The sequence below is a fragment of the Pipistrellus hanaki genome, assembly GCF_964339955.1.
Source record: "Pipistrellus hanaki genome assembly, chromosome: 4".
NCBI classification, from domain to species: Eukaryota; Metazoa; Chordata; class Mammalia; order Chiroptera; family Vespertilionidae; genus Pipistrellus; species Pipistrellus hanaki.
Window position 1 is genome coordinate 65,282,559 of NC_140506.1, and position 259,273 is coordinate 65,541,831.

General features: G+C 41.3%; 3 protein-coding genes and 1 pseudogene across 5 annotated transcripts; 2 read left to right on the forward strand and 2 right to left on the reverse strand.

The window, feature by feature from the left end:
• Nucleotides 1-18,929: 18,929 nt before the first annotated feature.
• Nucleotides 18,930-23,342, reverse strand: LOC311621383 (small ribosomal subunit protein eS25-like; annotated as a pseudogene). The gene is made up of 3 exons (XR_014797048.1): nucleotides 23,318-23,342; nucleotides 21,655-21,707; nucleotides 18,930-19,411 (listed from the first exon to the last, which is right to left on the reverse strand). The product of XR_014797048.1 is annotated as a small ribosomal subunit protein eS25-like (transcript).
• Nucleotides 23,343-27,136: 3,794 nt separating this feature from the next.
• On the forward strand, nucleotides 27,137-71,909 carry SNX2 (sorting nexin 2). Of its 2 annotated transcripts, none has more exons than XM_084881383.1 (15): nucleotides 27,137-27,337; nucleotides 39,714-39,831; nucleotides 45,087-45,250; nucleotides 47,019-47,085; nucleotides 47,416-47,459; nucleotides 48,457-48,598; nucleotides 50,717-50,795; nucleotides 60,901-60,976; nucleotides 61,888-62,001; nucleotides 62,265-62,358; nucleotides 63,651-63,856; nucleotides 68,450-68,593; nucleotides 69,774-69,854; nucleotides 69,972-70,043; nucleotides 71,353-71,909. In XM_084881383.1, the coding sequence occupies exons 1-15, from the start codon at nucleotides 27,230-27,232 to the stop codon at nucleotides 71,401-71,403; spliced, it is 1,560 nt and encodes a 519-aa protein (XP_084737509.1). In that variant the 5' UTR covers nucleotides 27,137-27,229; the 3' UTR covers nucleotides 71,404-71,909. The 2 variants fall into 2 exon arrangements, with proteins under 2 accessions (XP_084737509.1, XP_084737508.1); XM_084881382.1 differs by having other exon boundaries at nucleotides 27,169-27,337; nucleotides 69,774-69,858; nucleotides 69,976-70,043.
• Nucleotides 71,910-90,800: 18,891 nt separating this feature from the next.
• On the forward strand, nucleotides 90,801-211,219 carry SNX24 (sorting nexin 24). The gene is made up of 7 exons (XM_084881385.1): nucleotides 90,801-91,122; nucleotides 147,245-147,328; nucleotides 160,924-161,028; nucleotides 203,609-203,703; nucleotides 204,989-205,021; nucleotides 205,548-205,612; nucleotides 209,691-211,219. The coding sequence occupies exons 1-7, from the start codon at nucleotides 91,063-91,065 to the stop codon at nucleotides 209,756-209,758; spliced, it is 510 nt and encodes a 169-aa protein (XP_084737511.1). The 5' UTR covers nucleotides 90,801-91,062; the 3' UTR covers nucleotides 209,759-211,219.
• Nucleotides 211,220-217,525: 6,306 nt separating this feature from the next.
• PPIC (peptidylprolyl isomerase C) lies at nucleotides 217,526-231,142 on the reverse strand. The gene is made up of 5 exons (XM_084881384.1): nucleotides 230,946-231,142; nucleotides 225,431-225,544; nucleotides 224,895-224,988; nucleotides 222,344-222,528; nucleotides 217,526-218,160 (listed from the first exon to the last, which is right to left on the reverse strand). The coding sequence occupies exons 1-5, from the start codon at nucleotides 231,069-231,071 to the stop codon at nucleotides 218,032-218,034; spliced, it is 648 nt and encodes a 215-aa protein (XP_084737510.1). The 5' UTR covers nucleotides 231,072-231,142; the 3' UTR covers nucleotides 217,526-218,031.
• Nucleotides 231,143-259,273: the final 28,131 nt, after the last annotated feature.

Consider the following 259,273-nt stretch of genomic DNA (forward strand, 5'->3'; position numbering starts at 1 on the left):
AGACCAGGAAAAAAAATAGCATAATTTCTTTAGGCCCACTTAGAAAATCTTAAAGAAAAAAATAAACTGCATAAATATATATTGTTAAACAAAGCTCATTTTTTTCATTCCTGAAAACATGATAAAAATTATTAGGGAGCATCATGTTTTTCTATCAAATAGAAAGGACCCTGTTTTGTTTTGTTTTTTTCCTTTGGGTTCCCATCTATAAAACTCTTATAACTTAAAATTCAAAGTTATGCCGAAACCAGTTTGGCTCAATGGATAGAGCATCGGCTTAGGGACTGAAGAGTCCCGGGTTCGATTCCGGTCAAGGGCATGTACCTTGGTTGCAGGCATATCCCCAGTAGGGGGTGTGCAAGAGGAAGCTGATCATTGACTCTCTCTCACCAATGTTTCTAACTCTGTATCACTCTCCCTCTCTGTACAAAATCAATAAAATATACTAAAAAATAAAATAAAAATAAAATTCAAAGTTATAAGAGTTTTATAAATGTTTTAACCAACTCTATCATATATATACAAACTATATAGGTGTGTACATGTGTTATCATTAAAACCCATGCTCTAAGAATTATTAAATGAATGTAAGTGTACGACACACATGGCTTACCCCAAGGTATTTGGAATGATGCCTGCAGTAAACTTTATTAATTAGAACCCTTTCAGCTTCTGAGAATAGAAACAATAGGAAACTGATCCTCATGGGATTAGAAGTCAGGAGGTATCGTGGGTTCCTGCGTGGTCAAGTTGGCAGCTCAGTAACAGCCAAGGACCCTGATTCTTTCCATCTTTCTCTTTTGCCTCTTCAACATCAGCCTCATCCTCAGACTAACTTCCCCCATGGGTAATTCAGAAATTCATACAATGTTCAGAGAAATAGGAGGGGAAAAGACTTTTTCTTCCCTTTCTCTTTTTAAAATCAAGGAAAAGATTCCCAGAATCATTCCTTTCACATACAGCAGGCTTCTCCTGAAGTCTCATGGGCCAAAATTGCGTGCGCGCGCGTTTTAAGGAGACTAAATTTTAATTATTTCACAATTACTTGCCCTCCTACATTCTAATAACTGCCATTTGACCCAGATGTCCCACTTCTAGGAATATATCCTAAAAAGCCTGAAACACCAACTAGAAAGAATATATGTACCTCTATGTTCATAGAAGCATTGTTTACAATAGCTTACATCGGGAAACAGCCCAAGTGCCCATCAGTAGATGAGTGGATAAAAATGGATACAATTACGTAATGGAATACTATGCAACTGTAAAATAATAAAAATAGTAAGAAGAAGATAATGAATCTATTACCTTTTTGAGACAGCATGGTGAGACCTGGATATTACTGGATATTATGCTGAGCGAAATAAGCCAATTAGAGAGTCAAATATCACATGATCTTACTTATATTTGGAATCTAATGAACAAAATAAACTAATAAACTAGATCCAGAGGTATAGAAGCATGCAACAGACTGAAGAATCTCAAAAGGGAAGGGGAGGGAGGAGGTAAGAAGAGATTAACCAAAGAATTTATATGCATATATGTATAACCCCTGGACACAGACAATAGTGCAGTAAAGGCCTGGGGAGGGGGATGGGAGCCAGGAGGATGGGGTCAATGGGGGTGGGAGGAAAGGAAATCTGTAATACTTTCAACAATAAAGATAATTTTTTAAAAATTTAAAGAATATTGCTACAAATTTCCAGTAAGTAACGTTTTGATTAAAATTCAAGATTTAGGAAAGCTCTGTTTTTACTTGTATAGCAGACAGCATTGACTACTTACCCAAAAGCAAGAAACTATCTCCTTCTCTAAAAGAATGCCCTGAAAAAGGACAAAATTATGTACACAGGGAATAATATATCTTTAAGAAAACTGGAAAACAAGATTAATTGCTAGCAGTAAAATATTTAGAATTATTCTTAAGAACGAGAGCAGACACTGTAAAATTCCAAGTTTGTCCATCCAGAAATACATGCCAAAGAGGACTACTCAGAAAAATGGATTTGGCCGAGGGCGGCATTGGCAGGAGATCAGTGGGAAGGAGAAAAAAAAAAAGTGGATTCCTTAACTCCTGCCTGGCTTCAGTGGCAGGTCCTGGGGAAGGCGCTGTCCCTTTGCAGCTATTGGGCAACCCTTCTTGCTTGACTCCAAAACCTACCAGGCCATCTGGCCAGAATGCTAAGTGCTCAAGTGTAGGGCCCTGGACACCTGCGGGAAGTAGTAGTTTTCAATGGTGGCTGGTCCCTGAGTGCCGCCACGTTCTTTGTTGGTTCCCTTAGCCCGGCCTACGCCTCTGTATATTTCCCCGCCATCCAATTCTCTTCAAACTCCTAGCTGAGCTTGCCTTCCGTTTTCTGCCAGAACCCTTCTGATATAATTGCATTTACTGAGATTCTTTTTTAAAATTTTATATATATATATATATATATATATATATATATATATATATATATTATTGATTTTTCACAGAGAGGAAGAGAGAGGGATAGAGAGTCAGAAACATTGATGAGAAAGAATCATCAATCAGCTGCCTCCTGCACACACATGCTCATGACCAGAATCGAACCTGGGAACTTTCAGTCCGCAGGCCGACGCTCTATCCACTGAGCCAAACCGGCTTCGTCATTTACTGAGATTCTTATCTAAGAGCTAATAAGCTACCTCTTCTGTAAGAATAGTAGAGGCAAAAAGAACCCAGGTAGTAAAATGGCATAGTTCAGTAAATAATGAGGTCGAGGACAGAAATATGAAAATAAATTAGGTTGAAGAAAACATATCAGGAAAAAGGTCTTGCACTAACAAATACAAATAAAACATTTGATAGGAAAATGAGAAAAAGGTAATATTCTACTTATTTTTCAAACTAAAGATACAATTACAAGACTGGTGAAAATACATCTAAGACACACAGGTTTATTTGTTGCTTTTTATTAACAGGTACTTTATCCATTTTAACAGTTTCCAAATAAATTCATAGAAAGAGAGACAGTGGGCCAGCAATGTTATTTACTTTAACAAAATGTGTGTCAGCAATGTGCCTGTTTAAAATGGTTATGAACAATGACTTCACGTCTGAATACTGTTAGCTCAGGTCACTTGATTTACGAGGGCCATGTTAACTAAATGAGCTTCTAGTAAACACTAACTATGGGCCAGGCCCAGGCTGACGTGTTCATGGATGTCATCTCCATTTATGTGCTTAAAAACTCTGCTGGAATGTGTGATTGTCAACTTGATTTATTTGAGAGTTCCCTTCTGGCTATTGTTCCAACTTAGAGTTGAGCAAAGAAGAACCTCTTGGGAGCTGGCCAGGTATAGGAAGAGACTAAGGCAGAGGTGCCGGGCAAGTCTCAGCTCGTCCTCGCTGTCCTCCTGCTGAATCCAGCGATCCTTCTGACTGTTGACCAGTTGCGGTGCCAGGATCACCACATGATGCTTGGCTATGGACTGACACTACCCATATTTTGAATGAGAAAACATTTTCCCTTCTTGTATCAGCTCCCTCAAGAATCCACTTCCCCAGAGGTAGAGGTTGAGATCCCTGTCAGTTTGGCTTGGGCAAGCACCTAGTTCCACCAGTTCTACTATGGCACATTGGGAAGAAGGTAACTTCTCAATAAGGAAATCAAGGATCGGGAAGGGAGTGTGGACATTAAGTGACCAAAAATAACAACAGGGACATCAGATGTCCACTCCATGCATTTACTCAAGAGGTTCTATCATTGACCAGCTAGTAATAACAGATAACATTAATTCAGCACCTTCTCTGTGCCAGTAACTCAGATATGTACATGTACTATCTTTTTTAATCCTCACTGCAGTCCTAGGGGGAAGACACCTTTCTTTATTTTATATTGAAGAGAACAGATAAAGTTGACATTTTTCCAGCTTTCATCCTATAAAATATAACTGGCCAGAGCTGGAGTTGATTAAAGATGTTGACTCTAGCCTCAGAAATACTAGATTTTCAATCCCAATATTGCTGGATCTTTTGTTAATCCATTATACAGAGATCTCAGTGCTGCTAATTTATATTTTAATGGTTATATCATATAAATCTCACCCTCTTCTATACATGCACGAGGTCTATTTTTTATTATTCAGTTTATTAAGATTAAATTTTAAAACCCTACTTTTGCCTTAAGCTTTAACAATAGTTTATAAATGCTATTATTCTATTTAGCAAATTTTAGTAATCACTTTTTTTTAATATATATATATATTTTTATTGATTTTATACAGAGAGGAAGGGAGAGAGATAGAGAGTTAGAAACATTGATGAGAGAGAGTCATCGATTAGCTGCCTCTTGCACACCCCCCACTGGGGATATGCCCGCAACCAAGGTACATGCCCTTGACTGGAATCGAACCCGGGACCCTTCAGTCCCCAAGCCGACGCTCTATCCATTGAGCCAAACCGGTTTCGGCTTAGTAATCACTTTTAAGGAAGCTTTTACAATTCAGTTACTCTAAAGCCTTTAAATATTCTTATACTGGGTTTATGTGTACTATGTTTCATTTTATTTTTCAATATTACAGTGGACTCACAAACAAACCTTCTCAAGAACTCAAATGACACTTTAGCAGTTTTATTGAAATATGATCTGCATTGCCATTAACTCACCCATTTAAAGCAAACAATTTAAAGAGTGTACAGATGGTTCTTGACTTAGGATTTTTTTATTTTTATTTTACAATGGTGCAAAAGCAATAGGCATTCAGTAGAAACTTTACATTGGATTCTGAATGTTTATCTTTTCCAGGGCTAGTGAAAGAAATGCGGTACAATACTCTCCTGTGGTGCTGAGCAGTGGCATCGAGATCATTTTGCCCAACTGTGGCTCATGTAAGTGTTCTGAGCACATTTAAGGTAGGCTGGCTATGCTATGCTATGCTATGCTATGATGTTTGGTAAGTTGTGAGTATTAGGTGTTTTTTTGACTTAAAATAATTTTGAACTTAGAAAGGGTTTGTGGGGATATAATCCCATTGTAAGTTGAGAGACACCTGTGATTCAGTGGCTTTAGTATATCACAGAGCTGTGCAGCTGTCATCACAATCAATTTTAGAGCATCTGTGTCACCCTTCAAAATTCTTATAAATCAAATAAGTTAAATGTATAGATAAGATTAATTTTATGCCAAAACCAGTTTGGCTCAGTGGATAGAGCGTCAGCCTGTGGACTGAAAGGTCCCAGGTTCGATTCTGGTCAAGGGCATGTACCTTGGTTGTGGGCACATCCCCAGTAGGGAGTGTGCAAAAGGCAGCTGACCGATGATTCTCTCTCATCAATGTTTCTAACTCTCTATCCCTCTCTCTTCCTCTCTGTAAAAAAATCAATAAAATATATTTTTTTAAAAACAATTTTATGTTTTTTAATTGTTCTAATTGTACTGTTTCTGTTTGTTTTTTATTTCTTTTTTTTCTAATTGTACTCTTTATTAACTTAGTAAGATTTTGACTAAAATCACAAATGAAAGACAGTTATCCAATTACTCACTTTAAATTAAAATCAGGAGGTCCTTCTAACAGGTCAAATTACCTAAACAGACCAGCCGACATGGCTCAATGGTTGATCACCAACCTGTAAGCCAGGAGGTCATACAGTTCGATCCCCAGTCAGGGCACATGCCTGGGTGGGGGGCTCTATCACCAGTGGGGGACTTGCAAGAGGCAGATGATCAATGATTCTCATCATGGATGTTTTTTATCTCTCTCTCCCTTTCCCTTCCTCTCTAAAATCAACAAATATATATTTTAAAAAGAATTATCTAAACATATACACATATCTAAATCCAGATTGTTCGTTAATAAAAAAAAATGTAATAATAACATCTATTGTTTACTTCATTATTTCTATATTTAATTGCAAATCTTCCGAGCTAAAGAAAAATTGTCATACAAATATAATTTGGTGTTTGCTTTCTAGCACAAGCTTGGGAAAATACTTTTTCAGCTAGATGAAGTTACATATCAAGAGATTAGGGTGAGGGTTTGCGATCTAGAGTCAGAGACTCCCAAACCACTTTTTCTATAACTCTGAGTGACAAGCTATGCCGAGTTTTATAGACACTACTAGAGGCCCGGTGCACGAAATTCATGTGCAATTATGGTCCCTAGGCCTGGCCTGCGATCAGGGCCATCTTCCCTGGCTGCCTGCAGCCCACCCTGCCCCCTGCCGCCACTTACCCCTGGTTCCCTGTTCACCATCAGGCAATTGAAGCCTACTGGCTGGGGAAAGGGACCGAGAGGTGGTCAGTGTGCCTCACGGTAACTGGTTGAGTGGTTGTTCTGGTCATTCAATTTGCATATTACCCTTATATTATATAGGATATCAAAAGGATTAACTGTTGGCACCTTATTGGCAGTCGAAGGAGGCAAGTGTAGCCTAGGAGAGAGAAGGGCCTGGCCAATATGGTGGCAGGCAGAGGCTGGAGATTAACCGGTACAAGAAGAAAGTTTAGTCCCGGCCGGTGTGGTTCAGTTGGCTGAGCATCCTCTCATACACCGAGAGGTCGCAGTTCAATTTCCAGTCAGGATACAATGGTTCTTTCTCGTCAATGCGCTTCTCTCTGTCCCCCTCCCTATTCCTTTCTCTAAAAATCTCTAGAACTGTTTTTGTTTTCTCTTTAAAGAAGAGATTTTTATGCAGTGACGGTAGCTGAGGAATTTTATGACAGGAATATTTACTATCCTGAGCTGTAATTACCCTCTGCTTCTCCCAGCCGTCAGCAGAAGTCTGATCATCTTATATTTGAAATAGTGAAGTAGGGCAACTGGGGAAGCCAAGCGTGATGTAGGGGACAACCGGGAGGCACCATAAAAGCAGCAAATAGCGGGGGTAGAAGCAGAAGCAGCCAGGAGGGTTTGTTAGGGGGGCTCTGGACTGCGGCAAGGGTGATGGGTTTGGACCACGTTGCTTGGATCTAAAAGGAAAAGGTGATCCCAGAAGGACAGAAAGACAGGGAAGCCCCAGGCAGCCAGGGCTTCGTTAAGGAGGATGTAGCCACATGCTTTTCAAGGAAAACTCCACTCAGGAAAAGAGATGATGGATTATTTCCTGTCATTGTTCCTAAGAAGACGGAGTCATGAAGTATCTCTGTGCTGATTTGCAGAATTCTACAATTACATTCAGCTACTCAGCACCTCGGCAACCAGCGAAGGCGGCCAGACCATCTCTCAACCAGCGCTCACGAAAGAAGACCTCAGCTCCTTGCGCCATCGGGAGGAAATGAGTCACCCCCTGCCTGGCACCAAGCGCTGTTGGATTGTCTCAGTAACTCCAAACATTTTCAACTTTGGTCTTTCTAAGCAAGCAGAATGTTTTGCTAATTTTTTTTTTTTTTCATCAGGATTGTTTATCTTCATAACCCTCTGATTTGACTTCATGTAAAAATTTTAAAATAGTTGTTTTATGTGGGTCTGTGCTTATGTGTCTCTAAACAACTGATCCGGTTGGTGAAGTTAGTCAAATCACCAGCATATAGAAAAAAAGGAAGCAAACTGGCTATGGTCGTCATGAAGGCTCAAGAATGGGGCCTTATTTCCCACGTTTCATGACAACTGGTCAGTCCTTGGTATCTAAATCGGGCCTTTTGGTTTTGGTACTTTGAGCCCCCAAGGGTACATACACAGAGTCTTGAGAACTGGTGTTTCTGAACTGCCTTTTCCCCCTTGCCTGGGAATATCATTAGTAAAGGGATGTGAGAGAGAAAGGGTGTGTGTCTTGCTTCATGCCCTGGTGCCCTGGCTGCTGGGAGCTCTTTCATTCAAAACATCAGGGCCTGTCCTGGCTGACTTGGCAACTGTCCCCACCAGAGAGGTCCCCACGCCCCCTCGGAGATGTCAGCAAACTCTTTGGTGAGAGAAGTTGAAGAGAAAAAGAAAAAAATGTGAATGGCAGCTGGAACGCTTCACTTAACCTCAGTAAGGAGTTAGGTTTAGCACAACGTGAACTTGGACGTTTTACAGCTTGCCCTGTGGGGACACCCGTTTCTGGCAGACTGGATGGCCCCATGTACGTGTGCGTAGCTTCACAACTGCTCTGGGGACTGAGAATGTGGGTGGACGAGTCCATGAAAGGAAGCACAGTGTCCTGCCTGCAAGAGAAGAAAAATTCGCACAAGAGTGAGCAGAACTATAGGGCTAAGTGCTTCTTTCTTTTGTCAAAGAACCCAGCATCCTCTGCATTAACCCTTCTCAGATCAAAAAGCCTTTCCCCGCCGGATGGAGAACTCCCTCTGGGCCTCAGTACAGACCAGGTCAGCTGCACAGCGAAAACCAAGAACACGTTAATCTTTTCAAAGGAAGCAAATTCATTTGGATATTGCGTCTCAACTCTCCTGGAAACTATGCCCAGGTGTTTGTTTGTTTGTTTGTTTGTTTGTTTTTTCAAAACAATGGTAAGTTTTCTACTTTAAAAACATTTGCTTTTTCCCCTCTTTATTTAATTGAAACCGAGTAAATATGAGTTAAATCTTGTATGCCCACAAAATTCATATGTTGAAATCCAATTTCTCTGAGTCTGACTTTATTTGGACATCAGGTCTTTCTAGGGGTAATCAAGCTAAAGTCAGTTTATTAAGGGAGGCCCTAACTCAATGACTGATGTCCTTATAAAAGGGGCCAATTTGGGCACAGAGGTACACACACAGAGAATGCCATGGGACATGAAGATGGCCATCTACAGACGAGGGAGAGAGTCCCAAAGCAGGTCTTTCCCTCATAACCCTCAGCAGGGACCAGCCTTGCCAATATACAAGTTTGAGACTTCTAGCTCTTCTCACTTACCTAGCTTGTGGTACTTTGTTACAGAGTAATAATACATGTGGCAAAATAATAAGCTTTCCTCCTCCCCCTACCCCCACCCATGCCAAAACAGGTCATAATTTCAGTTTCTGCTCCAGAATCACAAACTCAAATCCCACAGTGCCCAAGCAGGTATTCCAAAGCAGTGAGCCTGGCTGGATGGACTAATTGGAATTGTTAAAGGGGAGCGAGGCAAACTGGAAAGCAGGCAGTATCCAGCTCCTGCCAGCTCTTCCCATCAAATAGATATAGGCCTAGCATTGACAGACAATCTGACTTTTTAAAGGTAAAAATCGCCCAACTTTTAAATATTGATAACTGAGAAAGATTTGTACTACATGAAATTTGTGTGAGGACAAATTCAGGCCACAATCTAGTGGCATTTTGAGAGATTACACAGGACAATCACAAAATATGAGAGAAGGAACCAGAGCCCTTCACGTTAGCCAAGGACTTAATTTCCACGGCTCCTTGCACACAGGAGGGGTTGTGTAACTCGTTCTGACCAATAGAATGTATCCAAGGAGTTGAGGTGTGTCATTGCTATGCTGAGATTGGCAACTATCTAAATTGCCTTCCTTTTATTGTCGTCCCCTTCCAGAACCTTGGAGATACATTCTTATCTTGCCAATTTAAGAGGTCAGATTTAATCTGAAAATGACAAGGAGTGTAGAGAAAATTACAAGGTGTACATATTTGGGCTACTTCTCCCTTGTGCTGATGCTAGAAGAAAGAGAAAAGAGACAGGAAGAAAGTTGCCTTGTGTTAAAATAGAATCAGGGTGCACAGTTTCAACTTCCTCTCCTCAATCTTGAGGAACAGGGAAAAAATGAGTTAAGCTTAAATTCCCAGCTCCATATGTGAATGTGCACACAGTAAGCAGTGAGTGGGAGATAGCAATTATTCCTCACCCAAGAACATCTAAGCAGGCTTGGCTACCCTCTCCAAATTCATTCCCCATGATAACGTAAAAATACCATTGAAACTTGTAAAGAATTTTTGTTAGTTTATTTGAGCCAAACTATCCAGTTATTCCAGGAAGCAGAACCTCAACAAATTGAGATAATGCTCCAGAGAATGGTGGTTTACATTTGTATTTATAGATTAAAATCAAAGAAGGGATTTAGGTGGGTTACATGAAATTCATTGGTGAGAGATTAAGGAGGTTGGATAAAGCAAAGCGGTGGGAAACCCCTGGGATTGGATAAAAAGTAAAATGATGGACACATACATAGGTGGCTGCAGGAACAATTAACATGATAATGAAGAAATTTGTATCTTCTGTCTAGGCACCCACCACATAGGTTGTGCCCCAGGGCTCCCGAAAAAGGGAAGTTACAAGTTACCCAGACATTTCAAGGGTGTGTTATCATAGATGCAAAAGACAGATAGGCTCAGTTAAGGTAAAGGTTGACCTAGGAGGTAACTGCCCACCATCACTGCTTTTAGTTCAAGTTTCATTTCAGACCATCCTTTGTGGTTCCTTTAGGCCTCCGAGTTTGCAAACGTGTCATGCAGGCCTCCCCTGAGCTTGTCAGGTCGGCATGTGGCCCCTTTCGTCCACACACACAAGAGATCCACTCAGAAGCACACAGCACGTATACTGATGGTTAACATGTGCCTTTGCCTTTTTTTTTTTTTTTAAATTTATTTTATTGATTTTGTACAGAGAGGAAGGGAGAGAGAGAGAGCTAGAAACATCGATGAGAGAGAGTCATCGATCAGCTGCCTCTTGCACACCCCCTACTGGGGATATGCCCGCAACCAAGGTACATGCCCTTGACCGGAATCGAACCCGGGACCCGTCAGTCCCCAAGCCGACGCTCTATCCATTAAGCCAAACCGGTTTCGGCGCCTTTGCCTTTTTTGTTGTTGTTGTTCATTTCTTATTCCCACTAAAGATGGTATGGACAATGGCTAAGTAAAATTTGTACTTGTTTTTTCACTCCAAAATGACAGCATCAACATAATCATTATAAAATTCTGATTGAATATTTCTTATCAGACATAGTCGACTTCTAACACCTCGGTGGTTATAGAACTTAATGAAGTGGTGACATCATTAGAAATGTGACCTTTTTCTGGAAACTAGAGAATGCTAGGGAAAGGCTGGGCCCTTTCTTTGGCTCTTGCAACTTGATCTTTGGGCTCTTTCAAAATTCCTATTCTAGCCTCGATAGAAAGCCCTGGGTCTAGTGACTCTTTGATGAATACATACTAATCTGCCTTTGCCTGCTTATCTACCATCATTTACTGCTCCCATGGGGTTAGGTCCATCACTCACTTCTCTGTCAACCTAAAGGCTTTTGCTCACTGTTCCCTCCCACGCCCACTATCATTTCTTCTCCCCTAACTGCCCCGGATAAGCCCTTATCTTGGTAAGCTGACTACCCAGCATTTCCAACGTGTTTGTACTTCTGTTTAAGTCTTCTTATCCTTGAGGGAAAGAACCATGTATTTTACTTATTGATTTATCCCAAGTACCTACTACACAATGTAGCCTTTTATATTTAATTACTCACATCTATATCATTTTTAATTAATTATATGTAAATATAATGATTTACCATGTTATTTTCTACTGTTCTGTGTGTCAAAAATAAATCTTTTGTTAGGTAATACACAAATTCATTTGGTTAAGGACTGGCATATAGAGAGACTGGCATGTATATATATATAAACTGGCTCTATCTTTTGTGTCAGTATATTGGTTGATTTTGATTTTTTATTATAACATTTGACAAACCTAATGGCATTAGGGAATTATACTGTTCAGATCTTTAACCATGGGAATGCTTACCCCATATGTTTACACTTGAGAACTAATCTGTTTTAAAGTTAAATAAACAAGTAATGCAGATACTATCTATAGAAAGCCTCCACCTAGAACACAGGATGTTAAGGAAACTGAAGGTGAGTATATATTACAGTTGTAGATTTTCCTCACTCAGCTGGAAATTTTTCTTTGTCATTTAAACATTAACTTGAATAGGAATGAATTTTACAAGAATGTAAACATGTTAATCTTCCTCTCTAATGCAACTCAGAAACAGTGTGTGCCATAGGTCACTGCGCTGTTCCCAGTAATTCTGAATGGGGTCCCTGGTAAAAAACTGAAGCCAGTGATAATAGTAAACCCCAAGCTTCCACTTGTTGGGTGACACTTCACTGATCTGATATGCCTCCTGCTTTTGCTCTTCTTTGTACTTTCCTTTCTAAATAATCCCATTAGGGTTGTTTTCTAATGGGTATTTGTCAGCGATTGAGGCACAGTCTCTGGATGCATTTAGCAAAATGTCCTGGAGTGTTTGGGGCGTGGCCGGAGATATCTGAAGGCAGGGCAAGGCTGGGCGGTAATGGGGCAGCTAATGGGAGGGTAGGGAGCAGAGTGTCTGATCTAGTATCAGATAAGAGGAACACCTTCAGGGGTTTGCAGGGAGGATGCTGGAAGGTCAGACAGAATCGGAAAAGTCAGTGAAAAAAGTTCACTAAGTGGAAGAGGTAGAACAAGAGTCAATCCCCAGGAAATGGCTGCTTGCAAGAATGACACAGAAAGCTGGCTGGCGGGTGTTCAGGTGAGTTTTCCCCCTGAGGAAGGGGAAAAGGGGAAGGGGGAAGGGGAAACATGAGCCTTATAGTCCTGGACAAAAGGAGGCCAAGCAATGTTCCTACTAACTTCCCAGAAGTCATTAGGGTGCCTGACAGCATGGCTGACAGCCAGGTACAGCACCATCAAAGTGTTCAGAGCTTCAAAACCCCATTACGTAGCAACTGGAGCAAATTCCTTATTAACAGAGAAGGTTCTACTGCCTAATCACCAATGTTTACTAGTAAGGGGCAAAGCAATCCACAAATGACAGTGTACTTAGAGCACAGAGCTAGGTTGGAATAAGAAGCAGGAAAGAATTCTTTTCTCTCTCTTTTTTTTTTAATTTTAAAATCATTATTATTTTTCTATTACAGTTGACATACATTATTATATTAGTTTCTAATATAATAGGTGTACTTCCCAGTGATTAGACATTGCATAACTAAGTAATTATCCCAATAAATCTTGCACCCATCTGCCACCATACATAGTTATTAGATTAGTATCAACTATATTCCCTATAATGTACTTTACATCCCCTTGACATATAACAACTAATTTGTACTTCTTAATTCCTTGATCTTTTTCACTCATCCCTCAAACCCTTTCCAACATTAAATGCAGCAAGAGAAAGGCAGTTAGCAACCATCAAAATGTTCTCTGTATCTGTGAGTCTGTTTCTGTTCTGGTTGTGCCTTTATTTTATGGGGTTTTTTTTTATATTCAATTGCTGATAGATATGTGTTTGTGGCCATTTTATTGTTGTTTTTTCATCTTTTTTCTTCTTTTTCTTCTTAAAGAAGACCCTCTAACTTTTCATATAATACTGGTTTGGTGGTGATGAACTCCTGTAGCTTTTTCTTGCGTGGAAAGCTCTTTATTGGTCCTTCAATTGTAAATGATAGCTTTGCTGGGTAGAATAATCTTGGTTATAGCTCCTTGCCTTTCACCACTTTGAATTTTTTGTGCTATTCTCTTCTGGCTTGCAAAATCTCAGTTGACAGGTTTTCTGGGATCTCCCTTGTAAGTAGCTAACTGCCTCCCTCTTGCTGCTTTTAAGATTCTCTTTTTGTCATTAATCTTTTGCAGTTTAATTATGAGGTGAAAAAGGGTGTGTGGGCCTCTTTAAGACTGTACTTTCTGAACTTATGTCTATTTTTTTCGGCAGGTTGGGGAAGTTTTCTGTCATTATTTTTTCAAATAGGTTTTCAATGTCTTGCTCTCTCTTTTCTTTCTGGAATCCCATGATACAGATGTTGGTACTCTCGACATTGTCCCAGAGGCTTCTCATTTTTTTTTTTTTTTTTTTTGGATTATTTTTTCTTTTTCCTGTTCGAATTGGGTGGTTTTTGTTTCCTTATTTCAATCACTGATCTGATACTCGGCTTAACTTACTCTACTGTTGATTCCCAGATCTTTCGTATGCTGTTGAAGTTCTCACTAAGTTCACTGAGTATCCTTCTATCCAGTGTTTTGAACTCAGCATCTTGTAGATTGCTTGTCTTCATTTTGTTTAGGTTTTTTTTCTGAAGTTTTGTTCTGTTCTTTCATGTGGGACATGTTTCTTTGTCTCCTTATTTTGGTAGAAGCCTCCCTGTGTTTCTTTCTATGATGAGGTAGAGCTGCTACATCTCCCAGGCTTGGTAGAGTGGCCTAAGTAGGTGTTCTTGTTGAGTGCAATGGCACAGCCTCCCAATCACCCACACTGAGCAGTTGAGGTGCACTCTTCCACTCTCCAACCCCACCTCCGTGTGGGTGTGGGCTATGTATACCCTCCTCTTGTAATTGAGCCTTGATTGCTATTGACATGTCAATGGGAAGCATTTATTCCCAGGCCAATCAGCTGCAAGGACTGGCTGCGACCACCAACTAGTGACCTCCTTTGATCACTGTGGAGGATCAGCTGTGCAGGGGCCCACCCCACAGAGCAGGACTTCCTTCAGCAATGTCCTGGTGCCTGCTGACTCCACCCCTTGAGTGTGTTGCACGTGGAGATGTTAGGATGGTGGTGCTTTGATGTGGTTTGAATCTCTCCATTGGATGTACTGGCTCTGGGGCCTCCCGGGAGATGCAGGCCAAGGTCAGCTGCCATCTGTGTTCTGCCTGGAGCCATCCAGCATGAACTATAAGTGATCTGCAGATGATGTTAATTGTGCTGGGCTTGGAAGTACCCAGGCAAGGCCAACCTGTGAACCAAGGCCTGTTGCTGCTAGTGCCAGGGCTAAAGCCACTTAGTGAGAGGTACAGGGCTTGCTGAAGCCAGATGCTGACTGAGAGACTTTAGAAAAAATCTGAAGCATGAGCCAAGGCAGGACATTCATATGGAAAAGCCACTAGAAATAACTTTGGTAGGCCTGAAAGTTGGATAGGATGGGGCCTCAGGGAATCACCAGGGTGGGGATGAACAGTCATAGCCAAGTTGATGGGAACTCAGATATGACTCCTGCCTTCTGGCTCTCTGAGGAAAGGCTCAGAAAAGGAACAAAGGCCTCTGCCACTCACTTCTGTCTGAAAGAAAGCTGTTCCTCCAGCTCTCAACCTGATACCAGACATTTCAATTCCTCCCTGTGTGCTCCTGGTGCCTTTCGAGCTGCTGCCCTACTTCTGGAACTCAGGGAGTGAGTCTGAGAAATCCTTGCATGGGCCCTTTAAGAGGAACTGCCAGGGACTCCAGCAGCCCTCTGTCACCCTCAACCTCAATCCCAGCTGGTTTTTACATCCATTTATGGAGACTTTTCTTCCTGGCATTGGAATCCTGGGATGGGAGGCCTATTATGGGGACCCCAAACTTCTCAGGGGGGACCTCTGCAGTCAAGATATCCCTCCCAATTTTTATCCTCCACCCATGGGTGTGGGACCAGCCTGTTCCACTTATCCTACATGGCTTCATCTTTCATTCTCTAGTTGTAGGAGTTCAATTCAGTCAGATTTTCAGGTGGTTCTGAATGATGATTGTTCTGTAATTTAGTTCTAATTTTAATGTGGTTGTGGGAGGATGTGAGTACAATATTTACCTACTCAGTCATCTTGCCTGGAAGTTCAGTTCTTTTATTTAACACATTAGTAAATGTATTTTATCTTCCTTATGATTTTCTTTTTTTTTAAATATATTTTTTATTGATTTTTTATAGAGAGCAAGATAGAGAGGGATAGAGAGTTAGAAACATCAATGAGAGAAAAACATCGATCAGCTGCCTCCTGCATATCCCCTACTGGGGATGTGCCTGCAACAAGGTACATGCCCTTGCCCGGAATCAAACCCAGGACCTTTCAGTCCGCCGACCAATGTTCTATCCACTGAGCTAAACCGGTTTCAGCACTTTATGATTTTCTTAATAACATTTTTTCTCTAGTTTACTTTGTTGTAAGGATACAGTATATAATATATATGAGGTACAAAATATGTATTAATTGACTGTTTTTGTTGTAGGTAAATCTTCCGGTCAACAACAGGTTATTAATATTAATGTTTTGGGGAAGTTAAAAGAGGGAGAGGGGCATAGAGAGTTCAGCACCCCTAATCCCTGTGTTGCTCAAGGTCCAGAGGATATCATAGTGATTATTCTTCAGTGAGGACAATATGTATTTTCTAATTTGTATGCACAGCATTGAATTATATTCATAAATTAATTTTAAGTTATTTTCAATTAAGTCTACAGAAAAATGGTGCAAAGAAAAAATGGGTAGTACAGAGAAGATATGCCATAAGATCCAGTACATTTTATAAAGATCTCTGAGCTTTCTACAAACCAGCACAGAGAAAACTCAATTAATTACTGAGTCATAAGTTCCATAAGATAAAAGCAAATCAATGTACTTATGTATTATTAGTCAAATTTTTCAAGTAGAGAAACAGGCATTAATTTGCTCAAAGGTGGCTCATGTATGGCAAAATGAGAATGATACCCTGTCCAAACACATCCATCTCTTCATTGTTGTGACTGTTCAAAAGACAATGAGGTGAGAACAGAAAATATGGAGGAAGTGTCACTGAGTTGGACCAGAAGAAAGGCCAGAATTTCAGCTATGCAAGAAAGGAACAGAAAAGCAGAAACAAAACCACAGCAGTAGAAAAGCAAGATCAGGGAACAAAAAAACAGGGTACCAGCTTACAAGAAATGTAAACACTCCTTACCCTTTGATATAATTAATATATTGAAATTTTTACATTAAAATTCATTATGATCTGGTTCTAATTATGACTGAATATCACCAAACACATTTTCAATAGGAGTAATAATAGTAAGTACTTCATAGGAATTTTATAAAGATGAAATGGTATAGCGTATAAAACATTTAGCAGTTACTTGGTATAAGTAAGAATTCAATAAAAATTAGTTGCTATTAGCATTTTAATTATGATTAAGTCAATACAATTCCTTTCAGGCAGTCTCTAAATGCATTATTTAAAAAACATCCTTTTAGAAATCTTTAAGCATTCTTCCTTTCCTCCCTCCTTCCTCTCTTTCTTCCTCCTCTCCTTTCATCCTTCTTTCCTTCCTTCTTTATTCCTTTTCTTTTTTCTTTCTTCCTTTCTTTTTAAATTTATACTTTAGAAGACAATGCTCCTGCCTTTATTATTTAAACTAGAAAGTGGCTGTAGAAATTTCAGGTCACATTGCCGGTCCGGCAACCAAATGAGAAGCCAATGAAGCAGAAGGTAAATCATGAAGGTGGCTGTTAGCTCTACCACTGTAATCTCTAGTCTCTATCCAGAGCTGTAGGTTTTGAGCTTGATCAAAGAACACTTATTTGAATAGCACAAAGGAATCCATTTGATGTGTATTTTGACAACAAACAATATGATTTTTAAATACCCCCAAATCTGGGAGATTACACATCAGCTGATTAAAGAACTTTCCAGTTCCAGAGACAGAGTCAAATAATGGGCTCTTTTTTTCCTCTGGATCAGTGGTTCTCAAAGTGTAATACTCAAACCAATAGCATCAACTTAATCAATTTTTTGGAAAAGCAAATTATTAACCTACCTCAGACCCTTTCAATCAGGAGCTCTGGGGGTGGAGCGCAGAAATCTGTGTTTGGTTAAGGTTTCCAGGGGATTCTGTGCTTGCTGAAGTTTGAGAACCACTATTTCCCATAAGTCAACTTTTACACAAAGACACATTCTCACAGGATGTGAGAAAAGCATAAACAAATTGATTCTCATCACCCCCATGCTCTCATGACCAAATGGGGAAAAGAGGAAAGGAACTTTACCCAGGATGTAGCTAAGCGTTATTTTTTCTAGCCATTGTAGGCAAGTGAAAGAGATGAGTGGGTGGAGGCATATATATGTAGTCAACAAGTCTTCAGGGAAATTGAGTCTTGACTTTGCTTCAAGGCTGTGACATTGACAGCATGAACTGGGTGTGTGCTCTATGCACACTGCTGTTCCAGAGAGATGGTCCTGGGGCCCTCCCTCTTCTCGGGCTGGCTGGATTGAGTGCTCTTATTAATGGGCAGGGCTGCCCGGTTATATCAAGGGAAGCCAGGCACTCAGGGAAGTAGCTGAAAAGTAAAAGAAACTCTCTAAGTCTCTTAAAACGTATATTCAAAAGTCAAAAACACAAACGTTCTAAATGGAACATTGGTACCCACACTTAAACTGCTGTATTTAATCAAGATCCATCAGCCTGTTTCATATTGAAAGATCTCAAATACATTGCAAATCTGGCATCAAAGATAGAAAGCCTGATTGTAGTTACTATTTACCTGGAGGGCATTGGCCTTATCCAAAGTGATTATTCTAGACAATTCTCACAAAAACAAACTTGAGGACTATAACGATAAAGTGTCCCCACAATCACACCTTCAAAGAGTTTAAAATTTGTTGGGAAAATATTACTAGCATAATCTCTATCAATTACAATATGGATTCTCAGATCATTCTTAGGGCCTGTTTTATGCAATTTATTCTTGAAGTATCATGTCATAATTAAATATAAGTAAAACTTAAATTTTTTTTATTAGAATATTCCTGTAAATCTGGACACTTGTAAGTCATTCAAGTGAATGATATATAAAAGCTGACTCTTTATTCATAAATGACTAATACATAAAAACACACCAAAGAATAAGATATTTTCACTATGGACACTGAGTATGAACAAAAATGTCACAATCAAATTCTATGCAAATTACATATTGATTTTTATGTATAACTAGAGGCTCAATGCATGAAATTCATGCAAGGGGCTCTGCCCTCACAGCCCCAGCTTTGTCTGGAAGGTTATCCAGAAGGACACCCGGTCTAATTAGCATATTTCGCTTTTATTATTACAGATATCCTTTTTCCATCTATGCCAATACTTTCCACTTATGTCCTATTTGCCTAGTTAAAAAAAAAACAAACATTTTTAAATTACTTTCCTAAAATCATGCCATCTTCTTTATTTCTTCTAAATCCCACATTTGCTTACAACCAAAGATATTTTTTTTAAAGTTTTAGGTTTCTCTGGAGATAATTTTAGGAAAGGGTTAGATAATGGCTTAAGGAAAAACTTTTTAATTTTATTTTATTTTTTGATTTAATAAAGGTTTATTTTTCAAAATGTACAGCTGGTTAGATCTATTGTTTATGCATCTTCTCCGGCAGCGGGGGCACCCCCGCCTTTGGTGTTTCCGGTGTAAATCACCTGGGCTCTGTGCTTTGAGACCAGTTGAATAAGTCCTTTACTGAGGAGCTCCTGAAGGGCTGCCCTGGCCAAGGAGCCGCGGATCTTCAGCCGCTCGGAGACCGCCGCTGGGGTGATGAGCTTGTAGTTGGGAACTTCCTTACAGAGCTGCTCACACGTGGCTTTGTCAAACCAGACCAGGTTATTGAGCTTGTCCCGAACTCTGCCTTTGGACCACTTCCTTCTTTTTGGCCTTGCCCCCCCGACTTGTTCACGGGGCCTTTGTCTCTCTTGGCCGACTCCCCATCATCTTTCTTCTTCTTGTCGTCCTTGGGCGGCATCGCAGGGGTCGGAGAGCAGAGAGACGCTGCTGCCTCGCTAAGATGTCCGCTGAAAACTAATTTTATAAAAATGACCAAGTAAATGGAATTTCTTCTGATTCTAATTTGCTGGCACAATTGGTTCCCCCCGCCCCCCCAAAAAAAAGCAAATATATGGAAGTTGTTCTGTTTACAGAAGGAGAAATGCCTATGTTTTGCATTGTTTTTATTTTATGGAAACTATTCTGATTCACTCCATCAGCAAGAATTAAGTTTCTTAATAAACTCAGGGCTCTTTTGAGAGTCTACTAGTGTAATAATGGTACTTTGAAAGAAAATGTAATTCCCATTCAACTGTCATCAGATTCACTGCTTTTAAGGGATGATTTAGGTAGAAAAGCATTAAGATTCGAGATTTCCTCATTGGTCTTAACTTTAAATATGATGGCTTGAAGTAATAACATTCTGGGCTCTTTTATCTTCTGGTGCAAACTTTTTCACTATTACTCCCACACTTTTTAATACTTCTTGATGTGGGAAGAGTAGAGTAAGCACAAAATGAAATGTGCCTCTCTTAATTAATTCCGCATGCCTTCCCACCTCCAGGCCACCATTCTCTCTTATCTGCCTAGAATTTAAGGAATGAGACTTTTCTGTTTGGCTGTGTGCATTGTGCATTATCTAATCTAAACTTATTGTGGGGTGCGGGAACAGCACCAGGTGTTAGACTGAGGGTTGGACCAGATCTAAATTCAGCAAACCTCAATATCTGAGTTCTGGCTAGGAAAGAATTCAGGACCAATACTCAAACTATGAGAACATTTATATATATAAAAGCCTAAGTGACCGGCCAACCTGATGACCATTCGACCATCCAACTGGTAGCTATGATACACACCAACCACCAGGGGGCAGACGTTCAACACAGGAGCTGCCGAGTTGCGGTGACTTGGCTGCTGCGGTTCTCAGGTGACCAATCCAGAACCAGAGAGGAGGGAGCCCGATTTGAGGGTGTGTCACCCAAGATCTGCCCTCTCACAATCTGGGACCCCTCAGGAGATGTTAGAGAGCTGGTTTCGGCCCGATACCAGTACGCCAGGTCGAGAGACCCACTGGTGCAGGAATTCATGCACCAGGCCTCTAGTCTATATATAAAAGGCTAATATGCAAAGTGCCCCCTCAGGAGTTTGACTGGAAGACAGGGAGTTCAGTTGCTCACTATGGCATGCGCTGACTACAGGGGGCAGTGCAGAACGAAGGAAGGCCCTGGCTGGCAGCCACAGGGAAGGCCCCAACCAGCAGCCGGAAGGCCCCAATTGGCCCTGATCGCTAGCCAGGTCTAGGTACCCTACCCATGTACAAATTTTGTGCACTGGGTCTCTAGTTTATTTATAAAATCACAGAGGTGGGAGAAGTAATTCATAAAAGAGATGGGCATAGGAAACAAGATATAGAGGCAAAGGAAGTAGCCTAAGAGCTTGGGGTGAGGAAGGTAATGGTAAAGCATCTGGGGAAGCGGTGGGGGAAAGAGAGCTCTGCTAGGTCCTCCTCCTAAGGTTTTTAAGGGTGGAGGTCCCAGGGGGAGGTCTCAATAGAATGTTGAGCAGCTTTCCAGGTGTGTCCTTACAGGCTGCTCTAGTTTTACTGCTTTTCTGGGCCTGGAGATGAAGTACAACTGAGGCCTAAATGTTTTCTCTAGGAAGGAAAGGTTGGAGGTCCAAACTGCATGGCCAGTAATATGCTGGGGGAGGAAAGATCACCTTGGGGGCGAGGCCTCACCCTACATTTGTCCTTTGCTAAGGCACCAGGATTTTCCACCCTGACCCGCTATCCTTGCTCTGTTCATGTCTGTCTAACTGCCTACCACAAACTTTCTAAGAAGCCATTAAGGACATTACTGTTTTTCATATCTCACCTTGCAGATGAGGAAATTGAATCATAGGGATATCCAGAAATTCCAAAGCCTGCATGCTTTACCACTGCACAATATAACCAAAGATGGAGGAGGCTCAACCAATTTATATTCATGGATTGCAAAGCTAGTACTTCCCAAAGACCAGGATTTTTCATAGCATTTACCTTTTAACAATAATAGTCACGTTAAAGAAGAAAAATCTTGCTTATGAGAGATGATTTATAGTGTATTTTTTAGGGTTGGGTTTGGCTGTATGTGACAGAAATTCCAAAAAACGATGGTGGCTTAAATAAGATAGGAACTATTTAAGCCTGGAGGTAGGCACCTCTGGGCTGATGTGGCAGATTCGCAAAGGCAGAGACTCAGGCCCCCTCTACTTGCTTGCTGTACCAGTTCCAAGTTTACCTCGTGGTCCAAAATGGCTGTTGAAGCACCAGCAATTACTTCTGAACTCCAGCCTGCAGAAGGAAAAAGTGGAGAAAAGGCATGTCTTCTCCTTTTAAAGGCATTCCCTAAAAGTTGTACATAAAGCTGGGTTTACATTTAATAGGCTGGCCAGCACTAGACAGAGAGCCACCACTGGTTATGAGGGAGGAGGAATGTTCTCTTTATTCTGGTTGCCAAGATGTTTGCTGAAGCCTGATACTTACTGTTAAGGAAGAATAGGACAGAGTGGATTTAAAGGATTAATGCCCAGGGGATGGAAATAATGCATTTGTGTTGGAAGGACAGTAGTGTAAACTGGGAACTACAGAGAGCTGGAGAGCATGTACCCATGTACCCCTATGTAGCCAGGTCTTTAAATTTTTTTTAAAAGGAGCCAGAATTCTGGATTTTTGTGTGGCATTTACTGATTTTTAAATATTTCCAGTTGATCAAAATATTAAACAAAAACCAGTGTATGTCAAATAAAACCCATCTGTGTCAGTCTGCAGGGTGATAGCTTGCTTCCTTTCATCTAAAATATTTTCTTTTTCAGATTTATTTTCCATCAAACAACAAATATCGATTGAGTAGTACAATGTGTAAGCTATCATGTAAAGGGCAATGAAGGACAAAAAGATATAATTTCATTGGAACAAGGAAGTCTCTGAAGTAGACACAGGGATTGTGACTAGAATTGAAAAAGGAGGTTACTGTCACTTTTTTAGTTTTGGGTTTTTTATTTTTGTGTCTGTTCGGGTATAGTGTCTTTATCTGACCCCCAACCCTCTCATATTCCCCTAGGTCAGTGGTCGGCAAACTCATGAGTCAACAGAGCCAAATATCAACAGTACAACGAATGAAATTTCTTTTGAGAGCCAAATTTTTTAAAACTTAAACTTCTTCTAACACCACTTCTTCAAAATAGACTCACTCAGGCTGTGGTATTTTGTGGAAGAGCCACACTCAAGGGGCCAAAGAGCCGCATGTGGCTCTTGAGCAACAGTTTGCCAACCACGGCTCTAGGTCTTTCCTCACTGTTTAATAGTTTCCACTCCTCTTTTTAGCTCACTCAAGTGAATAACTCCGTCTCTAGAATTCTATTTCACAAAATTATCTTTTGGAAGTATCAAATATTCTCTTATTTGGTTGCCAATGTTCTATTCTACTAAAATAAATGTCTTTAAGCCTTTCTTTGCATGTGCTAACTCTTGTAAAGTTAATCATCCACACATACACATTCTAATTTATGTCTGAGCTTGACCTTTTGTCCTCAGAGGCAGGTGACAGGACAAAAATTATTAATATGTAAGTGTTGACAACATTCATGCCTGCTCCTCTCAGAAGTAGAGAGCTGGGAGTCAAGGTGAAGCCAGCAGCACCACTCAGTCCACTCTCCCGGGAGAAGCGGTGAGAGTGGAGCACAGGCTGGTCTTCCTAGGGGACTCAGACACACAACTTCCCACTGTCCTCTGGAGCTGCCCTACCTGGCAGACTGGAGGCAGGACCAGCTACATAGTTTGCAGGGCGCTTCCTCGGAATTATTAAGAATTTGAAGACAGCCGAAACCGGTTTGGCTCAGTGGATAGAGTGTCAGCCCACAGACTGAGGGGTCCCAGGTTCAATTCCGGTCAAGGGCATGTACCTTGGTTGTGGGCACATACCCAGTGGGGTGGGGTGCAAGAGGCAACTGATCGATGATTCTCTCTCATCAATGTTTCTGACTCGCTGTTCCTCTCTCTTCCTCTCTGTAAAAAAATCAATAAAATATATATTTTTTTAAAAAAGAAAGAAAAGAATTTGAAGATAGTGACAGCAGAGCATTACATTAAGCACAGGTGCTTCTGTTGCTGCAGGGTCTCATGGCCATGAAGCTGGCTGTGCCTATTGTAATGGGCCCACGGACATGTGACCTGAGACGGGGCCAGCAGGAAAACATGGCCCAGAGACATGGGCTGAGGGTCTTTGCAGGGGCATTTTGAGGTGAGACAGGCACAGGGACAGTTTGCCCTATGAGAGGGGAAGAAGAAAAAGAGGGGGAAGAATAAAGGTTTTTGTTTATTTGTCTGTTTACGTCTCATCGTGATCTGCATGTCTCCCCTTATGGTGTTCAAGAAAGACAAGTGAGGAAACGGTGATTTTGAACGGATGTTCAGTCTGTGGGACCTGGCTGCCACGGAGGGGCTGAAACCTGGAGGTCACACTTTAAACCATTTCACAGCTTTAAGTCACGGCACTGATTTGACTGACGCTTTTGGAGGAATGGTGGTTTGTTTGCATTTAGGACCCTTGAGAAAGAGGACCCCATTCTTGACTGACTGACTGACTTCCTTCCTTCCTTTAACAAATGTGAAGTCCTTCCTTATCTTTCAGGAACAAGCTTAAATAGTTTTTACTTAACTATTTTTAAAATTAAGCAAACAGATGATTATTTGGTTAAGCAAGCAAATACGTATTTTCCAAATATAATTGCAAAGAAGATCATAATGAATCTTGTTTGTTCATAACTCTTTCCCTGTGTGTCACTTCACTCAGCAAAAGCCACATTCAGGAAAAGGTCTGTCTCTTCAGAGTCTTCTTGACCTGTTCCCTTCATCTCCCACATGCCCTTTAACCCACAGCTGACTTTCCTCCTCACTTTTTCCACTGGGCCTCTTAGAGCCCCAATGCCCATGCAAACAAATGTTCCTACATCATGCATTTTCTCCCAGAGAGTTCCTTTGACCTCCTTGCCTTGAGTAGTATGTCACTTTTCACCGAAAATATAGCTCATATTGGGTTCTAAATATTACTTTCATACTATCACTTTTCAATTCCCTTGGAAAAGAAATTCTCCTTTGAGATACATGCCACCTGTTATCTCTCCTTGTTATTGAAAACCACCCATTTCTGCTCACTCCTCCCTGTTGAGGGGCCTCAAAATCCTCAGCCCTCATGTTCCTCCATCAAGCTTATCCTAAAAATGTCTAAGCTTGAATCAGTCTAACCATCCACCTCCTCTCCACACCGCCAAAGCTAGACGATCGGAGAAAAATCACACAAATGTTCCGGTTATTGCCACCAGAAACATATGTTCTCCACTTCATTTAGGCTTCCAGTACTATTTGCCAATTCCTTATATGTCCCTGGTGAATATTCTCTAAATCTTCACAAGACCTACTGAAAAAACTCTTCAATTTCCTCATGCTTCCTGTGCTGATAATGACCTTTCTTTCTTCCTTTCTTTCTTCCTTTCTTTCTACCTTTCTTTCTTTCTTTCTTTCTTTCTTTCTTTCTTTCTTTCTTTCTCTCTCTCTCTCTCTCTTTCTTTCTTTCTCTCTTTCTTTCTTTCTTTCTTTCTTCCTTTTTTTCTTTCTTTCTTTCTTTTTAGAAATTAACCTTTCTTACCCCACAGGAAAATATATATATATATTGCTGTTAGGAGTGGACTTTTTTCCATTCCAGCTCCATATTTACAAATAAGTCTATAAATGCATCTACCCTTTGGTAAACTGATTACATTAAAGGCCTAAAATTAATGGCCTCCCTTTTCCATACCATTTGCCCTGCAATTTTTTATTAATCTTTTTTTTTCCCCCTGCAATTTTTTAATGTCTTCCCATTCCACCCCAGGGCTTTGCTATAAGACGTTCTTTTGTGAGGGCTTGAGAAAGCACTTGTGTGTCTCCACCTTCTTTTTTGGAACCCTTCGTAGTCCTAAAAAGAAGGCCAGTCTAGCAGGATGAGGGCACGTGGAGCAGAGCTGCATTGTCCTAGACAAGACCAGCCTTGTCCAGCCAGCCCCCAGGCAATTCCTCAACTGACCACAGACAAGCCCTAAGACAGGATTTGCCAACTCTCATCCAGTAGAACTGCCTTGCTGACCTACAGACTCATGAGAAATAATAAAGGATTGTTGTTTTCAACAATGACGTTTTTGGATGGTTTGTTATAAAAAGCAGTAATGCAAACTTTAACCTCCCTCTCTCCATTCTCAGAGGAAAAAATATACCTTCTCCTTTTAAAGGCCCATTCTCCTCTTGCTTTAAAAAAAAAAAAAAAAAAAAAAAATATATATATATATATATATATATATATATATATATATATATATATATATATATATTATTGATTTTTTTTTACAGAGAGGAAGGGAAAAGGATAGAGAATTAGAAACATCGATGAAGGAGAAACATTGATCAGCTGCTTCCTGCATACCCCCTACTGGGGATGTGCCTGCAACCAAGGTACATGCCCTTGACAGGAATTAAACCTGGGCACCATGGTTCAGCCAAGTCAACTCATAAAATAAACCATCACAAGTTCCTGTATCCCTTTTTTGTACCCATTAATTACTCACCATTTAGAGAGTTATCATTTTATTAATATACCCAGGATATTGATACTGCCAGTCTCTTCTTCTTTGTCCTTTTATTTCATTTATAGCTATTCCCCCTTATATTGCATTCTATCTGTCTGACTGCTGCTTTTCTGTTTTCTTTATGGCATGGCTTCCTTTGCCTGCTTCTTAAATGAACCTTAGGGTGTGCTTCCCGGACTACCTGTGTCCTCTCTTACTAGTTACTTGAACTACCAAATCTCTATCTTTCACTTAGCCCTCTCTTCTGTATTCCCTCCCCACCCCCTCTCACCTACCTATTACCTCCATTTGAAGTGCTAATAGGACATCTATGTTATTAAATATTAAACATTAGGAGCGTTTATGGTAACCTCTCAAATGGCCCCTAACATCACCTGCCTCCTCTGTTATTCACACTATTGTTTTACCTCTTCTCTTGAGCGTGGGCTTCTAATGAACTGAAGACAGCAAAGGTAATATTGTAAAATGCCACTTCTGAAATTAGGTTACAAAAAGACTGGCTTTGTCGTGCTCACCCTCTGTTATCCTTTCTTGGTGCTGTCTCATTCTGTCTTTCTTACACCCGTTGCCATGTTATGGGCAAAGCCTTAGGGGAGGCTCACGTGGCAAGGAACTGAGTCTTGAATCAACAGTCAGCAAGGACCTGAAGCTTGCCACCAGTCACAGGAGTGAGTGTGGAAGCAGATCTCCCAGTTGAGTCTTGAATGGACTGTAGCTCTGGTAGATACTCTGATTGCAGCCTTGGAAAGACCCTGAATGAGAGGCCTTCTGTTAAGTTGCACCTGGATTTCTGACAGAAAGAAATCATGAGAAAATCGATCTTTGTGTTTTTAAGCTGCTAAATTTGGGCCAATTTGTTTTACCGCAATAGATAACTGAGGGTTACCCAAAGCCAAATAAGAACTAGCCCTGAACTCCATAATCCTCCAGATTATTACCGGTGATAGGAAAGTAGCCATTATTGCAGTTTTTAAAAACTCAGTACAGCGAGTGGGCGGTGAACTGCAGCGCAACCCAGTCCGGAGGTGGAACAGGAGAATGGGCGGGGCTGAGCGCGGGGCCGGGGGCGGGGCGCACGCGAGTGGGCGGAGCCAGGGGCGGGCCCGGGAGCCGGCGGCCCGCGCGCCGGCCCTGCCGTGCGTGCTCACGTGACAGGTCCGCGCGGGCCCCGTCGCGCAGTCCTCGGGGCGAGCGAAGATGGCGGCCGAGAGGGAGCCTCCTCCGCTGGGGGACGGGAAGCCCGCCGACTTTGAGGAGCCGGAGGACGGAGAGGACCTGTTCACCAGCACTGTCACCACCCTGGAGGTGAGGCCGCGTCGCCGGGGGTGCTGCGCTCCGTCGCTCAACCTCACCTTCCGGAGCCTTCTCCCTGCAGGAACTTGTCCCTCCCCACCCCCTCTCACCTACCTAGTACCTCCCACCCTCCCGGGCACTCTGGGACCTGGTCGGGAGGACGCCCGTGGCGGGGGCCCCACCTCAGGCACCTGTCAGGGCGCTGGAGTTGGTCTGGGCGGTTAGGCCTTCTCCGACCCGCCGACCGGCCGGGGGTCCGACCTGCTCCCCAGAAGGGCAGGGACTGGACGGAGCATCGCGGCGCCCTTTTCCTGCTCAGCTGGTCTTCCTGGGCGCACCTCGCCCCTCTGCTTCCAGAGCCGAGAGGCTCTTCCCCCGGGTCCCGGCGAACCTCCGCGCGCTCCGGGGCGACCTCCGCAGCCCCTCTGGGGAGGTGCTGGCTTCTCCCTCCCCGGGGACGGGGGCCCCTGAGAGGGGAGAGCGGTGCGGGGAGCGCCCGCCCCGTGACCCGCCTCCCCGGGGAGCGTGTGGGTGCACTTTGCCAAACTAGAAGGTGGTGCCTCGTTTTCAAACTATCTGGTTGGGTGAAATGCATTTGACCGGTTTTGTCGTCTTTGGTTCCAATATTTTTTAAAAGGATTAAAATGTTTATAACACATAAAGTTGAAGGGAGGGAGTTGTCCAGAAAACTTGGAGTGGGTGTGTGTGTTTTAAGTTAACCAGGGAAGAAATAAAAGCAGATCCTCACTCCCTTTTCCTCTTTTCTCGCATGGTCAGCGATCTGTGAAACCAAGTGTTCCTGTTTTGTTTTGTGTTTTTTTGTCAAAGGAAACACCCTCTATGAACTGGACTGTGTTGGGTCTCTTACGTTAAGCTCACGTTTGAATTTTGCTTTGCATTTGATGAGAGTACACACACCTCATAGCCCAAATTATAAGTGTGCCTATGTGTCTTAAAATGTCACATTTTCCAGACCATCGTTTACCTCTCAAGCTGTACTTTCTTATAAACTGTTGTTTTGTTTGTGTGTGTGTGTGTTTTAAGTAAGCTTTCGTGGCTTATTCAATTCTGCACCAAATCGATTGGAAATTACTGTAAAATAATCTGTTCTGTGAAATTCGGTTACCTGAAACTGGGAACTTCCGGGAAGGGTTTCAGCACTGACCACGTTCTGCTAATTGTATTTGTAGGTGACAGCCAAACCTTACCTCCCCTCAGATTATATGCTTCTTGGAGCTAAGGACAGTCCCTTGATCATCTAAGTGTTCCTCACAAAAATCTTGAACATCTATCTGCATTTAGTAAATGTTTGCTGGGTTGTCAAAATCAGCATCTAAGAATTAGTAAAAATGATCTTGCAGCCAAAACCGGTTTGGCTTAGTGGACAGAGTGTAGGCCTGTGGACTGAAGGGTCCCGGGGTTCGATTCCGGTCAAGGGCAGGTACCTTGGTTGCGGGCACATCCCCAGTAGGTAGGGGGGTGGGCAAAAAGCAGCTGATTGATGATTCTCATCGATGTTTCCCCTCTCTCTTCCTCTCTAAAAAATCAATAAAATATATATTTTAAAAAATGATCTTGCAAAACAAATTACCTTTTGGGGTTAGTATCCTTTTAGATTTTTATCCATAACTGTACATCTAGCTATCTTTTATATATATGTTAATGTCTTTGCCAGATTCTGTATTTTCTTTGAGGGCAACAAAGGATCCGCTAGCAAGGATCAGGAGAAAGTTCACTGATGTAGAGTAAACTAGAATACTGTGAGCACTATTCATTCTGTTTAATTGTCGTCTTTAGGGTTGAGTAAAATAATTATAAGCTGTATTTCCTTTTGGGGACTTGCGCTCTAGTTTTTTGCAAATAAAAAAAAGAAAGAAGGAAATTGATGCAACAGCAGATTAAAAGGTAGACATTTTAGGATTTTAATCCTTCAGGTGACTTTTAGAAGAAATTATGAGTTTATTTCACTTGGGGTAGGATACACCTATGAAGATAACATTAGATAGCCAGAAATGGTTTATGGGCTAGAGATGTAGATTTGGGAGTCTCATAAATTTATTGAATGAGAATACTAAACCAGACTCTCTGTTGAAATATAGTCTCTGCCCTCATGGAGTGTATGAACAAACAGGAGTCAATATTAATAAACATAGCTATGTGACCAAAAACCCATAGTATTGGGTGATACATGTGTAAATGAAACATGCATATAGTATGGAGATACTGTAGAAGACTGGAGGGACTTAATTACATAGAAATTATCTTTGCCCCAAGGATAATTACATAGAAATTATCTTTGCCCCAAGGTTAATATTGATTCTTTTAGAGAGAGGGAAAGGAAGAGAAAAACATTGATCAGTTGCCTTCTGTATATGCCCTGCCCAGGAATAGAACCCACAACCTAGGGTATGTGCCCTGACCGGAATTTAACCCACAAAGTTTTTGGTGTAGGGGATTGGACTTTCAACCACATGAGCCACACAAGCTGGGGCATTAGAAACTCTTGATAAAGAGGAACTAAAGTTTATTATCTCTTATCCCAGCGCAACAGGGTAAGAGTGTGTAATTTATTTTCTTCTCTTTTGTAATCTTAGATAGGTCTTCAAATTTAAATGTATTATTTTTTTGAAAACTTTATTATGAATTATGTATGTTTCAGAGAAAAAATATTTTATTACCACATATTTAAAGGCAACAGCATGGAAAATTATGAAGAGGTACAACTCTAGTTGACCACTTTCCCTTGAAGCGATTAAATTTCAGGATTTTAGAATGAACTAGAGGTCCAGTGCATGAAATTGTGCTCGGGTAGGGTCCCTAGGCCTAGCCTGCAATCAGGACCATCTTCCGCCTGCTCGCCAGTCTCTAGTCCCATCCTGCTGCCACCACCCACCTGGTGCCCCTCTCCAGTCCCCAGTCCTGTCCCGCTATCACCCCACCCCCGGTTCCCCATTCGCCATCTGGTGATTGGAGCCTGCAGCCGGGGGAGAGGGACCAAGAGATTGGCTGCTCCTCCCTGCTCTCCAGTTTCCAGTCCCGTCCTGCCACCCACCCCAGATCCCCATTTGCCATCCGACTCAAAGCCTGCAGGCCCAAGGGGGGGAAAAGAGGGACTTAGAGGTGGTCATTGCAACTCATAGCAACTGGTCCAGTAGTTCTGGTTGTCCCACCATTATGGTCACTGGGCTTTTATTATATAGGATGGTTTTTAATACCTATAAAGATGTTATTCTCTGAGGTTGCTTGAGCAGAGATGCTCAGTCTTTTTGCAAACTTTTCTTAAAAAGATAAAATTATTTTTTAATGTTAATTTTACAGATGCACGCTTTCCTATGAAATTGAATTCTTGGGTTTTTTTCCCATGATGATAGTTTTTAGTTGAGATGACATTTATCTCAATTTAGTAAATTTCACTAGCACCTCAATCAAGATACAGAACACTTCCAACAAACCCCCAAAATTCTCTCATGTAGTTAACCCTTTCCATTGGCAACCACTGATCTGTTCTCTGCTTTCTCCTGTAGTTTTGTCTTTTTCAAAATGCCATATAAATGGAATCATACAGCATGAGGATTCTTTTTTCAATACTTACTGAAGGATTTTTTTCCCATTGATTGTCAGAAATGGTGGAAGTGGGTAGGGAGAGAAGAAAGAGAAACATCTATATGAGATAGACACATCAATTGGTTGCTTCCTACAATGCGCCAAACTGGCCGAGAATAAAATATGCGACCTTCTAGGAATATATCCCAAGAACTCAGAAACACCAATCACAAAGAATATATGCACCCCTATATTTATAGCAGCACAATTTACAATAGCTAAAATTTGGAAACATATCAGCAGATGAGTGTATTAAAAAATACGGTACAGCCGAAACCGGTTTGGCTCAATGGATAGAGTGTCAGCTTGGGGACTGAAAGGTCCCGGGTTCGATTCCGGTCAAGGGCATGTACCTTGGTTGCAGGCATATCCCCAGTAGGGGGTGTGCAAGAGGCAGCTGATCGATGACTCTCTCTCATTGATGTTTCTAATTCTCTATCTCCCTTCCTCTCTGTACAAAATTAATAAAATATATTTTTTTTAAAAAATACGGTACATCTACACAATGGAATACTATGCTGTAAAAAAGAGCTCTTACTATTCGCAACAGCATGAATGAACCTGGAGAGCATGAAGCTAAGAGAAATAAGCCAGTTAGAGAAGGATAAGTATCATATGATCTCACTCATTTGTGGAATATAATTAACAATGTAAAATGATGAACAGGAAGGTGGGGGTGGGGAGGGGGTAAGAGATCATCCAAAGGACTTGCATGCATGCATATAAGCATAACCAATGGACACAGATGGTAGGGGATTGAGGGCATATGATGGGGGGAGGGAGTGGCTGGGGAGAGGTCACTGGGGTGGGGGGGAAGGGGACTCGGACATGTAACACTTTCAACAATAAAGAATTTAAGTTAAAAAAAAAAAAAGTTGATGCTTAGTAAAACAACAAAACTTGCAGCCCTTCGATGTTAGGGCCAACACTGTAATCACTGCTCAGTGGGGCCAGTATGAAACTTTTAGTCTAGCTTCTTTAACTTAGCTAAAGCATCTGAGATTTATCATTGTTGTTGCACGTACCAATAATTCTTTTTTATTGCTGAATTTATTGTATAAAGCACAGTTTGTTGTTGAAGGACATTTCTGTTGTTTCCAATTTTGGGCATTAAAGAGGAAAGCCAATATAAACATTTATGTACACAATTTTGTATGAACAGTTGTGTTTTTTTTTTTTTTTTAATATCTTTATTGATTTCAGAGAGGGAAGAGAGAGGGAAAGAGAGAAAGAAACATCAATGATGAGAAAGAATCATTGATTGGCTGCTTCTTGCACCAATGGGGATCAAGTCCGAAACCCAGGCACATGCCCTTGACCGGAATCGAACCTGGGATCACTCTCTGACCACAGGCTGATGCTCTGTCCACTGAGACAAACCAACTAGGGCAGTTTTCATTTCTTTTATATAAAATACTTAGAGGTAGGATTGCTGAGTTGTATGGTCAATATATGACTAACTTTGTAAGAAACTGCCAAATTTTCTCCCAAAAAGGTTCAATCGAGGTAAGGTACAGGGAGATGAAGTCATCTGCTTTTTAGTCTCATGAGTTAATGGATGTAGTATACAGTAATATAACTAAAGACTGAATTCAATAGGACATTGTTTTGAAAATCCATTATCTGTTGGTTCATTAAAACAAATGCGTGATGCTTCAAGAAAAAAGCATAGAACTGTATTTCCTGGTATCATAAAAGTTATTTTCATATCAAATTTTATCCCTAATCAGAGAGTCATGCTTTGTATATATTATTGAGTATTTGAGTCCTGAAGACTAGCCCCAAGGAACCTTTGATGAAGCTGGATATATCAATTTCAGTCTCTGGTCAGGTTTCATTCATTTGATCTCTGAAATTATACAAAATTGTAAGAGATTCTAAGAGAGAAAGCTGCCAAACTGTTTTCCCACACAAACAGCTGTATCATTCTGCTTTCCCATCAACAATGAATAAGAATTCCAGTTCACATCCTTGTCAGCACTTGGTAGTGTAAGTTTTTATTTTAGGCAATGGCGAGCTAGAGGCTAGTTCATACTGGCTCGAAAGATGATTGTTAAATTTTTAGTAATTTTGTAGACTGGTTAATTCATACAGCTGTTGTTAAAATTTAAATTATATAGCCGGGACCGGTTTGGCTCAAGTGGATAGAGCGTCGGCCTGGGGACTGAAAGGTCCCGGGTTCGATTCTGGTCAAGGGCATTACCTTGGTTGCGGGCGCATCCCCAGTAGGGGGTGTGCAAGAGGCAGCTGATTGATGATTCTCTCTCATCGATGTTTCTAACTCTCTATCCCTCTCTCTTCCTCTCTGTGAAAAATCAATAAAATAAATTTAAAAAAATAAAATAAAAAAATAAAAAATAAATAAATTTTAAATTATATAAATGTATGCTTAAGTTATATTGAAAACAAAGGTAAATATCTTAAACTTAATGACTTCCTAATTCCTTTACTACATTTTTCTTTTTTCTATGTTCTTGAGGTTGTATGTCTATTCTATCTGTCTGTATGGTGAAAGTACATATTTTCCTAACTTTACAGTTTTGTGAAGGGTAATCAGCCACAGTGGGGGCATATTTACGCCACAGAAATACACAAAAGCTAAAAATCAGGGTCTTCTCTCTCTAAAACTCATTAGCTAAACGTTAACCAGCACACCACTGATTTCCTTTTTTAGTCATTCTAATAGGTGTGGTGTTATCTCATTGTGGTTTTATTAATAATCACCATCTGAAAATTATCTTTGGTCAAGTGTCTTTTCACATACTTTGCACATTTTAAAAATTGAGTTTTCTTATTGGGTTTTGAGAGTTCTTCATATATTCTAAATATAAATCTGTTGGCAGATATTTTTTTCCTAGTCTGTGGCTTGTCTTTTTTTTTTTTTAGTTCTTACCGGAGGAATTTTTTTTTTTTTTCTCCATTGATTTCTAGAGAGAATGGGAGGGAAACATTGACTTGAGAGAGATCCATTGATTGGTTGCCACGCACATGCCACCCCTGTTGGGGCTGAGAAGCCTGCTACTGAGATATGTGCCTTTGACTCGGAATTGAACCGTCAACCCTTGGTTCCCGGCCAAAACTCTAACCACTGAGCAAAAGCAGCCAGGGCTGTGGCTTGTCTTTTTATGCTGTTAACAGTATCTTTCACAGAACAAAAATTTATTATTTTGATGAAGTTCAAGTTTATCCTTTTTTATTGATAGTACCTAATATGTCTCCTATGAAATTCTTTTCTAACGTTAACTCAAGGTAACACAGGTTTTGCTTATGTTTTCTTCTAGAAATTTTATAGTTTTACATTTAGACCTGGGACTCATTTTGAGTTCATTTTTGTATTAGTTGAGGTTCATTGTTTTTGCTTATAGATATCCAGTTGTTCCACCACCATTTATTGAGAAGTAAGAATGTTATTAAGGTTTGTTTTATGACTCAGAATATGTTCTGTCATGGTAAATATTATGTGTGCACTAGAAAAAAATAGTCTGACGTTGAGTGGAATGTTCTATAAATGCTAAGTCAAGTTGGTTGATAGTATTTTTTAGTAAATGCAACATTTTTAAGTCTCAGGTGCTTTATGCTAAGTGAAAGAAGCTCTTAGACTCAGAAAGTTTCTCCATTGGGTTGTCTTTGCATCTTCGTCCAAAATCAGTTGAGCATATATGTGTGAGTCTATTTCTGGACTCTATTCTGTTCATTGATCTGTTGATTATCCTTTTGCCAGTTTTATGCTACCTTGATTACTGTAACTCGAGTCTTGAAATCAGGTAGTATGAATCCACTTTGCTTTTTTTGTTTGTTTGTTTTGACTATTATAGTTATTTTCTCTTTCCATATAATTTTATAACCAATTTATTGATTTCTACAATAGAGAATTAACATTAAGAATATTAAGCCTGTAAGCCATAAGTATACTGTTTCTCCATTTATTTACATCTTATTTGATTTTTCTCATCAGTGTTTATAGTTTTTTGCATACATATCTAACACATATTTTGTTAGTTTATACCTAAATATTTAATGCACATATGGTACTTTTATTTTTATTTCTTTTACATTTACTCATTGGTGGCATATTGACCTTGTATCCTACAACACTGCTGAACACTAATTTTTTGGTAGGTTTTTTGTAGAGTCCTTGAGATTGCTATGTAGATCAGGGTTGGGGAACGTCCAGCCCATGGGCTGTATAAGGCCCTCAAATTAATTTGAGGGCATTAAGGGTGAGTTAGTTAAATGTTTGACTAAATATAACAGGCTAACTTTTAAGTTGATAATATTGTATGGGCCGAGAATGATGTTATAAATATCCAAATGGCCATTAGCAGGAAAAAGGGTTTCCCACCCCTGAAATTGTGTTGTCTTGTGATTAGAGTCTTCCTTCTTTTTTTCTTCCCAATCTTTATGCCTTTTTAAAATTTTGCATTAATGCACTAGCTAGGGCTACCAGTCTTATATTGAATAGAAATATTGAGAGCGATTAGTCTTTCCCATTTCATGGTTGTGGAAGAAAAAAAATTGTTCTTTTTGCTATACATATTAAGTTATCTGTATGGTTTTTTTGTAGGTGACCTTAAGCTTTACTGAAGTCATTTTTTCTGATAATTTTTTGGTGGAGACTAGGGTTTTCTATATACAGCATCATGTCATCTGCAAATAATGAGAGTTTTATTTCTTTATAATTTGCCTTTTATTTCTTTTTTTATGTTTGATGGTATTCATTTATTTTTATTGTTATAACAATTAAAATATGTAAAAAATAAAGATGCAGTGCTGTCTTCCAAGTGCATTTCTGAAATACATTAATTCAGAATAGATGCAGAGGTAGCAAAGTGCTTTTATTTCTTTGTCTTGTCTGAATGCTATGGCTAGGACTTCCAACACCATGTTGAATAGAAATGGTGATAGTGGGCATTCTTGTCCTCTTCCAATCTTAGGAAAGACTTTCAGCTTTTTCTGAGGATGGTACCAATGGCAGAACTACACTAGGTTTGTGCATCAGTGACTCCAAGAAAAACTATCTTTCTGGCTTTTCACCATTGAGTATGATATTAGCTGTGGGTTTGTCATATATGGACTTTATTATGTTGAGATATGTTCCTTCTATACCAACTTTGTTCAGTATTTATATCATAAAAGGATGTTTAATTTTGTTAATTTTTTTCTGCCTCTATTGAGATGATCATTTGGTGTTTATCCTATATTTTGTTAATGTGATGTACTTCATTAATTGATTTACAGATGTTGGACTTCCCTTGCATTATTTGGTTATGATGTTGGTGTGAAAAAATAAATAAATAAATTTCCAGTTGGGGCCATTGTCTGTGGGGATTTTCTCCTACATACCAGAGATGTGCAATGTTGAGTTAATTGGCATGTCTAAATTATCACAGTCTGAATGAGAGAGACGGGGGCGGAGGAGGGGGGAGGAAATGAGAGAATGAGAGAGAATAAGCTTACCTTGTGATGGAAGGGCTTGTGATGGAACCCTTGAGGAAGGGTTGGTTCCAGGGCAGTTCCCACCTTAAGCCCTGAGCTGCTGAAACTGGCTCAGACCAACCAGAGTCCTGTTTGAAAATTATCTTACTTTTTAAATTAATTTTTCTTAAATGTATATATGCTATTTAGATTTATTAGGAATACGTTGAGTCTTTATTTAGAAGTTTGGCCGGAAATTTTCCTATAGGAACTTACTCTTATTTATATCAATTAGCTTTTGTATATTAACTTTATATCATGTTAATTTTATTGTTCTGGAGGTTTTTTGTTGTTGATTCTTTTAGGTTTTATACTTGGATGATCATATCATCTGTGAACAAAGAGTTTTATTCTTTCTTCCCAATCGGTAAACCATTTATTTCCTTTTCTTGTCCTACTACTTTATAGGTAGGACTTCCAGTATAGTATTGAAAAGCAGTGGTAAAAGGGACATCCTTTCCTTGTACCTAATTTTAGTGGTAAGCTTCAACTTTCTCATTATTAGGTATAGCTGTAGAGTTTTTTTTATAGATAGTCTTTCTTAAGTTGAGGAAAGTCTCCTGTCTTTGTAGTTTACTGAAAATTTTATAAATGAGTGTTGGAGTCACTGCTACATTTTCATGTAGCTGTTCTGTAGGCTATCTCTTGAGTATTCAGTATTATAGACAATCTGATAGATAAACCTGTGGCCAGTTCTTGGGTATATTCATAATTATTTTCTTAGAATTCATTTGACAGTCACTGAGTGTTTGTTACCAGGAACTAAGTAAAAATTATTAAAAAGATACTTTACATACAAAATTTGTAGTCTCTAAGTAGGTGATAATTATATTATAACTAGATGCCTGGTGCTCGGATTCATGCATTGGTGGGGTCCCTTGGCTTGGCCTGTGTTGATTGGGCCCAAACTAGCTCTCCGACATCCCCCAAGGGGTCCTGGATAACGAGAGGGCGCAGGCCAGGCCAAGGGACCCTACTGGTGCACAATCGGGGCTGGGGAGGGACCACAGGAGGGCTCCAGGGTGTGCCCAGCCCATCTTGCCCAGTCGTGATTGGCCAGACCCCAGCAGCAAGCTAACTACTGGTTGGAGCATCTGCCCCCTGGTGGCCATTGCGCGTCATAGCGACTGGTCGAACAGTCAAACAGGACACTTAGCATATCAGGCTTTTATTATATAGGATGTGATAAAAGAGTAGATATTCTATGGGAGCATATGGGCCAATCACCTACCCAGACGCAGCTAGAATTGAGGTTGAGGTTGTCCGAACATCTTTCAGAAATATTGTATTAGTTTGTTTTTAAATTCCTTCAAGTGAAAATGCTTAGGTGAAGGAGGCCCACCTTTGTGAGAGTTTGAGTGTGTAAGAATAAGATCCTGAAAGCAAAAAAAAGCCTCTGCTTTCAATTTTTCAATAAAGAATTGAAATTTTTAAAGCTCTGAAGAAATGTTCTCATGTCATAGAGGACAATTTACTTAAGAAGCTGATGAGAAAATCATATGAATTATGAATGTTTGGCTCAAAAGATTATTCATCATACAAAAGATTTACTAATTATAAAGAAAAAATAGATAATTTACCCTTACTAAAATTAAGATCTTCTATTCATTAAAATCTACCAATAAGAAAGTGACACATACTGGGGGAAAATATTTGCAGTATATATCTGACATGACTAAGAACTCTTATCGAGAACGTATAAAGAATGCCTACAAATCAGTAAGAACAATGGGCAAAATACTTGAAGAGACCCTTCAAAAAGAGAATATTCAAATGACCATAAACATATGAAAAACTGCTGAGCATCATTATTCATCAGGGAAATGAAAATTCAAACCACAGTAAAATGCACTGCACCTGCCATAATAGCTAAAATGAAAAAGATGGACTATGTCAAAGCATTGACAAGGAATAACAAATTTTCATATATTGCTTGTGGGAATATAAATTATATAACCATGTTAGAAAATTGCTTAATTCAGCTATTCCATTACTCCTAGATACATACTAAACAGAAATTTGTTCACGTTTGCTAAAAGATAGATGTGTTTGTGTGGGAGTGTGTTTGTATCAGAAAGTTCATACACTATTGATAGTTATAAAAACTGATAATCCATGGATTAATTTTATATTCACACCTTTGAATATTTTAGAGCAACAAGCAGGGGTAACCTATTACATACAACAATGTAGAAGAATATCATATACATAACATTACGAACAAAACCAAACACAAAAGAATATATTCTGTATGGTTACCCTTTTATGAAGAGCAAAAACAGGAAAAACTAATCCATGCTGGTAGAAACCTATATAGGTAAATGGTGAAGAGTGGAAGGCAGCATGAAGAGAGTTTCTAGGTTTGATGATAATGTTCTCTTTCTTGATTTAGGTGCTGGTTACACAGGGTCGTTGGGCTTGTGAAATATCTAGCTGTGCACTTTTTTTAGCTCCTCACCCGAGAGCATGCTTTTACTGATTTTAGAGGGAGAGGGGAAAAGAGAGGGAAAACATGGATGTGAGAAAGAAAAATCTGTTGGTTGCCTCTCACATGCACCCCGAACAGGGATTGAACCCACAACCTGGGTATGTGGAACCAGGAATGAAACCTGGGACCTTTTGGCTGTATGTGATAATGCTCCAAACAAGTGAGCAGTACATGCCAGGGCTAGCTGTGCATTTTTGACATGTTATGATGCTGTTATGTTATTTTTAAAAAGTGTTGCTTTTAAATGTTACAAGAAAACTATAATAAAGCCGAAAGCTTTACAATCTAGAATCCATTATATTGGTCATTAAACTTTAAGGTTAAAAAGTACAAAAATAGTTCCTTAGCTAAATTAAAATTTAAATGTTTGGGGAAAGGACATAATTTTAGGATAACTGTAATTTTAATTCAACTAGTATTAAATCTTCCTCTTATAATAAAGCAGCATTTTGAACTTCTTACATTTGTAACATGTTTTCAAGATTTGGTTTTGACTATTACATACTAATCAGTTTTATTATATATGACCAAAGTATTAAGTTTTTACTTTGTTAATTATAACACAACATGAAAAATTCATATCTCAAAAGGGGTGACTAGAAAATATTTTCTTTTTTCAATCTTGTGATTTTTTTTATTAGAAAAAGAGAGAAGATGAGTAAAAATGTGTTTTGGGTTCATTCTTACCCTCATAAGAGGAACTATAAATAACTGTGCTTATTCTTTCTCCCCTTCCTATCAAGGTAGTGTTCTAGTTATGTAATCTATAGAGACATAATTATAACACATAAACATGCCAATCTGGTTGTTTGTTTTTCACAGTCAATTCCATCTTCTCCAGAACCAATTAGTCTTCTTACAGAAGATGTTAGTACAAACTCCAATGGTCCAAAACCTGCAGAAGTTGTGCTAGAGGATGACACAGAAGATCTTTTTGCAGGTAATTGTAACTATCTTTGTTTTTTCTTTTTCTTTTTCTTTATTTTTTATATATTTTATTAATTTTGTACAGAGAGGAAGGGAGAGAGATAGAGAGTTAGAAACATCAATGAGAGAGAGTCACCGATCAGCTGCCTCTTGCACACACCCTACTGGGGATATGCCCGCAACCAAGGTACATGCCCTTGACCGGAATCGAACCCGGGACCTTTCAGTTCCCAAGCCGACGCTTCTATCCATTGAGCCAAACCGGTCTCGGCTATCTTTGTTTTTTCTTAATAATAGGCAATTATAGTGTATATCCTGTTAGAAAGTATTCTATAAAGCAAAATTAACATTTTGTGTAAAATGTTAGTGGTAGCTTTTCTTGTTAACAACTTAGATGGATAAGAAATTTCTAGTTAGATTACTTTGTGAAAAATATAAACTGTTGAGAGAAGTAAAAATGGAATATTTCCTGGCTTTAAGCATGTGAAAATAAGTCACATATTATAATTCATTGTTTTGATCAGAGCTTAGAGTAAAAAAATTAATGGTGTGTCATTTATGTTTTGAGAAATAGTTGTGATTATATTTTTTATTAATTACATGTTGTCACAAACCAACATTAAACTCTGGATTTAAAAATTACTTAATTTAGCCGAAACCGGTTTGGCTCAGTGGATAGAGCAGTCAGCCTGCAGACTGAAAGGTCCCAGGTTTATTCCAGTCAAGGGCATGTACCTTGGTTGTGGGCACATCCCCAGTAGTGGGTGTGCAGGAGGCAGCTGATCGATGTTTTTTGTCTCATCGATGTTTCTAACTCTATCTCTCTCCCTTCTTCTCTGTAAAAAACTCAATAAAATATATGTATTTTTAAAATTACTTAACTTATAATATATACTTAAAAATCTGTTTATTTTAATGCATCAGTATTTATCACCTTTCATTTTAATTCAATTTTAGGTGAGAAAATTGATGTGTGAGGAATTGAATTTTGATATAAGGTCAGGGTTTGGTGTAGTCCATTCTACCTTTAAAAAAATTGGACTCTCTTCAAAACAATGTTTGTGTTTAAAAATTAAAATTTTAAGTATAATTTAATGTTTGGATATTAAAAAGCCAAATCCTCCTTAGAAGAATGACACAAAAATATAAAATAATAATTGTGTGTTGAATACTTATGTTCTTAACTTTTATAGTATTTGAATATTAAAACCATTCTGTATTTTTATATAATTATGTTGAAGATATAGTCCTCAATCTCAAAGATTTATATAATATCTTGCTTGTTTAGCTCCATGAAAAGTTTTCACTGTAGCCATAGCTGGTTTGGTTCAGTGGATAGAGTGCCGATCTACAGACTGATGGGTTCCAGTCAAGGCCACATGCCCAGGTTGAGGACTTGTTCCCCAGTTGGGGGCATGCAGGAGGCAGCCGATCAATGATTCTCTCTCATCATTGATGTTTCTGTCCTCCCTCCCTCTCTGTAATCAATAAAAAATATATTAAAAAAAAAAAAAAAGGAAAGAAGCCAGTTGCAATGCAAATACTGAATGATTCCACTTATATGAAGAATCTAAAATAGTGAAAAAAATATAAAAGTGTTTTCACTGTAAATGAATTCATGTATTTTATCATGTCAGGAAATTTAAAATGTTATACCAAATTAGAGGTCTGGTGCACGAAATTTGTGCACTTGGGGCTGGGCGGGGGGGGGTGTCGGGGGGGTGGGAGGTGTCCCTCAGTATGGCCTACGCCCTCTCACAGTCCAGGAGCCCTCGGGGTATGTCCAACTGACGGCTTAGGCCTGTTCCCCTTGCAGAGCAGGCCTAAGCCATTAGTCAGACATCCTTAGTGCTGCTGCAGAGGTGGGAGAGGCTCCCACCACCACTGCTGTGCTCGCCAGCTGTGAGCCCAGCTTCCGGCTGAGTGGCCCCTAGCACTGGCCACCAGAGGGCAGCTCCTTTGTTGAGTGTCTGCCCCCTGGTGGTCAGTGCAAGTCATAGTGACTAGTCATTCTGCCGTTTGGTTGATTTGCATATTAGCCTTTTATTATATAGGATACCAATCATATCTCTCCTTTTTTATAGCTACCTAATAGCGTAGAAAAAAATCGTAGTTAACTAAAGTTGTACTGTTCTTTTGTTTGTTTCCTTTTGTGGACTTTTCCCAGGGAGTCCTTAAAAGTTTTTTCATAGCATTTGTTTTGTTCTAAAAGTTGACTTCTTCTGTACTTAAATAGGTAGTATTAATCTAGAATTGTGTGTATTCCTTTTCTAATTTGGGTCATATATAGAAGTTTTGTATTACCCATTTTAATAAAGACTCTTTTATCTTAAAGTCACATAAAATGTGCTGAAACTAGAACAACAGAACTGTGTGTGTGTATGCATGAGCCCAAGGAATGAAAATTTGGGATTTTTTTAGATTGTGCAATTTGCCACATTATGCCTAATAGTAATATTATTTGCCCACTTTACTTGATCTTTTTAATGTTTTAGTCTGCCTAGCAGTATATACTAAATATTGTGATTCAAATAGGGTCAATGCCCATGTTTGTTTTAAAAGAAAAGAAACAGGTACTGAACACTAAACATAGTCATGTTTCCTTTGTTATTTGCAAATACTTTTTACGCTTTATCTTTTTCCTAAACTCAGCTGCATTTCATAATCTGATCATTTTTATGTGAATGAGTTAATACTATACTTGCATTTTATTTATGAAGCCTTTAAGTAGATTGATCATTCATTCCCCCTTCAATGGAGGAGTATGGTTCTAGGAAACCATAACAGAGAGTAGCAATGTTACCAGAAAACTATTGTCCAGTAATAAGACCATGTACCTATTTCCCCTATATCAGAGGAGAAAATATAGATATTGCTGTAGTGATTTAGTCGATTTGATTTTTAAACCATGAGTGGATTAGATTATATTGATATTTACACTGATGCATTTTATGTAGCATTTCAAATATTAGTTATGTCAGAAGTGGTACCAGAAAAAGTTTAAATGTATGTTACTATTATTAACCTAGAGAGTGCTCATCAAATAAGGTTGGCTTCAGAGCCCCTCTCCACCATTTGTTACAATCTGCACTGTACTTCACTGAGCACACTTTAGGAAACTGTCCGAGAGGAGTAAGTAAGGGTGTGCATATTAAAATTGTCTTGGACTTTTAGAACTTGTTTCTGACAGAATAATTAGCTTATTGCACTTATATTTCTTTTATCAAATAATACCAATTGTAAGTTAAATGAGTATTCCTTTGTTTACAAATTCTCCGGTGTCTATCATATGTTTAAACTGTTATTTAGCTGACATTTGTAATTATCCTTAAAGTATCTCTTCCAAAGAAAAGTTAATCTTTATACTTAGTACCTATGGGACATCTCTGGAACCTTTAGGTCTGCTTTAAATTAAATTAAACTTCATGAACGTATAGCATGTTACTTTACTTTTGATAAAAGAAGTCATGAAAGAATTTAAGGTAGACTGTGTATTAGCATGCTGAATCTAAGTTCGTATCCATTTATTTCTATTTTCCCCCTGCCATATTCGTTACTTAGAGCATCTTTAGTTTTTATTTCTTTTATGAAACAGCTTATTAGAGTCTATACAAAGAATACAAAAAGCTGGTTTATCAGTGAAGTAAAATGTAATTGAAAAATTAAAATCACTTTGAGATACCTGCACTGATATCTTAATAAAGTTATGCCTTTCACAGTTTTTTATCTATGGGTTTCTTGTCAGTAACAGTACCTCCTTCAAATAATTTTTATTTTTTTATTTTGCTTTATTTGCTGCTTGTGGTTTTACTTGTTTATAGATTAAAACTTTCACACTTTCTACCTTTGATGTTGCTTCTTATATTTATTGCTATTGGTTTCATTAAAAAAATATATTAGCAATTTTAGCAGCCTGAAGTTGCATGTAAGATTTTAATTTGTTAGGTTAGGTTCATCTATAGTGTATTCAACATCTATAGTCTTATTTTCTTCCTCTGGTTACCATAGTTTGAACGATTTTGATTATTATTTTTAATATAAAAAATGGAGCAATGCTAAATAAAGATCTCATCAACGTGAGATAGCCAGTAAGAGTAGATTGATAAAATGCAAGTTTTTACATTTAAATGTTAACATATTTACCTTATTTCTGGTATGCTTTTTGAGGTGTTCAAATTAAAGTGGCTGATAGATTGCCATTATTACCTTCTCAAACCTCTAGGAATCTAAAAACCTCCAATTAGAAACAGGTGATCTAATCTTATTTTCCTCGAAGTCCTGCCACTAATGGTAATTTTCATTTTTATGGCTTTTCTTTTTACTTTATCAGTTTCGTGGAGACCTTCCCATCCAAATCTACAATTAGTTTTGTAAACTGTTCCTGATTTTCCCTACCCTAAAGCATGTCTCCCATCTTAGCTCAAGTTTCAGTGTTTGTTCTGTAATTCATATAGCAATTAAATGTCTTATAACATTCTTTTTATTGTTCACTTGGCTATTACTTGTCTTTTATTATTATTTAACATTCCACATGCTTATATTTTATTTTCTCAACTAGATTATAAACTCCCTGAGGGCAAGTATGATATTTTACATTTCTTTGTGTTTCTACATTGCATCTAGCACTGTGTTACATAGCTGATAGGTAATTTGTTGATTTTGCTTTAAATACATTTAATTTCAGATTTTTCAAGTGAATTAAATTAAAACAAACACCTATTTGCTTTGTGTCATATTTATGTATTCTAATATCTAGTAATCTTTAGCAGTTAATTGCTTTAGATTATTAACTGTAAAGAATTTTCTGTAACAAATTTTTAATTCCAGTTGGGATATTTCTGGGCAGCTTTCTGCCATAAAATTTGTGTTTTTATACATAAAATAATAAATGTTAGTCTGAATAAAAGATTTTGGAAGGTAAGTTACCACAAGTGTAAGATATATTACAAATCTAAACACAAATGAGTGTGGAATTATCCACATCACTGCTTTCCTACTACCTTTATTCATACCACTAGATGATTATGTATAGATATTTAATTCACTTACTGGAATTCTTCCTAAAATCAACAGTCACTGTTGGTTTTAGAATTTTGATAGACAACTAAAGAAGGATTCATAAAATTATAACAATTATTTGTAGATAACATTATTTTGGTATTTATTTGTGGGAAGTATAAAATATTTTTCATAATTCATTAACTGTTATCTAGACTATTGGGGGTTTCTTACCAACGTCCTTAACTGACCTATTTAATTTGTATCTAGAAGCCACAGAAGAAGTTTCTCTGGACAGTCCAGAAAGGGAACCTATCCTCTCCTCTGAACCTTCTCCTGCAGTCACACCTGTGACCCCTACTACACTCATTGCTCCCAGAATTGAATCAAAGAGTATATCTGCTCCTGTGATCTTTGATAGATCTAGGGAAGAGGTATGGAAAAATTTTATATTCTAAATTAATAAGTAACTATTAAGTTTTTGCTCTCCACCCAACATCACTCTCCTATTAGTCATTTCTAATCAAAGCTTTATAGACATTTTGGGAAAAGAGCTATGGGCTAGAGTAGGGGTGTCGAACTCAATCAGAGAAGGGGCCAAAATCTAAAATCCAGCCTAAATTGCGGGCCGAATGGTTTACTGAACAGTCATAAACTGACAATGTCATAAACTGACAGCGGAGTGCAGTGATGACAGCGCAGTGCGGGCCACATTGCAAGGCCTGGCGGGCTGGATTTGGCCCGCGGGCCTTGTGTTTGACACATGTGGGCTAGAGTCATGTGACTTGGCTTTTTAATCCAGTAACTTGGGCAAATCACTTTCCTTTATTTATTTTTTAATCCTCACTCAAGGATATCTTTTGAAGAGAAAAAGAGAAACATAGATCAGTTACCTTCCATATGCAACCGACTGGGGATTGAACCCACAACCTGGGTTTGTGCCCAGACCAGGAATTGAACCTGCAACGTTTTTGGTTCATAGAACAATGCTCTAAATGACCAGGGCAAAACCACTTTCCTTATTAAGGCAAGGAGTTTGTCATTTGGGATCGTATCATCTGTGCCTCTCAAGATTCCTATGCTAGTCAAATAAAATGATGAATGAAAGGGCTTTGAAAACTTAATCACAACAATTTGAGCAATTTTATTTGATAAAAGCATGCAATTAATATTAGTTGTTATGTTGGCAGGTTGGAGGATAGGTTCTGACTGGAGAGGAAGCATAAGGGCCATTTGGTGTATAATGATACTGTTTGTTTCTTGATCTAGTTTGACTTTGTGAAAGTTATTAAATTGTGTATTTAGGAGTTGTATGCTTCATATATATTACATTTCAAATATAGCTTCTTTTTAAAACTGTAAGAGTACAAACTGAAATAAAAAGATTATAGTTAAAATACTCATTTTTCTTTTAAATTGTCTTTGACTTTAATATTGCTTTAAAAATTAGCAATATTTAACAATTTCTGTGCTGCTTGAGAATAATAAAACTTTCCTGCAGATTTGTTATTAGCGTTATTTTAAATGCCATTAAAGTACTTCTGTGGTCTCAAAGTAGCTTATTAGTATAATTTCTTTAAGTATTTAATAATCTACTGGCAAAAGTAATGGCTACTTGCTGCTTATTAAAGAATATAGGTGCAACTGAAAAATGCTGCTATTAAAAATAATGAAGGAACTAATTATTTTAATAATCTGAGACTGAAGATTTGATATATAGAAAAAAAATCAACAGTATCTCTATAGAAGACTAAAATGGTTTTTCTTCATCTAAGGAGTTATAAGAACACAAGATTTTGTGTTACTTTTCCAAATGGTCCTTTTCCTATTTCTTTGTGCGTATGTGTTTTTACATAATGAGGAAATACGAAAGCTTTTATCTCTTTAGAAATGGAGTGCTGAATGGCTTTTTATTTTTATTTTATTTTTTAATTGATTTCAGAGAGGAAAAGAGAGGAGAGAGAGAAACATCAATGATGAGAGAGAATCATTGACTGGCTGCCTCCTGCATGCCCCCTTTGGGGATTGAGCCCCAAACTTGGGCATGTGTCCTTGTCGCTGAGCCAAACCAACTTTGAATGGCTTTTTAAATTGATTGGTGTGACAGTGACCTTAGTAAAAGTTAGATGATAAAAATTATAGTGTTATGTCAATAGTATAAATTAGAATTTTTAACTCCAAAAAAAAAAAAATATTTTCTAGATTGAAGAAGAAGCAAATGGAGATATTTTTGATATAGAAATTGGTGTATCAGATCCAGAGAAAGTTGGTGAGTCAATATTTATTATATTTTTTACTTGCTTTTTTTATAATTAGCTTGGTTGTTAATAAATACATTGTTACAGTGCTAAATGGTATTTTTATTTTTAAGCTTTTAGGGACTTTTGTTCCTAATTTTGTTTTGTCTTTTTCTTAGCTTCATTGAGATTTAGTTAAATAAAAATAGTATATATTTAGGATGGTGATGATTTAATGTATATATACATTATGAAATTAGCACAGTCGAGTTAATCACATTACCTCACACATTTAGTTACATTTGTGTGTGTGTGTGGTTAAATTCATGTTTTTTAATAGTATTATTTGACTTTTCTTATAGGTGATGGCATGAATGCTTACATGGCATATAGAGTAACAACAAAGGTGAGCCTTTTGCTCCTTTAAAAAATATTAGTTCTCACTAAGTATAGTACAAGGGTGATTGAGGTGTAAGTGATCCCTTTATTTACCAAGGTGACCATCCAGTAAAGATTGCAAATAGATTGCTACATTGAGTTGTGAATGGTTTGGTAGGTAGAGTATTCTGTGAAAATATGCAGGAAGGAGCCTAATTAGACAAACGTAGGAGGAAGAAATGAGAATAGCATGTTCCAGGCAAAGGAATTTGCTTGTGTAAAAGCCAGAAGTCAAGAAAGCATTGTATCTTCTAGGATCTGCAAGAAGTGGAACCTGATGGAATTATTTGGCAATAAGCCTCCCTATACTATAAACAGCTACTTTAAGGAATTTGAACTTCATCCTGACGTTCAATGGAGAGCCATTGAAGAGATTCAAACAAAAGTGTGGCACAATTAAATTTTTGATTTAGAAAGATGTCTGAGACTCAGTATGAATTGGGAGTATCAAAGCAGAGGTCAGGATTTCTAATTAAGAGGCCACTGCAATTTTTTAAAAATACATTTTTATTGACTTCAGAGAGGAAGAGAGATAGAAACATTAATGATGAGAGAGAATCATTGATCAGCTGCCTCCTGCACACCCCCTGGGATCCAGCCTGAAACTAGGATATGTGCCCTTGACTATAATTGAACCTGGTACCCTTTACTGTGCAGGCTGATGCTCTATCCACTGAGCCAAATCAGCTAGGGTGCCATTGCAATTTTAAAAAGGATTGTAGGCCTTCAAGTCTTAAAAAGAAGAGAGATGGTCTGTAGGAACCCTAGCTATGAGAAGTAATACTTTACATAAGGTATTGGTTCTGGGGGTGAGTGAAATAAAAGGCTTCTTGAGTTGTGTAGGATTTTTTTTCTAAAGTAGACCAGTGTAAGTATATACATGCATATTCACAATTATATATAACATTGACTTCTGAATAATTGACTAGTATTCAGAATTTAAAATACCTCTTTTTCACTTGTAGACTTCTCTTTCCATGTTCAGTAAGAATGAATTTTCAGTTAAAAGAAGATTTAGTGACTTTCTTGGTTTGCATAGCAAGTTAGCAAACAAGTATTTACATGTCGGCTATATTGTACCACCAGCTCCAGAAAAGAGTATAGTAGGTAAGTGCGAATAAAAAAAATAACTTTTGTTACTGTTACTAGTTCAATTATAACTATAAATTTCTAGATTTCATGATCATTCACTATCATGACATCTCATAATATGTAAAAATACTGAATTTAAATATTCCATTTATGACAGTTATTCATCAACCAACGACTGTATAAGCTAATACAATGATGTTAATATTGGGTCATAATTTTGAAAGCGCTTTAAAACCCCTTTTAGGGTCATTAGAGTTCCATGTTACTGAGTAACATTTAGAGGGTGTTTAATATTATTAGCATATTAATAATTTTTCTAAGGGATGTTTGACTTTTAGTTATATATTGTTAAAAAAGATTTGATCTAACCTCGCTATTTAAATGCAGTTTACTTCATAACCTCAATATAATGTTTAAAAACATTGTTATTTATACAAACAATAAAGGCTTAGTTAAGAATATGCAGAGCCGAAGCCGGTTTCTGCAGACCGAAGGGTCCCGGGTTTGATTCCGGTCAGGGGCATGTGCCTTGGTTGTGGGCACATCCCCAACAGGGGATGTGCAGAAGGCAGCTGATCAGACTCTCAAACCTCAGAGGGAAAATAGGGGAGGGTGGGGGTAAGGGGAGAGATCAACCAAAGGACGTGTGCATGCGTATGGGCCTAGCCAGTGGCCATGGACAACAGGGGGGCGGGGGCATATGTGGGGAGGGGTTTGGGATGGGAATGGGGGGATGAGGACAATTATGTGATACCATAATAAAAAAAATGTGTGTGTGCAAAAGTTTGAACAGTTATTAAAGGTGGGTTAGAAATTGAACTCTGAGCCTCCTGGAAGCCAACCAAGTAGAAAAATGTTCATTTTATAATTTCATACTGTTTATAATTTTTTAAAGTAAAAATGAATACATTGTCTAAGAAAAATTCAAGGTATGGAAATTTCCTTAATTATATACTAAAACTAAGTGGTTTTCAAATAACAAACAATGATAATGGGGTAGTGAAATAAGAATAGTAACTTCTTTGCTGGGAAGTTAGAACTGAAAGAAGAGGAATCTTTTCATTAGCACCCAGCGGTTACTGCACTTTTAAAAACCTTAGTTGACTTAAAATCAGTATTTCATTAAGCTTTTAGAAAAGAAGTACAAAGTTGAAAAGTTTTAAAAGGTAACTGGTTAGAGTAAGGCGTTTTTTTTGTTGTTGTTGTTGTTGTTGTTGTTTTTTGTCTCTTCACAATGGCTTATAAAGATTACTGCTAGGAAATAGAAAGAGCAGAAGATACTTGAAGGAAATAAACAAAGAACCATATCTTTGGAAGGTTTTTTCCCAAGCAAACAGAATATATGAAATAATATCCCACATCGTGTAGTCGATTCAGGATAGATGTTTGAGTGTTCTTTTTCAAACTATTATATTTCAGAGGAATTAAGTTAAATAGAACATTCATAGGTGATATGTTCATTTATCAGATATGCCAACCTGAGTAATTAATTGAATTAATTACTAATTAAATGACTAATTGAATTAATTTGTACATAATTTTAATGACTTTACTATATTAGTGTTGTTAAAGTTGAAATTGCCAATATAGAAATTGTTAACATGTTTACTTTTTAAATTTGAAGAGTCTTAAATATCTCTATGAAAGAGCTGTTGTTTCAATTTTTATAAAACAACCATGGTAAATATACAAGAAAATGTTCTTAGAATCTGCAAGAGATAATATTTAGCAAATTCATGGGCTACACTTATTTTTATTTTTATTTTCCCCAAGGTAAAAAACCTTAATTGTTACTAATAAATGAAAATATTAATTGAGCTTAAATTTACTAATTTGAATTCTATTGAAATGTAAACACATTTTAGTTTAGCAGGAGTGTAATATATAACAGAGAAGGAATCCAAAAGTTATAGTCAGAAAACTACAAACACAGCTCAACCCCTGCTTTATTTACAAATACTTACAAAGTAGAATTACTATGTCATGAGTTTTAACTTCTCAAAGTATGATACTAATTATACATTTAGGACTGTTGGTCAAATTTTAGAGTATATTTTAAATTAGGCAGAAATGATTAAAAAAGACGTTATATAATAACATAAAGTCATGAGTCTCATTCAATTTTTTTCAAAGGCATGACCAAGGTCAAAGTGGGTAAAGAAGATTTATCATCCACTGAATTTGTAGAAAAACGAAGAGCAGCTCTGGAAAGGTAATTCTAGATAGCTCTGCTTTATTTACTCATGGTTTTGCTTCAGTAATATGTCTAATGCCATTATATGGTATAACTTATTTCAGTGATTAATTGATAACTCATCAAAAGTGTTTTAAACTTTTATTAAGAAAATTGCTTCTTTGAACAATACTGTTTATTCTGCTTTTATTAAATAGGTCTATTCTTGTATTGTTTTTACAAGCAGCAATATAAAGGCATGAGTTAGTTGAAGATCTAATTATTATGTCATAGCTGTGGTCAACAGAGAAGTAAAAAAAAAGAATTTATGAATCTTTTGAAAGTGGGAAAAGGGTTAATAAAATTATTTGGATAAAAATATCTCTAGAATTATTTATATTATTAGGAAGTTATACTCACATTCATGTTCTGTATTGGATAATTTGGCTAATTATAGTTCATCTAAATTTTTTGAATTATTACTGGGTAAGATTATTAAATCCACTGAATAATTAGGTTTTTGCTCTATCCTTTAATTTTGTATCATTGATTTTGACTTGAGTGTACAAAAGTATGTGACTTCTTGAGTTGACTGGATGTTTAGAGGCTAAAATGCTCTACCTTTAAGTACTTGACTCAACACATTTCCCATGGCTTTGAAGACTTGTCATTATAGTAGCTGGTGAAAAGTGGAGTGGAGTGGATGGCAGGATTCCCACTTCCAGAATCTAAACATTTATTCTTTTCTTACTATGCTGAAAATGTGATAAAACAAATTTGAAATTATCTTATTTAAAGTCCAAGTTTTAGAACCTAAGTACACATTACCTAAAGCTAAAACATTTTCTGATTTCACAGGGTTTTTAAAATTTTCATAAAATTTTACTTATTTTAGTTGAATTTGTTTATTTGTTCTTTGTTTTATTTTGTTTTGGCTTAAAATAAATGGTTGGGGTTGGGGAGTGGGAGTAGAAGAAATTTTAGAGAGTAGTAGTATATGTATTATCTACAGGCCACAAATTATTTTTTAAAACTATTTTTAAGGAACTTATTTTTGCGTTTTAGTAATAAGTTATTTAAATTATAAGAAAATGCCACCGTAAAGTCAGGTTTGAACAATTGCTGTAAGAAAAGCTAAAGGATATGCTATTTAAAATCTTATAAAAGACTTAAAAGATGAGATTATGTTTAGACCTCCAGTCAAGGTGGCAGCATAGGTAAACATGGTATTTGCTTCCACATCAGAATTACAACTAAAATCAGAACCACCTGAAATTCAGCTGAATGGAAGTTTTACATCTGAGGATTTTTTTTATTATTATTTTGTTTACATCTGAGGAATTTAAAAAGAAACCAAATTGAGACTGATTGGAGGGACAGAGACAAGGAAAGGGATGATCCCACACCCATGTGTGGGAGATAGTGTTTTCTGGACTCCCAAACAGTTCTTAAAGATTCCACACAGGTTCTAATTCTGGATTCACTCCAAGCTCCAGTTACTGGGACAAGAGCTTGAAAGGCACCAGAGATATATGAAGAGGGACTGAAGTGTCGAGCATCAGGGCAAGAGTTCGGGGGGGAAGAAGGGGTCAGCTTTCTTCCAGACAGAAGTGCTAGCAAAGGCCCTTGTTCCTTTTCTAAGCCCAACACATGTGGCAGGCAGGCGCCATCTTGAGTCTCCATCAACCTAGCTCACACTGTTTGCTTCACCCTGGTGATTCCCTGAGGCCCTCCCCTATTCAACTTTCAGGGCCACCCAAGCTATTTCCTGTGGCTTTTAAATACAAGTGCCCTGTCTTGGCTTATGCTTTAGATTTTTCTAAAATCTCTTAAGTAGCATCTGCCCTCAGTGAGCCCTGTATCTCTCACTAGGTGATCTAGGCCTGGCACTAGCAGCAGCCAGCCTTGGTTCACAGCTTGGCCTTGTTTGAGAACTTCTAAGACCATGACGACTAGCCGCCATCTGCAGTTCACCTTGTAGCTCATGCCAGGTGGCCCCAGGCAGAACACTGACAATGGCTGACCTTGACCTACACCTCCTAGGAGGCACTCAGTGCACAGCTTCAGACCATGTCAGGCACCACCACCCAACTGCTTGGCATAAGCCACACATTCAGGGGGTTAGATTCAGCAGGAACCAGAGCCCTGCTAAAGTAAGTCCTACTCTGAGGTGGGCCCTCTGTACAACTGATCCTCCATGGTGGGTAGAGGTTGGTGGTTAGTGGTCACAGCCAGTCCTTGCAGCTGATTGGCCTGGGGGTAAATCCCTCCCATTAATATGCCAACAACAACAAGGCTCAGTCACAAGGGTAGGGTGTATGCAGCCCAAAAGTGCATCTCAAGCTTGGGTGATTGGGAGGCTGTGCTACTGGATCCTACAGGATATTTACTATATTAGACCACTTTACCAAGCCTGGAAGATTTAGCAGCTCTACTTAATCATAGAAAGAAACATAGGTTGGCTACTATCAAAATGAGGAGAGAAAGAAACATATCACAAATGAAAAAAAAAAAAAAAAAAACAGAACAAAACTCCAGAAAAAGAACTAAATAAAGCAATATACTAGATGCAGAGTTCAAGACACTTGCTTGATATAAGGATGCTCAATGAACAGTGAAAACTTCAACAGCATAAAAAAGGAACAGTCAGAAATGAGGTCTACACTAACCAAAATGAAGAATAATTTACAGGTAATCAACAGTAGAGTAAGCCGAGAACCAAATCTGCAATTTGGAATGTAAGGAAGCAAAAAACACCCAATCAAAACAGCAAAAAGAATCCCCCCGAAATGATGATAATGTAGGGAGCCTCTGGGACAACTTCAAGTGTACTAACATTTCCATTATGGGGTTGCCAGAAAGAAGAGAGAGAGAGCAAGAAATTGAAAACCTGTTTGAGAAGATAGTGATGAATAACTTCGCTAACCTGGTGAAGGAAATCCTATGTAATAAAAGAGTAATATACAAATTAACCACCACTCTGCTATACCAATAAACCATGCCCACAAAGCCACACCCACCAGACAATCGGGAGTGAATATGCAAATAAACTCAATCAAGATGGCTATGGCCACAGAAGAGCAGGAGGGTGGCTTGGGTTTCCCTGATGATGAGGGAAGCCAAGCTTTCAGCCTGCCCTTGTAGGCCCAGGCCTCTGCTTAAGGCTACAAAGTTTCAATTATAATTTTATTTTTTATTTATTTATTTATTCTTAATATATTTTATTGATTCTTTACAGAGAGGAAGGGAGAGAAATAGAGAGATAGAAACGTCGATGAGAGAGAAGCATTGACCAGCTGCTTCCTGCGCACCCCCTACTGGGGATGTGCCCGCAACCAACGTACATGCCCTTGACTGGAATCGAACCCCGGACCTTTCAGTCTGCAGACCGACGCACTCTACCGCTGAGCCAAACCGGTTTTGGCCAAAGTTTCAATTATAAAAGATACACAAATCCCACAGAAATGGCTGCAAGCAGAAGGCTTGGCTCCGCTCTAGGCTACAAAGTTTCAATTGTAGAAGATAAGTAAACCCCAGATACCAGGGCTTCCGCTTGGGTCACCAGGAGGCATGGCTGGCCTGCAAACCACCAAAGGCTCCTCGCCCAGGCCACCCCACACCCCAAGGGAACCCCCACCCTGATCCGGGACATCCTTCAGGGCAAACCAGCTGGCCCCCACCCATGCACCAGGCTTCTGTCCTATCTAATAAGAGTAATATGCAGATTGACTATCACTCCAACATACAAGATGGCTGTATGTGGACACAAGATGTCTATCAGGGGAAGGCAGTTGGGAGGGACCAGGCCTATAAGGGAGAGCAGTTGTGGGTGATCAGGCCAGCAGGGAAGGGTAGTTGGGAGGGTCCAGGACCAGGCCTGCAAGGGAGAGCAGTTGGGGGCGATTAAGCCTGCAGGGGAGGGCAGTTAGGGGTGACTAAGCCAGCAGAGGAGGGAAGTTAGGGGTGACCAGGCCAGCAGAGGAGGGAAGTTGGGAGCAAACAGGCTGGCAGGGGAGCAGTTAGACATCAGTCAGGCTGGCAGGGGAGTTGTTAGGGGGAGATTAGGCTAGCAGGCCGAAGCGATTAGAGGCAATCAGGAAGGCAGGCAGGCAAGCAGTTGGAAGCCAGCAGTCCTAGATTGTGAGAGTAAACGACTGCCTGTTTAGGCCCACCGGTATCTTTTAGGCCCCCCTTGAGGTATCCCAGATTGGAAGAGGGTGCATGCAGGTTGGGCTGAGAGAATCTTAGAAGCAGTTAGTTACCACCAAAAGGGAGCTCCCAGAAGACTGTCAGCTGATTTCCTAACCAAAATTTTGCAGGCCAGAAGGGATTGGCAACAAATACTCAAAGTGATGAAAAGCAAGGACCTTCAACCAAAATTACCCAGCAAAGCTATTATTTAGAATTGAAGGACAGGTAAAGAGCTTCCCAGACAAGAAAATGCTAAAGGAGTTCATCACTACTAAAGTAGTATTATATGAAATGTTAAAGTCTCTTCTCTAAAGAAGAAGGAAAAAAAAAGAAAATATGAACAACAAAGTGACAATAAATACATATTTATCAACAATTAAGTCTAAAAAACAAAACAAAATACATGCACAAGCAGAACAGAAACAGACTCATACAGAACATTTTTAAAAAATATATTTTATTAATTTTGTACAGAGAGGAAGGGAGAGAGATAGTTAGAAACATCAATGAGAGAGAGTCACCGATCAGCTGCCTCTTGCACACCCCCTACTGGGGATATGCCCGCAACCAAGGTACATGCCCTTGACCGGAATCGAACCCAGGACCCTTCAATCCCCAAGCCGAAGCTCTATCCATTGAGCCAAACCGGTCTTGGTTATACAGAACATTTTGATGGTTGCCAGATGGGGGGAGGTTAGAGAGCATGAATGAAAAAGATGAAGAGAAAAAAGAAGTACAAATTGATTGTTGCAGAATAGTCATGGGGATGTAAAGTACAGCTTAGGGCAGTGTTTCCCAACCTTCTCTCATGATGAGAATCACCTAGTGGAGTTGTTAAAACACAGATTCCTGAATCCCAACTAAGAAGTGCTAAACTAGAATTTTTGAGAACATATAGGTAAAATTGCATACCTAACTTAGTGCTCTGTATATAAAATCAGTCTTAGAGCACTAGTTAGGTATACAATTTTACCTATATGTTCCCAAAAATTCTAGTTTAGCACTTCTTAGTTGGGATTCAGGAATCTGTGTTTTAACAACTCCACCAGGTGATTCTCATCATGAGAGAAGGTTGGGAAACACTGGCTTAGGGAATGTAGTCAATAATAACTATGCATGTTTTCTGATGGGTGTGAGATTTATTGGGATGATCACTTAGTAAGTTATACCTAATCATTGGGGTGTACACCTGAAACTAATATAATAATGTATATCAATTGTAATTGCAAATAAAAAATGCAAAAAAAGGTGACATTATGTCTGTGACAATCAGTTACTCAGGAAAGGATTTAAACATCAAGAGATGTTTAGGTTAAGCATTAGAATTGTTCCTGTTGTGAAAAATGTCATAGGCTGAATATTTTTAAGATTAAAGGTTGATACTGCTCTGCTTTATTTTTGCTTAATCCCTGAAAGTATAACCCTGACCCTTTGAGAAATCTTTCAAGTCCTATTTTTCTATGAGTAAATTTGAAACATTTCAGATGGCATGCTTGATAAGGAACTTAATGAAGATTTATTGTACCGAGCTCATATAATTTGGTTCTACATTCACCTTTCTTGTAACTTGAATGCATCCAGCAATATTAAACATTGAGGAGTTTTAAGGAAATATTGAAACCTAACCTAGTGTATACGTGAAGATAGTTTCTTTACTGACAAATGTTACTTGTTAAATACTATTTTTGTGGAATTTGCAGTAGTGAAAGAAAGGAAACAGTATACTATTGAGGGGAAAGTTTAGTTTGCACTAGAAAAATGACTGAAGAAAATATAGGTGTTAAGGTATGAAACAAAAAAATTGGAATGAATTTTCTAAAGTGATTGTTCTGTGACATTTCTTAAAATTGATTTGTTAGGATAGGTATATCTGTGGAACATCCAGCCTCTTTGAATCTTGTAGGTCAGAGAAGTACTTTTCTTTGTATGTACATTTACATATTTATTTGTCTGTTCAATTTAGAGAATCCAGATTACTCTCTTGAAAGAAGTGGTTAAGAACTCAAGTACTTCCCTGCCACGCTCATTGAATTATGCAGAAACTATTGATACTATTTAAGAGTATCTCTTAGATCACTGTCTTGATTTTCTTGAGAGTACTTCACATCTTACTTTAAGAGCATATTGAGTCTATATTGTAAGTAAGGATACACTTCAGCAAAACAGAAATACAAAGTAGCATGATATAATGTGCACATTTAGAATCCTTTTCTCTGTTGAAGCCTCCATTTTATTACATATGCACACTCTGTGTGACTTTATGCAAGTCATTTAACTTCAATTCATTCTTTATTTCTGAGATGTAAGTGTATCATTTAGGAATGTGTTTTAGGATTGTGTGATTCATCAGGAAATCCTATTGTTTCCTTCTAATACCTGGAATATAACGATTTCTCACCAGTCCTCTTCAAATCCAAATGTCTGAAATAACTACAGTTGGCTCCTAATTCTTCCGGTTTCCATCCTTGTACCTCTACTCCTTTTTTTTTTTCTTTTAAATAATAGTTTATTTTTAAATTACAGTTGACATATAATATTATATTAATTTCAGGTGTACTTCTTTTTCAATATTGCAGCCAGGATCATACTTTTAAACCATGAATCAGATCATATCAATACTTGCCATTTCATTCAATAAAAGCCAGAGCCTTTATAATGGCCCACAAAACCTTACATGCTCACTGTTACCTATTCCATCTCATATCCTCGTTGATCACTCTCTCTAGGCCACACTAATTTTTTTGCTGCCCTTTAAAGATCTCAGATAGTTTTCCACCTTAAAGTTTTTCACTGGCTGCTCCTACTGCTTAGAAAGCTTTTGTTTCCAGGAATCTGCGTGGTTAATTCCCTTACCTCTTTTAAATTCAGATATCACCTTTCAATAAAATGTTTTATGATCACTGGGCTTTATTCAGACTTTTTAAAAATCACCACCAACAAAACCTTACACATTTGATCCCATTTGTTCTACTTTCTATCCTTCCTTCTTTCCATGGCATTTACTACCTTGTCACATAAACATAATTTACATAACTTAGACCGTTTATTGTCTATTATTAAAATACAACCTCCACTAGGGACAGGAACTTCTTTTCTTTTCTTCACTGATACATTCTGAGTCCTTGGAACAATAACATAATGTAGTAAATGCTTGGTAAATATTTGTTGAATGAACAACTGTATGTCATGAAAGAATCAGTTCTTTTGCCCTTTTTAATTCTCATTATTAGCACGTGTTTGAATTTCGCAAGGAAATATTTTTGACTTTGTTCCTTTTAAGCATTTTGTATAACTACTTCATATTTTGTTTTGTTTTGCGTAAGTAAATAGTAACTTGAAAGCCCTAAGTAATTATTCTAAAGTTAGGACTAATCTTTTCTTAGAGCAAATATGAAGAATAACTACTGACCACCTCTTGTTGAATCTGATACTTACTTTTCATTATAATTGCATTGCATCTTTCATTTCTATTTTCCTTGTGTATTCCTTCTTTCTTCCCATACTCCCTTTCAGTGTTATTCCTACATGCTTTCCTTTATATATCAACAATCCTCCCTCACTTTAATTCTGAATTTGGGTGTATTTACCAATATTAATTTTAAAATTAATTTTATGTTTGTTCTTAATTTTAACATTATGTAAGATTAATACTTTTGTTTTTAATGGTTAGTTGCTCTTTACTTTCATGTAATCTTTAAGAAGAAAAATTTTACTCTCTTTTTTTAGAATATTATTTTCTATAATCAATTCCTCAACAATGCCAGTATTTGGTAGGGTGAATAAAGGAAATCTGTGGTCAGTTGAGTTTTGTTAACAAAACCCTAGGCAGTTTATTTCCTGCAGTAATTTTCACAGCACCTAATATGCTGCTGTTCATTATAAACCTTAAAGAAAATAATACGTTATGTAATATGAATTCACTTTGGAAAGCTATTTTACAATATAAGCAGTATTAGGTATTTGCATGTAGGTTTGAAATATTGGACTATTTCTTCAAGGTTGTGTACTAGATGTTTTGTCTTCCTTTTTGCTTGTTCATTTCACAAATGTCTAAGTGCTAGCTTTTTACCAGCTGTTGTGTATACTCAGATGAACATCTTACTCAAACTTCCTTAAGCAGTAAGCAGTCTAAACTATGAAGTAACTTACTTTAATAGCACTGGATAAATTCAGTATTAAAATTGTAAGTAAAAACAAAAACAAAAACAAATTCTAAGTAAAATTCCAGTGGGAAAATACCAACATTTCTTAAATTTATTGGATTAGTGTTCCTCCTGCATTTCTTTTTTAGCTTGATAATGTAGACAGCAAATGCTATTTTAAGCAACAGTGCAGATTGTATTACATATATCTACTAAATGCTCTATTATAAGGACTTTTTATGTGTCCCAATGACTTAAAGTGAAATTTAATATGGTATATATTTTACTTAAATATACCAAAAAAAAACAAACAAACACATAGGATAAAATAGTAATTTTAACCACTGTGTAGAATTTCATTTTAGAGAAGGTTTTTTGTTTGTTTTTTCCAGAAAGTTTATCTTAGATATATTGTAATCTTGTAAAAAGGTAGAAACAATTGCTGACTATATTTATTATTCTGCAGAAATAGAATAACCATATCTTAATTGTGAGATAAAATATAATTGAAATATTTATGTAATCTTTAATCTGAGGAAAAAGCAATTTTAATATGTTTTTAATTTATTTTTTCCTATTTTATTTTATTATAATTTTTTTTATTGTCTAAAGTTTTACATATGTCTCCTTTTTCCCCAAGCCATTCCCACCTGTCCCCCAGCCATTCCCACTTGGACAAGCCCCCTGATTTCTTTTATAGAGAAAGAGGAAGGGAGAGGGAGATAGAAACATTGATGATCGATCGTTGGCAGCCTCCTGCCCAACCCTTACTGGGGATCAAGCTCACAACTGGGGCATGTGCCCTGACCAGGAATCAAGTCAGCAACCTTTTGCTTCATGGGTCGAGGCTCAACCACTAAGCTATACCAGCTGGGCAGGAAAGAGCAATTTTTTAAAAATAGAATTAGATCTGTAAGAAAATCAAATATCATCAATAGTGAACCTTTTTATAATTTATTATAGATGATAGGGAAATGTGGAGGGGGTTAGTACAGAAAATGTCTAAACTTGGGCTAATTTTGATTATTGATTTAATAATGATGTTTCTCTTTACTTTTCTATTTTATGTAATTTCATATAAGGAAGGCATTTATCAATAATAGCAAAAACCTTCAAAATAGAAATATTGAAGAAAATTTAGTTCTTGTCAAATAAGGACAAGAGCTGATTTTTATAATTTAAATCTGCTGACAAGGAAAAAAATTGATGAGCTATTCTCCATTTTGATAATACTTAGTAAAATATATATAATAAAAGCATAATATGCTAATTAGCCCCGATATCCTTCCAGGCTGTGAGGGCAGCCTGGGTCCCAGGTGCCTGCTGGCAGCCAGAGGGAAGCCCGGGTTCTGGTGCCAGAGGGGAGGCAGTGCCAGCAGCTGGGGGGAGGAAGGCCTACTCTTGCGTGAATTTTGTGCATTGGGCCTCTAGTATATATATAATTGATTGATATATAGTGATGTGTTTCTTAGGACTCTGAAGTAATAACTGGGAACATAGTAACTACCCAAATTTAAAATTATTTGACAAACTCATATATAGTTTTATACTTTGCAGTGAGAAGTTTGTATATTATTTAACCTCTCCACTACCACCTCATTCTTTGCCATAACTCTTTTTACATTAATACAAATTTTCAAATGAACAAAAAACTTTTAAATCATTAAATTGCTCTATGATTCTAAATATAGTGAGGCAGACTGACATGAAAGGAGCTAGACTGAGGACATCTTTTTACCTATTTATTATTTTGTTGAAATAACTTAAAGTGCTACTGATAAGTAAAGGAGCAATTTTATTCTTAAATCTAGGTATCTTCAAAGAACAGTAAAGCATCCCACTTTACTACAGGATCCTGATTTAAGGCAGTTCTTGGAAAGTTCAGAGGTATTCTACTTTAAAAGTTTGTATATAAATATTCTCAGTATTTTTATTTTTTAGTGTAATAATTTATATAAGAATAGAGGTGCTTAGTAAATAAGTGGATTAACAGATGAAATAAAGCATTAATTTTTTTTTTTGCTTAGTGCTTTAATTAGCTTTAATCATCTAAATTACTAGCAAAATGTCTTCTTTGCATTGATAATTATAGGATTATCAGTGCCAACCAGATTTAAAAGGAAGACTTATGTAGTCTAATTTTCAGTGTCCTAAATTGTTACTTAGGCATCGTATTGAAGTAAATTTATTCAGAGCACATTCTTAGAGATAGCTGTTGAATGTGTTTATGTGTACATTCTAATGTTCTGATTAAGGTTTTGAAATGCAAATTTGTAACTTGAAAGACCTTAAATTATAATAACCATGCTGCTCTTTATATTTAAGGTTTTTTGGCACAATTGCTACCTTTTAAGATCTTCTAAAAATATATTGAATCCCAGAATATTTTAAAAAGTAAATATCATACAATTTTAAATGAGCATAAGATTTTTCTCAAGACTTTCTTCTTTTCTATGAACAGTTTATTTCTGCTAGCAAACAGGTGGCCAGTGTTAAGGTGCTTGGCAATTACTTAATATATTTTGACAAACAGACTGTTGTTCCATCTAAATGTAAACGTGCAGAAGAAAAACAAATGGAAAGTCTATTTTTTTTTAAGTTTTCCTTTGAGAATGTACAAGTAGTATATTTGAGAAATTAGATCTCACTATTGAAATGTATGAGAGTGAAGAAAATACAACCTCCTTTTTTTCCTTCTTTTTGGGGGAGCAAGAGAGGGTGGACAATCCCTTTTGTGCCCAGTTAAACCTCCAGGCTTTTAACCGGTTTGTTTGCCCTTATTTGTCATTCAATTCCAGCTGCCTAGAGCAGTTAATACACAGGCTCTGAGTGGAGCGGGAATATTGAGGATGGTGAACAAGGCTGCCGACGCTGTCAACAAAATGACAATCAAGATGAATGAATCGGATGCAGTAAGAGCTGATTTTTCGACTTGAATAATGAGATGAATTAATGAGCCCAACAATTGCATTTTAAAGCTGTACAAGTAGAAAATAGGATATTAATTTGCTTATTGAGTTTAGTTCTCAGCAACATCAGTTGACTACCATGGTTACCCATGGTTAATTTGTTGCTTTAAAACAAGGAATAGTGTTTGCTATTGGTAACCTAATTTACAGTGGTTTGTTCTGGCTAAATTAGCTCCATTTTTCTTTTTTGTTGTTGTTTTTGTTAGTGGTTTGAAGAAAAGCAGCAGCAATTTGAAAATCTGGATCAGCAACTTAGGAAACTTCATGCCAATGTTGAAGCCTTGGTCTGTCATAGAAAAGGTTTGTTTGCTTTATTATTATCTGTTTAGCACCATGATTTAGTTGAAACGTTTTATTTAAATTTTATTAGGATGAGTATTTTAAAGGTATTATGAAAGAGAGAAAATAATAATTTAAGAGAATGTTTTTCTATTTCAACTTCGTTATCTAATATATTGTTGTTCAATTTAACTTCTAGTTTAGAAGTAGAAAAATATGGAGCTTATAAAAGTATATTTTGAATTATGGATTAAAATTGTTCACTTGATTAACTCTTTGTTAAATGTATTTACTAGTCAATGAATAAAGATATCTTAGTAATTGATAATAATAAAAAATATGAGATTCAAGAATGGATATTTGAACTTTTTCTTTAAAATATTTGTTTTGTGCCTGTATTTTTTAGAAAACTCTGAAATATTTTCTTCATTTTTGAACCATTTTTTTTTTTTAATCTGGGTTTTTTGTTAAAATTTTATAGAAAGTTGAGTTGCAGTTTTTAAATTTCATGGTTTTATTTTTAATTTTTAAAGAAGGCTTTTTATGTCAGATTTCTAAAATTCTTGATAAGTAATTTAGTATGTGTCATTATTTGCAACACATTTTAATCTAATTATAAAAATCTAATTTATTGAAAGCAGTTTATAATAGCTTTTGCCAGTTGTATATTATCTTAGTGAATGGGCTTTCAGGTTCTTTTAGAACACCTTACATAATGCAGAGCAACAGAGCAATTTTCAGCAATGTGATTGTTAGTCATTGACCAGTCTATAGACATCTATTTTTATTTGAAGTATCTAAAATGATCATGTTCACAATCTTTAGAAATTCTTAAAAGTTCACTAAACACTGTTGCACACAAAGAAAAAAAACAAATAAGATCTATGAGAATTGTATGTACAGTTGGCTAAATATTCTCATTCAAAATTATATATATTGTTTTTTATGACAAATAAATGTTTAAAGGTAAAGTAGTTAAATCAATTGTGTATTCTCATTGATTTTCATATTAAATATAAATATATTTTTATATATACATGTTAAGGAATAGGCAAAAAGAGTAAGCACTTCAGGAGAAAAGGGGGAGGCAGGTTATTATATTAAATTCTTAAGCATAGTCCATATTCTGGGAAGATAGCTAGTGGTTCTTCTTAACTTTCAGAAGAGCTTTAAGCAGTTAGCATTTATGCCTTTATGTTAATTATTTTAAAATATTTGAGCAATTCATGACTAGATAAAACTTAGAAGGTAAAAAATGCATTATTTTAAAACTTTACTAGTGAACATTAAAAGTGAATACTTTTCTATTTCAGAACTTTCAGCCAACACAGCTGCCTTTGCTAAAAGTGCTGCCATGTTAGGTAATTCTGAGGATCATACTGCTTTATCTAGAGCTTTGTCTCAGCTTGCAGAGGTTGAGGAGAAGATAGACCAGTTACATCAAGAACAAGCTTTTGCTGACTTTTATATGTTTTCAGAACTACTTAGTGACTACATTCGTCTTATTGCTGCAGTGAAAGTAAGCCTTGTTTTGCAGTCTTCCTTGAATTCTCTCACTTTAGTGGTTTGCTTATAAAGGAATTTGGCATGTATTTAAGTGTGGAAATACTATATTAGTACATCTAAAATGGCTTCAAAATGATTATTCATAGCTTAAATTTTTTTCCTCTCTATTAGTTGGACAGGACAATAGACTGAATTGATGTTTTTAAGAGGCCTGAGAAATGGCAAATAAAATAAAATGAATTTACATTTACTTATATACAACTTTGAATCTAGCTGGTAGCATTTGTTTGTTCATTGTAGCACACACTGAAACTACCCACTGGATTTTACTATCATTAGTAAAGCTATATTGAGAAGGACAAAACCAGAATAAATTTTTCCTCATATATGTTTTCACTTGAATTTGGATTGTAAATAAACATTTTGAATGTAATCTGAAATGTATAGTCAGCACGTTTTTATAAGATGAGATGGACTAGATTAGTTTCTAAATTTTAATTATCTAGTGGCAATGTTTAAGGATGAACAATCTTCAATTTCTGAATAGTTGGAAAAATAATCCAGTTAACTAATAAAAATCAATATTCTTCAGTTAACTCAAATTTTCAAACAAACTAAATATTATTTATCTTATGTTTCATAAGATACTTTAAGATCTTGTTTTTGAATTGTTACTATTAGCATCAGTTGTCATGGAATAGGGAACTGAGAATTTACCTTTTACCTTGTTCCTCGCTTTCTAATGCAAAATTTTTTCAGCTGATGCCTGTGATGAAATTAGTATTCGTCATTTCTTAATGATTAAGTTCTAAAACTAATGGTGACAGTTTACTAAAAGATTCTTAGCTTTCCTAAGAATGGTGCTATCTTAGGTTTGGTAAAATTACCAATTTTACTTAAATTTACTTTTAGATGTACTCTTTATATTCCTGGTGCTTAATTTTTCTTTTCAGTTATTTAAAGATGTTAATATAGATAGCAGTTATCAGAGTATACTTCATTTTATAGATAGGTAACTTGAGATCTACAGAAATCCAGTTTACAGATAATGGTTCCTTTTTATATTTAACCTCATTCCAGAGCTCTCACTAGCATGAAAGCTGTTGTAAAAAAGTATAACACATATAAAAAAGTTGTGGGTACAAGAGGGAAGCTTGGCAGTGTGTGTGAGGAGGGACCTGCTGAGAAGAGCTAACGTGGGGGCAGGGATAGCCTGTCTATGTAATCAATGTTGATCCCTCTAAAAGAGCTTGCCTCATACTGTCTACATCTTGCTGTATTTTTACGTTATGTGCATGTTTCCTACAGTATGTTCTACAGAACACTGACACCAAAAGATATACCACAATCAACTGAGTTTGGGATATAATGTATACAATATTTCTGCCCATTAGAGTACATGTAAAAATCTCAGAAATACCTAGTATTAAAAAATTAAATATTTAACTTTATATAATCTATAAACTTCCAATTCATATGAAGAGTAATCATTTTCCACTTAATATATTTTTACATATATGGAATACTTTTTGGGAAATACAAATTAGTGATTCATCAACTAAAAGAGTTAAAGAGCTATGGTAAAGTTATTCTTTGAAGTAAATTGATAAGCTCTTTCAGATTGGTTTTCTAATGAAACCTAGCACATATCAACTGCTCCAAGGAGTTGAGAAATTACAGAATAAGGTGACAGGGAATATTTGTGGTCTTTATTTTTTTGTTTGTTTCTTTCTTTGTAGAATATATGCACATAATAATTCTAATAGACAAAAAAAGTAGATTTATCTTTTACCTAAGACCTCTAGTCTTTCTACCCTCAATCAAATGCTCTTAGATTCTTGTGTTTTTACAGAATTATATACATACATACATACATACATACATACATACATACATACATATATATATATATATATATATATATAAAAGCCTAAGCAAGAGTTACAACCAAATGACTGGTTGACCAGTCACTATAATGTTCACTGACCACCAGGGGGCAGACACTCAACACAGGAGCTGCCTCCTGGTGCTCAGTTTGCTCCCATAGTTAACCTCCTGTGCCCCTTACCCGCAAGCTGGCCAACCTCTTGTAGTCCCTTTTCTTGGCTGGCCAGCCCCCCCCAATAGGCCTCAATTGCTGCCCAGGCTGAGGAATCCCACCCAAGCACGAATTTGTGCACCAGGCCTCTAGTTCATATATATGAAGCTAATTTATTTTCTTTCTTTTTTCTTTTTTTTCTTTTTTTTGTCTCTCTCATTTCTCCCTCCATTTTCTTTCTCCCTTCTTTAAAAATGAACATAATCCATGCACAGTTCTTTGCCTGCTTTTTTCACTTTCTCTGTTTTAGAGAAGTCTCTATATCAGCATGTTACATTTTTAATGGTTGCGTAGTATTCCATCATATAGCACATAGGTGTACCTTGAATTATTTAACCCAATCATAAATTAAGTATTTTGATAATAACTGTTTGGGCATAAGTTCTTAGAAATAGAATTGCTTGGCCAAAGAACATATGCATTTCATTAATTATTGCCATATTACTGTCTGGAGAGGTTATACTTCTTTGTACTCTCATCAACATTTTTATACTTCTCCAACTAAATAATAAAGGTGTTTTTTTGTATCCATTTTGATTTCTTTAATAGTGCGAATTTAAGCATCTTTATAAATGATAAACCATTGCATTTCTTTATATACATAATGTCCTTTATATGTAATAAAATCTTATTTCTAATACTTATGTAATATTTCTTATCCTTTTGTTTATCCATCCTAAGATTACTTCTCTGATGATAAATTTGAAACTGTGGAATTAGAATATAGAGCCAAAATGGAAGCTAAGAACGTCAGAAATTGGGGCCCAAAAGAAAAATAATTGTACATGTTCAAAATATTGCTTAGTGCTGGCCTCATATCCAGGGAACTCTTGTTTTCCTCTTTTGTACAATACAACATCTCTGACATCTAAGACATTATATTTTGGCTAGTACCATTAGCTAACATTTTCTAGTATGAAGTGGTAAGTTTACTACATGCATTCTTATGTATTTGCCCTCTTCGAACCACTAGAGTAAGGTCAGGGATTGAAGGTGGTAATGGTTATCATTTTTAGCATTAGAACTCTTTATTAAGAGTTCTTACAATGAACTCAAATTTATAAAATGTATGTACTGAAATATATATTTAAAACTCAATAGATGAGTTCTCCAAGGAGTTTAAAAGCTTCATTGTTTGGTGGTAACTAGTCAGCTTCCTTTCAAGACTCCAAGACGCTAGGCAGCATATTTTCAGATTTACTGAATTAGAATATGGTGTTAATTAATTAAAATTGTACATCAGATTTCATGTTCAGTCAGGAAAACTCAATTGCAACTTGTCTAACCTAGATAAACTTGCATCCAAATGTGTATCATAAATTTGTGGCAGGGGGATGGAGGTCCAGAGTGGATCATCAGTGTAAATCTATCCCTCTTATGGAGGAGGCTATAGAGTGGATTATCTTGACATACAAAGATAAACATTGTTATAACTGAACTAGAGGCCCAATGCAAGAGTAGGCCTGCTGCCTCAAGGCCCTGTCCCTCACCCACTGGTCGTTCGGGAAGGTAGTCCAGAAGGTTGTTCTACCATCTGGTCTAATTAGCATATTAGCTCTTTATTATATAGGTTTGCTTTTTAAGATAGCATTTTGAGAAGAACAAGTATGGTTCTGGATCTTTTATTTTTTAGTGTTACAAGGGTAGAAAAACAAATGGAGAAAAGATAAGACTAATTTTCCCCTGACGTAACCTGACTTTAGTAGTTTTACCTTTATCATAGCTCTTTCATCTATACAGCTTTTAGGATTCTTTCTGTGTCTTTAACTTTTTCCATTTTTTTTTTTTTAATATATTTTATTGATTTTTCACAGAGAGGAAGAGAGAGGGATAGAGTTAGAAACATCGATGAGAGAATCATCGATCAGCTGCCTCTTGCACACCCCCTACTGGGGATGTGCCCGCAACCAAGGTACATGCCCTTGACCGGAATCGAACCTGGGACCTCTCAATCCGCAGGCCGACGCTCTATCCATTGAGCCAAACCAGTCCGGCTTAACTTTTTCCATTTTAATTATGATGTGTCCTAGTGTGGCCTCTTTGGGTCCATCTTGTTTGGGACTCTGCACTTCCTGGACTTGTATGTCTTTTTCCTTCATCAGATTAGGAAAGTGTTCAGTCATTATTTCTTCAGATAGGTTCTTAATCCCTTTCTCTTTCTCTCTTTCTGGTTCCCCTATGACCTGGATGTTGTTATGCTTCATCTTGTCCCGAAGTCCCTTAAACTATCCTCTGCTCTGATTGGATGTGTTTTTTTTACCTTGTTTTCCAAACCACTGATTTGACCTGCTTCAGCAATGGCAACTGTTTATTCTGAGCTCTTACATTTTTATCTAGTCATAGGGATTTCTGTTTTTAAGCAAATGAATATGGAAATTTATATATATTTTTTAATTTATTTCCAGAACTTTAGTATATTAGAATAAAATTTAAATACTGGGTTTTATTGCATTTAGTATTACAGCACTTCTATCTGTCACTTAATAGCATTATGTCATTCACTTATAGGGTGTGTTTGACCATCGAATGAAGTGCTGGCAGAAATGGGAAGATGCTCAAATTACTTTGCTCAAAAAACGTGAAACTGAGGCAAAAATGATGATGGCTAACAAACCAGATAAAATTCAGCAAGCTAAAAATGAAATAAGAGAGGTGATTAATACAAAATGCTTTATCTCTTTACTAAAATTTTCCATGAGTCATTCATATATGCATAATTTTTCATAAATTTATTTCTGAGCCATTCTACACCTAACTATTTTTCTGTAATTTTATGAACTGTATTAGAATTACCTTAACATTTTGATTTTTCACTAAAATCTTCAGAGCCCTTTTTTACATTCACATGGTCATGGAATGAAAGAAACACAAGGAAGAGATTTACATTTACATTTAAGTTTTGATTTCAGATAATTATTTTGTGTCTAAAAATAGATTTAGAGGTGGGTTTGTTTCTCATTTAGCTGTACAGGCAACATTATCTCCCATATATATATGTATTATATATGGTATTTTAGTAAATTTGTAGAAGTTTATTATAATTTATACACTTTTTTTGCCATGCTTCAATAAGGAAATTGAAGAGGTAGGACAACCTTTATATTACTCAAAGTAAATGTACCTGCTCTTGAAAGAGTATGTACCAGTGTTTTGGTTACATAGGGGGAAAATACCATTTCATAGCTTAATTCTTCAGTCACTTTATTTTAGCTGTTTCATTCACTAATCACATTTTATTATTGCTGTACTAATTTTAATGTTTATCAATAGGTCTTTAGTAGACCATAATTCCACAAATTTTTTTTTAATCTGGACATTTTACTGTTACAAAAATGTTTTTTAAATGTTTGTCATACAGTTTTTCTAATTTAAAGTATTTCTATGTGTATATAAATTGTGATGAATATATAGTCTTGAAATTAGCAGAATGTAGTTTGAATATTTTGAAATAATTGATATAAAAAAGATAAGAAAATTAAAATCTAACACTGCTAAATTATTTGATAGCGAATTTTATACTTATAATTATTTCATAACATTGTAGTTATAGTTAATTCGGCAATGGATATTGTAATTCAGTAAGTCCTAGAAAATCCTGATTTTGAATAAATCTGACAATGAAATATTTTAATGGAAATTAAGCTAATATTCATCTTTTCTACTGGAAAGTTAGATGTAAGTTTGAATGGTGCTCAATTGGGCTTTGCCAGTAAGTATTGAGCTTCCTTAGGGTTTTCAGGTATTCCATTAAACTAAGTGAGTGATCATGACAGCTAATTCTGTAATTTTTTCCAGAATAAAATAATTGTGCATTTTTGTTTCTTTTTATTAGTGGGAGGCAAAAGTACAACAAGGAGAAAGAGATTTTGAACAGATCTCTAAAACAATTCGAAAAGAAGTAGGAAGATTTGAGGCAAGTATAATAATTTTACACTTTTCTTAACAATGGTCATATTTGCTGCGATTTTATGATAAAATCAAATTTAGTTTTATACTAATGGAGTCTTTTCATGTATTATACTTTTAACAGAAAGAACGAGTGAAAGATTTTAAAACTGTTATTATCAAGTACTTAGAATCATTAGTACAAACACAACAACAGGTAAGCCAATTTTTTAATATAAACTTTTTCTAGAATTTATTTTTGGTATACTTTTCATTTTAAAAATGATAATCAATGAAAGGAGCTTATAAACTTAAAAATAAGAAATGAAGTAGAGAAAATTAATAACAGCAAAGGAAAAAATGGAAGCTAATGTAATTGGAAACTCTTGGCTCCTTTTTGCCTCTATTCTTTCTAACCACTAGCTGAGATATACCTTTTTCAATATTTGGCTATGAAAAATATACTGAGCAACTTTTTCTTATCTTCCTAACTTTATTTTCCTATTGATCATACCTGTTTGAGTAGATTCTTATTGTAAGTTCTTCCATGAAAGACAGAACTTAAACTAAAAAATAATATTCTTTAGCTTTTAAAAATCCTGCTTTGATTTTTATTTTAATCTGGTTGATTGTGATTGTATGCCACAAGTAGTGGTATTTGTCTCCTTAACCCGAAGAGAAAATGGTATTCCTATTAGATTAAATCAAAGATTGACAAGATAATAGCAGACATGGTTTTTTTTCTGTTTTTATATAAATTTGAGTAATAGATCAAATTATTTAATGTCTCGATTAGAAGGGATTCTTTCTCTAGTTCTAAAATATGTGATTAGAAGCTTGCCTATATAATTTTTTAATTAGGTGATTACATTTTACGTATCTTCAAAATATGTATTTTTATTTTAAATACTTAATTTATAAAATCAGCTATTTTAAATATGATAATAAGTTATATAAGTTTGTTTTTAAAGGAATTATTTTAAATGTAACTTTAGTTTTTAATTCAATCTATTCTCTGCTATATCCAGGGAAGACTAGCAATTAATTCTTCCCAGTCTCTTTTCTTATTCTTCTTCAGTCTTTTTCTCTTTCCTTTTTTCTCATTCTTTTTGGCTAGCAATAACATAACATATGAATATTTTCTGGTTTAGATGTTATCACTTGATATTGGAAAAAGCTCTTTGTAGTTTTATTATTTAAGTTAATCTCTTTTATACTAACAATCTTTTTATTTACAGTTTCGCATAAGACAAAAAGATCTTATTTTGGATATTTTTAAAATTATATTGCTCACATAAAAAAAAAAAAAAATTAGCCAGAAGTAATTAATAAGTTATACATGAATTATATTGATAAACTTCAGATAATGGAATTAAAATGATTTTAAGAACCAAGCTTTAGTAAAATGTTGATCACTACTAGCTATTTATATAGGGTGGTTTTTTTTTTAAATGCTCTATAGGATATATGCATATAAATGACAAAAAGGTAATGAGACTATTTTTTATCTTTATTATTATCCACAGCTGATAAAATACTGGGAAGCATTCCTACCTGAAGCCAAAGCCATTGCCTAGCAGGAAGATTACTCCTGTTAAGATCTTGGAAGTTTGTTCCAGTTATGCTGATTCCACAGTGAAATCATTTAAAACCATCTAAATAAACCACTATATATTTTATGAATAACATGTGGTTTTTATATATATATACATATACATATATGTGTATATATATGTGTGTGTGTATACATATATATGTATCCATATACATGTATATGTATCTACACTCAACCTGACATTTTATTACAAGCTGCATGTCCTGACCCTCTGAATTAACTGGACTGTGGCATGACATTCTGCAATACTTTGCTGAATTGAACACTATTGTGTCTTAAATACTTGCACTAAAAAGTGCACTTCAAGGCCAGAAAACTTTACAAAATTTTTTTCTTTATATGTTCTATAGTGTGTTCACCCTCTTTATGAAGTGAATTATCAATGCATTGATTACTGTTCATTTATACATTCCTGTACAGAAATTATGATATTGCAATTACAGTAATAAAATGATATTCCTTGTGAAATACTAGTAACAAATTATTTGGGTATATAAGCATATTAGGGATCCTTTAACAGCATTTTTAATAGGAAGAAACTTTTTCTTTTATATATATATTTTTTTGTTTGTTTGTTTGAGAGAGCTGAGCTCATTAAATGAGTAAATGAAGCTTAAGTTTTCTTATGAAGTTACTAGAAGCCCAGCGCACAGTTAAATTGTGTGTGTGTAGGATCCCCTAGGCCTAGCTTGCCATCAGTGCCATGTCTGCCACCTCTGTGACACCTCATATGCTCCATGGATGCTGCTGGTGCCCTATAACAGACACTACCAGCTTGCACCCTTCTCCAGCACACCGCCTCCCCTACCCCAACCCCCCCGCTGCCAGCTGTGTGTGCCCTGTCCCTCCCCTCACAGCAGGAGCACCTCCTCTCGCTACCTGGGGACCTCTGTGGTGCGCCCTGCCTGCCCAGCGCCCACCCCCATGCCCTCTCCACCACGTGGCCCCACCGGCCCACTACCTTGCTGTGTCCTCTTTGCCATGTACCCGCCCTCCACCAGCCCTGCCACGCAAGCCACAAGTTCCACCCCACAAGAGGTGCTCCATATACACCTGGTGACAGGTTGTTTGGTCTTTACAGCATCATTACCACAGGCCTTTTATGATATAGACTAGAGTCCAAGTGCATGAAATTCATGCACTGGCAGGGGGGTGTCCCTCAGCCCAGCCTGCATCCTCTCCAATCTGGGACCCCTTGGGGGATGTCCGACTGCCGGTTTAGGCCCACAGGGATTGGGCCTAAAACGGCAGTCGGACATCCCTCTCACAATCCAGGACTGCTGGCTCCCAACTACTCACCTGCCTGATTGCCCCAACCACTTCTGCCTGCCAGCCTGCTCACTCCCTAACCACTCCCCTTCCAGCCTTATCGATGCCTAACTGCTCCCCTGCCAGCCCGATTACCCCCAATTGCCTTCCCCTGCCAGCCTGGTCACCCCCAACTGCCCTCCCCCGCTGGCCATCTTGTGACCACATGGGGTGGCCATCTTGTGCAAGGGCAGGATGGTCAATTTGCATATTACCTCTTTATTATTTTGGATAACAAACCAAATAACATTTATCTTTTTATTTAACTCTAGGAAATGGTCTCTTGAGTGAAGGAGAGAATACTTGTCTTTGCTTATTTCTATCCACCCTAATTATAAGTGCTCAATTTAAGTATTAAGAAGAAATGTATTTATATGCTTGTAATACAAGCCTTACAGATTTTGCTCATCTACTGTTACCTGCAAAATCCAAGACTTTGCATATTTTAAGTTATTCCCTTGCATTTCTTTGTTTTTGTTGTAAACTGAAAGTCGATCTTCTATGATCATAATTGACAAAGAACAGTACCATGCTAAAATACCCTGTGATTTGCCAAAACCGGTTTGGCTCAGTGGTAGAGCGTCGGTATGCAGACTGAAAGGTCCTGGGTTCGATTCTGGTCAAGGGCATGTACATTGGTTGCGGGCGCATCCCCGGTAGGGGGTGTGCAAGAGGCAGCTAGTCGATGTGTCTCTTTCATCGACGTTTCTAGCTCTCTATCTCTCTCCCTTCCTCTCTGTAAAAAAATCAATAAAATATATTTATAAAATAAAATAAAATGCCCTGTGATTTGATAACTAACCAAGGATGGCACAAAGCAAATTGGAAGTAAAATGAAATTTGTCTTTGGCAACTTTCACACCTATTCTGTATCTTGTTCAAATGGCTATTATCTGATCCTTAATGCTGGTGAAAGTTTAACTTGTGACTGGCATTAGACTTATTTTCATTTTTAAAGAAGTATTCTAAAAGATGTCTCACTTCTCAAGCTCAACAACTAAATATCTCCAAGAGGAGTAAGATAGTCTATGTGTAACTGAGTTCTCTGTAGCAGCATACTAGGTACAATTAGTATGTCAGAGTACAGTATCCTCAGGATATGTTTGCTTTCACCACTTATTTTAGTTGAAATTAAAAGCATACTATAGGTATTAGTCATATTTATATCCCTAAAACCCAGAAGAGTACCTGACATATAATAGATTACTAATAAAGACTTGAGCAGGAAAAAATAACCCTGGAAGATGCAAAATAAGGTTTGCTCTTTTACAAAGAAGAAACTGAGGCAGAGAGAGTGCTACCTTATTTATTACTCTTACTGGAGTAATATGAGTAATTATTAATAATAGTAGAAACTTTTGAGAAATAAGTAATCCGTGCTAATATATATCAGATGCTATCTTGTTTACCCATTAACATTGACCAAAACATAGGCTTACTGGGAATAGTTTCACTGCAGTGATGTCCTAGCATGATATCCATAGTTATATTAACTTCCAAAATTTAAATATAGGATAACATGTAGTTATTTACACAAATACCTTTCATTCCACAGTGGTATGTTCATTAAAATATTTAGTACCTTCAGCTGGGACCAGTTTGGCTCAATGGATAGAGCGTCGGTCTGCAGACTGGGGGGTCCTGGGTTCGATTCCAGTCAAGGGCATGTACATTGGTTGTGGGCACATCCCCAGCTGGTCGATGATTCTGTCTCATCAACGTTTCTGACTCTCTGTCCCTCTCCCTTTCTCTCTGTGAAAAATCAATAAAATATATATTTTTAAAAAATATTTAGTACCTTCAAATAAAATATTTCCAGTTTTGATCAAGCTGAAGAGAGTAACAGACCCTCCCCCCACCATCCCATTCCAAACTCCATTCCCCTTAACAACCTTTGCTAAAAGATAAGGAATCTGTTGGAAATTTCTAGTAAATTATATGAGCCCCTGATACCTACCAACATTTTAAATTTTTAAAAAAATATATTTTATTGATTTTTTGCAGAGAGGAAGGGAGAGAGAGAGTTAGAAACATCAATGAGAGTCATCGATTAGCTGCCTCTTGCACACCTCCTACTGGGGATGTGCCCGCAACCCAGGTACATGCCCTTTACCGGAATCGAACCCGGGATCTTTCAGTCCGCAGGCTGATGCTCTATCCACTGAGCCAAACCAGTTTCGGCCCTACCAACATTTTAAAAGGATTTAATTTCTGCTTGATTAGTGACCTGTCCATTCACACCTCCTATTCATATTACTAAAACACTTCCATTCCAAATAAATAGAACAACAAAGCTTTATTAGTCCCGATAACATAATTTTCCAGTTGTATAGGTTTGAATGTGAAAATTTTTTTTTAACCAGATAAAAGTTAAAGAAGGACTAAGGAAGCATAATGTAGTTGAACAAGCTGAACTTGGGATCAATATACATGTGTTCAGTTTTGCTTCCATCACTTAGTAGGTATGTGACCTTGGGCATAATATCACTTAAAGCTCATCTATATAAAACGAGTATAATACTCTGATTTCTGAAGTGCCTTTTATTTTAAAGTATTTTGTTTAAAATACCAAACTTCAATATAAACTATTAATCAAGTTCTAATCAAAACCTTTTTTTAATTAAACAAGGCTAGAGCAAAATAAATATTTGATAGTATGATTTCTATTACATAAAAGTAAGTTTTCTTGACTAATTTTAATGACCCAGTTTCAACTATTTAGCTTGTTTTATAAATATATATAGTTATACTAGCCTCAAAATACCCTTGTTTCATTGTTGCTGTCCTTTTTTAAAATATATATATTTTATTGATTTTTTTACAGAGGAAGGGAGAGGGATGGGAAGTTAGAAAGATCGATGAGAGAGAAACATCAATAAGCTGCCTCCTGCACACCCACTATTGGGGATGTGCCTGCAATCAAAGTACATGCCCTTAACTGGAATCAAACCTGGGACCCTTCAGTCCACAGGCTGATGCTCTATCCACTGAGCCAAACTGGTTAGGTCTGTTGCTGTTCTTTAAACTTACTAATTTTATTATCAAGATCTAGTAGAATTTTACAAATCCCTTGTACAAGTTTTTTCATGAATTATTTTTAAATATAAAATGAATAGCCCTATTAAACCAGGTTTCTTTAAAAGAAGAAAATCAGACGAGTAGAGAAGAAAGATTTTATTTCTTTAAAAAGTGCTTCTTGGGGTCAAAGAGTTCCATTTTTCTGCCTTAAGCATGTGACTAGTTATAAAGCTAAATGGCTACTTCACTTTTTTGTGGCCCCTGCATGGGCAGTCATTCAATTAAAATGAGTCAAGGAGACAGCAGAAATTCAGTAACAGTAACTATAGATAGGATAGGCAAACACTTTTTTCCTGCTTTAACGGAAGGGAGGTCACTGTAGTGAGAAGGAAATATAAACCTGGGCAAAGGAAGTCCAGTCTCACTAGCTTGGGTGGGGGGTTGAGGGGAGGGCCATTTCCGTATCGTATTCACCTGTTGGGAAATGTGTATGTTATGCTGTCTGTGTGACAGTCTCTGTTTCAAGGTATTGAAAAAAAGACTTCCAATAGAATTATGATCCTCTTCCTTATCCAAACTCTACAATCATTCCTAATCCTCACAGTAAATTATATGGTTTCAAGAAATAAGGAATGTAGATTGTTGGCCAGACACAGAAATACCAACAAGAGAGGAATTAAAGAGTGGCATGAATAATTGTTGATTACTCTTTGTAATAACAAAGGCCAAGAAGAGGATAAGGTCCTTAGATTTTAGACCAAAAGAATTGTGAGAAACATGTAATTTTCTAGTGCCAAGTTTTTGTTTTTGTTTTTATTGAATTTATTGGGGTGACATTGGTTAACAAAATTATATAGGTTTCAGGTATACAACTCTATAATACATCATTTGTATATTGTATTGTGTGCACCAACCCAAGTCAAATCTCCTTACATCACCATTTATCTCACCTTAACTCTCTTGTACTTCCTTCCCCCCTACCCCACTCTAGCCAAGTTTTAAAGAGTAAAAGAAACCAGTAAAGCCCTAACCGGTTTGGCTCAGTGGATAGAGTGTTGGCCTGTGGACTCAAAGTCCTAGGTTCGATTCTGGTCAAGGGGATGTGCCTTGGTTGGGGGCACATACCCAGTAGGGAGTGTGCAGGAGGCAGCTGATTGATGTTTTTCTCTCATTGATGTTTCTAACTATCCTACCTTTCTCTCTGTAAAAAATTAATAAAAAAAAAAATAAAGAAACCAGCCGAAGCCGGTTTGGCTCAGTGGCAGAGCGTCGGTCTGTGAACCGAAGGGTCCCAGGTTCGATTCTGGTCAAGGGCATGTACATTGGTTGCGGGCACATCCCAGGTAGTGGGTGTGCAAAAGGCAGCTGGTCGATGTTTCTCTCTCATCGACGTTTCTAGCTCTCTATCTCTCTCCCTTCCTCCTCTCTGTGAAATATCAATAAAATATATTAAAAAAAAAAAAAAAAAGAAACCAGTAAAATTGATTTTATTATTTAGCCTAGTAGCCCTAAAATATTTTAACATGTAATCCCATATATTAAAAATTATTGCAATATTTTACATTTCGCTTTTCCTGTTGTCTTTGATATCCAGTGTGCATATCACATTTCCACTCAGAGTAGCCACATTTTAATATATTTTTATTGATTTCAGAGAAGAAGGGAGAGGGAGAGAGAAACATCAATGATGAAAGAGAATCATCGATAGGCTGCCTCCTGCATGCCCCCCACTGGGAATTGAGTCTGCAACCTAGACATGTACCCTTGACCGGTATCAGACCCTGGACCCTTCAGTCCACAGGCCAACACTCTGCCCACTGAGCCAAACCAGTGAGGGCGAGTAGCCACTTTTTAAGTGATCAGTTTTAATAACTGGCTAGTGCCTATGATACTGAGCAGCACAGGTGTAGGCAACGCCTGTGGAAATGGAAATGGAGAGTAAGTCCAACAGTTAGTTATTTACTACCTCAGATTCAGATTCAGCGAAGAATTTGAAACAAAATAAAAAGAACTACTTGGTGTTGCTCTCAAGAGCAGGTATAACAAAACTTGCCATAGTCAAGTCTCGCATTATCTTGATTTTAACTTTTTTCATTCCTAGATCTTTATTTCAAATGTTCTTACTGTATATGTGTATAAGTATGTGTGATGTATGTGTACATCATGTAAGACTGTCAACCAGACTTAGTTTCTAAATTTCAGTGAAAAATGTTTCCCAGCCTCTAGTCCCTGAGACACAAATACTTATCTTCTCAATTACATTGCTTAGGTATCATTTTGCCAAGACCAATTTGAGTTGATTCTGTATCTGAAATCTATTCCCTTCTCATATCTACTTTTTTCCTCTTGGTCAAGATCTTAAGACCATGTTTCAGAGCTATCTGAAATCTCCTATGAAATAAATACATTCTGTCAGTCTCCCTACACTGCCAGTCCTACAACCTGCTACTGAAATGATCTTCCCAGAGAAGACGTTGTATTACAATGCTGTACACAGAAATCTTCAGTAGATCCCTAGAGACTACAGATAAAGTCCCAATTATCCAGAACCTTGTCTCAAACTATAGTTGTCTTTCTCTTGCCCCCTTATCTTCACTCACCTTTTGCTTTAATCTAATGATGTCCCTGTCTGATGAGCATGCTGTATGACTTCCTCAGTGCTGTTAATGTCACCATGTCTTAGTTACCTTTTCCTGTTTACCAGCAATTGTTTAAACCTTATCTATCCTTTAAGTCCACATCTTCCATATATCCTTTTTAGTCTACTAACTAGATGGAACTTCTCTGTTGATCTCTCAATAGGACTCAAGTAACACTTTGTACCTTTCAGATTATACTTATGGATATCTGTCTTGCATTATAGTTGTTTGGTCTTACTGCCATGACTAGTCTGTATGCTTCATGAGGAATGACTGTGTCCTTGTTATTTCTTGTAGTTAGACATTTAGCCTTCCAGTTTGAATGCTGACTCAAGAATCTACGTTATTGACTTGGAGCATGTTATTTTTCTCGAAAATTTAGTTTTCTTATCTGTAAAATGGAAAGTAATAAATAATAGTACCTGTTCAGGTGCGCTTTAAGGGGCATAAGATAATTGATGTGAATTTCTCAGCAATAGTAAGTGCTTGATAAATATTAGCCATTATGCATTCAATAAGTGTTTACCTGCATTTTTATTATTTCACCAGACCTTAGGGCTTCTTCCAAACAATGGGTGTGTTCTTGACTAGGGTCTCAATGGGCTTACCAGAAGGGTTTCCTCTCAGAAGAGATTGCTCGAGATGTGCTCTTAGAGCTCTTAGGGTCTGAGGATCAGAGGTGGAATGCTTGTAGTCAAAATCCCCAGCAATAGTTTAGAACTCACCCCACTCTAAAGATACTCTAGTTAAATTAGTCTTGTCAAGAAATGAGCTAGCGACCTTAAAAGAAGCCTGTGGAGAGAAGAATGAAAGGTGAGTTAGAAATGTGGCAATTGCTTAGGGAAAGAAATTTATTTTCTTGAATATGCTGTAAACTACGGGAAATGGTAATCAATGAAGAAAAACATGGAAAATGACAATGGTTGACGGAGTGGCATTCATCCAGCCAAGTGATGGTGAGGACCTGACTGCTGTAGAATGAGAAAATTTAGGAAAATTGAAATAAAAATGGGTAAATGTTATTCATTCAATAAATATTTGTTCAGTCCGCACTATGTGTCAGGCACTAAAGTAATGGATCAGGTATCCGGGAAGAATAAGAAGGATGTCTAGGATGATGCCTAGACTTCTGGCTTTGGTGATTAAGGATACTGATGCTTTAATTAACTGACATAACATAGGAGGTACAGGTTTGGGGGAAGCTGTTCTTTATGCTGTTTTTGAAGAAAACAAGCCAGGACTAGGTATTCCATCATCAACTTAGAAATATGAACTTACTCTGTTCCTTAAAACCATGATTATTAATGAAGACATCCTCAGAGAACAAATGGAATGTGATCAACCTGTTGAGGACAAAACTCTGGGTAATGCTTATGGGTAAACTCTGGGTAAGGGAAGAATGGAGGTGAAGAAGTCAGGTAGATGGCTAAAGTCTCAGAAAGAAGTAGGGATGTTTTCTTGCTTAGAACAAAAGGAAAGGGAAGAGTGAGTGAGTGCACTTGTAAATAAAGCCCAAATGCTGTTATTTTCTTGGTGAAATAGGAAATTAAGCCAACATTAGGGAGTGATATCAGAAGGAAAGCAAAAGAAGATGGGAGGCCCAAGAACAATGGAGCATGGTAAGAAAGCAGTTGATGAGAAAGAGAACTATTGATCAGTAATGTCTTTCAAATGAGTCTGAAAATCATGAATTTACAATAAGCCAACCAAAGAAAGTATCTACTTTTTCAGCCATGAGAAAGCAGAACTAAAAGAGATTGTTGGATTCATTTAAGATTAGGGATTGTTAGTGGGTGTGTGAGAAGGTGGGGTCGGGGAGGGGAGGAATTTTGAAATGGTTTAAAAATCTAAGGATGAAGGCAAGAGAGGTGACAGGCATACATTGGGGGATATAGATGTGGTTATGAGGGAATTGGAGAGAAGAGAGATTGGTCAAAGGAAGAAACCTAAGTTTCAGAAATGACATGCATTGTTAGTGTATTGGCACTTTTTAAAAATAACTTCAATATGGCAGCCAGTTATCTAGGGCTGTTCAGTACTGACACTGCAGTTATTCTTTTGGATTCCTTAAATTTCCTTTTTGATTTGCCAAAGTAATGGAAGCTTTGTCACGACAGTAAATAAAAATTAACTTCAGTTTCTGATTTTTAAATTAATATCTATTTCAGTAAATGAATGCATGCGCATAGTTTGAAAACTAAACTAACATCAGAAAACTAAGTAATAAAATACAGTGATTCTAGGCCTCACTTTCCCCAGTCCTTTTTTTCAAATATATACTCCTTTTACCCTTAGCTATCCTGCCATTTATAAACCTTCACATTTCTAAATATAAAAAATGCATATATTGATATTTTAAAATCTATTTTAGACATCATCTACTTATCTTTTTATATGATAATGAGTTCTAATTCTGCCATTTGTCTCTTTCACACACACATATCCCTTCCAATGTAGTTGTTACAATTTTTAGTTAACTCAGTATTCAGTATTTCCATTATTAAGCCTTTACAAATATTGTTCACCACTGAAAGTTGTGTATTTACTCATGATTTTCTTCATTGTTTAAGAAAAATAAGCTTTATTTTTTAGAACCATATGGTGATCCTGAGGCTTAACCTTTGCTTCTCCCCTGAGTTGTGTCTCCTGTTCTCTCTACCCCATGTTTCCTTCTTTCTTGATTTATTCCCTCATTTTGGTGGATACACAGAGTCCTGAAAATGGTTACATGGAAACCATACTTTTGGGACTATTTTTCCTTAGTCCTTGATAGGTAAGTTAGCTGAGCATGTATTGAAAAACATTTTCTCTTGAATTTTGAAGACATTACTCTATTGTCTTCTAGCTTTCAATGTCACAGTTGAGAATTCCAAAGCTATTCTGGTCTTTTTGATATGGCCTGTTCTTCCATCCTTGCAGACTGTAGGATCTTTTATCCCCAGTGTTCTGAAGTCCCACAGAGATTTGCTGAAGCGTACATCTGCTTCCATGCTGTGTGGGTGCTTCCGTCTGGAAACATGACATTCAGTTCTGGAAATCGAGTTGATTTCCTCCCTCTATTCTCTGTCTTCTCTTTTTGGAAGACTCCTCCCCTCCCCTTTTTTAAAAAAAATTTGGATAGTGGATGTCCTGGACTGCTGCTATTAGTTTTATTTCCTATTTTCCATCTCTGTCCTTTTGTTCTATTTTCTGAGTGTACTTTGTTTTCTGATTATTTCTGTTTTTAAGTAGCTTCTTGTTATTGTTTTATTTTTTATTAAAATATATTCTTATTGATTTCAGTGAGGAAGGGGGAGAGAGAGAGAGAGAGAGAGAGAAACATCAATGATGAGAATAATTGATTAGCTCTATGCCCCACACTGGGGATTGAATCCAGAACCTGGGCATGTGCCCTGACTGAGAATTGAACTGTGACTTCCTGGTTCATAGATCAATTCTCAACCACTGAGCCACACTAATCCGGCTTATTGTTTCTGTTTGTTTGTTTGTTTGTTTGTTTGTTTAAATTCTCACCTGAGGATATTTTTTTCCATGGATATTTAGAGAAAGTGAAGAGGGGGGGCGGGGCGGGGAGATGGAGGGAGAGAAACATCAGTATAAGAGAGACACATTGATCGTGTTGCTTCCTGCATGTGCCTTGACTGGGACCATGGTTGGAACCTGCAATCCGGGTACATGCCCTTCACCAGGATATAGAACAGATCTTTTGGTGCCAGAGCCAACTCTAACCACTGAGCAACAACAGCCAGGGCAGCTTCTTGTTTTATAAACACACTGTCTTCCTCTATCTCTCTCTGAGGATATTATTAATAGTTTACTTTTCAAAGTTTTTTTCCTCCCTGTTTGCTTCCTCAAAAATTTTTTTCACTTTGGTCTTTCTTCCATTTCAGATGCTTTCCTGAGATACATGTTAATCTTTGGATGTGTCCCCGTGATTAGCAGTGGGAATTGAAAGATGGTTAGAAGCTCTTGGTGTAGATGTGGGCCTGCCACATTTGAGTGTCACTGAAGAGTGATCTCATTGGGCTGTTTGTAGGGAATTTCCAGGGTTGTTATCTCTAGATTTTTCCTCTGGGGCTGGTCACATTTCCCAGAGATACTTCTCCTGTTTCCTGCCTGGAAGTTACAGTTGTGACTGCCAGCCTCTACAAGGTTCCAGCATGGGTCATTGCATATGTATATGGTCACTTACTCCTGGATTCCAACTATTTTCTGGTAAGTTTCCATGTCCTCGGCTGGGGCAGTCAACTTCCAATGCAAAGACTCTTTCCCCTTTCTCAGGATATGTCTGTCCTCCAGAATTATACAGAGTGGGAGGAGGGGATTAAGAGATCTTCCTGATTTTTAGTTTTCACTAAGCCTTATTTTAGCCCACTCCATCCCATTCTAGAGGTACCTGATGTTCCCTGTCTCCAAGTGTTTGGGGTATTGTACTGTGTAAATCAGGTTGACATTCAGCTTTCCAACTGCTGGCTTAAATTTAGCTTTTTCTGGTTTGGTAAAAGTTACTTCTCATCCATCTGTTCTCTAGCTTACAAAAATATTGTTGCTGTTCTCCCTCCTGTTTTTCCTATCTCTATGCATTAAAGGAAACGGGAAAAATTCCATATAGTCTTACTGGGGCTGGAAGAAGGAGTAAAGTTAATTATGTATGTTCAATTTGCTATCTTAACCCAGAAACCTCATCAGCTTTTTCGACTGCAACATTGTGTTCATAGTACAGATATATCAACATATTTTTCCCCATAATATAATTTGGTCCCAATTTTTTGTCATCATAAACAATGGAGGATAACTTGTACATACCTTTCCTGCCCTAAACATATGGAGCTACTTCTAGAAGTGAAATTTCTGGACTGAATATGTGCCTGTAAAATTAATAGTTATTATTAATTTGTCATGTATAAAGGCTGCCCTTGTTTACTGTCTTATCAGTAGTACTCATTTTCTCACTTCTTTGCCCAAACTGGAATAATCTTTGAAATTCTTGCCTACCTAAAAGTTGAAAAAACAACAACAATGATACCTCATTATTTTAATTTGCATTTCTTTGACTACATTTGGATTTAAGTAAGCATCGTTGCTCATCGTTATGTGCTGGCTAGCCTCTGATGGTCCCAATTAATTATTGTCTCCTGAGACTTAGGTCTTTGTGCAATTCCTTCCCATACTGAATAGTGCTAACCTGTGTAGCCAGAAATGGTGAAGTATGTCCTCTGAGGGTAGATGATAAAAAGTCTTATCATTTCTGCCCTGAGCTCTTTTGGATCTTGCTTTGGGGGAAGCCAGGCTTGATGTCTTCAGGACATTCAAGCTGCCCCTGGGAGGGGTCAAAGTAGCTAGGAATTAAGGCCTTCTGCCAACAATCAGCATTAACTTGCCAGGCATGTCAGTGGACCACCTTGTATGGATCCCGCCCCCTTATCTTCCCAAGGATTGTCAGTCCACTGTCTTTCTATGCCCCTGATTATATTTTATTCACCAGATTATTCTGATCATCAGATTTTTATTCACTTGATTTTTAGATTCACTTGTTGATAGATAGGTATTTGTTGTTCATAATTTTTATCTTTACCCTTTTCTTCTTCCTCTTAAAGAATACCATTCAGCATTTCATATAATACTGGTTTGGCAGTGATGAACTCCTTTTGCTTTTTCTTATATGTGAAGCTCTTTATCTGCCCTTCAATTCTGAATGATAGCTTTGCTGGATAGAGTAATCTTGGTTGTAGGTTCTTGCTATTCATCACTTTGAATATTTCTTGCCACTCCCATCTGGCCCACATAGTTTCTGTTGAGAAATCAGCTGACAGTTGTATGGGTGCTCCCTGGTAAGTAACTAACTGGTTTTCTCTTGCTGCTTTTAATATTCTCTTTGTCTTTTGCTCTTGGCATTTTAATTATGATATGTCTTGTTGTGGTCCTCTTTGAATTCCTTTTGTTTGGGGTTCTGTGCACTTCCTGGACTTGTAAGTCTATTTCTTTTACCAGGTGGGGGAAGTTTTCGGTCATTATTTCTTCAAATAGGTTTTCAATATTTTGCTCTCTCTCTTCTTCTGGCAGCCCCATATTCCTGATGTTGGTATGCTTGAAGTTGTTCCAGAGGCTCCTTACACTATCTTCATATTTTTGAATTCTTTTCTTTGTTTTTCTTTTCCAGTTGGGTGTTTTTTGCTTCTTTGTATTTCAAATCTTTGACTTTATTCTTGAGATTCTCTAATTTGCTGTTGGATCTCTCTCTCTCTCTCTCTCTCTCTCTCTCTCTCTCTCTCTCTCTCTCTATATATATATATATATATATATATATATATATATATATATATATATTTATTTATTTCAGTCATTGAATGCTTAATTTCTAGTTGGTCCTTTTTTCATATCCTTGAGGGTCTCACTAAATTTATTAGCCTTTTCTAGAAAATTCTTGAAGAACCTTATAACTGTGGTTTTGAAATCTATATCCAGTCATTTTCTTTCCTCCATATCTTTCATTTGTGAGCTGTTTCTTTGTCTCCACATTTTGGCTGCTTCCCAGTTACCTGAGGTGGACACTCTTGGTGCACCCTTTTGTGGACTGTGTGCACAGTCTTACTGTAGTCAAGCCTTGATTGTTGTTGATGTCACTGGGAGGAATTGACCTCCAGGCCAACTGGCTGTGAGGATCAGTGTGTCTACGATGGGAGAACTTCTGTGCTGGAGACACTCTTTTGAGTCAAGACTTGCTTCAGTGAGGCTCTGGTGCTCACTGAGTCTGCCCCCTGAGTATGTCCCTTATGGATCTGAGAAGTTATAATCTGGATGGTTTTACTCTGACCCCTGGGTACACTGGCTCTTGGATTTCCAAGGTGGTGCTAATTTAGCCTCTGCCTGAGGCTACCCAGCAGGAGCTACAGAGAGATCTGCAGATTCCTTTTCTTTGTTTGGGTTTTAGAGGTGCCCAGATGAGGCCCAGCTATGAAGTAATCAAGCTGCTGTGAGGCCTTGGGCCTTCTTTTGGATGTTCTGGGTCTCTGACTCAGCTGCAGAGTGATAGATAAGTTTAGATTTCAAATGACCAGAGGCTCCTAGGTCTCAGTGTCCCTTGGTAACCACTGCAAGCACCTTTGAGAGAAAGCCGCCCTTGAGGTTCACCCCCTGCCAGACAGTCCAGTTTCTCCCCATATGAGTCTGGGTCTCCAGAATCTCACCCAGAACTGGAGTTCAGAGCAGTCAGGAGCTTTTGTCTCCTCCCAATTGAAAAAGCCAGCTGTGTACTCAGTTGCCAGCCCTCTCTGTTGCCAGCCCGCTCTTGTGTGCGCATGTGCTTCCGTACCTTTGCCTTTACTTCCGCAGCTCCTCTGAGTCTCAGTGTTCTTTTCTCTTCCCTTCTAGTTGTAGAATTTCCACTTAGCCAGCCTTCCTATGGTTCTGGATGATGTCTGTTTTGTCTTTTAGTTGTAGTTTTGAAGTGTTTGTGCGAGGTGGCAAGTTCAGGTGTTTACCTATGCCGCATTCTTGGTTTTTCCAGTTTACAATAATTTTAAATCTTTATATAATTTAAAATATAATCTTTCCCTTAATATCTTTGACATTTTGTATATTGTGTACCTTAAAGTTTTATAACTTTGTTTTTTTTTTTGTAGAGCTTTTTACTATATATGGAATTCATTTAAAAAATCTATTTTATTTTTCTCCCAATTGGATAGCTGGTTATGCATAAAATATTTAATATATCATTTATTTAAATCATTTTTAAGATTTATTAAAACTTTCCTATTAAAACTATTTAGATATTATTTATTGAATAGCTTACCCCCCACTTCCCACCACGGGTTTGAAATATCATTGTAATTTCATATGTTTTCATATATTCAGAGATCTGGTTCTGGACTACTTGGTTCCCTTGATCATTGTCGAATTCTTCTCGAGGATCACACAAGGTTTAATTACTCTGGTTTTATAATGTTTTGATGTCCTATAGATTAACTTACTCTCTCATTCATTTTCTTTTTGTTCCAACTTGCCCTGGTTATTCATTTTTCAAGTGAATATTAGAACCAGTTTGTCAGTTTTCTTAGCTTGTTGGAGCTTTGATTGTATTAACTTCATAAATCATTTTGATGAAAGCTTACATTTTTAAAGTATTGATTCTTCCCATCCAGAAACATGATATAACTATTTTCAGATCTTCTTTTACATCCTTTAATAAAGTTTTCTTTCTTTTTTTTTTTAGGTATTTTTTTTTTCATATTGTTCTTGCACATTTACTGTTATCATTGGACATTATAAGTTTTTAATGCTGTTATTAATGGAATCTTTTGATTTTCCATATTATTTTTCTAGCTGGTCAATGTTGGTGTATAAGAAAGCTATTATATGTGAAATCTATTGATTATATATATGTTGATTTTAAAATCTGGCAACCTATGAAAATTGTACTAATACATTTTGTGAAAGTTATTGACACTATGATGATGCTTCCTCATATGATGTTGAGTGGGATATTCTTTCAAATTTATCTTTATTGTTGAAAATATTACAGATGTCCCTCTTTTTCTCCCATTGACCCCCTCCACCCTATACTCACCCCCACATTTGCTGTGGTGTTATGGTAGTTAATCTTTATACAATTAGTTTCTTGTTATTTCTAGCCTGTTAAAAATTAGTAAGAGGTTTACTGATTTATTAGCTTTTTTAGTAACTATTAGGATATTCATTTTTATTTTCTAATCTGACAATATTGAGAAATACATCAACAGATTTCCTAATGTTTAACCTTCTTTATGTTGCCAGGAAAAGTCTTATTTGGTTATGATGTGTTTGTTTCATAATTGAGTTTTTGAGTATTACAATACATTCTACATAGATTATAGTCAAAATTTCTAACATAAGTTGATATTTAAAATAGTTTATCACTAAATTAGCTGAAATATATTCCTACCCAATGTGAGATAAATGTGGTATTTTTAGTGTAAGATTTGTATACCCAGATTCCAGCAGAATTTTATTATTTTTCTTATGTTAATTTTTTTGCTTTTATTAACAAATACTAACTATTCAATGTCTTAAATCTGTACTTGACACATATTTTTATTAATGTGGTTGAGCAGATAGACCCTCAAGAACACACCCATGTATTGAGAGGGCTTGTATACATTTTCAGCAAGGCAAATTAATTATATATAGCTATTAGAAGATATGTTTCATTCAGACCATCTGTCAGATCTTCTCGGACCCTCACATCTCTGTTTCTTTAACCCAGCTCGTCAATAAGTAAACCACACCAGACAAAAACAGATGTGCCAGGTTACTAGCAGACTGCTTTGGGTGGATGGTATAGAAAGCATCTTAAAAGATTGACCAGCAAGCCATAGCCCAAGGACTTTGATTACACTAGAGGCCCGGTGCACAAATTCGTGCACAGGTGGGGTCCCTCAGAGTGGCCTGCAGAGATCGGGCCCCAGCTTGTCCCCCAGCCTTGTAGCCCCACCTGGCACCCTGCCTTGGCCCCTCACCTGCTCCACCATCCCACCTGCAGGGCAATGGATCAGGGCAGGGTCCCCCATCTGGCTTCCTCAGCCCCTGGGAGCCGAGCAGCAGACCTGCTCCCCACTACTGCTGCTGCTGGTGACTGTCTGTAGGGTGACCAGCAGGGTGATTTGGCCCCACTCACCTTGACCTGGCAGCACCTGCTCACCTGCTCCACCATCCTGCTGTGGTCCCACTCTCATCCGGGCCCGTTGGGGCCAGCAGCGCCTCTACTGCCACCCACTATCAGTGCCACATCACCGATGCCTGCCATCCCCTGGTGGTCAGTGCACATCATAGCGAGTGGTTGAACTCCTGGTCAAACTCTCAGTTGAATTCTGACCGCCCGAGGGTACAGTTTGCATATTAGACTTTTATTATCTACCAGAAGCCTGGTGCATGACATTTATGCTTGGGGTGGGGGAGTCCCTCAGCCTGCAGCTTCTAACAATCCAGGACCCCTTGGGGGATGTCTGACTGCCTGTTTAAGCCCGATCCTAAACCAGCAGTCGGACATCCCTCTCACAATCCGGGACCACTGGCTCCTAACTGCTCCCCTGCCTGCCTGATCACCCCTAACTACCTCTGCCTCAGCTCCCACTATGGGAGTTTTATCTGGAAGGATGTCTGGAATGATGTCCAGAGGTCTTTCAGCTGTTCAGTCTAATTAGCATATTACGCTTTATTAAAAAAGCGTAATATGGTAATTTGACCAGATGTCCTTCCAGATGATCTTCAGGATGAAGCGATGACAGTGGTGGTGGGGCTGAGCCCCTTGCATGAATTTCTGGTAATAGTGGGTTACATTACTCACTGAGACTTTAATAATCTGTTTCAACCAATCTTGAAATTGTTGGGTCTTCTGCCATCAGGAGCCATTCTTTTTAAAAATAAAAAGACAGAAACACTACTTCTTAGTCCTTACAAATCTTTTTTTTTTTTTTTAAATAAATTTTTATTGATTTTGTACAGAAAGGAAGGGAGAGAGATAGAGAGTTGGAAACATCGATGAGAGAGAGTCATCGATCAGCTGCCTCTTGCACACCCCCTACTGGGGATACGCCTGCAACCAAGGTACATGCCCTTGACAGGAATCGAACCCGGGACCCTTCAGTCCCCAAGCCAACGCTCTATCCATTGAGCTAAACCGGTCTTGGCAGTCCTTACAAATCTTATTGCACATAACACTTCCTTGTGGGGTTGTCAGGAATTTTCAATGAGACATGGTATGCAATGGCATAGTAAAATACCTGCTGCATTCCATTGGTTTTGTAGAGATGAGTATTTAAATTTATTATAATAAAAGTGTAATATGCGAATTAGACCAGACATCCTTCCTGATGAAGCAGGGGCTGCAAGGGAAGCCCAGGTCCCGGGTGCCAGAGGGAAGCGGTGCTGGCTGCTGGGGGAAGGAAGGCCTGCTATTGCAAGAATTCCGTGTATTGGCCTCAAATGTTTATATAAAGCTTTCAAGAAAAACGTGCCAGGCAATATGGCAAGCAGAGAATAACGTGTGTGTGTGTGTGTGTGTGTGTGTGTGTGTGTGTGTATTTTAAGGGTACCTTCCCAAAAACTTAGTGGGTGAGGGAGATAAACCACACAATACAGTGTGACAGTCACCGGAGGCCGAAGGACCCTACAATCTGGGCTCCGGGCTCAGACAGCATGGAATCCATGGGGCTATTTGGTTGCAAACAGGCCAGTAGAAGAAAAGAGGACAGGAGGTCTCGTCCACGGCACAGCTTTGCTGAGGCGCGGAGTTCTGAGGGGCAGACACAAATTGCAAGCGAGTGGGTGAGCAGGCCAGGCCTTCAGATGAGGCTAACACAGAAGGCATCGCAGGGTCCACGCCATGCAGGCTCTTAAATCAAAGGGCCGGACTGTTCCCTTTTCCAGGGCTTAGGGTCTCATCACAAACTAAACTTCAGAGCTTTCCTAGTTGAAAGGCCCCTGGCTTCCAGCGCAGAGTTAGGTGCAGCTGTTTGCAACTCCAGAAGCTCCGCAGGTGAGGCCACTTCTCTGGCCCGCTAGTCACCTCCAAGTTTCTACTCTCTGTAGCTCAGGAAGAAACTCGGAGTTTACAAAGGTAACGGATCACTTCATCTTTTAGACACTTTCAGGTTCTTAGGCGAGGCAGCATTTCAGAATCGGAGCCAGAAGCCCACGCGTTCGTCTCAGTGACCAGACGACTTTCTTTCGGGCTAACTCTGAAGAATCGTCGGGGGAAACAGACAAGTTTGGGTAAAAGTTGGAGGGTTCGCTGCTTATTGCTAGCCGAAGAGTTAAAATGAAAATCCAACCAACAGGCACAAAACGAAGAAGCTCCAGGCTTTTCTGTTCCTCGCGGTCTTGCAATCTGTTCAGTTAGGCAGTGTTTCCCAAACTTCTCTCAGGGTGAGAATCACCTGGTGGAGTTGTTAAAAATACAGATTCCTTGAATCCCAGCTAAGAAGTGCTAAACTAGAGTTTTTGGGAACATATAGGTAAAATTGTAGTTAAGTATAACAATTTTACTTATATGTAGTTACTTACTTGTAGTTAAGTATAACAATTTTACTTATATGTAGTTACTTACTTGTAGTTAAGTATAACAATTTTACTTATATGTAGTTACTTACTTGTAGTTAAGTATAACAATTTTACCTATATGTTCCCAAAAACTCTAGTTTAGCACTTCTTAGCTGGGATTCAAGGAATCTGTATTTTTAACAACTCCACCAGGTGATTCTCACCCTGAGAGAAGTTTGGGAAACACTGAGCTAGGGTGATGTTTCCCAAAAGGCAAATCCGGCGCCCGCCGGAGGGCAGGGAGCGCCCGCGGCCCGCCCGCGCCCGCGCGGAGGTGCGCACACCCGGCTCCGCAGCCTGGCAGGTCGCAGGCCCCGCCCCCTCCGGGCCCAGCCGGCTCCGCAGACTGAGGCCTGGCGCCCGGGCGCCCGCAGCCCCGCGCCCCGCTCCCGGCCCCCCCAGCCCGTCCGGAGCGCGCGGGCGGCGGGATCGCGGCGGCCCTGGGTCCCCGCCGCGCAGCCCCGGGGCCCGCGGGCGCGGGGGAGAGGAGGCGGGGCGGCGGGCCGGGGCGGAGCGGAGCGGCGGCGGCCGCGAGCCGAGCGGCGTCCCAGATCGGTGTCCGCCGGCCGCCAGGCGCAGCCATGGAGGTCTACATCCCGTCCTTTCGCTACGAGGAGAGTGACCTGGAGCGGGGATACACGGTAGGCGCGGGCCCCGGGGTGCGGGCCGAGGCCGCTGCGTCCGGGAGGCGCCCCTCGGGCCGTGCGCCGTCCCCGCGCGGGGGTCCCTGCGCCCCCTCTCTCCCCTCCCCCGGCCCGGAGGAAGGGCTGCGCCCTGGGGCGGTTGTCAAGGAAACGGGCAGCTCCCGCCCGCCGTCCCGGTGCGGCTGTTCCGTTCCTGGTGCCTCCCTGCCCTGCTCTGGGTCTGGGAGCCAGAAGCCGGGGAGTCGGGTCCCCGGACCCGGCGCTGCCGTGCGCCCGCCGCCCGGCCTCCGAGCGCGGCTGGGTGCTCCCTCTGCCCGGACCCTGCTGCTGGCTTCGCGGCGGGGGATGCGGGTTTCCAAGTTCTGTGGGTTCCAATCGGACGGATATGCTGATTTGCAAAAATCAGCATTTGTTGTTATTAGCCAAAGTGAACACTTGAGATGCTTTTAGATGGTTTCCAAAGTCGTCGTCTCCCCCTCCCCCCTTTCTGTGCCATGAAATGGCTAAATCGGATCCTTCATGAGCACCTGCTCCAGACGCGGGGCTGTGAGCTCTGAGAAATGGGAACCAGGGCCCCTGCCCGCCGCCGGGGAGGAGTGGGCGGGAGGGCGGAGACCAGGGCCCGGGACCTTTGGCTAGCAAGTTAGTAAGTGCAAGCGTAGGTGGCTGGTTTCCCAATGCATCCAGACATCTTCTTACAGACCGTCGTTGCTGGAGGGAGAAGTGCCTCTGGCTGGGTAGACTTTGGAAGAATTTATTTCCCGTTGTTAAAGAGCCGGAGGGCTCTGGAGAAGGTTCCAGAGGGCAGTCTGAGAGTTCGGATTGTTATTTTATTCACCACTACTTCACTCACTTGCTAAAACACCTGTTACGCTGATTTAGCAGCCAAGTATTTTGACCTCTCCTCTTCCGCAAGTCAAGTTACCGGTTTTGGTGACAGCCTATTGGGTACCTGCTCTTTTCATAGGAAGGATTAAAATCATTCTCGCAAAGGAATTTTTAGAATTAGGAGTCCTGTGGTGATTGAAAAAAAAAAAAAAATCCAGGGAACATGTGAGTTTTTAGAATTGAGTCCACTATTGGTCCAAGTGTCCCAAAACAAGTTGGGCTCTGTGGTGGTCATTACTTTTTATAGATAATAGGTACTTTCCCATGAATTAACACGTGGTTAAATATTCGGTAGCTTCCTTTAAAAGGTGTGGGAGTTAAACTTAAATTTGAACTATTAGAAGCTTTTTCCTGAGGCCCGAAACCTTGGCTGTCTTTCATTTTCCCAGCTCTCTCACCTCTCCCACCAGCATCCACAGCCAGGAGGGCCCACCACCTTTGGGGCGTTCTTTGAGGATCTGAAGCTAAGGCTGCTTTGGGGGCCCGGTGGTCTTCAGTGGAAGGTGTTCTCAGTAGTCTGAGCTCCAAGTTAATCACCTCCCCCAAATAAGCACTTCTGAGTAGATTAAAATTAAGGTTTATTGGTTCTTATTGATTTTCTTCTGTTGGAGGATCTGTGTTTTACTCCCAAATCTTCAAATACCTTTTTATTATCCGCATTATTGTCAGGAATGTGCCAGACTCCAGGTTGTGAATTAAACTGATTTCAAAGGCCCTCTCCCCCTTTTTTTGTAAACTTGTTAGTTTGAAGATTGCTAATGTTATGAGAGTGTGTGTGTGTGTGTGTGTGTGTGTGTGTTTTAATCCTAATTTATTTAGCTTGGTAACTATATTGTTAAGATACCACCTGTAAGTGAAAATTGTCCTTTGTGAGTTTGTGAAGTAGCTTTTAGATACTTTGTTCCCGGTGAGCAACTATTTTATGCTTGCACAACAGCTTATTCATCCAGCAAGTGTTAACTGAGTGTCTGCTAGCTTGTCTCTAGCAGGTGTTGGGAGTAGCCATGAATAACAGTTCATCTTTTAAAAAACAGCAACCCAGAATTCAAGAAGATTTCCATTTCCTCACTAAGAAGTTGTATCCGTTAGTATACAAATAACTTTTTACACTGGTGATTATGTTTGTGTATTAATTTTAAGAAGCATATCGCATTCTTACAAAATCAGTGTCCTGTGCCATCCGAAATAATAAGCAGGAGCAGCTCTTAGTGACTTTTCTCCTTAAGCTGTGACAATATATGCTGCCTCCTCCTTTGGATAAACGGCAAGATGTGACTGTAACTCATCCCCCCCTGTGGGTCTCTTCGGTGTCAGTGGGGATAGGTCTGTCTCCTCCTCGCTGGGCGCCCAGGGGCTCTGCAGATGGAACACCGTGGTGTGCTTATCCAGATCTCTGTGCGTGGCTTTGCCGTTGTTTCTGATTTCTGACAGCTGTGTCAGATGTTGAAATAAGACATCCCTGCGCATGCTTTTTATGCCTCCTGCTAGTTCTGTAGAACATTAACTGGAAGTGGTGCTGCTGGGCCTGTCTTTTCGTAAATATTGCTCAATTGTTATTCAGAAAGTTTATACAAAGTGATGCTCGATGTACCACGTAATTTACATTTAAAGAGTGAATCTTTTACCCTTTTAACATGTCAACATTTACTGTGAGCCTGCACTGCGCCAGGTGGGGAATTGAAAAACGAGTATGTTGTTTCTGCCCTTAGGGCTTCCCAGCCCATTGGATGGCAAGGTAGGGAAGGGTTAGGGTTAGATAGGGAAGGGTTAGGTAAGGAAGGGTTAGGTAGGGAAGGGTTAGGGTTAGGTAGGGAAGGGTTAGGGTTAGGTAGGGAAGGGTTAGGATTAGGTAGGGAAGGGTTAGGGTTGGGTAGGGAAGGGTTAGAGTTAGATAGGAAGGGTTAGGGTTAGGGTTAGGTAAAGAAGGGTTAGGGTTAGGTAGGGAAGGGTTAGGTAAGGAAGGGTTAGGATTAGGTAGGGAAGGGTTAGGTAAGGAAGGGTTAGGGTTAGGTAGGGAAGGGTTAGGATTAGGTAAAGAAGGGTTAGGGTTTGGTAGGGAAGGGTTAGGTAGGGAAGGGTTAGGGTTAGGTAGGGAAGGGTTAGGGTTAGGTAGGGAAGGGTTAGGATTAGGTAGGGAAGGGTTAGGATTAGGTAAAGAAGGGTTAGGGTTGGGTAGGGAAGGGTTAGAGTTAGATAGGAAGGGTTAGGGTTAGGGTTAGGTAAAGAAGGGTTAGGGTTAGGTAGGGAAGGGTTAGGGTTAGAGAGAGAAGGGTGAGGAAGGGAAGGGTCAGGAAGGAGGAGGTCAAATGGGCTCTGCCTCAGGGTGTTGTGCTGTGAGGTGGGGGTGGAGGGTGCTGAGGAATGCTGACTTGAAATCTGATTAGGTTTTTGCTGGGATTGTGGATTCTATAAAGAAGAAGTGCAGGGCAAATTCTCATCTCAGCAGAAAGGCATTTCAAACTCCCAGATTCTCCAAAAACAAAGGCAACTTCTACATCCTTTTAGTTTACAAAGAAACAACAGGATATTGTAACAAAATGCCGATTAAGTCAAATACTACTTCATGTGGAGGTTATTCTCCCCACACCAAGCTCCCCAGCCCCCACCCCGCTTTATTTCTTTAGTATCTGTTTCCCTGCTCGGCTGTGAGCACCTAGAAACCAGGACAGTGTCTGTCCCCACTGCTGTGCCCTGTACTGCAGTGCCTGCCACACAGCAAGAATGTTGCCTGACCGCTGAACAAGCAGTGAATGATCCAGTCTGGTATGATAGAAGGAAATCACCGGAGCAGGGTAACCCTGACAGAGAGGTGGGAGGGACCAGCTCACTGGCCTTGAGGACTACAGAGGCCGATGGACTTCACCCTCAGACAGTGGGAAGTCACCGGGGCATTTTAAGGAAGGAAGTAACATGATGAGCTTTGCATTTAGAAAGATGACCCTAAAAGCATAACCATTTAAGAGAAGTTTGCAAAACTTCAGGGAGAAGAGGATGAGAGCCTGAGCTAGGGCAATTTGGGAAGGAAAGGGGGTGAGTGCAAGCATCCCCAGGGTCTGGTGACCCGATGTGAGACACAGGGTGACTCCCATGGGTGTGTGTACCGGAGACCAAAGAAGAACTGAAGTGTGTGTGTGTGTGTGTGTGTGTGTGTGTGTGTGTGTGTTTGGGGGGGGGGGGGGGAGATGTATTTCATCTGGGACCTGTTGAGTTTTTCATGGTGGGTGAGGCCATTTGATTTTAGAGTTCAGGATGTGTAAGATCTGGGCTGGAAATAGGGCTCTAGGGGGTCACTCAGCACAAAAGTTAAAAAGCGTACCAGTTGGTATTGTTCCCAGGAAGAGCAGGTGGCGTGAGGAAAGGGGGGACTGCAGGTAAAACCTGGAGCTGGCATGAGCAAAGAATTACTGGTAGAGCATCTAGAGCAGAGGTTCTCAACCTTCCTGATGCCGCAGACCCTTTAATACAGTTCCTCAGGTTGTGGTGACCCCCAACCATAAAATTATTTTCGTTGCTAATTCTTCACTGTAATTTTGCTACTGTTATGAATCGTAATGTAAGTATCTGTGTTTTCCGATGTTTAGCATCAAAAGGCTAAAACTCAAAATGTCAGAGTGGGAGTAAGGAAAAGTTTATTGATCAAGAAGGCTCAAACCAAGAAGTGGGGAGGCCTAACCCTAAAATCCTGTTTAGGAAGGTACAGACTTCAGGCTTCTTTTATGTCAAGGGAAGGGAAAGTGGGGGGGACTGTTTGTATAAAACTCAAGCCCCAAGCAGAAGTCTCCTCAGGATGAGCATGTCTAACCCAGGAACTGTTTATTATCCGAAGGTCATGGGAACAGTTCAGGCTTAAACAAGAGAACAAGGGCTTCCCTGTTACAATCTAATCTCAATGCTAGTTGTTTTTGTTGTTCTTAACATTACCACAGTGCAGATATCATTGCCTTGGAATTAACAAGGACCTGCAAGAAGTATTGTTGTTGCCATTTCACATTGGTGAGGATGAGACTGGGAGGTTGGGGTAGGGGGTCTGGCTCCCTGAGAGTGGCCCTCCTCTCTCTGTTTGCTTTCATCCTCAGAGTAGCTTCCACCCGGTGAAAAAATGGTAACAAGCTGCAGATTAAAAAACATTTTTTTGGTGTGTGTGTACTATGACATCTAGCGGAAGAGAGGAAGGACAATTCCCCCCAGAAGCTCTGAATAAATGCATCTCTCTTCATCTCTCATCTCAGGTTGGTTTTCTCAACTGCCCCTGCTCCCAGGGGAATCCTGTGTGCTGATTGGCTGAGGCCAAGGCTAGGTGAACCAATCACCATGGCAAGGATAGGTTAACCAGAGAGAGTTAAAACAGAGGGCAACTAGCCGAAGCCGGTTTGGCTCAATGGATAGAGCGTTGGCTTGGGGACTGAAGGGTCCCGGGTTCGATTCCGGTCAAGGGCATGTACCTTGGTTGTGGGCATATCCCCAGTAGGGGGTGTGCAAGAGGCAGCTGATCGATGACTCTCTCTCATTGATGTTTCTAACTCTCTATCTCTCTCCCTTCCTCTGTAAAAAATCAATAAAATATATTTTAAAAAAACAAAAAACAAAACAACAACAACAACAAAAAAACAGAGGGCATCTGGAGCTGGGAAGGACAGTCATTCCTGCCACCCAGCTCCGTAGACACCACAGTGGGAGGAGGTCAGAAGGACAGTGAGAGCACAATGCCCACAGCAGCACCTTCCAGTCACCCATTGTGAGCTCTGCGGTGAAGGAGCCCTTTGTGTGGCAGACACAAAGCTGGCGCGCTGCCTCACTCATGGTCAGCACACAGCACACTGAACATGGCATTCATGTGGAGTGATTAAATCTAACATTTGTAAGCTCTGTTGCTTAAGGACAAGAAATACAGTTTGAAAATATTCTTGAACATTAACACACAGAATACTCCGTCCCCTTAAAAATCGAAATAGGTACAAGAGGATTGTATTTTGTGCAAATATGGTGCTTAGAAATTTGAGGACAGAAGTGAATGTGTTTTCATTGAGTTAAGAAATACATTTTATTTATTTATTTTTAAAATTTATTAAAAAAATATATATTTTATTGATTTTTGTTTTTTACAGAGAGGAAGGAAGGGGGATAGAGAGTTAAAAACATCAATGAGAGAGAAACATCAATCAGCTGCCTCCTGCACACCCCCCACTGGGCATGTGCCCATAACCAAGGTACATGCCCCCGACCGGAATCGAACTTGGGACCCCTATGTCTACAGTCTGACTCTCTATCCACTGAGCCAAACCGGTTTCAGCTAGAAATACATTTTAATCTTTTTCCCCCCCAGTAGTTTTTACTTTGTAATTGATCCATTCTTTTAATATAAACTTTTAATTTTGAAATAATTTTAGATTTTCAGAACAACTGCATGGTTGGTCATGAGAGTTCCTACACACCCTTCTCTCCCGGTTTCCCCATTGTTAACGTGACCCATTCCCATTGTAATGCCACAACAAGGAAACTAGCATGGTTCATTTCCATTCACTGAGCTCCAGACTATTGGAGTTTCACCAGTTTTTCCACTAATGCCCTTTTTCTGTCCCCGGATCCGATCCAGGATACCACGATGCATTGTTTCCTCTGCTTTGATGTGAGTTGGAAGTCCAAACCATAGCACACTGTCTCAAAAATGAGGCAAGTGTGTGGTTAGAAATGAACCTGTGCAGATCAAATGAAATATTGTTTTCCTCAGATGCTTCCTGGGTAGGATTTGCCAGTTGGCAAAAGCCTATTGATGTTATTTATTTATTTTTTATTTTTTATTTTTTTCTTTATCTCATTTCTTTTTTTAATTTTTTTTAAATCAATCTTTATTGTTCATATTATTACAAAGGTTCCTCATTTCTTCCCCCTTCCACCAGTTTCCCACCCCACCCTCCGCCCCCTCCCCACCCCCCTTGTCCTCATCCATAGGTGCACAGTTTATGTTCAGTCTCTTCCTCCCTCCCTTTCCCCCCCCCCCCAGAACAGTCAGTCCATTTCCCTCCCATATCACCGACTCTACTACAATGAACCGCTATTATTGTTCATCAGGTTTTTCAATCTCCTTTTGTTGTTGTTGTTGTTGTTTTTTTTTTAATTAATAAACTTTTACACTTCTAAGAATAAATTTTAAAATCTAATAATTTTAAACCTTGTTTTTTTTCTGCCCTGGGAATTGAGAGCAAACTTATTTACATGTAAACTTGCCCTTTGGCTATCAAAAGGTGTAGCCATTTAAGTGTAAATGGACACATTGTTTAAACATAGCTGTGGTTGGAATTGGATTACCTGTTCTGGGTGGGAAGGGCTTGTCATTCCCTTTCTCCATTAAAATTAAGGTGTTAGCTTTAAAACCTCTTTTTGGCAAGAGATCTTAAACTTTAAGAACTTTAAATTTTTCAGATAGTAAATCAGTTACTTAGCATTTTCTCAAATCAATAATACCTCCACATGCCCAAGGATACACTTCACACAAAAGACATTTCCCAATAGATCAACCAACCTCATCCAGGCCCCACACAAGGCACTCACAGATCAACACCCCAGCGCTATACTAACTCAATACATCCAGATCTAAGCCTTCCTCATTTAATTCAGCAGACCCTCAAGTTCCCCCAAAAGTTTCCAGCCATGTCTGAGAGGCAGCCTTGGGGCGGAGGCAGGCGAGGAGCGAGCTGTTCCCCACCTGGCTGCTCCGGGCGTGGCTGCTGCTGCTCCGGGCCTGGCTGCACCCGACCTGGCTGCTCCGGGCCCGGCCGCTCCGGGCCTGGCCGCTCCCAGCCTGGCAGACCCGGCTGCTCTGGGCCCAACTGCTCTGGGCCCGGCTGCTCCGGGCCTGGCTGCTCCCAGCCTGGCAGCTGCTGCTCCGGGCCTGGCTGCACCCGACCCGGCTGCCTATTGATGTTATTCCGCCAGTTTATGGCAGAAGCTGACACAGGGCACAGGCTGTGAACTCATGCTGTCTGCATTCAAGTCTGGCTTTGGACATTTAACCCAAAGTCTGACTTGGGCAAGCTCCTTCATCTCCTATGTCTTTTTTTCCTTCGCTGTAAAAGGGGAGAGAATACTAGTCCCTACCTTATAGGGTGGTTTGAGAATTAAATATGATTATTTTTGCAAAGCACAAGGAATGGTATCTCTGGCTATGTTCTTGATTGAGTCCTATTATTTTGAGTAGGGACTGCCTTGAAACTTAATGATTTTCTTAGAGCTCTTTAATGTGAACTAATAGTGTAAACAGAAGTTCAGAGATATTTATTTTATGCTAATAAACTCTTCCCAAATACTTTGAAGTACTTCAGAAGTTGCAGTTACCTATAGCCAACTGATCTTATTACAACTTTCAAGTTGTATATATCAACCTATGTATTCAGGTTCAGTTTTTTTAAGCCTATTTGCTACATTTTCCCCCCTTCAAAATCATAAAGGCTAATGCACATATGTACATGATTAGGAAATAGTATTATAGACGGCATAGAAATACATATTTCACCTTCTCTACTCTCTTCCATTCCCCACTGCATCCCTCTAGGACAGTGGTTCTCAGCCTTTCTAATGCCACGACCCTTTAATACAGTTCCTCATGTTGTGGTGACCCCCAACCATAGAATTATTTTCGTTGCTACTTCATCACTGTAATTTTGCTACTGTTATGAATTGTCATGTAAATATCTGTGTTTTCCCACAGTTTTAGGCGACCCTGCTAGCGGTTCTCAACCTGTGGGTCGCCTAAGACCATGGGAAAACACAGATATTTACATTATGATTCCTAACAGTAGCAAAATTACAGTGATGAAGTAGCAACGAAAATAATTCTATGGTTGGGGGTCACCACAACATGAGGAACTGTATTAAAGGGTCGAGGCATTAGGAAGGTTGAGAACCACTGTCCTAGGGTAACTTGGTGGCCACAGGTAAGCATTAGGTCTCTACAAAGGCCCAATGACAGGCCAAGAGCTGTACCTCTGAGGATAGTCGCCATCCACAGAGGATGGCAGGGCTTTGCTCTAGTCTAGATCGTGAGGACTGCCGTGTGATTCACTGGAGGGTCTGCTAAAGGCTCCAAACAGCACCCTCTCAGCACTGCCTCTTCAAGCACCATCCATTGTGCTGCTGGTCCCCATGGCAGACAGAGCAGCTGGCACGGCAGCCTGGACCTGTTGCAGGGCCTTCTCTCGTTAGAGCCCAAATGCAAAAGAAACGAGCAGCTTCTCTAATCACTCGTAAAGGGGCTGGAGTAGCACACCCTGAATATGTATGTTGCCTCCAAAATCCCAAGAGGGACACCCCATTACCGAGGGCAGTTTGCCTTACTTGGTCTGAAGGTTTAGATGTTAATCTCACCGAAAAATACCTCATAGAAACACCCAGGATGTCTCATCAAATATCTGGCTACCCCATGGTGACATTAACCATCACACATCCTTCTAAAAGTGAAACAGACATTTTATCCATAAGTAAACATTGTAGTGTCTTTCTCCCTTTTGCTTTAGTTCAGATGAACATAACTTATAAAACAAGCTTTTGTATGTTGTTTGATATTTACTTTAGCTGTGTTTGGTTCTTCCTGAAGTTGGAAGGTTTTTACTTTTGGCTGCACACCTATGGAAAATTTGGGTCTCCATTAAAAAAAATAATGATTGATTTTATTTTTTAAATTTATTTGTTGTTGAAAGTATTACAAATGTCCTCCTTTTTCCCATTGACTCTTTCCGAGGCCTTCACCACACTATTATTTGTTAGAAGAAGGAAAGGAGGGAGAGAAGAAGGGAGAGAGAGAGAGCAAGAGAAAGAATGAGAGAGAGAGAATGAGAGAGTGCCCATGAGAGAGATTTGTTGTTCCATTTATTGATACATTCATTGGTTGAATCTTGTATGTGCCCTGACCAGGGATCGCACCCACAACCTTGGCCTATCAGGACAACGTTCTGACAACTGAACTATCCAGCCAGGGTGATGTGTCTCCATTTTTAAAAAGTGATCATAGTGCAGGGAATAAAAGTTGATAGAAAAGCTCTGTTTTCCTTGTTTATTAGTGAACAATTAGATCTCATTGTCAGTAAAAATTGATGGCTGCAGCTTCCAAACTATCGAGCCTGTGCTAATAAATGCAACAGTTGTTCATAATTTGGTGGTAAATGACCTTTAAGTGTAGATGTTTACAGAAGCTGTCCTTGGGGAACAATTTAACTTCCAAATGACACCCATGAGTACTTGTTATCATTTAAATATGCTTCCTTTTGTCAATAATAGAATAACAAATACTGGTTAGATTTCTAATGTTGATTCAGATACCAGGAAACCTGCTGTATAAATTAGTGTACACTTGATTTATATTGACCAAATTTTTTTTTACATTGCTGTGTTACAGGTCAAGGTGACATGCATTTAAATGCATTCTAGACCAGAGATCAGACTTGACTGACATGAATGCTTACACTGGTTTTAATTAACTTTTAAATATTATCCTAAAATTCCTTCTCAAGCACCATTTATTAGGAAGAGGATTGAAATGAATTTAGGACATTAGTGGGACCTTATTTTAAAAATCGATACTCTTGATCTTTCCTATAAAAATTACTGGAGTGAATTATTGCTACACTTTATCTTATAATTTGTATGGAAATCAGATTCGCTTTTTCCATGATAGACTCTGAATTCAGTGTCTGTGGGTTTTCCATTGATGGTTTTGCAGAAATAATCTGAGAGAGCATTAAGGCAAACAAAGTAATGAACAAAGTCTTAACCTACCACAGAAAATACTTTGTCAAGCAAACTCATTTTCTCGGTGCTGTGAACTTTTTCATTGATGATGCATGTGGAAGGAGGGTGGTTTGCAGGGTGAGGGTGTGGATTAGATTTGCCGGCCATTCATTAGTAGCCCAGAGTAGTGTATGCTTTAGGGAAGCCTTAGTCAACATCTGATTTGCCTTTTGAGAGAATATCTTCCAATGAATGCTGGTCCTTTTACATATTAATACTGTTGGATAAAAATCATTTGCTTTCAGTGTAGAAAATTTCTCATTTGTGCCCCATGTGAGAAGGTCTAACTCAAAAGCTTAGAACTGAAATGTACCAAGGTTTTGATTTTTCTCAACCATGAAGATCTTCATTGTCAATCAAAAAGCGTGCTTTGCGGGGAAGAGCTATAACGGGTCAGTGGGGAACAAAAGGGAACATACGTACGTAATACTTTCAACAATAAAGATTTTTTTTAAAGTGTGCCTTGGGTTCCATATGAACTGTTTTCCATGTCAACAAAGCTACCTTCCCAAGTGGAAAAGACACTAACTTGACCATCTTCCAAAGGCAGATACCTAACCTTGGCATATCAGGATAACGTTCTAACAACTGTTAGAACGTTTAGTTTCAGCCACACTATGATTCCTTAGCCTGTAGCTTTGTGCCTACGTTTCACGCACCCAGACTAGCATCGACCTCCATTGTCCACGAGGGCAAAAGACGTGGCAGTGTTGAAAATGCTAATAAGAGAAGGGGAAGTGGAGATGATAAAAATTGAAAGTGATGAGAGAATGACAAATGTTGCTTGTGTGTGTGAGATGAATCATTCAATAGTGGGAATGAGTCTGAAGGACAGAGGGGAGAGTCATGCAGCCTTTCCTGTAAGTGGACTTGGCACTAAGAGGTGACTGGCAAATGGAAGATTTTGGAGTGTCAGCACCAACTTCGGGAGCCCGGTGCTAAGAGAGAGGGCAGGAAGAATGGGAAAAAGACGAATCGTTGATGTGATGGTACGGCCGGCGGATGGAACACTGTCCACAGGAAGGCTTGGGCCTCCCGGGCAAATGACTGGCTGCTAACGCTGTGGTGCTCAGGCACAGCTGCATCCTGGAATCACCCAGCGATCTTTACAGTCCACGATGCCTGCACCCTGCCCTTGGAGAGCCTGGTTCCAGGGTATGACTTGAGCATCAGAATTGTTAAAGGCTCCCGGGTGATTCTGTTAAGCTAGGGGTGTCGAACTCAATCAGAGAAGGGGCCAAAATCTAAAATCCAGCCTAAATCGCGGGCCGAATGGTTTACTGAACAGTCATAAACTGACAATGTCATAAACTGACAGCGGAGTGCAGTGATGACAGCGCGGTGCGGGCCACATTGCAAGGCCTGGCGGGCTGGATTTGGCCCGCGGGCCTTGTGTTTGACACATGTGTGTTAAGCAGTCCAAGTTGAGAACTGAACTAAAGATGTCCCCCAGAAGTGTGTGGAGATCATTTGCTGCAACACATTCGCGGTTCTTGGGAGTGATAAAAACAATACCAATTTTCAGGCTCTATCCCCAGAGGTTCTAATGTAATTAGGGCTCAGGCTTTGGTATGGTTTAAAAACTCTCCAGGTGATTTTGATTTGTACCTAAGCCCGAAAACTGAGGGATAGGTGGCTTATCCTGTTTTGAAAAAGATGCCCTGTACAGTGGACATTCAGCATGAAGGTAAGAGCATCAGCTTTGATTTAAAGCTTTAGAACAGTGGTGGGGAATGTCTGGCCTTGCCAAGGCATTAGGGGTGAGTTAATTAAATGTTTGACCAAATAGAGCAGGCTAATTTTAAGGTGGTAATTTTTTTATGGCCTGCGAATCCTATGTAATAAAAAGGTAATATGCAAATTGTCCAGCACACCCTCACAAGATGGCTGCCTATGTCCAAGCTGGCAAGGGGTTAGTGAGGGACGACCAAATGACTGAACAAGCAGGCTGTGTGGGGTGACCAGGCTGGCAAAGGGGTTAGAGAGGGGTGACCAGACTGAAGAGCAGGCTGTGTGGGGTGACTAGGCCAGTAGGGGGGCAGGAGGGGTGACCAGGCTGGCGGGGGAGTGGGGGCAGTAAGAGGCAACCAGGCCAGTGGGGGGTCAGTTATGGGCAACCAGACTAGTTGGGGGAGGGGGACACGTGTGAAATTGGGGGCAACCAGGCCAGCAGAGGGGAGCAGTTGGGGGTGACTAGGCCAATGGGGGGGTCAGTTGGGGGTGACCAGGCTGGCAGAGGGGGGGATGGGGTTATTAGGCTGGCAGGGGGTCAGTTAGGGGTGACCAGACTAGCAGAGGGGGGCAGTTGGGAGTGATTAGAACAGCAGGGCGGGAAGTTGGGGACAATTAGGCTGGCAGGGGGGGGCAGTGAAGGGGGACTAGGATGGCAGAGGGTGGCAGTTGGGGGCAACCAGGACAGCAGGGGAAGGGGGGTGGGGAGGCAGTTATGGGTGACCAGACTGGAATGGGGGGCAGTTGGGGATGACCAGGCAGGCAGGCAGGTGAGTGATTAGGAGCCAGCAGTCCAGGATTGTGAGAGGGATGTCTGACTGCTGGTTTAGGCCCAATCCCCACCAGATTGGAGAGGGTACAGGCTGTGCTGAGGGGACCTACCCTTTCTCCTCCCCCTCCCCCCGTGCACAAATTTTGTGCACTGGGCCTCTAGTGATATTAGAAATATCCAAATGGCCCCTGTCAGAAAAAAGGATCCAACTCCTTCCTTAAAGGATCAGTGTACATTCTGATTCAGCAAAAGCGTACCTAAGACTGAGCACCAAAACCACACTTGCCTCTATAGTCATTTGTCCATAAATAAATGAACTTAAAAAAGACTTTCTGTCCTCAGCCACTTTGAGGAACTTCTCCGGAGTGTCGTAACTAAGCTTCCGAGCTAGGCACTTGGTTCTACATTCTCTCAAGTCACTAGTCCCCTGGAAACTCGTGTCCCTGAAGTGCCTGCCTCCGTTTCTCACAAGGATCCAATGGAGGCCCCCAGCCCGTAGGAAGAGCTCCTTATGCGGAAAAGCTGCTGCTATTTTGAATGCTTCTCATTAAGTTGTTGCCAGTAGAGGTTAATATGCCCTAGTATATTTTACCTTCCTTTCATCCAGAATGAAAGTTTTTCTTTTTTTCTCATCTTTGAATACTTCAGTATTTATTTATTTATTCTAAAATATATTTTACTGATTTTCCAGAGAGAGGAAGGGAGAGGGACAGAGTTAGAAACATCAATGAGAGAGAAATATCGATCAGCTGCCTCCTGCACACCCCTCACTGCGGACATGCCCAAAACCAAGGTACATGCCCAGTCAAGGAACCGAACCTGGGACCCTTCAGTCCGTAGGCCGATGCTCTATCCACTGAGCCAAAGTGGTTAGGGCTGAATACTTCAGCATTTAATTCACCACTTTAAATGAATTCTCCTTCAAAGCAGTGCTTTCCTTGCAGAGTTTTCCAATTAGAGAATGAAATCTGAAGTGCGCTGGTCCCTCAAATGTAAGAACAAATGAAGAACGTTGGGTATGTGGTTAAATCCGCCGTCGTTGAGAACCATGCTTTATTGGTCAGAGTGCTCGGATGAAATTCCCCTGGTTTTGCTTTGCTTTGGATTTCCAACCATTTGTAGGCAAAACCATGAATTCGTTTCCTGCTTTCTGCAGATTTGAGAAGCCGTCAGAAGAGTTAAGGCTGCATTTGTACGTGTTTCAGTGTGTGGCTCTGGCCTGGCACTGGGATGGGGCCAGTTCCCACCCAGACCTATTTTGGTGTGTTTTGCTGTGGGCAGAAGTAGGACTTTGACTCCTGACTCATCGGAGCTCTGGGCGAGCCAGGTTCCGAGGAGGCCAGTGTGAACAAACGTCAGCTTAACCCGGAGTGCTGTTTTGGAAGCTGCTGCCATGGCCCAGGCGTGTTCCTTCAGGGAGTTCTGGGCCTAGAGGTTCTTTGGAGCTCATCTTTCTGGGGCTCAGGTCATCTAAGCCTCTGGCTGGGAGGCTGGCGGGCTTTTTAGCGGGAGGTTTAGCTCAGGATTTATGTGATTTGCTGTGAGCACATTCTCGTGCAGAGTGCTCCGTGGGGCCCGATGAGGTGAGCCAGGCAGGGCCTGTGAGAGGTGGCTGGGAGGTCCGGAGTGAGGCACAACTTTGTCAGTGTCAGTATTTACTTACATTCATTCATTCAGCCAGCAGCTCCTGACGGCCTGCGGTGTACCACGCTCGCCCTGGGTCGTGGGAATACATCACCTCTAGCAGTTTTCTTTCCAAGACCCCCAGGACAGTCCAAATTTCCCTCTCAGAGGGATTCTTCCTGTGTGTGCACTCAGCACACACTGGAGTCAGCTAATCCTGTATGGCTTTGTGGAGCGCTGCACGTATAAATATGGTTGTGTTAGCAAGCTTTCATAGGAGTCAACTGTTAACCTCCGTTTCCTCATCTTTAACATGGGCTGTCTGTGGTATCTAAACCATAAGGTCATTGCCTGGATCAGGTGATACCATGCATGTGAAATGCACTGCCGTGGGAAAAGGTGACCCAGAGCCCAGAGAGCCCACATGGGTAGACTTCATTTTTGGGGGGGAAAAGTGCCCAAGTCTTCCGGGTTACCCAGGCACGCACACAAGCACTTCTAAACAAGTCTCTTTTTGATTCTTGGCCATCCTTTGCTTTCGGCAGTGCATCCAGGGGAGTGCGCAGGGCAGAAGCCACCTGGCTGGAAGGTGCCCCAGACCTGGGTTCTCCCCCGCACAGGCTCCTCACGCCTCGGTCCCCACCTCTGTACGACAGCAGAAGGCCAGCGCCGGGCGTTGAGATCATCCATGAGAGGCACCTTGCGCTGCTCGGGAATGGACTGAAAACACAGTTGCTGTTGTTTTCTGGGACTTGAAAAGCAGGAGGAGGATGGCTTACTTCTCTTGATAGTAAGCTGGGCACCAAAGCACTCATTTCGTAGCTTCTTGTGTCATCTTTGCCTCCGACCTGGGCAGCCCGCGCTCCTGCCCAGAGCACCTGCCCGGGGCCTGGAGGCTCCTGGGTGGACACCACAGGAGGAAAGGGCACACGGTTCTGCTGCGGAGGGTGGAGGAAGCCCACTGTGATTCCAGTGCTGGGAGCGGCCTTTTTGCTGTGCAGGTTTTCTCCACTGGACAGATGCCAGCCGCCCCGGGTCAGGGTCTTACTTAACCCATTCCTGTTCCAAGGCCTCTGGCCTCGGTTCTGCCCGAGGGGCCTGGGGGACAGAGGGGGTCACGCTCTTGCTCGATGGGGATGTTCCTGGGCGTGCAGGGGATTGGAAAGTAACTTTTGAAACACGTGCCCAATTCATTGGGGGTTAATCTAGGCAGCCGAAGAGTTGTCCAGGATTGTTATTAATACCGGAGAGGAACTTGAAACAGAAACTCAGCACAAAGGATGGTCCATGGACAATGACTTTTGGTAATTCAGCCAAGTGTTTTGTAACGTGTTGAGTCAAAATATAGCAAACACTTTCGCCATAAAGAAATGGATATGGAAGTGCCAGAAACTGGCTTGTTAAATAATGCTGGTTAGACGTGATTTAAAACTTTGTGCGTGTGTTTTACCATTTGATTATGTGAAAGTTGGATTGCGTCACTCCTGTTTGACCTGTCCTGTGTTTGCTTCTGTTGGCGGCCCAGGTCTGTGCGGGGGCATTCGCTGTAGGACGCACTGTGGCGCTCTGAACTGTCCTCCCGAGTGTCTGTGGGCCGTTTTGTACCTGAGCCTTTATAAACAGTTCTACTGATTTTCCTCGAGGGGTATACAGACTGTTCTTAAAGTAAATACGGGTAGACGCCACTATAAGTTGGCTATGGTGCTGTCATTTTGAAAGAGTAAAAATGAGAACCGTAAAAAATTTACCATTGTAGATTTGGAGGGTTTCTTTATAGCAACATTGACTTTATGTTGGAGATATGTTCGTTTTTACTGGCCGTATCTCGTAGCATCAGTTTATCAAAAGGAAGACATATTACTCTTTGAAAGCACCCCAGCGTATTTTGAAGTGATCACTTGCTTAATTAATAGATGGGTAACATTGAAAGATAGTTAATTTAAAGGATAGTTCCATAAAAGTTGGATGGAGGTTATAAAGAGCAGTGCCGTCGGACCTCTTTGCTCTTAGTCTAGCATGCAAAGGCAGCAAAGCATTGATCTGTTATGAAGTAGCATCGTTGGTCAGTGTAGCTTACTAAGCCAAGTCTTTGAATGCCTGGTTGGTGCCAGCTTCAGGCCATTGACAGCCCTAAGGCTGTCATGGATTCGAGCCCTCACAGAGCTTGCGGTTTAGCTGTGTGCCGACCGACACAGTATCCACGGAGGAACAAGGCATGCTTTGTGGTAGGACATAGCAAAATAGCAGGCTGTGCGGAACTGAGATTTGGAGAATGAGATCAGTAAAGTGTCTGGGAGACGTCTTGCTAGAAGTTGTGCTCAAGGTGCCTTGCGAAGCCTGAGAAGGATTCAGATAAGGAGATGGAAAGGATAGGGCTTTGGTGAAGGAACTCAACTCCCAAAAAGAAAGAAAGATGTGGGCCGAAACTGGTTTGGCTCAGTGGATAGAGCGTCGGCCTGCGGACTGAAAGATCCCCGGTTCGATTCCGGTCAAGGGCATGTACCTTGGTTATGGGCACATCCCTGGTAGGGGGTGTGCAAGAGGCAGCTGGTCAATGTTTCTCTCTCATCGACGTTTCTAGCTCTCTGTCCCTCTCTCCTTCTCTCTGTAAAAAAATCAATAAAATATATTAAAAAAGAAAAAAGAAGAAAGAAAGATGTGGGTGAGCGTTATATGGCGGAGATGGGAAGAGAGCAGCGGCCAGTGTGCAGTGGTGGGTAGAGAACGGCATATGTTGGGCACCTGGGTGGAGGGAGAACCCCCGGCCCCCCTTGGCTCTGTCTGTTCCTAGAGGGTGGGCAGCAGCCAGGGAGTGGGGACAGGAGGGCACATTCTAGCGGGCCGGATGTCTGAGTTGCTTTGGGTGGATGGGTACCGAGGAGAGAATGCCCATCACTGGCATCAGGGAAGGGTGATCAGAAACTGAAATCTGATAACTTTGTGCAGAAATCAACAGGATGGCCTAGCATGTTTTTGAACAGCAAAGTGGCATGAACATGGGGGATCACGTTGATTAAACAGCTTGGTGTACAGGTGCCACAGGGGGAGTGATTGGCATCCTCTGTGGGACCGGTGCTGTGGCCCAGGCGAGGCTAAGGGGTGCAGCAGTGACAGGAGGAAGGTCTGGACGGGACAGTGGCATAGGGCTGACAGGCGAGGTCCTGAACAGAACATCAGTGGGCTTTAGACACTGTCTGGAATTGCAGCTAATAGAATAGGATGAACAAAACAATACAATTAATCTCATAAAACTTATCTGGGAACTCTGCTCATCTCTACTTAGCTCCAGGCACTTCCTGCCGTTCATGCCTGAGCAGCTCCTGGAAGATTGGGGCTCCCATGACTCAGTCTCCTCCCTGGGCCCGCAGGAAACCTGTCCTGTTCCCCTTCTCCTTGCCAGTTAGCTGCGTTTCCCCTTCTGGTTTCACTTCCGCCTAGTAGCCAGGGTGAGATTTTTCACTTTTGCCCAAGTTTTTTTTGGATTCCCTCATCTTCAAGCCTGTAAGCCAGTGAGTGATGGTTCCCCGTGGCAGGGCTGGCTTCCACGGGGAAAGCCGGCTCCCACATGTGGCTGGAGTCACTCTGTTCAGATGGTGCTTAAGACTCAACCTGATGCTGGCTTTTCCTGGACAGGAACATTGGGTTGAAGGGACCATCCAACAGAATGCTGGCTGACCAGGGAGGATCAGGAACAGCCAGCTGCACTGAGCCACACGTGCCTGGAGCAAAAGAATTCCTAGATAATAAGAGAGCACCCTCCTTGGGATCGGAGTGGGAGAATGGGTGGGGTCTTTGCTGCTCCCTAGGACCTGGTTGGTGTATATTCCATTGAAGCATGTGGGTAGGCGAGGCTCTGGGTGGTTAGGGGGCCCAGCGGGGTTCTGGAGAGGGCAGGGATGGCGGAGCAAGGTGGAGAAAGGGCCTGTGGAGATGAGAACCTTTAGGAGCAGTTTGGGGTTGGGAAGAGAGATTGCAGTGAATTAGGGAGCCGGACAGAAAGTGAGGAAAATGAGTGTGGGCCCAGCCAGATGCTTTGACTGAAAGAAGGGAGAGATCAGAGCTGCAGAAGGGAAGGCTGGGTCAGGTAAAGCTTTTCCTAAGTCAGAACATTTGAGTATTTCAAGGTCAGGGAGAGGAGGCCGTGGTGTGAGCCTGGGGGTTTTGTAGGGAGGGAGTGGAAGGGAATGGGGGCGGGGAGGGAGGGAAGGGGACGAAGCTTCTAGGGAGGCCTGCTGCTGCTGTGGGCATTGCTTTTTCTGTAGGTTACTGACTCCCATTGGTGATTCAGCCCCAGAGAGTCTGGGATTAGGGAGGAGCTTCAAGCAGCATTGTGCCCTAGAAATAGGATGATGCAAACCACATAGGGATCTAAACTTCTCTAGCAGCCATGTTTTAAAAAGGAAAAAGAAACAGATGAAATGAATTATAATAACGTAGTAGCCCAAAAAATCCAAAATACTATTTCACATGTCATCAGTGTAAAAACTATGGAGACACTTTCTATTCTTTTCGGTAGTAATTCTTTGAAACGTGGTGTGGTGTTTTACACTCACTGGACATCACCACTCGGACTAGCCACATTTCAAAAGCCCAACAGCACCCCGTGGCCAGTGCTGCTGTACAGGGCAAGGCAGACAGAGAAAAGGAGGGGTCCCGCTTACAGCCAGAGCTGTGGTGGGGAAGGAATAAAGGTAACCATTTGGGGAGCTGAAATCTCAAGTTTTAGCTTCTGTGGCTGCTGTTGAGAATGTAATCTCACTACGATTTGCCTGTACTGCCCCCATGAACACACCCATGTGGTGGTGTGGGCTCAGAGGAAGGCTATTGTGCTTGGCCTCAGCCTGGCCTTGGACGGAGCTGTGGGCCAGGGAGCAGTGCTCAAGGGCGCCAGTCCCTTTCCGGGCTCAGTTTCCAGCTCTGCCACTGACCGGCTGGCAGCCACGGAGCAGGTTACTTACCTTCCTGGGCCTCCGTTTCCTGATCTCTGAAAGGCGGGTAGTAACCTCATTTGAGACTGTAAATTTTAAAAGATATTTGAGTTCATGTTAAACATCATTAGAGATTTTTTAAAAACCTTTCTGGGGACTAGAACTGTATGAAATGTTATTGGAGGTTGGAGTTTAAACAAAAAATTTGTCTCCTTCAATCCTCTTTTTCTGTGGGAAAATATGAAAATGTAGATAGAGCCGAGACTGGTTTGGCTCAAGTGGATAGAGCGTCAGCCTGTGGACTGAGGGATCCCGGGGTTCGATTCCAGTGAGGGGCATGTACCTTGGTTGCGGGCACATCCCCAGTCGGGGGTGTGCAGGAGGCAGCTGATCAATGATTCTCTCATCGATGTTTCTAACTCTCTGTCCCTCTACCTCCCTCTCTGTAAAAAATCAATAAAATATATTAAAAAATATATTTAAAAAAAAGAAAAGAAAATGTAGATAGAGTTTCACATTTACTAAATTAAAATATGTGGAGTAGTAACTAATATCAATATATTAGTCTTAGGTCCTCGCCTTAAGGTAGGTGACATACTCTTTAAAATACTTCACAATGGGGAGCAAACTTGAATTTAGAAGCTCTGGTGACTCTGAGACATGTGCCAGAAGGCAGCTTGCTTCTAATTGCATCCCAAGTCAGAAGAACTTTTTAATTAAGAATATATGAATGGCCCTAGCCGGTTTGGCTCAATGGGTAGAGCGTCCACTTGCAGACTGAAGGGTCCTGGGTTCAATTCTGGTCAAGGGTACATGCCCGGATCGCAGGCTCAACCCCCAGTGGGAGGCATGCAGGAGGTGGCTGATTAATTATTCATTCTGCTCATTGACTATTCTCTCTCTCCCTGCCTCTCTGAAAAAAAAAAAAAAACACATATTTTAAAAAAAGGATATCTGAATGAAGCCTTTAGGGTGCAGCTGGGAACAGGGGAAGGGGAATCAGGGCAGTAGAAACCTTGTAAAAGCTATTGTGCATGCGGGAATGCTGGGAGGTTGGGGCTGGGGGAGGTAAGAGATCAGCTGAAGGTCTTGTATGCATGCATATAAGCACAACCAATGGACGCAAGACACTGAGGGGGTGAGGGCATGTGCGGGGGGTGGGGGAGGAGAGGGGGAAAAGAGGCAGGAGGAAGGTTAATGGGGGGAAAAAGGAGACATATGTACTACTATTTGTAATACTTTAAAGTTTAAACAGTGAAATTAAAAGAAAATTATGAACAAACAATGAAGAAGGAAAAAAAAAAAAAAAGCTACTGCACACGTGCTCTTTATCTGTCAGTCAGTGTCCCGTTTCTCAAATGAGCTTTTACAATAATCAGGTGGCTGGGGCCCCTTCTCCAGTGAGGATGCAGGAACCGGCCTGCCTGCGTATGTCCAGCTCAACCCTTTGGACGGAGCCCGAAGAAGTCGTCGGCTTTTGCCTACAAAAGTGGAAAATGTGCCTGATAAAAATGTTTAGTCTGCAGGGCCTCCTTTTATTTATCATATCAGAAAAGAACAATGTTTTGTTGTGTTATGGTCAAAATAGAAGCCGACCTTGCTTGTTCACAAAAGCTCAACTCCCGGAGATAAGGGGGGCAGAATAATGGAGTACAATGGAAAGAGTGGGGTGTAATTATTTGTAGCTTGTCAGCCGAAGCCCTTGCCAGCCCCGAGTGATTCAAATCTGGGAACTCTGCACAATTCTGTAAACGAACCACCACCAGCATCAGAGAGATCTCCGCTGGCCCGCAGACAGCACTGAAATTGCATCAGTTTGTCATGCACCGAGCGCGCCAGCCGCACACAATATCATTTGGTTGCAAATGGGCCTGCCCCCGGAGCCCCGGAACACACGCCGTGTATCTGACTCTTGGCCTGCGATTTGTCATGTCCCCGCAGCTATCAGCGGGCAGTAATTTTAATAGATTCTGATGGTTTCCTCGTAGAAACGCAGGATGCATCTGGTTTGGGCACAGGGCACGGGAGAGCCTCTCGCCTCTGGCGAAGACGACGGGCGGGTGTGCAGGAAAACTGGAGGTCCGTTTTATTTCACTAAAAATAGGCTCTAGGTGCTAGCGCTGTGTTTTCTGAATTAAAGAAAGAGCGATTCACGGCGCAGTTTAATAGCTGTAAAACACATTGCTCGTTTTTTTTTTCTTTAAAGTAGTTACCTCTCTCGAAATGTATTGCTGGCAGCAGTCTCTTAGAAGTCACAGTTGTGAAGTGTGGAATCAGTGGAGTGTAATTGTTCAGTTAGCCCCTTGCTACTCACAATGTGGTCCCCGGCTGGGTGGCGGTGGTGGGAGCTTGTTAGAAAGGGAGACTCTCGGGCCCCCCTAGACGGCCCCCCCCCCCACCTGCCCCGAAGCAGCCTGCGTTCTCACAAGAGCCCCCGGGGATGTGCAGGAGCATTACAGATGGAGAAGCTGAGGACCTCAGGCTTAGAGCACAGGCCCCAGAGCCAAAGGCATCTGTGTTTATTAAACTCCCTCTTTCTGACTCAGTAAGTAGGACTTTGGGCAGTTCAGTCCATGTGTTAAACTTCAGATTCCTCCTCCATTGGAGGGATTATTTAACTACACCATATGGCTATTTTGAATTTTAAATACAGTTATAGGTACATATATCTCTAGACACAAATATCTCTACCTAGACCTCTCTGCGTACGGTGCCTGACAGGAAGCACACGCTAACTGAAAGCGGGACCTGCATGGACTTTGCCGTAAGAGTCTTAGAACTTGTCTAATCATGAAAGAATCCACTGAAATAATGTCCTCGGTGCAGGAACTGTGGCTTCTGTAGGTCAACTGCAGCTGCCTGTGGCTGCCTCAGTGTCCCCTCCCACACGCCCATCTTGTTAACCTTTGTCCCACGGCACTGTTGTTTCATGACTTAGAATTCATGGCGGAACCACGGGCAGTGCTGGCTGCCCAAAGGGGGTTCAGAATGGACCCTCTGACTCCTGGAGGCTGGGCTGGGTGCCATCGCAGTGTGGACCAGTCTCTGGGCCCAGGTCCTGCCGTTGGCACCTGGCCTCCTGGCCCTGGCTCACCAGGGAAGAAGCTCCCGTCTTCGTCTCTCAGTCCTGCTGGGGGTGCTCAGGCTCCCTGTGTGCCCCCCAATCCTCCTGCTTGTCATAGGCAGGGGTACAGGCACTTTTCCCCAGTATGGACCTGGGGAAAAAACAGAGACGACAAGGAACAGCTAGCCGTAAACAACTTCCGTTTTTCCTAGAAAACAGTATTATTCCCTCTCTGTCTCTTTCTTCCCCTGCCCCCCACCCCACCACTCATCTCTCAATGTCTCTCTGTAAATGTGAAGTTTTCAGTTCCTTGGCTTTTACAATTATGAAGAAGAACGTAAAACTTTAGTTAAATCGCCTGAATGTATGATTTATTTCTGTATCTGGATCAGTTAAAGCCGTAGAAGTGGAAGGGCATAGAGGGAGAGATGGGAGTGGGAGAGGAATGAGTAAAGCTGGGGAGGAGTAGCACTGGGTGGGGGAGGTCCAAGGGGAGGAAAGCAGAGAAAGGAGAAGGGAGTGCGAGACCTTCGAAGAGGAGTCAATGTGGCTAATGAATTTTTGTTCAGTGTCAGCTAACTAGCTCGTCACTGTTCCAACAATTAGGAGGTAACTGTTCTTCAACACGGGTTCCCAATCTTGAAATTGCATGTAAAGTCTTGCATGTATGTGTTTGTTTCCAAAGGGGTCTTCAGATTTGCAAATCTGGGACCCCAAGAAAAGTTGAGAATCACTCTAAATCACATCTCCAAGTGTCCTCTGCTGAAGCTGAAACTGTTAAGTTGTATTTCTGTATATTTAAGGTTTTCCCTTTTCAGTAAGTTGCAAATATTAGCATCTTTCTGTATTTGTTATATATGGCTAGGATCTAGTTAAATCTCTGATGGGTCTTGAGATGAACAAATGGCCTATCTTTCAGAATATTGCCATTACTTTTTTTTTTCTTTTCAAATTTCAAACTAATTTGATTAATTGGTTGCTTTAGTGATGGTTAGCTTCTGCCATAACTCTGTGGATTTCTATTAATGTTTGCATATTACATTAAAGTGTTAATATATCCAATAAGCTTTCAAAACTGTCAGAAATGTATTACTCAAGATTGTCACATCATTGATTCCTACAGAACTTTGCCTGGCTGGATTGATATATATTTTCTGTGGTAATCTCATTGGGTCTCTAGTGGAAGCAGATTTAGTGTCAGAGTATTAATGAACACTATTTGATTTATTCAACTGAATATGTGAGTATCCACTTTAACTCAGGAAATTAGAATTTGGAAGTCTTGTGTATGAACATTTTCTAACTTTTCCTTGGGTTCCTATAGGAATAAGTCAGTATGACATGAATTCTAAATTTTTTTCTACATATTGTTCTATTGAATTAGCTTCAGTAGTTTCTTTATCTGACAAAACATTATTTTGCTCAATAAATTCTGTACTTAATAATTACATCCCCAACCTAAGATGACTCACCTTAAACTTCAATACCAGAGAATGAGAAATAGGGAATGTAAAGGGTGACAGGTGGCCAAAACCGGTTTGGCTCAGTGGTAGAACGTCGGTCTGCTGACTGAAAGGTCCCAGGTTCGATTCTGGTCAAGGGCATGTGTGTTGGTTGCAGGCACATTCCTGGTGGGGGGTGTGCAGGAGGCGGCTGGTCGATGTTTCTCTCTCATTGGCGTTTCTGGCTCTCTATCTCTCTCTCTTCTTCTCTGTAAAAAATCAATAAAATATATTAAAAAAAAAAAAAAAAAAAAAAAAGGTTGACAGGTGAAGATCAAGAGCAAGTCTGGCTGGAAGAGTGAGGATGGAGATTGATTGACAGGTCCCAAGGATTAGGGGGAGCTGTGTGGTTACCAAATGGGAGGAGCATCGTTCTGCTAGGGCTCTGTGTTCCAGTGGGACGTGTTTCTCTGAATAGGTAGCAATAGACTTCTACCTGGCTTCTTAGAAAAATGTATCCACTTCAGAAAGAAAAGTACATTTGTACACTCACCTCTGACAATTGTACCAGGTTGGCACATATATTCTTAAGCATCCAAATGCCATTTCAGAGGCATGTTTTTATGGAAAAAGACATAAGTATTTGAAATTAGATGGGTGTAGGCAATATAGAAGTAAACAGGTCAAAAAGTTGTTTTTAGGGTTCTTCAAGAATTTTCTAGAAAAGGCTGATAAATTTAGTGAAGACACTCAAGGATATGAAAAAGGACCAACTGAAAATTAAGCATACACTGATTGAAATAAAAAATAATATACAGAGATCCAACAGCAGATTAGATAATCTCAAGAATAGAGTCAAAGATTTGAAATACGAAGAAGCAAAAAACCCCAACTGGAAAAGCAAAAAGCAAAAAGAATCCAAAAATATGAAGATAGTGTAAGGAGCCTCTCAACAACTTTGAGCATACCAACATCCGAATTATGGGGGTGTCAGAAGAAGAGAGAGATCAAGATACTGAAAACGTATTTGAAGAAATAATGACCAAAAACTTCCCCTACCTGGTGAAAGAAATAGAGTTCAGGAAGTGCACAGAACCCTAAACAAAAGGAATCCAAAGAGGACTACACCAAGACACATCATAATTAAAATGCCAAGGGCAAAAGGCAAAGAGAGAATATTAAAAGCAGCAAGAGAAAAACAGTTAGTTACTTACCAGGGAGCACCCATATGACTGTCAGCTGATTTCTCAACAGAAACTATGCAGGCCAGACGTGAGTTGCAAGAAATATTCAAAGTGATGAATAGCAAGAACCTACAACCAAGATTACTCTACCCAGCAAAGCTATCATTTAGAATTGAAGGTCAGATAAAGAGCTTCACAGATAAGAAAAGCTAAAGGAGTTCACCACTGCCAAACCAGTATTATATAAAATGCTGAAAGGTATTCTTTAACAAGAGGAAGAAGAAGAAAAAGGTAAAGATAAAAATTATGAACAACAAATACATATCTATCAATAAGTGAATCTAAAAATCAAGTGAATAAAAAATCTGATGAACAGGATAATCTGGTGAATATAATAGAATTGGCATAGAAAGGGAGTGGACTGACAATTCTCAGGGGGAAAGGAGTGTGGGGGAAGAGACTGGATAAAAATTATACACCTCTGGATGAGGCCAGCGGGTGGTGGTGGTGGTGGGGTTAAGGGCATGGGGTGGGGTGGGGTGGGAACTGGGTGGAGGGTAGCTATGGGGGGGGGGGGAAGAGGAACAACTGTAATAATCTGAACAATAAAGATTAAATTTTAAAAAGTATTAAAAAAAACATATGAAGAAGTGGAAAAGTAAGTCTGAATAGTTTGCCTGAAAACAAGAAAAGTTCTATTGGGATGGTATCCACAAATTACCTGAAAGATGGGAAAATGTATAACTAGCGATAGACTTTACTTTGAATAAAGCACTTTTGATGTTTCTCTTGAAATTATCATGCTTTCTTTTATTACAAAATCCGCCATTATTAACCAGTACACCTCGTAGACCGAGGTTTGGAGGATTCTGAGTTTGGGAGAAGGAAGAGCAAATGCACTGAAATGGACCTGGGAGTAGTATGTGCTTGAGGACCCGAAGGACCAAGGGGTTGGTCTCAGGAGGGTCAGGAGTTCAGATGGTCATAGGTAAGGGAGAGACCAAGGAGACCTACAGCTTCATGGTGATAGCCCCGATGTGATTTTTTTGACAAGTCTTGCTACCCTTGCATCCTCTGCACATTTCTAAAGCTAACCTTTTATTGTGTTCAGGTTTATACTTCTTGTGTTTCTCTTTTGTATGTACATACGCTCAGTTCTCCCTAATATATCACCATCTCAAATTATATTTCCATTCTTATTTTCCCTTTCATAACAAGTATATACTATTTAAAAATTTTCATTCTTGATTATTTTTCCAGTCTATATATCCTAGAGAGTGTTCCATATGAGTTCATAAGTGTCCTCCTCATTTGTAATGGCTGCGTGGTACATCTTATCCAGCTAATCTCCAATGCGTGGGCATTTGGGCAGTTTTAGGTATTTTGCTCTTACAAAGAATGCTTCTGTAGGAAATTTTTAATGAGCCACCCGCTCTGGACGAGCCATTGTCTTAGATGGCTTGGTGATTTGGTGAAGAACAGGTGTATTTTCTGCCCTTCGAATGCTTACAGTCTAGTGGAGGGGAGTTGTCACAAGAGGGCTGGGAAGGGAAGTGGCTCATTCCTACTAGTTTATTTAGTCTAGGTGTTTTCAGGAATTTTTAAAAAATATATATATATTATTGATTTTTTACAGAGAGGAATAGAGAGCTAGAAACATTGATGAGAAAGGAACATCGACCAACTGCCTCCTGCACACACCCTTATGGGGATGTGCCCGCAATAACGTACATGCCCTTGACCGGAATCGAATCTGGGACCTCTTAGTATGCAGGCCGATGCTCTATCCACTGAGCCAAACCGGTTTCGGCTGTTTTCAGGAATTTTGAGTATCTAAATGCACATTCTCATAAAAGCAGGATGAGACAAGTATATGGGAGTGGATATTATGCTGTAGTTCTCCCAAGTAAAAGAAAGAGAAACCTTTTAGGTGAAGGTAAATGCTCTTCAGTAAATCAATGTCTAATATTTTGAGCTACTACTTGCTAGATTTTAAGAAATCGTTTTAGTTTAACAGCACTTTTAAAAGGTAAAATATAGTTAGAGAGTTGTTGTTTTTTCTTACTAGTACTCTGCAGCCAAAATAATAAGTCTGGCTTATTTATTTTATCTTTCTTTTACTTTATATCTAATTTCCATTCCTACATAAAAAAAACACACATATACAAATATGGTTTTGTTGGAGAACTGGTTACCTTGGTTTTCAGAGAATTTATTTGATTTTGAACTTCTGTTTGTAGAGTCACATATTTAATGTATAATACATCAAAATTCCTTTTTGGTTCCATTTATTTACTGCATGGAATGGCAGAATATTTAATGTAGAAGCCTATTCTGTGTGTGTTGGCATTCATTGCAAATTATGTGTAGTGTGTATCCATACGTGATGATTACTGTTTTGGTTTTAGGTTGTGGTTTCACCTGGACTGTATCTGTGTTGACTCAGGGAATTTAGAAATGGAGCACATGCTTACAGTTTTCCTGCTGACGGTGAGCAGTATTTGGCCTCTCCTGAATTCTCCGTCCTCATTATATAGGCTTGTCCTGCCCTTGTAACTGCCCCATTGCCTGCTCGCACTTGTCATTCATTCTGCAGGGATCAACCTCCCAAATACTATAGGTTTTAATTTCCAGAGAAAGTTTCAAATAAATACTCCCTGTATATGAACGGCAGTTTTGTAAATCTTGTTAACTTTTTAAGGATAGCTTACATTTTATTTTAATTAGGCTAAAAATAAAAACTTATGAAAAACTTAGAGATGATACAATTCTTACTAATTGTGTAAGAAATGTGATCTTCTGTTTCATCAGGTTTCCCCCTAATTCCATTCTCATAATTATTTTCATACTAGTGGCCCGGTGCATGAAATTTGTGCATGGGAAAGGGGGGTTGTGTTCCTCCGCCTGGCCAGAGAAAATCTCCCCTTCTTAGAGCCAGGACAGGACTGTTATCAAAATCAGGTTTCCTAGAAACAAAGGGCAAAACCAAATACCCAAGGAGGAAATTAGGCTAGACATAGAAATGGGTGAGGTTATGAGGCAGAGTTGTTTCTCTGCCTTTTAATCTCAGGCTAAGGAGGTGCAGGTCTTTGGCACATGTATTGTCCTTTTCCTCCTCCTTCCCCATGGCAGACATTGCTAATTGAGCCCAGTACTCTCTTCTGTTGACTCAGCCTTGGAAAGCTTAGCAGCACAGTGGAGCCATCCTAGCCAACCCCATTGGGTATGCGGGATGCATAGCCTCCTCTTGACATAACGGCATTTTGTCAGCAAGTTGACTTCACAGACAGAACTCCCCACACACCTGTTTGCAGCCTTCTGGCGGTTCTGTGGTTCTGCCTGACTGGGCGATTTGGTGGCTGTTGGCTAAGGCTGGGTCTGCCCTCAGACCATGCTGGCCTTCAGGGCAGCCACCATTCCTGTCATCTCAGAAACCTCCCTCCTGTCCCTACCCCTTCTGTTGCTATTTTAAAGTTAGACCACCTATAGTTTATCAGAGTTCTGCCCATATTATTTCCTCCTGCTTCATCTACAGTTTATTTCTCATCCCATGGCCAAATTCAACAATAGCATATATAGTAAAAAAAAAAAAAAAAAAAAAAGTCTTGCCGTGTTCGTGTGACCAACCACAGCTTGTTTATAAAAGCTGCTAACTCCTCCCATCTGCTATTGTCTTGTTTTTTATCATTAAAAAATATCATCACGTTATGTAACTGCCCTCAACCAAACCTATTGACTTTAGCGAGACCTGAGGTTTAACTTCAACCACCAAAGATAAATGCTTATGGCTTTTGAAAAATGTGAAGTGAACGCTTAAGCAAGGACTTCGGAGTTTGGTGTGTGTTGGTCTCACGGTGCCCAGTAACTTACAATGGAAAAACAGGACCGTGGGCTCTCCTCGGGCTTATTTCTGTCATTAGGTCAGTATCGCATGGTAGAGTATTGGACTTCCCTGTCATGTAACAGGAGATGTATTTCAGAGGCCGCTGCCTATGTCTGAATTGTCCCAATCTGTCTTCCTTGCCTCATCAGTATGCCAGTAGGTGTCACTGTGTACATTAAATGGAAATCAAATATGTCACTAAGTGCATCTCTAAAATTAAGTAGCATTACAGGTTTTGTTTTTTTTTGTGTTTTTTTTTTTTTTTTTTTTTTTTCCAAAAAGAGACCTCCCCAAAGTAAGCAAGAATATTTTTTTCTCCTTCCCTTTATTATCTTTGTAGGCTGTTTTAAGAAAACACGACCGTATGTCACTCTCCTGTCAGAACTTTATTTCTAGAAACTCTTTTCTGCAGGGGAAGGTGAGGATTTCTTCCTTCCAAATCGTTAGCTGTGACAATCTGAGAGTGTTTGTGAAAATCCCCTAAAAAGATGCGTGAATAAATCTGTGTGTGCTCAAGCACATACATTTTTGCCACTTAAAGCGTTTCCTTTAGTAAGTAGTGTTATCTCCGCATTAATTCGGCTGCTCCTCAGATTTATAAATTCCCTGACCATGTTTCCAGCAATATTAGTGGACCTTACTTGTTTAAATATCTGACCCTTTTTCTGCGTGTTGACGCTTTTGCTCACTCCTTTTAAAAAAAAATACAAGTATTTGACTTTTTATCTTCTATTATTTTGGGGGACAGAGGGGTCAAGATGCTCACTTATTCAATTACAAGGAGCTTAGATGTTAAGATCAGCAGTATCCTAGAATGCTTTCTTCAGTTTAGTAATACAAATCAAAATTGTACAAATGTTCTGGAAAGCTGTGTGTGTGTGAGGATTGTGTTCTGTTATCTGAAGTATTTGTGTGATTTTCGGGTCAGAGGAAGGTTCATGCTACTCTCATACAGAGTGGCTTAGAGTAGCTTCATGGGGACTCAGTGTACCCGTGGGAAACTTTAGGGCACAGGTGTGACCTACAGAGCCAGTGCTAAATTATCTCTGACCCCGCTTTTCCTGGCTTACATGGCAAAAGTGGAGGTGTCTTCTATGTGATGGCAAGGGGGAAATTGGCTGCAAGATATACTTACTACCTGTGCAGTTAAAATGCAGTGGAGCTTACTGGAATTTCCTTTCCATTTATACGTTTTTAAGTGGATAATTAAAACCCCTGCAGGCAGTGTTGCAGTGCAGTGAGCCACGTGCCTGCGTCTGAGGAGCAGAGCCCTGGCCAGCCCAGCGGGCTCCCCGTGTGTTTATGGGCCGAGCGCAGACTTTTAGTCCCCTGGCCTGGGAAAAGGGAGACAGTGTTGTTTTGAAGGTTAAATATGGGTTTAGCTGAATCAATCACGTTTCGCTTCTTAAAAGAAAAAGTGAAATCAAAGTCAATATGGAAAAATGTAAACACCAGTTAAATCTTGATGATGGGTAAGATGTGTCTGTTTATACTGTTTCCTACCCAGAGGCTCTGATCTCGCTGGTCTGGTCGGCGGCCTGGACGCTGATATTTTTAAACTGTTCTGCAGGTCACGAATGTGCACCCAGCACTGAGAGCCATGGGAGTGCAGGGCTTCTTGGAATTAAGCAGGAAGCTAAATGTGACTGACGGGGCAGTTCTCAAATCAGAGTCCGACAACGGGAGTCAGAGGGCCTTACTAGGGTTCCCCATCCTTTGGTGAGCGTGGGCAGTGGTTAGAGGCTCACAGTGCGTGTGCGTTATTGGTGGTGGGCTGTCCTGGCCATTTCTCAGAGCTGCTGCTTCTTGGTGTCATTTCTCTTTGATGTGAAAGCCCTTTGCTATTCATTCCCATCGCCATCTCACCACCTGCCGGCAGCCTCCAGAGCGAGACCTCTGCCTTGTCCGAAAGAGGCCACGTGCCCTGCTCTTGCCCTGTGTGGGTGTCAGCATCCCCTGGCTGGGCATCATGGTGACCTTGGCGCTGGAGTAGTAAACTCCTTGCTGGCAGGGTTCTGGCAGCATCTGTGATGAGGGAGGATTGCTGTGGGCCATAGCAACAGCCTGAATGAACTCACTTCTCTTGCTGTCATGAAGACAATGGAAATTCAGTCTATGAACTAGAAAGTGTGTGTAAATTTCAGTTCTGTACAACCATGTGGAAATGGGCATGGTGTGGTATTAGAAAGTGTACCTGGAGAAAGATAAAATCTTACCTGTCAAAGACCCAAGAGCCATAATTTTACTCCTTTACTCATATAAGAATTGCTCCTTTTTGAGAGGGAAAGTGGCCTAGATATGAGGACAAAACTTTGCTAGTTTATTTTTTTTTATTTTTTTTTATTTTTTTTTATTTTTTTATATTTTATTGATTTTGTACAGAGAGGAAGGGAGAGAGATAGAGAGTCAGAAACATCGATGAGAGAGAGTCATCGATCAGCTGCCTCTTGCACACCCCCCACTGGGGATATGCCCGCAGCCAAGGTACATGCCCTTGACCGGAATCGAACCCGGGACCTTTCAGTCCCCAAGCCGACGCTCTATCCATTGAGCCAAACCGGTCCCGGCAAAACTTTGCTAGTTTAAAGAGGTAATTCGTATTACCCAAGTTTCGTATTTCTTGATATATAACTTGTTTTCTTCACATCAAGCAAGTATTTATTATGTTCCTGCTTGATGCCTTAGACTGGGGGGTGATACTAAGGAAAGTTTTTACCAAAAATTATAAAATGCAGTTTATTTCCTGTAGGAATTTTTTAGGCTATTTGAAGAAATTGCAGTTCCAACAGTGAAAACTGCCATATGGTGGGAACCAAAATAAAGAGAAAGTACGTATTCTTAGAATTTGGGGAAGACCAGCCTGGCCCAGAGGGGCTGTCATGCCCTCGATATTCAGGCGTCCCAGCCCCACCACTGCCCCAGGCCCGGGCCTCACCGCTACGCTGCTGTCTTTGTCCCACTCTCTTCTCCATTGTGAGGCCTGGCCTCTGCTCTTTTGGCTTTGTCTCCTGCCATTGCCCACTGGACTTCACAGATTTGTCTTCTAGGGTCTGATCTTCCCTTCTCTCCCGGGGAGTGTTTTGTACACTTGTTTCTGTTGACCTGACCTTGGCCTCCGGAGGTAACACAGTGCCCAGTTAATGCCTGCTCCCAGGACTCTCTCCCTCATTCGGAGCCACTGCCTCGTCTTGCTTCTTGCTGGGAGCTGGGGGTGTCTGCATGTGTCTTTGTGTCTTTGAATCCGGGCATCACCGTCTGCCCAGGTTCCCAATATAAAACCTGAGGGTACTCATTGTCCCCCCTCATCTGGGCATTCGACTATTTAGCAGAAACTCCTGTTGTCCATGCCCCACTCTCCTCCCCTTTCGGGGGTACTCGTGGTGGTGGTGCCACCTCACTCTTCTGCAGGAGGCTCTGCGTTTCTTCTGAATGTTTCTGCTGCCTCTTAGCAGCCTACAGTCCGAAGGTCAGACTTGTAGGCCTGGTTAAGAAAAGCCCCGTCTGCCCCTCTGACCTCCTCTCAACCCGTCTCTCCTCCCTTTATCTCCCCTTCCCCAGGACTCAGCTGAGTTTCAACACATTCCAGTTGGTTAATGTCGCACTTTGCACTTATTGTCCCTTAGTCTGGGAGCCAGCTCACCCTCTGGGACCATGCCTGCCCTACACACAGAGAGCCCAGCACCAGCTCAGAAACTTGCTTCTCTGTGAATCATTGCCTAACTGCCCCAGGTGGAGTGGCACTCACGTCTGCACCTTTCCCGTACTGTACACATCACATGCTTAAAGCCCGTTTATGTCTCTGACGCCAACTTTTTTTTTTAAATAAATCTTTATTGTTCAGATTATTACATATGTTCTTCCCCCCCCCCCCATAGCTCCCCTCCACCTGATTCCCCACCCCACCCCATGCCCTTACCCCCAGCCACTGTCTTCATCCATAGGTGTAAGATATTTGTCCAATCTCTTCCTGCAACCCTCAGACCCTCTTTCCCCTGAGAATTGTCAGTCCACTCCCTTTCTATGCCCCTGATTCTATTATATTCACCAGTTTATTCTGTTCATCAGATTTTTTATTCACTTGATTTGTAGATTCACTTGTTGATAGACATGTATTTGTTGTTCGTAATTTTTATCTTTACCTTTTTCTTCTTCCACTTCTTAAAGAATACCTTTCAGCATTTCATATAATACTGGTTTGGTATTGTTTGGTATTTTGCATTGTGTTATAATGATCAATGAGTGAGTCTGTCTCCGCAACTGGTCTGTGAGCTCCGACCTGCAGATTATGCCTTGTGCATCAGCTATCCTGTGTGCAAGGTACCTGCACAGCATCCGTTCATCTTCGTTGGATGAAAGAAAGGCCGTGTTGAATGGAGTTCTAAAACCTGGGAGCTTTTGGCCATGTTTATAATGTTGAGTTTTGTTTCTTATCCTTAAATTTTTGTTTACCATAGTGTTTCTGCCCCAGGCACCTTCAATTTAAAACATAATTACTCTGAGGATGTTTCTTAATTTTTACACTTTAAAAAATGTTTTATTGATTTTAGAGAGAGAGGAAAAAAGAGGGAGAGAGAAGGAGAGAAACATTGATGTGAGAGAGAAACATTGATCAGCTGCCTCCTCTATGCAGTCCAACCGGAGACTGAACCAGCAACCCGGTTATGTGTCGTGACTAGGAATCGAACTGGCAACCTCTCAGTGCACGAGACCACACTCCAAACAACTGAGCCACACAGTCCAGGACTGAATTTTTACATTTTTGATAATCTCCTGCTTTGCCTCATTTATGATGATGCTCCATGTGTTGGACTGCTGTTTCTAATTAGATTCTCCATTCACTACACAGAGACGTTCTGGTTCTCTTCCTTTCCTAGGCATACGGTTTGTCCCGTAAGCACATTAGAAGATGCATACGTAGGACGCATATTACAGTTCAAAGCATAAGTGTATGAATGTTGTGTGTAGTTGGTCCTACCAAGAGTGAATGGCATGGTATGGACAGGACAACTCTGGTTTGTTTTTTACAGCTTGTGTGAATTCTTGGGTTATGTCGGTTAAGTTTAACTTAGCTTCTCTTGCTGTGTTAAATGAGAATGATCGGTTGTTGAAATAAAGGAATGCCTACCCTTTTTCTTAAAAATAAAAAGTATAATATTTAGTGATTTATTGATTTATATTTATTGATTTCAGAGAGGAAGGGAGAGGGAGAGAGAGATAGAAACACCAATGATGAGAGAGAATCACTGATTGGCTGCCTCCTGCACACCCTCTACTGGGGATTGCTTCCAACCCAGGCATGTGCCCCGACTGGGTGTCGAACCCAGGACCCTTCAGCCCGCAGGCAGATGCTCTATCCTCTGAGCCAGACCAGATATGGCAATTTTTTTTTTTTTTTTTAAAGATAAATGTCCAAGTACCTTTTTTTTTTTTTTTTTAAACTAATTTAGAATCATATGGTCCTAGATTTTAAAAAAATCATCGCATAGTGACAGCTTCTGTCCATATTTTCAGTTATTAGTAATTGACACCATCACAGATAAATTGGCTTCATGTGTCTAATCCTGTTCAACACGTTATTGAAAGTGGTCTCTGTGACCAAACACAGCAAAGAAAGTCGAGTGGCTCTCATAGCAATGCACCCGAGATTAGTTTCCCTTTTCACTTTGACTTAACCTCCATGGAGTTTGCCTGGGGGAAATGCCACTGCTTTGGGTCAGGGGCCCAAGTGGACAATGGCAGCCTGTTGCTGGGGCCTGTTTGGAGCGGCCGCAGGCTGTGACCCAGGCCTGTCACAGTCGGCTTGAAGGGGCCTGGCCGGGGCGTTGGCTCCAGCAGCCTTGTTAAGTAAGTGCGTAGGAATGTGGGTGTTTTAGAAAAGTTCTTCTAAGTCCTGAATGTCCTCAGTGGAAGTGTATGCTGGAGCATGCTGTGTATTTATAATCCACGGTCCTCTGCGTAGATGCAGAACAGGGCTAACATGGGCGTATCGGGGTTGTTTGGTTATTAGGGATCCTGGTTTCCTGCGGAGGCTGTCAGTGAGGGTGGGAGTGGAGGGGGGGGTGGGGAGGGTTAGTTCCTCATAGAGGGTTTGTTCTGCCCGTACACACGAGAGGTCCCACCCCCATGAGAAGTGGCTGTGGCTCTCCAGCCTCACTGTGTGGATGAGGGGTGGCCAGTCCCGGCCACTCGTCAGGAGGGACTCCTGGCCTCTGCGTCCTCCGTAACAAGTGTCACAGCTTACCCCGGGGAGCACCCGCGTGGAGGTCTGCCCGAGTTTCCTGCGCACCAGTGTAGCGACTGGTTTAACCTTCCAGCGCAGCCATTACTCTGTATGTGAGCTCCATTTGTAATCATGCTTTTCAGGTTTAGGGACATTACTGACAAAGTCAAGTTTTAAGTGAATTTTACCTGACCATTGACTGCCTCCTTCTGAAACCCAGCCCCCTCAGTTGTATTCTAGTCCTTAAAGTTGTAGATAATCTCATAAGTGATCATTCAATCACAACGTAATACCTACTCTGTGGAGTCAGAATAACGGCTAAGAGTCAGGTGGAAGATGGGTATATAAAAACAAATACACCGCCAAAACCGGTTTGGCTCAGTGGATAGAGCGTTGGTCTGCGGACTGAAGGGTCCCAGGTTCGATTCCAGTCAAGGGCATTGCAGGCACATCCCCAATGGGGGGTGTGCAGGAGGCAGCTGATGGATGTTTCTCTTTCATCGATGTTTCTAACTCTCTCTCTCTCTCCCTTCCTCTCTGTAAAAAATCAATAAAATATATTAAAAAATAAAAACAAATACACATAAAACGATGAGCCACTCGCAAAGAGAAAGAGCTTCAGGTCACAGCACCTGCATTGGGGGGGGGGGGGGGGGGAGGGGGGAGTGCCTTTGCATTCTTAGGGGGACACAAAACTTACCATTCAACCTGACACAGTTTTGAAAGTAAAAGGTGGCGGCACTGATCCTTGCTCTGGGGTAACGGGGACACCTGGGCTGTCTGGGGCAGTGGGGGTGCATGGTCACTCTCTCTGCTTGTCCCCCACCTCCACTCCCCCTACCCCCCTGCACCTCCATCTCCCCTACCCCCTACCGCACTTCCCTGTCCATTGCTGTCACTGTGCACCTTACAAGGTCAGCGTTAACGGCGTCACTGGAACCTGTGTTTTTCCTTGAATCTACCTGCCTGCACGCACTGGCCCCGAGGAATGCATGAGCAGGAGTTTGTAGTTTAGAAAGAAAAGAGAAGTTTACTATTGAGTCAGCCAGTTCAGAGACGGAGGGATTATGCTCTTTAAAAAAAACCCAACACCCCGATGGCGTGCAGGTTACAGGTTATGTAAGGCCAAATCACATGGGGTGGGGGGTCAGGGGAGTGCCCGGAGCTGATGGTCGGAGGTGAGGTAAGAGGATGAATCATTCTTCAGATCTGGAGGACATCTCTTAGGTCTTCCCCCGTGCCCCTCCGTCGGGTCTCGTGGGAAAGGAGCCAGGGGCGGGTCCACCTTAGGGTTCAGGAACTGGAACGTAACTCAGGTCAAGATGTTGCCTTTCGCCTGCCCAAGGTCTGACCTAAAGGTCTGATCAGGTAGTCAAGCCCCTGTTGCTGTCTTCTGCTGCCTCGGGGCTCGCTGGTTATTGGGGGAAAGGCCGGGTCTCTGAGGGACATGTACAGAGAAGGAGAATTGTGCAGAGAGGTAGGATTGAAAACGAAATTTAATCCCAAGCCATGAGGACCCTCGGTTCCAGCAGGTGTTGAGTGCCTCCTTATTAACGGTGAGGACAGCAGTGTGGGTCTGAGTGGACTCCATGTAGGCACGGGGCACAAAGTGTGTGAAGAAAAAGGTATTTGGAAAATAACACGTGGCCCGTGATTTAGAAGCACTGAGTTCACAAGTGCCCTGAGGCATACGTTTTGGTCTGGGGGATTGAAGAAGATTTTATCCCAGTGATGCAAAAAAAGAAAGGCTGAAGCATTTTATACGGTGTGATCTGGCGAAACAGTCTTTCTTGAGAAATCAAGCATGTTTGAAGTAAACACGCTTAACACCTTTCTGCTTTTCTGTTCCTTCTTTTCATTATGCGAGCTGGTGCTGGAAGGACAGTCAGAAACCACCCCAGAGAACCTCGTTCAGACCGGCATCACCACCCCAGGAGCCTGCCCAGTGCTGGCACGGCCTTCGGGAGGCCAGGGGTCAGGGAGCGCTGTCCCTGAGCCTTCCGCCTGCGCTCGCAGGGCGGGGGGGCCCTGAAGGCCCTGAGGAGACCCTGGGGCCCTGGGGACAGACTTGGCCTCTGCCTTCCGGTCTGAGCGGAGGCCCACCCGTAGAGCAGGGGCTGTGTTTGCTTGCACTGTGTTCCTGGAGCCCCGGGGAGAGCGGTGATCTCTGCCTGAGGGAGAGGAACAGGAGCTGGGAGAGGTGGGAGAGGAAGGAGGCTGCTGAGCGGGTCTGAAAGCCCTCTTCTTGCTCAGACTCCATGCTTTCCTTGTTCGCATAGTGGGGTTTTCTTTCCCTTTTTCTACATTTCCTTTTTAAAATACACTCTGCCGTGAGTTTCTTCTGCCCACTGGCCTTTTAATTTTTTTAAACGGAAGGTCTGCCTAGGAGATGGGAGACGTGAGCACTGACAATGTTGATGAACCCTTTTCTTGGAGTGGAGACCATGCTAAGCACTTCCCATGCATGTGTGCCCTCATCTGCTCCCGGAGCAGTTCTCCGAGGTCCGCCCGCTGCTGGCATCTCTGTCACAGAGGACAGCGAAGTGCAGGTGGTGAATGACTTGGGGTCGCGCAGTGAGAGGAAGGGACAGGGTCCACGCCCGGCAGCCAGCCCACGTCCTGCCCAGGCACTGTGTTTGGATACATCTCCAGTGGGATACATCTCCAGGAGATGGCCTCGGTGCCTCCACCTTCACCAACACTGACCCCCACGTGAGAAGGTCATTCCCCGCACCCCCCCCCCCCCCCCCCGCTTCCTTCCCCCCTAACATTCTCCCGGAGCTTGAACTTGGCTTTACTCTCCCGATCTCTCTTCTCTCTAAGGAAAAGATCAGGTTTAGAGCCCCCAGCAAGAAGCATAACTTTATTTTTTAACTTTTCTTTTTAGTTTCTGTTGTTGACATCATTACAGATGTTCCCCTGTTCCCCCTCTTCTCCCCGCCTCTACCCAGGCCTCACTACCCCCCACCTCCCCACCCCTAGCCTTCAACACATAATTTTAAAACTTTTATGTCTTTATTTTACTGAAGTAAAGAGGCTATTTAAAGAAAAAATACAAAGTCCAGATAGGATGCAGATGTGGCCAGGTTGTGAACTGGTTTGGGAATGTGCTATTTGGAAGAGCACTTCTGCCTCAAGAGAGGGATTAAGGGGGAAAGTCAGAAGACTCCCAGGGTGAGGTTTTAGCATCCCCACCGTCTTCCCCCTTCTCCCTGCTCCCCGCTCCCCCCAAGGAGCCAGGGAGGGCCGGCAATACCATCCAGTTTGCTGCCTTTTTCTTGTCTTGTTTGTGGCAAAATCTTAGGGGCCTGGCTGGCTTAACGGTCCTGCAGCAGACATGTGCTGAAGTACAACTTTACCGTCCTCCCTCTGCTTGGGCAGCGGAGACGGGAAGTGATTAACGTTGTTCTCTTTAAAAACTGAAGGGAACACTTTGTATGCAGGGGTATTTCAGTTCCTCGAAAGAACAGACTTCTCCCGTTTATAAGTACATTTTGAGTGTGTCTCCAGTTACCATTTTTAAATCTTCCTGACCATGGGCACAAGAAGCAAAGACGTGCCCACGTACACGTCTTTCCGTGGCTTTGCAGAAGTTTCCAGCTGAGCCGTGTGGCTCAGTAAGGGGTCACCCTCTTTTTTCTTTCCTAAAGGACAGCTGTTAGTAAGATTGAGACCTCAGTGTCTCCCGGTGTATTTGTCAGGACAGATGGGCCCGTGGTTTGCAAGCGTTCATGACCGCATCGGGCTAGCGACACATTGATACCTGCAGAAGGAGATTGTCCTCATCGCCGGGTAGACCAAGCAGCCCGGAGAGGGAGAGGGCCCGGGCGGAGGGCGCCGGTGGCACGGTCTAATGAAGTTGTATTCCATTAGGCGCTGAGCGCGGGGAGCAGAATGTCATCGCCCGAAGGTGGCTGCGTTTCTGCGATACAACCTCATCTGTTCCGTCAACTAGTTTTGCTCTGATCAATAAGCAGTTTTCTGTGGCCTTTCACTGCTGTCAGATGTCATCGCGTGATGTAAATGCACATCAGAAACTAGAAACTTGACAGCTCACCCGGTGCGGGGAGGGAGCGGGGAGAGGGAAATCGCTGCGAGGGGCTCCGGCTGACAGCTGACATCTCCTCAGGGTACCGATTGGATGCTGCCGCGGCCGGCACCTTTCCCACATAAACAGGAGGGAAAACGACCCTGGGCCGTCGGAAATATGGAACAGATGTTTTAAAGTAATGTTAAGGGGGGGAATTATTATTATTATAAACTGCAGCATAGTGACGGTGCAGAATGTTTATGCAAAACATACCCCCAAATAATTAGTTGCTGATCGTTGGTGACTGAGAAAAATGAAGGCAAATGAAAATAGGATATACCTACCCATTTTGTCCATCACCCACTGCTAAGACTGTGAAAGTTGGTGTCAGCCCAGAAAGAGATGTCACTAAAGAGGCATTTATAGTAACAGTTTCTGTGCCATCGGGTTTTCTGTAGCAATAAAAGGAGGCCGAGGACAATGAGAGGAGGTAGGACAGAGGGTAATGCCCTGCCTTTTGTGCAGAAGGAGGGGGTACACCACTGCGGAAATGTGCACAGAGCAAGGCCTGGAGGGCCTGTTACAGGGAGCGCCCAGCGGGTGTGCAGGGTGTGGCCTCTCACGGTGTTTTGGGTTTTGAGGAAGATTTCACTGTTTACCTTTTTGTAGCCTTTTTTTTTTTTTTTAAGTAGTGTCTACATTTTTATTTTTAACTTCTTAGACGATGACGTGGTTAGAGCAACTTACTCCATTTCTCACTTCTTGCTTTTGTGTTTTTGCTGTCATACATTTTTTTTTTTTTATTGTATAAAGTTTTACATACCTACGTCTCCTTTCCCCCCCAATTAATCCCACCCCCTTCCCAGCAATTCCCACCCTGGGCAAGCCCCCACCACCCCAGTGTCTGTGTCCATTGGTTATGCTGATACGCATGGACCCTTCAGCCCACAGGCCAGCGCTCCATCCACTGAGCCAAACTGGTTAGGGCACAGAGCACCTTTGGAAAGAAGGCTGAGTCTGCGCACACCTAGCGTACAGATTTCAACTTCACTGTGGAGTTAAAGGAATAGTGTGCTGTGCTTGCTTGTTTTCTTTTATATTTTACCCCCCTTGGCTTCAGATTTTCACGAAGGAGGATTTGAAGAAACCTGCATAGTGTGGTTTTAAGTTTAAGATGTACCCTAAGGTAACAGTGGCAGAGATGTTTCTCATCACAAATTTTTAGGCCTTGATGTAAGGACAATGTCCAAAATCCATTAACACAGGATCGATAAATTCAGAAGTTCTTCACATAGCTGCTAAATTAGTATAAGATAGAAAGAATTGCTATAGCTCTATGGCATCCAAGACAAATAATACGGACTATGTTGAGAGGTGCTGACAGACCAAGGAGCATCACTGAGAGCCCTGAGGATTTTCCCCACGTAATCCCCTGAGGATTACGGCCTTACTCAGGGATGAATTTTACAGGAAGTTGGCCCGAGGGTAGGTCCTGGAGCACGAACCATGTGCCGTTTAGCTGGGAGGCTTTCGAAGTCCTTTGCTTTTCTGACCTCCAGTCTTCTCATCTGTAAAGTGATCACAGTCACCTGTTCCGGTGTCTCTCATGAATTATTATTATTATTATTATTATTTTATATATTTTATTGATTTTCCACAGAGAGGAAGAGAGAGGTATAGAGAGCTAGAAACGTCGATGAGAGAGAAACATCAATCAGCTACCACCTGCACACCCCCTACCGGAGATGTGCCCGCAACCAATGTACATGCCCTTGACTGGAATCGAACCCGGGACCCTTCAGTCCACAGGCCGACGCTCTATCCACTGAGCCAAACCGGTTTCGGCTCTCATGAATTATTAAATAATATCACAATACTGAGGTAACAGTGATTTTGTGATAGCTGGATGACTATTAAATGTTCCAGAAGCATTTGGGTTTGGGGATAAGGGCTCCATTCACAGAATCTATTGTTTGTCCAGCATAATGTTAAGTGGCCACAGCATGAACGCTCCACTGTTTGCCTGTAAATAGGAAGCCAAAGCATATAACTTAGATGTCTGCCAAAGAGGGCACATTCCCCAGTGACATGGACCGCTATTCCTTAGGGCGTTTTGGAAAGATAATTAGGTGTATATCCTTGAGATAGCACTTATGTATATTACTGTATATTAATTGTATTGTCAATTAGGTTATTTACATTAATTATATTTTTCTTCTTTCCTACATTTTTAAGCCTTAGAAGCGGTGGATTAGAATTTGTATAATATCTTACTCTGACTGTCCTGTGTGTTGGGCCTGAGCCTAGAAGAGATTAGGAATTTAATAAACATCTCAAAGACCTTATGGAGCTGAAAAAGTACTCAGTGGCCATGTGGTTCCACATCCTCACATATTCACAGATGGGGAGAAAAAGGACACCCCGGGCAGTTAACTGGTTTACCAGCGTCACGGAGTCCTGGAGGCAGAGCAGAATGTGGCCTTTCTGCTCGGCTGTTTACAGCAGACAGCACTGCCTTTGAATAAAGTTTAAACGAGGGTTAAAACTTGAGTTTTAAGAGGGGATGCTTTATATACTGTTTTAAATACGTCTCCCCACATACAGATCCAAGGGGGTGTGTGTCTAATCCGTAGGAAAAAAAAGTGTATGTAACAACTCTCAGTGCAATTGCAACTTTTTGCCACTTATTAAGACTTCAGAGATACAAACCAGTAGCTCAGTAATTGCTTTCTTGAATCTGCCTTTAATAATTACATTTAGTAAAGCTGTATTGAAAATTAGAAAGGCAGAGACTAATGGAAAACTAGATTTTTCACTGAATTAGAAAGCAAGACAATCCATATATTGACAACACTTCAAGTTGAAACAGATCAGGAAAACTGTTTTGGACTGTTTGTGCAAAGAGGCAAACTTGGGCCTGATGGGCAGTGGCATCCGCATTTTATGGAAGCAGAGAAACTCTAAGAGATTTCATGTAAATCGGCATGTTGAGCCCAGAGAGTCCAGCTCTGATTTAGATACAAGTCATTTGAATCTCCGGAAGCCTGGAATTTCTCCGTGGTGCTAACAAAGAAGTAAGGAACAAGGCACGGTGCTAATGAAATGGGAATATCTTTTAATTTAAAAAGTACAAAATCCATTGAGGGTCTTACCTTGCAGCAGCAGGAAGGCTCCACTTAACTTGCTTCCGTGGTGTTTGAGTAGAGGTTTCACTTCATGGCCAGAAAAATTAGTCATTTAGTTTTATTTTATTCAGAAAGCATGTATTCAAGGGATCCCAACGGGAGATTAACTCAAGGCTGTTTAGATCTTAGGGAAATAATAAAAGCAGATACAATGATGTTAACAGAAACAAAACACGGCTCCCTCTTCTTCGCCTGTTAGGGGGATATGCACGTTTGCACAACAGCCAGGAGATGGGCCGAGGAGCCCCTCTGACACCAGCTCCCCTTCCGGTGCCAGACTGGGTGGCATGGGTCATATGCATCAGCAAACCCTTCTCAGATGATGTAGGCATGGAGTTATAACAACGTCAGAAAAGTGTGGGTCTGATTTTACGTGTCACGTTATCATGGGTACCCTAGCTGAACCCTTTCTTTTCTTTTTTAAAAAAATATATTTTATTGATTTTTTACAGAGAGGAAGAGAGTTAGAAACATCGATGAGAGAGAAACATTGATCAGCTGCCTCTTGCACACCCGCTACTGGGGATGTGCCCACAACCAAGGTACATGCTCTTCACCGGAATCAAACCTGGGACCTTTCAGTCCGCAGGCAGATGCTCTATCCACTGAGCCAAACCGGTTTTGGCAGCTGAACTCTTTTAACCGTGTGTAGTCGGTCTCGTCCATCCTGCCTGAGCCTGAGGGCACGTGTTCGCCCAGCCTCTGGCAGTGGGAGGTTGTGTGTCCCTCCACGGGAAGAGGACTTGGTGGATAGTCACACACAGCTCTGCTGCGTTCCCTTTCAGGCCCAGGAAGCTTGAGAGGGTGAGTGTATTGGGGAATAAAAGGTGTTGGTGGGATGAGAAGTGAGCAGACCAGTGTGTGGTCTGATATTTTTCATGAACCCCTGTCACGGCCCAGATCCACCCAGATGGAGCCCCTGGTTTCCCAGCCAGAAGCTGCACACAACGTAGGAGAGGAGAGGAGGACAGGGAGGGCAGAGAGAGGGGGTCTGCTGTGAGAACGGAGTGTGCTGTTTGGTAAGAGAGAGCTGTGTGAGACAACTGACTGAACAGAGTCAGGTCCTGAAGACGATGACTCGGAACAGGAAGGGAAGCGTGGGTGGTTAGTTGTGAATGAATTCACATTTGTTTGCCCTGCTCAGTGTGTAAAGTGTGGCGCAAAATACATGCTTATGGCACAGTCTCTACCTTAGAACAGAGTAGGAGAGGAATGTATGTGACAAAGCAAAACATAGTTACACAGAAGTAACATGCTCGGGTGTTAGAGAGCATCTGTCAACCCTCTCGTGCTACACAATATGGATAGGCCTAGAGCTGATTAGTGACTTTTCTGTCTGTCTGGCTACAGTGTGTTAGGGAGGGACCTGCAACCCAAATATCTCATTTACAGCTTATCTTTTCTCATCATAGCATGTTTTCACTCAAAATTTTAGCAAATGAAACAAGATACACATCTGTAATGCAGAGAAATTGGGATGGGGGGCTGAAAAGTTAAAGAACAAAGGTTATCCATAATCCCTCCAAAACATTTTGGTGGGTTTTCTTTCACACACACACACACACACCCCCTCACACTGTTATGTACATACTAGTGGCCTGGTGCATGGATTCATGCACATTGAAAGGAAATTAATTAGAAGAAATATTTTAATATCGCTTTTCACCCTTTATAATAGAAGTGTGAACCAAATTCATGATCAACAATGACAGATCGAAACACAAGCGTGCAATTGGCACCAGTGAGAGCTTTATATGGATTGCACATGCATGAGTCAACTTAGCCTTCTATATATATAGAATAAACTTGCTTAATTAGACCTGCTTTCTGATTTAGTAAAACTTTTTCCAGCCCAGTGAAGCACCCCAACTTCTCTTTCAGTTATTTGTCAGCAACACAGCAGTAAATATCAACACGAAGCAAATTATTGTAGATCACACAGGGAGAACAAAGGGTAAAATATTTAACTGCACCAGTGTTTGACTAGACACTGAGTGGCCAGATTATTATGATCTCTGAATGCGTAATAATCTGGCCACTCAGTGTACTTCTCTTGAGTACCTCATTTATTTGATATCAAAGATACTATAAATCGTGCACCGGATCAGTTTTCTCTTTTGCACTGGCTGATAGAAAGCTCAGGCAAAATAGGTGAGTGGCCAGATTATTATGTGTTCAGAGATCATAATATTCTGCACAGTGTATTCTGCACAGGGAGAAAACTTGAAATCATTTTCAAGGTCCACCATTTCTTATTTCTTTTCAGTCAGGCCAAGTTTCTAGGCTTTCTAAATCTCCATTTTCTGGCTAATGAAAAGAAAATAGGATCCACCGAGTCTCCTATCTACCTATTCCAGGACTTCTGTAACAATCAAATGAGATGAAGCACGGGAAAACACTTCACAGACATTTGGTTAAAGCGTGAAATATTTGCACCTGGCTATAAGGCAAGTCGTGTTCCTGGGCTGAAGAAACTGCAAGGAGGCTAGTCACTAGGGAGAGGAAGCCAGGCGTTGCTATATGACATCATTACCCGGTGCCCACAGCAACTGTTTCCAGGCTGGGCTGGGCTGTGGGCCGCATTTTGCACCATGGGGTCTCGGCACCATCGGCTGTGATTTGGTGGGGTGTCGCTTCTGGATGGTGGTGGGGCCTGTGTCCCACTTGGGGGAAGCCGAGTGTTGCTTTGTGGGCATCAGGTCTGTGGTGCCATTTCTCTGTAAATGGCCAGTGTATGCCACAGTAGCTCCTTCATTGAGCGTCTGCCCCCTGGTGGTCAGTGCACATCATAACCACCGGTTGGATGGACACTTAGCATATTAACTTTTATATATATAGATATTCATATAAACATAAAAAAGTATACTCTTTGTATAGTCTGCTCTTATTTTATAAAAATATTGACAAGATGATACCAATTTATATTAATAAATCTTCTGAAATATGATATGAACGGGCTGTCATTTATTAGCCATTCTACTAAATATTAGGTTGTGTACAATTTTTATGATTATAAATATGCTTTTTCATTTATAAAATTAATATTTCAATTTTGAGTTGATGCCACAACAAATAATTCATATCACTATCTGTCCATACATTAATTGATAAACATACTCATATATTTTGTCTTATTTCTTTCTTCATATATGCTTAGATTATTTTTTCTTTTTTAAAAATCTCTTTATTGATTAAGGTATTACATGTGTCCTCATCCCTCCATTAACCCCCCAACTCCCCTTCCCCGCACTCATGCCCTCACCCCCCTGGTGTTCGTGTCCATTGGTTAGGCTTATATGTATGCATCCAAGTCCTTTGGTTACTCTTAGATTATTTTTGTGGTTTGTCCTATGAAAAGCGACATAATAAAACTGATATGATTCTTCTTTCCTGCTCTCCGCTACATTTAAATAGGGCATACTGGTTTTTTTTCTGAGGGCGAAGCAGCTCACGTCTGGAAATGTTTTCATGGGTCCATATTAGGCTGTGATAGTGAACTTCAGTTTGTAAAAGGACAGCGTTGGCAAAGCCATGGTGAGAGGTAGAGTGATTGGACATTAGCGAATGCTTGGAAAAGGACTGAATTAATTGTGGTCGGAGGGGTTAGTTTTCTGTCCTTTTTTTCTGTCCATATTTTCCCCCAGAAAGTACTTCATCAAAAAGACTCCTTAACTTCTGTATGGTCCCTGTGAGATGCCTGGCAGGAAGTTCACATAGCACCTGCTCTGTCCACTCGGAAACGCCGAGGAGGGAGGGAAATTGTTCGCATCCAGGTGGTGCCGGTGATTTAACTGTGAACATAGGACACCGCGAACCCGAGGGCAGGCTTGTAGCGGAGGTTCGCCCTTCCCACCAGTGGGAGCCGGGAGCGTTTTCCCACATGGGCTGCTTTAGGTTTAGCTCAGGCTCTGGGGAACGTCCTGAGTTAGAGTTTTACATTTTCCGTTTCTCTGTAGAGACCACATATGTCATATTACTAAGGGGAAATAACCCAAACAAACAACAACAACAAAAAAAAACCTTGCAAAATGATTATATTTTTGCTAGTCAACACCTTTTCTGGAATCCATTGTTCTTTCTTTAAAGGAGTCAGACAAATTAAGTGATTATGATACAGCATAGAACTAGGAGAATCTCTTTGTTTCCGGTAAAAGAAATCAATATGAGGAGCTCTTGGAAGTTCTTTCTTTTCCTCTTTAGCGGCTCCTTATATATGGGTTAGAAATGCTGATTCTACACAAAGAATGACAGTGATACATGCTGAGGCCTGGCCTCATTAGGCCCCGGACTTCTCTCTGAGAGTCTCTGCCACTGGTGTGTGTTATATGGATTTAGAAAAGGTGGTTAAATACAGAAATTGAAGACGTTGGTATTTAAATATTTTTCTGTATTTAATTTTTAATCAATGTAAAATTTTTATTAGATAAACTTAGTTTTAAAAAGGTGGTGTATCAGTGAATTTAAAAAAAATAGATTAGCCTTTAAGGTAAACAATAAATAAAAACTAATACAAACTTAGGACCTGTGATAATAACTTCATAGTCTTCAATTGCCATTTTCTCAAGGCTGCACACACCCAACAATTGTATTTAAAATTGTAACTCCCGCCAAAACCGGTTTGGCTCAGTGGATAGAGCCAAGTGGACTGGAAGGTCCTGGGTTCGATTCTGGTCAAGAGCATGTACCTTGGTTGCGGGCACATACCCAGTAGGGGGTGTGCAAGAGGTAGCTGATCGATGATTCTCTCTCATCGATGTTTCTAACTGTTTATCCCTCTCTCTTCCTCTCTGTAAAAAATCAATAAAATATATTTAAAATTGTAACTCCCCCACCATGTACTCCTAACTATTATACTTTTCCTGCCCCCCCCCCCCGCGCTCCCCCCTACAATACCACTTTCTAAAACATACTGTATAGTTATTTTTTTTTCAGTTATTTTTTTGTATCGATTGTTATCTGTCTCCCCTTGCTAGAATGTCAATTTCATGGGTGTGTAGGTCTTTGTCAGTTTACTTCACTGATCGCCCTCAGACACTGAGCAGGGCGGAGCATATAGTAGGGGCTCAAGGAATCTTTGGATAAAGAAGTATTATATTTGTTTCATGTGTACAACATAGTGCACTGAGCAGGGCCGAGCATATAGTAGGGGCTCAAGGAATCTTTGGATAAAGAAGTATTATATTTGTTTCATGTGTACAACATAGTGATTAGACATTTATATAACTTAACCAGTGATCATCCGTCCGACAATGGAACAGTTTTTAAAACAATAAAATCTTGGGAGAGTAAAATACTTGACAAATATTTTTCTCAAGAAGAACTAAAATTCTGAGTTTTGAAAGAAGGCTGAGAATTCTGCTTCCTTCACTGTAGGGTTTACAAAGTGCTCTGCCTCCTTTCCTGGGCACAGAGCCTGTCCCTCGCCACCTGCTCCCGGCACATCCGTCCCAGCGGAGCAGCAGAGCCTTGACGGCGGCCGTGGCTCTGCACACTGTCTGTGACGAAGCATCCTTCCCTTCCTGGGTCCAACAAAGACCAAAAGTTCGGTCAGCCAACATGTTTTCAGGCCCTCATGAACAATATTCTTTTAACCAACTACAGCAAATTTTCTACAGAAACATCTTATTTCCTAAAAATAAATAAATAAATAAATCTTCAAAAATTCCAGTTTATATGCTGCATAAAACATATCGGTATGAAATAGTAGTACATTTGCTGAAAATTAGAGAGTGTGACTGCACTTTCAGTGTGATTGTGCCGTTTAGACGATCTGTTTAAAGGGGAGGTATGGGAGGCAGTGACGCCGGAGGATCTCGAAGGCTCTGGAATGGAGGTGCAGTGTCACTTGGCTGAAAGGGGGTGGCGGGGTAGGACCCCTCGGCCCAGAGAGGCGCCGTGGGCGGTGACTGGGCTCTGTGGGGTGGGTGCCTGGGGTGGGGAGGATTTAAGAAGGACCGAGCTGTGACTGGCTCCTCCAGGGGAGCCATGGCTTGGTGGGTTGGGCAGATTCTGGAGGAATTGGGGGCAGGTAGAAGAGTTGCTGAACCTATGAGCTAGTGATGAGGAGATGCAATCAATCTATAGCTAAGTAGTTTTAAAGAAGAATGGTGGATTTTGTTGTTGTTGTATCTCCATAAAACAAGTTATTTCAAACACAAAACCCTCCCTTAAGCCACCTGTGAGGAAGGCTGTCCCCAAATGCCCATGAAAACCGTTCTGTGCTTCCTGCTGAAGACTGTCTCCCCTTCATGGTTGGTAATGATTCGTCCCATTTCAAAGCACCACACAGGGCACCAGGACATTTATTTTCCAGCAAACTGGCACATGGACATCATCCTATGATTCTGATTTTGGTAATGGCTCCAAGTTCAGATTTGCCCAAATTAGTAAGTAGTGCAGATAAAATTTATTTATTTCTATTCTTTCAAAGCAGGTCATGAAGAGAATAATAAAGCTCATTTGGTACTTACTTTCCAGAATTCTTAATTGTTTGACATAGTATGTGATTTATTGCCACAGCAACTCAAGTAATCAAAGTATGAACAATATTCACACTTACATATGTGCTATTTGAAACTAATACTTAATTTTAAAAAACTATGTTAGCTAACCAACACATTTGACCTGTATTTGAGTGCATTTCCCCGCTCACCCTCAATTGGTTGATTGGTTTGGAATCATATAGATACAGTTTAAGAGGAAAAGAAAACAATGGAGACTTTCATGATCAAATAATGAATCAAGAAGCTGCAGCTGAAATCAGTTGGTACTGGGGTTTAAACTGAAAACCTGCAATCCTATAAATACCAATAAGTTTGTCTTTATCAACAGAGAAATTTAAAATTAAAACAGGTAGCAGGAATATGTCGTTATCAGGATGTCTATATTATGCCAGGAAAATTCCAACACTACATATACATGTATAAAAAAAATATGTAGTAGCTTTCAGATCCAGAACTTAGTTGATAAATTTCTGTTTTGTTTTAAGTACCATAACTCTACTAGTAAATAACACACCTGTATTTTCTGTTTCTTGATGTCTGAGTCTCAGAAAATTCCTGTTGTTCCTCTACTTGGAAATAGGAATGTAGTTCATTGCACCCCTGTATTCTCTCCTCTCCACACACTTTTTGTTGTGTATATGAGCTTCATTTCATTATTAAAAAATTAACATAATAACTTTTCTGGTTTTTTTGCTTGGTAACTAGCTACTTTCTTCACCAGTTTTCACCAGTACCCTTTGACTACCAGTTATGTAAAATGAAAATCTTTGTACCCCATATACTTCCTTTCATCCAGTTTCTCCCCATACATGACCTATTTTCTGACAGTTATGCTATGATTCTTTACACTGACAAAGTTTAAAATATTTACAGTTTCTTCTATAAAAATAATGGTCTCCAATGCTATATATACTGATTCTGAAAACTGGGCATGGTAATGTTCCTGATATTATAATTATATGTGAGAACATTTATTTATATTTTCATGCACGGTAGAGTTCCCCGGGGTGTCCTGTGGGGGTCAGGCCAAAATCCGCAGTCCAACGCTACTGCCGCTCCTACCTACTGAGCCCACTCATCCGCCCACTGAGCTTGCTGCTGGCTGACACCCAATCAGTCCAGACCAGGAGAGGCAGTGCCCTCCAGCCGTAAGCCCTGCTTTGGGCCAAAAGAAGCTCTCCAACATCTCCCAAAGGGTCCCAGATTGCAAGAGGGTGCAGACCAGGCCGAGGGACCCCACAGGTGTACGATTCAAGATTTAATTGGCTTTTAATTGTACATTTTATTTTATACATAATACTTCACATAAAACTTATTCTATTAAGTTAAAATATAATCAAAGTATATATGCATTGAATCACTTTTATAAAGCTTGATTATTTTTAGAAATATTTGATAAACTTGTCATTACACATGTTTTTCTTCTTTTTCAATGTAATATCTCTTTTTCTCTGGCTGCTGACCAGATTTTATTTCTTATTAATTGTAGACAATTTGGTTATGATGTACCTTGGTTTTTATTTTGGGGTGTTTTTCTTTCATGTTTCTTGTGCTTGCTTTTCTTGGATCTGTTGGTTTTTAATATCCACCAAATTGGGGAAATTTCTTTATTTCTTCAAATATATTTGTCATTCTTCCCTTACTGTTTAAACTTGTCCCTTGCTGTATTTATCTTGTAGTTTTTTTCCTTCTATTTCATTTTAGTTTCTATTGTTAGATTTTCAAGTTCACTAATCTTTTCTTCTGCAGTGTCTAATCTGTTATTAATTTCATCTAGTGTATTTTAAAAATCACAGACATGGTTGATTTTGTCAATAGGACCCAGGCCTGCTGTCCAAGTCTTTTTGTTTTATATCTTTCATGTCTCCATGTAACATGATAAACCTTTTCTTTGGATTCTTGAACACAAGAACTTCCCTTGTAGTATTGATTTTAATGCTTTTGTTTACTAATTTTATAATCTGTGTCATTTGATGATATGTTTCAAAGGATTGGTTTTTCTTCTCATTATGAGTCATATATAATATATATTTTACTTTTTTATTGGATTCCAGACTGTGACTTTTATCTTGTTGGTTGCAGGATATTTGTATATTCCTAAAAACATTCTTGAGCTTTGTTCTGGCATGTGGTTAAATTACTCAGGAACAGTTTGCTCTCTTCAGGTCCTATGTTTAAGCTTTTTTACACGGGACTAAAAGAGCTTTTAGTCTGCAGCTAATTTTGCTTACTACATAGCCAGGTCTCTTCTGAGTAACCGATACCTTATGAATTATGAGGTTTTCCGCCCTGGCTTTTGGGAACAGGCACTATGCCCAGTTGTCTCTGAGCACTGTTCTTTCTAATCCCTTCCCACACTTGGGTAATTCCCCAGTCCCATGTGCTGCTGAGGATTCACCTGAATACTGCAGAGGAAATTATCTTGGCTTCTCCTCACTCCAGCTTCCAACTCCCTAACTCATTGGACCCGCAGGGGTAAACACAGGGCTCACCTTATTTGTTTCCTATCTCTCACTGTCTTCATTTCTTTGTGTCTAATGTCTTGAGAGCCCTTTTTTATCCAGTTTTTAATTTTTAAAAATATTTTTATTGAATGTATTGGGATTACATTAATTAATAAAATTATCTATGTTTCAAGTGTACAACTCTATAATACATCATATATATACTATATTATGTCTTTACCACCCCAAGTCAAGCCTCCTTTCATCACCATTTATTCCCCCTTTACTTTTTTCTTCTCCCCACCCCTTTTCCCTTCAGTAATTACCGTACTGTTGTCTGTGTGTAAGAGTTTCGTGTGAGTTATTTTTATTTTTATTTTTTTGCTTAATCCCTTCATCTAGTTCACCCAGATCCCCTGTCCCCTTACCCCCTGACAGTGGTCAGTTTGTTTTCAGTATCTATGACACTGTTTCTATTTTTTTACTTTTTTTAATTTTGTTCATTAGATTCCACATATAAGTGAAATTACATGGTATTTGTCTTTCTCTGGCTGGCTTATTTCATTTAGTGTAATACCCTCTAGTTTCACTTATGCTGTCCCAAAGGCAAGAGTTCCTTCTATTTTATAGCTGTGTAGTATTCCATTGTATAAATGTAGCACAGCTTTTTTATCCACTCATCCACTCGTGGGCACTTGGCCTGCTTTCAAGTCTTGTCTGTTGTAAATAGTGCTACAGTGAACACAGGGCTGCATATCTTTTTTCAAATCAATGTTTCTGTTTTTTTTGGATATACCCCCAGAAGCGGGGTCACTGGGCCAAAAGGCAGGTCCATTTTTAATTTTTTGAGGAAACTTCATACTGTCTTCCACAGTGGTTGCACCTGTTTGCTTTCCCACCAGCAGTGCATGAGGGTTCCCTTTCCTCCACATCCTCACCAGCACTTGTTTGTTGATTTATTGATGATAGCCATTCTGATAGGTGTGAGCTGATATCTCATTGTGGTTTTCATTTATATTTCTCTACTGGTTAGTGGTGTTAACGCATACTGTCATATGTCTCTTCGCCATTTGTATGTCCACTTTGGAGAAGTGTCTATTCAGATCTTTTACCCATTTTATACTTGGATTGTTTGTTTGTTTTTGGTGTTGAGTTATATAAGTCCTTCATATATTTTGGACATTAACTCCTTATTAGATGTATTATTGGTGAATTGTCTTTTAATTTTGTTCATGGTTTCCTGTGTCATGCACAATCTTTTTAATTTGTTGTAGTCATATTGGTTTATTTCTTGTTGCAGTATTTTTTTTTCTGCTATAGCTTCTTGGGCAAGGGAAACAAAAGAAAAAAATATTAAGTTTTTTAATTGTTTCAAGTGGGAGGTTAAATCGGTTCTCAGTTACTCCATCTTGGCCAGAAGTGGAAAGCACCCTGCCCTCATCTTAACTTAAAAAAAAAAAAAAAAATGTTTTTCAAATAGGAATGAAAACAAATAGCCCTTGTCTACTCACTCCCAGTACGAAATTCCAGAGACAACCACATTCAACTCCTGTACACTGTTATTCCCTGCAGATTCTGTACCGCCCCCTGCCTCTCCATGTAGGGAGGCCTTCTCTGACCACTCTGTCCAGCTCTGTCCTGTTACTCTACTGCGTTGTTCTTTTTAAAAAAATGTCTTTATTGATTAAGGTATTACATATGTGTACTTACCCCCAATTGCCCTCTCACCCCCCCCCCCACTCATGCCCTCACCCCCCTGTTGTCTGTGTCCATTGGTTAGGCTCATATGCATGCATACAAGTCCTTCACACTCTTCTCATTTCTTGACATCACCAGGTCTGCTCATACGTTTACAGTCGGCCTCCCTCACTAATAGAACACTCTCCCACCTGTTTTGTTCACTGCTGAATACCCAGAGCCTAGAGCAACTCCCTGCACATGGCAGGCTCTCAGGAAATAGCTGATAAAAAACAAGCCATGAATGCCAGGTATCGTGCCTGGAGCTTTCCAAACATCATCCTGTGCTGCCCCCACCGCAGAGGCAGAGGACAACTCAGGGTTTTCCAGGAGAGCAGAGCAGGAGAAGGGTTCCTAGGCAGCAGAGACAATATGGATCAGCGCTCTTAAAAACAAACAAACAAACAAACAAACAAACAAACAAACATCAGTCCGGCCCTCTCCGCTTTGGGTCAGTGGATAGAGCGTCGTCCTGAAGACTGAAGGGTCCTGAGTTTGATTCCAGTCAAGGGCACATGCCTGGGTTGCGGGCTTGATCCTCAGTAGGTGGTGAGCAGGAGGCAGCCAATCAATGATTCTCTCTCATCATTGATATTTCTCTCTCTCTCCCTCCCTTCCTCTCTGAAATATATATATTAAAAATCTGGTATGAAATTCAGGGAAATAAGATTTATTAAATTGACTCTATTTCTTGCTTCACATTGTCATGGAAATTCTGATTAACCCACCTCCTTTCTAAGATGTTCCCCCAGAATAAAAAAAAAAGGGGGTGGGGTGGGAGAACAGTATCAAATTATTATGCATTTTAAAAATAGCAACATAATTAAAATATTAGAATTAAAATTTCTCAACTCCTGTGTACACCCACCCCCACCTCCACCGCGTGAATTTAGTGACTGTGAAAAGTGACTGTGGAACTTGGTAATGGAACCATCTGGTCGATAGAAGGATGACATTCCGTGAGGCAGCCGCTGTGTCACTCATCTGGCCTCCAAGAGGGGGCGCCTTGAGGGGTGACCTAGTGGGTTGAACCTTACCAAGTGGTCCTCTTCCTCCTCCTCTGGGTTCTGCAGCAATTAAGGTGGTGGTTTTTGTGTTGAAACCTCAAGTCACTGGATTCGGAACATAACTTCCTTTATTTCACGCAGCCCTGCAGATGGAAACCGCTCTCTGCTCCCTCGTTGTCCTGATTTAAATCTGGGACCTGACGCTCGAGAGGAGGCTCTGCATCCTGTTAACCAGGCCCCCAAGCTGGACCTGTACTTCTTTTGTTTGTGTTTCTCAGGGAGTTTTCTTTATTCTGTTCCTGGCAGGGTCTTTGAAGAAGGATAGTTTCTTTAGTGAATTAGTAAACAGTTATTTTTGAAAAAGTAACGGAGGGATATCTGAGAGTTTGAAGCATATGTGTATGTTTTTAGAAGAAAGTATTTTCACAAATTCACCCAAGGAAAGTATTTTTAGGGGGATTGCTTAGAAAAACACAAATGTTAGACTAAAATATTGATTAGGTGAAAATGTACCTCATTTAAGTGGGTGGTGTTTTTCTTAGCTGAGTCATGCAACACAAGATTTTGTTTCTGATTTGAAGAAGCACAAAAATACAAACACATTTTGTCTGATGAGATAATGTTTGGCTTTCCATTAAAAAGTCATATTTACATAAAAGGCAGAACTATAGAGCCAAAGGGGTCTGGATTAATAATGACAGTATGTGAACTTGTATGTCTAATTATTTTTAAGGATAAGGTAAACTTGCTTTTACCACTACTCTCTTTCATGTGACCTCAACTTTAGTATTTTTCAGAGGGGCAATGGAAACAGGAAATCAGGCTGCTAAGTAATCGAACAATATTCCCTCATCCCCGAGTTGACAAACACCCGCTCACAAAACAGGAGCCAATGACCAAGTCTTGAAACAGCGGAGCGCCTTCTCTGCAGTTCCTGCCAGCACGCTTCCCCCACCTCCACACGGTGCTTTCCTGAGCCTTTCACACCACGGCTCATCCCTTGTTCCGGTCTTGACCCACTGACCTGAGAATCAAGAAAATGTCATGTTAGTGCCTACTAATTAGTGCGCACAGAGAGCCTTTGCATCTGGCCTTTCAACCTTCCCGAGGCGGGAGCGCAAGCTGTCACTCGTGTCACGCGGGGAAAAGGAGCCTTCGCCGCGAGCTCCCTGTTTTGCAAACAGCAGAACCCCTCCAGCTGAGACTGGAGATGAATATGCAGGTTAGGAAGAAATTAACCTAAAAGGCACTGCTGTTTGCATGGTTGTCTTCCCCGTGACACGGCACCGCCGTCACCGAAACACCCAGCATAGCATGCCGCGGGGCTGCGATTCCTACCGGAACTCGCGCTGGGGTGTCACACTTTTATTTCAGTGCCATCATCTGCATTGGGTGACATAATGTAAAGGAAGGAACATCCTTTGGTTAAAATGTTAAGGTGCATTTTTAGGCATTTCAGTTCCCGTTGTTTCTAGGCACGCTCGCGGGGAGGCTGCAGTTTGTTAGCGAGCATTTGGCTGAGGGCTCATTAATCAGTGCTGTTGGGCCCGGGGTCTCCTGGGCCTTCTGGGTTTTGGGGGATCAGCTCCTGTAATTAAAGGGATGAAATATATCATGGTCACAAACTTACCACATCAGACAATTGAGGGTTTCAAACTGGTAGAATTAATCTTTTTTTTTTTTTCCTTCCCTCCTTAGGTGTTTAAGATAGAAGTGCTAATGAATGGAAGAAAACATTTTGTTGAGAAAAGGTACAGCGAATTTCACGCCTTGCACAAAAAGGTAAACCCCTCCCCCCCCCCTCCTTTCCCCATTTCTCTGTGTGGCAGATAGTATAACGTTAGGACTGCTTTTGGGGTTCCTAAAAGCATCAAGAGTTCTTAAAACAGTATGCTATCTTTTATCGTGAAGTGAATTTCATTTCAAAATACATTACTTAGTTCTTTACAGGTGTGCTTTCTGAGTGGGTGGGTGGGTTTTCTGATAAGATCTTTTGCGTGAACAGATGTGAGACGGCAAGCTGTTTGCAGTGTGCTGTGCCGGGGATGGTAGGTTCAGAAGGAATAAAATCCAGACCCTGTTTTAGCCGTGAAATGTACTTAATGGGCCTTCCAAAAGGGAAAGAAGAAAAGCAAACTATTTTATTTTATGGGGAGAAATTTATTAAAATCAACGTATACTTGAAAATACCCAGAAAAGATACCTCCCACGTGTGCGTAAGGACTGGGCAACTTGTGAAAGAGGCTCACTGCTTTTTGTTGAATAGTAAAAGCTACAGAATAGGACTGGCATTTCATTAAAAGTCTGAGATAAAAGAGACAAAAATGTAAAAGGAATTGCTGAATATTTGGAGAAATGGTCAGTAAAGAGTAGAAGAGCGAATACTTTCTTATTTTATACCAAAAATGTAATGTTTTACAGATTATAGATTATCATTGGGGTGCTGAAATTACTTTATTAGTAGAAATACCTCATGAAATTGACCAGGAAATCACTGTATATGAGTTATTGCAATTATACTATTTTTCTTTCATACATGCATATTCATGTATATGTGTGTATATATTTTTGTATATGTGAATATATACACACACATATGCACACATAATTTAATTTCCTCACTGTTGTCAGTTAGGTAAGAAATTAGGTGGGAAGATTTTAAGAAAGAGTCTATTTTTTTAATTGCATTAAACATGTCTTAAATTCTCTGGGATATGGCAGGGCATAAATGATGTGATAACAGTGCTTACTCTGCTTTAAAAGTTCTTTAGCATTTTTTTGTAATTAAATTTTCCCACTTTTTAAAAGGAGAATCCCAGGTAGAGGTTTTTTGGTTTATTTATTTTTATTTTTTATTTTTTTTGAGAATAGGGTTTTGAGTGGAATCTTTAATAGGATATTCTGGAGAAATGAGCAAAACTGCTTCCCTCTGTTTCCTTTAACCAGTTAACTGCCACAATATTTTGAATTTAGTTAAAAAAGGCCTGCCGCTTGTGTCTATAGACACTTCTGGCATTCAGATGGTTAAAGAGGAGCCCTCAGTTACCTGTACACTCTTCTACTGGGATTCCATCACATTTAATTCCCCAATTAAAATTGTGTTACATCCTAGTTTATTTCCAAAAGAAACAGCACAGGTTCAGCCCTGGTGTTGCCAGCTGCCTTCACAAAAGCCTCAACCCAGAGGCAAGAGAAACAGCCTTCGACTGTGAGTTTCACGTCCTCCTCAGGAAGTTCCGTTTTGTTTACTGTTCTTCAAGGAAACAGACTCTAGAGAGATTCCCACTGGGCAAATCCTGAAATAAGTCCTTACAGTGAGATTAAAAGCGGAGCTCCATCCCCAGCCCAGCTCTGATGGCCAGGCAGCCTCCTTCCTAACCTCCCAGGTCAGCGCCTGCTCTCCATGACCCTGACACAGCCTGCTGTCCCCAGGAGATACCCGGGGACCAACTCCACTGGAGGCACAGCGGTGGCTGCGAGGTAGGCCCGCCCCGAGCAGAGGCTGCCCCGCCTCCCGGAGTGGAGGGTCACTCTCCCTCTCCTCTTATACAGTTTATTTTCTTCTGTAGAAAATGACCCTTTTTAGTGATTGTAGGCAGTTCTTAGGTACGCATAGACAGAAAAAATACCAGATTTTCTAGGACTTCTCTCAATTTCTACAATTCCGTTAATCATTTTAGCTATTCTTATATCAGCAGGCCTAGTAGAGTTCAGAGAATAGGAATTCTCAGATCTCTCAAATTTGCTTGTTTCTAGCAGCTTTGTTAAAATACCCCCACAAGGACACAGAGGGGGAAAAATAGCTTTTTGGAGCAGAATTTTAATTGAGAGACTATCTCTAATTGTATTTACTACAGAGCAGAAAGCAGCTGCTGGAAGGCTCCACTGTATTTGTAGGGGATTTGGCAAAAAAGTAACATGAAAGTACAGATAATGGTAGGGTTAAAAAAGTCTGTAATCTTGACTGTAAAATTGTTTTAAGAAGGATTGAAATTGGCAAAAGTTAGAATATACAGACTTTACTGATTATTGCTGTCAGATTACATAACTATACTTTTATTAGATTTTTGGTACCATAATTCCCATATTTGTGTTTTGTGATGTGCTTTGAATGTTATGTTTTTACATTAAGTATTTTCCCTTTAAATGTAGTTAAATTTATTTTCACTTAATTTTTTTTAAAATATTCAACTATTTCTGCAGTAGATGCAATTTGCTCTCTTGCCAGTGTCCTGATTTTTCTCACACTTGACTGTGCATTTATCACATGTTAAAAAGATGTTTAGTCAATGACTTCAAGTTACTCCTATATAATAAAAGAGTAATATGCAAATTGACCATCATTCCAACACACAAGGATGGCTGCCCCCATGTGGACACAAGATGGCCACCACAAGATGGCCAGCAGGGGAGGGCAGTTGGGAGGGACCAGGCCTGCAAGGGAGGGCAGTTGTGGGCGATCAGGCCAGGAGGAGAGAGCAGTTGGGGAGGACCAGGCCTGCAAGGGAGGGCAGTTGGGGGTGATCAAGCCTGAGGGGGAAGGCAGTTAGGGGTGACCAGGCCAGCAGAGGAGGGAAGTTGGGGGTGACTGGGCCTGCAGGGAAGAGGAGTTGAGGAGGACCAGGCCTGCAGGGGAGGGCACTTAGGAGTGACTATGCCTGAAGAAGAGCACAGTTAGGGGTGACCAGGCCTTTAGGGGAAAACAGTTAGGGTCAATTAGGCTGGCAGGGGAGCAGTTAGGCATCAATCAGGCTGGCAGGGGTGTGATTAGGAGGTGATCAAACTGGCAGGCAGAAGTGGTTAGGGGCAATCAGGAAGGCAGGCAGGTGAGCAGTTGGGAGCCAGCAGTCCTGGATTGTGAGAGGGATGTCTGACGGGCAGTCAGACATCCTCCGAGGGGTCCCAGATTGGAGAGGGTACAGGCTGGGCTGAGGGACATCTCCCCCCACCGCCCCCCTGTGCACAAATTTCATGCACAGGGCCTCTAATTCTAAAATAATATGGGAGCTATTAACCAGTGCTCTGCTCTGTATAATAATCGATGCATGGCTCTTCTCTATGTACCATAAACACACAGAAATGCCTCCTGGCTTATTGTCAGGCTAATTTTGAGGCAGAAAGCCATGGCCCATTTGACAGTTCATCTGGTTGTCTGAAGAAAGTTCTTAAAGATTATTATTTCTTCCAAACTTTTGTAATTGTCAGTATTAAAATATGAAAACAAGATTCTAATCATTTACAATTTTCTTAGGATTTCTTTTGAACTTTTTTGAAAAATTCAGGAGGTTTTGGTTTTTGTTTCCCTATGTGCATAACTTTCTTCCCCTCAAGTAATTCAGGTTTGCAACGCTGGATCTTGCAGAAAAGATGGGGGTTGGAGAAATAAACCATTGTTACCCACACATATTTCTACTCTCCTAATACAATTCCTATTTTCCTTCTTTTCTTGCACTTTTTAGTAAAACAAACACTGCTGCGCTAACCATGGTCCCACACGGTGTTAGTGATGGTGTAGATATGCAGTGTGCTGGCTCCCGGAGCAGAATGTTCCCCTGCTGGCCCTTACCTCCCTTTACTCTTCAAGTCCTTGGAACAAGTCACGCGATCTTTCAGTGCCTCAGGTTCCCTGTTAGTATGGGACTAATAAGAGTACTAACTTCGTTGACTTGTTTTACAGACTAAATGATATGCATATTGCACGATAAACTTCCAATAATAGATAGTCTTCATTGCCTATAATTCCCCCTCATATTCAAGAGTGTGTCCTTAAGCTAAATTACTGTAGGAAGCACTTCTGTCAGAGAATACGGATATGTTTGCAGCTACTGACATATATTGCCAAATTACTTTCTTCCAAAATGGTCTAGTGGATTTATAATACAACCAGCAAGTTAGAAAGTAGCACAGTATCTGATCAGCTTTGAATATTACCGCCCCCCCCCCCAATGATATGTTTATTCAGCAAGCAATCTTTGTTGCCCTGTTGCTGTTTTAATTGGTATTCCTTAAGTTTGTTTATGATTCTAGACCTTCCTTTTGGAATTCTATTTACTTGCTTTCCCATTTATCTGCAGGGGTCTCAGTTGTTTTTGCTCATTAGTTTGAGTGGCCTGTTAATAAAATATTAGCCATCTGCTGAAAGTATTTTTCACCAGGGACCTTTCTATTTTGGCTATGATATTTATTTTAATTTACAAGTGATTTAAATTTTTATGTTGTCTAATATGTCAGTTTTTACCCCTTCAGATTTTAAATAAGATTCGTGGTTTCTTCCAGAGCTATGATGAGCATTTGACTCCATTTCCTTTTAGTTTTTCTTGATTGGCGTTTTTCACAGTGCGAACTTTGGATCACCTGAATCAGAGCAGTGTTTACTAAAGTGCAGAATCTGGGTATCGCCCAGACTCGCTGAATTAGCCTTTGTGACGGAGCCCAGTCACCTGCATGTTAAACCAGCCTTCCAGATAACCTCCATGCCTATCAACATTTGAGAATTCCTCTGGGGTTATGTTTTCAGAGGTTTCTGTTAGACACAACCCTCGTACCCTCCCTCCATCGTAGCACTGGAGCCACAAAGTTTGAAACCTTGGGGGTCTTTTGTACCTTTTTCTTAGCTTCCATATCCAGAGTGTCATTAAGTGCTATTGGTTCATTCTTCCAAAATTCTATTATATGCACCATTTCCTGTTTCACTTATACGCTTACCATCCTAAAACAGAGTCTTACTGCTTTATGTATTTCTTTAACTGGTTTTGATCCTTGTCTTCTTATTCATTCTTTGCTGCAGATCAGTTTTCCTAAAACAACCGTCTTCATCTTCTTTCTTGGGTTCAAATAGATTGAAGTGGGTCTGTGTTGTCTCCTAAGTCATGGACAATAACCCTTGAGGCTAATCATCTTCAACCCTGGGTTCGTGTCCTGTTCCTGCTGTAATAAATCATCACAGACTTTGCTTCAAAACGTACATTTATTATCTTACTGCAAGTGTGTCCGCGGGGCTACATTCCCTGAAAGCTCCAGGGGGAAATCCGTGTCCTTGCCTTCCCAGCATCGAGAGGCGCCCGCATTCCTTGGCTCGGGCCCCCTTCTCCATCTCCAAAGCCAGCAGTGTCATCCCTCCAACGTCTGCTTCCATCATCACATCTCCTCTTGGACATTTCTGCCTCCCATTGAGGTTACATTGGACCCACCTGGGTACCCAGGATAATCTCCCCATGTGAGGAGATGCTTGACATAACCACATCTACAAAGCACCTTTTGCCAGGAAGGTAATGCATGCACAGGTTCCAAGGATTAGGACATAGACATCTTAAAGGGGGGGGGGGGGGTAGAGGGGGGAAGAGGGGGTAGAGAACGTTCTTTTATTTACCACAAACCCCTTGGCCAGCCTTACTTCTCTCTGCTTCGCCTATGAAAACATCAGTGGCAGGTCCCCTTCTACCCCCCACCCCAGCCCCGCCCCATATGTAAACATCACCGTTCCCTTTGCCATGCTGGAGGTCCTTCCCTTTGTGTTCACATGGATTCACTTCAAACTAAAACTTTTCAGGTTCTCCTTCTTCCCTGTGAGTTTCTTTTATTCCCTCGTCTTCTTGTCTGTAGACTTCTTTCCATTTAGAATATAGATTTCTACTTAAATTAAAAACATATCAGAGATGATTAAAACTTAGTTGTCCCCAAGTTTTTCTAGCTAGAAGATCCATTTTTTTAAAGGTAGGGCTCACCCTGACTGGTGTGACTCAGTTGGTTCGAGCATCATCCTGTTCACCAAAAGGTTGTGGGATCAATTCCCCGGTCAGGGCACATACCAAGCTGTGGGTTCCATCCCTGGTTGGGGGGAGTATGGAAGGCAACTGATTGATGTTTCTCTCTCACATCAATGTTGCGCTCTCTCTCTTTCTCTCTTCCTCCCTTCCTCTCTCTAAGATCAAGAAAAATAAATAATAAAATAAAATTGATATTTTTTAAATAAGTAAATTAAATAAAAGTAAGACCCATGTCTTTTGTATCTTCCTCACCACTTATTAGTATTGGGCACATAGTAGGCATTAAATGAGTATTTGGCAGATGGGATATTGGAGAACATCACCGCATGTTTATGACTCATGGGAGGAATGTTTTATGTTTTATTGACAGGAACACTTTCTTTTGTGGGAATTTACTTCTTGTGCTTCCTTTGTAGTTCTGCTAGTTAAGATGGGAAGACACCACCAAACCAGAACAAACCCCTACCCTACTCTTCTCATTCATGTTTAGCATCGTATTATTAAAAAAAAAAAAAAAAAAAAAAAAGTTGCAGGGCGCTCTCCCTATGGCCCAGCCCCGCTGTGAGGACAGCAGGAGCCTTTACCTTGTCGGTGCTTTTTCCATGGCTCACAGCTCCCGCTCAGGCCCCACCACAGCCCAGTGCCTCACCACTTTCCAGGTGGGCCTTGAAAACAGCGTCTCCTCCCTGGGTCTGTAGCCCGGGTGTGGAGAGGAAAACCTTTGCAAACTCTGAGCGGATCTCACCTCCTTTCAATGGTTTCCTGTCATTTGCAGCCCACCCTTTTATTCATAGGGGCTTCGGGGAAATACAATGCTGGTTTGCTCCTGGATTAACTCTCCTCATTCCTGTTATTGTCTGCCTTTGGCTCGAGTAAAATATCGCATCCTCATATTTCATTTAACGGAGACATATTTCAAAGCACCGAAAGCCTGCCATCTAGGGTTGAACCAGAACCCGTAGTTGTGTCTCCATGGAGTGTAGTGTCTCCATGGAGTGTAGTGTCTCTAAAGGGAACCCTGAGGATATAGGGGTGACAATATAGAGTCAAAGATTGAATTTTACCCCAAATGTCCCTCATTCTTTCTTTAACTTCGTTTTTCTTTTCATATTCTTCTTTATGTGCTTGGGGAAATGATTTCTGCTCCTTTTTGTGGGAAAACGGGTACTACAGTCAGTGCATATGCGGTGGGTCTGTGCAGAGCAAGTTCTGTGGAAACTTCTAGCACTGCAAAAGGGAAAGGGGTGGCACGCAGGGGAAGGGGACTGTGCTTGTGGTATCGTGGGATCTGCTGGCCATCGGGGGGATCAGGAAGGCCGGCTGCTGGACGCAGCGTGGCCAGGACAGTTCATCATCGCAAGGAGTGGCAGGGGTTATTTATCTTGTAAGCAGCTGAGCCCTACTGGAAACGGATCGTCCCAGGTTTGTCTCTCCTCATCTAGAGTAATTCATTACTCAGCTGCAAACGCTGTCACAGCCCCCAGCAGCTGTGATGATCGGCTTTCTCAGGACTCCTGACATAAAGAAAAAGAAAACATGTTTTCAGTGCTCTATCTTCACGATTTAAAAGAAGAAGAAGAAGAGAGACAGATAATGGAGTTGATTTTCTCTTCTGCACTAAAAGAAATATTGTGCTTCATGAGTTAAAGGGACTTTATGTTTACATAGAAACCTACTACGCTGATTTCCACGGAATAACTTAGTGTTTTTTTCTCTTGTTTTTGTTTGAGAAATGCCTCAAATAGTGTAGAGACGTGGCATGCGTTCTCTGACAAGCAAAGATTCCTTTCCTTCTCTCTTTCTCTCTCCTCCATATTGGAGCAGTCTCCATCCATACATAGCGTGTGTTTGCCATTTAACAAAATAAAACTTGCCATTGACCCCATGCCTCTCTCCCTTGTTTGCCACCTTGCTCTCCTCTCTTAGTATCATTTCTTGAAAGAGGGACTACCTTCCGCTTTCTACTCTTTTTGCCCAATGTTTTTGACTTTCCATCCCCTTCCAGAATGTTATCCTGACACAGTGTACTGTCCTACCCCTCCCTCCTCACCATCGCCCTGCTCCCCTCCCCTGCCCCTCAGAGTTGGATGTCTCCTGCTCACATGGGAGTTGATTTGGCTGCAAGTGACTCTAGAGACAGAACAATAGTGACATTAACAGACATATTTTTCTCTCACATAATGTCTGGGGCTGGTGTGGCAGTTTCATGATCATCAAGGACCCAGGCTCTTGTGGCTTTGCCATTCTCAATATGAGGTGGCCACCTCATGGTTGAAGGAAGGGTACTGCCCCAGGTCTAGCCATTTCATGGGTGATTCAGCCAGTAGGAAGGAGAGTCCCTCCCTTTAAGACCACTTCCCGAAGGCTACAATACGTGTCTATTTACCTGCTTTTGACCAGAATTCAGTCAGAGGGCCACACCTAGCTTCAAAGGAGATTAGGAAATGTGTTCTTTATTCTGGGTGGTCATGTACCCAGCTTAAAATTAGGAGCTTTGTTCTGTAGAAGAGAGGGGCAGTGGATTGGGGGAGAGAACTAGTGTTCTCTGCCACTTATTCAAACCTGGCATCCTGCCACCAACAGGCAGGTCATCCAAAATATGACTGCCAAGTGCGGTCAAAACCCTTAAGACAGTGAAGGTCTTGGAGCCATTCTGATCACCTCTGCTTTCCACATCCTCTCACGGCCTTCTCCTTCTCCCATCCAAAGCCAGGACATAGTTCAGTTCACCGTCATCTCTCGCCTGGATGTCTTCAGGAGCTTCTGACGGGTCTCCTTGCTTTGACCCCAGACCCCTCCTAGTCCATCTTGCTGGTAGAATCTTGCATGGTCTCTTAAAGTAAAAATTGCAGCAGGTCATTCCCTTTCTCAAGAAATTCCATTTGCTTCCCATTTAAAATGATATGCAAATTCCCGTCTTAGCCTCTGCGGCCCTATAGGGTCTGAGGCTGCCCCTCTCTGAACCTGTCTCCTCCTTTCTGTGTGTTGAACACCAGGCTTGGTCCTCCCTTCCCATTGCTCTGTCTTTGCCATAATTCACTCTCCAGCTCCTTACCTGGCTCCCTCGGAGCATGAATCCGGTCACAGACATTCCCCCCTCACACAGGCCTTCCCCAGCTGCCCCCAACCACACACCCTGCTGTCACTCTCGGCCCTCACCCTGTTTTAGTAACTTGTTTATTTCTTTCTGTCTTTGGCATGTAAGCCCCATGAAGGCAGGAGTGTCTCTAGCACTGGAGTAACACCTGAAAGTGGAGTGTCTTCTGGTGCACGACCTTCGGGGAATCTTTGCTTTCCCTGGGAATTATTATTTTTATTTTTAAATGTTTTTCACATATATTTTTATTTATTTAGAGAGGAAGGAAGTGGGAGAGGGAGATAGAAACACAAATGATGAAAATCATTGATTGGCTGCCTCCTGTATGCCCCCTGGGCATCAGGCCCACAACCTTGGTATGTGCCCTTGACGGGAATCGAATCCAGGATCCTTCTGTCTGCTGGCTGACGCTCTATCCACTGAATCAAACCAGCTAGGGCTATTTTTAAATGTTTTTATTGATCTTTAGAGAGAGAAGAAGGGAGAAGGATAGAGAAATAGAAATATCTATAAGAGAGGAACATCATCAATCAGCTGCTTCCTGCATGCCCCCTCCTTGGGATTGAGCCCACAACCCAGGCATGTGCTCTGACCAGGGATTGAACCTATGTCCTCATGGTTCTTGGGTCAGTGCTCAACCTCTGAGCCACACCAGCCAGGCGCTAGCAATTATTTTTTTTAATGGACAAAAGAATAATGTATTTTATCCTAAAATTTATCCATTCTCTCCGTATTATCTACTGCATGAAATCTAATGTTTTCTGGGAGGCTCCTCTCTCCAAGCCCTCTGACCCTTTGCTCCAACATAGACTGGTGGTTGTCCAGGCCGCTGTGCTCAGCTGTCCTTGGAGTTCCCTTCCCCACGCTGATGGGGCAGAGCTCTCAGGCCAAATCCTATTTTTCCTCTTTCTTGCATTTATCCTCAGTTTTCCAGAATTACATGCTCAACTTTATGTAAAAGGAGACATGGAAGGTAAACTTTTCGAGTCCTTGAATGTCTGAAAATGCATGTGATCTCTCACACTTGATTAATGGTGCGGTTCCAGAAATCCATTTTTAAATTAGATCCTTGAAGCATTCATTGTCTCACATGCACTGCAACTGATGAGAAGTCAGTTGCCAGTGCAGTTCTGCTTTCTTTGTTTATCACCTGATCTTTTTCTGTTGGTAAGTGTGGGTCTGTTTTTATGTATTATGCTTGCACTCAATGGATTCTTAATCTGAAGGCATACATAAATCATAAAAAATTTTCTTTGAGGAATTTTTCTTTTTCTAATGAGAGGCTTATTAATTTTATATTAAGTTTCCTGAATTAATTCTGTATGTGTTTTATCTTTTCACCTGCCTTTTCTCTCATTTTGTTTATGCTATAGTACTTTGAGAGACTTTTATATTCTACCTCTTTTCATTTTAAAAAAAATTTCGTTACTAGAGGCCCAGTGCATGAATTTGTGCACGAGTGGGGTCCAGCCAGCCCTGTCCCCAATCGGGGTGCTGGGGCCTGATCAGGGGCCAGGCCAGCAGAGGGAGTGGGTTGGCAATTGGGGCCCAGATCAGGCTGGTTGGCTGTCGCAGTGCACGTCATAGCCACTGGTCATTCTGGTCATTTCGTGGTTCTGATCACTGGACTTTTATATACCTGGATCATGTTTTTTAATTCCCAGTGCCTCTTTCTTATTCTCTGAATTATTATTTTTCATAGCAACCTGTTCTTGCTTTATAGAAGCAATATTTTGTTATATCCCTGAAGATACTAGTCAAATTTTTAAAAATCTCTCCTGCTATTTGGTTTATATGGTTTCCTTTGGGATTAGTTGTCCCATTTGTTTTTCTTGTCTTTTCTCTTTCATAGTCTGCTTTGTGATGAAAGTGATCCAGAGTACCCATCCAATGAGACTATTTGTCATTGGTCCCTCTGCTTTGGGTACGTAAGTCTGGTCCTTCTGTAGGGTGTGTCTGCTAAAGGACCTCATCATCAGGAATGAGGGGAGAGAGCCAGCTATTAGGCTGGAGACCCCATGAAAACCACTATGTCCAGAATGGCAAAACCCTCATTCAACCCAAACACTTCATTCATTTTCTTTAGGGACATTGATCCTTTTTAAAAGGCGTGTAGTGTATGTTCCAGGGATAAAATCAGGCTTCTACTTTCTCTGCTGTGGTGGGTTGGGTAGAGTGCCCTTTGGCACAGGCTATAGAATGGTCTAATCCCTCTTCTTATGCCAGTCTTGAGCACAGAGCCTCTCAGGGCTGCTAAGAAGATTGGAGTCCACACCCATTATCATCCTCTTCCTGAGGTGGACTGTGCTGGACCTTCCACTGCTGTGTTTTCTTCCTTGGCATGCTCCTGCTTTCTGTCTTTTAGAAAACTGTTCATCTCTCACAAGGTGTTGATCTCTTTCTCCCTGCCCTGTTCTATTTGTTGTTTTGTGCCCTTTGGCTTTCTTCCTTTTCTTTTTCTAATGCCTATCAGGATTAATTGCAGGTACATAAAACAAAAAGCCCAAATGCCAGTAATCTTAAAAAGAAGGTGGGAAGGGGTTCATTTTTTCCTCTTAAACACACACACACACACACACACACACGCACACACACGTTTGGAAGTGGGCCGGTGGGGGCTGTGTGGCAGCTTCAGGAGGACGCCAGGCACACTGGCTCCTCTTTCTTTTTGCTCAAACTTCTGGAACATCTGGCTTCCATCCTCAGAGTTGCCTCATGGTGGCAGATGGTCGTGGCAGCTCCAGCCATCACGGTCACATTTTATTAGGCAGGAAACAGGTGAAAGGGGGTTAGGATAGAAAGTACAAGCCAGCTGACTTTGCTCCACCTTTGAAGAGTTTTGGTAGAAGCCCTCCTCAGTGACTTCTGATTACCTTTGGCTTCCACTCTCTGCAAGGAAACTTGGAAATTGTAGCTTCTTAGCTAAATTTAGAAGACTACATTATTATTTTCAATAATTTAGTTCTGTTGGTGAGGAGGATAAGAATAGATCTGGGGTTTCAGTTTGCTCTTTCACACTATCATTTTAATAACATGTCAGGTGTGGAGGGAGGAGATAAACAGAATCAGCACTAGACAGACTGATCTTTGAATTTCCCAAGGCCCCCTTCTTTTGCATCACGTGCAACAAATTTTAGCCTAGAATGGTTAATGGTGAATATATACTGAGTGGCCAGATTATTATGATCTCTGAATGCATAATAATCTGGCCACTCAGTGTATATCCATTATAATAAAAGGGTAATATGCAAATTGTCCCCTCAACCAGGAGTTCAACCAGCAGGGAGGCAAGCCGGCCAACCACCAATGTCCCCTCCCACTGGCCAGGCTGGCTGGACCCCCATCCATGCATAAATTCATGCACTGGGCCTCTAACACACACATACACACACACACTGAGTGGACAGATTATTATGCGTTTAGAGATAATAATAATAATCTGGCCACTTAGTGTATTGTAATATATGGGAAGAATTTTGTATTACATTATTAGTTTCTGGGATTTAACTGTACATTTTCTTAGAGATTCTTATGCTGTTTCTTTGCATGTGTAGTAAAAGAGCAATCTCGGTAGTTTTCCAAGTTTTTGAGTAGAATATTAAAATTCATTTCGTTTTTGGGGCAGAGTATGTTTCCTATTGCTGCTGTAACATGATAACACAACATAGGGGCTTAACACAAATGTGTAGTCTTATACTTCTCGAGGTCAGAAGTCCAAAATGAGTTCTACTGAGCTAAAATCAAGGTGTCATAGGCTGTAAGGGAGAACCCATTTCTTTCCCATTTCCAGCTTCTAGAGGTTGCCTGGGCTCAGGACCCTTCCTCCATCATCAAAGCAAGCTGCTTCCTATCTCTCTCTCACTGTGACCCTCCTTGAGCCCCACTGGATAATTACATTGAGCCCAACTGGATAATCTAGCATCATTTCTTATTGTTAATCCCTAATTTAATCAAATATTCAAAGTACCTTGATACGTAAGGTAATATTCTCAGGTTTAGGATGAGGATATAATCGAATACACCTGACACAGGTTTTTCTAACTCAACTTCCAATATAATTATTTTTTATTTATATGTTTCCTTAAAACTGCTGCCCCAAAAGGTTTAGTTGAGAATCATCTTTATATTTTAGTTGTATTTTTTGAAATTGTTGTGTGAGGCTGCAGTTGGGCGGTTACCTGTGCCGCCATCTTGGTTTCTCCCATCTGTATTAATTGATTTTAGAAATTAAAAACTTTTTTACTTTCTTTATAAATTAATGTCCTGAACTTTTTAATTTTTTAGAAAACAATAAATCCAGTCGAAATACAGATGATGTACAACAATAGCAATGACTATCAAAAACACAAAATTTTGATCCTGAAATCTGAACATTTAGGACCGCTAAGAATTTCTTTTGACAGATTTTCAGTGTAATCATATTGGCAATAACAATTGTTCACTTTTTTTATTGGCTCGCCCCTAATAATGTTTTTATAATTAAAATACATTTCCTATATTTTCTGTCTTTATAGCTTAAGAAATGTATTAAAACTCCAGAAATCCCTTCAAAACATGTGAGGAACTGGGTCCCAAAAGTGTTGGAACAACGACGACAAGGCTTGGAAACCTATTTACAGGTAAGATGTGCTTAGATGCTCTGTTAATACAGCATAGTTTATTTATTTATTTATTAATTATTATTTTAATATATTTTATTGATATTTTACAGGGAGGAAGGGAGAGAGATAGAGAGCTAGAAATGTCGATGAGAGAGAAACATCGACCAGCTGCCTCTTGCACACCCCCTACCGGGGATGTGCCCGCAACCAAGGTACATGCCCTTGACTGGAATCGAACCCGGGACCTTTCAGTCCGCAGACCGACGCTCTACCACTGAGCCAAACCGGTTTCGGCAATACAGCATAGTTTAAATAGCCATTTCCCTCAGTACTTTTTCCTCAGAACTTACGGGTGAGATGCAAAACACATGAAGCAACCAAACCTTCTAAATTAAAATAAAATTTAAAATTATAGCTGTGTTGTTGGTTGGTTCATTTAGCTTAAATTGGGTTCTATTTAAAATTGGTTATGGGGATCAGGGAAGAGAAAATTTAGTATATAAAGATAAAAACTGATGTCGAAAGGGTCTGTTTGTCTTTATAATTCAGCTCTACAAATAACTTTGTTTTCCTTACCCCGTACTCCCCCCGCAAGTTGTATTGCTTTCTCGTAGCCTTTCTTGCCTTGAGGTTTAGGGTGTTTGGGAGATGATAAGAGGAACTGAATTTCTTGGTGGGCCTGGCTAGTCCCTCTCTGGGATCATATTGCGAATGAGTGTATAAAATTTGCCTCTGATGAAGTGCCAACTTCTTTGAAAATTAGCACTTATGTTTTTGAAAGAATGCAGTAGGATGCTCTTTCCTGCCACTGGGTTACAAATAGAACTACCTAAATTCGAAGAATAAAAGTACTCCCTTTCTGCCATGTGACAGAAAAAGCAAAAGGAACGTGTCACCTTTTCTAAGATCTAAAACGATAAAGACTGGGTGAACGTGCAGAACTCTGCACAGGGCAAGTGCTGAGTTGAGGTTGGAGGAGGGGCAGCATGTGGAAGCCTTGTGGTCAGCCAGGTCACCTGAGCCGGCTTCAGAGGCTGACACGTGAGAATGACTGAGATGGTGTGAGATGGGGCGGTCATGGAGTCTTGGCTCACAAAAAGAAAAAGTTGGACTTCACCTAAAGTTACGAATTTACCAGGATGATCTATCTATCCATCTCTAACACATGTTACAGCAAAGAAATCGGCAGCCTGGCCTGAGTTCTTCCATTGATGTCTTCCTAACCCCATCAGCATTGATTTTGGTGTGGATTCTGTGTACGAGGGCAGCTATAGGCTGTGTTAAGCCAGCATACTATTTCTTCTACAGAACTTTTCTTTAAAAAATTATTTTAAATTGATTTCAGAGAAGAAAGGAGAGGGAGAGAAAGATAGAAACATCAATAATGAGAGAGAATCTTCGATTGGCTGCATCCTGCACACCACCCCCTACTGGGGATCCAGTTGCAACTCAGGCATGTGCCCAGGAATCGAACCGTCACCTCCTGGTTTATAGTAGTTCAATGCCTACTAAGCACTGCGCAACAGTGGCTAGTCTATCAGAACTGGTCTGCGTGGTTTTGCCTGGATAGAAGCTGAGGAGAGGCTGTCACTAGAGAGTTGGTGATAAACTCAGGGGATTCTCTGGCTGCAGGAAGCTGCTGAGCCCTTTCCTGGCCTCCTGCAGTCTCCCTGGTCTTTCACTGCCCAAAGAGGAAAGCCGGCAGCTGGCAGCCCCGAGAACGGCTGAGGAGGCCTCTCTTCACTGTTTTTGCTCTTTTGCTTTTGAACACGGTGGTGAGTCCCTTGCCTGCCTCTCCCTGGGAGTGGGAGATGAAAGGAAACGGGGACCACAAATGACAGGAAAGTGTGCGGCCGTGTGCTTTGAGAGTCTGTGTATGGAGCGTAGAGACTTTCAGAGCTTCAGGCAACACTGTGGAGCAAAACCAAAACAACAAAAAAACTAAAAAAAATGAGATGTTAGACCTTGTATGCAAAGGGTAAAACGCATGTTCTGTGTAATTAAATGGCATGGGTAAACATTGCATTCTTATTTGTAAGGCAGATTTTCCACAGATATTGCATATCCTCAAGCTTTAGCTCTGAAGAAAGCTTTGCTCTCTCCCCTGCCATTGTATTTGACACATGACTTCCATTACTCCTCAGTGTAAACATTTTAAGTTGTTTGTACTTGGAATATAAATATGCGGGTAAAATCATCTGGCACCGAGAGGAGTTTACAGTGACACTCAAATTGAGCTTAGAACTTTCTGGTGTCAGAACGAGGCTTGAAAGATGTGGTCGAAGGACTGAGAGGGCTTGTTTCCTGTTGTGCATTTAATATTCAATTTGTGGTGTGTGAAGTTCCTGGGAGTTCAGGGGCGCTTCCTCCCCCTTTCCCACCTGACTGTTCGCAGGCGTGGGGAGCGGGATGGAAGGCGGAAGGATGAGTGGGAGTGCTTACCAATCCCAAGTGAACTAAAAACCCTGGCTTAAGTGTCTTTTCACCATAACTTTTGGAATTCAAGTCTAAATAAATAAATAAATAAATAAATAAATAAATAAATAGTATTCAAAAACTAGAAAATAGGGAGAAGACTTGTTACTGGTCCTTCTGCTCGCCCGTGTAACTCCAGTTCGAATCCCACTCCCCCTGAGCACTTGCACCTGAGCCTGAGCTCCCGGGAGCAGGTGTCACCAGCCCTCCTCGGCAGGCGCCGTCCTGCAGCCAGCCCGTCGGGGCCTGAGCTGGCTCGGAAGGCCCCGTCTGGCCCATAAACCTGAGGAGGTATTCACTCCAATGCCACACCGTCTCCATCTCACAGGGAACATAGGCATTATGTGACCCAGCTTGCCTTCTGCCCTTTGGTTGTGGTCATGATAACCTGTGTGGCCTCCATTTCCCACCCATAAAACGGGCAGATTAACTCTTGAGAGAACAAGAGAAAACAGTTCTTCCTCCTTTTGTCCAAGGAACAGCTTGGTCCATGGCTGAGTACAAGACACACAGTTCCAAAGGTGCTCTTTTAGTTTAGAGATGGAGAAAGTAAGGTCAGTGGTATACAAAACTTGCTTCACTTCCTGTAGTACATTGGAGATGGGACTGGAATTTTAGTTTCTTAGCTCCTAGTGTAGGCTCTTTGCATTATGCATTGCAGATTTTCCAAGTCTGAGAAGATTTTTCAGCCTTGACATAAAATTTTACTTAGGGAAGTAATAATTAATAATAATAATAATAATAATAATAATAATAATGGAAAAGACCTTATAACCATCAACTATCATAATGTAATTGACTAATATACACCCCAGCTCCCTTGGTAGATTAGTGATTCTTTTAACCTATAACTTGAATATTTCGAATCCTGTGAGAAATATGAGTATGTGTCTGTTTGCTGTGTTAAGTCATTTACATAGAAGTAAAAATCTTAAGAACAAATTAATGGGGTTTCCCAAACTGATTTTTTTAAAAATATATTTTTATTGATTTTTATACAGAGAGGAAGGGAGAGAGATAGAGAGTTAGCAACATCGATGAGAGTCAACGATCAGCTGCCTCTTGCACACCCCCCACTGGGGATATGCCCGCAACCAAGGTACATGCCCTTGACCGGAATCGAACCCGGGACCCTTCAGTCCCCAAGCCGACTCTCTATCCATTGAGCCAAACCAGTCCCGGCTCCCAAACTGATTTTGACCAACATGTTTTATATAATAATTATAGCTCCTTATTTGAGATGACTTCCCATCTTTCCTGAGATCCAACTGAAATAAAAGTATAAAAATTTAAGAAGGAATAAATCCTGACAGTTAAGTAGTAGATGGTCAGGGGGAAAAAAAGATCATCAAAGGAAGAAAAAATTTTTAACAACTTTCTGTAAGATAAAAATTTCTAGACGTGTGTGAATGGATGCAACAGAAAGCAGAAAGCAGCAGCCCAAGCTCAGTTGTGGGAGCATGTGCCTGAGGTGGGAGGCGGCCTGCCCAGGGCTGTGGTGAGGAGCTTCTTAGAATCAGCAGGTGAAGGAGAGGCCGAGGTGAGCAGTGAAACTGAAAGCAAATGGTTCATTCAAGGCATGTCTGGGACAGGTGCCCAGGCTACTGACATGGTCCAGACTGCAGGCAGCCTGATGTTAATGACCAGGTTTAAAAAAAAAAATTGAATGACTTTTCCCTTAAAAACAAAAAATGTAACAAAATATTAAGCAGAATGGTTGAGGACAGCTAAAGCTTTGAACATGGATATTGGGGCGCCCAAGTTGACAATTCCTAAGGAAAAGTGCAGGTGTACCCACACTGTCATCCCAGTGGCAGGAGGCGTGTGGTGAGCGCTGCTGCTGCCACACCAGCAGAGGAGACCCATCCACGCTGCCCAGGCCACTTTCTCCAGGGAGACTGATAGCCAAGGCTCGCCAGGCACTTGAAGAAAATGAGTAGCATGAACAAAAGACCAACATGAACTAAAGTGCTGGCTCTTCATCAAAGATAATTCAGGTCACAATCTTTAAAGATTGATTTAAGAAATAGAGAGTTTCACAAAGGTATCACACCTAAACGATGACAGTAGGATACTGTGGAAAGGAAACATCAAGAGCACACACAAGTTCTTAGAATTAGTTGTTGTCCAATGGAAAACATTCAATAGCTGCACTCTCTAGTTGAAATGCTGTTCCATAAAGTACAGACACAAAACCCTCCAACAAAAGGACAGAGAGGACCGGTATAATTTCTCCTTTCTAGAGTCCCAGAAAAACAAAAAAGAAGAAGAGCGGAAAATACAAAAGTAGGGAAGGGAATAATCAAAGGAAAGAAAGTTGAAAATTCCCCTAAGGTGGAGGATATGAACCTTTAGATAGAAAAGGCGATTCCAGGGCAGGGCACAAAGGACAGAAATGCTCTAATGCCCAGACACTGGCAAGATGTCATTCCATTGGAGATGAAGATTCAGAATCTTTCTGAAAAGAAAAAATAAATGGGGGGTGAGCTTGAGGTTTAGTCGTGGCTCCATTGATTTATTTGAGGCTGATTTCATGGTCAGGTCCCTCATTGTTCTGTAGTAGCAAATTACAAGCTGGCACGATTTCTTAGGCAAAGATTTTTGACAGGAATTTTGCATACATCCGTGGTTCCATTTGTTGCAGTCACATGAAATTTCTTTTTCTGAGAAAGGTACCCACGTCTTAGGTCTCTTACTTGAGAACAAGCTGTTTACATTTTCACCCTTTTCTTGAGGAGTGAGTGGTAATGAAATGTACACGGAGCGTTGGGAACTACACAGAAGCAGTTCACAAAGGATCATCTCAGCTACTATAAATCCTTAAAAAATAGTTTGAAGAAAACAATTCCACAGCTGGGGTGAGGCCGGCTTGTTAATATAATAGATGCAAGGTGCTATCTTCAGCAGAGCCTGTTATCTGAGTAGCCACCCCTCACTCAGTCTTCAAATTATACAAAATGTTTCACTGGGTCAGTAATCTAAACTGGATCAAAGAGTATTATGTTTTTAACTTCCCCAGCAGCATATTGAAGCATTTATTAAACTTGGCCATGTGTGCTTCAAAATGTATATATACTGTAAGTGCAATGTGCTGTATACAACCACATCAAGTTTGTTAAGCATGCTATTCAAGTCTCCTGTATTTTAGCCTCTTGATCTATAAAAAGAAAGGTGTGTTAAAATTAAGTAAAAATACATGTTGATTGTTTTTACTTTTTCAATGTGGCTACTGAAATATTTAAATGTTAAATTTGCATTAAACATTATAACAAAATACTGCGTATACGTGGCATTAATATAGGCTACAGCATGTGAAGGTGTTTATTTCTCATTCTCCCTTCCCCCGGGGATGTACCCTTCAATGGCTGTATTTGGAGCTCCCCTCTTAGGGTTCACTGCTTACCCATGGGACAGAGCCAGCTTTGGTTCTTGCTTATCTATCACGATTTCTGTTTATATTCCACTTAAGGCTGCTTTAGATTCCTTATTTCTTTCTACCTCAGTGATGCATTTTTAAAATTACATATATAGGATGTCCTAAAAAATGTCTGAGTAATGATAATGCCAGTGTTTATTGAAATGCATTTCATTTTCAAAATAGAGCTATCAGCTGTTAAAGTGTGTGTATACATTTTGGGGGACACCCTGTATATGGCATTTTCAGGATCCTAAGGATTCTTTTCAAAGGAAAGCTTAGCCCTAGTGAGTGCTCTAGTGTTAAGTCACTCTTCGCAATTGTCCAGCTGTTACCAGCATCTGCAATGGGGGCATCGCTGAGCAATGACATACACTGTATGTTTTCCTGGAATGCATTCTTCTAACATGGCGAGTTTTGGAAAACAAGTTGAATTATTTTACTGACCATGAAATGTTATCTGACAATGGATCTCACATCCTGTTCACTCAGGGGCGGTAATGAAGTTATGCGGAGTCCCCCTTTAGGGTCCATCTAGGGCAGCAGTGACTGGTCAGACTTAGAGTGCATTTCAACTCAGGCCAACTGGAGCATAAACCTTTATAAAATGCAGTCTGTTGTACTTGTACACATGTGTACACCTGTGTTATAAAGTAGACCTTCAACATGCCCATAAGATAGTCCCTAAAAAGGTTGCAGCATGACCATTTTAAATAAGTTTTTTTTTTTATTATTTATTACACAGCCTGTCTGTAGGCTTAATGTCATGGAGTTCACAGCATACTAGTAATAGTCTCTGCATCTCGCCCTTTACCCTTTTCCACCTGCCGCCCACCGCCATGCTTACTTAACAGGCTGCCTTCCCACTCCCCTGGGCGTATTTTCCAGCCTGTTCTCCTTCTCTTCCCCTAGCCTCTTTACTCTCCTAACGACTCTGCAGCAGCTTGGTCCCCTTCCCCATTATGCTACTGTTTACCCAACAGTATTCTATGTAAAACACCACTTCAGTTTTTAAAATCTGGGAATGGTGTTCTATATAGAAAATTGTTGGATAAGCAGTTGCTCTGCTTGTCTGAACGGTTGCCTCATCACCTGTTGCTACATGAAAATTCTTAGACAAGGTGCCAGTTCCCTCCAGAATCACGTGGTCATTACATGTCAGGCAGGTGTCTGGTACCACCTAGTGTCTTCTCAGAAGTGTTCTCTTTGACGGGACAGGCAGTTTCTGTCCGAGTTGGAACATGCCTTTAAACCATTTTGTGAGCCACATTTTCTTCCACATGAGAGTGTGTTCATGAACTTACATTTATGATTGCAGAGCACTTGTAAATTTGACACTAAAATACATATTTTATGTATGGCCAAGAGCCATTTTTAGGTATATATTTTCACCTTTGCTTCACTTCATTAAAGAATACTATCAATTAGTACTCCTTTAGGGGGCCTTTTCCCCAAGGCCTACATATGCAGAATCCCAAAGTTGTTTTTTTTTCTTCTCTTTTTGTTTTTGAACCGTTTCATGACAATTGTAGGGTAGGCAAAATTGGGCTGAGAATACCAGACCAAAGGAAACCATACTGAGATCCAGGTTTGTGATGTTTTCAGTGCTCACTTACCAGAGAAGGGGCTCCCTCTTGCTTATCTCAGCAAAATTGCAAACCACTGCTTCCCACCCGCTGCTGGGGTTGTGAGCCGTCAGTACTGCAAAGCTTAAGTGTAGAACAGGTTTCTACTTAAGAGCTTAGAATTATAATGATCCCTAAGTTAGTTTTACTTTTAAAATGGGTTTTCTCATTACTACCACTCTTATCATCATAGATATGTCTAAAGGTAAAACATGTATTATGTAACATATTTTTACCCTTTCTTTTGCTCCACTTTCCATTTTCATGCTTTTAAGCTGGACACGTGTCTGTTCCCGGCCATCCAATTCTGGCTGAGAAGTAATTGACATTTTCTTTCTTAACCCACCACCGCTTTCAACAAAGGCCTTGATGAAGCTGAGTCAACTCAGCACATGGCCAAGAAACCCCCTGCTTCCCTAATGGCCACCTTATCCCTTAGCTTAGGTGCTTACTAGCAGAATTTTGAGTTTAATTCACAGATAAAGAAGTGTTGCAATGGCAGCTTCCCTTCTTACAAAGGACGTCCCCCTCCCCCTCCCCCCTCCTGTCTCCTTAATCCTCACCTGAAGATATTTTCCCATTGATTTTTAGAGAGAGTGGAAGGGAGAAGGAGAGAGGGAGAGAAACACTGATGTGAGAGAGACACATCGATTGGTTGCCTCTTGCACAGCCCCCCACCAGGGCCAGGGATCAAGCCTGCAACCGAGGTTGCAACCGACGCATGTACCCTTGACCGGAATTGAACCTGGTACCCTTCAGTCCATGGACTGATGCTCTGTCCACTGAGCCAAACCAGCTAAGACTCAAAGGATTCTTTTAAACTGCAACTGAAGTAAAGAATAGGACCTGCTGTAGAGGGGAGGGCTGTATTGGTGAAAGAGAGATGTGCAGTGTGGGCTTCAAAAAAAGCACTGCAGAAGCCTACAGAAGTAACAGTATCGGTGAAGGTCCTGCTTATAACATGAGACAAAACTGTTCTTTGTTCTCCTTAAAGATTGTGAACAGTGTGTTAAATAATATTAATGGCCGGGATTGTCAGTATTTAACAGTACTTTCCTTGTACAAGTGATTTTATTGATCGATACGGACTCAATGTAACAGGGGCAGATTATTTTTACTGATTTTATCAAAACCTTAACCAAGTTTGTTAGTGCACCACATATCTTTAAATAGATCTAGATGATGATATAGATTAAGAAAAGCAAACCACCATCCATCTCTTTTTGATCTGTTAATAACTTAGATCCATCATTGCTGGCGAGTGTTTCCAGACTCTGCTGTGCATACATGCTTGTGTGGAGCCTGTGAGAAATCCTGCAGCCTTGTTTCAGCGGTTGGTTTTCACACGGAAAAACCCCAACCACTTAGCCAGAACTTGGCAGACACGTTTGTCATCATATTTTGTGAAACAATTGACAACACGTGAATTAAAAAACACTTTAAAAGTCTCTGTTTTCTATTTTTAGTTTTCATAGGCAGGGACCTACAGATTCTTAGGTTTTATGGAAGTTCAAGAAGACTTTTCTGTGCTAAGTTAAAAATTCTTTATGAAGGCTACAAATAATCACCTAGAACTATGTATGATACTTTTCCTCATTATGAATTTTATTTTATTTTTAAATATATTTTATTGATTTTTTACAGAGAGGAAGGGAGAGGGATAGAGAGTTAGAAACATCGATGAGAGAGAAACATTTATCAGCTGCCTCCTGCACACCCCCCACTGGGGATGTGCCCACAACCAAGGTACATGCCCTTGACAGGAATTGAACCTGGGACCCTTCAGTCCGCAGGCAGACGCTTTATCCACTGAGCCAAACCGGTTTCGGCTCATTATGTATTTTAAAGGTTTGCTTTTTAATCACATAGAATTGTGCTGCTTAATTTCAAATGCTTTTTGTTTCTCAGTGGCTTTCGGGCTTCCGTTGGTCTCAAAATGACTTAGACTTCATTTTACAATGATTCTCAGTGCAGAAGCAATTTTTTTTAAACTTCGGAAATGAGTCACATATATTATCTCTTCAAAGAAAACAATACACTTTCCTTTTAATGAAAAAATGAAGCAGTAATTTAAAGACTCCGGGGATGCACTCTTGTTCACCTTGGTGGGTGAGCCTGGCGGGAGGAAGCCTGCCCCTCAGAGCTGTGGATAATGAGCCCTCCGAGGTAATGGAGGCCCACGGGAGAGACATCAGGAATGGCAATTGCAGAAGCTTTAGGAACCTCAGAAATGTTTATGATTTTATGGAGAGGAGTCTGTGTGAAGGAAGGCAGTGGAATATGCACTGAGAGTTCACCAGTTCAAGTCCTGGTCAGGGCACAAGCCCTGTTTCTCTTTCATTGATGTCTCTCTCTCTCTCCCTCTCTTTCCCTCTCCCTCCCTCTCCCTCCCTCTTTCTCTCTCCTTCTCCCTTTCCCTCTCCCTCCCCCTTCCTCTCTCTCAAAAATAAATAAAAACATATATATTTTAAAGGAAGAGAATAGAATAGAGATATGCATTTCAGTATACGAAAGGTGGCTGCAAAGCTTTAATCAGGCTTAAAATATAAAACATAAAATATAAAAGATGAATCATCACATATTGACTATCTGGTTTGGCATCTGTACTGATTAAAAAAAAACTCTCAGTCGACACTAGAAAAGGTTCAGTGACCTAAACTAGAGCCCCCGGTTAATAAAGTGAATGTTTAGGGTTAAATTCTCCTCGGCCAGCTGGCTGTGCTGAGGACAGGACTCCGGCTGCCTTCTGTTTTAGAAGGAGGCGTGGTGGAGTGTGTGGTGCGAACACCCAGGCCTGCCCGCGTTTCTAGAAAGCCAGCTCCACCCGCCTTCCAGAGACACTGTCAGCGATGCCACTTCCTGTGTGTGGCTGGACCACAAGTTGCTTTCCTTCACATTTAATCTTATCTTTAAAAGTGGATGGTTTTATCTGATAAAAAACCAAAACACCTTAAACCTCAGAGGGAAGATTGGGGAGGGTGGGGGTAAGAGAGAGAGATCAACCAAAGGTCTTGTATGCATGCATGTAAGCTTAAGCAATGGACACAGACAACAGAGGGTGAGGGTGATGGCAGGATGGGGGATTATGGACACATTTGTAATTCCTTAATCAATAAAGGAAAAAAAAAAACTTAACACCTTGAGATAGCATTGTATTTGTGAATATTAGCTCCTTTAAGGCAGCTATAGTGGGCTTGAGTCTTTCTTTAATACTACAGTTTTTTATTCAGCAAAGATTTTAAGAAGCCTGACATTCTTGAGATACTTTTTTTTTATAATGATTATAATTGACCAACTTTTATTTATTTATTTATTAAATATATTTTATTGATTTTTTACAGAGAGGAAGGGAGAGAGATAGAGAGCTAGAAACATCGATGAGAGAGTAACATCGACCAGCTGCCTCTTGCACACCCCCTACCGGGGATGTGCCCACAACCAAGGTACATGCCCTTGACCGGAATCAAACCCAGGACCTTTCAGTCCGCAGACTGACGCTCTACCACTGAGCCAAACCGGTTTCGGCTTGAGATACTTTTGGTTTGTATTTTATCACATTTGTGGGTAACGGACTCAATGAGTTTTTTAAAAATTGGCTTTTGTAGTGTGGTTTTCTTTTACCTTGATGACTCTAGTTTAATCAAAGGAAGTTCACTGCTTTCTACAGTCATTTCTCTTTTGATATAAGTCATCTTTTTTTTCACAGACATCAAGATTTCCCTCCTGGTAGGTTTATATATTTTTAGTATAATAGCATTTTTGTTATTGTCCTGATTTCTCCATATGTGCATATTCACCAGTTTAGAAAACTCCAAAGAATAAAAATTACTTTCTGTAATTCTTCCACTTAGACCCCTGGTTCTGAACCCGGGCATTTTACCTCACAGGAGACATTTGGCGATGCACAGAGGTGTTTCTGGTGGTCCCCGCTAAGGACGGGGATGGTATCGTATTAGCACTGAGTGGGAAGAGTCTTCTATGTTGCTGAACATCCTATAATTCATAGAGCAGCCCTCAACAAGCAGTCATTTGGCTGAAAATGTTAATCGTGGTGAGATTGAAAAACTCTGACTTTGACATCTCATAAGTATGATGTGCTTCCTTTGTCTAGTCCCTCTACATATTTTAATCATGTATCTTCCAAGGTTTGTTTTGTCATCTCTAGTGCTTTATAAACTCTTCTTTTAATTTAAAAACATCCCAGACATTTACTGTATATTAAATATTTCTCTAAGGCAATGTGGTTTTTTTTAAAAAATATCTTAACTTTTATATTGATGATTTTCAACATGTAAAAAAGTAGAATTCTATCTAACGAAGAGGGGATATGCTAATTGACCATCACTCCATCACAAAGCTGCACCCACAGCTGAGGCCAAGTTCCCATTAGGAGCCTTAATGAACAATCAGCAGGGACCTGAGGCTTGACAGGGAACCTCAGGCCCTGTCCCCCACCCAGCAGGGCTTAACAGGGGACCTCAGGTTGCCTTCCCCCCCCCCCCCCCCCCCCCCGGAGTCAGGCTGGGGGACCTCAGGCCATGCCCCCTACCCAGCAGGGCTTGATGGGGACTTCCAGGTGCACTCCCATCCTGGTGCTGGGCTAGGGGACCTCAGGCTGCTCCCCCCCCCCCCCCCAGCACAGGCCAGAGTACCTCAGGCACGCCCCCTCCAGCTGGGGCTTGACAGGGGACCTCAAGGTGCACCCCCAGTGCTGGGTTGAGGGAACTCAGGCTGTGCCCTTGCCCAGCGGGGCTTGACAGGGGGCCTGAGGCTGCACCACCCTCCTGGCACTGGGCCAGGGGACCTGAGGCTGTGCCTGCCCACCTGATGAGGCTTGACAGGTGACCTCAGGCCATGCCCGACACCCAGCGGGGCTTGACAGGGGATCTCAGGCCATGTTCTCCACCTGGTGGGACTTGATGGAAGACCTCAAGACATGTCCCCTGTCCCGGTCTGGGCTGGGGGACCTTAGGCCATACCCCCTGTCCTGGCACTGGGCCAGGGGACCTGAGGCTATTCCCCCTGTCCAGCAGGGCTAGACAAGGGTGGGACTGCCGGGCCTGGATCTAGCCCAATGAGGGGGGGCGGGGGGGGGGGGGTCTGGGTCTCACGTGATTTTGAGGTACATGTGGGTGGGCGGGGACTTGACTCTGAGTCCCATGGTGAGCCCCAGACTCTGACAGGAGGAAAGTTTTTATATACATTTTACTAATTTTCTTTCATCTCTGACACTTCTATTATAGAGAAAGGGCAAATAGCAATATTATTTCCTCTAATTAATCCCCCTTTAATGTGCATGAATTTCCTGCACTAAGTCACTAGTCATATAATAAAATCCTAGATACCCATCATTCAGCTTCAGCAATTACTGACTCAAGGGCAGTCTTATTTATATTCTCATACTTACCCCACCATCCCATATTATCTTGAAAAAACTCCCAGACATTATATTTTTACCTATTAATATTTCAGTATGTTATCTCTAATAGATAAAGATCACTTTTGAAAACAATTTTTAATAAGGCCCCATAATATTATTTGCTAAGGATGCATTATAAATTACTTACTTGAGAGCCTGCTGTTGAATTTTGGGATGATTTCTAGTTTTTTTTCCTAGAGTTTTGTTTCTGTTTTAATCTTTCTATGGCAAATTCTCCTTGATCTACAGGTGAAGTAGCAAGTGTGCAAACTAAGCAAGGCAAGAATGAGCACAAGGCCCTTAATTTCATTAAACACTGTGTAACTGGTAAAGATTAATGTACATATCTCTTGCTAATTCTTTCCAATTACTTAGTTCATATAAATTCCCAAGCCTGGTTAATTATGCTGAAGTCAGGGAGTAATTTTGAATGGTGTTCCAACAACAAGGGAATTTTCCTGGTCTAACCTTGCCCTCTCACGCAGACTCTCAGCACATTAGGCCCTCAGCCCGCAGTCCATTCATTTTCTGCTCAGGCCTAATTGCTGCCGACTGGCTGCCACAGGTACCTGGATAGCCTGCGTTTAAGGAGGCAGGGACTTCTGAGAACAAATAGGGGAAGATTAATTGTTTGTTTTGCTCCCTCCCAAGAGAAATGTGGGTGCTTAATCAAGAAAAATAATTTCTTCTGTTGATTTGGCTTATTTGAAGAAAAGATAATTGCGTAAAGGTGGATGCAAAACGATGCCTTTTATAAGAGGTATTGCCACTTACCTACACAGGAGACAAGGATGCAGGGAAATAAATGTAAGACACTGATGAAATGGATGAGGATGGCTTGCATTTCTCATAGTAAGTAATCTGGCTGTTGGGCTTTTATTTGTACCAATAGTGGTAGCTAGTATTGTCATTTGTTTTGTCTGGATGTTCGGAAATCTAATCAAGGAGACAATAGTGTGGAAAAAATCAACAACACTTTTCCAAATTGTTCTTAATTGCTAGAGTACAAAGTGAGCTAAACGCTGTGATGTTTCCAATTAAAGAACCTGTTTCAAGCAAGCGCTATTAAATCTATCTTTCCCAATCTGATAAATAAGCGATCAAAGAGTGGAGCAGATTAATTGAGAGCAATTAGTTCCAGATTCCTTGAAATAGGTAAAGTGACTAACCTTATTAATGATTTTGGCAATTTTTGGCATGATAGCTATAGCACTTGTACCTTCTGGCCAATCAAAAAAGGAAACTGACTAATGTTACCACATTGCTTATGATTTTTAGTACCGAAAGCCATTTGCTTCCCAAATCTCGTTATAGGAGAAGAACATTGGATGTGTTCTAAATTAAAGTCGACCTTTGAATTTGGAAAGGAGGAAGTGAAGGAATTGAAAGAATGTGTATTGTCCCTCTGACAGGAAGGGATAGAGTTATAAATGCAAGAGTGTCTACACCAGGTGAGTCAGCAAAATTCTACTGGAGAAGACCAGCTCTCTAAGTATTTCAGGTTATGCGGCCATGTGGGCTACTCAGCTCTGCTCTTTTAATGTGAAAGCTGCCATGGATGGATATGTAAACAAAGGAGAGGCATTCCAATAAAACTTTATTGGCCAAACAGGCAGTAGGCCAGATTTGTCCCTCCACCTATAGCTGACCCCTAGACCTAGAGGTTGGTGGCAGATTGTGGTGGATGGACAACAGCAGAGGCTGGAAGAGAAGAGTTTGGCCTGGCATCAGGTGGGTTTGGGCTCCGAGTCCTGAATCTCCATTCACTGCCGCCTAAACTAGGGTAGTTGATTAACCTCTGTGAATACTAGTCCTCTTTTCTGGGAAGGGGGATAAGAAGGTATACCTCACAGCGTTGTGAATGAGGAGGGGATGAGCTAATATACACGATGCATTTGCCCAGTTCCTGAAATATAGAATAGGCACTCATCATTCTGTCTTCAGATATGGGCCATATTTGGCATGTAGTTTTGTCCTCGTTTTTCCCAAATCCTAAAATATTTCAAGGACTCTAAGGAGCCACGGGGATTAATACCAAAATATTAATTATGTAGCCAGGAAAATTCACTTAGAAAATATTCTTTTAGGAATCATCTCACCAAATTAGCTAAGCCCATGGCTGATTTAAAATGCCTTTAGGAGCCATACCTAGCAGACATTTTCCAAATAAAGCAGTGTTGTCACTAGGAAGTTCTAATAGAATCTTTTATCCATTTATTCACTTACTCATTCATTAATAAAAAAAACATCTTTAAGGACCTATTCTGGGCTAGGTAATTCTACGTGACATTTTATTTAGATTTATTGTTTCACAGTTCTCTTAGCTTCATCCTCACTCAACAGCATCATCTGCTATTTGAAGTCAGTCTGCCTAAATATGGACCACATTGTATAGGAAGATATGTGGAAACCTACCTGCAGTAGACAAAATAGTAGCAATCAGTGGGCAAATCACTTTTAACCTTTTCAGAGCCCGCTGGTCAAGGGAGAAAATTAAAGAGCGCCCGTGCAGGGCTCTCATTAGCTCTGGCTCCTTTAGGCCACCCTAAGGTGGATATTCCTTCTCAGCTTCATCTCTGATCATACCCACCTACCTAAAAATTACCTTATGGCACCTTGTCAGCTACCAAATTGTGATATCCTGGGCCAGGTGTTCAGCACTCCAGCCATATTGTACATGTTTCTTATGTGCCAGTCATACTTAGCTTACTGCCTGTCTTTGTCATGACCCTGTGTTTATTATAGCCCTATCTGGTCTATCCCTTTCTCTCATCTCCGTTTACCATCCTGCAGGCTCATTTTAGTACCCCCTCTTTGGTGGGACCTTTCTTGATTCTCCACGCCCAGGTATGATATTGTCAAACCCTAATGCACCTTAGTTGACCGTTATCCTGTCACGTTTTACCTTCTGTGGTAGCTCTTACAGTACGGATCCTCTCCACACCAGGTTCTGAGTCCTGCATTTTATCCTCTGCTCCCCTCAGCATCCTCTAACTTAGCTCAGCCCACCCTGACTACCGACTGTCAGATAATTGTCTTAATGGTATTCCATATTATCCTCACCCTTGCTTTTGTTGTATGTTTTATTCTCTTTGATAGTTTGGGTCATAATCTTAGACTCAGATATAAGCAATGTCTTATTTCATCATGCACTATTTCATTGTATCATATTCTCTGAGTTGCTCATGGTTTTTTCTGTATTTTTTGACATATGCAATGTTTAAAGTTTGCATAAAATTTTTAAAATTCTATAAAGCAAAAGTGTCACCACAAATTCATATCACATGACAGGCTGATTAAAAGAGTATGCTCAATACATATGACAAAGGTCTAATTCCCACGATATGCAAAGAGCTTTCAAATTTTAAAAATTTAGGAAAATGGGCAGAATTCTTTCATTAAAAATAATTATAAATGGTCAGTTAACAAGAGAAAAAGTTATTTCATTATTAATTAGAGAATGGTCAATTAAAGTGAGATAATGTATTTGCTTATAGATCTGTAGAGATTAAAACAAAACATTTGTACTCATCATTGGTGAGAAATAAACATTCCTATATGCCTTTAAGGGCCTGCAAATTATGGCAGCCTTTTAGAAAAGCAATTTGGCAATTCCTGCTCTCGGAATTTATTCTATTATTATTTTTGCTTACTTAGGCAATGCTGGATGTAAGACATTTATTTCATTGCAATATAATTATAAAAATCATCCAGTTGGGGGGGTGGGGGGGGTTTTAAAATATATTGGAATGTTTATACAGTGGGAAGCTATACAAAATACTCCATAGCAGTTCAAAAGAATGCTATAAATATATAGAGAGATAGAGAGAGATGTCCAAGACTATGAATTGGTGCAGAAAGAAGGGAAGTTGTCCAGATACATTTTTTAAAGTAATGCTTTATGTTTTGATCAGTACATTCACAATTTACAGCTTTGTGAAGACCAAAATACAGGAAAACCTGGCAATCAATCGAAGTTAGAGGAAACAAGCAAGTAGAAAATCTTTTTATAGTTGAAGTTTTTTAAAGCCTTATTTGAGTATAAGAAACTATATCATTTATTCCCATAACCACAATTTCCTATTGTCCTCTTCGTGGGAAGACAGATCACACGAGGTTAGTAATCCTGCGGGATGTTCGCCAGCCAAGGAAATTTGCTGTAGAACTGTAGGGATGACCCTCCCTCCTCCGGATGGATGCTGTGTATGTCCCATTGGCACACAAAAGGCTGCTAAGCCTCCCCTGGTCAGCCTCTGCCAGCCCTTTCCGCCGGTAATTGCATTGTTCCACGTCTTTATCAAGGCATCCCTGGCCGGCGAGTTTTTGGAAGGGACAAGTGTCAAGGATGAGAAGCCACAGTGAAGTGGCCGTGACTGAGCAGAGATTGCACTGCTCAGGTCATTCTACGAAACTTGTCAGTTTGCTTCCCAAATAAATGCCTAGAGTGCGTAAAACACGGAGCACAGTGACCCCAGGAAGAAAAATCAATTGCAGTTCATATTTCATACGCCTGTAATTGCTTGTGGAAGCATGGCAGCCGTTGGTGTGCAGGCAGCTTTCCTCTCCTCTTGCTGCCTTTCTCTTCTCATTTCTGCTGGTCATGTCTCTCACATGCTCTGCCTTAGAGTGACGTGCAATCTTGGGCTTGTTTTCCGTGTCCACATTACCATTCTCAGTACGGGCGCCCTGAGCTGGATTGGACCAGTGCATTGAGCTGTAGACAAGCATAGACCATGCACTAGAAATGGCTGTTTTGCTTTGAGATTCTTGAAGGTTTGGGTGTTTGGTTATTTGTCTACCATATTTGTTTTGTTTTTGAGGCGGTGGGGTTTTGGAAAGAATCAGAATAGTTATTTTATGAGGCTTTTAAACGTCAAAATTCAGGGGGTTGTTTCGGTGTGTGGTTATGATCTTAAATGCCTTTTTCTTTTTTTTTCTTCTTTTTTTTTAAATCCGGACAGGGGATTCATCATACCTGCTCCTTTTGAAAATCACCCAATCTGTCTATCCCATCCACCCCTCTTGCTCCGAGCCACCCCCATGCCCACCCCACCTCGTTCTCATGTGAAGCTGCTTTTGGACCCGTAGCCCTTCTGTGGACTGAGATGTCATAGGGCTGGAGAAAATGCTGCTTACTTTATGGATTACTGTTAGGTCAACAAAACTTTGGCAGCATTGATTAACTTGACAGTGAGTACAGCAGTACATTTATCACTTATGGCTGTGCTGTAGAAAATCTAATAAGAGGCAAACAATTCCCTTTAGAGCAGTAACAGGTTCACTGTGGCTAACGGTGCATGCCCTGGAAATCTCTGCCTTTAAATTACACCCTGGCCGCTGCTGGGTCATTGACTCAGAGCCACTACACTTCTATAGCCATGGCGGTGTTATTAATTTCATCACCGTTATTTGACTAAAATAAATATTTAAACTATAACATTCCTAGTGTGCGTTTTAAAATCTGAGTAGTCAAGTTAGATACATTTCCAGAATGATGATTTTAAAATAAAAGCCAGAAATAAAGAGTTCTGTTGTATGAAGCTAGAAAGATCACAAGGAAAATCACTTCCCACAGTCGGAGCTGTATAATTTAGTTTGTTTCATAATGGAGAACTTTGGGAAATGTTAGCCTCAACTAAATACTTAGCAAGGAGGAGTATTTGCAGTCATCTTTGGTGTGAAATGAATAGAAACATGTGGTGATAGAAATTGGATGGGATTTTTAATTTTAATTTTTCTTCATACTAAAGATATCTCATTAAGACTTCTAATGCTTATCTATTTTCCTTCTTCAGAGTGAACAGCATCACACAATTTCCTCATGTATCATTTAGATCTTTAGGAGGGAGGACAACATACATTTACTGGATGACACATTATATATAATGACCAGAGAGGCAAGGGTAAGTGTGATGAATATAGTAGATTAGGGTAAGGAAGAAAAAGGTTGGTTAGGTTTTTAACCTGTGTTCTAATCCTTTTCTGGAAAACTAAACAGTATTAGATGAATAAGCAACTCTTGTCGTTTTATATTCTACAGAATGTCTGAAGCCATGGTGAAAGGAAAGCCGCTTTTTCAGGGGCAAATCTTATTTTAGAGGCAACGATTGGCTTTCTACTAAACTGCTTTTTAGATTTTCCAGAAATATACCTAATTTATCTTTTTTTTTTTTTTAAATTCCTGTGCTGTGCTAAAATTCATAATTCAGCTAGATAGATCTGGTTAAAATGGGGAGGGGAGGGATGTAGGTTTTTTAATACTTTGTGTTCTGATAGGAAATAATCTTGAATTGAGAGCTTTGATTCGGTATCATCTGCAAGCTGATATATTAATAGTTTTCTTTGTTGGGGGAGAAGGACTCTGCCTGTATCGATTGTCAAGAGGTTTAATATAATAAGGCAGCTTGTGGTCTGACTGAAAGAAACTCTGTGCACAAGAAATCCCCACAGCAGTTTGTTTTTAGAAGAAAAACTGAGTTCACCTGAAGCATGAATACATTGAAAACCAAGCCTGAATGAGAGAACTTAGAAAGAGCCAAAAGGGTTGCTGTCCAAAGGTTCACGTCAATGATCTCATCCAATATTTGTCTTTGAGATTCTAAAAGACACAGAAACCAAAATGACTTTTTCTTGAGCTTTGAGAAGGACTGGCTTGAATCAGTAACATTCAGGCCTGTTGATGTTCGTATTTTGATGTAATTCAATGAGAGTGTGTTTTCTTATGTAATTTGTAGGTTAACTGTAACGTACTTCCTTCTAAAAGGGAGTCTTTTCTGAAAAAAAAAGAGCCACGCCGACCACTGTGGATTTCACAGGTTACAAGCAGAGTACCCCCACCAATTGCCCTCCCGAACAGAGGCCGGGTATTGATTAACTATCACGCTGGCATCAGAACTACTCTTAGGATTCAATTTTTTTGTTGTTTTGCATATTTTATTGATCAAAGTGGTAAATGAGCATCAAGCGTGCAAGAAGACGATGAATTGTTTACTTGCATAAAATAACCTTTCAATAAGGGAAGATGCATGGCTTCCACTTTGGTTCTGTTCTGCGGCCCGAAGCAGATGGCATTCAGCTGCTATTGATTTGCTTCCATAGTTAAGGAGCAGCCTGCAACCCTGCATGCCCACTGCATTGTGAAAAGGGGTGTAGGTTTGGGGACCGGGATGGGAGCCAAGAAGGACTGACTATCCTTCCCTAAAATTCTAAGGAAAAGAAATCCTATTTGGAAACCATGAATACCTGCTTAAGCGGCAACCTAAATTAATCATCAGATTTGTGCTGGGGCCTTTGAAGTGGTCCTCACTTATGCAGATGTCTCCAGTGAATAACAAAGAGAATAATAATCGCGGGATACTAATTTTAAACATGTTTTATTAAAAAAAAAAAAAACACAACAAAAAAAACCCTAGATAAAATCTTTTTTGTGTGTTTGGGAATTAGGTAATCTTCAGATATCAGGTAATGTCATCTGGCCTTAAACGTAAATGTACACCTAAGTCGTGCGGACAGTCCCCTTTTTTATTCTTAGCTGTGCCTTCTCCATTTATACAACAGTCCACCCACGCCCTCTGTCAGCAATCATATTTGGTTTCAAAATGTCTTCCATAATAGGTAGTTATAGATGTTGAAGTTATAAATATTTTTCTTGAATCTGTGTCCAATAATGACTTTACATCTCAAAAATGAAAGGGATTGGCTGACTTACCAATGGTGGCTTTCTTTCCCTTCCAGACTCATTAAATGCTGAAAACTACTTGTCAAAAGCAATGGGAACAAATAGCAAATATGTCCACATACTACACATGTATTTGTCAGTCAGCAATGCGCACACATATTAGTGAAGCTTAGTTAAATAACTTAATATTTTGTATTTGTAATTTCAAATATAAGGAAAATACTCACCATGGATTTATAATGAAGCTGCTCGCTCATAGTAACAGAACTTACTAGGTTCTATCTCACAAACTGTTATTCTTTGTAATAGAAACACTTCATTATGATGTATTTCCCTTATTTGTGGGGGAGAAGGGCAAGTTCACTCCCAGTGGAGTCCTGAGTGCACGCTAGTTCTGCTTCTTTCCTTTCTGTACCCCTACTGCCCTGGCAATGAAGGTTTTGGGAGGTGAAGATGAATTTACTTTATTTTCTTCTGTAATAAAAGCAGTTGCCCTTCATATTTTCCCCCCCTCTTCTGCTAGTATCAGGAAACCCAACTGCTTTCTCAGACCTTCCACACAAGAGACAGGCTCGGAAAGCAGAGGGGTTTAAGGTGAAAGCGGGGGTGTTGAGTGGGGGTGTCCTTGTTGGCCATCGCCATGTTTTACTCACCCAGACAATGAAGCTCTTCTCTTCCTTACTCATCGTGGCTGGGCGAGCAGAACAAGTCCGGAAAGGGGAGTCCTGACAGGGACAGGGCCTCTGGTATTGGCAATGCTCGTGGCTTGTTTCAAACAAGAGCTGCGTCCATGAGGCCAAGAGGCAATCTGCAAACGGAAAGTGCAGATGATGTTGTAGGAGAGACCTTAGAAATGCTTCAGAATCAAAACCAAGCTACCAACACCCCATCTGCATGCCAATGTGCTGATGGTGAAAAAAATAAAAGCAGATTATTAAGGTTAAGATTGATTGGTTCAGCCGAGACCGGTTTGGCTCAGTGGATAGAGCGTCGGCCTGCAGACTGAAAGGTCCCGGGTTCGATTCCGGTCAAGAGCATGTACCTTGGTTGTGGGCACATCTCCAGTAGGGAGTGTGCAAGAGACAGCTGGTCAATGTTTCTCTCTCATCGACGTTTCTAACTTTCTATTCCTCTCAATTCCTCTCTGTGTAAAATCAATAAAATATATATAAAACAAAACAAAACAAAACAACAATTAGCGACCATTAAAAAAAAAAAAAAAAGATTGATTGGTTCATTTAGATAGAGGTTATTGCCGAAACTGGTTTGGCTCAGAGGTAGAGCGTCGGTCTGCGGACTGAAAGGTCCCAGGTTCGATTCCGGTCAAGGGCATGTACGTTGGTTGTGGGCACATCCCAGGTAGGGGGTGTGCAAGAGGCAGCTGGTCAATGTTTCTCTCTCATTGACATTTCTAGCTCTTTATCTCTCTCCCTTCCTCTCTGTAAAAAATAAATAAAACATCAAAAAAAATAGATAGAGGTTATTATTGAAATCTACTTAAAATTTCTCATTTTGTACTTGTCCTAATTCAGGTAAAACATTTAATTTGGGCCCATTTAGTATTTTTTAGTAGATAAGTACTATTTCTACCTGACATACAATTATGTATACAAAAAGGGGCATGTTTAATTCATCTTTTATTAGGAAAAAAATATTTCTCTCCATTTTCTTGGCAACATCTGACACCAAGCAAGTATCAGGCATACTTAAACAATCTTTTTATTGATCCTAAGAAAAACTTGGTCAGCATCTTACAGTATATATTTAGCCAAATCACTTGACAATTAGACTCTTGAATGTGAGGAAAGACAGAAAAGATACACATTTTCAATAGCTTTACTGGGGTATAATCTGCATACCAGAGACCACAGATTGTAAGTGTACAGTACAATCATTTTTAGTAAATTGATAGAGTTCTGTGACCATGGGCACAACCCAGTTTTAGAACATTTTTAGCACTCTTCCAAATTTCCCCCAAATCTTACTTGTCTGCACAGTTTGAGCAACTTTTATTATAAATTTGAAAATCAAATACATATTAACAATTGGTACTGCCTCTTTGCTTATTCATTAGTCTTTGAATCTCTACTCACCAGTCTGCTTTAAGTTTGGGATGTTATTTGCCCTTGAAATGTACACCACACTGAAAAGTTATGACTGTATCTCAACATGTGGCTGTTGGAACCTGCACTTCCCGTCAGTCAAGAGAATGATACAGACGGAATGAAGTGAGGGGAGAGAAAGGCAGGAAGAAAGTAGTTTAACTCATTCTGTTCACGCCTTGGTCATTTCCTTTGGAGCACACATTTTCCAGGAAGAGTAGGTCATAGAAGTTTCATCCCTGGCTCCTAGGTGGTAGTGACTTCTAAGGGGAAAGGAAAGGGAAACTTCCATTTGTTGAGCACCGGCTGTGGGTCCCAGGACTTCTAGGGCTTCCGACCTGCACTGGGGATGAACTGAAGGAGCTGCTGCGTCATATTCCACTGCCATCACTGACCTGGAGAAGACTGCAGTCCCATTTGTTTTAGCACATGCTTGATCATATCCCATTGAGCATGTAAAATGTAGTATTTTGCAGCAAATTAAACTACTTTGTGTATTACAAACATTTAGAATTATAGGCAACTTAATTATTTGATCTACTGAGGGGGGAAAAAAAAAGACTGAGGGGTCATCTAGAAATAGTCAGTGATAAGCATTTTTCATGGAATGCAATTTTATAGTTATCAGAATATGTCACATCCTGTCAACAAATGGGGAAAAGATGCTAAAGTCTAGTAAATATTTATTGAGCATCTACTACGGGAGTTGCCTGGCACAGAGCAAATTCTGACACATAATCCGTGCCTTTGAGGAATTTGGCTTGGCCACTCAGATATCTAAACAACCACAGTGTTAATGTGTGTGTGAAATAAATGTGTACAGTAATGTACAAATACTAAAGGGAGATCAATTTGGTTTGTTACTTGGGTGGTTTAGAGAAATTACTTAGCTTTCAACAAAGCATTTGAGTAAAATAAACTCTGGCATTAAACTTAAAAGTAAAAATAGTTAAGTCCATCCATAGGACTTATCTACCACATTATCTACCATGGGTATACATGAAGTATTTGCCTAAGCATTAGATATTTCAATTTGTAAAAATAGTAACTTTTTAAAAGCTATTTCAATAATAATAGTAGTAATAGTAGTTATAATAATAATAATACAAAGTATCACTATAATAGTTCTGCTTCTCCAAATAAAATTGTAAATATTTACTTTCAAAGCTCATCTACCAATTTTACTTAGAAATTGAGGAAATCAGACTAAAGGAAGGGTCTATTTTCAATAGATATTTTCTTCTCAATATTTAAAAGAATAATTATTAAATTAGTTCCAAAGACCGAAATAAATGAAATTCATATATTGCTAATAAGGAGCTCAAATGTACTTTCTTGATATTGTTCACAGGTGCAATAATTTAAGTTTTATTTTGTTTATTCTTTCTTTTCCGTTCCCTTGTTTTTTTCTTTTAAATACAGTATTATTTAAGTTTTGCATATATTTCTGACTTCTGCATATCTAAAGGGCATCTTAAGGCAATTAAAAAATGTGAATTTCGCTGAAACTGGTTTGGCTCATTGGATAGAGCGTCAGCCTGAATACTGAAGGGACCAGGTTCGATTCTGGTCAAGGGGATGTACCTTGGTTTTGGGAACATCCCCAGTAGGGGGTGTGCAAGAGGCAACTGATCGATGTTTCTCTCTCATCGACATTTCCAACTCTATCCCTCTTTCTTCCTCTCTGTAAAAAATCAATAAAATATATTTTAAAAAGTAAAAAATGCGAATTTTAAGCATTTTTGAATGTTTGGTTCTACTGTATATTATATGCATAAAATAACTATTAACAACTCTGTTCACATCAAAGTCATATTCATTTGAGTTACTGATCAAGGCAGACTTTCAGGCCAAGACCAGGAGTTTAGCTTAGAATGTTAGCATAACTAAAGACCACTGAACAATCCTGAGATCCTTTGGTTTGGTATAGTATTAGCATCAATGTTTTTCCCAGAATAGTCTCTATTTGCATTCATTAGTAAAAAAATGTCTATCCTATCAAAACTGGGTTTAGTGGTAAAGAGTTCAAATATCACTCTTCTCTCTGCAGCCCGTTCCCCTTGACGGTCTGTTAAAATGAAAGTCTTAAGTTGGAAGGCAGATTTTCCCCTTTAGATTACTGCTCAGACTTGAAGTGGGCACCTGCTGCTTAATATAATTAGTTTCAAAGGGAATGTCAGATCAGTCCTCAGGAGTTTACTTTGACCCAAAAACCCTCATAAGGAAGTACCAGTGAGACAAAACAAGAAAAGTTATCACAGTCGGGAAGCTTTTCACTGCATTGTTTGTTATCCAGGGCATGTTGTAAGAGTTCTAGTTGATGTTTCCTTCAGTTGTTTTCCCGTTGCAAAATTGTGCTCAAGGCAAGATTGTTCTGGCAAATGCCTGTTTTCCTCTTCCCAAAATGAAGATATGGTGGGTTGTATAAAAAAAAGAAAAGAAAAGAAAACATTTGAAATGTTTTTAGCACTTACTATTTAAGAAATTTAAAAATTAAAGACAAATTAAGATTGTTGTTTTTCAACCTGCATTTTTAAAATTAAAAAGTGTACTTACTGAACAAGGCTGTTTCCAGTTTCTCATCAATGAGCTGTAATAGAAGGGTTAAAAAGGCTCTCATTTGAGCCGAGACCGGTTTGGCTCAATGGATAGAGCATCGGCTTGGGGACTGAAAGGTCCCGGGTTCGATTCCGGTCAAGGGCATGTGCCTTGGTTGCGGGCATATCCCCGGTGGGGGGTGTGCAGGAGGCAGCTGGTCGATAACTCTCTCTCTCATCGATGTTTCTAGCTCTCTGTCTCTCTCCCTTCCTCTCTGTACAAAATAATAAAATATATTAAAAAAAAAAAAGGCTCTCATTTGAATAGCAGGGTACTTCTGACAACAAATGACTGCATCACTGCTCTGTTGGTTTATTTTTCCCAAGACTCAGGTGAGCAGTCACTTATTTTGTTGGTAACTCACCATAAGCCACATCATCGAGTCTCATGACCCTCTTTATCTGTTTCCCTCTGTCATCCTCCTTGGTTGAGTGGTGCTTAAATACTCAGCCACACCTTGGCTGTAGAGCTTACAGGAGGGGCTGTGGGCTCACCTCTAGCCAGAGGGTGAAGGGGGAGCAGCTAACCCTTGAAGGACCAAAAGGCTGTGAGAGAAGGAATCACAAGAACCCTACGGGGAGAGAGTTATACCAGAACTGGGGTGTCCTGAGTGCAGCAGAAGAAGGGGCGCTGATGGATCAGAGGCATTTCAGGGAACTGATTATGATGATAGACCATGGACTCTTAAGCTGGACAAGTTGTGCAGAAATGCCAAAAGGGGCTGATGGAAGTGGGAAAGTTCCAGATCAGTGGATTAGAGGTCTCACTGATAGGCGCAGGGCAACACCATTGCAAAGAAGGGTTCAGTAAACCAGAGCTAGGTCAGGTCTGAGCTGACTGGCCCACAGAGATAGCTTTGAAGATCTGACTGGATGAGTTCCACACAAAAGTCCAGGAGAACAAATACTTTGGCCTGTGTGTAGTGGTAGAGCATTCATTAAGAGGCCAGGAAGTTACAACATAATTGGATCATATGCAAAGCACAAGCTTTTTATCAGAAGTTAATAATGACAGAAGTAAAACCATACAAGAAAATGTCTCCTTTTATTAAATGAGTTAGTTATTCAGCTTCTATAGTATGTTATTTTTTAAAAGTATATTTTTATTGACTTCAGATAGGAAGAGAGAGAGGGAGAGAGAGAGATAGAAACATCAATGATGAGAGAGAATCATTGATCAGCTGCCTCCTGCATGCCCCCTACTGGGGATCAAACCCACAACCAGGGCATGTGCCCTTGACCAGAATTCATTCCACAGGCCAATGCTCTATCCACTCAGCCAAACCGGCTGGGGCTATAATATGTTATTTTTGTTCATCTTACATTGCCGCTACTACTAAGAATAATAATAAATAATAGTATTTATTAGGTGCTTATACAATAGTATACCAGGCACTTGTATCAGTTTCTTTATAGGCAGGAGTTTTCTTTCATCTTGACTGCCATCTCTGAGGTGGATACCATTATTGACCCTATTGGAACATAACGGACCTAAAAAACTTGCCTACGATTGTCTGCCTAACACAGCAGACAGATGATTTTAAGCGTTTTAAGTAAATAAATATTCTACAGTGCATGCAGTTCTTGTCAGCTGAAACCACCTCCCTCCCTGGCTCCTTTCCGCGGTGGCACAGTCAGACAGGCTGGGTGGGGGTGGCTGGATAGACCACTGCCTTAGGCGGTTGGGTGGGTGCATAGGGTGGTTAGTGCATTGGCCTGACAAGGTGTATGGCTGTTGTGCACTGGGCCCTCTGTTGTATTTGGCCTTTGTTTTTCTGGCACCTCCACCAGCATCAGTGAGGTCTGGCTCCTCAGCAGCCTGCGCACCAAGGACAGCCATGAGCAGAAATGAACCCAAGTATGCTATCTTCAGACACCAGAGGCGCGGCTCGCAACTTATCATTTATTTAATTTTTCAGTAAATAGTGTTTGTCCCTCAAACTGTTGTAAGGTCTTTAGGCCATAAAACTTCTGCTTGGAGATGGAAGTATTCATTTTAACTTGCTAGAGTAAGAGCGAAAACCTTTGCTGCTTTCCTTTAATTGCTCTTAATAGAAAACCGTTAAAAGATCATAAAATTTGTGATTAACAGGACCTGATAAAGTAGAATTGTATTTTCTTCCAGCAGCCAATGCTAAATTATTCCCTCCGGCCCATTCTGCAGTGGTTTGGACAGCCTTTGTAAAATACGTTTAATGAAACCCTTTTCATTTCCATAGGGATGCTGGCTATGATTTGTTTAACAGGCCCAATTTGGTAGGATATTTTTCTGGATAATCAGCTTACATTTTTCTTTGTTTAGTCTCATCTCATTACCCATATGCTTCATTTCTTTACTGTTTTGTAGTATGTGTGACACGCTTTTCACATATTAGCCCTTTTCTTGCTTTTTATAAACAGTATAATGTGTGTGTGAACCTAATTGCTTTATCATTTTTCATAGGCTATTCTGTATAATGTCCACTTTTTTTTAAAAAAGCAGTAAGTTAAAAATAGACCTTCAGGGTTGATGGTTGTTCCTCCTCTCCCTCCCCTCCCTCCCCTCACTCTCCTCCCTTCTTTCCCTCCCCTCCCTCCTTCTTCTCTCCCTCCCTCTTCTCTTCCTCCCTCTTTTCTCTCTCCTTCCTTTCCCTCCTTCCCCTCCCTCCCTTCTTTCCATCCTTCCTTATAGCAGTATTTTACCCAGCACTAAAATAGTGAATTAAAAGTAGAATAACAGAGTTGTTTTTTTCCTTCTCTCCTTTTAAAATATTCTTCCCCGTATTCTGCTCTGTGTGCTAAAAACAGGACGTCACGATCTGCAGAGGCAAGAGGTAAAGGCCAAATAGAAGCACTGAACTAAAGCTTGGATTTATCTTTCTCAAGCATATTCTTTTCTCAAGCATTACCGGGGGGGGGGGGGTAATTGTGGATTTGGGTTTATTGACTTCAGATTGTCAATGATTGGATGTCATGATTCTTTTGGCCTTTCTCTCATCACATGATGGCAGCTGAGCTCAGAGATCATGCTCATATTCCCGGCAAGAAGAGGAAAGGGGAGTGAGAGAGGCAAAAAGAGGAGGGCTCCAGAGTCTGACCATTATTCACTTTTAGGGAGCTTTTTGGATCTTTCTACCCAACGACTTCCATTGACATTTTAGTGACCAGACCTGTATCACATGACAAGGGAGTCTGGGAAAGGTTGTGGAGGGGAGCTCCATATTATCATTTTTTTTTTTTGTTATTATCGTTTGCTTTTAATTTTTTTAGCTTGGCAATTTGCCACACCCCCAGCAATATCGGTGTTCCATTAATAAGAAAGAAGGGGAATGGCACTTGGGTAGGCAGCTGGCAGTCTGTTCCTTACGTAACCTCCAGCGGCAGAAGGCAGGGAGAGTTCAAGTGTGTCTGCCTAAGTGTAGAGATGCTTTCCGTGCAGTCATGTCTACCTCCTGGTCACACATGGGAGTCTACATGCAGTCATGTCTACCTCCAGGGCACACATGGGAGTCTACATGCAATCATGTCTACCTCCTGGGCACACATGGGAGTCTATCAGAAAAGGCTGATATAATCTGGAAAACCCCTAGGAAAGGGTCCATGACATTCATTGTTGGATGTAATTCTCTAAATAAACATCTATAATTTAACTCCAAGATATGGGAGGATTTATTTCGAAGTTATATTTGGGAGAAGGGCTACAGGATGTGTGTGTTTTGTCCATGGACCCAGAGAGCAGTGTCCTGCTAGGACTTACTGCCCATTGATGAGCAGCAGTGTACACAGAGCCTACTTTCTCACCTTTCAAGCTGTGTGTTCCCTCTCCCTTGGTCTAGTCCCTCAGGGCTATATCCAGTCACCTGTGTTTTATGTGAACAGTGTCACTAACTGCATTTCTTGTTGCAGCCAGGAGGTGAAGGGTTTTTTCTTTAGTATTTCCTACATCAATTTGTGTGTGTGTGTGTGTGTGTGTGTGTGTGTGTGTGTGTGTGTGTTTTATATTTTATTGATTTTTCACAGAGAGGAAGGGAGAGGGAGAGTTAGAAACATCGATGAGAGAGAAACATCTACTAGCTGCCTCCTGCACACCCCCCACTGGGGATGTGGCTGCAACCAAGATACATGCCCTTGACCAGAATCAAACGCGGGATCTTTCAGTCCGCAGGCTGATGCTCTATCCACTGAGTCAAACCAGTTTGGGCTCGATTTGTTTTTAACTTTAGATCTTTGAACTGTCTCTACTAAGGGCCAAATTTCATTCTTTACATCATTTCACTGAGGAATCTCTTCTGCATCTTGAAATAAATCTGTGTCACTCTCGGTCCATTCCTCACTCAGTGTCCCCACTGAGTGCTCTGCACTATGAGCTTTGCTCATCCAGAGTTTTTTAACCCTTTGCACTCTGCTGTCCCCTCTCAGGGGACATCGGAATTCTAGCATATCACTCGGATGTCCCCTCTCAGGGGACATGGGAATTCTAGAATATCACTCGGATGTCCCCTCTTGGGGACATTGCAGTTTATTAGTGATTACGGGGAATTGAGTTAATTCAACGCACGTTTCGCAAAGTAGCGTTGAGTAGCTGGTAGCCAATGTCCAGAATGGTTCGGAGTAGCTGGTAGCCAATGTCCAGAATGGTTTGGAGTGCAAAGGGTTAATTCCTGTAAAACATTAACTGCATAACTATAGCATTTAAAGAGGAGACTCCATGATGTGGTGCTTGTAACTGGACAAATGTAAAATGGTGTTGGAGGTCTTTATTTTTTATATTTTTATATATATATATATATATATATATATATATATATATATATATATATATATATATTTTTTTTTTTCCCCCCAGTACACTGTATCTTAACTATAGTAAGAATGGGTGTGCCTAACCCTGACCAGTGTCCTCAGTGGTTAGAGCATCGGTCCATGCACTAGAGGGTCTCCGGTTCGATTCCCTGTCAAGGGCACATACCTGGGTTGCAGGTTCAATCCCTGGCTCTGGTCAGGCATGTAGGGGAAGCAACCAATTAATAATGTCTCTCTCACATTAGATATTTCTCTCTTTCTCTCTTCCCTCTCAACCCCATCTTTCCACTCTGTCTATAAAAAAAACAAAAAAATCAATGGAAAAAATATCCTCAGGTGAGGATTAACAAAAAATTTTTTAAAAGAAAAAAGAATGAGTACCTAGGAAGGCCTAATCGATCTAAACTATACCACATGAAACCCAGCTGTGCTGGAGCCGGGTCAAAGTGTACAGTATGTAAAGAAAGAGTTTCTGCAGCTGGTTTGGTTCTGTGGATAGAGCATCACTCTGTGGACTGAAGGGTCCCAGGTTTGATTCCAGTCAAGCACACATGCCTTGGTTGCAGGCTTGATCCCCAGTAGGGGATCTGCAGGAGGCAGCCAATCAATGATTCTCTCTCATCATTGATTGTTTCTATCTCTCTTTCCCTCTCCCTTCTTCTTTGAAATCAATAGAGATATTTTTTTTAAATAAATAAATAAAATAAAGATAATGCTAATTAAATCAGAGAAATAAGCTAGGAGGTAGTTTGGGGAATGTTTAAGGGACTTGAGAGAGCAAATTGTTTCCAAGCACTTTATAAACACTTTAAAACATCAATTCATCAGCATGCATAGGCCATGCTAATTATAAATCTTTCATTAAAAACCAGCCTCTGGAGGTTCTCTCCAGGCAACTTCTGAGCAGCCTGGTTCTGATTACTGTTTCTTCTTTAAAGTAATAAGGAAGCACTTCCATAAACATATCTTATAATTTATATTTAACATAGGGTTCACCCCAGTATTTGAATTACTACATCATTTTTGGTTTGCTTTGTAATACTGCTTCATTCCAATGTGCTGGTCCCTGGACTTCATTTTGACTTAAGTAGGTAAGTAGCTAGATTTAATTGCTTTTAGAATTTGTTTTATTCCAATGGATCATCAGCAAAGTAGATTCTGGTGCCACCTGTCATTTGAGTCACATTGTTATTCAACGTACCGTTAGGTCAGAATCGAAAATGTATAAAATGTGGCTTTAAAGTATTTTCCCCAGTCAAAAAAGAATTAAGTTGGTCAGAGATTGTCAGGTAGGTTGTGAAATGTTATGAGGCCAGACTGCTTTGGATTTGACTCTTGTTTTCATTTTTTCAAATACAGGATATAGATTAATGGAACTTGTTGCCTTTCTTCATCTGGGAGTCTTTATATACTTACTAGTTGCCCTGTGCACGAATCTGTGCACCAGTAACTCTCTGCAGGGCCTGGACACTCCGCACCCACTGCCCAGAGGCTCTCCACAGCCCAGAGGCCCATCTGCTGCCAGTGTGGAATGCTTGCCTCTTTGCCACGGTGATGAAGCAAGCATTTAGCCAGGCCGCTCACGCTGCCCGTTTTCAGTGGCCGCCTCCCCCAGGACTGGGGGACTCAGAGGACTGGGTGCCGCCATCTTGTGGCTATGGGCGCCACCATCTTTGTGATGGTTAATTTGCATATTACCCTTTCATTAGATGGGATAAGAATTAGTTGAGATGTTATGATAAACTTAAAATCCAAGAAAAATCAGGAATGTATTTGAAGGGAGTCAATTTCAACAGTTCCCTTAAACTTATCTGTGAGATAAATTAAATGTATAAGTACTGTAGAAACATAAATATAGGGTAAAGGATTCCATGGGTGAGTGATCAGTAGTTTTAGAACCAGTGAGACCTGGGCTCTAATCTTGACTGTCCCCTTACCCCTGAGAAACCTTACATAGGTGATAGCCATTATGAGCCTCAAACTCCTCCTCTACAGAATTTAAATAGTGATAGTGTCTCACAGTATTGTGAAAATTAATTAAGATAGTCTAGCACAGAGTATGCCTTAAGTATTATTGCTGTAAACCATATGAAATTTGCCATCTTTGGTAGGTTAAATTGGTGCAAGTTCATATGACTCAACCTAGTATTCATCATATCACATGAAATTATTGTATAATTTTGCCAAAAAAAGCTAACTTAGCCCAACCTGAGGGTTTAGGGAAAGTTTCCTAAGAGAAATAACCCTTGAGCTGAGACTTGAAAGGTAGACAGGAGTTGGCCATTTGAAAAGAGGTAAGAAGGGCATCCTATCTCATAAAGAGTGAATATGCTAATTGGCTGCCACACCATCACAAAAATGGTGGCACCCACAGCCAATAAGAAGGGAATATGTTAATTGACTGCTATGCCCTCAAAGATGGCAGTGCCCACAGCCACAAGATGGCAGCATCCTGTCCCCTCAGCCCCACTGGAGCCACAGGCCCAAGGCATACACAAACCTAGGATGGTGGCTGCCCAGCCGTCCAGGGCCGGCCCGAGGTGCAGGTAACCAGGGCTGGCTGAGGCTTGCGCTGCCGGTAGTTGCAGCAGCAGAGGTGTGATGGGAGCATCGCCTTCCCCTGATCACCAGGTAGCCTCCTACCCCTGAGGGCGCTTGGATTGTGAGAGGGGGCAGGCTGGACTGAGTGCATGAATTTTCATGCATCGGGCCTCTTGTTTCCAATAAAAGATTTACATCAACAGAAAAAGTTCAAACTAAACTAAGGTGGGCTATTTCAGTAGTGCTGTTTGGATAGATTGGGCCTTTTCTGGCTGTTACAAACTCTTATTGCACTGTAGTCAGAGGTATAGCCTACTGGCCTAGGACAATATATTCTTAATCAGGAAAAAAAAAAAAAAATGCTTGTGCATAACACCCCAGGATCTGCACATTTAATAAGAGGCTGTATGCATGTACTACTAAAAATCCATACATTAAAATTAGAAAAGATAGATTTATTTATATTTTTAAAATCTAAAATAAGTAGACATGCTAATATTTGTATTCCTGAGTCACAGTTAACAGTCTTGCCTAATCCCCCACATGTCTATAACCTACTTTGGAGACCACTGGCATAAAGAAACATACACTGGCCGAGGTCGGTTTGGCTCAGTGGTAGAGCGTCGGTCTGCGGACTGAAGGGTCCCAGGTTCGATTCCGGTCAAGGGCATGTACATCAGTTGCGGGCACATTCCCAGTAGGGGGTGTGCAAGAGGCAGCTGGTCAATGTTTCTCTCTCATCGATGTTTCTAGCTCTCTATCTCTCTCCCTTCCTCTCTGTAAGAAATCAATACAATATATTTAAAAAAAGAAAAAAGAAAAAAGAAACATACACTGACATGGACAAAAGTCTTCCTAATGCTTCTCAACCACGTTTTGTGAGACTTCGTGTGGTTTTTGTTTGTTTGTTTGTTTGTTTGTTTTTCGGCATCTGTATGGTCTCAGAACCCCCAATCTAAAAACATAGTGTAATCATTGGCTTAACGCTTATATATCCCTGGCATCCAAGTCAAGGAGCTAATTCCTAGGAGAAGTAAAACCACTCCTGGGGAACATACCTTGGGCCTGGCCTGGCCCATCCCACAGATGCAGACCTGCTAGTACTGAGCTCATGGGTCAAAACTACAAAACAGAAGAAAATAAACAGCTATGAGTGATTGTCAACAGACAGAAAATAGCAAGATTAAATCCCAAGAACAAGTACAAGTACAACTTAAGAGACATCCAACATAAAAATGTCTAAAGTAATTAAAGGAATAAGAAAAGATCAGTAACCTAAGAAAACAAGACCAGATTTGAAAAGGAACCAAAAATGAAAATGGAGTCATTAGCGTTAACTCAATGGCTTGATGAAGAAGCAGGTTAGAGGCAGCCCAGGGGTGAATATGCACGGTCCCTGGGTCTGAGGAGCACTCCTGCTGTTCCAGTTGCAGCCAAAGTATAGGTCAGGCTGTGTTAGGTGTACCTACATGCCCCACTTACCACCCACCCAGCTGACACCCTAGATGGCCCCAAATCCAGAAGGGAAAGAGCAAAATCCTCCTCCTGACCCTGAAGCCCCGCCCAGCCCATCCAGCTCAGGCTCTCCTGCCTTAGTGCTCAGCTTCATTGTTTTCTCAGGCTCAGCCACGCCGCTGCCCTTCTGTTCTTCCAGGACCATGTCCACCCTCCACAGGCCTTTGACCAGGCTGTGCTTTGTGTCGGAAATATCCCACTCCTCTAATCCTGTTTGTTCCGTCATCTCCCGGCTGCAGGACTGCCTTCCTGGGGAAGCTTTCCTTCACCCCACAGGTTAATGAGGTGCTTTGTTACTAACCTTTTATTTTTATTTATTTATTTATTTATTTATTTAAAATATATATATTTTATTGATTTTTTACAGAGAGGAAGGGAGAGTTATAGAGAGCTAGAAACGTCGATTAGAGAGAAACATCAACCAGCCGCTTCCTGCACACCCCCTACTGGGGATGTGCCCTCAACCAACGCACATGCCCTTGACCAGAATCAAACCTGGGACCTTTCAGTCCACAGACCAACGCTCTACCACTGAGCCAAACCAGTTTCAGCTGTTACTAACCTTTTAATCAGCAGCCTACTCCCCTGTAAGGTACTTGTGTCAGGTTGTAAGCTCACATTCGTCGCTGTGACTATTTGGACACTGACCATCTTCCCCACGAGACTAGAAGGCCTGGGAGGGCGGGATCACGTTTGTTTTGCCAGCCATCGAGCCAGTGGTTGTACCTCGTAGGTGTGAAATAAGCATTTTATAGGAATAAATATTCCAGAACACAATTTTTGACACTAAAATAGCTCAAATGATGGTTGGTTTTGACGCTTTCTATTGTCCCATGGTTAGTTCTGCCTTTTTTGCCATCGGATCACAAATGCTGTTTCCTCTTTCCAATTGTTCTGAAGGGAAATTACATTATTTCTTTTCATAGAGACTTGACCATGTCAAATGGGCCCTCGTCAACATCCAGCGTTGGGTGTGGATCCCCGGATCTCTTGCACGACAGTCAATAAAGGCCTGTGAGACCACAACAGATGTCTGTTGGAATTCTATAAGCAATACAGTTTTTCCAGGCATGGAGCAGACACATCCGGGGGACAGTCTCTCATTTTATTTAATTTTTTAATTTTATTGATTATGGTCTCACATAATTGTCCTTATCCCCCCATTCCCATCCCAAACCCCTCCCTACATATGCCCCCACCCCCCTGTTGTCCATGGCCACTGGCTAGGCCCATATGCATGCATACAAGTCCTTTGGTTGATCTCTCCCCCTTACCCCCACCCTCCCCTACTTTCCCTCTGAGGTTTGAGAGTCTGATCGCTGCTTCTCTTTCTCTGGGTCTGTTTTTGTTCATCAGTTTATGTTGTTCATTATTTCCTCTAGATGTGTAAGATCATGTGATCCAAGAAATACCCTTTTAAGAACCGAAACTGAGACAAACCATAATGGTTATGCTGAGAGGCAAATGAATCAGTCTGTAGTGAGTTCCTTTCTGGGCAGTCTCTCTTATTAAGCCTGCGCAGTGCAGTGGGGTCTTCAGAAGCCACATCTGATTTTTAGGTTTGAGGAGGTCATGAGCCTTTGTAGGTGTATTTACTGGCTGGCTTTTTAAAAGCGGTCCTTTGATCACCTTACCGCAGCTCCTTTTGTGAACTTGTGAGCAAGTGGCGGGTGCGGGTAAGCGAAGACTGAGGACGGCAGAGCCTTGTGCGCTGGCAAGTTTCCGTCCCGGGGGACGCGGACCCCGCAGCCCACTCACCGCAGTGAGGAGTATCGATTTTTCTCCCTCCTTGCTCTCGCTGCACCTCCGAAGTCGGTGCGCTATGAAGCATCTTTCCTGGCGAGGCAAGGAAAAGCCGTCATGAACTTCATCACCCCAGCAATCGGCCGTTTCAAATTAAACTAGATGGGATAGGAAAAGGGCCTGCAAGACTCAGGGAAACCTCCCGCCTTTGATGAGTTCCCTGGCTTCTGTGACAGAGCGCTTCCCTGCTGTTGATAACAAACCTTGATAGACAAGGGGAAGAAATGTGGGTTTGTTTGTATGTGGTTTTTTTAAAAAAATCTTTTGAAAGGAGAATAAGAGGATCAAATCCGTGAAGACAGCACATCTCTGCGCAGCGATCTCGGAAGGTTAGCCAAGTGGCCGTGTCCAAGTTTTCAATAAGGATGTTCCGCTCCCGTTATAATTGGCTGCTGGGTAGGTTTGGATCTAACGAGAATGCCAGCGTTCGATTTCCCCGTGTCCTCGGTGGAGATGTGTCACCGTGTATGCTCGCCGCAGTGACAATTTTCTAAAATGGAAACTCGTGGGAAATCATTACGGTGTTTATACGTCTCCCCTGGCGGACGGCTTTGTCCTGTGATATTTTCCCGGTGTTTTCCGCTGCATGATGGCACCTCCGGAAGGTTAAGGCAGAACAAGTCCCCCCGTAATTTTGTGAGCGCATTTTACTTACCGGAGAAGAAAAGATAACTGACAATTAAGTGTTTGGGATGTCACAGAAAGAGCATGTGCAACTAATCAATGGGATCCTTTGGGAACGTGATTTTATAAAGCTGATAAGGTGGAAAAATTGGGGTTTTGTGATTTGTGCTACATGATGATAATTGCACCTCGTCAATAAGAGGCATTTCTCCTGGCGTAAACATTGAGCTTGCAAGAGAAACTGGTAGCAATGCAATTGTTTTTCTGTTCAATTCTGGAAATATTTTTTTTGGTAAATATTTTTGCAGAGCATGAGATTTCCTCCCCCACCCCCCCACCATATTTCTAGAATGGTATTACTAAAGGAATATCTGTTTGTTTTAAAAAGAGTCATGTATTCTTCTGAAAATGAGTAACATTATGTGAAGAATTTTATATATGTGTGTGTGTGTATGTGTGTGTATACACATATATATACATATACATATATGTGTATATATGTGTGTGTATACACACACAGGAATTTCTTTAGTGAGTTTTTCCGGTCATTCTCTAGCACCTGCAGGCTGCATGTGTCTGACAGAGCAACTAACAACATTCCACGCCCAGGATGCTTAGCAGCTCTTAGAATGCCTGTTCTTCCCATGCACGTGCCAATTTGCTTTGTTTTACTGCACGTGTTCCAGTTAGAGAAGACTTCTCCGCTGGTTTGGACAGTACTTTCTTCTTCCCGCAGCTTTGAAAACCATCACCCTCCTTAACAGAACGGTTACTTAACATAAAGACCACCTACCCCCTGGGCCCTCCCTGCCTCATTCCCCGCTTGGCGCCCCTCTGGGTGACCTCCTCCTCTGGACGAAGAGCGTGCTGCCTTCAGCAGAGGGTAGGGGTCGCTCAGTTCCGTTTCCACTTGTACCGAAACAGCTCCTCAGTATTACACCAGTAAATTTTAATTTGATGAGATATAGTTTCAACTTTTTCTTCAACTTGTCACGTTCATTTTTTGAATGCTGATGTTTCATTGCATACATTAGATGCCCGGCCATGTGTCCCAGCTTGCAATGTCAGAACTCTGCCTCCAGTTGTTAGCTAAAGAATTATACCCTGGCCAGGTTGCTCAGTGATTAGAGTGTCGGCCCTCAGACTGAGGGTCGTGGGTTGGGTTCCTGTCAAGGGTACTTACCTCAGTTGTAGGCTCGATCCCCACCCTGATCAGGGAGTGTGCAGGAAGCAACCAATCGATGTGTTTCTCTCACATGGATGTTATTCTCTGTAAAAACAATGAAAGAAATATCCTCTGGTGAGGATTAACAAAAAAAATTTAATCCTATATAATAAAAGCCTAATATGCTAAGTGCCCAGTCATCCAGTCGTCCATTCAACCAATCAAAGCATAATATGCTAATGATATGCTAAGGACGCTCAACTGCTCTCTATGATGTGCACTGACCACCAGGGGGCAGATGCTTCGACCGGTAGGTTAGCTTGCTGCTCATCGGGACTGAGCAAGATGGTTGGACAATGCCTTAAAGCCCTCCTGCAGCCCCTCCCCAGCTGGCTAACCTCCCTCGGCCCTGATCATGCACTGGTGGGGTCCCTCAGCCTGGCCTGTGCCCTCTCACAATCTGGGACCCCTTGGGGGATGTTGGAGAGCTGGTGTTGGCCCGATCCTGCAAGCAAGGTCAAGGGACCCCACTGGTGCACAAATTTGTGCACTGGGCCTCTAGTTAAATTATAAAACAATTAGGTAGCCCCAGTCTGGGACCCATCACTGCTCAGCAGTTCAAAATGCAGGGATAGTACCAGAGCCCCTCAGCCATAATAGCAGGGGTAGTACTACTAGCATGGGCAGTTCCTGAGCCCCGCAGCCATACTCTGACTCTGCAGTAATCGAATTGAAAGCATATTCTCCTGCATGTTTGGCTAACTTTGGGGACCCTTCACACCACAGATGGTTGAAGTGTGGAGTTACATACAGAAGACTCAGAACCCATGGATGTGAACTACTTTAGAAATTTGGTGCAGCAATAGATTTTGGACTTTCAGAAAGAATCCTTCACCAGGATAGCCTCCCTGGTAGACAGGTATTTTCCACCACAGCTCAGAGCTGAAAGCGCTCACGAGTTCTAATAGCAGGACACACACTCCAGTGGGTTCTCGTGGACAAAGGAGGAGGAAAGTGAGCAAGAAGGCAGCCATCCTTGGGGCACTGGCAGGCGCGCCCACCCAGCAATGCTGCAGGCCCCAGACCATGGGGAAGCTAACAGCAGGGGTCCTGGGCTGGGCTGTCGGGCCTGGGAACCTCTGGCACTGTCAGCACAATTACAGATGTATGTGTCCTTCTCAGCAAGCAAGATCCTCAGCTCTCATCCAGTTTTCAAAGGGATTCATGAGTCATTGAGGGCAAGGAGCCCTGATTGCTAGATGGACAATAATCCAAACTTCCAAACCCGATAAAATAGGTTGGTGGCAATTGAGACAACAAAAAGAGTCAAAGGAAACAAATTAGCATTTATTGAATGTTAATTATGTGCCAGAGACTCTTGGAGACATCATCCAATCCTCCCAATAACCCTCTAAGTAGAGGAAGTATTTGAGCCCAGGTCTTGCTTTTAAGCTTCCTACTACACAACACTGCCTCTCTAAAGAATGAACATGACTGGCCATTGAAGATAAATCACAAATAAAGAGAAGCAAGCTAAAACAATGGGGAAATAAGATTAGATATTGAACAATTATATATATAAAATTTATTTATTTATTTTTAACTAAGAGCTTATCTACTGAATAAAGTTGGGTGATTTAGCCCAGACTGTGGTCCCAAACATGTGGGATGGCCCTGGGGTGCAGCTTCTAGAGGAAATGATTCTCCTTGAGCAAAAGCTTTTAAAGAAACTGAAGATGTAAATGGACAATGTGAGCCCCACTTCACTGTTGGGTATCTCGCGGATGCGCTCTTGTGTTTATAAACCAAAAAGTTTTGTTGAACCCCTTTTGCATGTCTCTACCAATTCATGACAGTCATTCACTTACATATATCGTATTACATTAGGTACGTTCTCCTGTATTATACTATATCTCTGCTTGGGCTTATGGATTATTTTCTTACAAATCTTCTTAGCAAAATTTAAGAATACTCTTACCATGCAACTGAGTGCTTAACTAACCCCTCAATGCCACTTAGTTGATAATTGTAAATCCTGAAATCCATATTGGCCATTGCTTTGTGGAAAATATTATATGAGCATATCAAGTGAACATTCAACAGAAATGCTCACAAATTGCTAGAGGTTTCTATATTTCTTTTTAAAAAACAAAAACAAAACAGTATATATTACCTAAAACAATGCTATCATCTGTTTGGAATACTCTGTTTGGGGAGGCTGAGCAGGATTCATTCCCGTCCTGGTGTTGCAGTGTAAACAGCTTTTTGCCTGTCTTTTGTCATTAATGATCATGCTGGAGATGTAGCCAGTGCATTGTAAGCCAATCTGTCAAGGCAAATAAACAATTCACCTTGTTAAAATTCCCTAAATCTTGCATTAATAAAACCAAAGTAACCCCCTGAACACTCAAGAGATGTCTTCCTCCATACTACAGTGATGGATGACATGTCCAAAGATCCTGGAAATTAAGTAGTTCAGGTCATTAAAAGTGTCCCACACTTGTTATTGATTTAATTTATTTTAAAAGGTGGGGGTGGAGATAAGAATGTTACAGGCCCCCTCCCCATTTTTTTAATCTGAAAGCTACCACTTGTACACATAATTAAAATTATTGCTTGGGTTTTATTTGTTACAACATTAAGCTTTTTTTACTCAAACACATATTATGTTATTCTCTTAACCTGATATCTAGAAACAAGTAGATAATCATTGTAACTCATGTTATGGAAAAAAAAAAAAAAAGCCTTGGAGCTTCGTTTGTATGATGGTGCCTGGAACCTAGAGTTCTGGGCACTGAAATAATGACCTTTTGGATAGCCCAAAATTTCGTCAGGTAGATAAAAATTCAGATGAAGGTCAAATGATTTGAAGGAAATCAACTAAAATAGTAATGAAAGTATGCCTCTGGATAGAGGAATATTTTTTCTCTATTTTATGAATGTTTCCTTTTTCTACTTTTATAATAAAGAAAAGAGTCAGCATTTAGAATGGGAGGATGGGTGGGTAAATGGATGGACGGTGGGTGGGCAGGTGGATGGGTAGATGGGACAATATTTGAAGAGTGGTAGAGTTTTTCACTTACATGTCCCTATAGTCTAAGGAAGTTTAGGTTATGTGAGTTGTCTATTTGTTTGTCACTAATTTTCTCTACTAGCCCATACTCTACTGGACTGTTGTACTCATTACCTAATAGAATAGATGCAATTTGTTTTATAATTTAACTAGAGGCCCAGTGCCTAATAGAATAGATGCAATTTGTTTATTTAATAGATAAAGTATGACCCTCAAGTATCTTTCTTTTTGTTTCTTGTTTATTCCTTAATCTTCAGCGGGCACAATGGGCTGTGTAAGGACTAATAACAGCCTCAGACAGGACTGAGATGACCCCTTTCCAGGGACTGAACAGCAGGAGGGTTGAGCACTGGTACAGAGGTCAGACTGCTAGGGCGGGCAACCTATATAGTTGTTCACTCTATTCAAATGTCTGAACTGGGTAACAGTATTCCGGAACTGTACAAAATGGAGTAGCTCACTATGTGAATTATAGCAAAAAACAATATGTGAAATTATATATATATATATACACACACAAGACACACATCATTTGACCTTCTTTTGTCATGTTATGTACCATATGCATCACCCTGCAGAGCTGTTCCTGATCAGCTATGTGAATGGTATTTCACCATTATTCTCATTGTTCTTTAAACAACTTGTTGGGGGAAAAACAGCCTTGGTACATTGTGAAAATGACCCGTGGCAAATTATGAAAATGATCCTTGAAAATAGTTATATTAATTTCAGAGATTAATTTCATTTATTGATGCTTTTTCCATGATCTTTGCAAAAAAGGAGGGAGTGGCAAATATGCAGTCAGTTGGAACGCTTGGCCGACTCTTAAAAATAGATATGTATGAGAATGTACTTTACAGTTGTCCACTAAATTTCTCCTTGAAATTGCATACTTTGGGTACCTGAGAACAGACATGGTTATGCTCTTTAGCAGAGCTCTATAAATGGAACAACTCTGTGGATTTGTTCATCATATAGGCTGATTTACACTTAGTGGTAAAGCTGTTACGCTTTAAGTGGAACTGTCCAAATAACAATAAATGTTAGTTGATCCTATTGTTGAAACCGGTGATAGCTATTTAAAAAAAAAAAAAGTCATGTCTAGTATTTCCTAAATAGTAGTGGTCTCTTGTAGCACATGAACATGTAAGCGTGTGCACACACGCACACACCCTAGACTAGGGGTGTCGAACTCAATCAGAGAAGGGGCCAAAATCTAAAATCCAGCCTAAATCGCGGGCTGAATGGTTTACTGAACAGTCATAAACTGACAATGTCATAAACTGACAGCGGAGTGCAGTGATGACAGCGCGGTGCGGGCCACATTGCAAGGCCTGGCGGGCTGGATTTGGCCCGCGGGCCTTGTGTTTGACACATGTGCCCTAGACCATCTTAACACTCAGGAAGGAAAGTCTGAGGTACATAGGATGGCAGTATTGTTATGTTCCTAGGTTTTTTAAATGCTCACTCTGGACTAGAATCCCCTCAAAGGCAGGAACTATATTTACCTGGAATCCCACTGTGTTGCCCTCTTAACATCTGAATAGCAGATGCTTTGTAAATCCTGTTTGGGTGAAAGAATAGGGGAAAAAGGAGCACGTGCTGACATTGAGTAGTGCATGTGTGGGTCTGAATTCGTGTGAAATTCTTGGCGGGACCACACCGCCTATTGATGGTGAGGAACGATGCTGGTAAGAACTTTGATGGATGGTTATGACTTTTTGAAATAGTTTATTTGATTGATTGCCTAGCAAACTTTCTAAATCTGCCTTCTGCTTTCACAGGCTGTCATTTTAGAAAACGAAGAACTTCCCAAACTGTTTCTTGATTTCCTAAACATACGGCACTTGCCATCTCTACCAAAGGTGGAGAGTTGTGGGTAAGCATTGCTGTTTACTTATTGGACATGTATTTTATGTTACTCGTCAATCACTTATTGGCCTGACAAATATCCCACAGCAGGGGCAGCCTGGCCACACCCATCCTTTGGCCTGGGACAGCACTCTTGCTCGCCCCCTACTTGTAGTCAAAGGAATTTCTCCTGAGCCTTCCCCAGATTGTGGCCAGTAACTCAGGATTAGATTTAAGGACCTGATTTGTTAAATTATGCTACTACATAGAGCTATGGTACATGATGGAAATTGTGAATCTAGATATTCTATTTAGGGACTAATATGTTTGTTTGTGCACACTTGAGCAAAGCCTGTATCTTCTTGGCACATTTATTATTTCAAAGTTATAAATGGCCTTAAAGATCAATTTACACAGCTGCCCTTATTTTCGAGTTGAGCAAATGGAAACACAGGGAGTAAGTAGCTTCCTGAGATCTCTCTCCTGGAAGCTGACAGGGCCTGGCCTTCTAGCTCTCTCTCCCCACTCTCCTGCCTCTCCCTCGGGAACTTCTAAGTGGGGCTGTAAACCCTGACCCCATCTACCAAGGAACCAGGCATTTGACCTCATCAGCCACTTGGAAGAGTTCTTCTGAAGAGTTAACTCAAAATTAAGCTACCCGCCCAGCACTGGGCGCCTGACTTGATATGCACCTATGTTGAGCTAGTCACCTAAAGTCATCAGCAGCATCCCTGACACATCACCTTGGACTCTGAACCTCCAAGAGGGAAGATGGCGTTATCCATTTTCTCACCGCCTCCAGACCTGCCTGAAGGACCCACACTACCTACAAGACATTCCCGAGAACCACACCCTGAGTCCTGTTAAGCCAGATACCGGTCCCAGCCCCCTTGCCGGTAGTGTTTACTCAGGGCCACTTCCCACCCAGTTATTCCCTGGCTCACCAAGCAGGATGCCTGGTCTGGGTATCCTGCTCCAACTTGCATGTGTTTACTCAGGTTTGAGGTCCATATACTGTTGTGTGTTATTAAGAGGAGATCTTGGGGATGAGTGAGATCTTTTCTCCATTTTATAAATCCAGAAGTAAAACCATAGGATTGTTAAGTGATCTTCAGGAAAATTGAATATTGCAGTCTTAAGGTTCCTTAGAACGATGTATCAGCCATGAGGTGACTTCATGGAAACACCTGAGTCTCTTCTCAAAAGGCCTCCCGACTTAGAGCTTTAGGAATACTGACTGTTTTTTTCCTTTGTTGGCATCAACCCTGACCTGACTTATATGGTCTTTTTCTTTTCTTTAAAAAAATGTTTAGGTCTTTTGAGGAAACAGAATCTGAAGAGTCAAGGTAAGAACTAATAGTAGTCAGTTAGGAGTTATGTAATATAAATCCAGGAAAGGACCATGGTTTTGTTAGGTGTTACCATGGTATAAGTGTTTCAAGTCATAATTTTCTTTGTTCGGAAATTGATTTTGAGATGATAAACATTTGATAGGAAGGTCAGGAAGTTACCAGTTCCATCCAGGAGTGACGGAATCGGAGCCCTCCATTGTTACATGCAAATAATAAGTAGCTATTCTTACCAATAATCATACTACTAGATTAAAAAAAAAAAACCCACCCACACTTCTCAGCAATGATTTATTGTCTGGGTTGTCCATCTGCTTCAAATTCCACAAAGAAATGTAGGGAAGAAGCATGCCGCACGGGTCTGTTCCCTCTACCCCTGCTGGCTGTTCCTCGCCCGTACTGCTAGATACTTAAACCTTGAGATGTCCCGGTACAGCAGTTTGATCCCCTCAAAGCTAGTTTGTAGTGTTTTCTGTTTACCGTCGTCCTCTGATGCTGACATGCCTGTTCTTGACCTTTCCAGCAAACTGTCCCACCAGCCGGTGCTGCTGTTCCTCCGGGATCCATACGTCTTGCCTGCAGCCAGCGGTAATCAAACCTGTCATCTGCTAACAGCTCTTTACTGATCTGACCCTGCACCACATAAACCACGTTTTTAATACAGGTCTAAGGGAGTGACATTGGTCCGAGGCTTAATAATCTGCCAATAAACCAGTGCTCTTGGTGTAAGAGACATTCAGAATTTTAATTGGGGCAAGGCTTTCAGGAGGAAATATAATTTGTCTTTCTCTCTTTTACCAGGCCATTTTGAATGAGAGGAATAAGGGGGAAAGGTATTTGCTGCCTTCAATGGCTGAATATGTATTTTTAAAGTTGCGTAGTTAAATATAATGAATCATTTAAGTATAATTGTAACCAATATGTTAGCCTGAGCCCTTTCTTTATGCCAAGAAATTGACGTTTCTCGGTCCCTCTCAGAGTGTTTTGTTGTGTACCTCTTGATGAGAACATCCACAGACGTTATTTCGTTTCCTGAACCACCTTATGGGAAAGGCAGGGCAGGTGTCATCACTGGCTAATGAGAAGATTAGGGCTCAGCGCGGCACCACCGTGCCTAGCCTCACATGGCTGATGGGTGAACCCTTTGTTGCCTAATTTCTCCCTCTGTGTTCTTTGCAGAAAGTGAGTTTTTAACCTTTGTCTCTGAGAGTAACTAAATAGCAATAGATAAATTTTTGAAACCATTCCTACATTATAACAATAAAATCATATCCAGAGTAAGAGCGAGGGGACTATGCTGTGTAGCAGAGGAGCGTGTACTCAGACCGCCCACTTAGCTGTCGTTTAAAGAAGGCTGGCCAGGATGCAGCCCTGCTATGTCAAGGGACCATTCCTAGTGCCCTGACAAGAGAGATCTACTTTTGCTGTGTAAGAAGATGGTCTCATAGCAGTAATTGCCTTTCTTCAGCATTTGCTTTCCATGTTTAACAATACACATAGCAGTTGATAGTATATTAACAAAATGTTATATTTAACAAATCTTCAAATTTATTAGATTCAAACGGGCAATGTTTTATTAAGTACTAGAGGCCCTGTGCATAGATTCGTGCACTGATGAGGTCCCTTGGCCTGGCCTGCAGCTCTCTGACCTCTCCCCAGGGGTCCTGAAATGCAGGCAAGCCGAGGGACCTCACTGGTGCATGATTGGGGCCCAGGAAGGGCCTGTGAGAGGGCTCCAAGGTGTGTCCAGCCCATGTCGCCCAGTCCAGATAGGCCGGACCCCAGCAGCAAGCTAACCCACTTGTCAGAGTGCCTGCCCCCTGGTAGTCAGTGTGCGTCATAGCTACCATTCGAACTGTCAAATGGTAGCTTAAGCTTTTATATATATATAGATTCTTATTATCTTTTGAAAATGATTTCACAAGTGCTTTTTTGCAGGAATTATTTATACTCAGTTATTTTATGCATTTGACTGGAATTCCTGTGGAAGTGTAGAGAGTGGACTAGAACAGCCAGGATGTTTTATGGAAGAGGGTAGATAGTTTATAACCCCTAAATCCAGTTCACTAGCTTATTAAACACCATGCACTATGCACCTGGCTTAACAGTGAAGAATGGGAGGAACTTTCCGGGAAAGGACATCAGGGGGCAAATGTCAGGAGTTAGAAAGAGTAGGAAGTATGTGTCATTGCTAGAACGTTGGTAGGGCTGAATGACTTGCACAGAAAGGGATTCTTGTTTGAGAGGAAGTAAAGTGCACAGGTTTGGTGGGCAGGATGGGACCAGGTCTGGAGTAAACAGTGAGCCGGTAAGGGATGCTGGCCGCAGTGCTCTTGTTTTCCTGCCCCCGTCTGGCAATTATTTGGTAAATGCGCTCGCCGAGCAAGACCTATTTTCATGGAATGTTGGCCAATCCAATTTCAAAATCAGATTCCTGTTCTTCTAAAAATATTATACTAATGATAGTCTTGCCAATCTTTAGCATTTCATTTAAAGATAAATTGTGCTTGCATCACATTAATGTTAAGGCTACTCTTCCAGAGGATGTAGGTACGAATGTGGACATTCCTTGACAGATATACCGACCCTCACAAAATTAGAGGAGGGTCTGTCTTTAAAGTTCTAACCATTTAACATTATCCTTTTATAAATGCTGATAATCAGATGTGATTCTTGTAGCACATGTTTTCAGCCTTTGTTCCTACTTTTCTGGGGAATTTAAACAACTCTTGCCAAGGCTCCCAGTGACTGCAGTGTGGCTAAGCTGTATGGACATTTTTTTTCTTTTTAAAAATATATTTTTATTGATTTCAGAAAGGAAGAGAGATAGAAACATCAATGATGAGAGAGAATCATTGATCAGTTGCCTCCTGGACGCCCCACACAGCCCACAACTTGGGCATGTGCCCTGACCAGGAATCAAACCATAACCTCCTGGTTCAGCCACTGAGCCATCCCAACTGGGCTCTGGGGACATTATTCAGCCTCCTGCTACTTGACCTCTTGTCAGCTTTAGCCCTTTCTCCTCCTTCAAACGTCCCCTTCCCTGAGCTTGCCCACTTTTCACCTGAAGGCTGTCATAGACCCTTCCCTCATCTCATGGCACATTCTTTCAAATAATCTCCTTGCTTGTGGCCTTGATTACCATGTGTAGACAGCTGAGTCACCCTACTTATTTCCGCCCCAACCCTCTCTTGTGAGCTCCACACTCTCACCGTGGTTACGGGGCCCTCTGTGAGCTGGCCCTGGCTCACGTCCCCTCACACCCTCCGGCCGCACTGGATATCTTGAGGAGTTAGCCTCAACTGTGCTCCTCCTTCCCCCTCAGGGATTCCATTGCCATGGGTGGGGACGGCTGTTTACCTATATTCCAAGCACTTAGCCAGCGCCTGGTACATTGTAGTGAAACTGGTACTGACCATGTGCCAAGCTCAGGTCCCAGTACTTCGCTTCACCCATCAGTTTTTACAACAACCTACCAGGTAGGCACTATAGTGAAATCCCTCACTGGCCATATCGAATACATCACCACTTGGATCTTGCTCCAAGCCAGTCTCTGAGTGGCAGCCAGAGTCATCGTTTCAAAACATGATTCAGTGGTGTCTCACTCTGCTTAAAATCCTTGGGTAGCTTCAGAGAAAGCCTGAATTCCATTCTATTCTTGAAATGCCTCCCCAGCCCCGCCCTCAGGTCCTCAGGCCTCCTCACTGCTCCTCCTGCTGCCCTGGGCTTCCCTAGGCCTTGTCCCTTCTGCCCAGACTTTCCACCTGCTTCGCTCCCTCTTCCCAGCCCTCTCCTCCAGGAGCCTCGCCACCCTCCCCGAGGAGGTCTGACTCTCCTAAGTGGTTTCACATTGGATTCATACATGAAAGCGTTATTTGTGTGTGTGTGTGTCTTGAAGTATTGGACCACTTAATTTCCTTATACCTGTACTTACTTCAAGTGGTTGGCTTTAGTATAAATCCCGGATGCAATGCTGTGCAGATGGAAGTTCAGAAAACACTCTGAGCCGTGTGATAGATCGGTTCCCTTGTCCAAATGATGTGCTCGTATGTTACCCACCCTGATAACCGGAACATGGTACGGCACACCGCACGGCTGTGGGTGTCCTGTGTATCTCCTGTAAAAATGCAGCCAATTTCTCACGCTTGCCAGGATGGCTTTTGTCGGAAATGTGCCCTTAAATGTAGACAACTGGCCCCCCTCCTCCTGCTCCCTAAAAGCTAGCACATAGAACAGGCACACCAAAGACTGCTTGCACTAGCCGCTGTAAACCACGGTGGAAAAACTGCAGCGAAGTATTCCCAGTAGAAATCTTGGAATTCCTTCAAGTATATTGAGATTTTGTTAGAAATTGAATTGCCAGTGTAATCCATCTTCCTTGGAAGAAAACATTCAGATAAAGAGCTGGGGCCCAGCCGCATTAGCCGTTAGAACATCCCTTAAATCAATAAGCTACAAATCTGGCCGCGCATCCCCGCAGCGCCGGGTGCCCCGCTGAAGCGGTGCCGGGCCGGAGCCGCATGACGGATGGCCCTTTGGAAGCCAAACTGCTCGGCGCTGCAGATTCCCAAGCCACGGCCGGCCTTCCCTGGTGGACTTCTGCAGAACGCGGTGGCGTTGCACAGATGCGCACGAGAAAAGCAGTTTTCCTTTTGTCTTGCAGATGTCCCCAACGTGGTCATCGAAGGAGTTCTCCACGGGATCTTCTACCCTCACCTGCAGCCCAGGTAGAAAGCCTGCCGCGGGGGCCGGAAGAAGCTGACGTCCGTTGCCACGTTATAGTCGAGGAAATCGATCACCTACCAAATTAACCCAAACTCTAGGACATAGCAGCTCTAGCTAGTGGTGAGATTCACAGGCCCCGCTTCACTCAGGGCAGGGACATTTCCATTAGAATGGTGCTTTTAAAAATAGAAACGGAACCAGGGCTATGCTGAGGTCAAGGCCACACGTTCAAAGCATAGACTGTAGCTGCCAATTTAGAGACCCAGGAGCAGGGGGCCCGGGAGGATCGCCAGGAGCACCCGGAGCGACAGAGCCCCATGACTCTCGGCCTCACTCGGACCGTCTGCTAATTGAAAAGCTGATCCTGAGTCGCACTGAGGCTGATCAACTCCGGTACTTCCTGGTTCAGATTTTGTGACGTACTCTCATGTTTTCATCCTGAGGTTTCCTCGGCCAGGGATAGATACGTTCTGAAGTGCGGGCACCGGAAGGGTATCACAGAAACGCACACTGCTGACTGTGAGGAAGGCGCTAAACTGGAAATTAAATTCTGCTGACAGTGTCAGGGCAGCTTTTAAATCATGGCGTTTTTAATTGACATGACAGTGGAGTTGAGTCATACCCCGGGGTTAGCATCTCACGTCAGTACGTGAGGTAAAATGAAAGCCCTTTGGGAAGGCATCCTGTTGGAAATCCGTTCACATCTCCAATGGCCGTTTTCTCCTCCAGTGTTGGGAGAAAGGACTGCTGCTTCCACCGAAGACCAATGGAAATTGTTGGTGTGTGTTTGGGGGCTACACCTACCTTTAAACACTAGCGTCACACCTACCCCTGCAAGATGCTTGTCCCCTGAGACAGCATGGGCACTGACCGTGACCGAGGGGACGCTCCACACTGACAGCACTCACTTGGTTTACACAGGGCGTCCATTCACTGAGTAGGTGGTATTGCCATGGGATTTACTGTTATTTTTCTTACTGTTTCCTTTTTCGCTGACCTCATGTCTTGAATTAAATGTAAGTTAAATGTGTCTATGATAGGACTCTATGTTAGGACTCTACTGTACACCTTGAGGACATTCGTAATTTGAGTAGTAAAGGATATAAGCATATGTGCAGCCTGTATGTATGTGCTGTCATTTGGGCATTTCGTTGAAAACTAATTAATAGCTCAATTATTTATGATTATTTTAATAAGCTTCTGTGTGGGAGAGAAGAATATTTAGGTTCAAAGCTAATTACTGAATCATGTTACTTGATTAAGATATAAGTATACAAGTTGAAAGCCTGATGCAAACTTTTTAGAGATATGTTTATGATAGATATGGTACCACATATTAGGAACAAGCAAGAACTACTCAATGTCACCAACCAAAAATAACTGAATGGTCAAGTGTTGGAGGTATTTTTTTAATGTTTTTGTTATTAGCTATTTTGAGTTAAATAAAAACAGCAAGAAATATTTGAAGTTGTCTTCTGCTCCTAATATTTTGTTGGAAATACAAATTGTGTCTTGTCTCTTTACATACACACACAACTTCTCATGGATTCACATAGAAATTTATGTCTAATACTAGAGGTCCAGTGCACGAATTCCTGCACCAGTGAGGTCCCTTGGCCTGGCCTGAGGGATTGGCCCAAAACTGGCTTTTCGACATCCTCCGAGGGGTCCCAGATTGTGAGAGGGCACAGGATAGGTTGAGGGACCCCACCAGTGCACTGTCAGAGCTGGGGAGGGACTCAGGAGATTGGCCAGCTGGGAAGGGACTTTGGCTCCAGGGTGTGTCCAGCCCGTCTAGCTCAGTCCCGATCTGCCAGACTCCAGTAGCAAGCTAACCTACCAGTTGGAGCGTCTGCCCCCTGGTGGTTAGTGCATGTCATATCGAGCAGTTGAGCGGCCTTAGCATATTACGCTTTGATTGGTTGAATGGATGACTGGACACTTAGCATATTAGGCTTTTATTATATAGGATGACAAGGTAAGGGTTAATTACCTCATCTATTAAGCCAAAAAATACTCATTAAGTAGTTATGGTTTACCAAGATAGTAATAATTTAAGAAAATAAATACCAAGCATCTTTAGTGGCATACTTCTCAAGAAATAATTTTTGAGAATTAATATTTTATTTTTAATTTATCTTTATTGTTGAAAGTATTGCAGATATCCACCCCCCTCCCCCCATTGACTCCCCTTCACTCTGATCCCGCCCCCTCCCCAGGCCTTCACTGCACTATTGTCCATGTCCTTTTTCTTAGTAATGACTTTTGCTTTTTATTTTATGTAAATGTTTGATATATAGTTTCCTATTCCATTGCAGGAAATAGAAATAAAATAGGTATTTTAAGCAGAATGAAATAATAAGGGACTGAATACTTATAGAATCTTTGAAAGAATGAGGAGGGTGAACGCCTGCTGGGTCTCCAGCAACAAATTCCAGAACATTCCAGCAAGCGCCAGTACCCACATGCCGGGGGAGCTACAATTTTTGCCTTAAGCAGGAGTTCAGGGAGGCACAAGGCTGCTACTGGAGCCGCTGAGGTCAAAACCTCCCCTGTAGCTGCGATCCAAGGATCAGCATGTCGGGTTAGGAAGTCACTGTTAGCGCCATAACTGCCTCATAGCCGCTAGGTGCCCTGGGAGCTAGTGACCGGGCACTGGAACAAGGGGTCCAGCTGCCACCACCTACTCCACAATGGCCTCAACACCCATGGCCTTGCTTCCAGCAACCGTAGCCCCAGCAGCAGGAAGATGGTGTTCACCTACTTCTGTCTTCCACTCCACATCCCACAGAAGTCCATCCAGTTGTCAGAACCTTATTCTCGATCCCCAGCATCAAAGCAGTCTGAGAAGGACTTGGAACTTTCTGGTCTCTGCAGCAACTCAAAAGGCCCAGGAAGCAAACTTAGCTTTAAAGTCCCGGTTGGAAGAAAAAGGTTCAAGATTTCAAATTGAGACAGCCACCCAAAGGAGAGGACATAATAGTTACCCTCTAGGCTGGATGGCGACCCTGACCTTGTTTTCAAAGGCCTGGTGTACTTCAGGGAGAAAGCCCTCCACACCCTCTAAAACAACGAATGGTGAGAAAATGTCTATGACTCCTCATAAAACTTCAGAAGTAGGCAGCATGTTAAGCCCTTTCCAAACTCTCCAAATTTGTGACTCTGAGCATTCTGACCGACTTGGGATGAAAATAAAACTCTATTTGTGGGTCTTGTGATGCACTGTGTGTGATTCTTAACATTTGTCAGATAGCCTTCCCCCCACCCCCAGACAGAACTCTTGTGACTAGTCACTAATTCTGCATTATTGCCATTGATTTTTCCATTGCTCCAGATCAGTGGTTCCCAACCATGTTTGGGCCATGCCCCACCTAAGCATCTCTAAAATCCTGATGTCCCCCTCCCCCCCACACACACCTCCTGTGACATATAATTCTTATTATTCAAAAAAAAAAAAAAAATGACCTCCTGTTCATGTGGAGAAAGCCTAAAAGGTCATTAACTTGGTCTAACCAAGCTTCCAAAGAACATGGCATCCATGAAAGAGAAAAATAAAAGAACGCAAGGAAAGTTGAAGTACTGAGAAAGAAATTACTAAGAAATTGTTAAAAAATAATAATATAATGCCGAAACCGGTTTGGCTCAGTGGTAGAGCGGACTGAAAGGTCCCAGGTTCGATTCTAGTCAAGGGCATGTACATTGGTTGCGGGCACATCCCCGGTAGGGGGTGTGCAAGAGGTGGCTGGTCGATGTTTCTCTCTCATCGACATTTCTAACTCTATCTCTCTCCCTTCCTCTCTGTAAAAAATCAATAAAATATATTATTAATAATAATAATAATAATATAATATGAAAAAATAGCAAATAAAGTTTCCAAACATATAATAGAGAACTGAAATGCATAAATATATTGTATGTCAGGACCCTAGAACCATAAGAAATGCAAAAAATTCACTGTTGATAGCTCATCCTCCAATTGCCCCCCTTAAAAATCAAACTGCCCTCCTGTGGGGCGTGTGCCCCACGCTGGGAACCGCTGCGCTAAGATGACCAGAACACAAGCCGATCTCCAAGTAAGTTATGTTATATCGCACCTAAGACGTAACGCTTGGCTGAAATCTGAAATTCACAAGATGAATTATAACTAAGCAGAAGCCGTTATGTCCTTAAGAGCAACAACATTTTCCATTACAAATACTGTTTTTACTCTTTCTTTAAAAAAAAAAAAAAGTGCCTTCAGGGGGCTTTGACTTTCTAAGCCTTACAGATCAAAGATTTCCTCTGCTGTCTGAATTATAGGAATGTTGGAAAACAAAAACAGATTCTTTTCCTGCTATAAAACCCTTGCCATGTTTTTGTCTTTATGTAACTCAAAACTGCTGAACTAACAAATGAGGTTGGTGAGTGCTGTTCAGAACCTAAGAATTCATCAGAAATGGAGTGGACGATAACTTTGAAAGTGTCCTTCTAACTAATCCAACCCAAGAATACATTTCACTAAGTCCTTATTCAACGATCCAGAAAATTGCTAAGTAGCATGTAGAATAAAACAGCTCATGGCTAAGGGTACCAAGATGTTTTAAATTGTTTATGAAAGTGATTCAAGACTAAACTGCAGTCATCTGGTGTGGCTGTGGCTGGTGCACTCTCCCTCTGAGTTCATACAGGCCCTTGGCTCCAACATGTGTATTTCTGACGGCCCTGCTGTCTCAGAGTGCCCTGCTTGTTTCAAACGCATTTGCGGAAAACGTAGATTCTTTTGCAAAGCAATCATTCATAGTCTTCAGTTTGCTGCTGTGTTTGGTGTAAGGCCTGCCTTTCAGGGGACAAGAAATAAACTGCTTCTAGCAGGTTGTGTGTGTGTGTGTGTGTGTGTGTCCTGGGCTTATTGGTCCTCTGGTATAACAGACAGCCAGACAATTTGCTACCTGTGCCCTAGTGGTCTTGGAATTTCAGCACTTTGAAAATGAACCACTCTCTGCTTTGTAGCTAGAGAGACGTCATTAGGCTCATATGAATGAAAACACCAGATGGCAGGAATGGTATCAAGTACATGCCCCTATGCCTGGTGGGCAGTGGGGGCTTGCTTACGTGATCTCTGACCTTTGAGATTCAAGACACTTTATATATCTAAGAGGTCATTTGTTTCCAGTTGGTTACCTTGAAAAAGCTCAATGTTTCCTTTTTATGATTATTAAAAAGAAATGCACTCTACAGAAAAATTGGAAGACTGAAAAAAATATAAATGTAAGAGGTGTTTTTTTTTTTAAATCCCACCATTTGCATTTGATTTCTGTCCATTTACATGTTGTTGCATTTGCATTATGAGTATATATTTACAGAAGTGAGATCATGCTGCATACAGAATTTCTACTTTTTCTGGAAAACATCCATTTTCTCATGTTACTCCTAGGTTCTGTAGCATCGGTCTTAATGAATGCATAGTATTCTATTATGGGATGTATGTTTTATAACCATTTGGGGACATTCAAGTTGCTTCCAGTATTTTGCTACCATAAATAATTCTGCAATTCACATCTTTCTACATAAAACTTTTCAATATTGCTGTATTGGACAAAGACTTGAGGTTGCAAATCACAAAAAATAATTCACCCTGGCTTAAGCCAAAAAGGAAATGTATTGGCCTGCACGGCTAATAAATTAGGGTGGAGATTGGCTTCAGGCTGCTGGACTCAGTTGTGTCTTCAGGCATCCATCTTTCTGTCCAGCTTCCCTCGCTGCTGATTTTTTTCTCGTACCTGCTCCTTTACGTTCTCACAGAAGAGACAGCAGCTCTTTCCTGGATTTTCCAGCAGAAGTCCCACGATGGAGGCTCGCTAGCACCCCTGGGGTCAAACACCTATCCCTGAGCCAGTCGCCAGGTCAGGGTGAGGGAATGTTCTCTCTGCTTGGCCAACAGGACAACCCTGCTCCCTCTCCCACCTCACTCCCCACACCCTGGCGCTGCACACATGGACTTTTTGCTGTTCCTTGAATTCACCAGTCTGCCCTACACTCTCTATCCTCCTGCCTGCTCCATTTCTCTTCATAGATTTATTACCACCTGATGCTCTGCTATATATTCATGTGGCATACATGTGAATTACTTGTCTCCTCCCCTGGGAACCATGAGGGCTGACACTGCAGTTCTATTTAGCCCTCGGTAAATATGTATCAAGAGTTAATGAATGAGCCCTGGCTGGTTTGGCTCAGTGGATAGAGCGTTATCCTGCAGACTGAAGGGTCCCAGGTTTGATTCTAGTCAAGGGCACGTATCTTGGTGGCAGGTACCCAGTAGGGGGTGTGCAAGAGGCAGCTGATTGATGTTTCTCATTGATGTTTCTAACTCTTTATCCCTCTTCCTTCCTCTCTGTAAAAAAATCAATAAAATATGTATTTTTTAAAAAAATAGTTAATGAATGAGTTGGCCAGGCTAGGCACAAACTTATCCATAGGGTCAGCCTACACCAAGGACAAGAAATGCTTGAGGGAATGGTGTGATTCCCCCAAAGAGAATGGGGGCCATCCCCGGAACCCAGGGGACTGGATGATGCTCAACACAACTTCAGGTCACTTTCTAAATCAAATTCCCAGGACTGGGACTTCAAAGGTTAGGAGTGTTTTGAGTTTCTTGATATGCACTTCAGCTCCCTTTAACAATAATCTTTGTCCAGTACAGACCGCATCATGCCCCTCCCCAGCTTAAACTGGTAACTCCCCGTTCCACTGTGACTACTCTGGCCCTGAGGCCCGGCATGACCCAGCCTCAGCCTGACTCCCCTGACCTCTCAGGATGCAACATGCTGGCTTTGGCTTCTGCTCTGGAGGGAGCCCACTCCCTCTCACCTCAGCACCCTCACCTTTCCCTTCCCTCTCTGCCTAGCGGGCCTGAATGCAGGTCTGGCCTGCCCACCGCCTGCTCTTCCTTCTTCAGCTCGAATGTGCCCGCAGGAGGCCTTCCTTGGCCACTGGAACATCACTGCCCTCCTGGCCTCTCCAGAGAGCTGTGGGGATTAGTCAGAGTGCGCATTTCCTCTCATCTCTCTTTGAAGCCCTTTTCTTCAATGCAGCTCAAGAGATGGAATTTTTTGGACCTTCACTGCATTGGGACCCAGAGAAAAAGCAATAGGCTATTTTCTAACAAGAGACCATTCTCATGTGAACAAGAGCAGGCACAGGCCATTACGGCCAGGAGTGACACAATAAGGCCCCAACAAGATTTTACTTTCTCAGCTCATTTAAGTAAAAAAGATTCCTTTTTTTTTTTTTTTAATGCACAGAATTTTTAATTTTATTTTATTATTATTTTTTAATATATTTTATTGATTTTTTACAGAGAGGAAGGGAGAGAAATAGAGAGCTAGAAACATCGATGAAAGAGAAACATCGACCAGCTGCCTCTTGCACACCCCCTACTGGGGATGTGCCCGCAACTAATGTACATGCCTTTGACCGGAATCGAACCCAGGACCTTTCAGTCCGCAGACCGATGCTCTACCACTGAGCCAAACTGGTTTTTGTTGCCACTGGACTCAAGGGACCTTTCTGAAAATGTAAAAATTTAATTAAAATTAGGGACTAATCGGTTCAAGTATTTGGAATGTGGATGGGCATCATTTCTGTGCATTCTCACCCCAAATTATTACATTATTTTAGTACTCTGATTTATAGAACCCTTTCCAATCCGTTATTTGTTAACAGTAGAGTGTGTATGTTTTTGTACATTAAATTTTAAATAATTTTTAATTTAATAAAAAAGTCTTGTAAAAAGAGTTTATCTATATAAAAAGTATTTAATACAGAGAACATCAAAGCACCTTGCATTAGGTAAAGGTTCCTATGACATATATCAGATTATACTAACCAAATCTCCCTTTACCTAAAACGAATTCTGTTTAAATACAAAATAATACACTTCACGTCCCCATCTTTTCCTGTCAAATCTTCAGTATCACCAAATGTGGGGATCACAGTTAATTCAGCAAAATAATGATTGTGTTCTTTCAAAGAAAATAGCAAATACAAAGTTTTCTAGTTTAAAAATAGCACCATTGAAGGAAGGGGATATGTCTTTTAAGTACAAAGTCCCTAAACAAAATTCATGCAAAATAAGCTTTGGTTGATTTTTATAACTCTCCTGTGATCTGGAGTGGAAAACAGAAGAGAGTAGAAAGACAAAGCAAAACAGTAACTTTGAAAAATAAAAAGACCCGTACGCACGCACGCACGCACGCACGCACACCCTGATAGAGTATGTTCCTTGTTTCCTGCCAGCTGCATCACCAGTCGGGGACCTCAACCACGAAGGGTGTTTTCACGTCTATCTTGCCACTGTTGACGATGGTGCAGTCGGTGAGTGGGCGGTCATGCCCATCAGTTGCCTGAAGTTCTATGGAGTGGACCACCGTCTGGTGAGAGAAAAGCAGACACGAGGTTCACTCTGACCAGCAAGTATGGCAATCAAAAGTGAAGTCAATGCCAAGTCTAAAAGCCCAAGTGGGAAGTAAGTTGTTTTTTTTTCCTTCCCCTATGATAACAAAACCATACAAGCTAACTAAGAATATTCAGGAAATTTATATATTAAAGAATAAAACTGACCCACTACCTTAATGATTAGAGAACATATTTATCTATTTCCTCATTTCTTTTTATTTGCATTTTATTTTCTGGGGGAAAAAAGATATTTTTGTAAACACCTACCTCTAATTAAAGATATTTCTACTTGTTATAACCCTAAGTAACTGCAAACATGGAGTTTGAGTCCGTTTCAACTCCATCTGTCATAGGTCCAGGCATCATCAAATGGGCCAGATTTAGAAGGAGAGCTTGTTTTGGGTTTGCCCATTTAAAAAAATGACCCAAGTCGCCTGGCTGGTGTAGCTCAATGGTTGAGCATCAACCCATTAATCAGGAGTGCAGGTTCCATTTCTGGTCAGAGCACATGTCCAGGTTGCAGGTTGTGGGTTGTGGGCTCTATCCCCAGTAGGGGGTGTATAGAGGCAGCCAATCAATATTTCTCTTATCACTGATGTTTCTCCCTCTCTGAAATCAATAAAAAATTTTTTTATTAAAATAACACCTGACCCAAGCCATTATAGTTGAGTCGAACACTAACGTAACCCCAACCCCACAGTGATGCACAGAGATTTTGCAGTCCCACATACCACCTCGTGTCACACGAAAGGAGGGAGGCCTGGCCAAGGACTGGGGAAGTCAGCTGCTGATGTTTCCCAGACACGGTTGAGACACAAGTAGCAACAGAGAGTCTGAGTGCCTTGGACATTTCAACCTCTGGCTGACTTAGATCAATTTAAGATAAAAGGGTGGCATTCTTCTAATAATATATATTTCTAAATAGACTGTGTGTGTACCTAACACAGCGACTACACATCTGAATAGCTTGTGGCACTTTTTTTTTTTTTAAAAAAAATGCTTATTTAATAATTAAAATGGAAATTCCTGTGTTACGTATTTTTTGCCACAATTTAAAAATGCTTGTTTGTGGGCCCACCTCTGGAGGTTCTGCTGCAGCTCTGAGGTGAGGTCTAGAGACCATCTGGGTCACTTTGTTAACACAACCCAGATGATCTTTGGAGAATCAAAGGATGGAATTCAGGAGATTCCCTCCATTTCCTGAAACTGTATGAAACATACACACACTTTTTTTTTTTTTCTTTTTTTTTTTTTTTTCCTGGAGAGATAGTCTATGGTCTTCATTAGTCTTTTAAGGGTTTAATCTCCAACATGTACAGGGAACTCATACAACCTAACAAAAGGAAGATGAACAATCCAATAAAAAAATGAGCAAAGGACCTAAATAGACACTTTTTGAAAGAGGACATTCAGAAAACTAAGAGACATGTAAAAATATGCTCAAAGTCACTAATCATCGGAGAGATGCAAATCAAAACGACAATAAGGTACCATCTCACACCTGTCAGAATGGCTATTATCAACAAGCAACAAGTGCTTGAGAGGATTCAGAGAAAAAGGAACCCTCGTGCACTGCTGGTGGGAATGCAGACTAGTGCAGCCACTGTGGAGAACAGTATGGCATTTCCTAAAAAAATTAAAAATGGAACTTCCATTTGACCCAATAATCCCACTTCTAGGAATATATACCAAGAAACTAGAAACACCAATCAGGAAATATGCATCCCTATGTTCATGGCAGCACAATTTACCATAGCTAAGATTTGGAAACAGTCTAAATGCCCATCAGCAATGAATGGATTAAAAAACTGTGGTACATCTACACAATGGAATACTATGCTGCTGTAAAAAAGAAGGAATTATTGCCATTTGCAACAGCATGGATGGAACTGGAAAGCATTTTGCTAAATGAAATAAGCCAGTCAATGAAAGAAAAATACCACATGACCTCACTCATTTATGGATAATAAAGAACATAAACTGATGAACAAAAATAGATACAGTGGCAGAGCAGCATCGAACAGACTATCAAACTACAGCGGGAAGGCAGGGAAGGGTTGCGGAGAGGGAGGGAGGTAAGAGAAACTGAAGGACTGCATGCATATAAGCATAATGAATGGATGCAAGGTATTGGGGGTTAGGAGAGGCTGAGGGAAGGTCAATGGGGGAAAAATGGAGACATGTACTACTCTTTATAATAGTTTAAGCAATAAAATAAAAAAATTTTAAATATATAGATTATAACCCATAAAATATTAAGGACTTTTCCTCTAAGACCAGGCAGCAGGTCTCCTAGGAAGCATACCAATGGATAGAAGGAAATTGTTTCTTCAATTAGAGCAATAAGACATAAGACCTAGAAGACTGGAAGAAAAACCATGACCAAAGAAGAGCACCCAAAACTTGTACTCTTCACTTTTCTTACAGCTTAGCATGATGTGGCATTAAAAAATATTCATTGAATGGATGAATAAACCAGTTTATATTTAAACTATTTAGAACCTGGTTAGGCTCAGAGGTAAAACACCCAAACTCATTTAACACATGCATGCTCATGTTTAGCTCATTCAAAAGCAAAGTTCAATCGGAGATTGGAAAAGTGATGACATTCATTATCATTTAAGACTAGATTCTGGCTTGTGTGGCTGAGTTGGTTGAGCATTGTCCCATGTACCAAAAGGTCACTAGTTCGATTCATGTAAGGGCACATATCTGTGTTTCAGGCTCAATTCCTGGTAGGGGGTATGCAGGAGGCAGCCGATGGATGTTTCTCTCTCTCTCTCTCTCTTTCCCTCTTCCTTCCTCTTTCTCTAAAAAGTCAATAAAACATATATATATATATATATATATATATATATATATATATATATGAAAAGACTATATTCTTTTCAGGGCAATTATGGCTCATGAGGACATAGGCATGTCCTTTATTGTGATGGGATGTGAAATGACATATTAAGGGATATGCATTTGCCCTATTCCCCACTCATCCCACTTGCTAATGAGAATTCTATCTTTGACAGCTCAGGTTGGGCACTTCCTTTCCTTGTAAAGGCGCTTCTGAGTCGGCCAGCTCACTTCTGGCTTTCCGTTGGGTAGAATCAGAAAAGCAGGTGGAAGTTGTGGAAGAATTGCAATGAGTGAGATCGGTTTGTTTAGGTTTGGATGAGGGAGGCGGAACAACTCATAGGAAAACAAAACAAATGAAATAAGGAAGGTCCAGGGTTGGGTTGGCAGACCTTACAATAGCCGGGAGTTGAGAGAGCTACTTTGGGCAGTTGTTAAGGAGAAGAAATATTGAAAGTGGAAAAGAATGAGGACTTTAAGAAGTGTTTCTATGGATTATGAACTGGACGCCTTTGATATTTTTTGAGTCAGCAGCATAAATCTGAATTCTCTTTAGTAATATTGACTGGTATACTGTGTGTTTCTAAAGGTGACTTATATCTCAACTGAATCGCATGGGGCACTAGGGTTGTTTTGGGTTTTTTTGTTTTTTTGTTTTTTGTGGTAAGAAACACATAATGTAATATTTACCATCCTATCCATTCCTAAGAGTCAAGTTCAGTAGTGTTAAATATATTCACATTGTAGTACAACTAATCTCCAGAACTTTCTCCTCCTGCAAAACTGAAACTGTATACCCATTGAACATTAACTCCCCATTTCCTCCTCCTCGTGACCCCTGGCAACCACTATTCAACTTTATGTTTCTATGTGTTTGACTTATTTAGATACCACCTCATATAAGTAGATTCATACAGTCTCTTTATGACTGGTTTATTTCACTTAACATTCTCAAGTTTCATCCATGTTGTAGCATGAGACAGGATTTCCTTCCTTTTTACGGCTGAACAATATTCCATTGTATGCACACACAGGGCCCTAGTTTTATTTGGTTACCTTAAAAAGAGTTTCCTTTTATAACTAGTGAGATATATTAACTTCAGTACTCAACTTCTCCATATCAAGTCCTCAGCTTCTGCCCCAATGCTCCTAACAATTAAAATGCCATACCATTTATAATTTATTCTCCTCTGAAAAGGCCAGTCGGCCTCTTATAATAATGGATCTTGAACAAGCACCATTAAAATACTCATTGAAAATTCTCATTATAAATGTAAAGCTTTGAATGAGAAAAATAATATATCAAGTTACCATGCCATCGATGACTTTTCCAAATACCACATGTTTGCCATCCAGCCATGTGGGCTTGGTCAAGGTGATGAAGAACTGAGAGCCATTGGTGTCAGGCCCAGCATTGGCCATGCTGACCCACCCAATGCCATAATGCTTCAGTTTGAAGTTCTCATCTGGAAATGTCTCACCGTAAATGCTTATACCTGGTGAGATAGAACAAGGAAGGGGAGATTCAACAGATGTTATATGAAAGTCCGTTCTTCAAAGGGAAACATGAGGTTTTAGTAGAATTGGTAAAGAAGACCCGGTAAGAGTGGGAAATGGGGAAAAGATGGTAAAACATAAGGAGAAAGGAAAGGGAGCATATAATAACTCCTTAAGGAAGCAGGTCACTGGGGACGGAAACCAACATACACAAACAAAAGCCTGAAATTTGACACAGGATGGCAGCATACCCTCTGGCCTCAAACCAAGGGCCAAACCCTGACCAGCTAGTGCAGTGATCTCACTGTAAAATGAGAAGTGATTGAAGGGCAATAGTAAAGCCAGATTGAAAGGTGGATGAGCCATTTCATGGCTAAATCTCTGTCCTGAGGGCCAGGGTCCCTCTCCTTGGTCACTCCTACCTCAGTATCCAACCAGAGAACACTAAGCAATCAATACTCTTAGCTAATTCTCACAACAACCCAAAGAATAGGTATTCTCAATCCTGGTTCGCCATGAGAAACCCAGGTTATAAAACTTGAAAACAGCAGAACAGAACGTGACCACCTGGCTTTCTGATTCTAAAGCAGGTGCTCTTAGCTGCCTCAGCACTGAGAGCAGAGCAGCCAGCCTGGAAGTCGTTAGGCACAATGACGTCAGGCTCGTCAAAATACAGAGGGTGATGGCGATTAGGAACACCCAGTGATCCAACCTGAACGGAACGACCAAAGGCAGGCACCCGGGCTGGAGTTCTAGCAAAGCAGCAGGTAGAGCAGAACACATTTCCCCCATAAAACGAAGGCACAGACCATGAGAAGGATGTGCTCCATCCTCCAACACCGTCAGTGCCTGTCATGCTCACCTTCTCCCCTTCTGTAGGGCTCCCTGTCCATCTGCTGCCAGCCCTAAAATCCTGGCTTAGTTAGGACCAGAAGCAGATATCAAAGGCAAGCTGGCTGATCAGTGACATATGAGGTGGCCTGGCAGGAAAGCTCTGCCCACAGAGGAGTTTAGGCTAAATTAAGTGATCCACCAGGTCCTGTCTCCAAAAACTCAGAGAATTTTAATTCAACTCATGTATGTACACACTTGCACCTGCCACACTGAGTGCGCAAGTGCAAACACACACACACACACACACACACACACACACACACACACGCTGGGCAGGGAAGGCAGTGAGAAAGAAAAATATAGAAAAGGAGATACAGTAAAGCCCAGTCACCATTCCTGCTGGGCCCTTGGGGAGGATAGTGGGATGTCAGTCCAGGAGAGATAGTGCGGAAGGGGCAGGGGTTTGCTGATCCTTGAGCTGCAGGATTTTCCAGTGAGACCCAGCTCCACAGCAGCTGGGATCCCTTCCCTGCACGTCCTCACCAACCCATTTACCCAAGTTCCCCGCTTCATGCTACATCCCCGCAGCTTGCAGCATGTTTGCAAGGGCTAAAGGTAATCTTCCTGAAGTGCCTGGCAAATCCAAGCATGTAATGGTAGGCATTTTGTTGTAAATAAACCATTGCAATAAACATACAATTAGCAATAGTGCTGGAAAATAGCCTAAGTTTCTTGAAAAAGTTAGCAGTTTAATATCCACCAAAACGGCATTTGATAATTAAAAGTCTTAAGTAAATTTAAATTCTGTGTACCACGTGGATTCAGGAAAGGAACTCACTATTTTTCTGAAGGAAAATAGCCCAGGGAGCTGGGTAACTGGAATCCTCCATCAGAAACAATGGTCAGGGAGATTTGAAAGTCTATAAATTTAATTAGTTGTACTATATAGAACTCTAACTTTATTTATAAAAATTAATTTATATTATAATTTTGACAACTCATCTATTAAGTTTTTAGTATTAAAAAAGCTGACATAAAATGAAAGAATTTTGAGAGAAGGGGATAAATTGACCAATTCACCTGTAATCCTGCCATCTAAATGCCAATCTCGTCCTCCTAAAATGATGCCCCCAATCCTCTTCCACCAACATCCAATTTGTAGCCAGCTGCTACCCCCAAATACACAGGGTTATATTCCACCTTCCCTTCCCGTGGCAGACAGCTTTCTGTACTGCTACACACCAGGAGTCTAGCATTTTAAGAACAGTCTACCAAATGGACATATTTCCACCAAGAAAAGATAATGTACACCAAAGTGATACCTTTTAAAATTAGAAGGCCTTGCTCATTCCTATCTACCAACATTTGGCCCCCAAAACCTTATCCTTTATCCTTCCTAAAGAATTCATTTGGTGGACTTTACGATTTTGTTCCTCAAATCTTAGAACTCAATATACGGGGTGAGGATACTGGCTTAATGCTAGGTTTCAGTTTGTTAAGTGGGAAAGGAAAAATACAAAAGACAATTTACCGCCAGTGCCATCCCCGTTGGTGAAGTCTCCTCCTTGAATCATGAAATCTTTGATGACACGATGAAATCTGCTTCCTTTATATCCATATCCTTTCTAAAGAGATTATGTCAATTGAATATATAAGTAGATATAACCCATACTGAAAGATAAACCCCAGTGTTTATCTGAAAATAACAAAACAAGAGAATTATACAAAATACCTAGAGAACTTGACTAGGCCTCTGCAATAGTACACTGTTAGAAATTAACATTAACTGATCAAATCAATAAATGTAAGTAAACAAGCCATGGAAGTATTCATGGGAAGAAATAAAAGGAGAGCAATCTGCATTTTCACTTGGTATTTCTAGAAGCCCAAGGACGCCGAGGGCCTGAAGTATACAGATTTCATACAAAAATAAGGTAACATATTGCAAGATGTCTCAGGTCCACCTGACCTACTGATTAAGTCCTTTCCCCCCCAGAAGCCATCTTTATCTCGATTTAAGAGAAGGAAGATCCGATTTGTGCACACAGGAAATACGCCAAGACATACCTCCCCTGTGGCCAAAGCGACAAAATTGTCCACCGTCTTGGGCACGACTTTTCCAAAGAGGCCAACCACTATCCGGCCGACATCTTTGTCTCCGATCCTCACATCGAAGAAAACCTGCATGTGGTTGAAAGGCAGAGCAGAAGGTTACATGGAAACACCGGGTATACAAGGTAAGTGAAGATGGAAATCTGTGAATGGACCCCCATCTGAAAGCCCTGCCCACCAGTGTTTTACAGAAGGGTCATGAAGGAGCATGATATACGTTATAGGAACTCTATTTCCATGTTTTGGGTGTACTTTGCTCGCACATATTCATCCAACAAACATTTATTGAGCACCACCTGAGGGCCAGGCACTGTGGTAGGTTCTGGGTTTCGCATTGGACTCAATACTGTCAGAGTCGGCCAGTAAAGTCTCCAAGAATTCCACTTCCCCACACACCCAGGCAAGAACTGCCGCTCCTTCCTGTGTCCCAGTGTGTGGGTGAAGGTGAGAGTGGGACCTTCCTCTTCTGAAAGGTAATGCTCTCTCATCTTGGCAGAAGAAGAAAAATGGCTGAGGAGATGAACAGGCTAACATCCAGATTTAATTTTTGGAACTTCAAACAGTGCCACATTCCCAGTGCATTCTCAATAGACATCTGCAGCCGAGGGGACTGCAGGGGATGACCAAATCGCACGGCAGTCCTCCCCAAGGAAGGAAGGCACCAGGTCCCCAGCCTCGCCCAAGGTACAGCACTAGTTACGCTCAGGTCTCGACAAAACCTTTCCCAAGCATGTCACACTCGCAGCCGGCAGGCTGCGGGCCTTGTTTGGTGGCCCACCAGCCACAGTGCCTGACATTTTAGGACAGAAAAAAACACCTATCCAGAGGTAAGTGTGAGTCGCTCTTTTTGCAAATAAACTTTAAAGGTTCTCTTGGAGTTTAAAAAAAAAACACAACACGTTTCATCTGAAATGAAATTATATACATTTTGCTTCACAAATCACTGTGTGAAGATGATTCTGAGACAGAACACTTGAAAAGGCCATGGAGTCGAAGGGCATTCTATTAGCGAGTTTAGATTATATGAACCAATTTAATGTTTGAATTGATGGGGGGAAAAAGACATTCAAGAGATGGCTTTAAAAAATATGAGAAGGGTTGTCAAAGAAAAAGGATGTCTTACAGTTGAGAAAAATCACGAAGTAAAGACTGTCCACCTTCAGTTCAAGATAAGAGCTTCTGCCAATGCATCAGCTCGTCTGCCGTGAGTGATGTGATAGTTAGTGTTCCATGTGGTGTTTTACAATTTTCACACGGCAAAGCAGCACACGCTGTGTTCGTATTTATCCGGTGTAACTGCAGGCATGCACGGAAGACCTTGAGCTGAGGCAATGGTGTAGAGAAGAGCAATGCAGTGAGGCTGACTTAACCCACACATGAGTCTGGTCCCACAGGGCTAGTCTCTCCAAAGGGATTTCCAAGCCAAGGAGTAAATTCTTTCAGGGCTATAACAAAGTAGCACTGGGAAAAGAGTCAGGCACATAATTTTAAAGAAATACTGTATACGATACTAGAAAAGCCTGCCAGACTTTTAAAATACAGAGGAGCTGAGACCGGTTTGGCTCAGTAGATAGAGCGTTGGCATGTGGACTGAAAGATCCCAGGTTTGATTCCTGTCAAGGGCATGTACCTTGGTTGCGGGCACATCCCCAGTAGGTGTGCAAGAGGCAGCTGATCGATGATTCTCTTTCGTTGATGTTTCTAACTCTCTATCCCTCTCTCTTCCTCTCTGTAAAAAAATCAATAAAATATATTTAAAAAAATAATAAATAAATAAAGAGGAACAAATAAAGCCTGCAAATGTTGAGAAATCAAAGAAAATAAAACCTGGGGAGCCTGAGATGAGAAGTGCTTTTCAACCAGCATAACTCAGTAAAAATCTTATTGTCTTACACTCAGCTTAGCACGCATACAGGGGGGCCCCCAAAAATGTATATGCACTGTAACAGCTGATAGCTCAATTTTGAAAATTAAATGTATTTTAACAAACACTGCCTTTGTAGCTATTGCAAATGTGTGCCTACATTTTTGGGGACGCCCTAAATTAATACATTTTTCTCCCAAACTGCGGTGTCCTTTAACATCATGAGTGATGGATAGCAAGAAAATAAAGCAGAGTTCTTCCAACCCTGATGGAAATGGAGCTTCCAGTCCCATAGAACAGAAAGCGCATATGCCAGCAGCTTTAGTATAACAGGAAATAGAGTTTTATCAGAAGACGGGTACAGATAAAATAGGATTAAAGGTGCTGATTATCTGCAGGGACCAGGGCAGGCTTCCTGGAGTTGGTACTCGGATCCCATGTTGCACGGATCCCATGTTGCACGTTAGGAGTGGCATCTCAGTCACTTCCTGTTTCCCCTCGAAACTGCCCTCGAAAGTGACTTGGACATTATGGGGCCCTGGAGGTGGGGAGAGGGGAGGGAGGAGCGAACAGGCACTCAGGTCGCCTGACCCAAGCCCCTGTAGGGTTAATCCTCTCCCATCTCCACAGTAAAGTGAGCTGGGATGTCAAGGAAACCCAGCTCCACCACTAACTGGCTGCGAGTTCTTGCTCCTCATCTGTAAAACAGACAATTCCCTTCAGGTCTGCGTTGCTGCAGGGGAATTAATAACACCAATGACTCTAACAACTGGAGCTCTTCAATCAGGAACTAATCACTTCACCTCCTCTCTCACAGCCAGGATGCAAAACTTTCATGAGCAGATATCACTTCCATCTCCATTTTACAAAAGAGGAGCCAGAGCCTGAGCCCTCAGATAACCTGCCCAAGATCAAGATCACCCAGCCTTAGTCCCATGGCCGCACCACAAGGTAGAAAGTGCCAGCACAGCACGCTGTGAAGAGCACAGCTGGAAAGGGGGCAGCGTTACTTTCTACACTCTGGGTGCCTGGCTGCACAGAGCCCAGGGCTCTGCTGGAAAACCCAGGGCTGCACGGGCCACGTCAGTGGATGTTGAGGCCAATGAGCCAGAGCCCCCACCTGAGCCGGGCAGGCAGCAGAGGCAGTGGCCTGACAGCAGGATTCAGAGACAAGGTGAGTGCCATTAAAGGGCCCCGCAGGCGGACAGCACTACACCCCTCATGCACAGATTCCTGCTTATAGAAATCAGAGGAAAAGAAAAAGACTGACTGCTAGGGAAAAGAAAACAGGGGAGCAGTGGCCAATTAATCTACTTTTCCACACCCAGAGAAATCATTTTTAATGTCTCCATTTCCCGGTAGATCTTGCTGCTTTAAAAAGTTCACTGAGAATGTACTGAATTCAACAGAGTGGGACCTGAGGAAGACTTGCCTACATAATCCTGGAAACTCCCTCAGTGACAGCACCTTGCACCAGGGGCCGAGATGCCCCAAGCTCCCCCTCCTGCAGCCATCACTTCCTCCTCTCCTGTATCCCTCCCTCCTCTAGTTTCCCAGCCCAGGCACCGTGCCCCGGAGATGGTGACTGACCTGCTCTAGGGTAAGCTCTGCACTGGCAGGTTTAAAGCTTCCCAGGTGAAGCTTGCTCCAAAGATTGCAGGGGACACCCTCACACCAGAAGATTCTTCATTGATTATCTGAAATTCTCATCTAAAGGGGCCTCCTGTATTTTATCTGCCAATCGTAATCCTTTTCCCCTCTCCCCCTCTCTAAACTGTCAGCAAGTCTAGTGATACCTCCAGAATCTATATCAAGTCCCTCCTCGCTCCCCATTTCCCCCATTACCGCCCTCATCCAAGCCACCGCCATCTGGACTCTGGCCTGGAGCCCAGCATGGCCTCCCAGCTAGTTCACTCTCGGGAGACGGAGCGACCACAGCAATTGTGTAAAAGCACATAGGAGATCCTGTCAAACCTGTGCTGAAAACCCTTCGGCAGCTCTCACTGCACTTAGAATAAGACCGCAAATTAGGAGACTAATTGCCTCAAAACCCACACTCCTCCTAACTGTGACCTCTGAGGCCCTGCAGGATCTGGCTGCTGCTCAGCCCCAACCTCATCTGGAGCCTCGCCCCTCTCATCCCTGCCCTGAAGCCGCCTTCCCAGGCAGTCCATCCTCTTAATGGGAGGGTGGCTTTCCTGTCTGGAGGCTTGTGCCCAGGCACGAAGTTTGCCTCCCTAAGTTTTTGCCAGGCTGGATTTCTTATTCTTTGGGTATTTTTAAACGTCACTCAGTCTATATTGGTGTTCATTTCCTTCATCATTTCATAATTTCATCAGTTTTATGTTTATGGCCCTATCCTAAGAGACACAAATATATTTGCAGACTGAAAGAGCCCCCATCCCCTTCTTCAGCCCTGTGGCCTGCTCAAGCCACCTCCCAAAACTAGGTAAGCCCCAAAGATCAAGGGGCTGGGAGTAGAATTTGCGCTGAGAACAACCAGGCTAAGTTTACCTCAGACAGCCAAGGCCTTGTGGTTCTCTCAGGGAACATCAGATGTTGGGCTGAACTTCCCCCTTCCAGCCCCTCTCAGGTGGGGTCTGCGGTAGATTTAAGGGTTCTACTCCTTCCTCAGTACCGGTTCCTCGGTGGAACGCGGGGCTGGTGGTTAAGACTGCTTGAGAGGCCCCTTCTCCAGATTCCAGGCGGTTTTTCTAACAGTAGTAATTAACAAGCAGCCTAAGCATCCCCTTCCGTCCCCTCCGTCTGTCTCTCCCTGCACCCTGCCATTATCTTCTAACCTTGGGTAACTATGCTGGGGGAAAACCTGAAGCCAGGAGGGCAGTCCTTGGCAGGTTTGGTAACCCCCCCCCTCCCCCCCAATGGAGACAGAAGGCCGGCCTCACTCATACAAGTGCTGCCTATGCCTGCCAGCACCATCCCAAGCTCAGGCAGGGGCTGCCCTCCAGCCGCTGAAGTCCACAAGCACACCCCCCCCCCTCCCCCAGGGCCAGGTTCCTAAAGGAAGGAGGGCAGGCTCTCCCCGCTCGGTCTGTGATGCCGCCCGGACACCACCCGCCGCGCAGGGGCTGCAGCTGGGCTCGCCCTGCAGGGTGACGTGGGTGACATCCGCCGGCCGGCGCCCCCCCCCCCCCCCCCACCTCTGAGCTCGGAGCCGTCTCCCCCTCACAGCCCGTCCCTCCCGAGCTCTTCCTGCTCCAGCTCCGTCCCGCCACGCCGCCGAAGGAAGTGCAGGGCTGTCTCCTCCCCGCAGAGAGGCCCACCGGTTCCGGAAGTTTCTGGCCAGAGCTGCCCCTCGGACCACCGACCTGGGAGGTGAAGTTCAAACACACGGCGGCGGGCGGTCTAGGGCTCCAGCCATCGCCCCCCCAAGTCACCGGGAGAGTGCCCCCCCCCACCAGCACTTCCACCACCGGCGCAGGCGATCCCCTAGCACAGCCTCCCATCCTCTGCACCCCCACACCTCCAAACCCTCACTCCCCCCACCCCCCACCCCGAGCCCCGCCACCCGACACGGGGACCCCACTCCCCAAAGCTCCCATCCTCTGCCCAGCGGGAGGGGAAGTGCGTCCTCCGCTCGGTCACCTTGGCCGTCACCGTGGGGCCTCGCTTGCGGACCCCCGAGGACCCGGAGGCCCCCGCGGAAAGCACCAGCATGCAGAGCCCCAGGCACAGCCCCAGGGGCGGCAGCAGCCCGGGGCCTGAACCCATGGCAGCAGCGGCGGCTGGGGCGCTTCTGCAGCTCCAGACCGGCGGCGGGACTCCAGGCGGCTGCGCTTGCGCGATCCCGGATAAGTGGGGAGGGGGTGGGGGGGGGGGGGAGAGAGATACGTGTAGGGATGGGGCGGTCCGGGCAGCACCGGAACCCGGGGCGCGCTCCTCCCAAATTTGGTCCCGGCATTTGAACAGGGACTCACCCGGGCTCCTGCAGAGGGTGCAGCGGGAGCGGCGCCCCGGAGCCCGGCTTGGCTGGGGGTCAGGAGCGGAGGGGTGCGCTCAGCACCTCCAAAACTGACCGCTTGGCGCCTGTTAAACCCAGCACCAAGGCGAGGGCGCAAAGGCGTCCTCCAGACTCCGGTCCGCGTGGCAATTTGCTCGCCGCTGTGTGTGTGTGTGTGTGGGGGGGGGGGGGGGTAAGAGGGGGGGCTCTGCAATCCAGTCCGGGTCTGTGGCCTCAGCTGCCTTGGGGGTAGTCTCCGCAGCCTCTGCCAGCTTCTACCTTGGTATCAGAGCCCTGAGCCAGGTTTTGGACGCTCTCCCCGAACGTTGGGACCCCTAGGTGGGTTAACCCGATTACACATGCTGAGTTACCTCTCCTGGAGATGATTCCTTCGGGGGATGTAACTTTTTACAAATTTAAGAATAATGTTTAGGAAGATTATGTAATGACATGGGGGAATGCACAAGTCGCACAGAAATTCTGATCTCAACTCTGAAAATAGAGGAATTTTTTTAAACGGAAAGAAATGCACCGAAAACATTTACAGTAGCTATGGTGATAGAGTTGTGGATTTTTGTTTTCCTTATAATTTTCTGCTTTCCCACTTGTATTTTATAATCAAGTAAGTATTTTTAAATTTTATTGACTGATTTGACAGAGAGAGAGAGAGAGAGAGAGAGAGAGAGAGAGAGACAGACATTGATTTGTTGCACTTATTTATGCTTCTTGTTTGTGCCCTGACCAGGGGTGGAACACATACCTTGGTGTAAGAGGAGAGTGCTATAATTAACTGAGCTAACCAGCCAGGGCTCAAGTAAGTATTTTATAATCAAGAAAATGTTATTTTAAACAATGCTTTTTTGCCCTGGCCAGGTGGCTCACTCGGTTGGTTGGAGCATATACCAAAAGGTTGCTGGTTAAATTCCCTGTCTGCTGCATAGGGGAGGCAACCAATGGATGTTTCTCCCTCTCTTTCTGTATCTCTAAAAATCAATGAAAACATATTTTGGGGGTGAGGATTTTTAAAAATATATATTTTATTGATTTTTTCACAGAGAGGAAGAGAGAGGGATAGAGAGTTAGAAACATCAATCAGCTGCCTCTTGCACACCCCTACTGGGGATGTGCCCTCAACCAATGTACATGCCCTCAACCAAGGTACATGCCCTTGTCAGGAATCGAACCTGGGACCTTTCAGTCCGCAAGCCAGTGCTCTATCCACTGAGCCAAACTGGTTTTGGCTGGGTGAGGATTTTTAAGACCCAATGAGTTTTGAATTATGACTTCAAAAAAAACCTTTTTTTTTTCTTTAGAATAATAGCTCCAAAATTAACTACAATTTAGTAATAGTATTCTCTTGGCTTTTTTAGGAGCTGGTGTCATGACTTTCAAGCCAAGATTTTCCTCAGGTAAGCAGATAGGATTCCTGTGTGTAACTAAGAGTCCATCTAAAATTACATTGGACTTATTCTATACAAAAGGAGTAACCTCAACGTGTGAGGGGTGGATAGCACACTTCTGAATTATTTTGATAATTCAGTCCACTGAAGGATCTAATGTCTATCTTCATGGCCTCAAACCCCAACAAAGAAAGGGTCCCCCTTTTGTAGCAAGCTGAGAGTGTCTGAGCACTTATTCCTCTGAGTGATTGTACGCATTTATTGTAATTGTTTTTGTCTGTGTCCTATCATAGTTCAATAATAGCTCCAAAAGCAGAGAGCACACCTGTATTTAATCCTTTGGATGGCCCAGATTTAGTAAAATGCCTGATATATAGTGATTTCTCGATAAGTATTTGTTGAATGAATGTACATGTCTAACTAATTTAATGTGTTTTAATTGGGAAGGTTAATAAAAAAAATAAATGAAAGTGCACAAAATGTAAATGTACATACCAGTGAATACAAGTGGAACCCTGCTTAAGAAATGAAATATTTGTCAGCTCTTTAGCAACTTTTCTTGTACCTTTCCCAATTACTAGCACTTTCTTTTCCCCAAATTAAATGCAATAATAACGTACTACCCTATCATTTAGTTTTAACTTTATCCAAATGGAATCATTTGCTCAAGTTTATGTTTGTGAAATTTATAGTTTGGGGCTTTTTGTGTGTGGATAACTTTTGGTCCATCAATTTCCCTCCCATATGACTATCCAGTTGTCCCAGCACAAGCTTCTTTCCTCACTGCTCTGTAAAGCTCCTTCTTCTATGGAACAAGTGTCCCTACATGTGTGGGTCTCTGGGCCCTCTATTCTGTATCACTGACTCAGTTGTCTATCTTTGTGCCAATACCACATTGTTTTAATGAAATAGATTGATAATAACTATATTTATTTATTTAAGTATATTTTTTATTGATTTCAGAGAGGAAGAGAGAGAGAGAGAGAGAGAGAGAGAGAGAGAGAGAGAGAGAGAGAAACATCAGTGATGAGAGAAAACCACTGATTGGCTGCTCTTGAACACCCCCTACTCGGGATGGAGCCCACAACACTGGCAGGTGCCCTTGACCAGAATCAAATGCAGGATGATTCAGTCCACAGGCTGGCACTGTATCTACTAAGCCAAACCGGTGAGGGCATATATTAACTCTTTATATTTAATGGTACAGGTCCTTTCACTTTGTTCAACAGGTTCTTGGCTGTTCTTGACTTTCTCTACAAACTTGAGAATCAGCTTGTTCCTTTCCATAAACTGGGATTTTGATTTTAATTGCATTATATCTATAGATTATTTTTGAAAGATAGCGTATTTGTGATATTGATTGAGTCTTCCAATTTATGAACATGAAATATTCCTCCATTTTCTTGGGTTTTCTTTAATTTCTCAAAAATTTTATAGTTGTCAGCCTAGAGGTCTTGCACATATTTCATTAGAATGATTTCTAGGTGTTTGATTTTTATAAATTATTTCTTTTTTAAATATTTATTCTACTGTCTATTGCTATTATAGTAAAATTAATTTTATATTTAATCTTGAATAGATAAACTTTGCTAAAAACTTATTTTGAGAATTTATCTGTTCATTATTTGGAAGTTCTGCATAGCCGACTATATTTTCTATGAATAAAAATTTCTATTTATTCCTTCCTATTCTTTATATATTTTACTTTTTTTGCTTGTCTTATTGCATTGGTTAGGACCTTTAGTACAAAAGGAAGTGACAATAGCGGGAGTCGTTGTTTTGTGGATTAAGTTTTGTCCTCCAAAAGGTATACTGAAGTCCTAAACCTCAGGATCTGTGAGTGTGGCCCTATTTGGTAGGAAGTGTACAAGAAAAATGTTTAAACTATGTACAATAACATTTGTTGCATCTAAATCAATGGCCTAAGAGTGTGCATGAGAGACTCAGCTCACTGAGAAAGATTCCAGAAGGGAAATCTAACCTTGAGTTCCTTCTAGGGACATAGCACCTGGCATACAATAGGGACAATGCACCTGTGAGGTAGGTATTGTTAGAAACAGATAGAACTGAGGAGTGAAAATTCATCTGAAATTTTAACAGACATGCTTTTATGAAATTCAATTATGATGGAAATTTTACAAATAGTTAACAAGATGAGTGGTCAAAATGGTTAATTTAGGGGACGTGGAAGCATAGGTAGAATTGAGTATGATAATTGGGAAGTGATGAGAAATGGCAAGTAAGTATATGATTCTTGTATGGTGAAACAAGAGATTGCTTAAACATTGATTATATTCCAAAAATTAGGGAAAATCTATTTATGCAAGGGAGTCTGGCTCTACAAAACCCTGAGGATTCCTACTTCACACTGCATTGATCTGAACGTGGATATGTCTACCTTAACAGGTCAGGCAACTTTTTAAAAAAAATTCTTTGGAGACAATATGTTACTAAATTGATCTGTATTTTTATGTTCTCTCCTTGTCATTGTTATTTACTATTCACCAACACTGCCAAGTTTTAAAGTCTTGGTGTAAATGTTTCTAAGGCTTTGCTGATAGATGTGTTTTATCTAACAGTTATGGACTCCATCGACATGCAGCACTAAAACACAAAAGAAACTAAAGAGATTTATCAGCATATGAAATGCCCTCACCAGAGACAGTTGAAATAATAAATCCAAAGTTGAACATTTGTGAAGTTACTAGGAGCATATTTATCTACTGCAAATCATGTTTTGTGGGACTTAGTCATGCCATATATTATGCTTAATTTATAAGGTGAAATGCAGCCCTAGCTGGTTTGGCTCAGTGGATAGAGCGTTGGCCTATGGACAGAAGGGTCCCAGGTTTTATTCTAGTCAAGAGCAGATGCCTGGGTTGCGGACTTGATCTCCAGTAGGGGGCAATCAGGAGGCAGCCGATCAATAATTCTCATCATTGATGTTTCTATCTATTTCTCTCCCTTCCTCTCTGAAATCAATAAAAATATATTTTTAAAAAGGTGAAATTCAAATTGATTCTCACTTATTGGTAAGGAAACCCTACTCCTATAGAAGAGAGAAATTCCACTTTAAATACTTCTCTGACATTTGCATTCTTGGTTACAGAAATTGCCTGAATGATTTTTCTTTAAAAATTGGAAACTTGGGAAATCTCAAATTGTTAGTATTTTTAAGTGACAGTAAAAGACTTCCAGCATTACTGTTTTTACAAAAACATCTAATTCTGAGTCCAGCTGCTGGTAGTCTAGAGGGCAATTTTTTTCTTGACTGCAACTTGAGATATAATTAGCATCCTCACAAATAAACACTCCCCCCCCCCCCCCCAACACACACACACAAAGTTGGCCAAGTTGATTGGTGGCATCTATCTCCTCATTAAAACATCAGCTTGACAAAACCCATGTGTGACTCTGTTTCAGAAAGTTCCAGGTCTTCTAAACATTGGCATTCTTATCATTTTGTGCATTGGGTGCTGGCCGCGGGCTGACAGTGTCTGTGTGGATTTCTCCTTGAATATCTTTTCTCCATCAACTGATAAGCCAGCCGCTCCTAGGAATTCTGGTCACAGCACTGCTTAGGAAAGAAAGCCGATAGCACATATTTGAAATTGTTACAGGAAACATTCCTCCTTTTCTTGTGTTTTTTTTGTTTGTTTGCTTGTTTTTGTTTGCTTGCTTGCTTGTTTTTCCTTTTTAAAGGGAAGAGGAAAGGCCACTGAGCGCTTTCAGGTTGAGATGGTTGGGGCACCAGGGTGACCGGTTAACATGGAGAGAAAAGACACTGCTACTATAAACAGAACCTGCGTCCACTGTCCTGGGGCTAATTCGTGGCCATAAAATTAAAGTCAAATATAAGATAAACGGCAAGCCACTGCTTTCATGTCAGTCTACACAAACAAGCTATTGCATGATTTTAGGAGGGAAAACCAAATTCTTGTTTCTTAAACATGTAGTTCTAAGTATGGGCCTATTATGACAAGTAGTTTTTAGCAAATTAATTTTTCCTGTATGTATTTATTTTAATAAAAAGGTTAAAATTCAGGAAAATAAGAGGGAAAAAATTTCAAAGTCCTCTTTCCCCACAGTCAATGCCCCGCTAATATTTTGGTGTTTTTTCCTTTCAGCCGTTTGGTTATTCTGTTCATCTAACTTTGTATTTTATTTTTTCATTCAATTCAATTAACATAATGCCCTAGGATGTCTTCTATGATAATATGTAAGTTATGACTTAAGACGTATTTTTGGAAGGTGTAAGATGATTTACAGAAATGAAAAAGCATGAAATCTTGTCTTTCCTGTAGCAACAACAAAATTGTTCAAAAGAAAAGATTTTCAGAACTTGTAAATTGCAAACAGTAGTTTTCAAATCTAACAACCAAACAACCAACCAACCAACAAATTCTACCTTTGTTGAATTTGCAAAGGTAGCAGGGGGAAGGAGAAAGAATCCTAGCTGGGCAGGAAGGGGCCCGGAGACTCACTGGGGTCTCAGGCTGCACTCTTAGTCCCTGGCCTGTTTTCAGGGCCATGCCAGCTCCTGTTCACCTGGGCACACCTCCTCTGCTAGACCGCCAGGCCCCAGGAATGTGGCAGGGGGCTGGGCAGAAACGCCTGGCCCATCGACCCTGCTTCTAGAATCTGTTGATATCAGCACAGCAAGGGCTTTAATCCAGCTTCTAACACATAAGAATGCTGAGGTCTAGGGAAGGGAAATAACTCCATGTGTCACCAGCTGCAATCCCTCCCCCAGCGTCACGGCTGCTCCACGCCCCAGGCTGCCAGCAAAGGGCCGCCCAGCAGTGCTGGCCACACTTGGCCTGTTTTCAAGCATAAGCCCAGATGGAAGTTTTTACATAGAAAGAAGGATTTTTTCCCCTCTCTCTTATCATCATACGCTGATTTGAATGGTTCTGAAAAGCCTCTAAGGTTTCCACTCAGTGAGGAGCATGCCAGGGACACTTGAAAACTGTTTTCAATAACAGGACCCAAGAAAAGTCCTTCAAGGCTTGATGTGAAGCTTGGAATTCTAACTCTTGCGGTTTGAAGGGGCATTCTAAAGGTGCTATTTTGTTATAAGTGGATAACTTTTAAGCTTCAGTTGAAAAAATAGCCAAAACCGGTTTGGCTCAGTGGATAGAGTGTCAGTCTGCGGACTGAAAGGTCCCAGGTTCTATTCCGGTCAATGGCATGTACCTTGGTTGCGGGCACATCCTCAGTAGGGGTTGTGCAAGAGACAGCTGATCGATGATTCTCACTCATCGATGTTTTTAACTCTATCCCTCTCTCTTCCTCTCTGTGAAAAGTCAATAAAAAATATTTTTTTAAAAAGAAAGAAAGAAAAAATACCAAGGAGGTTATTAATTCCATCAGAGGTTACTAAAATGACTGCCTTAAGCTACAGTTGCTGCAAAAATACTTTTTCTGAACTAAAAAATAAAACAAAAAAAAAAAACACAAAACAAAACAAAACAAAAAAACCAACAGTGGGAAATTATTAGTCATAATGATGGCTGTGTTTGCCTTGTTAAGAAGATGGGTATTGAGTGTGGATTTTCTGTAAAATCACTGAATGCTTAATTATATCAGTTCTGAATTTTCCCGTGTATGGTAAATTGTTTCATGACCACACCATTCCCCTGCCCCCACCCCAGTGTGCACTCTCTTATAAAGTGACTTTGCCCTTCGTGTTATCCAGAGGTGGTGCTCATCTTTTCACCCTTTGAATTTGGGCTGGCCTTGTTTGCTTAGGCAACAGAATGTGGTGGAACTGAGGTGATTTGAGTTTCTAAACCTCGGGCTCAACTGGCTCCTAGCACTGCCTTTACCTGTCAGAGCTCCAAGAGAGACGCCGCATAGGAGTCTAGCCTGCAGGAGACTGAAGAACACGGATCTCGACTGAATGGGCCACTTGGTGTCCAGCATCATGAATCAAAAGTGATCCACACCAAAACACATCACCTTAAGATTTCAAAATAGGAGGGAAGTTCTACAAGTTTCAAAAACAGAGAAACAAGTCACACACAAAGGATCAGGAATCAGAATTATTTCGGACTTCTCAACGGCATCACTAGGAGTTAAAAGACAATGGAGCAGCCAAGACCGGTTTGGCTCAGTGGATAGAGCATCTGCCTGCGGACTGGAAGGTCCCTGGTTCGATTCCGGTCAAGGGCATGTACCGTGGTTGCAGGCACATCCCCAGTAGGGGTTGTGCAAGAGGCAGCTGATCGATAATTCTCTCTCATCGATGTTTCTGGCTCTCTATTCCTCTCTCTTCCTCTCTGTGAAAAATCAAAAAAATATATATTTTTTTAAAAAGACAATGGAGCAAAGCTATTTCCCATCTCGAGTACATTGCTAGCACAAACGTTAATCAAGTGTAAACCAGGTGTTTTCAGACATGAGATGTCTAAAAAAGTTTACCTTCTGTGCCCCCTGTCTCCGGAAGCTTCTGGAAACTGTGCCCACCAAAACAAGGGAATAAATAAACCAAGAAAGAGGAAGACCCAGTACATAGAGTACCCAGAGCTGGACTCAGCAGCATGGTGGCAGGAGCTCCCAGGATAAGTAGGAACAGGATGCCAGGGTGACAGCTGCATGCCAGGTGAGGAGGGAAACCAGTCTTCACTGAAGCAGTGTGACCCACAAGCTAGATGTGGTCCCTTGTGCTGCCTTTTTGTCCTCGGGAATCTATTAAAGGCTTTGTCCCACCAGAGTAAGGCAGTGCACCAAGCACGAGACCCAGAAAAAAACGGGGAATCTAAACTTAGCCGTGGTTCAAGGATGACAGTCAACAGTTCACTAGGAGGATGTCTTTAAAAACAGCTGTGTGTGTGTGTGTGTGTGCGCGCGTGTGTGTGTGCGCGTGCTGGGAGATTATCTGATAAAACTGTTCTATGAATGAAATGTTAGGAAAGGTTTTTGGAAGCTGTAGGAAGAATTAATATGAAACTAAGCAAATGAAAAACCAAGCAAATGAAAAACCAAGGCAATTATTAATTTCAGGAAAAACAAAGAGTATATAACATTGAGTATATTTAACCTGAAATTGTACTATAATGATACTGTGAGGATGTGAGAAGTGAAACAAATGGGTGGTGGGTAAGAAAACAAAATCCTCAACTCCTAGAACAGAAAGCCACATGATAATGTCTAAAAGAGGGAGCAAACACAGCATCAGTTTATATTTAGTACTAGGGGCCCAGTGCACAAATTCATGCACCTTGAAAGGAACTGTGGGCCCTGAGGCTGCGGTGGGCATGGGGAGGGGGGTTGTCTCAGCCCATTCTCTGTGCCCCCGCCCATTTAGGAATGAAATGCCATGATGTTTGCAACTTACTTTTTTTTATTTAATTTTTTTTATTGTTTAAAGTATAACATATGTGTTCTTTTCCCCCATTGACCTCTCTTCAGCTACCCACACCCCCAGCACTTTTTAAAGAAAAGGTGTGTGTATAATTATAATATGTACATGCCGCATGAAATTTTTATGATAAAAATTGTGGACTAAAACTTATGATCTAGAAAAATGAAGATGTATAAATGCTGGAAGCAACTGCTCAAAATGGTACCCTCTGAAGACAGAGACCAGTGGTGTATGAGGGCTGGGGCAGGGACTGGTGTGTTTTGTGAGAAGACTTTTAGTTGTTCCTTTTTGATTTCTACACTGTGAGCATGCCTCCCTGAGATAAAAAAACAAAAATTTATTTAGAAATTCAAGGAAATAAAAAAAGGACCTGGGGTCCAATTACTTTCTACCACTACTAGTTACATGACCAGGGCAAGTTCCTAACCACAGAATACCACAGGGTTCTGAATTGGAAGACAGTTGATTCAACGAAACCCTCTATTTCAAGTCAAAATCTCTGGTTCTCTCACAAGATGTGGGCTTATTTGTTTATTTTAACATTCTCTGTCTTCATTAAAAGTCCAAAACTATTTCTAGCTTATCAAATTGCATTGAAGAGGAAAGCAATTCTTCAGGAGGATGTGTTTAGCTGTTTTATCATTAAAAATTTGCACTTGTATTCAGGCTTATCCTATTCACAGGCAACTTTAGCAAACCTGGCCTTTCCAGATTCCTAGTCTCTAACATGGAAAAAAATATGGAGCATGTGGAACAAAATAGCTCAAATGTAGAATCACTTGGGGAATAATTTGGACTTACATAGTTAAATGAAAAATCTCCAAAGTCATATTCGCCAGAATTACATCCAAGAACAACGTTTTATTTAGCAACTAACTGAGATGAATAGCAGCTTCAGTAGCTCTAAGCAAAGGCTCTATTCATCAAATTTAAGGACACAGGCAAAGGAAATTGATTCATTTCTGGACCTGATTGAGTTTCCACGGTTAGATGCATCGGAGGGAGACACGGTCTGAATGCCCCGATTCTGTGGTCATTGCCTGCATGCAATCTGGTCTGGAACACCCGCCCCTGTGTCCTCGAATCCAGCCAGGCTCCCCACATCGAGAGACTCTTATCTTCATCCCACTATTAGAATAATCAGTGAGATCTCTAATAAATACCTGTGGTCTTTCAATGGACGCACAGCTCTCTCTTCAGAGATGCCTATGTGTATGAAACTGGAGATCTTAGAATACCTCATAAAAAGCAAGGTCCAGCTTGGTGCCTCGCACTTGGTTGGTCCTCTATCAATGGTTGTGAAATCTATCAAAGTTCTCACGTGAAATGTATTAGATTGACACCATTTTAAGATGTATGTTTACCTCTTCTCCATCACCCTGAGAGTCTGCCTGGGAGCCAGAGGCCCTTCTCTGGGTTGTTATCACTACCACTCCCATAGCTCTTTCGAGTTGCAGTGGCTCAGTGTCTTAACTAATTTCTAGAGTGTAAACTCTCCGGTGGGACCACGTCTGTCTCTCACGCCCCCATCCCTCCCTCCCCCCCTCCCCCGATACAAGGCACATGGCAGGTCCTTCTCCAACAGCACATAGCAGGCTGTTGGAGAAGGTTTGGTTCTAGTTTTCTCTTCTCAACACCCTGGAGGCTTGTTTGATGTCAGAATGCTAGGTTCCTGAGGTAACTCATTAACTTGGCTGTGTAAACCTTGTCCCCAGAGTGAAAAAACACTGGGTTTGAGCCTAAATTTGACCTATTAGCTGTGCAACCTCGGACAATTTGCTTTATCTCTCTGGAAGGGAGGTGAAAGCAACACCTTCTTCTCAAGATTTTGGTCAGAGGTGAATAAGATTGTGTGTGTGTGTGTGTAATATATATATATATAATATCTATATATCTAGATATCTACATATATAGATTTCTAGATATCTAGTTATGTAGATATATAGATATATAGATATCTAGATATCTAGATATCTAGATATCTAGATATCTAGATATATAGATATCTAGATATATAGATATCTAGATATATAGATATATAGATATATAGATATATAGATATATAGATATATAGATATATAGATATATAGATATATAGATATATAGATATATAGATATATAGATATATAGATATATAGATATCATATATTAGAGGCCTAATGCACGAAATTCGTGCAAGAGCAGGCCTTCCTTCCCCCAGCTGCCGGCACCGGCTTCCCTCTGGCACTGGGATCCAGGCTTCCTGCACAGCCCGGCTTTGTCCAGAAGGTTGTCTAGAAGGACATCTAGTCTAATTAGCATATTATGCTTTTATTATTATAGATGATAGACTACAGTATATCGTAAGTACTATTAGATCTTTTCTGTTCACAGCTCAAATTACTGATATGTAGAACTTAAAAGTAGTAATAAGGGGCTTGCAAACCTTTTTTAAAAAAATTCTCACTTGAAGATATGTTTTTATTAAAGAGAGAGAGAGAGAGAGAGAAGCCTTGATTGGTTGCCTCCCATATGCACCCTGATCAGGAATCAAACCTGCAACTGGGAATCAAACCCACAATCTTTCGGCATATAGGACAATGTTCCAACCAACAGTCACCTATCTAGAGCTGCAAACTAGTTTTAATAGTTCAAAGAGACTAATAGAAGTGTTATATTAACTTATAATATTAACTAACATGCTAAGCTCTTTTGGGAAATGTATCAACTTACTGTATCATGCTAGTCAGCAATCTTTCTTAGTACATACATGCCTTAGATTTATTAAAAATGAGAAAGTGACCTATTCATATATGTAACTTAATACATAGAAACTCAAAATGTGGAATTCATTAAGTGTTACTTGGGACTATAACGGACCCCTGGTTATTCAGAACCACCTATTTTGGGCCTGGGTCACAATTCCAGGATTTTGATGGACTTACAGAATTTGGAGGACTAAAGTATTTGCTGCTGGACACATTGAGTTTGTTTAGTAATAAAACTAAACTAGTTTTACATATTCTGGCTAGATGGAACTTTTATGCGTTTGCTTAAAGTCATAACTGCATAAATCTAGTTTGTGTTAGGAGATTTTATTGTGAGTTACTAAATAGTGGATAATGAATAATTTTACTACAGGCTTTTATTATTAGAGGGCCAGTGGCATGAAAGGACTATGACTTTCTAAAGAAAAATAGTTATATTTAAATAGTCCAGATTATTTGTGAAATCTTATAAAACCTTCAATTCTCTTGTATTTTACTCTTTAAAATGTTTTTAAGAAATTTCAGCTAGCATACTTTTGGGAGTTAGTATACGCAAATTAAACCAGAGAAGAGTAACAATTTACCAGCCTCATAAATATGCTATATAAATCCTAATGATTTCATCAGACTTCACTTGTTTATTACCAAATTGCTATGGGCCTGCTTATGGTGTAAGAAAGATGAGAGAAAGAGAGAAATCTTTTGATAGTATTTCTTAACTTCTTTAATATGTGGATGATTTTTTTGTTAGTTATTTTGTACTTTTAGTGAAACATATCATTATCCTGATTTGAATTAGACTGAACCCAGACTGAAAAATAGGGAGAGGACATTTTTTTTTTTTACTAATAGGGCAACTAAGCATTAAGTCATGGCAACCACCAGATAACCCCTGTTTATGTTTTTTTAAACTAAAGATGTTTTTACTCTCCTCTCCCATATTTTTATCATTACTCTGTTGAAAATATTATGAAAACCTGCTCCAAGGAACACTGATAAACCACAGGTAAACCCTGTGCCATTTGAGCCTGCCAGGCATATAAAATGAGTGCACTTCCATCACCTGTCTGCAAAGAATCTGTGATGTGTTTCACCTTCCTCTCCTAGGGCCAAGTCTGTAATGGGACCTGACATTGTAGAGTAAATTCTAAAGATGGGGCCTACTGATTTGGATAAGAATGGTCTGTTTTAACCCTTTGCTTGCAACATATGAATTAATTAAAAATAGAATGTTACTGCAACTTGGATCTTATAAACAGCTTCCTGCTTTGGATTTTCTTACTGAAGATAAATTTTAATGACTATTTCTTCAAAGCAATAACATCTAGCATTTTATATCACAGGTACATGATACAAAAGTGTCATAAACAACATTTCATTTTGTTCCTACACTAACTCTTTCAAGTAGGTGGTACAGATATTATTAGTCTCACTTTACTGATGAGGAAACCGAGGCTCAGAGACATTTGTTACTTGCTCATACTGAAATGGTTAATAAGTATTAAAATCAGGACGCCATCTCTGGTGTCCTTACTTCTAGTTCTATATTTCTTTTTCCTTTTTTAAAATGACATCAAATTAGCATAATATGAAAATGAACAATTTTCATTTTTTATTATTTATTTCCCCATGGCATTTATTTTATAATGGGAAGTTTGTACCTTTTACCCCAGTTAGACAGTACATGTTATCCCCTGAGCCCACACCTGATAACCATCAGTCTGTTCTCAGTGTCTATGAGCTTAATCGTTGTTGCTTTTTGGATTCCAAATATAAGTGAGACCAACAGTATTTGTCTTTCTCTGTTTCACTTGCTTTACTCAATATAATGCCCTCAAGGTCCATCCATGTTGCCACAAATGATAGGAACTCCTCCTTCTTTATGGCCAAATAATATGCCATGTGTATACCTATACATAATGGAATACTTATATATACCACAAAATTAGCAAAGTTAACGTGTATAATTCAGAAGCATTTAGTGTGTTCATAATGTTGTGCAATCATCACCTCTATCTAGTTTCTAAACATTTTCATCACCCCAGAAGAAAACTCCATCCGCATGGCTCAGTCACTCTCCAAATGCTTTCTGTCCCTCTGGGTTTGCCTATCCTGGGTATTCCATATAAATGAAGCCATGCAATATGTGGCCTTTTGCGTCTGGCTTCATCCACACTGTAGCATGCATCAGTACTTTATTCCTTTTCATGGATGAGTAAACTGCCTTTTACTAATATACTACAATTTCTTTCTCCATTGATGGGTATTTGGATCATTTCCACTTTTTGGTTTTTGTCAGCAGTGCTGCTAAGAACATTTGGACATTTGTTCAAATAATGCTAATTATTGCTAATGGATTTGTGGATTGTTTTCATTTTTGGGCCATTATGAACACTGCTGTTATGAGCATTCATGTGCAGATTTTTGTGTGGGCATATGTTTTCAATTCTCTTGTGTATATATCTAGGAGTGGAAATGCTGGGTCATATAATAATTCCATGATTAACTTTTTGAGGAACTGCCAAACTGTACTCCACAGCGGCTGTACCATTTCACATTCCCATCAGAAATGCACGAGGGCTCTAATTTGTCCACATCCTCACTGACAGTTGTTATTTTTTCTCTCTGTGTGTGTTTTTTTAATTATGGCCATCCTAGTGGGTGTGGAGTGGTATCTTACTGTAGTTTTGATTTGTATTCCTGTTATGACTAATAATGTTGGGGGATCTTTTCATGTGCTTGTTGGCCATTTGTATGCCTTCCTTGGAGAAGTGTCTAAGTCCTTTGCCCATTTTTAAAAATTGGCTTGCTGTTGTATTTCTCTCTTTAAAATCTAAATTATGGTCTCTCCCCCAGAATTCTACATTTGCTCCTTTGGCAGATTTACCTTCCTGTTCCCCAAATGTGTAATTATGTGGGGAAAATATAGTTACACATTTTTTAGATACTTTTTATATTAGAGAGCTCTTTGTAGATATATGATGGGAGGGCACCTTACCTATGAAGAGGATAAAAATTCTGCACAGGTGGTGAGGTCGTCTATTTGTCAATCACTGTGGTGCTATGCTCAGTCTGAGGGTGCCCCTCCAATGAGGAACCGGGGCTGAGGGGTAGGGGGGATGGCAGATTTGGGAACAGGGACCTCTGTTTCACTTAGACTAGCAAGAAGAGGCCTTGCCTGGTTTGCTGCACTCTGTCAGAGAATAGTGTGCCCCCTGTTTGGGAGTGGAAGGTTTCGATGGGGAGGGGGGGTGAAGGGAGAGGCTAGTCATCTTCTTAGCTGGCTGCAACAGTCTTCTTGGCCAGAAGGCATTGTCTCGTCAGACAGTGGCCTGAGGGAGTCATGATCATTTGTGCTCTTTGTATTTTATAGCTATTTCCTTTTTGTCCGTCTTAGTACTAAGTACAGCTCTTTATGAAAGTGCCAACCTGACTCAGGGGCACTAAGGGAAACGGGGACAAAGGTTCTGTGCAGATGTGGTGCACTGTTTGGGTGCTCCCAAAGCCCAACGAGGTGGTGGCTGCAGGGGAAACAAGGGTGAGACGACATCAGAGTGAGGCAGGGAGCCAGGCTTCAGGCCGGGTCCCCTGGGACCCTCCCTGCCATGCCTCCGTGGTTACCCCTCAGGAGGTCTGTGTTCTTCTGCACATGGGACTGGATGATACTTTGAGATGTTAACCTCTCTCCTCCTATTTCCCCTTTCACCTCCCTCCCTTCAGTCAGATGGCTGGCTCTGGCCCACAATCTCAGGCAAAGGAGGCTGCTGGCCGAAGAGCAGAAGCACACTAGAAATCACTTGCTTTTGTGCTTCCAAAGCTTAGCGGATTCTGGGTTTGAATAAAATGTTTGGATGAGAGAGGGGCTCTCCTTTTACTTTCAAACTTGAAAAACAGATTCTCCTGGGCTGGGGTGGGGATGGGGAGAGCTAAGTGAACACAGAGAGGATGGTTGTCCCAGGGGAGAGAGGACTGTACCTTCCAGAAGAGCCTGGGAGGCTGTGAGGTCCCAGGGAGGGACCAATTGTGTAGGGTGTGCTAGTCTGAATAATGCATCCCCCACATTTCAGAACCCAATCCTGGAGTCTGTGAATATGTTACCTTACCTCGCACAAAGGTCTTTGCGGATAAGATTAAGTTAAAGGTGTTGAGGTGGGGAACTATAGCTAGGAATACCCAGGTGCATACAATGTAACCATAATATCCTTACAAGAGGGAGCAGGTGAGCAGAATCCTTGTTGATTCTTTGAAGATGGAGGCCACGAGTCAGACTGCAGGAGCTTAGAGGTGGCAAGAGCGAGCCCGGATTCTCCCCAAAAGCTTCCCGGAGGAGCCAGCCCTGCAGACACCTTGATTGTAGTTGGACCTCTGACCTACAGAACTGTAAGATAACGCCTCTGTGTTGTTTTAAGCCTCTGAGTTCGTGGGGATTTGTAACAGCAGCTCCTGGGAACTAAGACAGCGAGGGAGGCAGGGATGGCCGGTCTGTGCGGCACAGCCCTGCAGCCCGCCTGGCCCAGCAGCATCAGGATCAGCAGGAGAGCTTAAGGAGCCACATGTGGGGACCAGGAAGCCCCACTCTGACTGGTGACTGAGCACCCAGGGGCTCCCACACCCAGTGCCCTGCAGGGCAGGAGCCCCTGGAACGCCCTGTCACGATCGGAGTGATACGGAATTTCTGTCACTCAGTGTAAATGGGCACTTAAAATGTAAATAAAGGAAATGGTTATTCTTGCACACTGAGCTGGGGGGCTGACATTTCTACTCTGCACATAATGTTTTTGTTTCAAGTGGAGGGGACGGAGCCCCACTGTGAGCCACATGCCTTACATATGTACGTTCTAGTTACTTTTCACAACCCAGTGAGGTCAGGAACCCTCACTGTCAATTTAGTTTGCTCCTGAACGTGTGCCAGGAAGAGAGTGAATGAGACTATATTCCATTATTTTAAATATAAAATAATTATAATGAGTTCCAGGCTTATTCTGAAATTGCAATCAATTTACTCCAAGTACCACCAAACAACTTAAACATCTAAATACAATCCAGTGAGGCTTTCTGCACCACGTAAAGCATTAAGAACACCACTTATCCAATTATTGAACACATCCTTGGTATTCTGAGTTTGATACACAATCTATCTATCTATCTATCTATCTATCTATATAAAAGGCTAATATGCAAAGTGTCCCTGGAAAAGTTTGACTGGGAGACTGGGAGTTCTATTGCTCACTATGACATGTGCTGACCACCGGGGGGCAGCACAGAATGAAGGAGGGCCCCCCCAGTGGCCAGCAGCAGGATAAGCGAGGCCTTGGCTGGCAGCTGGGAGGAAGGCCCTGGCCAGCAACTGACAGGCCTTGATCAGCCCTGATCACCAGCCAGGCCTAGGGCCCCTACCCATGCATGAATTTCATGCACCAGGCCTCTAGTACTATATAATGTTACATATATACTATGTTGTCCTTCTCCACTGAAATGAGCTGTAATGAAAACAAACAATATGTGAATATGTTAAAGATACACAATGAAGGCCATAAGAAGATGGAAACAGATGCAAATAACAGAAAATGCCATCCTCTGGGGTGACAGCTGAGCTCCAGCTGGGGTGCACTCTGCATCTGCAAGCCCAGGCTCAGGTGTGCAACACGACTTTTCTCTGCTGCTTGCTGGGAACTCCTCAACACTCAGGTGACCATATAATTCATGGTCAGGTTGGGACAGTTTTGGTGAGTAAAGGGGAGGCTGTTAGTAATCCCGTTGGGATAATAGCTGAGACTAGAACTATTGCTGGAACAGAATGGGACACATGGGGATTCTCCTTAGAGCAGCTCTACAATTTGGAGAATGAATGTTGCAGGCTTTATGGTGAATATTTGGATTGTAAGAGTTCAGTGCTTTCTTTATTCCTGGTTTTCAGACTCATTTCTGCAGAGGGAATTCAAGCCCTGGGCTATAGGCTTCATGCAGGGTGGGGAGGGGGTGTGGGAAGGTGGGGGCTTTTGTCTTTCAAAGACTTTAGGCTTGGACCTCTTTTCTGAGACTCCAGAGAACTGGTTCTAGCCACACAGCAGGAGAGGCCAAGGGCAACTCCTCTATCCAGTCCCCTAACTCCTTGCTGATTTCAAGGGGCCAATTTGAATGCTCCTTCATCTTGAGGGTCTGGGTTTATCTCGTGGGCTTCACTGCAGCAGGAGAGATGGGGCACAATCATTCCGCCCATCATTCATTCATTTATTTGTTCTTTCAACTGTTGTTTTCTGCTTTTTTGCTTATAACCGTGGTGCTTCTCATGGATTAGTTTGTCATATATTAGTTTCCTCAGGCTACTGTATGGAGCAAAGTACCACTAACTGAGTGGCTTAAAATGACAGAAATGTATTCTCTCACAATCCAGAGGCCATTAATCTGGAACGAAAGTGTCAGCAGGGTTATGCTGCCCTCAGAGATTCTTAGGGAGAATGCTTCCTTGCATTCTCCATCTCCTGGTGGCTCCTGGTGTTCCTTGACTTCTAGTAGCATCACTACAGTTTCTGTTTCCATCTTCTTATGGCCTTCTTCTGTGTGTTTGTGTGTGTGTGTGTGTGTGTGTGTCCACGTGGCCTTCTTATAAGCACACCTGTCATTGGATTTAGGACCCACCATAACCCAATATGTTCTTAATTTAAATACTAACATCTTCAAAGCCCCAATTTCTAAATAAGATCACACTTTGAGATTTCAAATGGACATGAGTTTGGAGGGAACACTATTCACCTCAGCATAACTCCCATTTACTGCTCCAAGTTCACCCCTTCTGTGCTCTTGCTAAGGCATGATCAAGAGTTAAATACCACCAGAATATCTATATGGGATACTTATTTGCTCCCTTTTCTCTCAGAAATCTGGAAATCAGGTGTAGATGATAACTAAAAGTGGTCCTCATTCTTCTAGGAGCTGATGTATCTTTATTTCGTGTACAATTCACAAAAACCATGTAGTTCAAAATTAGACTGCTCTTGCAGATTTTTTTGTGGCTTTGCTAGGGCTGGCCAAGTTCCCGATTCTTTCCTCTGTGTCGATTACGTCACATAATGTTTTATATTTAGGTTTCTCCACACCGTTATTACACTCGCCGGACCTCATTTAGAATGTCGTGGCATCGTTCCTGTGTGAGATTTGTTGTGTGTTCTGCCAATCCACAGACGTGTGCTGGCATTTCCCATTTAAAAGGAAATGGACTGCACAAGTCTTGCTTGTGCTTATCAGGTCTTAACTGGGAGTTATGAGACCAGGGGGAAGATTTGTAAGAGATAATGGTAATGCGATCATTTCATCGGTCATTCCATTGGAAGGGAGGAATCCCTTAATTTTCCTTCCTTCATTGGAACAACTGTTTACAAAGATGTAGTTCAACAAGTCCTGAGGGCTGTGTGAGGGCCACGTGGGGCTGTCAGGGACAAATACCCTCTTCTTCAGGGAGGATTTAGAAAGATAAACATATATAATGGGGAAATAATTCAGTTTGTAGCTATTTATGGCTGGCATTGTGAATGAGAGCCAACTCTGTATACTTAAGGCATAAGAAAGCACTCTCTGGAGACAGAAAGGGGAGCTGGCATCTCTCTAACACACACACACTCTCTCTCTCTCTTCTTTTCCCTTCCTCCCTTCTTCCCTCTCTCCTCTCCCTCTTTCTAGATCTGCCAGCCCCATATTTGACCCCTGCCATCGTCTCTGTGTACCATGAGCCACTTGCTGGCTCTGACCCTTCTAGTTTTGCCTCTGACAAGCCTTCATGTGGTAGGGGCTTGACAACAATGCATTCATTTGTACCTTTATTTATGTATACCCTCAGTCGTTCATTTATTCACACACTAAGGCACTCATTCACTTATTTGACAATGATCCAACAAGTATTTGATGACAACCTCTATGTGCCTTGCAGCGTGTCACATAATGAGTGGTATATAAAATTAAAATTAAATCACGATTCCTATTCTCCAAAAAATATTTTATTTGAGAGACAAATCTAGCATACATTTTAGAGTTTAGTTCAATACATGATAGTTCACAAGGTGACCCAGATAGTAAGAACTATAGGAGCTTTCAGAAAGATGAGAGTGAGCAGTAGAGGCTACCTGGAGAAAGACAGACATGATCAGGTCTTTAAAATTTGGGGGCCATGGGAGGTATGGAGTAGGGAGAAGAAACCTCCAAGCATACACAAAATTAGCACAGGCAGAAGGTCATGAATTACAGAGTTCCTTATGGGGGAGAGTAGAGAGATTATTCTGGCAAGGAGAAAGTGGCCATATCTGAAGTTATGGGAGCTGGATGTCAAATTAGATCATGGACAGACTGATAAAGGAATTTGAATGCAAGAAACAATAATTTTTTTTTACTTTATTTGATATGAAATTTGTGCACAGGGGAGGGGAGGTCCCCTCAGCCCAGCCTGTACCCTCTCTAATATGGGACCCCTCTGGGGACATCCCTCTCACAATCTGGGACCACTGGCTCATATCTGCTCACCTGCCTGCCTGCCTGGTTGCCCCCAACTCTCCCCACCCTCCTGCCTGCCTGGTCGCCCTGAATTGCCCCCCGCCTCCAGCTTGGTCACCCCATGCAGCCTGCTGCTCAATCATGGGTCGCCACTCACTAACCCCCCTGCTGGCCTGGTTGCCCCACACGGCCTGTTCGGTCTGTTTGGTTGTGATGGTTGCTTAGGCTTTTATTATTATAGATAGGTTGAGAACCACTGGCACTCTGGAATAGGAATGTGATGCTGTTGGAACCAGCTTAAGCTAGTTAAGGTTTCCATCATAACCCATTAGTCAGATGGCTTGCCTGGGAGTATGGGAGTGGGGGGATAATAGGGAGAAGGAGGAGGAAGGGGGAAAGGGAGCAAAAAGGAGTGATGTCTAATTTTCTTAACTGTGTGAAATACTGGAGGACTTCCTGACACAAGTTTACATGAGTAAGCTTGAGTCAGGGTGCCGGTGAGAGCAAGCCTGTGTGCACTGCCTCATTTAGAAAGGAGCACATCATTAAACTGGAGGAAGGGTTAAGGATGTAGCTCAGGGTAAAAGGGAATTTTACATAAAATTGAAGACAATCACTTTTACTTGTTCTCTAATGTTCAAATAAGTCACATATTCAACAAATTCCCATATCTTTATTAAAAATGTATCACCACTTACATATCCAAAGTGTCATAGACAATTTCAAATAAGAAGAAACTTACTATATATAGATATAATAATTTTATATGCTTAAAATTATATATAATTACTTATATTTATGATATAATAAAATCACAATAAGTAACACTTATATAGCAGTTACTATATCTAGGCACTGTTGTAAGAATTGTCAATATATTATTCATATAATCCTGTCTACTGTTGGTGGGATTTTAAAAAATATATATTTCATTGATTTTTTACAGAGAGGAAGAGAGAGGGATAGAGAGTTAGAAACATCGATGAGAGAGAATCATCAATCAGCTGCCTCCTGCACACCCCCCACTGGGGATGTGCCTGCAACCAAGGTACATGCCCTTGCCTGGAATCGAACCTGGGACCCTTCAGTCCACAGGCCGATGCTCTATCCACTGAGCCAAACCGGTTTCAGCTGTTGGTGGGATTTTAAACTGGTGCAGCCACTATGGTAAACCTTGTGAATATTACTAAAAAAATAAAAATAAAAAAAAAATTAAGAATTGAGCTACTATATGACCCAGCAGTTCCATTGCTGAAAATAAAAACACTAATTTGAAAAGATATATGCACCCCTATATTCATTGCAGCATTACTTACAATAGTCAAGATATGGAAGGAAGCTAGATGTCCATTGATAAATGAATGTGTAAAGAAGATGTGGTGTGTATATAAAATGTAATATTACTCAGCAATAAAAAAAAAAATCTTGCTGTTTATGACAGCATGGATGGATGTAGAGGGTATTATGTTAAGTAAAGTAAGTCAGAGAAAGGAACACATACCGAATGTGTTCACTTAGATATGGAATCAAAAAAACACAAGAAAAATAAACAAACAAAGCAAAACAGAACCATCTAATAGAGAACAAGGTGATAATTGCCAAAAGAGAGGAAGTGGGGGTTGGGGGGAAAAAAGTATAAAGATGAAAATAAGAATGAATTTAGCATGTCAGATATGTTTTTCAGTGCAAGTCTTACAACATATATGAGCAACTCATATCCCAAACAAGGACTAATATTAATATATCAGTAATTTTACAAATAATAATTAAAAAAATCCTCATAATCTAAAGGGGGAAATAAGCAAAGGATTAAGTTTAAAACAAATTGAACAAGATATAAACAACATAAAATAAGTTCACTTTCAATAACAAGTGACATAAATATTGAGAAACCAAATTGACCCATCAAATTGGCTAAGATCAGTAATTTTGGTAACACTTGTTGGTAAGAATTCAGTAATAGACTGTTAGTAGAAATGTGTGAAGGGCAATTTGTGTATATATATATAAATGCAAACACCCTTTGATATAGTACTTCCACTACTAGAAGCCATATATACTTAACAACCAACTAGCCCCCCAAAATAAGGGTGTGGGGTATTTTATCTGTAGACTTTGTCAATTTTAATGGCGTGAATACTTCTACCATAGTCAATTTCAAACTATTCTTCAAATACCAAGCATCACTGAAGTGCCTGAAATTTTAACAAATGGTTCTTAAAAGCCCATATGAGCCTGGCCCAGCACATCACTGAATATCAGAATGTAAGAAAGGCTATATGTACCAAATTGAATTATTATGTGTAAAAATAAAAGATTTGAAACAATTTAAAACTGAGAATTGGCCATCAATAGAGAACTGCTTAAATTAATGATTAGATCATCCTATATAATAAAAGGCTAATATGCAAATTAATAGCTCAACAGGGAGTTGAACCTAGATTTCAACCAGAAGTTTGACCAGGGGGTGGGTGGGGCCAACGGGCCCACCAACCCCTGATTGGCTCCCAACACTCTGATTGGGGGCAGGGCCAGCCATCCAACTGCCCTCAGCCCCTCTCCTGGCTGGCCTAGCCCGACTGCGGCAGGTCATCCCCCACCTGTGCACGAATTTGTGCACTGGGTCTCTAGTAAAGTTATAAAACAAATTGAGAAAGCTATTCATTTACAGATAGGGAACAATCTCTAAGCTATATTTATAAGTTACAAAACCTAAGGTTCAGAACACTGGGTATCATAATATTTGAAGAAGGAGGGAAGGAAATATATGAATAGAAGATCTCTGGGAAAATATGTAAGAAACTGGAATCCCTGATTTCCTTAGAGGGGGAGAAATAGGCAAGTCACAGGGCATAGCCTGGTCAGCATTTTGCTGAACATTCCTGGGGCTTCCTGCAAATCTCTGAAGTTCCTCTATGCAGCTCTTTCCCGAATCCCCTGTTCTGCCAACTCTAGCTGCCTTGGACTTCCCAGGATCATGACTCTGTCTCCTCAGCTCAAGGAGTCTGCTGGTCTCCACCTCCTGGCCATGTCCCGGAGGCTGTCTAAAAACAGTGGTACACTGGGGAAGTTGTAAAGCTCATCTCATTTGCTTTCTACCTCTCAGGGATCATTGTCTGGTGTTCAATGTTTTAACAACCATTGCTTTATATATTTTGTTCAATTTTTTAGTTGTTTTGGACAGGAGAGTAAGTTCAGTCTCTGTTATTCCATCTTGGCTGAAAATGGTTGTCCAATAATATTTTCACACACACACACACACACACACACACACACACACAAAATAAATTGGAGAATATATTCATTTCCTCAGGGTGGGGAAAGATTTCTTACTGAAGCACTGAACATCGATCATACAAAATTGATTAACATCTTATACTGAAATTAAGACCCCATGAAAAGAGTGATAATATAGCCACAGAAGGGGACAAGATACCTACATTGCATATAATTGATAAATGATTTATAAAGAGATTAGAAGAGATTTAAAAAAAAAAAACAAACCTACTGTAGATCAAGTTAAAAAACAACAACAGACAGCCGAAACCGGTTTGGCTCAGTGGATAGAGCATTGGCTTGTGGACTGAAAGGTCCCAGGTTCAATTCCGGTCAAGGGCATGTACCTTGGTTTCAGGCACATCCCCAGTAGGGGGTGTGCAGGAGGCAGCTGATCAATGTTTCTCTCTCATTGATGTTTCTAACTCTCTATCTCTCTCCCCTTCTCTCTGTAAAAAAGTCAATAAAATATAAAAAAAAAAACACAAAAAATCAAAACCAAAAACCAGACAACCCAAGATAAAACCATGCAAAAGTTATTAATGGGCACCAAACAAGAGAAACTCTAAATAGCCAATGGCCATCTGAAGTGCTGTTCAACTTATTAATAATCAGGGAACTGCAAAGTACTGTAATGTCAAAATGTCAGCATTTGCCACCAGATTAAAAAATATTTTAAAAGCTAATAATTCCAAGTGTTAACAAATTAAGAGATAGCAGTAATCCTTCCATTGCTCACGGGTGCACAAATTAATGTAACTCTTTTGGAAAACAGTTTGGCACTTTCTAGGAAAGTTTAAGATATGCAAACCTCATGGTCCAGCAGCTGCTCTCATGAGTCTATACCTTACAGAACTTCATGTGCACATGGAACAGGATGCAGGTGCACGAGTGTTTATAGCAGAACTTTTCATAACAACCAAGTAACGAAAGCAGTGAAAATGTCTCTTTGCAGTATAATGAGTAAATGTTGGTATATTCTTACAATAGGTAACTGAGCGGAGTCACACAAGCAATGTGGATAAACCTTATACATATAATCTTGAGAAAATAAAGCAAGATTCTAAAAAAAGCACTCAGTATTATTCCATTCATAAAGTTCAAAAACAGGTGACATTGCATGTATTATTTAGAGATACACTCTTCGGTAGTAAAACTAAAAAGAAAAAGACTTAAATGTTACTCTTAAAAGGTAACTCATATCAAAGGGAATATTACATGAAAAGCGCTGAACACATGACTTGCCACACAGTCCATGCTTAAATTTTAGCTCAAAGTTCTTGTCTTTATTCTGAAACCCAGTCCTTTTCCTGGCAATTAGCATGTACTTGGGTTGGGGTTGAGGGGGTGTTAATTTAACCAGTTAACTCCAAGATGTGTATCCTCACGATCAAGACAGGGACCTGCCACTTAACTGACAAATAAAATACGTGTCTATCCAAACATAAGCTTTAACTGAAAAAGTGCTTGCCAATGTTAGACAGACAAGAAGAAAACCTGGTCAAATTTGATATTTTATAAAGCCATTTTTTTATGACCGTATTTTCAAAATGTTAATTTTTCAATAGATGTCCCACTGTCACTTGTCAATTACTGTCATCCTCTGGCTCCCTAAGGTAAGAGCAGGCACCAATCCAGCCAGGACAGTGAAGGCTGAGGCCAGACAGGCTTCCCCGAGTCCCTAATAGGAGCTTGTGGGTCCTGTTTCCTGAGGCTGGCCTGGGAGGAAGATGTCAGCGCACCCTCATTTATGGGGGCTTACTGGGAGCCGTCCTGCTCCTTAGGGGCTGGTGCCAGGCAGTTAGGGAATCCTCCATGCACTAGGAACCACCATCCCTCAGAAAGTGAACCAACCATAGCATATGTTCCTGATTTCAAACAGACGCACTACAATATGCTTGCCTCCTCCTGATTATAACTCAAGGCCTACAGGCTTCAACTAATTTAGGCAACAATCTGTTAGAACTGTTAGAACCAGATAGCACTTGCTGGAAGAGCTTCAAAGGTGATTGTTCCTACAATCCCTACCTTGTAGATGCACATGAGCTATTATGTATGACTGTTCAGTTGTAGGTAACTTCGATGGGGCTTATCTATTCTTACAGATTCTGGGGAAAACAGAAGAGTTAAGTTCCTGGGGGAAAGGTTGGATGGGCAGGAGACAGTGAAGGGATACATGCATTTCTGAAGGACAGTTCTTGTCTAATTATCTCTCTTTTCCTTTACTTGTCAAGATGGAGAAAAAAGAGCGGCTGTTTTTCACTCAATGGCTATTCATAAAATCTTTATAGGACTGAACTGCCCTGATATGTTATAAACTCATGAGGCTTTTGCAAATAATAATAGTTGATTTCCCTAGAAACGGAAAGGATATATTTAGAGGCTTTCTTGGGAGAATGAACTGGCCCCCAGGGATTGTAATGGACTGCAGAGCCTTTCACCTCGAGGTCAGTAGGTCAAATCCAAATCAGGCCTGGGGTGGCTGAGAGGCATTGTTTGAGTGACAGCTGTTGGGTGCCCAGGGTGAAAGGAGCTGGAGGGCTGGGCTGCATGTCAAGTGAAGTGAACAGGTGCTGTCTGCAGTGATCCCGGTGGAGGATGAAAGAGTGGTCAGAAAGAGGCTCAGTTGGTCTCTCAGCCCCAGGGGCTGGCTATGACCTTGCCTTCTCAGTACTGTTGTGACAGGAGAAAAGCTGAGGAGACCATGTGTAAACTACCAGGAGAATAGTGAGGCTCCTGCTGCATCCTGGGAGGAAAGAACAGAAGGTGCATGCTAAGCTTTCCTTCTCATGCTTCCAGCCTCCCACCCTTCCTTTCCCTTAGTGACTGGCACGATGGTTTTCTGTCACTAAGGACAGAAGAGTGAAGATGCGAAGGGACCAAAGGGAAGATGACAATGATTAAAGTAAGTGGTGTGTGTTTTCTTGTTTTCAGTTTCTCCGTACCTTTTACACACTGTACAGCATAGCGTCCGGGCACCCCACAGTACAGTATAAAGTGGGTGGCAGAGAGGAAGGGTGGAATTTGGTAACTGCTTCATAAAAAAGCTTAAAGTAGGAAGGCATCTTTTCATTTGCCTGTTGAAGGCATAGGCCCAGTTTGGGATAAGACATTGTGTAAGGTGCTAAGTCACCAGCAACAGAGGCAACATGGCTTCACTGGATATAACAGATGTATTTGAAAGGATGCTGAGAAGCTTTTGCAGCATCCTGTGGGGGCCAGATAAGGGCAGGTAAGAGCAAAGGGAACCAGTGTGGCCACGGCCTGACCTGACTGACCAGGCAGAATCCTTACTCGGAACCTTGGGGGATTTTCAGAAGAGGCCCCTTCTATTGTGTTCACTCCTGGGCTGTAGGTTACAGCAGAGAATGCCCCACTCGAGGCACAAAAGTGCCATCCTCTTCTTCTAAAAATATTTATCTTTATTGAAAATATTACAGATTTCCCCCTCCCTCACCATTGAACTCCTCCCTCCTACTCCTGCCCCTTGCCCCCAGGCCTTCACAGCTCTATTGTCTGTCCGTGGGTTATACATATATGCATATAAGTTCTTCCTCTTGCTTTAATTAAGTCTCTATTCAAATGTCACCTTATAAGAGAAGCCTTCCTTGACCTCTATATTTAAACCTTCTACCTACCCTGTTTCCCCGAAAATAAGACAGTGTCTTATATTAATTTTTTCTCCCAAAGTTGTGCTAGGTCTTATTTTCAGGGGATGTCTTATCTTTCCATTTGCTAGGTCTTATTTTCGGAGGATGTCTTATTTTCGGGGAAACACAGGTACTTACTGTACTCTTTTCCCTCTGATCCCTTTTTTGTTGCTCTCCACCGTACTTGTTATCATCTGACAATGACTTGTTTATTGTTTCCACACCCTACAAAGTAAAATTCATGAGGGCATGGACCCTTGAGGCTTGTTTTGATGCCCCCACAGTCCCTTTCTGAGGGGATCCAGTGTCCGCCAGAAGCTGCCTGTGCCCTTAGGAGCTGAGCTTCCTTCAGGTTCCAGGTCTGGCGAGTTGCAAAGCTCCTCCTTTGGGAATTCAGGGGGCGGGACAGAGGAGTCTCTTTCCAGGGATCTCCCCGTTTGCCTGCACTCCAAGGTCCTTCTTCCATGGTTCTCCCCGGATCCTGAAGCCTGGAAGAACAGAGCTTTGCGAATGAGTGAAAATGGATAAATGTAGAAGTAGGGGAAAAGATGGCTGGAGGCCAGAGAACCTGTGCAGTTTGGATGCTACATGTTCCCACCAAGTTTTTGACGGCAGGCTCGAGGCACCTGTCCACTCGTGGGTAAGCAACGATTGCTCCCAGCTGTATCCAGACTCTCTCCATTTTCTTTCTACTCATTCTTCCCTCCTTTCACCCGCAGCCCAGCCACCCCAACCCCCATCCACTTCCCAGGAAAATAAATCTCCGGGAGGAGGCTGGGAGAGTGGATCTCAGAGAACCCTTCTGAATAAATGTCTATATTAATGAATTATTAACTCAGCCACCCATGACCTTAAACCTAGAAGCCGGGCGCTGAGGGCAGAGAGGAGCGCCCATTGAATTCTTTATTGGAGTCCTGTCAAAGGCAACCGGCCATTTGTTCCCCTCCTCCATCAGAAAGAAAACTATAATTAATATGAAAGGCAAACGTGAAGATTGTATGTCAAACGAAATCAGATAGCGGGTCTCCCGGACACAACCCCCTTCTTGCTCGC

Excerpts from the sequence above, each read along its gene's own strand:
- SNX2 (XM_084881383.1), top strand. The coding sequence starts at position 27,230 with ATGGCGGCCGAGAGGGAGCCTCCTCCGCTGGGGGACGGGAAGCCCGCC. Across the intron at positions 60,977-61,887 it reads AGTTCTTGGAAAGTTCAGAG|CTGCCTAGAGCAGTTAATAC; the intron begins GTATTCTACTTT and ends ATTCAATTCCAG. Across the intron at positions 63,857-68,449 it reads GTCTTATTGCTGCAGTGAAA|GGTGTGTTTGACCATCGAAT; the intron begins GTAAGCCTTGTT and ends ATTCACTTATAG.
- PPIC (XM_084881384.1), bottom strand. The coding sequence starts at position 231,071 with ATGGGTTCAGGCCCCGGGCTGCTGCCGCCCCTGGGGCTGTGCCTGGGG. Across the intron at positions 225,545-230,945 it reads GCCCCACGGTGACGGCCAAG|GTTTTCTTCGATGTGAGGAT; the intron begins GTGACCGAGCGG and ends AACCACATGCAG. Across the intron at positions 218,161-222,343 it reads GAAAAGTCATCGATGGCATG|ACGGTGGTCCACTCCATAGA; the intron begins GTAACTTGATAT and ends TTCTCTCACCAG.
- SNX24 (XM_084881385.1), top strand. The coding sequence starts at position 91,063 with ATGGAGGTCTACATCCCGTCCTTTCGCTACGAGGAGAGTGACCTGGAG. Across the intron at positions 91,123-147,244 it reads ACCTGGAGCGGGGATACACG|GTGTTTAAGATAGAAGTGCT; the intron begins GTAGGCGCGGGC and ends TTCCCTCCTTAG. Across the intron at positions 147,329-160,923 it reads TTCACGCCTTGCACAAAAAG|CTTAAGAAATGTATTAAAAC; the intron begins GTAAACCCCTCC and ends CTGTCTTTATAG.